The sequence below is a fragment of the Nuphar pumila genome, chromosome 2 (genome assembly GCF_984573655.1).
Source record: "Nuphar pumila chromosome 2, dmNupPumi1.hap1.1, whole genome shotgun sequence".
Lineage (NCBI taxonomy): Eukaryota > Viridiplantae > Streptophyta > Magnoliopsida > Nymphaeales > Nymphaeaceae > Nuphar > Nuphar pumila.
In genome coordinates, this window is record NC_143250.1 from 80772594 (window position 1) to 81060951 (window position 288358).

The 288358-nt window shown below is 36.9% G+C and overlaps 1 protein-coding gene and 1 pseudogene across 1 annotated transcript; both read right to left on the minus strand.

The window, feature by feature from the left end:
- Positions 1-20925: 20925 nt before the first annotated feature.
- Positions 20926-175351, minus strand: LOC149845826 (E3 UFM1-protein ligase 1 homolog). Its single transcript, XM_089996038.1, has 20 exons — positions 175053-175351; positions 166324-166635; positions 150646-150912; positions 150509-150556; positions 132747-132812; positions 132542-132645; positions 116456-116549; positions 116284-116340; positions 90204-90627; positions 89951-90105; positions 89571-89636; positions 89389-89457; positions 78323-78415; positions 78097-78162; positions 59569-59615; positions 59430-59493; positions 24129-24206; positions 23964-24026; positions 23306-23398; positions 20926-21261 (listed from the first exon to the last, which is right to left on the minus strand). Exons 1-20 carry the CDS (start codon positions 175224-175226, stop codon positions 21148-21150), a joined length of 2454 nt encoding a protein of 817 aa, XP_089852164.1. The 5' UTR covers positions 175227-175351; the 3' UTR covers positions 20926-21147.
- A 37806-nt stretch (positions 175352-213157) lies between these two features.
- Positions 213158-238955, minus strand: LOC149845827 (ankyrin repeat-containing protein ITN1 pseudogene; annotated as a pseudogene).
- Between the last annotated feature and the right edge of the window lie 49403 nt (positions 238956-288358).

Below are 288358 nucleotides of genomic sequence, written 5' to 3' on the forward strand. Positions count from 1 at the left end.
TTGATCCGCTGAATGCACTCTTCAAATGAACAAGATGTGAGGCTTTCTTAAGTGCATGCTTATGTGACATATGCCAATCACATGACAACTTTTTGAGTGGGGCTGGAGCTCGTAGGCCCCACTTGTAATGTTGTCATGTGATTGTTCAGTGTCACATAAGCAGGCACTCAAGCAATCCTTGTATCGAGAAGATTCTGTGTTTGATGGTGGTTGTGGGCCCCCATGCATTTTCTCACTCAAAAAGCAATCCTTGTATCGAGTAAACAATATAATTGGAGTACCAAAATATATTGTTTACTACTTGTTTCAAACAAGGGCAATAATAAGGGGAGTAGTTGTTTAGAAATAATTTTCATGTACAAAGAAGGCTTTTAAAAACCAACATAAGAGTTAAAGAAGAATTTTTTTATTATACGATGTGGTTGTAAAGCAAGAATGACCATTGGATTATGTCCCAATAAAAAGAAGTCATTCTTAATATTCGATTAGGACACAATCATATATTGCATTATCCATCTAAAATAAATACACACAAGTCAACAAAAATAATCAATATACTTTTAAAAAAGGTGATAGATACATGGATTAACAAGCAATGTTGTTTGAGTTCGTATAATGACCTCTTTTACTTCATGCAACTTTTACAACATACGAATTTCAACTTTTGCAAGAGCTAACTCTGCATCCACTCCACTTGTAGTCTTTCTCTGCCTCGAACTCCTTGACCCATGTTGGTCATGCTCCTCAATGACCATCTTTGCGAAGGGGCTGCTTGACCACTGCTGGTTATTTTTGTTCATGGTTAAAGTCCTAAGCCCGGATAAAGGAGGAGGGTTGCGGTAGGCAAGTGACAGCCAACATAAAAACTTAGTCATGCCCTATGAATATGAACCAATATGAGAATTTCGTTGGGGTGTTCCCTACTGAGCGACGCACTGTACTCTATAGACCCGGAGGCAGTGATAAATGGGCAAAGGTTGCTAGGTCGTCGCCCAGAAGCGATGCGTTACACCAATGCCCGGGTGTGGTGTCAAATAGGCAAGGGGTCCCTCACTTTGTTGGATGGGTGGGGGTAAAGAAGTTAGTCCAAGACCATAAAATTAGGTTAGCCACTTGGAACATAGGGTCTTTAACTGGTAAGTTGGTAGAGTTAGTAGATGTTATGTATAGGAGAAAGATTGATATTTTATGTCTACAAGAGACCAAATGGGTAGGTGAGAAAGCAAAAGTGATAGAACCTTGGGGATATAAGATTTGATAACAGGAATAAATATGAATAAATAGGAATAGGAATGGAGTAGGGATTGTTATGAGTCATAAGTTTATAGATAATGTAGTTGAGGTTCGTAGGAAGGGTGATAGGATTTTACTTATTAAATTAGTATTAAGTAAGGGTATTATTAATATTATTAGGTTTATGCACCTCAAGTAGGTTTAGATGATTCCATTAAGCATCAATTTTGGGAAGATTTAGATGGAGTAGTACAAGGAATATCTTATGGAGAAAAGCTTTTCATTGGCGGTGACCTTAATGGACATGTAGGCATTAGTAGGGATGGATTTGAGAGTATCCATGGAGGCTATGGTATAGGAGAAAGAAATGAAAGTGGAGAAAGAATTTTAGATTTTGGTTTGTCCTATGATATGATCTTAGCAAACACTTGGTTTAGGAAGAGGGAGTCTCACCTAGTAACATTTAAAAGTGGGGTTAATACGAGTCAGATAGATTTTTTCCTACTTAGAAAGAGAGATAGGAGTTGTTGCATCGATTGTAAGGTTATACCGGGAGAAAGTGTAGCTACACAATATAGAGTCTTAATTTTAAATCTTAGAATTAGACAATGCCGCAAAAGGGATAGACATAGGATTGATCCTAGAATAAAGTGGTGGGCAGTGAAAGGAGCTAAACAAAGAATATTTGTAGAGCAGGTAGTTAAGGAAGTTGATTGGTGTCTTGAGGTTGATTCAGAATCAATGTGGAGTAAGATAGCGGGTGACATGATAAAGGTGGCTAAGGAGGTATTGGGTGAGTCTAAAGGCGGTGCACCACTAGGTAAGGATACATCATGGTGGAACGAGGATGTCAAATTAGTTATTAAGGTTAAAAGAGAGTGTTATAGAAATCTAAGTAGAGTCGTGATAATGAGAATTTTGAGAAGTATATGATAGCAAAGAAGGAAGCTAAAAAAGTAGTTCGAAACGCAAGGGATAAGGTATATAAGGAGGTTTATGACAAGTTGGATACCAAAGAGGGCGAGAAGGATATTTGTAGAGCAGGTAGTTAAGGAAGTTGATTGGTGTCTCGAGGTTGATTCAGAATCAATGTGGAGTAAGATAGCGGGTGACATGATAAAGGTGGCTAAGGAGGTATTGGGTGAGTCTAAAGGCGATGCACCACTAGGTAAGGATACATCATGGTGGAACGAGGATGTCAAATTAGTTATTAAGGTTAAAAGAGAGTGTTATAGAAATCTAAGTAAGAGTCGTGATAATGAGAATTTTGAGAAGTATATGATAGCAAAGAAGGAAGCTAAAAAAGTAGTTCGAAACGCAAGGGATAAGGTATATAAGGAGGTTTATGACAAGTTGGATACCAAAGAGGGCGAGAAGGATATTTATAGGCTTGCAAAGATGAGAGATAGGAAATTGAGGGATCTGGGTATGGTTAGATGTATCAAAGATGAAACGCAAAGGGTTTTAGTCAAAGATGAGGAGATTAAGGAGAGATGGAAATATTATTTTGATAAGCTATTTAATGGAAGTCATGCTCAGGATCTTAGAGACTTCTCCATTCTTTTTCATGAGATGAATCGTGACTTCATGCGCAAGATTCAAAAGAAAGAAATTGCAGAGGCTTTGAAGAAAATGAAATCAAGAAGGGCAGTTGGCCCAGATGGTATACCTATCGAGGCTTGGAAATGCTTGGGAGAGAAAGGTTTAGAATGGTTGACAAATCTTTTAACAAGATTTGGCAGACAAATAAGATGCCTAATGAGTAGAGGAAGAGTACTTTGGTGCCTCTATATAAGAATAAGGGTGATATACAAGATTGCACAAACTATCGTGGTATAAAACTCATGAGTCATACTATGAAACTTTTGGAGAGGGTGATTGAGTCTAGGTTGAGGAAGGTTGTCATGATATCGGAGAATCAATTTGGTTTTATGCCTGGAAGATCAACTATGGAAGCTATACATCTTCTTAGACAACTTATTGAGAGATATAGAGAGAGGAACAAAGATTTGCATATGGTTTTTATTGATTTGAAGAAGGCATACGATAGAGTACCTAGGGACGCTCTCTAGTGGACAATGATAAAGAAATATGTTTCTCTCAAGTATATTAGTATAATTAAAGATATGTATGAAGGAGTAGTAACCAATGCCTGCACTTGTGGATGGGTGACAACCAATTTTCGTATAACGGTTGGGTTACATCAAGGATCTGCTTTAAGCCCTTTCCTATTTGCTATAGTGATGGATGAGCTTACGAGATCAATTCAAGAAAATGTGTTGTGGTGTATGTTGTTTACTGATGATATTGTTTTGATTGATGAGTCTAAAGCTGGGGTTAATGCTAAGTTAGAATTATGGAGACAGACATTGGAAGCAAGAGGTTTTAAGTTGAGTAAGAGTAAGACAGAATATATGGAATGTTGGTTTAGTAACCAACGAAGTAGTGATGGGAGTGTAGTAAAGCTTGGTGAGCAAGAAATATCGGTGTATGATTGTTTCAAATATTTGGGATCTATCATTCAAAAGTATGAAGAAATTGATGGAGATGTAAATCATAGGATAAAGGTTGGGTGGATGAAATGGAAAAGTGCAACTGGAGTGTTGTGCGATCGTAGAATGCCATTGCGGTTGAAGGAAAAGTTTTATAGGATGACTATTAGGCCCGCTTTACTATATGGTACGGAATGTTGGGCTGCCAAGAGACATCATATTCAAAAAATGAGTGTAGCTGAGATGCGTATGCTTAGATGGATGTGTGAAAATACAATAAAAGATAAGATTTGGAACGAGGAGATACGTAAGAAGCTAGGCATTGCACCCATTGAAAATAAGATGAGAGAGAATCGTTTACGGTGGTTTGGACATATTCGGTGAAGGCCTAATGATGCTCCAGTTAGAAGGATGGAGAAATGGTAAAATATATTAGTTAAAAGAGGTCAGAGTAGGCCTAGGAAGACTTGGATGGAGATTATAGAAAAGGATATGAATGCTTTGAACCTCACCGAAGACATGGCATTGGATAGAAATGATTGGAGGAGAAGGATTCATGTGGAAGACCTAGAATGATTTTCTTTTTTGGTTCATATCGCCGACCCCAATTGTTTTGGGATGAAGGCATAGTTGTTGTTGTTGTTGTTGTTGTTTGTTGTTAAAGTCCTATATTGCATTATTGATAAAAATGTAACCAATACTTTCAAGTATACTTATATGTTCCTTGATTAGCCCACCCAATTTTACAATGTAAAGGGTTGATCCCAATTGAGGACCCAACTCTCTTCCATCATTCTCCTCCTCCTCTTTGTTGTGTGACCTACCCTACATTGCAATACGTGGGAATTGAGGAACATAATTATGCTTTAGAGGCCTTTCAATGGATATCATATCCAAATATGCAAGGATCAATACATGGATTAATACATAAATTAGTGAATCAACATAAAAAAAATCATGTTTGAGCATAAATCAAATCAAAATAATGAATTAATTTCCATACCTCCAACAACACCAATATACCAGTGAAGTTTTTCCTTCCATGCCTACCGTGACTCAAACTTATATAGAGGTGTGCTAGTGTGACTGCTCTCCATGCATATTCATCGACATGATTCAGGTCTTGCACCGATTGCACGTATGATAAATGGATCAACTTTTCACCTATGTTAATAAATATGCAAGTGCCAAAGAAGTAGAGCAAGAATGTACTCAACTCTTTGTCCACTCTTTGATTGTCCTTCCCTCTGACACATACCAACTCCATCATTCTCCTTGCTTTGTTGGTGTCATAGTAGTTCTTCAACCATGACAACTTCAGTCTTTCTCCTTCGAATGAATTCACCTTCAATTCACAAATAATGTTCATATATGCACTTGAAACTGTCGAACCAATTTTCATTCATTATCTCCCCACAACACTTAAATCTGGTGATATGTGTCATGTTTTTCAATGTGATGGTTGTCTCAATATCTAAGAATTAAAATCTGTTGGTTGCCGAATTCTAAAATCACATAATCAAATCTATGAGACTATGACCAATGTTCCAAGGTCATGCCTCCAAGAAATTTTGAAAATGCATCTGATCCAGCCAGTCCTTAACTACCTCTGATAGCGTTAGGAACCACTCATGTGCTTAGAACCAGTAGAATCGATGTATCAAGTTTGTTGGATCCTCTGAATTTTGTGGTTACAGATCCTACAATTACAATAAAATTTGAATAGGATCAATCAAATATCATAGTTTAATTATTCAATATAAGACTCAAATTAATTTTATACACATATATGACAAATTAGTCATTAAATTTTAATATTCAAACTAGTTGTCTTACAAATATACTTCACACATATAAGACAACTTAATCAATCAATTATAATATTCAAATTAGTTATCTTATAAACTTGTTTCACACACACACATATATAACATTTTAAACATTGAATTACAAGAATCAAACTAATTATTCTAAAAACATGCTTCACATATATATGACAAATACTCAACCTAGTTGTCTTATAAATATGCTTTACATACACACATACATATATATATCATATCATATCATATTTTAAACAGTGAATTGTAAGAATCAAACTAGTTATTCTAAAAACATACTTCACACACACATATGACAATTTAACAAATGCATATCTAAATTCAAACTAGTTATCGTAAAAACATGCTTTACATATATATAAAAAATAAATAAATAAATTACAATACACAAACCTAATTATTTTACAAACATGCTTCACACACACATGTATAATATTTTAAACACTGAATTGCAATGATCAAACTAGTTATCTTAAAAACATACTTTACACACACACACATATATATGATAATTTAATCAATGATTAAATATAACATTAATATTGATTGCAAACATCTTACAAACATATTATACAAAATAACAATTAAAGAAAGTATTTGCCTATGACTATCAGACCTTGTTTGCCATTTTTGACCTCTTTCTTGGATCATGCACTTGCTCCTCTAAGGGCTAATGTATCACCTCCTTCACAATCTTCTCTAATATCTCCACATGAGCCCTCTGAGGATCCTCCTACGCACTCTCCAGCCATGCCTTAAACTTTTGTTGAGCATCCTCCTCTCCAAAAGGACCCTCACTCTCCTCCATGTTCTAAGGACCATTGATATTAGTCTTCTGCTCAACATCTTTAACTTCTCTATTATCCACAATCACATCAACCTTAGTCTTCGCATCCTCTCCTTATTGAAGTTCCTCCTTCGCCCTTTCCACCCTCACGGTGTCCACACTCTCCCTCTTCATCTCTTCACTGCCAGTACAGGTAGCTGTGTTTTCAACTTTCTCTAGCCAGACATTGAGGTTAGAAACAACCTCATACTAAGGTAATGATTCAAACTTCTTCACTATTGATTGCACACATGAATCCCCTCCTCCTTAGATGCTTTCATGATGGACGACATCATTTTGGCCATAGGCTCCTCTATTTTTTTACAGGTTCAGTAGGTTTTATTGCTACCATTGAAGGTGTTAGTAGCTTCTTAGTTGAGCGCAAATTCCTGGGCTTCATATTACTGAGGTTGCATTTTTTGTAGAATATCACCAAAACTTTTGGCCACAGAGCGGGTTTCCTCTCTATACACTTGTCAATCCTATTTCATACTTCATAGTGTGATTTATTAGTCAGTCAATATTTTTTCAGTTTCTTTGTTTGCAATTTTCCATCAATAATAGATGGTGTAGGTGTATCCCCCTCAAAAAAAGTTTCTTAATTCAGCATTTTATAATAAATACACTAAAAAAATCCTAAAAAACAAAATAGAGAATACATGTAACAGGTGGGCAAGAGAGACACAAAATAGGCTATTGAAAAAGCATTAGAAAAAAAATAATAGGTTATTGACAATGAAAAAATAACTTGAAAATGATGCAAGTGTCTCCTGGTTATGTATATACTACAAGATACGTAACAGACAAACAACCAAATTCGAGGATAGATACATACCAAAATAAGAACACAAAGCAAGACACAGAGACTCACATGAAAATGAATTAAACAAAGAAAAATGAAATAGCTATTGAACATGCAAAGATAACTTGAGAACCATGCAATACTCTCATAAAATAACTTATCCATGTCAATGTTTCCAAAATTAATTGATTCATGCCAAAAATTTTAAAAAATAACTAATTCGGCTATTAAAGATGTGGTTACCAAAAAAAACTCACTGTGGATGATGTGCTACACACTGATGAAGTGTCATCGCTAGATAATAAGAAAGAAATAGTGTCAATTTTTTTTTGGAAAATTGCCGAAAATCACATTAGAGCATGTTGGGGACCATGTGTTTGGGACCACAAAAGCCGTAGTTTATGCGAAAATAGTCCTGAGATGGGAACCATGACTTTTAAATAAATGGAGTGTCACATTTAATGCTCATACGAATGTTCGCAAAAGGATGGAAAATCATAGTAGTCATTCCTCAAATTTGTGAATGTTTGACAAGTCCTCAAATGAGTTAGAAGATCCACATATACAAAGCACGTTGGCAAACTGTTATGCAAACGTCAAGAGGTCCACAACTTAGCAACGACATCCGCAAGTAGAGTATTTTGTCGAAGGAGGTCCATAGGCTATCTTCACGAAGTTTATACTATGTTTGTGAATGTTGTATAATATTTGTGAAGGACTTATTAGAGTGAGAACGTTGAGAACATTCACAATCGGTACCTAGAAATGTCATCACAAATTTGTGGACCTCCTTGATGATCATTTACTTAAAGGAGATTCACAGAAAATCTTTGCAAAGTTCATACTATATTTGTGAATGTCATACAATATTTGTGGAGGTCTAATCAGAGTGCGAACATCGCAAACATTCACAATAGGTACCTGCGAATGTCGATATACGTTTGTGGGCCTCCCTCTGGAGTATTTACTTAAAGGAGATTCATAGGGTACATTTGCAAACATCATACTATATGTGCGAAGGTTGTATTATATTTATGAAGAGTAAAAATGTCCTTAAAAATTGAGAATCAGAGATTTGTTGTTATGCAAGGGATATCGGCAAATTGGTAGGCATTTTTGAGAGGCGTGCCATTTTGCAAGAACAATAGTCATTTTTTGTATAACTTTTTGGTATTTGGATCCAATCCGATATCCATATCTATAGCTAAAATCCACAATAAACATGTCAAAACACTCATATGGTGAGGCAGATCGGGTCATACGATTCAAAATAAGGTTATCTGACCCATTATCCATGTGTGTCAAAGATGTCTATACAATGTAAATCAAATGCCAGACATAAGGAACACAACTTCTTTGTACAGTTGAAACAAATGTGAATGGAAGTACAATTATTACGGAACAGACAGATATCAGTTTTGTTCTATTGTTTTGTCCAATCTTTAACAAGCAATCAAACAAACCCTTAAATCTCCCCATCTGTCTATTATTAGACTAAAACCTGTCAGCAACATAAATTCTGTTGTAGGTGTCTTGAATTCTGGATCCATCCCAATCGATGACCCGATCCAAAAATATTTTGGTGACCGTACAATAAGAATTTTCAATAGGTTTTGTGATTGTAGGCTATTAGTTTCAAGATCAGAGCCCACCACAAACCCCTAACGGGTTATAATGGAGGCGAAGCTCCCATGGTATAGACCAATTCAATTTAAAAAAAAAATATCCTTTTATACCAGCACCAGCTAGAATTTTATGCCCTTCGTCACATATATAGCTGCCTCCTTTTGAGAGTTGGGTACGAGAGTTTTATGCATTTTAGGTTTAGGTTTTGAGAGCTTGTATCTAGCTTCTATATTTTCTCATGTCTTGCTAGTGGATTTTTACTCTTACTTTCGCACGTGGTAGACGTAAGCCTGAGGGATGAAAACACACACAAATTTTGCTGCCTTCTCTTATTCTTTTCTCTTTATCTTGTGTTTTACCTCATTTGGATTGTGGTTTTCATAATAAATTCAAACCAGGCTCGCTTTTAATCCAACCAGGCTCAACCAAGATCTGATCGAGTGTAACATCCTGGGTGCTAGAGACCTACTCATGATCTCGTATCTACTACAATGAGCTTGATTTTTAATGATAGGAAGACTTCAGTTAAACCCAAGGCTTATCAATAAAAATTGCACTACAGATATAGATGTACGTATTAATAAAAATTGCACCTGTTATGAAGACTATTCTCATATGGCATTCCAATTGCCCACCACGTTCTAAATCCGAACGGACTAACTCTGAAGTGGTAGACACCACAAATATTTTTTTTGAATCATCTTGGAGGAACCGCCGTTATGGTTTGGACATCCCATTATGGACTGAGACGTGTCATGTTGAACCCCACTTGGGTAGTTTTGCATTTGGCTTTGAACTTAAGGTGAAAGACACGTACCCAAAGTATCAAACTAATCTGACCCACCTAATTACCAGGTGAAGCCCTTACAGGCAGTAGACAACACAACTTATTTTTGGCAATCAGATCAAAGCGTGCACATATGAAATTCAAATTCCAACTTGGTGACATTGAGCTCATTGTCAAGTGAATTGACTTACTAAGCAAGTCCTTCATGCATCTATAAATTCATGACCAGGTCAGAGACCTTGCACATGAAAAACAAAATCCAACTTGACATTGTCAAGTGAACTAGGCCACTAGCCAAGTCCTTTATGACTCGGTAGATTCATTTAGGACTTAATGAAATCAATTGGGCCTTCCAAACGATCATCTATAATGGCTCCAAAACTCACCCTAAATATCATAAACTTAAAAAAAAAAAAAAATTATAATATTTAGAAGAATTTTTTTATATAAAAATAGAAATACATCCCACGGATCTAGGGCACATCAGAGATTCAGAATTTACATTTCACTATCAAACAAACCATTCGTTTCAAACCATTGATGAAACAAAAATAGTTAAAACTAATTAAAAAATTTAATAAACTTCAACTTAAGTTTATAATTTTCATTCAAACCTTCATGTTTAGAAAAAAAACATCCAATAATCGAAAGATACATCATCTCCAACACTAGTTCTGCCATCACGTTGCTCAACTATGTATGAGTCTCACTACTTGGGATTATGAAACAACGGGTGAGAACTACGGTTCTTGTACGAAATCTTACATAATCCAACAATAAGGCATAAAGCATAAATCTAACAAATATCAACCTTAAAAAATGTTATGAAATCTTACATAATCCAACAATAAAGTATAAAGCATAAATCTAACAAACATCAACCTTAAAAAATGTTAAAGTATGTGAAACAATTCAAATATGCTTGCAACTACATAAGATATATAAATTAATGCATAATGCATGAGGTAACTTTTATCTTTCTTATTGACACTTACTTTTGAATGTCTATATATATTACTTGCAATCAATTTAAGTTTCTTCCACTGTTGGTACTATTGATAGAAAAAAACCGAAGTACAAGGCAATCCCTAAGAGTATATTTTTTTTACACACACAAGTGTATTTTATTAACCTAATATGCACATGTTCCTTGGGGCGATATTGGGATACAACACCCCAGATAGCCACTGCTTGGTATATCAATAACGCTTAATAGCTGAAGCCTAAAACCATACTATTCCTAGGTCTCAATGGTGGCAAATATCCTCTACTATCACGGTCAATGACAATGATCAACCTATCGTGCTCTTGAGAAAAAAAATTCACGAAGCTTAATACTACACTGTCCTCCACGACAACACACATCCTATGCCAATTTATGTTATTTATCGTATGTATCATGACAAAATTTAAACTTTGCATTTAAGTGATTTTCACAAGAGATTACACTAGTACATTGCCTCAATAGGCCTACATGTTGCTCGATAGTGTATCACAAACTCATTTGGTTTACCTCTTGAACCGTCTCATGAATAAAAGCAAAACAATCCACTAACTTGGGATTGATAATGCATAAACTTCCCTGATGTTAGAAATTTCATCATAAATCATACAAAATGATTTAGATTGATATTTTAAGTGAAGGTACTTACATATATTAAATACATACCTTCAAAATCTCAGACCTTAACTCTTTTCAAATTAGAAAATAAAATTTTTGGAACACAGATTGTTTTCTAATTCTAGAATCTTGTTCAATTTTGTTCTTTAAAAGAAATTCGTCATAAATCGTTCTGGAAGAATTAGACACTAAGATTTTTACTGTAGGTGACTTGATATTTCAAGTTCAAACTCACAAAATTCTAGAATTTAATTCGATTCTAATTGAGAGATAAAAAATTTGAAATATGTATTGTTTTTGTTACTCGACAGACGTGTCTTTAAGAACTAGAGATTTTGGGTAAACTTCTGTGATTTTTTATCTCCAAATTGTGAGAAATCAACCTCTGAGATTTTAACCATGTGTTCTTCCATATCTAGACTAACAAATCCTAAAATCTTAGTTACAAACGATGAGTATTTTTTGGGATATAATTTTTACAAAATGCTCTATCTCTGCAGGCTTATAATCAAAACAAAATATCTGTATGGATTTGCAAATGACATATCTTTCAATCCATAACTCATCCAAGTCTGCAATTTGATATGAAACTACTTCCACATGTATATAATATTTCTGCCAAATTCCAAGATTTATGGGTTTGTGGTTCGAGAAAACCAAAAAAAAAATTCTGACTGGTCAGACTAAATAACACAACACAAATTCTAGTTTTTCGAGAATTTCAAGATAACTTCAAGAAATTTATCCAATGAAATAAAAGTACATGTGCACATCAAGAACATAAAACAATTCCTAAAAGCATTAAACATCGTATATATAACAAAATTCCATCACCTAACATAAATATAAAACCCAAATCCAATCAACAACAACAACTACGCCTTCATCCCAAAACAATTGGGGTCGGCGATATGAACCAAAAAAGAAATCATTCTGGGTCTTCCACATGAATCCTTCTCCTCCAATCATTTCTATCCAATGTCATGTCCTCGGTGAGGTTCAAAGCATTCATATCCTTTCCTATTACCTCCATTCATGTTTTCCTAGGCCTACCCCGACATCCTTTAACTAATATATTTTCACATTTCTCCATCTTTCTAACTTGAGCATCATTAGGTCTTCGCCGAATATGAACAAACCACCGTAAATGATTCTCTCTCATCATATTTTCAATGGGTGCAACGCCTACCTTCTTACGTATCTCCTCATCTGAATCTTATCTTTTATTGTATTTCCACACATCCATCTCAGCATACGCATCTCAGCTACACTCATTTTTTGAATATGATGTCTCTTGGCAGCCCAACATTCCGTACCATATAATAAAGCGGGTGTAATAGTCGTCCTATAAAACTTTCCCTTCAACCGCAATGGCATTCTACGATCGCACAACACTCCAGTTGCACTCTTCCATTTCATCCACCCAACCTTATCCTATGATTTACATCTCCATCAATTTCTCCATACTTTTGAATGATAGATCCCAAATATTTGAAACAATCATCCACCGATATTTCTTGCTCACCAAGCTTCACTACACTCCCATCACTATTTTGTTGCTTAATAAATCGACATTCCATGTATTCTGTCTTACTCTTACTTAACTTAAAACCTCTTGCTTCCAATGTATGTCTTCATAATTCTAACTTAGCATTAACCCCAGCTCTAGACTCATCAATCAAAATAATATCATCAGCAAACAACATACACCATGACACATTTTCTTGAATTGGTCTCGTAAGCTCATCCATCACTATAACAAATAGGAAAGGGCTTAAAGCAGATCTTTCATGTAACCCAACCGTTATAGGAAAATTGGTTGTCACCCCTCCACAAGTGCGGACATTGGTTACTACTCCTTCATCATTTAAAAAAAATGAGTTTGATTTTTTTTACAAGTTTAAATGCTTTTTACAAAGAAAATTTTGGTTTTAAAATTTATCCAACCTAGATCCCCTATACTCAACCCATAAAAACAAGGTTCAATGCTTGAATGGCCTATGTTGAACCCCATACATGCTGAAAAATGTAAAATCTTATACCTTAATGCGGTTTTTGTTCGGCTAAAATATTGCACACTAAAATGAAGCTCAAATAGTAATGTAGCGCTCTCGAGACTTCTTCAAAATGTGAAAGAAATCATATATCTTTTTTCCAACACATGTGGTTATTGTCCATGACTAAGGGACATACCTCCCATCAGACTTAATACACAAAAAGAGTCAAAACACGAATATGATCGGCTAATAAGGCCGATCACCAGAAAAAACCGTGAAGTAAAAGACTTGCCTAGGTAACAATGACCTCTACAATGACTGGCTAGAAGGCTGGTCCTCTCTTCTCCCTTGCTCTTTCCCTCTTTCAACATGGTGTATGAGGAAAAGGAGACTTAACCCTTTTAAATAGAAGATGTTGGGTTTCTTACTTGGATTTCAACTCCTAGGTGACACTCCCTTATACAACAACAACAACAACAACAACTATGCCTTCATGCCAAAACAATTGGGGTCGGCAATATGAACCAAAAAAGAAAATCATTCTAGGTCTTCCACATGAATCCTTCTCCTCCAATCATTTCTATCCAATGACATGTCCTCGGTGAGGTTCAAAGCATTCATATCATTTCCTATCATCTCCATCAAAGTCTTTTTAGGCCTACCCCAACCTCTTTTAACTAATATATTTTCCCATTTCTCCATCCTTCTAACTGGAGCATCATTAAGCTTTCGCCGAATATGTCCAAACCACTGTAAACGATTCTCTCTCATCTTGTTTTTAATGGATGCAATGCCTACCTTCTTACATATCTCCTCATTTCGAATCTTATCTTTTATTGTATTTCCACACATCCATCTAAACATACGCATCTCAGCTACACTCATTTTTTTAATATGATGTCTCTTGACAGCCCAACATTCCGTACCATATAGTAAAGTGGGCCTAATTGTCATCCTATAAAACTTTCCCTTCAACCGCAATGGCATTCTATGATCGCACAACACTCCAGTTGCACTTTTCTATTTCATCCACCCAACCTTTATCCTATGATTTACATCTCCATCAATTTCTCCATACTTTTGAATGATAGATCCCAAATATTTAAAATAGTCATCCACCAGTATTTCTTGCTCACCAAGCTTCACTACACTCGCATCACTACTTCGTTGCTTACTAAACCGACATTCCATATATTTTGTCTTACTCTTACTCAACTTAAAACCACTTGCTTCTAATGTTTGTCTCCATAATTCTAACTTAGCATTAACCTCAGCTCTAGACTCATCAATCAAAACAATATCATCAGCAAACAACATACAACATGATACGTTTTCTTGAATTGATCTCGTAAGCTCATCCATCACTATAACAAATAGGAAAGGGCTTAATGCAAATCCTTGATGTAACCCAACCGTTATAGAAAAATTGGTTGTCACCCCTCCACAAGTGCGAACATTGGTTACTACTCCTTCGTACATATCTTTAATTATACTAATGTACTTGAGAGAAACACCTTTCTTCATCATTGTCTACCAGAGAACATCCCTAGGTACTCTATCGTATGTCTTCTCCAAATCAGTAAAAACCATATGCAAATCTTTGTTTCTCTCTCTATATCTCTCAATAAGTTGTCTAAGAAGATGTATAGCTTTCATAGTTGATCTTTCAGGCATAAAACCAAATTGATTCTCTGATATCATGACAACCTTCCTCAACCTATATTCAATCATTCTCTTCCAAAGTTTCATAGTATGAACTCATGAGTTTTATACCACGATAATTTATGCAATCTTGTATATCACCCTTATTCTTATATAGAGTCACCAAAGTACTCTTTTTCCATTCATTAGACATCTTATTTATCCGTCAAATCTTGTTAAAAAGATTTGTCAATCATTTTAAACCTTTCTCACCCAAGCATTTTCAAGCCTCGATAGGTATACCATCTGGGCCAACTGCCCTTCTTGATTTCATTTTTTTTCAAAGCCTCTGCAATTTCTTTCTTTTGAATCTTGCGCATGAAATCATGATTCATTTCATGAAAAGGAATTGAGAAGTCTTTAAGATCCTGAGCATGACTTTTATTAAATAACTTATCAAAATAATCTTTTCATCTATCCTTAATCTCCTCATCTTTGACTAAAACCCTTTGCGTTTCATCTTTGATACATCTAACCATACTCAGATCCCTCGATTTCCTATTTCTCATCTTTGCAAGCCTATAAATATCCTTCTCGCCCTCTTTGGTATCCAACTTGTCATAAACCTCCTTATATACCTTATCCCTCGCATTTCGAATTACTTTTTTAGCTTCCTTCTTTGCTATCATATACCTTATCCCTTATAGTTTTCCAAAAATAGTCAATCTCTTAATCTTGGTTTACCTCTTGTCACCTAATACTCCTTAAAATTTTGGACATCTCAAGTGGTCTCATGCATGGACTATGGATTCTCTCTATTAGGGTTCATGATCCAACATAGGGTTCACTCTTTGGATCCAATGTATAATACAAATCTATTTTTTAAATAAATAATTATTCATTATAATGAACCTACACCTTCAAATCTTTCATCATAAAAATATTCACATAAAGATCTTATTGATTCAAGAAAAAAATTTCTGGTTTTAGAAAATGCTTAGTATTACATTACCAAGTACAAATCTTGGTTGAATTAAAAAATAAAGAACCCCACTCGATGGCTGGCAAAGTGGCATGGTAACAGCATTTTGCTCTAAAATCATCCAATGCCCTTTTTATCAATTAGTTCCAAATCCGTGCCAAACTTTTAAACATGGCAAAACTCCATTGATGGCTTGATTTTTTTTATCAAGTTGGTGGCACTTTTTCTGCAACTAATGCCGTAAATTTTAATTCACCAACTTTAGTATGAATAGACTCTTGGATCATAGCTTTTGGTGTAAAAATATGTTTTTTGATGTTTGAAAATCGGTACATTGTAGGCCATTGATTCTTCAGCCCTCGTAAAATCTGACATATATGTCAGAAAAACAAGATCCAAAGGTCAGTTTCTACTAAACTTAACTTAATATGTAGATGGCATTTGAAGGGTCAGACGTGCAAACATAAAAATAAAAAATATATATTATACTATATTTTTTTCACTAGTGGTTTCCTTGCCCACGAGTTTAGCAAACATTACCCCTTTCATTAAATTGCCCAGTTTATCATAACTGTACATCTCTGGCCTACATAACTATGGTTTTAATAATTTATTGCACATCACATGGTGAGAGTTAATACGGACACACACCACAGCTAGTTTCTCAACGTTTCGCAACTGATATAATCGACGTTTAAATGCAGGCGCAGTTTGAAAATAACAAAGTTTCCCCCATCGCTTTAAAGATTATTAGCTGCTGCTTCAATAGAATCATCCCTTTGAACCAACCATGGTCCATGTTCTAGCGACCCTCAACTCGATGCATGTATAAAGGATAAGTGCAAAAATCAAGGGTCTCAAATAACTTGTAGGGCAAGCGTTTGGCTACCGAATCAATTTCATTGAACGATCCAAAATATTTTCCACTAAAACCAAAACAGCAAAAGACATTCTTGCATCTAATATTCCTCAGCAATAATTTAGTACCATAACCAAAGGCCAAACTTCTACATAACACTTCCCAATATATGATGAAGCATTATGACCAAGATTCATTTACTACAGACAACTTCTAGCCAATCTGTCAAATGCAAGAACATCATTGAGCAAGCAGAATAATCACCAATCTCTAAAGAAAGGCATCCCTAAATACCACCACACGGACTCATGATTGGCCTGCATGCAAGCCCTATAAGCGCGCCGCAGCAGACCCTGATGCACCAATCCCACATTGCATAGAACAAAGAAGATGCCCACAGAGATCATCAGCAAAAGCTCCACACTAGAACCAAAAAACCGCTGAAATTGCAACACCATGCTACACAGCATGGTCAGTAGCATATAGGCAAAGGAGTAAAGCAGCAGAAGAAAGAAAGCCAAGAACTCGTCTCGCTTCGACAGTACCACCTTCGTCTCCGTCTCCACTGATGCATACCTTCCCTCTAGCTCGCATGCAGTGATTACTATCTGCCCCACCAACCTCGCATAATGCTGCGCGACACCTGCATAGATAACCATCTCAAGGAGCATCCGTTGGTCATGAATGAAGAGGCTGCATATATACATTAAGAAGATGGTTATGATGTGATACAGAAGCATGAACGAGAAGCGGTTGATGAAGGTCTGGAAGACGGCTTTGCGCTGCATGGTGACGATCGCAAAGTGGAATGAGGAGGAAGGGAGGGGTTTGAAGGCAGGAATGGAGGCCATGGAGCAGACCAGGCAGGTGGAAACCCATAGGAGGCAGGACAAGAGCAGGTAGAGATAGAACCATTTGCAGAGAAGGATGTTTAGCTGTTGGGAGGGCCAGCAGGGTCGGTTGACTAGGAAGCTGTTGATGAGGATGGAATATGGGAGAATGGACACAGTGGGTGGCAAAACCAGGGCCAGCTTCACCCTTAAGGTGTAGGGTGAGGTGCCGCCATGCAAGACCTTCTCACCCACTATGGTGGGCTCAAGAGTGAGGGTGCAAGTCTTAGAAGGGAAAGGTGCATAGTTTTTGGTATCACTCAAGGCTTCCTTTTGGCTCACTGGCAACGGTTGGTCCATCTTGCTAAAGTCTTGAATAGAGAAAGAAGAGGCTGGTGTCGTGTGGGGAGGAGTAAGGAGAGGGAACCACGAACCAAGCATATATATATATATATATATATATATATATATATATATAGAGAGAGAGAGAGAGAGAGAGAGAATGAATCAATAAAGGAGCATAAGTCTATAGCTTCTGGGGCACTTCCTAATAATTTTTCGCGTGTTTTCCATTTACAGAGTGTCATCTAATTCGAACTAAGGTAGTGGAAGCAAGTGCGAGCAAGGATAGGAATATAATACTTGGAAGTTTTCATGACCGGTACGTTGTAAGCAACTGATAAAGCACCACTTTCTAAAAGGAAGCTTAATCTAACCACTTTCTCAAGTGCTTGCAAACTTGAGAAAGTGGTGGCAGTTGAGATAATTGATGCCCAATTACCAGAGAAAGCACGTCAGTTTTGACCCCCCATGACTAGCTTTATCAGGAAGGGCACACTCTAGCACTTTCTCAGGTGGGCACTTTGAGACGGTTGCAAACGCACCCGAAAAGGCCACATCTATGCTTCATGTTAGCCTCTCTAACTTTTCCAGTCTTGTTACAAAGGGGGGCTCCGCTTGTCTGGTAGGAGCAGTTAGTACACATCACCTTGTGTTGGAATGTTGCAAGTTCGAATATCAATGGTATAGTTGTATAACTGATAGGAGCCTAACCAATGGGGCTCTGCTTGTCTGTCAGGAGCAGTTAGTGCACGTCATCTTGTGTTGGGACGATTGCTGGTTCATATATATATGGTTGTATAACTGGTAGGGGTCTGCCTAATCCCAGCTTTTTCTGTCAAAAAAAAAAAAAGAAACTGGTTTTCTCTGTAGAAAACAAAAAACTTTTCCAGCCTTTGTTGAGCCTCTGAATACCCTTAGCTTTGCATGTATTGCGTCACCACCAGTGTTGTGAGAGGCGTACGCCTCAGTACCTGAAGCGTACGCCTCAGAGGCGAGGTGCACACTCAAGGTACTGAGGCGTTGCTGTGATGCGCCCCTCATCAACCTCTGACCAGTTGTGACTACCGACCACCGGAGTTGCTGTGCTGCAGCTGCTGCTCAGTCTTCTCCGACCACCGGACAACCGGCATATCCCTCGCTTCCGTACCAGCTGGGCGGGTGGTCCTTCTCTTACTGCCTCCCCTCCCACCGCTTCACTTCCATTCCAGTTGGAAGAGGCGTACGCCTCAGAGGCGAAGCGCAGGCTCAACGCCTCGCTTCGCATTTAACAACCTTGGTCACCACTACGTTTGACGTAGTCTGTAAATTCTCCTTTTATGGGAGGTCTTGTTAAACCATATAATAAGGGTCAGGACTTTAAGCTTATATCATGATTCTAGACCTGTGCTTGAATTTGAAGCTAAATCATGACAGCTGCCTGCTCCCACATGTGAAGTTAATGTATTCTGACCTTGGTCTACTGTTTTTATCAATGTTGGCACAGGAATCGGACGGCTGATACCGATACTCAAGTGTATCGTTCTGAATGGCCAAAAAACAATTTAAAGTTATTACATGTCAATCAGAAGGCGTTAAAACCATTAAAATAATATTAAAAATTAATTTTGAGCTATTTTTATATTTATTAAAAAAATAGCCGATTCAGGTCAGTATCGTAACGATTATAGGCAATACTATATGTAATGGCCGATACTGAGAACATTGGTTTTTATCCCACCATTGTCAGCACGACATGACAGCACTTTGCTGTACCGAGTCAATGCACCAGAATCTATCCGACAGAAAAATGAGGTTTTTCTTTTTTTGAACAATCCAAGGGAAAATCCCTTCAATCACCGACAGCACATTGGCTGACCTCTGGTTAGTAAAACCCTTGAAGTCCCCCTGACCAGTCAACTTGGTGGCCTTCACAAGTCATCCGTACCAGATAAGTGGAGCCCTTGTGAGCAAAAGATGGGGAACTGCTAGGCCATAACTAGTTTAATCTCTTCATTGACCTAACGCATACACAAGGAACAGGTGTATTTAGTACAGCAGATGTATCCTTGATAACTTGGTGGAAAACACTGTAATGGATTATCTACTTTTCATGTTCAAATAAAAAATCAAACTACAAAATAAACAACACATATTGCACCAAAACATTGTGATAAAAAATTCAACTTTTTATCTAAATTAATTGTTCCAAATCATGCTTTCTAGTTGGGGTTGCACAAGATAGGGCGGTTCTTAGAAAGACATGGTTGGAGCGGTTCTAGGAATAAAAAGGAGAAGGGTCCATTTAGCGAGCACCTTTTGCCTGTTATTTCGAAGGTAACTCCCATGGTCTCCGAAAAGATATTTAATAAAGAACTGAGCTGGAGTAACTCGGGTTAACCGTGAGCTTATATAATTACTAACTGATTCTATTGCATAATAAAACTCGCAGTATACACCTTTTCAAACCAAAGGTTAAAAATGATAACTTTACCATGAAATTAACTTCAGGTCTTTAATAAACAGTTTTAATGAAAAGTTGGATCCTGAAATGTCTTTCCGGGAAACATGGGGTCCTTTTTGAAATATCAGGCAAAAGGTGGGTTCGTAAATGGAATTTTCCCAATAAACAACGGTGATCTTGGGAGAAATACAGCAATAACTTCGGAAAGGTTATGCTTCCAAACACTATATTGTGATATAGTAATGACCCAGGCTAGGATAAAAAGAAAACAAAAACAGATGTTGCTTGCAGATAAATCGGAAAACCAGAATATTTCCTTAGCAAATGTTCTTTCTTTGTCTTCAACATCGATTTTATCACCAACGGGGGCTCCGCTTGTCTGGTAGGAGCAGCTAGTGTACGTCACCTTGTGTTGGGACGTTGCAGGATCAAAACCCAATGGTATAGTTGTATAACTGGTAGGGGTCTGCCTAACCCCAGCTTGCCTTTAAAAAAAACATTGATTTTATCACTTTAGATCCAACCAAGAAAAAGAATTTCTCCCTCAAGTCCTTTAACAACAAAAATAGCCAATAGGTAGAAGCAAATTCATTAAAATGACAAATAAATATGGCAAACACAAATAAAATTAAGCATATTACACCAAGTTATATTTGTTTATATTTCATTACATTCTAGATTTGGTAACACGGTTTCTTTGTGAACTCTTGATAAAATATCAAAAATTGACGACCTGACTTCATGTGGTTAAATAATAAAAGGAAATGAGAAAGTAAGTAGACCTGCCGGAATTCACTGAGCAAACTTATCAATAGAAACTAGAAAGGCTCAACTTATTGATCCAGTGCTATTGTTGCCTGATACAAGCGCTTTCAAGGCTGGCATTCGGCTCTCTAGAAATTCCCTTTTACTCAATATCCTATCTGCAGTGCAGTCTTTGTCCTGCCAGCAAATTACAAGGTACAATATTGATCAATAATAATTGAATATATAATATACAAGAAAACCGCATAGTGACTGAAGATCAGTTTTACAATTTCTGGTGTCAACAGAATGACAACTAATTTCAGGGGCCTGCGATTAAAAAAATACAAACTATAAAAGTCAAAGAAGTCAAGAAATTTATTTGGCAATATAACCAATTAGAAGAAGCAAAGGACGGGTTCATCGCCAGACACTGTTATAGCATTCAAGTAGATGGTTATCTTGCCTTAGTAAGCAATCCATGATTTACCTCTACAAAAATTGATCACACTAAGTTGTTTCTCACACTTGCAAGAAATCCACTTTCTATTGTAACAATAAAAGATCCAGGCCTCATTTGTTTCATTCCCATATAAAGGAAAGGCTTTATATGAAAATGGGCACAAATTTCTAAAAAAAACTGCCTCATCCCATGTGAAAGCTTTCATAGGGGAGTATGAATGGATTTACACATAAAAAGTAGTAGGTGGTGGAAAAAAATGGGGTCCACTTGTGTGGGCATGGCACTTTCCCACCATAATGATTTGCTGTTTGTTTACATCAGGGTTGCCAGCTCAGCACTTTCCCATGTAAGTTGAATGAAACAAATGAGGCCCAGTATAATAAAGTGAATCTTTACCGGAACCTTCTAATGAAATTACTCCATGCAGGACAAAAAAAATGTGAAAAACGGAGCTGGATTTAGTCAGTACTGGGAATGGTCATATTGTGCAAGAGAATGACCTGGTTTGGTTAACAAACCATACTGGACTATTTGTACTTTGTACTAATTTAACCAATTTAAAGTGAACTGGGTCCCCAAAATAGGCAGTGAAACAAAAATAGCAGCAGTATGTAACAAGGGTACTTCAAGAAAGGTGACATACCCGTGTCGACAAGGGTACTGATACTGGTACTTCACTGGGTACAGGTTAGACGATTTTGGATCTGACCCGATCCATTACCTGTTTTCATCCATTTTAAGGGGCATAAAGGTTTTCTTTTTGTCCATTCATGTATGGTGTTTGACACACACATGCATGCATACAGAGGTACATGCATAAATATTTTTTCTCAAAATAACATATATATAGCCATAACCATACCTTTGTAGTTGTACCTATAATTTAGAAATTTCTGAAATTTCTGTCATACCCTAGGAAACTTCACCTGCGCCGGTAACTGTACCCCTACATATGTGACACAGGCTCGGAGACTGGTCAACTGGGCTGTGTTAAGCCATGCATAGACTTGGCAGGACAAACCCCCAGATTGGGTTCTAGATGTAAATGACTTATAATTTTGTATCTTGTACACAAGCATGGGATTCCCGTATAACATTGTCTTGAAGAGGAAGAAGACTCTCAAAACAATTGTTTCATTGCCAACCGAACCAAGATACAAGGAGTTGAGACTCATGGTTTAAAAACAGAAAACTGGATAAAATAAAAAGCATACTTCCTGTTGAGTCAGATGCTAAAACGATGACGGTAACAAAGCTCAATCCTCAGTGCAATTGAAAAAAGAGAGGAAAAAGATGCATGTTCCTACTTCAAAGAAATAAAGCATAAAGATTAGGCAGCCATCAGATCCAGACGCTAAGATGGGACAGAAATGCCAGTCGCACACATAAAAAGAAAGGGAGCATGAAACCTATATAAAAACAAGGATATTTCCAAAAACCATTAGACAAACATGCCAGTGGTGCACATGCACACAAAAAAAAAAGGAACATGAAACCTATAAAAACACCAGAACACTTTCTGAATGCATAGAGAGAAGAAACGATGAAAGTTTAAGCATATACTCAAAACAGGGGACTTCCTACATCCGAGTCTACCAAACATTTAAAATGCAATTATAGACCTGAAGCACAAAAAATTGAGCAGAGGAAACTGGAACAGTACAACAAAAAACTCTTATGGATACACATATCCAGTTATTCAATAGCACTAAAATAAGAACCAGAATGTCACTTCAAGGCATCTTAAAATAGGGAGAATTTAATAGAGAAAAATGTTACATCATCAGTTGCAGCTGATTGCAAAGACAAAAGAGTAACTGTTGCAGCATGGTATTCAGTAATGGTTGTAAATGCAGAATCATCAAGCTTATCCTGGGCATATTACAAGCATAACGTGTTAGAAGACAAAATGACAGAATGAAAAAACAGACATGCAAAGAAATATTAAAAAATATGTGTATAGAGAAAAAGAGATGCAAAGCATGGACAAAGTGATGATACAATAATCCAGAAATAAAACATAAAGTTGATGAAAAAAAATTATTAAATAAGAGAAAGGAGAAAGTTAGGTAGATGGGAGAATTAGGATCGTGCCCTCATCATTTGAGACGTCCTTTCCTTTACATGAGAAAATATGCTGAAGTACAAAAATACCCCTTGGTTGAACTTAATGTTACATTTTACAGTTATGACACAAACACCCCTGTAATACAACATATTGACTTCTAACAGTTTTTACTAATTTGTCATCTAAATTAGTCATATAACCGATCTATTTCCTTGATAATAATCCCTACTGAAGTTAGTCTAGTTTTTTGTTCAGTTACAGAATCTACATTATTCATGACAACCAAGTTTAAAAACTTAAAAAGCAAAATTCTGGGTGCACCATTTTGGAAGAATGTTATGCAAGATTTCATGGATATAAGTGTCCAACCTTCAACCTAGAAACTGCAGCAGATATGGCCCTTCCAGGTGCTTGGAGGACTTTATTGTACATCTGCCATCAGAAGCATTTGGTAAGATTCCTGGAAACAGAAGGCTTTGTAACACAAACAAAGGCATTCTAACAAGTGTTGAGAAAAGCAGAAAAGTTGCAGACCTGCAAATACAGAAGGGAGATAACCCTTGGCAGAAGCACAACAGGATCAGTCTCAGCACTAACTTGAGTTAACAAATCCTAGATTTGAACAAAACCAGCAACATCAAATGCACAAACTATTGTAACATTTAGGAGGAAAAGAAAAAGTATTGAATGCATCATAATGATTTTCCCTGGAACACCAAAGTCCAATAAATATCAATCCCATGTCATATTTTTTAAATCTATTAATATGATTGATAGAGTAATTTTTAAAGATGTGGTGGAGGATGTTAAACCTGAAAGTGTAGTCCAACTCATTACTGATAATGCAGCACACTTCAAAGTTATTGGATTAATGGTGAAGGAACACTATAAATGCTTTGTTTGGTGTTCATGTGCAACGCAATGCATGGATCCCATGCTTGAAGATATCGGTGAGATGGAGGGCATTTCTGAGTGCATTGAAATGTGCAAGAAAGTAACAAAATTCATCTATAATCATTTTGTCATCCTAAACTTCATGAGGAAGCTTACCAAGGAAACTTACCGAGTAGATACACCTTATATTGATAAGGTTTGCTATGAATGTTTTGACTGTACAGAGACTAGCAAATGTTTGCTTCAGATGAGTGGTTTGCGATGAAGATTGCACAAAAACCCCTTATGGTTGACATAGTGGATATAGTGGATTTTTGGAAGACATGCAACATGTTTTTGAGGATGACAGTGTCACTCGTGAAAGTGTTGAGGAGAATGGACATTGATGAGGCTCCAGCTATGCCTTAATTGTATGATGATATGGACAGGGCAAAAGGGCAGATTAGAGAAAATTTCAATAGCAAGAGAAAATATTATATGCCAGTTTGGAAGGTGATTGATAAGAGATGGACTCACCAGATCCATCAAGACATTTATGACTCTTTAATCCTACCATCAAATTCTCCCCCACATTCATATATGATAGGGAAGTACAAACGGGTGTCTTGAACTCCATTGAGAAACTTAATATAGATCATAGTCTCCAGAGACATTATTTGGAGTTAACCAATATGAACAAAACAATGGGCACTTTGGACGAAGGAACACAATCCAATTGTATAGCTCATTGCAGCTAGGTATGCAATTGAAATTCAATGTTATTATATTTAATTATGTATTTTTGTGTTGCAAGAATTTTCTATCATGATGTATTTTTCTTTTATTCATTCAGAGGAATAGGTTTGGTGGAGATGCTCCTTCGTTATCTAGGTTTGCATAGTGTTTATTAAGTCAGGAATGTAGTGTGAGTGGATGTGAGAGAAATTAGAGTTTTTTTAGTGCATCCATACAAAGAAAAAGAATAGCACTCACAATTAAATGATCTTGTATGTCGCCTACAACATGAAATTAAAGCAAATGTAACATTAAAATGTATGTGAGTGGATTTACTTTAATACTTGTATTCTAATATATATATGAATATTGTAGACAAATACAAAGAGAATTGGGAAGACGCCAGAGAAGCAACTACGACCCCATCAATAGCTATGTCACATGGGTGCGGGTGCGGGTGCGGGTGCGGGTGCGGGCGCGGGTGCGGGTGCGGGGATTCGGCACTTCCAAAAAACCCGGGTGCGGGGGTGCGGCAGGGGCAAAAATGTAATATATATATATATATATATATAAAAGGGGGTCGGGGAATAGGGGTTTTTTTTTTATTTTGCAGCAGCAGCTGACAGAACAGCTGCTGCTGACAGCAGCTGACAGACTGTCAGCAGCTGACTCAGCATATTTTTTTTTTTTAAAAAAATCGAGAAGCCCATTTGGGCAATTTTTTTTTTTTTTTAAAAATGGACCTTAATGATCCTGGGTGCGGTCAACGCACCCAGGATCGGGTTGACCGCACCCGGTGCGGCACCCGCACCCGGTGCGGCACCCGCACCGGCACCCGCGTCGAGTTGCGTCGACGCGGGTGCGGCACCCTCCTAGCCGAATCCCTGTGACATAGATCAATAGTATTTGTTGAAATGAAATGGGGATCTTCGAAACACGAGCTTTGATTAACAAGAGCAAGTGTCAAGAATGACACTAAAGCATAACCCTTAAAAAGGGTATAATTGGAAACAAAATAAAAATAAACATGTATTCTTTATTGATATGAAAAACCAATTGCTTAAGAAGCATTGGAGTGAAATACAAGAGGGGCTGCACCCCTTTATATACACAGCTGAAAGAGGACTCAATAGAGCTGTTGAGCACAGTCCAACAACTCTATTTAGAGCTGTTGGAATGTGTCAGTCCAACAGCTCTATTAAGAGCTGTTGGACTGTGTCAGTCCAACAACTCTATTGCTAGTCAAGTCTGGACAGGACTTGACTAGCAACAGTCATTCTAGTTCAAACTGAACTAGATGACATAAAGACAAAAAATAAAAATAAAGGAAAAAAAATACAGAAAAGAAAGAAATTAAAAATGTATTTATATATATATATAATATAATATTATTATATATACATATATGTACAGTTTTACATTTTAACACTCCCCCTCAAACTTACGGTACAATGAGCGAAAGTTTGTCTAAGAGAAAGTGAAATCGGGGAGCAGCGAGAGGCTTTGTAAAGAGGTCTGCTAACTGATATTCTGAAGTGACATATGGCAGATCAATTATCCCGTGTAGATATTCCTCTCTGACGTAGTGACAATCCATTTCGATGTGTTTGGTGCGTTCGTGGAATGTTCTGTTACTGGCAATGTAGATCGCACTTTTGTTGTCACAACACATTTGTGAAGCCTTTGTTGCTTCAACTCCCATGTCAGCAAGCAGTCGTCGGAGCCAAACTACTTCCATGGTCGTGGTTGCCATGGCTCTGTATTCAGCTTCGGTGGATGAGAGAGATACCTTCTGCTGCTTTTTACACCTCCACGAGATTAATGATTCCCCTAAAAAGACACAAAAACCAGTGGTTGAGTGTCTGTTATTGGGATCACCTCCCCAATCAGCATCAGTATATGCAATTAAATCAAGAGAAGAGGAGGAAGATAAGAAAAGTCCTCGTGAAAGAGAGGACTTGATGTATCTGATAATACGCATGACTGCTCCCATATGAACAGAAGTAGGAGCATGTTGAAATTGACTTGCTGTATGAACAGCATGTGCTATATCTGGTCTGGTAATGGATAGATAGGAAAGTGCCCCGACAAGCTGTCTGTAAGGAGTAGGGTCTGCAAGAAGTTCTCCATCATCAATCTTCATTTTAACATTAACAACTTCTGGAGTGTCAACTTTCTTATCATCAGTAATACCAGACCTGAAAACAATATCAAAAGCAAATTTAGTCTGAGATAATAAATATCCTCTAGGAGAATAAGCAACTTCAATGCCTAAAAAATATCTCAACAAGCCCAAATCAGTCATTTCAAAATGAGATTTAAGAAGTGTTTTGATTGTTTCAACTCCCTGTTTATCGCTTCCGGTGATGATCATATCATCCACATAGAGAAGAAGCACAATGATCCCTGCATCAGAATTCTTAATAAACAAAGCAGTGTCAGTTAAACAGAATTGAAAACCAATATCAATCATAACACGACTAAACCTATCATACCAAGCTTTTGGTGCTTGTTTAAGTCCATAAAGAGCTTTTTCTAAGCGAAGGACTTTACCCTTAGGAATACTTAGACCAGGAGGGGGTTCCATATATACTTCTTCAACTAGCTTTCCATTTAAAAAAGCATTTTTGACATCCATTTGAAAAATAGACCATTTTTTGATAGAAGCTAAGGCAATTAAGGTTCGGACAGTAGTCATACGAGCCACCGGAGCAAAGGTTTCTTCATAATCAATCCCATATTCTTGGGCATAACCTTTGGCTACTAAACGGGCTTTATATCTTTCAAGAGTACCATCACTCTTGGTTTTAATTTTATAAACCCATCGACATCCTATAGTTTTCTTCCCTGGAGGAAGATCTTGAATATTCCATGTAGAAGCCTTTTCAAGTGCATCTAATTCAACTTTCATGGCTTCTATCCATTTGATATCATTTTTTGCTTGAAAATATGTGGATGGTTCTTCATATGAGTGAATTAATGCAATAACTGCCCTATATGTGGGTGAGAAAGACTCGTATGATACAAACTTTTCTGGAGGCCTCGAGATTCGGGATGATTGTCTAGTTGGAATGTTAGAATATTTCTCAAGTGCACATGGAGTATTAGACTCTTGTCGCCTGGAATATTGAATACTAGTATCTCTATGAACTTCTTCATTTTCAACATTAAGATCAATAATTCTTGGATCATCATCAAAGTTACAATCAAGGTCATATTCATCAGATGTTGATGTTAGATCTAGCAAAAAGGAGTACTCAGTGACGTCTTTTAATTTTCTAAAATCAAAGAAGCTCTCCTTTTCAAGAAAGGAAACATTTCTAGACACATATAGTTTATTATTTTTGAAGTCAAAACATCTATAACCTTTCTGGTTTTCAGCATATCCTAAAAAGGCACAGGGAATCGCACGAGGGGAAAGTTTATCATTTTTGTCAATAAATATGAAACATTTGCACCCAAATATTCTTAATCTAGAGTAGTCTGGAGAAATGTTCATAAGTTTTTCAATGGGAGTGATATTTTGTAACGAAGAAGATGGCATCCTATTAATGAGATAGGTGGCAGTTAAGGCAGCTTCTGCCCAAAAGTCTTTAGGGACTTGATTTGCTATTAATAAAGTTCTAGTGGTTTCTATAATATGGCGATGTTTTCGTTCTGCCAGTCCATTTTGTTGAGGTGTATAAGGACAAGATCTTTGATGTGTGATGCCATGCAATTTAAGATAATTTTGAAAATCTGTGGATAAAAACTCTCCCCCTGAATCTGTGCGAAAAATAGTAATATCATTTTGAAATTTGTTTTTAACCATATTATGAAAAGTTTGAAAGTATGAAAATACTTCAGACTTATGTTTGAGAAAGTACATCCACGTATGTCGGGAGAAATCATCGACAAAAATAACATAGTAAACAAATCCTCCTTTAGAAATTACTGGTGCAGGACCCCAAACATCCGAGTGTATTAATTCAAGTGGTCTTGAAGAGAAAAAGGTTCTGTTCTGAAATGGTAATCTTTTCATTTTGCCGAGAATACAATCTTTACAATCAAATGATTCAGAGTTACAAAATTTCCCTAGATTTGGAAAATGTTGGATTTTGGCTATATGTGGGTGACCAAGTCTCTTATGCCACAGTTCCAACTCTATTTTTTGAATATTATAACAAAAAGCTTTCTTCGGCATTTCCAAAAAATCCATGTAATAGAGTCCTCCTTCTCTATGGCCTTCCCCAATCAGCTTGCCTGACTGGCGATCCTGTACCCAACAACCATGAGAAGAAAAAGAAATATTACACCCATAATCAGAAATTTGAGATACAGATAAAAGATTTAAATTTAATTTGGGAACATGTCTAATTTCTGGAATAAAAAAAAATTTTGTTTTATAAATTTTTTCAAAATCTCCTATTCCTTCTATTTCAAGAGAAGTCCCATCAGCAGTAAAGACCTTTGACACACTTGTTTTATTTTTAACACATTTGGATAGACTTTGATTATTTGGGGTCATATGAAAAGATGCACCGGAGTCAAGAAGCCAAGAAATTTTACCTAAATCAGAAAAAGATGAGGCTGCTGCGCCGGTTGAAGCTTCAGATGAGGAAGAGGCACCTTTGATGAGAGGCTGAAGGATCTCCATTAGTTGGGCCAGGGAAACTGGTGCATCCTGATCTTTAGGCTCCGATCCAGCAATTGCAGCTCTTTTTTCTCTCAGCTCCTTAAGTTTGGGACATTGTGGCCTGTAGTGTCCCGGTTCATGACAGTGATGACAAATAACTTTCTTCTTATCATAGTCACCATTTTGTCGGTTAAAGTGAGGAGGCCTATATGATCGAACATGATTCCCTGGTCTAGACACGGCTAAAACGGAATCATCTTCAATTTTTAAAGAACCTTTCCGGAGACGATTTTCTTCCATTGTTAACTCTTCAATAGTTTCAACAATAGAAGGAATTTTTCCCCGGTGAAGTAGGGCCGATTTAGTGGTTTCAAATTCCGGCCTTAATCCAGTGATAAACTGGTAAAAATGTTCAACATCGAGTTGTTTCTGACGAAGCTCGATGTCTTCGGCACAATGCCACTTTGGTTCTAAAAGGGAAAGTTCTTCCCAAAGTTCGGACAACCCATTGTAATATTCACGAATAGTTTTGTCTCCTTGTGTCATCATTCGAACTTTTTCCTGGAGGTTGCACACGTGTGCAATATCTTTAAGGGAATACATATTCTTAAGGTATTCCCATGCCTTATCGGCATGATCAAATTTGGCAAGACTTGAGCATTTTTTAATGTCAACGCTATTGATAAGCCATGACATTATCTTCGCATGAGATATTCTCCATTCTTTCCATTTCTTCTCGTATGAGGCAATAGCCTTGATTTTCTCTTCTTCTGATAGAGGGACGTCTTTATCTCCCTCCTTTTTAGTAAGAGATAGCTTAGGTTCCGAATCGGAACCATCCACAATCCCCCATAAGCCTTTTCCCCATATATGGTGCTTCATGATTGAAGCCCATGTTACATAGTTCGTATCGCTTAGTTTCATAGGCATGATGGTGACTTTATCATTGTCATCCATCGATTACAAGGAGAGAAAGAATAGGGATAGAAGAGAAACAAGAAGGAAAATGAGAAAGAAAGAAAAAAAAACAATACAACAAGATGTGAAATCTTCTCCAATGAAGTGATAAAACACTTCTCTTCAAATGGCGAACACTTTTGCAAACGGGCACGGAAACCGAGGCAGCTTTTCCTCAAGATTTAGTACTTCCGCGGCTCTGATACCATGAAATGAAATGGGGATCTTCGAAACACGAGCTTTGATTAACAAGAGCAAGTGTCAAGAATGACACTAAAGCATAACCCTTAAAAAGGGTATAATTGGAAACAAAATAAAAATAAACATGTATTCTTTATTGATATGAAAAACCAATTGCTTAAGAAGCATTGGAGTGAAATACAAGAGGGGCTGCACCCCTTTATATACACAGCTGAAAGAGGACTCAATAGAGCTGTTGAGCACAGTCCAACAACTCTATTTAGAGCTGTTGGAATGTGTCAGTCCAACAGCTCTATTAAGAGCTGTTGGACTGTGTCAGTCCAACAACTCTATTGCTAGTCAAGTCTGGACAGGACTTGACTAGCAACAGTCATTCTAGTTCAAACTGAACTAGATGACATAAAGACAAAAAATAAAAATAAAGGAAAAAAAATACAGAAAAGAAAGAAATTAAAAATATATTTATATATATATATAATATAATATTATTATATATACATATATGTACAGTTTTACATTTTAACATTTGTAACGTCCCAAAATTTCTTAACTTGACAATTAAAGTTTTCTGAGGAAAATCCCTGAAAGTTTGAACTCTGTTGGTCTGAAAACCCTTCAAAATGTATCTTTCTATTTTGAAAATCAAGTTTTGCAAATCTATTTTGAAAATCAAGTTTTGCAAATCGCCTACAACATTGGCACGTTAGCTCGACAATCCAAACATGACCACGGCGATAAATAGCAGACAATTGAAAAGAGTAGTAAATTCTTAATAAAAAGTCAATGTACAAGGAAAATCAACAGGAGGCCCAGCCCCCAGATCAAAACAAAAACCCAAAACTCAAAACCCTGCAACGACAGCCAGTAGGCTGGAATGAAAAGTATAGCCTCGAGCCACGTCGCATGCACCGTTGATTGCCTGTCACCGCTACTCATCATCTGCCCATAAAATAGGTCAGTCTCGCGAAAAACTAGTAGGAGTACAAAAAGAAAAAGAACTAGCAGGTAAAGCAGTTAAGCATACCACAACAGCAACAATGAGAAAAGATATACTGCACAAGAAACTCACCAGTATGCTAACACGTAATACCACAAGTATGCAAAAACAACAGTTGAAGGGTGAGCATGCTTAATGTAGTTATCACTTGTTAACCGGTCATATGGGTACGTACATGGCACACGATCTGAAACAGTCGAGACCAATCCGAGGGTTTATTATGCTATGTATCTTAAGATACCTCGGTTGACTGACTGAATCCTATCCTAAGGAGACGACTGGTGGTCGAGAGAGCAAGCCCCCAAAGGCCCAGTAGGGATGCATCCAACTTCTGCAGAAGTGTTAGGCTATCTAGTGCAGCCTCTTTCCCCTAACCTCCGATGACCGGGGAAGCTGAGTCTTTTGCCCGTAAATAGCCAATAATGGTTTATCCATTGGAGTTGGTACCCTTCGTCCTCTCTCTTGGCGAAGCTGAGTCGAATTGAGTGCGACGGGGGTTTCTTAACCATCGCCTCATTCTTCATGCACTGGTCCATTAGACCCAAACGAGCATCTTGCCTGTGAAGACGCCTGAGACCTTTTTGGTGTATTATAAATCAGTATCATTGTACGATCGAGGCCTAATTTGCCTCGTAGTGCTCATTGCACCGTGCCAATTATATTAGCGCTGCAATAGTACTCAAAAACCAAACGTTTGTCCAAACTCAAGAAACAGCAGTCGTTCGTGCAACGAGAGTTTTGTCTCGAGTTAGGAAAACCAGTATCTCATTTTGTAACTCACTGCAGAGTTCGAACGTTGATATCTGCGCTCTTACGCAAGGCTAAGCTCTGCTGTCGAACCCTACCAATCCACGGCAGGGTTGAGACTACGACAATAAAAAGAAGAGTGACATACATATGTATGAAATAGCAGAAGCAACAACAAATGAAATCAGCAGGGACCAGGATCGCGAAACCGCGTCCTAGAAGTAAAAGACAAGAAAGGAAAGTGCAAAAAGAAAAGCCTTGGCACATATAGCGCGACGGCAACGAAAAGTAAAGTGCAGAAAGGAAACGGGATCAGGATCGTGAAACCGCATCCTGAAAGTAAAAGACAATAAGGAAATGTACACTAAAAGGAAAGCCTTGGCACATATAGCGCGACGGCAATGATAAGTAAAGTGCAGGAAAAGTAAAGTGCAGAAAAGGACGTACATATATACTATATGTAAATGTTTTAATTTATTAGTTAAGTCCTTTGTTTTTAGCAGTTCATTGTTCATGTTCCTTTTTATGCAAACCCCTACCTAGAAGGGGTGCGAGGGTCTATACGCTTGCGAGCGTAAGTGATCACTGTCTCGGGCCGCGTAGCACGAGAAGGCTCCGTGGTGCAACCTGCAAAGCTAAAAGAGGTCAATACGCCATAATTCCACGAGGAACGGGTCCGGTAAGACCTGCAGTGGTACCGGACCCCAGAAACTAGGGGATAGAAGCAGCAAGGCAGGGGAGGGAGCAGAGGCTCCCTGCCAAAACCACCTCAAAAGGAAACAGGGCAGGGGGCAGAACCCCCTCCTGACGGGAAGCAAAAAGGAGAGCAGGGGAAGCTTCTCCCCCTGCTGGAAAGCATAAGGCAGGGGGCAAAGCCCCCTGTCGAGGAGCACAGGAAGGTAAGGGCCTCGCCCCCTTGCCAGAAAACGCAAGGCAGGGGGGCCAAACCCCCTACCGCAACACATAAGAAGGCAGGGGGCTCGCCCCCTGTACCATAAGGCAAGCGGGGGGGGGGGTGTAATAACCTCAATTTTTTGACAATTATTTGTTTAAATTTATTTGAAAATAATGGGTATTTTTCTAAATTTGGGCCTCGGGTCCGTTACCGTTATCGGATCCATAAAAGAATCCGTAAATAACCCACAATGGGGTGTTAAATTATACTTATAATATTTAAATAAATAATTAATAGTATTTATAAAAAAATGAATAAATTTTGGTATATAGGGTCGGACCCACAGTTGGACCAAACAGATCCAATTGAGGATTCGTCATTCACAGACAAACCGGGTCCATTTTAACAATGAACCCAGCGTCGCGGGTCGCGGGTTTGGACACGGACCCGATTTCAATTATAAAGGAGGGGCGTTAAAACAGGATCGTGCTTAGGGCACGATTCTTGTTTTCAAGAATCCAAAACAAGAAAGGGGCAAGCGGGGGGGGGGGGTTAAGCAGGGCGTAACCGACCCCGCGCCTCTCGGCAAGAGGGGAGGGGGGTCTGGGCCGATAAAAGGAGTGGAGAGAGGGTTTTGCCCTCTTCACTCAGTCTCTCTCTCTCTTTCTTTCTTCTCGTCTCTCTGTCTCTCTCTCTGTCAAGTTGGGTGCGCATCGGAGAAAAAGGGCACGCCGAAAAACCTGCGGCAAACATCAGCCATCGTCGCCGGCAAAGCTTGTTAAATATGTATATGTAAATGAATATATTTCTGTACTGTATTGTACCACTTGTACAGCATACTGTACTGTATTGTACTACTGTACTGTATTGTACTGTATTGTACAGCATACTGTACTGTATTATACTATTGTACTGTATTGTACTGTATTGTACAGCATACTGTACTGTATTGTACTATTGTACTGTATTGTACCACTCGTACAACATATAAATATCAATGGAAAGGGGAGAAGACATCATTCCCGCCCAACATTTTTTTCTCTCTTCCCTCTTACCTCTCTCTCTATCTCTTGCTACGATAGTAAGGTGACTCCCACATCTGATTTCTCACATGGTATCAGAGCCAAGGGCGTGGTAATCACGATCATCTGGAAGGCCCCTAAGGACCTTGACGTGCATTTTTGGGCGTTCTCAAGGAAAGTGTTTTTTTTTTCATCTTTTCTCTGTTGTTTCTCCTTTGAATCACTATATTTCGACGTCGTTTCTTCATTTCCTCATATCCTGCATCTTTTCCTTCTTACATATTCTGTTATCCCCAATTTTATCAACCCTAATTTCTGTTTTCCCCAAATTTGGGAACCCTCATTTCTCAAAAGTGCCTCTTTTCTCAAACTTCTTGTGATTTCTTATCTATTTCTTGCAATATAGTTGATAAATCGTACATTCTGCACGATTAACTAAAAAATCGTGATTTCCAAAACTCAAAAATTTCTGTCCGTACGGTTCTGTCCGTACAACCTACGAATTTCTGTCGTGCTGTTTGATTCATCTTTGATCTTCTTCCTTATGGATTCTAAAGTCAGCCCCGGATTTCTTTCTCAACTTGTTTCTCACAAATTAACTCATGATAACTACTTACTTTGGAAACGCCAAATTCTGCCGTTTATCCGAAGTCATGGTCTTTACGGGCATCTGGATGGGGGATCACCCGCCCCACCTATGACTATTACGCAAGAGGTAACTGGTAATGATGGGAAGGTGAGTTGCATTGCTATTCCAAATCCTGCGTATGATGTTTGGTTTCAGAAGGACCAATCTGTGGTTGCCTATTTGACTGCCACGTTATCTGATCGTATATTACAAACTATCTCTGACCATTTTACTGCTGCAGAACTATGGAGACATCTTGCTCACTCTTATTCACAGGTTTCTGAATCACGTGCACTTCAACTGAAATGGCAGTTCCAATCTATGCGAAAGGGAACTAAGACCATTACTGAATTTCTAGGGGATATCAAAATTATCATTGATCAGTTGGCCGCTATTGGATATCCTGTTTCTGACAGAGATGTTGTTCAGCAGGTATTGGGAAGCCTTGGGCCCCAATATCGTATGTTTTGCACTGCATTACAGGTTGCCTCTACACTTCCATGCTTTGAGGATTTACAGGCCAAACTCCTACAGTATGAAGTTAGTTTGACTCAAGATCATCTTATTGATGATCCTCATCCTGTCATGTTTACATCTGGGTCTACCTCATTTCGTCCACCTGCTGCTCATATGGGCCGTGGAGGACTCCTTCCTACTCCTACTGCTCCACCTGCCACTAGAGGTACCCGTGTCCCTACTTGCTTCCATTGCAACAAGCGTGGCCATGTGAAAGCAGATTGTTGGCACAACCCACAGAATCGCAACAAGGCAGGGAGGCCAGGACCAAGAGCTGGACAGATGAATGTTAGACAGTTTCAGGGGCAGCCGCAGGGAAATTTTCGAGCACATCAGGGTACTGATCAGGGACAGAGTGCAGGGTTGCCACATGATGTGCAACAAATTCTGATGACTGCATTTAACAACATGAATTTGCGTCAGAATGATGATGGAGTTTGGTATATTGATTCTGGAGCAGCCGCACATGTTACTTCTGATGCAGGTAAACTTTCCAACATGGTTCCTTATATTGGCACTGGCACTATTGTCACGGGAGATGGTTCCCACCACCCTATTTCTCATACTGGAAATGCATCTCTCTCTTTGTCACAATCTACACTACCATTGAAAAATGTCTTACTCACTCCTGCCATTGAGAAAAACATTTTATCTGTTTCTAAATTGGTTGATGAAACAAATTCATCCATGGAATTTACTCCGTCTTCTGTTTGTCTTAAGGACCTTCGAACCAAGAAGATGCTCGCTAAGGGTGAACGACGCGGAAACATGTACGTCTTCGAAGCAGCCCCCGGGACTTTGAAGACGTCATCTACCGTGTCTCCATCTTTTCCTGCTTATTTGAGTCAGTCTTCTTCTGTTATGCAATGTAATAAGCCAGTTTCTTGGCATCGTCGGTTAGGTCATTGTAGTCAAGGGTTCCTTGACAAATTGTCTTCTCAGGGTTTTATTCCCAAAGTCAAATTAGATCATAAGTGTCCTAGTTGTAATGTCTGCAAGAGTCATGAACTTCCCTTTCAAAGTATCAATAAAAGAGCTTCCAAGCCATTTGAAATTATTCACTCTGATGTTTGGGGCCCAGCTCCTGTTTCATCTCTATCTGGCTCTCGTTATTATGTGTTATTTCTTGACTCTTTCACTCGTTACACTTGGATTTACTTTATGAAATCTAAATCTGAAGTGTTCAAACTTTTCAAACAATTCCATGCTCTTGTTCAGAACCTTTTCAATTCAAATATCACTTATTTCCAGTGTGATGGTGGTGGAGAATACATATCTCATGATTTTAGTGAATATTTAAAGGACCATGGCATCACACGTAACTCCTCTTGTCCTTACACTCCACAACAGAATGGAGTAGCAGAACGTAAGCATCGGCATATTGTTGAAACCGCGTTAAGTATGATGCACAATATTGATATTTCTTTCTCTCTTTGGACTGAGGCCTTTCACACTGCAGTGCATATCATTAACAGGTTGCCTATGGAATTATTAGGAGATCAGTCTCCTTATTATTTGCTTCACGGTTCTCACCCTTCTTATGATGATTTGCATGCTTTCGGATGCATTTGTTATCTCCATGTGGATCATTCTTTACGTAACAAGTTTCAGGACAGAGCAGTTCAGTGCAGATTTCTGGGATATGCCGATGGGTATAAAGGATATAGATGTTATGATCCTATTTTGGGTAAGATTAAGGTGTCTAGAAATGTTGTTTTTGATGATGACCATTTCAGCACTTGTGATACTTCTCAGGTATATGAGCAAACTACTTATGATCCATGGCTTTGTGATACTTTGCTATATGACTCTATCATAGATCCTGTTGTTGATGAACCAATTCAGTTTGAAGCAGACAACTCCATCATCCAGGATGCACCTTCACGGTTTTCAGGTTTGGTTTATGCCCGTCGAGGAGCCCCTTCAACTCCATCTCACGAGGCTCCCCCTCTTCGACGATCCACACGTGAAAGGCATCCTATCCATCGTTGGGTTAGTTGCAACAATTTTTCTCTTGACTTTCAGTTGTTTCTAACCAATGTGGCCAAAGAGAAAGAGCTGTCTACTTTCCATCAGGCAGCCCATTCTCGAGCTTGGGTTGAAGCTATGAACGAAGAAATGGCAGCACTTCATGAATGTCATACATGGGATATTGTTCTTTGACCTGTTGATAGAAATGTTGTTGGTTCCAAATGGGTTTACAAGATCAAGCGTAAACCAGATGGTAGCATTGAAAGATATAAAGCTCGCCTTGTTGCACGCGGATTCACACAACAATATGGGCAAGATTATGAGGAAACTTTTAGCCCTGTTGTCAAAATTGGCACCATTCGTGTGATCCTCACTTTGGCACTTCAGCATGGTTGGTCTCTTAGCCAGTTGGATGTCAAGAATGCGTTCCTACATGGGGACTTGAAGGAAGAGGTGTATATGGAGCAACCTCCTGGATATAGTGAACATGATGCGGCTACATGGGTTTGTAAATTGAGAAGGTCTCTTTATGGTTTAAAACAGGCATCTCGGTCTTGGTTTGAGAGTTTCTCCATGGAAATTCAGCAGCATGGCTTTTCTAAGAGTATACTTGATCATTCTTTATTTATGTATAAGAATGATCATGTTACTACTTGGGTTCTTATATATGTTGATGACATCATTATCACTGGGAGTGATGATGCACATATTGCCTTGGTCAAGTCTTTACTCATGGCCAAATTCAAGATGAAGGACTTAGGCTCATTGCGATACTTCTTGGGAGTTGAAGTCGATAGACAAGATGATCGACTCACTCTAAGTCAACACAAGTATACTCTTGACATTCTTCACACCACTGGTATGATTAATTGTAAACCTCTCAGCACCCCATCTGTCTTAAATCATAAGTTTAGTGCAAAAGAAGGCCAATTATATCATGATTCCACTTTATATCGCCGCATTGTTGGTATGTTGCAATATCTTACATTTACAAGACCTGACATTGCTTATGCTGTAAATCAAGCATCTCAGTTTATGCATGCTCCCATTGATTGTCATATGGAATGTATTAAGCGTATTCTCAGATATCTGAAAGGGACTATTGGAGATGGATTGCTCTATCACAAAGATGAAAGCTTCACTACAGGACACCGTTTACTTACATATTGTGATGCAGATTGGGGTGGGGACCCTGATGAGCGTAGGTCGGTTTCAGGATATTGTGTTTTTATTGGCCCAAATATTGTCACTTGGAGTAGTAAGAAACAAAAGGCCATTGCTAAATCCAGCACTGAGGCAGAGTACAGGGCAATGGCAGCAGGGACAGCTGATGTCACTTGGGTACGGCATCTTCTTCAAGAGTTGAATGAACCTATCTCTTCCTCTCTGCTTTTATGTGATAATCAAAGTGCCATTAATATTTCTTTTAACCCTATTCATCATTGTCGCACGAAGCACATTGAGATTGATCAGCATTTTGTTAGACAAAAGATTGAAACAGAAGAAATTGAGGCTTCGTATGTCAGATCAGAAGACCAAGTAGCAGACATCTTCACCAAAGGATTGGTTAGTCATCAATTTTGGTTACTTAAGGGCAAGTTGAGCATGATTGAAGATCATCCTCAACTTGAGGGAGGCAGTTAAATATGTATATGTAAATGAATATATTTCTGTACTGTATTGTACCACTTGTACTGTATTGTACTGTATTGTACAGCATACTGTATTGTATTGTACTATTATACTATATTGTACTGTATTGTACAGCATACTGTACTGTATTGTACTATTGTACTGTATTGTACCACTCGTACAACATATAAATATCAATGGAAAGGGGAGAAGACATCATTGCCGCCCAACATTTTTTTCTCTCTTCCCTCTTACCTCTCTCTCTATCTCTTGCTACGATAGTAAGGTGACTCCCACATCTGATTTCTCACAAAGCTCCGGCTACCTGCTGCCACCGAAGCCCTCCTCGAACATTCCTGTCACGGCAACAGTGAGGGGCGACTTCAGTCGGCCCTGCCTTCGCGTCTCCAGCCTCCGACCGCCGAAAAAGCTTCAAAAAGGTACGGGTCTTCTTGGAATCGGGGTGAGGGATCGAACAGGGGTTCGATTCCATGTGTGGGTTTGAGGGGAGGTTCCACGGGAACTCTGTAGTTGGGGATTTTGGTGAATCCGACATCGGAAAACCCCAAATCTTTGATTTGGGGGTTTCGGTTGTCATGAATAAAGGAGTGGGAGAAGGTTATGAGGGTTGACGGAAACCCCAAGTCAATCGAATTCGGGGGATTCGGCTGCCATGATCAAAATAAAAATAAAAATTGGGGGTTTTCGATTCCTATTGTTGGTTACATGTTTTAATATATGTAGGCCGATTACATCTATTTGAAAAAAAAAGGGGAATCTGAATATGGAGGTTCTTAAATGATATTTTTTTTATATAACCCTAACCTGCCGAGTTCCCAAATCAACCCGATTTGGGGTTTTCTTGATTGGGAATCGAGGCATATGCTTAAGAAAAAAAAAGGGAGAAAAGAAAAAAGGACTTGAATCTGATAGTTTTTCTTTTTTGTAATTTTTACAATCATGTTGAGGGTAGGAGTTAAAGCCTCTAAAATGAAGGGCAGAGTGATCGTTGTTTTGTTTTTCTTTAAAGATTTCTTGTTGTATGCATGCTGAATAGTTGGACCTTTGATGTTTAGCAATGTATGTTGCTCCCTAATGAATACAGCCAAGCAGAAATGTTGATTTCAAAAGTTTGTTCTGTAACTGCATGGAAATTATTGTAGTTTACTGTGGAAAACGTGATTTCTGATTCTCGTTCAAGTTGTTATTTCCATTAGGGAAAGGGTAGGGTATTCTGGGACTTATTGTATGATCTTGAAATTTGGGTGGAATCCGCGTGCTGAGTGCGTGTCCTAAAAGAAGCAGAAAATTTTTACTAACTGTCTTTACTATTGTTGCTTGCATAAGCACCCACTATCATTTCAGTACATAATGCCTATACACACGAATTTGCTTTAAAGTATCTCAAGCTGGTTCTTGAGTGTGGCTTAAGCACATATTTGTAAGATGCAGCATGGGATCATTGAAACATAACCTGAAATTTTCAGATGTGTATAATAGTGTTCATTTTACTATGTTTAGGGAGGATGGACACATACAACTGAAATTTTATATGTAATGTGTCTTGCTTTGTTGTCTTTAGCTGAACATTTTATTCGTGTTCAGAATTCTATGATTGATTTAAAGGCTGGTATGTTGGTTGCCATGGAGGTGTATGTTTTCACTTGACTGTTATGAATCAGGTTTAATGGAAATATGTTCCAGATTTTTTATAAATACTGTGTATGATATAAGTCTTGATATGAATAAAGGGAAATCTTGGAACATATACACACCTATATATAGGTGTCAAGAACAGGTTGAAATGTTATTTCTAAGAAGATTATGTAACTGTTATTGTTATGATTATGGTACTCGTGAGTGTGAGCATGATTCAGTTATTGGTAATTCTTCTTGAACATGTATGCTTGATTTATTATGTGAAATGGCACATGTGCACTCACACACTCAAAGAAAACATGGATTTGTTAATACCCATATGTGATGTAGGTAACACACACATAGTGAAAATGCACATGATTGATAAATAACATGCATATGATTGGGTTATGATTGCATGAGTGCACATGCTTTTAGTACCATTGGCATAGTGTAATGAGTAAACACTACTTGGTTTTATTAAGCGATGCATCGATGGCCTAAATGGACTATCATCGGCCTGGAGAGCCGTGGGTTGGGTTTCTTTCATATATATTTTGAACTGCATCCTATGTCACATGGGTGCGGGTGTGGGTGCGGGTGCGACACGGGTGCGGCACAATTTTAAAATTTTTGGACACGGGGACTCGGCAAAAAAAAAGTATATATATATATATATATATATATATATATATATATATATATATATATATATATATATATATATATATATATATATATTTATAATTTTATTGAGCTTGTTGAAAACATTTATACGGTATTGACTTTTCCTGTTATGTGAGATTTTTGTGATTCATCTTCTCAAAATTTACTAAGTGTGTTAAATAATTTCTAGTTTAAAATATCATGGAGATGGAAGCCTTTTTATTAACTGAAACATTCTTTTCTTTAGGTATTGGATTTCTTCAATAGTCGCATGGATGCACAAAATGTATTTATTTTATTTTATTTTTAAAATGCCACAGTGTGACTGTGCACAGTCCACAGCACTGTGACCGTGCGACTATGCACTGTGCACAGTCACACAGTCTGTGACTGTGCACAGTCTGTGACTGTGCACACTGCACAGCCTGTGACTGTGCACAGTCACAGTCTGTGACTTTTTATATATATTTTTTTAAATAAAAAATATAAAAATTTGATTTTTTAGGGACATTTTTGGACTCGGTCAAAGTTGACCGAGTCCAAAATGTAGACGGACTCGGCCTGGACTCGTTGACCGAGTCCGACTCGGCGTTGACCGAGTCCGAAGCCGCACCCGTGTCGGGGCGTGTCGACTCGGGTGCGGCACCTCCTTAGCCGAGTCCGTGTGACATAGACTGCATCACTAAAACCACATAAGATGGTTTGGCACATTACTACACTGTTCTAGTTGATTATACGGACTGGAGTTCCGTAAGGATTCCCGCAAGGGAGGATGTGGGTTTTCACTTACTTTTCCATATTGTATTGCAAACCTAAAGAATTAACTTTAATAAAAATATAATAAGAACAGTGTAATATACATTCTGGGATATCTTATCTGGAGTATGAGAATCTTAGATATCTGGTCTTGGAGAGACTGTGAGGATACAAAAACTCCGTGTGTTGTAATTTTGTCCCCTGAACCCGATATTGAAGTTTTTTCTCCTGGCCACGGTTTTAGGGATAGTCTGTCACTTTACCCGGGAGTGGTGTGTTTGACACAACTGCTGTTTATGGTACCAAAGAAGTGGCACTTGTGGGCGTGGGGTGTCCCTTGTGTCCCCGACATTAGATGTGGAAGTCTAATGTTCCGAAGGTTATTCGGTCGAGGGCTAAGTTGAAACCCAGTAATAAAATACAAATTGTGTGTTAAACTACCCTAGGAACCTACTTGACCTCGGGGATTGTACCCGTTTGGTGTATCCGCGGGCAACGATAATTAAAAAGAGGAACTTAAAGTTGAGTGCATTTAATAGGGCATGCATATGGAAAAATGAAACTTAAATGAAAGATAACAGAAGAAATCATGCATTAAACATAATCATGCATTTTCCTATTATGCATTAGATCATGCATGTTTGAATCATTCTCTATATCATGATATGATTTGGTGGTAACATATGATTTACTTCTTGAAATCATGCTGCAAGGTTTGGTTATTTAGTTCTTGATATATGGTACTGCTTTATTGTTTTTGACTGGTGAGCATATGTAATTGTTGGTAGGTATGGATATTTGAATGCTGCAAATTTTATATCTACACTCACTCAAATCATTGCATGAAATCTTATACATGTTCTTTGTCTCACCTAGTTTCTTTAGAAGTAGTTGTGCTCAGAATTTCGGTACTGACACCCTACTTTGTTGGTTTTTCACAGAATATGGTGAACAGTGAGGTTGGACTGACTACTGGGAATGGATGAGAGTCATACTTGAGCTTGTCAGATTCAGCAGGGGACAGAGTGGCTCTTTCTTTAATCCTTCTTGTTTTTTTTCAGTTACTTTACTTTCAGTCGAATAAAACATTGTCTCAACAATTTACTTACTCATAAATAAAGAAATTGTTTTAGTTCTTATGGATGATGGTTGCAAGTTCGTTTGTGGTGGTTGGGCTATCCAATGGAAATTGAAACTGTGAGGACCCCCGATCTCTGGGAAGGTTTTCGCATTGAAAAAAAAAATATTATGTATTTTCAAATGGTATAATTTGGGGTCGTTACAGGTTTGGTATCAGAGCGCACCACAAAGACTTGCAATTTTGTCATCTTTTGGGTATTAAATTTTTATTTTTGGTATATGAGCTCTGTCTTGAAGCGTCGACAAGTGTGACTCGTCCTCCAGAGCAGTCTTCTTCACTGGTATGGCTATTTAATACTTTTACTTAAAGTATGTGAATTATGTGTGATTGATTGCAATTATAGTTCAATATTTTTGGTGGGGATTTAAAAGTCTTGGTGTGATTACATGAACGATTATTGTTCGTGATCAACCCTAAGGGGGTAGGATCAGTAAGAGTCTAATTTGTAGAAAGGATGTGCGTTGTAGATGTCGCATTATACCCGCCGAGGTGCTTCGTCCTCTACTGCTGCTCCCGCGAACTGGCAGGTACAGAAGGACTTTATGATGGAGGACATGCACACCCTGACCGAGACTATGACGGCTCAGGCAACTCAAACTGCTCAGGCTTTGCAGTCTGCACAGGCCATGCAGGCGGCACAGGTTGCTCAGGCAGCACAAGCAGCACAAGCAGCGCAGGCAGCTGCGCGTGATCCTCCTCTCGACGTTGGTTCAAACACGGGCAACGTTTCATTTGAAAGGTTTCTGAAGTTGGATCCGCCAACTTTTTCAGGAAAGGCAGACCCAGAGGCTGCAGAGAGCTGGGTCGAGGAGATTGAGCGGGCGTTCGACGTCTTACCTGTCTCTGAGGACAGAAAGACACTGTTTGGCACTTACCGTCTGAAGGGCGATGCCAAGAAGTGGTGGGATACCCTGCGAAGGGTGAAATTCGTCGATTGGGACAAGATCCCATGGGAGATGTTCAGGGAGGAGTTTCTAGACGCATACTTTCCCTCTTACGCCGAGGAACAAATGCAACGAGAGTTCCTTGATTTGACTCAGGGAACCATGAGTCTGGTAGATTACACTACCAAGTTTCGGAGTCTCGAGAGGTATTGCCCGAACCTCTTCAAGAATGAGAAGGCAAGGGCGGCAAAGTATGTGCACGGACTAAAAGATGGGTTACGGACTCGTGTCCTGACAGGTCAGCCTCCTACTTTGGCTGATGCGATCGAGTCAGCCACTGTTCTAACCAAGGACTGGGAGAGGTCTAGGAATGTATCGCAAAAGGGAGGCATCAATGGAGGGGATGCTTCGGGCAGAAAGAAGGACCCACCTACAGGTGGAAGGACTCAGGGTGGCAAGAAGCAGCGAACACATGGGGGGCAACAACAAGGAAAGGCCTCGTCAACATGTCGTAAGTGCAGCGAGAACCATCCACTAGATTTTTGCTCGTTGTTTAAGGGAATTTGCTATCAGTGCCGACAATCAAGGCACATTGCTCTTTTTTGTCCGAACAAGTCAGCGGCTCAGGAAGGACAACAACCACCGCAGCAGCAGCAACACATACCTCAACCGCAACAGGGTCAACGAAGGACTAATGGGAGGGTTTATGCCGTTACGACTACTACACAGGACGATCAGACTGATCTGGTCTAAGGTATCTCTTAGTTGTCAATCGTTAGGACTCGTGTGATATTTAATTTTGATACTACCCACACTTATTTGGTAAGTTTTAATTTCGCGGACGAGATTCTTTTAAGGGGGTAGGGATGTAATAACCTCATTTTTTGACAATTATTTGTTTAAATTTATTTGAAAATAATGGGTATTTTTCTAAATTTGGGCCTCGGATCCGTTACTGTTATCGGATCCATAAAAGAATCCGTAAATAACCCACAATGGGGTGTTAAATTATACTTATAATATTTAAATAAATAATTAATAGTATTTATAAAAAAAAAATGAATAAATTTTGGTATATAGGGTCGGACCCACAGTTGGATCCAAACGGATCCAACTGAGGATCCATCATTCACAGGCAAACCGGGTCCATTTTAACAATGGACCCAGCGTCGCGGGTTTGGACACGGACCCGATTTCAATTATAAAGGGGGGGCGTTAAAACAGGATCGTGCTTAGTGCACAATTCTTGTTTTCAAGAATCCAAAACAAGAAAGGGGCAAGGGGGGGGTACGCAGGGCTTAACCGACCTCGCGCCTCTCGGCAAGAGGGGAGGGGGGTCTGGGACGATAAAAGGAGGAGTGGAGAGAGGGTTTAGCCCTCTTCACTCAGTCTCTCTGTCTCTTTCTTTCTTCCCGTCAATATGTCTCTCTCTCTCTATCGAGTTGGGTGCGCATCAGAGAAAAAGGGCACGCCGGAAAACCTGTGGCAAACATCAGCCAACGTCGCTGGAAAAGCTCCAGCTACCTGCTGCCACCGAAGCCCTCCTCGAACATTCCTGTCACGGCAGCAGTGAGGGGCGACTTCAGTCGGCCCTGCCTTCGCGTCTCCAGCCTCCGACCGCCGGAAAAGCTTCAAAAAGGTACGAGTCTTCTTGGAATCGGGGTGAGGGATCGAACATAGGTTCGATTCCATGTGTGGGTTTGAGGGGAGGTTCCACGGGAACTCTGTAGTTGGGGATTTTGGTGAATCTGACATCGGAAAACCCCAAATCTTTGATTTGGGGGTTTCGGTTGTCATGAATAAAGGAGTGGGAGAAGGTTATGAGGGTTGACAGAAACCCCAAGTCAATCGAATTTGGGGGATTCGGCTGCCATGATCAAAAAAAAAATTGGGGGTTTTCGATTCCTATTATTGGTTACATGTTTTAATATATGTTGGCCGATTACATCTATTTGAAAAAAAAAGGGGGAATCTGAATATGGAGGTTCTTAAATGATATTTTTTTGTATAACCCTAACCTACCGAGTTCCCAAATCAACCAGATTTGGGGTTTTCTTGATTGGGAATCGAGGTATATGCTTAAGAAAAAAAAAGGGAGAAAAGAAAGGAGGACTTGAATCTGATAGTTTTTCTTTTTTGTAATTTTTACAATCATGCTGAGGGTAGGAGTTAAAGCCTCTAAAATGAAGGGCAGAGTGATCGTTGTTTTGTTTTTCTTTAAAGATTTCTTGTTGTATGCATGATGAATAGTTGGACCTTTGATGTTTAGCAATGTATGTTGCTCCCCAATGAATACAGCCAAGCAGAAATGTTGATTTTAAAAGTTTGTTTTGTAACTGCATGGAAATTATTATAGTTTACTGTGGAAAACGTGATTTCTGATTCTCGTTCAAGTTGTTATTTCCATTAGGGAAAGGATAGGGTATTCTGGGACTTATTGTATGATCTTGAAATTTGGGTGGAATCCGCGTGCTGAGTGCGTGTCCTAAAAGAAGCAGAAAATTTTTACTAACTGTCTTTACTATTGTTGCTTGCATAAGCACCCACTGTCATTTCAGTACATAATGCCTATACACACGAATTTGCTTTAAAGTATCTCAAGTTGGTTCTTGAGTGTGTCTTAAGCACATATCTGTAAGATGCAGCATGGGATCATTGAAACATAACCTGAAATTTTCAGCTGTATATAATAGTGTTCATTTTACTATGTTTAGGGAGGATGGACACATACAACTGAAATTTTATATGTAATGTGTCTTGCTTTGTTGTCTTCAGTTGAACATTTTATTCGTGTTCAGAATTCTATGAGTGATTTAAAGGCTGGTATGTTGGTTGCCATGGAGGTGTATGTTTTCACTTGACTGTTATGAATCAGGTTTAATGGAAATATGTTCCAGATTTTTTATAAATACTGTGTATGATATAAGTCTTGATATGAATAAAGGGAAATCTTGGAACATATACACACCTATATATAGGTGTCAAGAACAGGTTGGAATGTTATTTCTAAGAAGATTATGTAACTGTTATTGTTATGATTATGGTACTCGTGAGTGTGAGCATGATTCAGTTATTGGTAATTCTTCTTGAACATGTATGCTTGATTTATTATGTGAAATGGCACATGTGCACTCACACACTCAAAGAAAACATGGATTTGTTAATACCCATATGTGATGTAGGTAACACACACATAGTGAAAATGCACATGATTGATAAATAACATGCATATGATTGGGTTATGATTGCATGAGTGCACATGCTTTTAGTACCATTGGCATAGTGTAATGAGTAAACACTACTTGGTTTTATTAAGCAATGCATCGATGGCCTAAATGGACCATCATCGGCCTGGAGAGCCGTGGGTTGGATTTCTTTCATATATATTTTGAACTGCATCACTAAAACCACATAAGATGGTTTGGCACAGTACCACACTGTTCTAGTTGATTATACGGGCTGGAGTTCCGTAAGGATTCCCGCAAGGGAGGATGTGAGTTTTCACTTACTTTTCCATATTGTATTGCAAACCTAAAGAATTAACTTTAATAAAAATATAATAAGAACAGTGTAATATACATTCTGGGATATCTCATCTAGAGTATGAGAATCTTAGATATCCGGTCTTGGGGAGACTGTGAGGATACAAAATTTCGTGTGCTGTAATTTTGTCCCCTAAACCCGATATTGAGGTTTTTTCTCCTGGTCACGGTTTTAGGAAGAGTCTGCCACTTAACCGGGAATGGTGTGTTTGACATATCTGTTGTTTATGGTACCAAGAAAGTGGTACTTGTGGGCGTGGGGTGTCCCTTGTGTCCCCGACATTAGATGTGGAGGTCTAATGTTCCGAAGGTGATTCGGTCGAGGGCTAAGTTGAAACCCAGTAATAAAATACAAATTGTGTGTTAAACTACCCTGGGAACCTACTTGACCTCGGGGATTGTACCCGTTTGGTGTATCCGCAAGCAACGATAATTAAAAAGAGGAACTTAAAGTTGTGTGCATTTAATAGGGCATGCATATGGAAAGATGAAACTTAAATAAAAGATAACAGAATAAATCATGCATTGCACATAATCATGCATTTTCCTGTTATGCATTAGATAATGCATGTTTGAATCATTCTCTATATCATGACATGATTTGGTGGTAACATATGATTTACTTCTTGAAATCATGCTGCAAGGTTTGGTTATTTAGTTCTTGATATATGGTACTGCAAGCCAAATATCGTGATAATAAAGGTTGCATTGATGAATCTCAAAAAAATATTGACACTAAAAAAGTATAAAAATTAGCAAAAGTAAGAAAAGAATATGTAGACATAGCAAAGTTATTTTAGAAATGTAAATAAAATTTATAGAAATTTTGTTATAGAAAATATATAAAAAAAAAAAGGAAAGCATTTAAACTGTAGAAAAGACATATAAAGTGACAGAAAATATCATGATATTAACGCGATAATATAATAATATCATGATAACATCGCAATAAATATTAATTTAAAAATCCTATGATATTTTGCCTTAAACTTTTACCGCATGAAAAGATAGATATAGGCAAAATTTAGAAAATATAGCCGATATCTGTGTATATGATATCATAGTCACCGATATCGATGGTATTTTGAAAATAATGTGATATTATCAGTATTCCAATGTCAGCCAATATTTTCCAATGATTTTCAAAATATCACCAAAACTGAAATATCGTAATACTTTCCTGCCAAGAAATTGACGAGAAGAATATCGGTGACTAATGACTATGTATGATATATACATAAATATTTTCTGCAGTCGTTTGTACATACAATCTAATAAAATACACCGTTTTTTTCAACTTTCTTACAAGTTTTGCGGATCTAACCATAATTGTCAGTCGAGGAAGCAATACAAGAAGCGAGAAGCGAGGCACTTTCAAAATTTTAGGAAGCAGGAAGCGTGGGACGACTTAAGAGCAAATCAGGAAGCCTCTCGAAAGCGACCTAGGAAGCGCACCGGAAGCAACCTAGGAAGTGAGGGGAAGCGAAAAAAGAGAAAAATAAAACGAAAAAAATACAACTAATGGGGGAAGCGAGGGTGGAAGCACGCTTCCCCAAAAAATGCGCTTCGAGGAACCGCGCTTCCCCAGTTACCTAGGCATTTCTAATAACTCTGGATCTAACTTTCCAGATGTGATCTACATAGTTTGTTTAGTAGAAAGTAGGATTCAGATCATGTATTTGCAACATGTAAGTAGATTCAAAGGCTTTAAATTCTAGTAAAGAAGAAAAGGGATGGAAAAAATAAAAAAATACAATTAATATATACGAAGGGAGATCTGACTACATGTTCTCAGTTTCAATTTCGGTGAAGGACCTACAGCTTCACAAATGCAGGGGCAGTCAAGTAGTGCCTTTGGCTTGAAACCACCATAGGAAAAAAGACCTCCAGATATGTACTCACTCAAATCATTGCATGAAATCTTATCCATGTTCTTTGTCTCACCCGGTTTCTTTAGAAGCAGATGTGCTCAGAATTTCGGTTCTGACACCCTACTTTGTTGGTTTTTCACAAGATATGGTGAGCAGTGAGGTTGGACTGGCTACTGGGAATGAATGAGAGTCATACTTGAGCTTGTCAGCTTCAACAGGGGACAGAGTGGCTCTTTCTTTAATCCTTGCTTTTTTTCAGTTGTTACTTTACTTTCAGTCGAATAAAACATTGTCTCAACAATTTACTCTTACTCATAAATAAAGAAATTGTTTTGGTTCTTATGGATGATGGTTGCAAGTTCGTTTGTAGTGGTTGGGCTATCCAATGAAAATTGGAACTGTGAGGACCCCGAATCTCTGTGAAGGTTTCCGCATTGAAAAAAAAATATTCTGCATTTTCAAAGGGTATAATTTGGGGTCGTTATAGGGGGGGTCGCCCCCTACCGGAAGACACAAGGCAGGGGGGCTCGCCCCCTGCCGAAAAACACAAGAAGACAGAGGGTTTGCCCCCTGCCGGAAAGCACAAGGCAAGGGGGCAAAAACCCCTGCCAAACAACACAAGGCAGGGGGGGCTCGCCCCCTGCCGGAAAGCACAAGGCAGGGGGACGAAACCCCCTGCCAAAAAACACAAGGCAGGGGGCGAAACCCCTTGCCGAAAAACACCGAAAGACAGGGGGCTCGCCCCTGCCGGAAGACACCAAAAGGCAGAGGGCTTGCCCCCTGCCGAAAATCGCAAGGAAGGGGGGCCGAAACCCACCTACCGGAAGCCACCACCCCCTCCTGCCGAGGCCGCAAGCGGAGGGGTTCGCTTCCCCCTCTCATGCGGGAAACAGGAATACGAGGGAGAGGGGGACTCACCTGGAGGTCGCCAGCGGAGGCAGACGGTGCCGGACAGAGGTGGGCAGCGGGTGTCGGTGGCGTCGACGACGGCAGGTGGCAGGGACGGCGAGGAGGGGGGAGCCGAAGAAAAAGGGGAAATCGGGACATCGGCGAGAGGAGAGGCGATGGGGAGGGAAAGCATTCGATGCTTTCCCCCCCTCCCCCTGCTTCATTTATAAGCAGTGAAAAAAAGGGGGGAGGTGGGCGCCGCTCGGTAGGCCCTTACGGCCTACCGATAGTCGTCCTCTCTTTACGAGGCTCGGATCCGGATCCGACCCGGGTCCGGATTGAAAAAAAAAATCTCTCTGGTTATTACAGTAACAACCTTGACATATTAGATGAGTATATTAGACAATGCATTGTTTAATATTTAAGTTTGGATCCGGATCCAAACTGTTTGTATGTATCATGTGCATATCATAATGGCATACTTGTAAATACTCTCAAAATCTGTATTAGGGCTTTGCCTTTATATTAATTAAAAGGGGTCACGGTCTTTCTTAATGAAAGTCGTGACTCGTTACAGCCTCCTCTCTTTCTCTTGTTCGCAAATTCTAGAGAAAGCTAATATGGTATCAGAGCACTGATCCGAGGGCTGGAGGTTTTCCAGCAGGTACGTTCCTAAGAGATCTCTCTCTCATCCTCCTCTCTCTCTCGTCTTACTCTCTCAGTTTCGGGTCATCTCATTTCTGCGATTTGTTCTTTTCATATCTGTTTTCATTCTAGATTCCGATTGTCTTTCAAATCTAAAACTGAGTATTTAATCTTATATTCTGTGTATCGCATCTCTAAAACTGAATTGGGTTTTGTTTTCTGTTATTTCCTTCCTGAAAGTAAGTTGGGTTTGATTCAACGTAATCGTTATCTCTTGTAATCTGAATTGGGTTCATGCTAAAATTAGTTTTACGACTTTTTCTTACTTGATCCCATCAAAGGTCTCTCTTTCTTCATACTGTTGTGTGCAATTAAATAGATATATGCGTCAGATCTGATAACTTGCTAGAGTTGCGTATCGGGTTTACTTGATTCTATAAAAAAAAAAGGGGAATCCTTCTTTCTTGGTACGGCTGTGTGCAATCAAGCATAAGGCTTTGACATTAAATTAGATCTGTACACCAGATTCAAGTTAAGTACACGAATTTCCTTTATCAAAAAAAAAAAGGAACGAGACTTACTTATTGCGTCAGTATCTACAGAAGCCTTCATTATGTTATACTGATTGAAGCCTTCTGTTCTACTGATTGAAGCCTTCATTCTGTCATACTGTTTGCACATCCCATTTTATTAGTCATTCCGTTCACCTAAATCTCTTTTATCTCTAACCATGGACTCTTCTTCTCAGTCATTTCTTTCATCCAATTTTCTCGGTCAACTCATTTCTGAAAAGCTCACCAATTCAAATTTCCTGATATGGAAAAGACAGATCCTTCCTTTTATCAAAAGCCAAGGTCTCTCTGGACATCTCACTGGATCAACCCCAGCTCCTCCAGAATTTCTCATTCAAGAAGTTAAGAATGGAAATGAGGCTGATTCCATACAACACATTCCAAATCCCCAATATGAGTTTTGGATGAAGCGTGATCAAGCTGCAGTTGCCTTTATTATTTCAACTATCTCTCAAGAAGTGTTAGTGGGAATTCCAGATGAATGCTCAGCAAAGGAATTGTGGGACAGACTAGTAAAGACATACTCACAGATATCAGAGGCTAGAATTTCTTTTCTTCAGCGTGAGTTTCAACTCCTGACTAAGGGTTCTATGTCTGTCATGGAATACTTGAATAAGGTTAAGACCATCAGTGATCAACTTGCACTTGTAGGGTATGAAGTGACAGATAAAGACAAGGTCAGACAAACCTTGAATGGATTGGGACCAGAGTTTCATGTTCTTTCGACTTCTTTGCTATGTCTACCTGATCTACCATCATTTGAAGACTTGCATGCAAAATTACTTCAATATGAGATCACTTTAAAAGGGATGTCACATGAGACTGGTGGACAGGTTCTTGCTACTGGTGTTTCTTTTGGACAGGGACGTGGTGATAATAATTTTGGTGGCGGCAGAGGACGAGGCCGAGGCCGAGGTACTCCAGGGGGACGTGGGCTATTGCTTACCCCGAATACTTCCAATCTTTATAATGCAAGAAACGTACCCACATGTTATCTTTGCAACAAGCGAGGCCACATAAAAGCCAATTGTTGGCACAATCTTCGGAACAAAGGAAAGTTCCAAAAGGGTGAAAGCTCGTCAGGACGAAAGGAGAATCCCCCAAAATTCGGGGGAGATGTGAAAGAGCTTCTCTTGGCAACGCTGTCTGAGCTTGATCTGAAACGTGATGATAAAGGAGTGTGGTATATTGATTTCGGGGTAGCTACTCATGTCACAGGTAATGCGGGTAAATTCTCTACTTTAACTCCCTATTTTGGAAGAAGTAACATTGTCACTTGGAGACGGGTCACACCACCCCATTACTCACATTGGTAATGTTTCTATCCATTTGTCTAAATCCCCACTTCATCTTTCCAATGTCCTTCATGCCCCAGATATTACAAAAAATATTGTTTCTGTTTCTAAGCTTGTTGATCATACCAATTCTTTCGTTGAATTTACTTTGTCTTTTGTTTATGTCGAGGATCTACAAACGAAGGAGACATTCGCTAGAGGGGAACGCCGAGGAAATATGTATGTCTTCCAAGAGGACCCTTTTACTTGTGTTCGACCTACCTTGAAGCCATCTCCTCAGTCTATGTCGTCAAAGAATATTCATGTGTTCAATTTGCAATCTTCAAATAAATGTAATAAGCCCGATTTCTGGCATTTGCGTTTTGGTCATTATAGTCGAGTCTTTGTTGAGAGACTAGTATCTGATGGTCTTATTCTTGAGTCTAGCCTGATTTCTAGACCAGATAATAAAATGTGTTTGAGTTGTCAAATGTGTAAGAGTCATGTTCTTTCTTTTCATTCAATAAATGAGAGAGCTTCAAGGCCTTTTGAAATCATCTGTTCTGATGTATGGGAACCGGCTCCTAATCCTTCCCATTCTGGCAGCAAATATTATGTTATTTTCATTGATAATTTCTCTCGCTTCACTTGGATATATTTCATGAAAAATAAATCGGAAGTCTTCGCTATTTTCCATTGTTTTCATGCATTTGTCAAAACTCACTTTTCTTGAAATATTTTATATTTCCAATGTGACGGTGGGGGGAATACTCCTCCAGGGACTTTATCAATTACCTTCAAGATAATGGAATAAATCGTAGAGTATCTTGCCCGCATACACCCCAACAAAATGGAGTTGCAGAACGGAAACATCGTCATATTGTTGAAAGCGCTATGAGCATGATGCATGGAAGTCATACCCCCATAAGGCCTTTAGACAGAGGCTTTTCACTCTGTTGTTCATATTATTAATCGTCTGCCCATGAAGCTTTTAGAAAATAAATCCCCATATTTCATCCTATTTGGGAAGCATCCTGATTATGATGAACTAAAAATTTTTGGCTGCATGTGTTATGTTCATATTGACTCTTCTTTACGAAACAAGTTTCAGGTTAAGGCATCAAAGTGTAGATTTGTCAGATATGCAGATTATTACAAAGGGTACAGGTGTTATGATCCTGACAGCAGACGAATCAAGATATCTAGGAATGTAGTTTTTGATGAAAATGGTTTTGGAGATGGAAAATATGTTTTTGCCCAAACTAATATGAATGCGCTATTTTATGATCCATGGCTCAGTGCAGAACTCTTTCCAGCAATCAACAATGAGTGTTCTTCCTCCTATACTCAAGGAACATCCTGTCAAGATGGACACAATGACATACAGGAACTTGAAGTAGAACATCCTCCAGAGATTAACAAGTTTGTTGGGCAAGTTTATAGGAGAAGAGAAAGGGACTCACTTTTGACCCCGGACGGTATTGAACAAGAAGAGACTGTGTTTCATCCATCCAACGACATTACTTCTCCAATTTCTAATCCAGTAGCAATTCCGATCAAACGATCTGAAAGAGCTCGGCATCCTATTGAATGGTGGGTCAGTTATGAGAATTTCACCATAGATTTTCAGCTATTTTTGTCACAGATTGAGAAAGAGACCGAGCCTAGACATTTTCATCAAGCCATTAATTCCAAAAAATGGATTCAAGCTATGAATGAAGAGATGGAAGCTTTGTACCAGTGTCAAACATGGACAGTTGTCCCTCGACCTCCAGATAAAAATGTAATTGGGTCACGATGGGTCTATAAGATCAAATATAAACCGGATGGGAGTGTTGAGCGATACAAAGCTCGTCTCGTAGCAAAGGGATTCACTTAAGAATTTGGACAGGACTATGATGAAACCTTTAGTCCAGTTGTGAAAATGGGCACAATTCGCATTGTTCTTTCATTGGCTGTGGATTATGGTTGGAGAATAAGTCAGCTAGATGTGAAGAATGTTTTTCTTCATGGGGATTTGAAGGAAGAAGTATACATGGAACAACCGCCAGGATATACAGAGGGAGATTCAAAGGAGTATGTGTGCAGATTAAATCGAGCATTCTACGGACTGAAACAAGCCTCTCGATCATGGTTTGAGAAGTTCTCCCTAGAAATTCAAAAACATGGTTTTTATCGATCCCAATTGGATCACTCCCTATTTATTCTTTGAGGTAAGAAGTTTACTACCTTATTGTTGATATATGTTGACGATATAATTATTACAGAAAGTAGTGAGAGTCATATTCAAGAAACTAAAGATCTTCTCAGTCATAGGTTCAAAATGAAAGATCTTAGGAACCTTCGGTACTTTCTTGGAGTAGAGGTGGATAATCAAGGAAATAAGCTTACCTTAACCCAGCATAAATACACCCTGGATCTGTTAGAAAAGGGTGGGATGAAAGATTGCAAGCCTCTTGCTACCCCTAGTGTGCTTAACCAGAAACTAAGTGTGCAAGACGGAGACCTGTATCATGATCCCACAAAATATCGGAGTATAGTAGGAATGCTTCAATATCTTACTTTTACCAAGCCCGATATTACATATTCAGTCAATCAAGTCTCTCAATTCATGAATGAGCCAAGGACGGGATACATGGAAGCCGTAAAAAGGATATTGAGGTACTTGAAGAGTACTGTTGGAGATGGACTTTTGTACACCAAAAGCAGATCCATGAATAATGCTCATGACATCATTGTTTATTCAGATGCAGATTGGGCCGGGGATCCTGATGATCGAAAATCAGTTTCAAGGTATGGCGTTTTGTACCAATCTTGTTTCTTGTAGTAGTAAAAAACAAAAAGCAGTGGCTAGATCTAGTACAGAAGCAGAATACAGGGCGATGGCTGCTGCTACAGCAGAAGTAACATGGACTAGACATTTGTTGACAGAGCTCAAAGAGCCGATTGCGAGTTGTTCTCTCTTTTGTGACAACCAAAGTGTCATTCAAATATCTCTCAATCCCATTCATCATAGCAAGACCAAGCACATTGAGATTGATCAGAATTTTATCAGGCAAAAGATTGAAGAAAAAGAGATTGAGCCTCATTATGTTAGAACAGAAGACCAAGTGGCTGATTTGTTTACTAAAGGACTCACAAAACGTCATTTTTGGTTCCTAAAGAGCAAGTTGTCCATGATCCAAAATCATGCACAACTTGAGGGAGACTATTAGACAATGCATTGTTTAATATTTATGTTTGGATCCGGATCCAAACTGTTTGTATGTATCATGCGCACATCATAATGGCATACTTGTAAATACTCTCAAAATCTGTATTAGGGCTTTGCCTTTATATTAATGAAAAGGGGTCACGATCTTTCTTAATGAAAGTCGTGACTCGTTACAGCCTCCTTCTCTCTTTCTCTTGTTCGCAGATTCTGGAGAAAGCTAATAGAGTGGGTAGAAGAACCTGGTGTCTTGGATGATGATGAGTGTAATGAGAAACACAAGAGAAGGAGCACAATCACACGGCCACTAATAGGCAAAGTACAAGGGCCACTATGGGCAAGCACAAGAACACAATAGTGCACAACATAAGCCACTAAGGGTTGAGCATAAAAGATATATATATATATATATATATTTTTTATTGACTCTCAAATGCTTAAGAAAAGCATAACATAGAATGGGGAGTAATCCCAACAAATATACATAAAGCGGAAGAGAGGATGTACAATGCCCTTGAAGACATTTTTCTCCTAAAGAACAAAATTAATAAAAATATAAAAATGAAAAATTACACTTTTACCCCTAGAATACATTCCAAAAAATGAAATGTATATATACTTCATGCATAATATATATATATATATATGAGAATATACATATATTTAACACCCCCTCAAACTCATGGGGAGATCACAAGAAGTTTGCTAAGAAGAATCGAGAAACGAAGTGATGGCAAGGCTTTGGTAAAGAATTTAATTTTATTAACTGTCAAATGCTTAAGAAAAGCATACCATAGAATATGGAGTAATCCCCACATATATATACACCATTGTTGCCAGTCAAGGAAGCGGGAAGCGAGGCACTTTCAAAATTTTAGGAAGCGGGAAGCATGGGACGACTTAGAAGTGAATCACGAACCGTCTCAGAAGCGAACCGGAAGCGAAAAAGAAGAAAATAATAAAAAATAAAATAAAAAAATAAAAAGAGGGAAGTGAGGGGGAAGCGTGCTTCCCATAAAAGGGAAGCGCGCTTCCCAAAAAAAAGGGACGCTTCCCCGTGCGTTTCGAAAGCGCGACGTTTCGCGCTTTCGAAACGCGCATCGGGGAAGCGCTCTTCCCCTATGGTATAGGCGCTTCTGGTAACTCTGATATACACAAAGGGGAAGAGAGGAGCTCAACTAGCCGTTGGACTAGCCCAACGGCTAACCAAAATGGACAAAAAAAAACCCTTAAAGACATTTTTGTCCTAAAGAACAAAAATAATAAAAAGATAAATATAAGAAATAAAAATTTACACTTTTACCCCTAGAATACATTCTAAAAAATGAAATGTATATATACCTAATACATAATATATATAACAATGAGGATTGGAGGCAACTGGAGGCTGAGATGAAGGCTCAAGTGAATGATGGTAACAATGCTTACTCTGGCCCAAATATGAATGTGGATGAAGCAGGAGAAGAAGACAATTCAAAAGAGGATATGTCACTTGAATATCATTTTCGTTATAATTGATAGATTAGGATGCTTCTTCTTCTCCTCTCAAAAAAAAGGATGCATGGAGGATTTGCATTTGAGGAAGCAAATGAAACGAATAAAACCTTTCTCAATTTCATAATGGCAACATTGGGAAGCAAACACTTCAAAAAGCAGGATGAAAATTTTATTGACACTTGAAAGAGGATACAGCAGAAACTACCCATTTTTTGTTAAGAACATAGTCACCTGTATCATACAAGGTAATTACTAAATATGCTTTTCTCGGAGATATTTTCAAAAAGTGTTTTTTCTTGGGAAAATCCTGAAAGCTATGAATAATAAAAGAGATAAGAAATAATAGGTTTTATAGTATTTTTCTTGCAAAAATATAAAGAAACAAATAGAAAAGGTTTTAAACTGTAAAATAAACAAAAAATATAATATAAAAATATATATATTGTTTAATCTCGGGAAAATCTTGTGTTAATATCGCAATGTTTTAGGTTCTGGCAATATTTTAAAAATATTGGCTGGCCTTGAAAACATGATAGTATCACGATATTTTCAAAATATTGGCAATACCGGTGTCTATGCTAAAGGCACAGAGACAAGAATTTCACAATAATTCCCTGTTAGCACGCACAAGCAATTGACTCTAGAAATTGTATTAAAAATTTTATTCAGAAAAAATACGAATTAAGAATCAATTCAACTTGCACAGCATAATAAATTTCAAGGAGCCATTACCAAAACAAAAGTAGTATGGTTAGCTTGGAAACTTTAACAAAATTGAAGGTCTGTATTATAACAAAATTACTTAGAGAATAAAAAAGAGTCTTATATGTATGAAAATGACATAACAAATTTTAAAAAAAGGATAGAAAAGTATCACTTAAGGAATCACAGATTGGAGAGAGGGGTTGATATGAAACAAAGAGTAAACTCTACACCAGAAATTTTATCACAATTATCACGAGTTCTATTCTACAAGAATAAGATGCTGACAAGTTTAATTTCACAAAAGATCAATTTACCAATTTTTTTTTTAAAACATTACCTTTTTTCTAAACTTGCTCATGCTCTCTTATGATGTCAATGTAATGCTAATATCAGTATCATGTAACAATGTTTATCTATTTCTTTACTAACCATGCACACACACACGTGCACTCACATATACACAGGCATACACACAAAATGTGTGTGTGTGCCTGTGTGTGTGTGTCTCATGTCTGGGTCAGAGATTGCATTGTTCAGGAATAGAGAATCACTGTGTCAAGGGCCTATGACAAGACACGTCAGGTTCTGGCTCATAACCCACAAGAGAACCAGATAGCTATGCCTGCAATTGTTTAGCTGAAAATGAGGTGAATAATTTCATAAATCAATCAAACAATTTTTCAAAGGCTCAAAACATTGCCACAATGCCTAAGCATATACTATGCACAAATACATACACAAATAATGGATGCATACCTTACGGTAAGAATGCAACATTGTTCTCTCCAATTTCTTGTCAAGCTTTCTCATAGATAATCCACTGCATACATAATATTCAATATTAATTTCTGCATGTGCAAGTTTAAGAAAGTATTTGAGCAGTGAAAATACTTGCCTTTCTTCTGCCATTTCCCTTAATGCATTCATAAATGTATCAACTTGCTGCAAAATAGGAAAGAGTGGTAAAGTTTGAATACAGAACAATTGCATATAATATGTAACAGTATTTGTTAAAGCAAGATAACGTGCGAGCAAGTACATGCACAAAGGCGAAGGAAAGTCTCAAAGAATCAAGGCATCACACAACAAAGTATTGTAAATATTTGTCCAATATTATACAGAATAACCACTTGCAGAAGAGAAATCCCAGAAAAGTAAAACAAGAAAATCTAAATGCTACCTTTGAGAAAGATTTGAAAAAATTGACAATAAACTACACAATGGAAAAACAGATGGAAGAAACCTATGAATAGCTAGCATATCAGGAATCATGGATCGATGGACAGCACTGCTGTCTGTGTTACAGCCTATGTCACATGGGTGCGGGTGCGGGTGCGGGTGCGGGTGCGGGTGCGGCACAATTTTAAAATTTTTGGACACGGGGACTCGGCAAAATATATATATATATATATATATATATATATATATATATATATATATATATATATATATATATAATTTTATTTTATTTTTAAAATGCCACAGCTGACAGCACAGTCTGTGTGTCTGTGCACAGTCACAGGCACAGCACTGTGCACAGTCACAGACTGTGCACTGTGCACAGTCACACAATCACAGAAGTCTGTCACAGCATGTGACTGCAGCACAGTCACAGACTGTGACTGCACTGTGCCTTTTATATATATATATATATATATATATATATATATATATATATATATATATATTTTAAATAAAAAATATAAAAAATTGGTTTTTTAGGGACATTTTTGGACTCGGTCAAAGTTGACCGAGTCCAAAATGTGGACGGACTCGGCCTGGACTCGTTGACCGAGTCCGACTCGGCGTTGACCGAGTCCGGGCAGAGTCCGAAGCCGCACCCGAGTCCGCACCCGTGTCGGGGCGTGTCGACTCGGGTGCGGCACCTCCTTAGCCGAGTCCGTGTGACATAGACTGTTGTTTGTTGTAATGTCAACATTGGTAAGTTATCTAAATCTTAAGGAAATTCTACTCAATCACATAATTCACATCACATTTTGTATATTCATGGCAGGATGTAGTGTCCTTTTCTTTTCCTTATTTTTGTATGATCAACAACTGCCATCAATTCTGCATGATTACATGGATATGTTAAAATGTATATTTGTACATATATATATATATATATATATATATATATTATCATTGTAGGTTTGCCCATGTAGGGGTATTTTTTTGTTGTTTTACATGTCTGTAATTAGTACTGCACATTAGGGACAGTTCAGTCATTGTATATATTTTCTGTTTTTTGTTTTTTTACTTTTCATGTAAGGACATATTGGACTTTGTCCAATATAGCTGTTGGGATCTCCCCAACGGCTATAATTATAGCCGTTGGGACTGGGATCATCCCAATGGCTACATTGGCTCCAATGTGCCTATTTAAAGAGTGGTTAAACCCCTTCTTATGAATGCTTTCTCAAGCATTGTTGAAGTGAATAAAGAGATATTTTTTTTACATTTTGTGCTTGCCCATAGTGGCTATTGTTTGGACGTTTTGTTCTTTTGTGATTATTTATACTCGGTTCTTGTATTGTCCCTTGGTGGACTAGTGCTTGTGCACGCTTTATTGTGTTCTTGTATGCTCTTAGTGGGTTCTCTTTTGCACTTCCGCTTGTTTCATTATATGGTATCAAAGCAAGGGACCCTTGGAGTGTATTGTTCGTGCTTGATCAAGAGATCAAGTGCTTGTGGTGTTGAAGGACATGTTTGTTAAAATGTAAACTGTAATATATATATATATATATTATTTAATATTATTATATTTTCTTTTATTATTTTCATTTTATATTTTTTCTTTATTTTCTTTTTTTAGATATTTGATTTGGAACTTGACTGTGCAAATAGCTGTTGGACTGTAGTCCAACAGCTATAATAAGAGCAGTCCAACATCTCTTTTGGAGAGCTCAAAATGAGCTCTCCTCTCTCTTCCACTTTTTTGTATATATAGGGGTCAACCCCTTCAATGTAAATTACTATGCTTCTTAAGCATTTTGTTCATGAATAAAGTATTATTTATTTTTCAAGTGTTCTTCCTTTTATACCCTTTCAAGGGTCATGCTTGTAGTGTCTCCAACAGACACTTGTTTGTGAGTTATTCGTGCATTTGTTGAATACCACCATTTCATTACATGGTATCAGAGCTACGAAATCCTTAGATCTTGAAGTGCTTCCGCCTCAATTTCCGTGCCACATTTACAAAAGGTGTTTCATCACCTTGTTCTTGGCTCAAGAAGATTTGTTTGAAGAAAGCCGAACTTGTGCTACAAAAAAAAATGGTTTTGTATCCTCTCTTATTCCCTTGTCTACTCTTTTTCTTTTCTTTTTATTTTTCTCTCTCTCTCTCTCCTCCTATTTATTCCTCTCTTACCCTTGTAAAAGATGGATGACAATGATAAGATCACCATCATTCCTATGAAGCTAAATGATACTAACTATGTAATGTGAGCTTCGATTATGAAGCACCACATTTGGGGAAAAGGTTTATGGGGTATAGTGGATGGTTCCGATTTGGAACCTAAACTATCTCTTACCAAGAAAGAGGGTGATAAAGAGGTTCCTCTAACGGAAGAAGAGAAGAGTAAGGCGTTAGCCACTTATGAAAAGAAATGGAAAGAGTGGAGGATAGGGCATGCAAAAATTATGTCATGGCTCATCAATAGCATAGACATTAAAAAATGCTCTAGTCTAGCTAAGTTTGAGCATGCCGATAAGGCTTGGGAATACCTCAAAAACATGTATTCCCTTAAAGATATTGCACATGTATGCAATTTACAAGACAAAGTTCGGACAATGACTCAAAAAGATAAAACTATTCGAGAATATTATAATGAGTTGTCCGAACTTTGGGAAGAGTTGGCTCTTCTTGAGCCTAAATGGCATTGTGTCGAAGATATCGAGCTTCGCCAAAAGCAACTCGATATGGAACATTTCTATCAATTTGTGAATGGTCTAAGGCCGGAGTTTGAATCCACCAAATCGACCCTATTACATCGTGGAAAAATTCCTTCTATTGTTGATACTATAGAAGAGCTCACTATGGAAGAAAATAGACTTAGAAAAAGTACTCCAAAAGTTGATGATGACTCAGTTTTAGCTGTATCTAGACCGGGGAATCATACTCGTACATACAAGCCAAATCATTTTGGAAGGCAAAACGGCGACTTTGATAAAAGAAAAGTTATTTGTCATCATTGTCATGAACTGGGGCACTATAGGCCTCAATGTCCAAAGTTAAAAAGAAGAGAAGAAAAAAAAGTTGCATCTGTTGAATTCGAGTCAAAAGATCAAGATGCACCTGTGTCTATGGCTCAACTGATGGAAATCCTTCAACCTCTTCTCAAAGGGGTATCCTCCTCAACTGAAGCCTCAACTGGAGCGGCAGTTGCATCTTTCTCCGGTCCAGGTAACTTTCCTTGGCTTTTAGATTCTGGTGCTTCTTTTCACATGACCCCAAATGTTAATAGTCTATCCGAATGTCTTAAAAATAACTCAAGTGTGTCAAAGGTTTTTACAGCCGATGGCACATCTCTTGAAGTAAAAGGAATAGGATGTTTTAAAAATCTTCAAAAATTCAAAAAAAAATTATCCCAGAAGTTAGATATATCCCTAAACTTAATTTGAATCTCTTATCTGTCTCGCAAATATCTGATTATGGATGTAATATATCCTTCTCTTCTCATGCTTGTTGGGTACAGGATCGTCAGTCAGGGAAGCTGATTGGGGAAGGCCATAGAGAAGGAGGACTCTATTACATGGACTTTTAGGAATTAGCCAAGAATGCATTTTGTTATAATATTCAGAAAATAGAATTGGATGTACTAGAAAAGGCCAATACTTGGACGATCCAAGATATCCCTCCAGGTAAGAAACCTATAGGTTGTAAGTGGGTATACAATTTCAAAACCAAAAGTGATGGGACCCTGGAAAGATATAAGGCCCGTTTAGTAGCAAAAGGATATGCCCAAGAGTATGGCATCGATTATGAAGAAACATTTGCTCTTGTGGCACGTATGACCACTGTTAGAACTTTAATAGCCTTGGCCTCCATTAGAATATGGCCTATCTTTCAATTAGATGTCAAAAATGCTTTCCTGAATGGGAATCTCGTTGAAGAAGTATACATGGAAGCCCCACCTGGTATTAGTATCCCTAAGGGTAAAGCTCTTCGTCTAGAAAAAGCTCTTTATGGTCTTAAACAGGCTCCAAAAGCCTGGTATGACCGATTTAGTCATGTTATGCTTGATATTGGTTTTCAACCTTGTTTAACTGACACTGCTTTGTTTGTTAAGAAATCTGATGCAGGCATAATTATTCTTCTTCTCTATGTGGACGATATGATCATCACCGAAGGCGACAAACAGAGAGTTGCAAATATCAAATCTCTTCTTAAAACTCACTTTGAAATGACTGACTTAGGTTTATTAAGATATTTTTTAGGCATTGAAGTTGCTTATTCCCCTCGGGGGTATTTGATATCTCAATCTAAATTTGCTCTTGATATCGTTTCCAGGTCTGGAATTACAGATGATAAGAAAATAGACACTCCAGAAGTTGTCAATGTTAAAATGAAAATTGATGATGGAGAACTTCTTGATGATCCTACTCCTTATAGACAGCTTGTTGGAGCTCTTTCTTATCTTTCCATTACTAGGCCAGATATAACTCATGCGGTTCATACAGCCAGTCAATTTCAGCATGCTCCCACCTCCGTGCATATGGGAGCAATTTTGCGTATTATTAGATACTTAAAATCCTCTCTTTCACGAGGACTCTTCTTGTCTGCTTCATCTTTATTAAATTTAATTGCATATACTGATGCTGACTGGGGAGGTGATCCCAATAATAGACACTCAACTACTGGTTTTTGTGTGTTCCTAGGTGAAACCTTAATTTCGTGGAGGTGCAAGAAGCACCAGAAAGTCTCTCTTTCCTCCACTGAAGCTGAATACAGAGCCATGGCAACCACCACTATGGAGGTTGTTTGGCTCAGACGATTGCTAACGGATATGGGAGCTAAAGCAACGCAAGCTTCAAAGATGTGTTGTGACAACAAAAGTGTGATCTACATTACAAGCAACCGAACATTTCATGAGCGCACTAAACACATTGAGATGGACTGTCACTATGTCAGAGAGGAATACTTACATGGAACCATTGATCTGCCATATGTTACAACAGAATATCAATTAGCAGACTTCTTCACCAAGCCTCTCACTGCTCCCAGATTTCACTTCCTCTTAGACAAACTTTCGCTCATTGTACCGTAAGTTTGAGGGGGAGTGTTAAAATGTAAACTGTAATATATATATTATTTAATATTATTATATTTTCTTTTATTATTTTCTTTTTATATTTTTCTTTATTTTCTTTTTTAGCATCTAGTTCAATAGAAACTAGATATTTGATCCAGTCAAGTTCCTGTTTGTTGGAACTTGACTGTGCAAATAGTTGTTGGACTGTAGTCCAACAGCTATAATAAATGTTGTTGGACTGTAGTCCAACAGCTATAATAAGAGACGTTGGACTACAGTCCAACGTCTCTTTTGGAGAGCTCAAAATGAGCTCTCCTCTCTCTTCCACTTTTTTGTATATATAGGGGTGAACCCCTTCAATGTAAATTACTATGCTTATTTATTTTTCAAGTGTTCTTCCTTTTATACCCTTTCAAGGGTCATGCTCGTAGTGTCTCCAATAGACACTTGTTTGTGAGTTATTCGTGCATTTGTTGAAGACCACCATTTCATTACAATCTTCATGATCTTATGCCTATTCTTCTCTTCCCTTCTATCTTTCTATTCTCTTTCTCTATGGATCATGATTCAAAGATTGAGCTTGCTTTCAAGCTTAATGGGAGCAACTACATGATGTGGTCCGCCGCAATAGAGAACCACCTCAAGGGGAAAAAATTATGGGGATACATAATGGGCACCACTCTTGAACCCCAACTCATGCTCATCAAACTTGAGGGAGATATCAAAAAGCCTCTTGAAGGAGATGAATGAACGAAAGTAATTTATGACTATCAAATGAAAGTTGAAGATTTGGAGAGCAACCATGCCAAGATTCTTGCATGGTTCATGAACAACGTCAGTATTAAGATTTGTGACAATATTACTAAGTTTAGAAAGGCGAACGAGGCACAGTTATTTATTAAAGACATGTATACCCAAAGGGATCTAGCAATGCAATATTACTTGAAAGACAAAATTAGAACTACAAAACAAGGAGATATCAGTGTTAGGGATTTTTTTAGTATCTTCTCTACGAATATAGGATGAGTTGGCACTTTTGAAACCTAAGTGAGTGGCTCCCGAAGATGTTGAACTTAGGAGGCAGCAAGTGGAAAAAGAACATTGCCTTTAATTTTTGCATAGATTGTGTCCCGAATACGAACAATTAAGATCATCTATTCTACATAAGACTACTTTGCTTATAGAGGAAGTCTTTGCTCAAGTTTTACAAGAAAAAACTCGTCTTGGCATAACAAAAGAGAGTGATGATGTATTGGCAACCTCTAAGCCCGACAATAATGTCAAGACATATATGCCCCCTCACTTTGGGAGGCAATACCATAATGGAGGCTATAAAGTCGGCAAATTTCTCAGAATTTTTAAATGAATAAAAGAGAAATTTCTACGAAATTTTCTAGTATTTAGCTTTGATTAAATACCATTTTTTGGCATTTTAATTAACTATTATTATTCGACTAGTTGGCTATTATTTATCAATAATATTCTGGCATTTCTATAATATTTAATCAAGGTTTTGTACAAGGTTTTTGAATATGGATCTCAATGGAGATCCAAATTGATCAACCCATGTGTCCGGGATTGTATTCAGTTGGTAGACCCAATCTGAAGTTGAATTCTTGAGTTTGGACCTAAGAGAATCCAAATTCAAACAAATTCATTATGAGTTTCGAGACCTTGGATCCACCTTATATGGATCTCCAAATGATTCGGGTCAACCCAAATGGATTTGGGTAGGGTTTAGACCCATATCAAGGTTTAAACCAGACCAAGAAGTGATTTGGATCCATTTGAGGCCCAAATGGATCCCATTAAGCAAAATAAGATTTGGATCCATTTGGAAGACCCAAATAGACCCCACTAAGAAAAAGGTATTTCGAATCCACTTGGAAACCCAAATAGATTTCGCTAAGAAAAAAGTATTTTGGATCCATTTGGAGACCCAAACGGATCCCACTAAGAAAATAAAATATTGAATCCACTTGGAAACCCAATTAGATCCCAGTAAGAAAATAAGGTTTTTGGATCCATTTGAGTCCCAAAGGGATCCCACTAAGCAAAATGATATTTGGATCCATTTGAAGACCCAAATGGATCCCACTAAGAAATTAAGATATTGGATCCACTTGAAAACCCAAATGGATCCCACTAAGCAAAATAAGATATTGGATCCACTTGAAAAACCCAAATAGATCCTACTAAGCAAAATAAAATTTGGATCCATTTGAAAGAGCCAAATGGATCCCACAAAGAAAAAGGTATTTCGAATCCATTTTGGAAACCCAAATGGATCCCACTAAGTAAAAAGTATTTTAGATCCATTTGGAGACCCAAATGGATCCCACTAAGAAAATAGTTTTTTGGATCCATTTGAGACCCAAATGGATCCCACTAAGTAAAAAGTGTTTTTGGATCCATTTGAGACTCAAATGGATCCCACTTTAAATGAATAGAATTTGGGTCCACTTGGACCCAACTAAATTTAATAATATATATATATATATATATATATATATATATATATATATATATATATATATGCGCCAATGTGTGTTTATGTGAAAGGCTGAATTCATATTTTGCTGATTATACTGATACGTTTGAGGTCATTGAATATATATGTATTAAAGTGTATTATGTACTATATTATATATATATTATATATATATTATATATACTATTATTGTATTTCAACATATATATTAATATATGAGCTTATGTTATTTGTTGTTTACTCTTTTTAATTTAGCAAATTTACATGTTTTTTTTAGATTCTTTAGAACAATAATAGAAGGGGCTTTTTATTTTGTGGTTAATTGGTTATGTTTTATTTTAGATTTTTCGATGTCGCATTCACGAGATGATCCTGCATGACAATACTGCAGAAGCGTTGATAATGTACCAGGACCAAAGTCATCATTGAGATGTATATTTTGTAGTTATATTGTTAAAGGTGGACTGCATAGGTTTAAGCAACATATTACAGGTCTTTCTCAAAATCTATGTTCATGTCCTTATCCATCATTTTTTACCACTTTTTGTGATGTTGTTGTTGAACTAGAAGAAACTAAAACAAAATAGAAGGTTGCAAAATTGCAAAGAAGAAAACATTTCAACCATTGTTCCATATTCTGAAGATGATCATGATGACCCCCCGACAAACTCGGTTAACTTTACTTGCCAAAAAAAAGCACGAATATGAAGTGGTAGCATGGCAGTTGAATGCAACAATAAGGATTTTTTGTCCTAATTATTGGCCTATAAAAAATAGGATCTTTATAGTTTAGACTGTAGAGATGAAGATTAGCATATAAGAGTCATAAGACATTGGTTACATGTGATGTTTTTAATTATCATGAATTCTCAATAGTTTAATTATGACTTATGACATTTTAGTATGACTTGAATGTGAACTTAATATTGTTAAGGCTTTAATTGTGTTTAAATTATATAGTTGCCTACTTGCCTTTTATTTACATTGGGTAGGTTATCAATAGTTTGTTTATTCAATTGTTCATTTCGTCTTATTTGTTTATTGCTTATATTATGGCTATTGTTGTTAATTTTTTTTATATATGATTTTATTTTTTGTATATTGTTTTTTCACATTGTTAGTTATATGGTTTGGTTTTTCAATTGTTCATTTATTCTTGATTTTTTTGAGCAGGTTATCAGTTGCATGGTTTGAAATTTAATTGTTTATTTTTTCTTTTCATTTGTCTATTGCTATATTATGTCTATTGTTGACTAGTTAATTTTTTTGTATACATGATTTTATTTTTTTATATTGTTCATTTATATTGTTAGTGATATCGTTTATTTATTCAATTGTTCATTTATTCTTTATTTTTTTAGCAAATTATTTAATATAATTGTTTTATAGTGTTAGACAACATGTTAAGTTTTGCCTATTGCTTATTGTTGATTGATTTTATGTTAAATACATGTTTGTTATTAATTTTAGTAGTTTGTTTACATATTTTGCGTGTTTTTAAAAAAAAAATATTTGGGGTACCGCCTAGGTCCTGCCTAGTCTTTTTAAGGGCTCACCGCCTAGGCTTCGCCTAGCGCCTTTGACAACTAAGTCTCCAAGAGACCTTTTGAGTTAGTGCATTCGAAGTATGGGGTTCCTCTACGGTCATATCCAAAGGAGGTTATTCTTATTATGTGACATTTATTGATGATTATACAAGATATGTTTGGATCTACTTAATCTTAAATCAAATGTGTTTTCTTCCTTTAAAGAATTTCACAAGATTGTTCAAAGCAATATTTCTACCTTAGGTCTGATTCTGAGAGAGAATATTTATCCAATGATTTTCAAAGCTATTTAAAACAAAATAGAATTTGTCATAAAAAAACTTGTCCTCGGACCCCCAACAAAATGTGCTAGCGGAAAGAAAACAGACATATTATAGAAACCGCTAGGAATTTGCTTATTTCTAAGGATATTAAAAAAAATTTGGGCCAAGGCCATTCTTACTTCCACTTATTTGATAAATAGGATGCCATCATCCTTATTACAAATACCTCTCCTTTTGAAAAATTATTTCAAATACCACCAGACTTCAAAAGATTGCAGATTTTTTGTTGTAAATGTTATGTTCTTTTATACAAAAGAGATAAATTATCTCCAAAAGTCATTGAATGTGTTTTTATTGGATATGGAGAAAATAAAAAAGGTTATAAATGTTTTGATTTTAAGAATAAACAAGCTTTATGTTTCTAAGGATGTGACCTTAGAAAATGAAAATGGATTTGATAAAAAAATTAATAATAAAGAGGAAGTAGATTATTCTTTTTTATTTGATTTATTGCCCAGAGAAAATGACTCTTCTAGTGTTGATAATGAAATGTTACTTAGTAATGATAAAAATCAAACTAATGATGAAAATGATGAACCATCATTAAGTAATAAGAATAATAGTGATATTGTTGAAGAACCCTATAAAAAGATTCAAGTTTACACTCGGCGAGATCAAAATCACCCTCCTAATGCCCTAAAAAACTACACATGACTCTTATAGGAGAAACCTCGCTTAGGAGATCTAGTCGTGTCTCTATCCCACTAAATATGTTTTTGTCCTATGAATCTCTATCACCCAAATATAGAACTTGCTTAAAAGCAATTCATTCATATCATGAGCCAACACATTACAATGAAGCATAAACCTTTCTATATTGGATTAAAGCTATGAACTTAGAACTAGATGCCCTTAAAAATGCCAAAACATGGGAAATTATTTCTTTGCCCTTATGAAAGAAAACAATAGGTTCTAGATAGGTATATAAAGTGAAAACCAAGAGTGGTGGATCCTTAGAAAGATATAAAGTCAAGTTAGTGTCCAAAGGGTATTTCTCAGGAATATGGGATAGATTATGAAGAAACATTTGCCCATGTAACTAGGATGACCAGTATTAGGATTCTCATAGTTGTAGCTTCTATCAAAAAATGGCCCATATATCAACTTGATGTCAATAATGCTTTCTTAAACGGAGAATTAAATGAAGAAATTTATATGGACCCTCCGCCGGGACTCAATATTGAAAAGGGTAAAATACTAAGACTGAGAAAGACCTTGTATAGTCTTAAACAAACCCCAAAGGCCTGGTATGATAAGTTTAGTATTTTAATGACTCATTTGAGTTTTCACTCTTGTTATACTGACATTGTTCTCTTTGTTAAAAGTACAGGTATGTCAGGTACTAATGTTGTTATCCTTCTGCTTTACATAGATGACATGATCATAACTGGAAATGACAAACGAGGAGGATGTTAAATCTATTTAAAAAAAAATGATATGTCTGACTTGGGTTTTTTGAGATATTTTTTTAGGTATTGAGGTTGCATACTCTTCCCGAGGGTATATTTCGTCTCAAATGAAGATTGATGCATATATATGTGCTAGGTATGGGATATCTGATGATAAGAAAGTGGAGACTCCAGAGGTGGTCAACGCAAAGTTAAGACTTGAATATGGAACTCTTCTCGAAGACCCCACACCTTATAGGAAACTTATTGGATCTCTCATTTACTTATCAATCATTAGACCTTGTATATTGTTCATGTCACGAAACAATGTTATTCTTCAATCAATGTATATGGCACTCTTATTGTTGAAGCATAGTCGTGATGGCTCTATCACAATTACTCCCATATCCTTGAGGAGATGCCTCAACTATACAAACTCAGTTGTGGTAGTTGTCATGGTCCTATATTCGACTTTTGTAGAAGATAAAGATATTTTTTGTTGTTTCTTACACTTCCTGATAAAAATGAATCACCTACAAAAACATAGAAACCAGTAGTTGAGTGTTTGTCATTAGGGTCTCCTCCCCAATCAGAGTCAGAGTATGCAATTAGATCAAGAGGAGAAGAGGAAGATAAAAATAAAGTACAAATTTTCAAATATCTGACAATATGCATAACAACACTCATGTTCACAGTGGTGGGAAAGTGCTAAATTAATTGGCCGTGTGAATTGCATGTGATATGTAGTATGGTAACAGTCAAGTGTAATAGTGCCCCAATCATATGTCGATATGGAGTGGGGACCATCTAGTGGAGTTCTATAATCAATTTTCATCTTTGAATTTATTACTCCAGGTGTGTCCACTCTTTTGTCGTTAGTGATTTCAGACTTATCAATAATTTCAGGAGCAAACTTGAATTTGGTCAACAACTATCCTCTAGGAGAATATGCAACCTCAATCCCTAGGAAAAACTTGAGAATGTCAAGGTCAATCATCTCAAAAATTTGCTTAAGAATAAATTTAATTTAATCTACTCCATGCTTATCTCCTCCAGTTATGATCATATAATCAACATAGAGTAATAGGATAACAATACCTACAGCAAAATTCTTAACAAACAAAGTTGTGCTAGTGTAACAAGAAATATATCCAAGTTCAATTATAATAGAACTAAAACGATCATACCAGGCCTTTGGTGCCTGTTTAAGACCAAATAAAGTTTTTCTAAGATGAAGAACTTTTTCCTTAGGAACCTCATATCCAAGGGGTGGACCCATATATATTTATTTCTTTAATTCACCATTTAAAAAAACATTTTTAACGTCCATTTGATAAATTCGGCATTTCATAATAGCAGTCACAACTATGAGAATACGAACAGTGGCCATCCTAGCTACATGAGTAAAGGTTCCATCATAGTCAATTTCATATTCTTGAGAGTATCCATTAGCTACTAACCTAACTTTATGTCTTTCTAGAGTTTCATCACTTTTAGTTTTAACTTTAAAAAGTCATCTCCAGCCTATTGTTTTCTTAGTGATTAGTATGTCTGTTATTTCCCAAGTTTTGGATTTCTCTAAGGCTCTAAAGATTGATATTGAATGACGTTTGGGTGATCTTGGGATTCATTACACTGGATGTTAGGTTGAGATTCATGACAAATCAAATTTTCAATATCTATACTTGATGTGTCATTGTTTCCAGAACCTATTTCTAAAAACTTACACTCATTTTCATTTTTGATATGCTAGTATCAAATTCAATGGTCTATTCTGAAAAGGTAACATTTCTAGAAATATATAATTTGTTATTTTCAATATCATAGCACCTAAATCACTTTTGACTTTCTCCATAACCTAAAACTACACATGGGATCGCTCTTGGAGATAACTTATCATTTTTGTGAGTAAGTACAAAGCATTTGCAGCCAAAAGTTCTTAATCTAAAGTAATTAGGAGTAACCTTATAAATCTTTTCACAAGGTGAAATTTTTTGAATTTTTGAAGGCAATCTATTTATAAGATATAGAGCAGTAAGAGCTGCTTCGGCCCAAAAATGTTTTGGAACACCCTTAGATATGAGCAAAGTTCCAGTGGTACTCTACTATGTGTCGATATTTTCTTTCGGCTAAACAATTTTGTTGTAGTGTATTAGCATAAGATCTTTGGTGGAAGATATCATTTTCATTTAGATATTTTTTAAAATCATTGGACATATATTCTCCCCTTAAATCAATACGAAGAGTATATATATTCATCTTCAAAAGATTTGTAACTTAAAAAAAAAATTCAAGTACTTCATATTTATGTTTGAGAAAATATATTCACAATTTAAGAGGCTTAGAAGCAGAAAAAGTTATTTTGATACGGAATCGATTTCATTTTGGCAAGTATGCAATCAGTACATTAAATTTGTTCATTACAAAATGTCCTCAGATGAGGGACATTGGATAATTTATACATACTAAAATGACCTAGTCTTTGATGCCATAAAACTTTATCCAAGTTTTTAACATTAAGACAAAAAGTTCTGTTAGAAACTTTCAACTGACCCATGTAATACAAGTCTTCTTTTCTATGCCCTTCCCCAATCTACTTGACGGATTGGAGATCTTGTATTAAGCATCGGTTAGAAATGAAGAAGACTCTACATGCATGATCAGTGATTTGAGAAACAAAAAGCAACTTCAAATTCAGATTTTGAACAATCCTTATTTTTGGAATACTAAAATTGGGTGATTTTTCAAAATTTCCAATTCTTTTAATATCAAGAGAGGTTTCATCAACAGTAAACACATTTCTTTTACTAAAAAAATCACTACAATCAGATAGTATAGATTCATCACAAGTCATATGAAACAAAACACCTTAATCTAATAGCCAAGAGGCCATAAGAAGTGGAGACAACAGCACCAGTTATGGACTACCCTTTGAGAAGAGGTTGCAAGGCTTCCACGAGCTGAGAAAGAGACATGCTTGAAACGGATTTATTTGAGGATTCTTGATCAGTCTATGAAGTCCCAACTGAGGCAACCTTTCTTTCATCTTAAATTTGGGGCAATAGGGTTTAATATGTCCTGGTTCTCCACAGTTTGACAAACAATAATGTTTAGTTTCTTTCCATCCCTTTTTTCTTCATACATATGATTTTTCCCAAAGTTATTATTCTTGTAGAAATGTGGTGGTTTGTATGTATGAGTGTTTGCTCTCGATCTTGAAACAAACAAGACATTATCTTTGGCTTCTTTTGATTCGTTTTGAGACTTTAACCTTGTCTCTTTCATACATGAGCTAAAATCTCATAGATAGAGGGAAGCTCATCTTCCCTACTATGTAGAATGTTGCTTCTCATTTGTTCAAACTCGAGTCTTAACGCCCTCATAAACTGGAAGAATTGTTCGCTACTTATTTGTTTCTTCTTAAGTTGAGCATCATTAGGAGTTTCCCAAATAGGTTCTAACTTGGCAATTTGGTCCCATAATCTTTTTAGTGAACCAAAATATTCTCTAATACATCTTTTGCCTTGTTTATAACTATGTATTTTGTCTTGAAGTTTCCATCTAAAGGTGGCATCACATTATTTCAAGGCTTTTTTATAGCATACTAGAGCATTTTCTTTCTCATCCCCTTTAAGAACTTTTTTAATAGTTTCATCCCTTTCTTTTATAGTTTTTGTGAATAAGTTGTGGTTCAATTGCGGAACCATCAACATATTCCCACAAACTCTTTCCAACAAGAATCCTCTTGATGGCGGTAGCCCATAAATTATAATTTTTCCCATCAAATTTGATTGGGACTACCGTCACTACTTCCTTATCGGCCATGGAACCAAGATATACAAGATAAGAGAATAGAATAACGGGTAGAAAGATGTACTTAAAAGGAATCGCAGCTTCTTTTAGTGCAATGATTCTACTATGCATCCAAGAAGAGTTAAATCTTCAAGACAAATGATCGGCATGTTTCCCGAGGCAAGTCCCAATCTCCATCGACAATCAAATACACTTGAAGGAGCACCAAATATCATCAAAGGATCGATCTTACTCTAACACCATGTCATGAAACAATACTATTCTTCAATCAGCCACTTATGGGGTATGTCACCTGGGTACAGGTACGGGTACGAACAGCAATTCCCAAAAAAATGTGGGTATGGGGACACGGCTAAATATATACTGAAAAATATATATTATATATCTAAAATATATACTGAAAATATATATTATATATCTAAAATATATATTATATATTGAAAATATAATATATAATATAATATAATATAATATAGAACACGGCAAATGTCGTGTCCAGGTACCAGTACCCGTGTCGACACGGGTATAGCACCCTAAGTGTCGGGTCACGGTAACATAGCTTATGGGCTAAACCCAACACAAGAAATAACCACTTATGGGTTCAAACATAATAGCAAGATTCAAGAAAGCCACTTAAGGGTTGAACACTCATAAAAAATATATATTTGTATTAGGGAAATCCCGAGAGAAAGAATACATAGAAATATAGTTGTTGGGTAGCCACCAACGGATCTATTGATCTTTCCAAAAATGCCCTCTACAAAAGGCATATATTACAACAAAAAGGAAAAAGGAAAAATACAAAACAAAAATTTAAAAATATACACTATTGTGACTGTCCGTGTGAGAAGACAAAATAGCCCTTGTGATATATATATATGTACAGAAATACATACATATATATATGAGTAATGAGCTCCTTCTACCCACCTTCACGTTCTGCCCCCTCAAAAATCATCATTTTTTGCATTTTTTCTCACATCTAACACCATAGATGTGATTTATAGGTTTTGTTAAGTGGGAACCAACTTTTGGATCATCGGAATCTGACATGTATATAGGTTTTTCCGGTGATCCAAAATCAATGGCTATGAAGGTACCAGTTTTTTCCGGCTCATAAAAACATGTTTTTTTGTCTAAAAACATGTTTTTTTGTCAAAAAACATGATCCAAGAGTCAATTCCTACTAAATCGAGCATGATAAACATATCTAACGATTCACATCTATCATAGAACACTTCAAAACTATGGGGCAGAACGAGAAATGGGACCTAATCTCTCTCTCTCTCTCTCTCTCTCTCTCTCTCTCTCTCTCTCTATATATATATATATATATATATATATATATATATATATATATATATATATTTTTTTTTTTACATATTAACAGTTCACTCTGCCAACCAGTTTCAGCATCCTAAAGAGTGTTGCCTTAAGAATCGTGCGATATATCAAGAACTCCATACACAAAGGGCATTTTTTATCCTCATCTTCATCTTTAGACTTTCTTGCTTATACTGATGCAAATTACGGAGGGAATCTCAATGATAGTTTCAACCACTGGGTTTTTGTGTTTTTATAGAAGACTCATTAATTTCAAAGAGATGCAAGAAATAGTAGAAAATTTTCCTATCATCTACTGAAGTTGAGTATAGAGCAATGGCCACGACAACCATAGAACTTGTTTGGTTGAAAAATCTTCTCAAAGATGTGTATTGTCATCTTTAAACATTTGAAAATGTGTTGCAACAACAAAAGGGAAATCTACATTGCCAGCAACCATAGGTCCACACCTTCCACGAGCGCATCAAACACATAGAGATGGATTGTCACTATGTTCGTGATGAATTCTTGATAGAGGTTGTTGAATTGCCGTATGTCACCTCAGAATTTCAGCTTGCAGACTTCTTTACGAAAGCTCTTCCCGCATCTCGCTTTTTGTTCTTTCTTGACAAATTTTCGGTGATCACACCGTAGGTTTGAGAGGTGTTAAAATAAATATTCGTACATATATATATGTATATATATATATGTGTGTGTGTGTGTGTATTATTTTCTATTTATCATTGTAATAGGTTTGCCCATGTAGGGATATTTTTGTCGTTTTACATGTTAGTAATTAGTATTGCACATTAGGGGCAGTTCAGACATTGTATATATTTTCTGTTTTTTGTCTTTTTAATTTTCTGTTTTTTGTCTTTTTAATTTTCATGTAAGGGCATATTGGACATTGTCCAATATAGTTGTTGGGATGCTCCCAACAGCTACATAGGCTCCAATCTATGTCACATAGGTGCGGGTGCGGGTGCGGGTGCGGGTGTGGGTGCAGATATGGGTGCGGGTGCGGCGATGCATCACTTTAAAAAAACTTGGGTACAGTGGTGCGGGGAGGGTACAGATATAAATTTTTTAACAGTTTTAAGCTATGTCACACGGACTCGACTAGGGAGGCACCGCACCCGAGTCGACACGCCCCGACACGGGTGCGGACACGGGTGCAGCTTCGGACTCGGTCAACGCCGAGTCGGACTCGATCAACGAGTCGAGGCAGAGTCCGTCCTTGTTTTGGACTCGATCAACGTTGACAGAGTCCAAAAATGTCCATTTTTTAGGGTAAAAAACAAAAAAAAATAATCTTTTTATATATTTTTTAAAAATATATATATAGCATGAGTCTTAAACATAAGCCCCAGGAAAAAAAATCCGGGGGGCGCTGCCCCCCTACGGCCCCCCCGGGACCCGCACCGGATGGAGCCCCCGGACCCCCTTTTCTGCAAGGGCAAAAGTACAATTTGCAAAGTTTATAAAAACACTCATGCTGGTGCCAAACTTTAGAGGACAATATCCATATATATGCACACAGGATATATTATTATTATTATTATTATTATTATTATATATATATTTTTTAATATATATATATATATATATATTTTAATATATATATATATATATAGCCGAGTCCCCGTGTCCAAAATTTTTAAAATTGCGCCGCACCTGCACTCGCACCCATGTGACATAGGTTTTAAGTTAACACTACATGTATGTGTGTGCATTTATGTATTTATATATAATATAGATAAAACTGGACTTGATTAGGGTTAACTAAATCTACTTTTGGACAAAAATAGACCTCAATGTGGTTGACTTCACCAGACACAAAGGAAGTCGTGTCCAAGTGTCGCACCTGCATGGGTGTGGATGCGACGCGCGTGTGGTGCCGTGTTAGAAGAGTCTGTGTTACATAGGCTCCAATGTGCCTATTTAAAGAGGGGTTAAACCCCTTCTTATGAATGTTTTCTCAAGCATTGTTGAAGTGAATAAACAGACATTTTTTTACATTTTGTGCTTGCCCATAGTGTCTATTGTTTGCACTTTTCTTCCTTTTGTGATTATTTCTACTTAGTTCTTGTATTGTCCCTTGGTGGACTAGTGCTTGTGGACACTTTATTGTGTTATTGTAAGCTCTTAGTGGGTTTTCTTTTGCACTTCCGCTTGTTTCATTACAGGATATGCAGCAACATCAAATATCAAGTTACAGAATGCACAATATATGGAATAAACATATCAAACATGCTCTTTTGTTTCACGTACACCAGGCCAATACCTTTCCCTCTAAAGCCTCAACAACTTGAAGAGCTTTAACTGAAAGTAGCCCAGGGAGGCTCTTTGCCTGGAAAAGACAAGAATCAAACAAGTCATGCTAGTAAGATGTCATGGATCCAACATCATAGAAATTGAACAGATGATTTCTGACATAAATGATTCGCAGATATTGATAAGCCCTTCCTCAAGGAAAAATTCAAGAATTAAGGTTTTCTGATGATTCGTACAATGGATGTCCTCTCTGCTGAGCCCAGGGAAGGGGGCTCTGAAATGTGAAGTTCTTCAACCACACCACCAGTATTCAGCTTGCTGTGCATATCCTATATTTAATTGACTCCATAAGAATGACAATCTCATCATAAATATTCTACTACAAGCAATAACGCCAATATAGAGTAAAAGAAATAGCAAGAAACAGGTCTTCAAACTATGCATTAGCCAAAAAACAAGAAGTAGCACATGATAAAAGCTGACATATACTTCAATTAATTCCACTTTGATTTGCTAGCATTGATGGCAGCAGTAAGTTCTGAAACAGAATGCTGGAAGACCTACCTACATGCATTATAAACCTATTTTTGAAACTTTACAACACTCACATTAATGAGTTATTTATGCTTGTGATGAGAAAAATATCCAATCAAGCATGTATTTTAGAGGATTTTAGTTGATAAATGTTCGATGGCTCAAGTTTGATATTAAAAGTGCAAAAATATGAATCACCTGTGATTCACAGAAGTCCAATGCACACAACAATCAAATTGTCAGCCACAAACAGTGGTTCGAGCTGCCACAAATATTTCCAGTAATTGTTGAGTTCTTTACTTTCTGGAAACCAAAAGATCCCACATGCACATTGCTTCCAACTTCCAGAAACCCATCATGTATTGTTATTATATTATCCATATAATATACCTAAAGATGACAGACTTTGTCTCCAAGTCTGATGCTCAACCGTGGCAAATGTCTCTCATCAATTATTTACCTCAAGACTTAAAGATGTACAATCATTTAACTGTATTGTCCACCACATACAAACGTTCATCATTAATAGCTTTAAGATTCACAGGATCTCCACCTCTTCTTAGAGTAAATCTCCAATCAAGCTATCCTAAATCCCACAAATTACATCAGAATTATTTAGTTCCCTTTCAAGTACCTAAACATAGGAAGGAAATCAAACTATAAATAAAATTTACAACTCACATCTCTCTTTAATCAATGAACCATGCATTGCATGGACCACCACATCAGTACAATTTGATCATGCATAATATAAGTTCCTAATTATTATAACATAACTATGCTTTGCGTATTGGTTTATCCTTTTACTCAACTAAAAATACAATTTGCACCGCCAAATTAGTTTTTAAAAGACTTTTAAATGAGAAATCAACACATTTACAACATCTGAAAGTTGCTTAGCAACATAGCTAACAGCCAAACATGGCAACCATAAACAAGACATAGAAAAGGTATTCAGATGAAACATCCCCAGCTAGCGACTACAACTCCTAGATCACCTCTAAAAGTTTGTACTACACTGAATCTGCATCTGCTTCATTCTTAACACATTAAATTTCTGCAAATAGAATAAGAATTAGTTTAATCAGAGCTTATGAGAATCAACTTGCCTACTCAAATTTCTCTTTCAGATATCTCAGATGTTCAGGATAACCCCTTTTCCTCAACTCTTCCACAACAAATAACACACAGGTATACAAAAGAGTCATCGCTTGCTGAAGTCTCTTAACAGAAATTGTAATATCGTGTATTTTTCATACTTATTTAAATTTTGAGATTTCTAAAATTTGGCTGTGTTGTAGAAATATAAGAAAACCCTCAATATTAGGATGCAATAATTGAGTCTGGGCGTAGCTCAGATCTCATTGAAGAGACCGAAACGGGCCCATTAAAAGGTGATAAAAAGTTTTATTTTCGACCTTTAAATTCAAGCGTTATTTTCGGATGAATTTCAGAGGCAAAATTCAAGTTATATATCGTTGGATACGTCTCAAAATTCTGAGTGTAATGGTATTTTACTTTTCTGAATTCGGGCTACGGTTGTCCTCAAAATCGTGTTTTTTCAAAAAAGGACCGCCTCGACGAGCCATGTCCGGATTTGGATCGAACTAGATTCGATGGATTTGATCCAAATTAATATAGATCTGGACTCTATCCAAGACCCATACTAATCTGGATTTGATCTAGCCCAAAACCCATTGGGATTTTTGGAGATGGATTTGGATCTTGGATCCAGATGCAAATCCATGCCCAACGAATTTCCACTTTTAAATTCATTAGATAACTTTAAATTGGAGTTATTTAGTGTTAAGAAGTCTTCTATATTATTAAAATAACCTTTGAAAATTTCTAGATACTTATTAATTAATTAACAATAATTAATTAATTAATTAATTTTGATTTAAGTCTTAGTTTAGGACTCTAGGTAGAGTCCTTAAACCCATATAGAATCACTTAATAAGTATCCTAGTTCAATAAAATAACTTTTGGAAGCTTCTAAGTATTTATTAATTATTTATTATTAATTAATTAATTAATTGTATTTAATTCCAAATTTTAAGTTGGATTTGGTTTAGGACTCTTAAAAGAGCCCTTAAACACTTATGGAAGCAACTAAGAAGGTTTTGGAAAGTCTATTAAAATGGAACTTTGAAAAGTCAACAAAATAAAAGAGTTTCAAAATTTTGGAAAGTGAGCGAGTTCCAATTAGAGATTAAGTCCAGCCCTCTCTAGAAAGGCTGGATGGATAAGAGGAGATGTCACCCCCCTTTTCTCTATAAATAGCCTCAAAAAGAGAGAGAGAGAGAGAGAGAGAGAGAGAGGAAGAGAGGAAGGAGGAAGAAGAAGAAGAAGCTTGGAGATCCATTCATCTCCAGTTGTCCGGTGTTTTCTACCCATCCATTCATAGCTTCTTTTTTATCTACGGTCAAGGTACGGGTCTTTCTTTTGTCTCGGATGAGAAAATGAGCCTAAATAAGCTTTAGGCAACGTTTTTAAGGGGAACCATGGATTCTATCTTGATCTTTCATGGTTTAATCCATGGGAATAGATGTAGGAAGGCTTAGTATATGTGATATTTGTTTCCCTATGATTTTCTGCATGTTTTTACGTTTTTTCCTATTCATATATATATATATACAGATAGAAGCATGTATATTTATGCATATATATGTTTTTGCCTTGTATGGACTCTTTGGACAGGTCTGAACAGATTTGTCCCATGTTTTTAGTGAGCTGATTTGAACAGATCTGGCCATCGTGAAGATGGGCAGATCTGGCCAGATTTGAGCCCCTATCCATGCTATCTGTTCTGAACAAATTTGTCCCCTGGACAGGTGGACATGTGGTTGTGGTTCTTCAAACCGAACCAGATCTATGGAAATCAAAATATGTGCATATTCAGTTAATGTAAAAAAATGATTTTTGGCGGTTTTTGGTCCGGGACAAGATGGACAGCTGTCCAGTCCCAGCCTGGACAGTTGGCTGGGACAAGACAGTCTATTGTCCAGTCCCAGGCAGCTGTCCAGTGGACCAGTCCCAACCGACTGAATCAATCTAATAATGAATACTCAAAGCAAATTAAAACTGTCACTTTGTGATTATAGCAAAGGCCATTAACTTGGCTGCACAGGTGGACTATAGTAAAGTACAGGTAAAATTGATAAATAATATTTGCCATATTGACAATGAGGTGCACTATAGTAAAGCACAGGTAAAATTGATAAATAATATTTGCCATGTTGACAGTAAAGAAACGCTTCTAGGACAAATGACCATCAATTGAGCAACCTCTTAAACGAAACAAATGGAGCATCATAATTTGGAACCGTCTTAGCATAGAATACTCACAGCGACATGATCACCATTGTTTCGAGAAACATATGGACATTTTAAGTAGAAAGAGGAAGCAAAAATTTGTAGTGAATTTTGCATTGTTTTTGTGGAGTATAAGCAAAGGAATTCCAGGATGCAATTTACAGGCTTTTACTGCGAATGTTACTAGTGGTGTACAGAATGATGGCTCCAGCCGATTCAGTCGACTGAACTCAATCTGGAGCAGACCAGTCCCAGCCGACTGGTCGGCTGGGGCTGGCACACTGTCAAAGATAGAAAAACAAATATTTTGTTTATTCTTATTGTCCTGTGAAACAGAAATTTTGTCTTGATTACTGTTCATGATTTGAATAGCATGTATTGACGCATGTTCATAACTATTTATTCCCTATAGATTTGTGTGAAATTAAGATGTGGAGAATTGTTTAATGCAGTACATGGCTTTTGTATTCTCCATGTGAAGATCATCTCATAGTAAAGCAATCTTTCAAACCTTTCCTATAACAATTTCAGTAAATAATAGTGTTGCTATGTCTTCTCATGTTCCATCTTCTGTAAGCTATGTCACAGGGATTCGGCTAGGAGGGTGCCGCACCCGCGTCGACGCGACTCGACGCGGGTGCGGGTGCCGCACCGGGTGCGGTCAACCCGATCCTGGGTGCGTTGACCGCACCCAGGATCATTAAGGTCCATTTTGTTTTTAAAAAAAATTGCCCAAATGGGCTTCTCGAATTTTTTTTAAAAAAAAATTATGCTGAGTCAGCTGCTGCAGCTGTCAGCAGCAGCTGTTCTGTCAGCTGCTGACAGCAGCTGTCTGTCAGCTGCTGACAGCTGCAAAATAAATAAAAAAACCCTATTCCCCGACCCCCTTTTATATATATATATATATATATATATATATATATATATATATATATATATATATATATATATATTACATTTTTGCCCCTGCCGCACCCCCGCACCCGGGTTTTTTGGAAGTGCCGAATCCCCGCACCCGCACCCGCACCCGCACCCATGTGACATAGTCTGTAAGTTATCTAATAAATTAGCATCAAAAGAAAAATTTTAAACTGTGTGCTGATTTCTAGGTCCATCTATTCACAGTTAGATTTGTAAGCCCATAAATACAGGGGGGTATGAATTTTATTGGACAAACACTCATAAACAAATTGATATCTGGATATTTGGAAGAATCACACGAATAAATTTCAACTTAGATACTTAAAAGGCAACTTTTGCCCAAATATGATAAAGCTGTGGGTGACACAATAAGAAGCTGCGAGAGTCCTATTTTCTCAAGTTATATTTCAAAACTGGTAATAGCTTTGCATCTTGCAGGATCTGGTGTCTTCACCCAGAGAAAAAGCAATTTGTGGGCTAATTTAGGCAATCATGGAGAACCTGTAAGCTGCCAGGCCCTGGCAACTTGTACATAGGCCCGGTCTGGGAATGTGTAGGGGCTGACAGACCAGCCGACTGAGTTCGGCTGGGCTGGAGCCGAGCCCCAGTTGGCTGGGTGCAGTAAAAAAAAAAAGGGGGAGGGGGGGGGAACCAGTTTTTGTTAAAAGAAATTTTATTTCTTTTTTTATGTGTTTCTGGATTATTGGCTGAGTCAGCCCCTGCCACTCGACAGGACTGACCCAGCTGACTGGGTCGGCTGCGCCATCTACCTGCAGATTTTTTTTAGAATAGAATATTTGAGTACATGTGCAAAATACATTCAGACTGTATTTGTGGTTGTATCCTCAGTTTATGCATAGATAAGGGCCAACTTAAAATACTTAAACTTTCAGTTATGTTCATGATTATGGGAATCTGGAACCAAAATTCAATTATGCAGGTAAATTTTCAGATTCGTGTTTTGAATTAAATTTGGTTTGATGCGTGCAAAAGAGTGATATTTTTTACATGCTTAAACTTATTGTGTTATGCATATCCATGGTATTATTACAAAGTTGTTTTCCTGTGCATGTGCATACATGTAAGGGATATGTTTTGCATCTACATAGTTGCATGAATGTTCACATGTTAAATTGAAATGATCCATGAATGAAAGCATGCATTTGACATGAATATGTGTATTGAATGAAAGCATACACTTAATATGAATGTGTGAACACATGCACATGCATGTGAATATTGTTGTTTCATGCACATCTCGGTATTGGCGAATATAATTGTGCATTGAAAGGCATGTGTAATGAATGCATAATGGCATGTAATTCATGATTTTTGCGTATAAATGCATCGATGATCAAATAATAGATCATTGTGGGTTGTGTGAGTCTTGAGCTTGGATTGCTCCTACTTTACTTATTTTAATGCATCGCAAAAGTCACATTGATATTGTTTCACTATATTGCAATGTTCTAAATTTTTCACGGGTTGTGGTCCTGTGATAAGCCTTGCATTTAGATATGGAAAATTGTGTTACTAATTTTGCATGATTAATTGCAAATTAATGAACGGGTATTAATAATACGTTCTGAGATATCCCATCTTTATAATGAGACTCTTAGAGTTGCGGTTTTTTGGAACTGTGAGGATACTAAAACTCCGTGTGTATTGTTGTTACCCCTGAACTCGATATTAAGGTTCTTTTCCTGGCCACAGTTTTAAGGAGAATCTGTCACTTTACTTGGGGGTGGTGTATAAACACAGTTGTTGTTTTGGTATATTAAGAAAGTGGCACTTGTGGATGTAAAGGTCTCTGGTGTCCCGACATTAGATGTGGAGGTCTAATGTTTCGAAGGTTGTTTCGGTCGAAGTCTAAGTTTGGAAATCAGTAATAAAATACGACTTGTGTGCTAAGTTACCTTGAGAACCCTACTTGACCTCGAAAATTTTACCCGTTTGGAGTATCTGCGGGCAACTGTAATAAAAAAAACTTAAATTATGTGCATTTAATAGGGACATGCATATAAAAAGAAAAGTCTGATAAAAGATAATAATGTATTCATGCATATGCACTGAAATCATGTATATTCCTGTTATGCATTAGATCATACACATTTATTTGTTCCCTTAATTGTGATATATTGGTGAATGCATGATGTTTGTTCCATAATGCATGTTAAATGCTTTTATTGCTTAATTTGTGGTCCTTGTTGTTTATTAAATTGTTTGTCATGCTTAATAATGGTTTCTCATTGTATGAATAGTTAATTGAATCATGAATTTGTCATAATTGTATCCCTCTAAAATATTGCAAGAATCTTATTTATTTGTTTTTTACTTATGTGTTTCATTAAAGGGATTCGTACACAGAATTCTTTGGATTTTAACACCCCTACTTTTGTGTTTTTTGCAACCTCAGATGCTCAGTGAGGTGACTTGCTTTGAGAGAAGCTACGAGAGGACCACACGATTGCTTGGCAGATACCTTGAGACAGTGTGACTCTTTTTTTTACTTTATTTACATTTTATTTGCTTATGTCTCGGACTCTATGCATTTTAATAAATAAAGTTTGGTTTGATTTGGTTTGAAAGATGAGTATAAGATCTCGTGTGATAGTGGTTGTGTTTAACTGTAATAGCCCCAGATTTCTCAGAATGTTTCCGCACTTGTTAAAAAAAATTCACTTTTTCAAGGCTACGAGTTGGGGTCATTACAGAAATGATATTAAGCCATATGTTTAATGGCATATCAATAATGACCAACAATGAGAATCATGAAGAAATTGATGGAGATGTAAATCATAGGATAAAGGTTGGGTGGATGAAATGAAAAAGTGCAATTGGAGTGTTGTGCGATCGTAGAATGCCATTGTGGTTGAAGGGAAAGTTTTATAGGACGACTATTAGGCCCGCTTTACTATATGGTACGGAATGTTGGGCTGCCAAGAGACATCATATTCAAAAAATGAGTGTAGCTGAGATGCGTATGCTGAGATGGATGTGTGAAAATACAATAAAAGATAAGATTCGGAACGAGAAGATACGTAAGAAGGTAGGCGTTGCACCCATTGAAAATAAGATGAGAGAGAATCGACATATTCGGCGAAGGCCTAATGATGCTCCGGTTAGAAGGATGGAGAAATGGGAAAATATATTAGTTAAAAGAGGTTGGGGTAGGCCTAGGAAGACATGGATGGAGGTGATAGGAAAGGATATGAATGCTTTGAACCTCACCGAGGACATGGCATTGGATAGAAATGATTGGAGGAGAAAGATTCATGTGAAAGACCCAGAATGATTTTATTTTTTAGTTCATATCGCTGACCCCAATTGTTTTGGGATGAAGGCGTAGTTGTTGTTGTTGTTTGTTGTGAATGAGAATCATGAAGATATGAACACTTTCAACACCCCCCCCCTCAATTTCTCTCTTTCTTAATCTTATTCAACCTTGGCAAATTCCCTGAACACATGGTGTGAGATTGTTGGCAGGTTGGAATATTCAATTAAATAGGAATTTTAAAGTTACTGAGATGGCACAATGGTTTGAACTGATGGAGGTTCTAGATGATATTAGCTCAGTTGTTATGAATGATGAAGTGTCCTAACTTTGTGGTCACATGAGTGTGCTTTCTGTGGCCTCTTAAAATAAATGCTTGAACCAGGCACCATTATGTTGCCTCCTAAAGCTATCTGAGGACTTGTTCTGACCCTAGAGCAAGAATGTTCGCTTGGTTGGTGTCACTTGTTAGGATTCATATTCAAACAAATTTTATTAGAAAAGGTTTTTATGGGGACAGTATGTGTATCCTCTATTTCAAGGGGGAGGAATCCACATCACATTTCTTTTAACATTCTCAATTTTGTGAGGGCTTAGAATCATACCCGAACAAAGCTTATGAGAAAAGGTTTTTAAGGGGCAAGTATGTGTATCCTATATTTAAAGGGGGAGGAATCCACACCACCTTTGTTCTAACATTGTTAGGGATTGATGAAGTTTGTGTGGCAGATCTGAGACCAAAGGTGAAAGACTTTTCATGCCAACAAGACCTCCTCTTTGGGCCCAATCAATTCAAGAGCAGACAATGGAAATGAATTTGGTGGTACTGGTTGTTGACTGCTTGGCGGACTGCTTGAAAGGAAAGGAACAACCACACATTCAGGGAAGCTCGAATAAAATTATTTTAATAGATGTGTATTTGAGTGCAATCTCTAAGATGGTCTGGTGATAACCTTTCATGGTAGGGTCCAGTTCTATCTCTAATTTTAAAGTGAACATGGTGGTCAAAGGGTGCAGCACGCCGTACTTGTATAGTTTTTTGTTGATTATGCTTTAATGAAACTTTTCTTCTTCTAAAAACAACATTATTTCAATCTTTACACAATATTTGCATCTCTTTCCTCCTACTTTTTATGGTAGAGAGAAATCCAATTCACCAATGCACTCACTGAAAAGAGAAGAAAACTACTAAAAACAAATCATATAATATGAAGACAATGTGTGCATTGGATGACATTTGGAGTAAATTCGTGAATAAACAATGCCTCTTTTTCATTTCCATAATTAGTTGCCATGATGTGCATTTGTTACTTCAATGAGTATTTTCTCTTGTAGAGTGATTTATTGGGGATATACATGATGTTTTTCTTGAGCATAAATATCTAATGTCGACAATTAGATATATTCATGGGAACCAGATAATCGCTGCTTCATCATATCTTATTCATATACCAATTTTGTCATTGATCACTTTGTTTGAAGTTTTGAACATTATTCAATCCAAAAATGTGGCATTACTGGCACAAGAGATATCATTTTCTTAACATTTCTAATCTCTATGCACATAATGTCAAACTAATTATGATGTCATAGGCAATAAGTTGCAACAGAAGGGGAGATCAATTAATGATTTTAAAATATAGAAGTCATCAATCAATATAAGGGATGAAGATAATTAATTCGCTGGATATGGAGAAGGAAAGACACTCCATTCTTTATGATCATGTTTTTTTTCGCTTGTTTGCATCTTTACAAATTTGGACTACATGTGTGCGTACCATAATTACCAAAATGAAAAGTGAATAAGAGAAGCAATGCAGGAAGTGAAAGGGATATGAAGTGTGTGTGAAAGGGATGCAGGAAACTTACAAGCTGTGAAACCGAAACAACATGGAATCGAGTAGCAAAAAAACATGGAAGCAGATATAAGAATTGTTATAGTAAAAAATAATATATAATAATTAAAAAAAGGAAAGGGAGGGGGGAAGCCAATAAAAGGGAGGGGGAACCAAAGAAGAAACGAATGGAAAGCAATTGGGAAACATTTGCGAAGTGAATGGGAAGCATACTTTGCATTATTGAGAAGCGAGTTTCCTCTTTCAAGTTTTAGAAGTACACTTTCTGTACCATGATACCATCGGTGGTACACACTCTTGCTTGTATGGATCTAGCAACCAAATGGTAGATCTAACCGTGTTTAGAGTGGTCTATTTACTATGTTAAAAGGTTTTATCATGTCTAATACATAATAAGATTCCATTTTTTAGATGGTGAAAATCAACTGCCATGAAAATAAGGGTGGTTTAGAAATGGCGTAAAACATCATATTTCAGTCAATTTAACACATGGAAGTAGTAGATAGAACATGTTAAACATGATCAAACAGTTAGATTTTGCTTTCGGAACTTAAATCTACGTAAATCAAATGGGTACCACCCTATGTCACATGGGTGCGGGTACGGGTGTGGAGCAATTTCAAAAATTTTGGACACGGGGACACAACTATCTATCTATCTATCTATCTATCTATCTATCTATCTATATATATATATATATATATATATATATATCCGAGCCCGATATCGTCTTGGATTCGGGTCAGGTCTGGACCCGACCCGAGTCCAAATCAATTTTAATAAATGGACAAAAATAGACTAGGTCAAAGTTGACCGAATCCAAAATGTGGACGGACTCGGCCTCAATGCGTTGACCGAGTCTGACACTTAGTTGACTGTGTCCGCCCCATGTTTGAAGCCGCACCCGTGTCGGGGCATGTCGACGCGGGTGCGTCGACCTTTTAGCCGAGTCTGTGTGACTTAGGTACCACCATAAGCTACGGTGGTACAGTACTACCATAAAAGCACCCATGCATATGTATTGTGTGTTTGTGTGGTCCTATCCCCATACGCATCCTTTTAGAAAATCTCATGCTGTACCCCATACCTATGTGATATGTAGTATATGTCGTTGTCTATCAATTGTTCTTCTTAAATACTTAAAAAGATTCTCCCAACTTAATAAGTTTTCTAATGTCAAATCTATATCTTTCAGCATATTTTCTCTAAAGTATGCTCACCTCGTTGAAAGGGGCTAGAACAACTCCTCAAACCAATTATGAGAATGTAAATGAGTAGGTTTCAATGAAGGCTAGCCTTTACTTTTTGAGAAAGTTAAAAAGAAACCATTAATAAATCCTGGACGTGGCTCCATCAACGTTAAAGAAGTAATATGAGATAAAACAAATATGTTGCAGTTTACCAGATTAATCAATAGCGAGTCCACAATGGTAGTACCCATTGTTCGAAGCAAATGCCTGTGCAGGACAATCTGCAAGTGGACAGACATGATTAAACTTAATCTTATCATGATGAAAAGAGTTGCAGTTAGGCATGACAATAAAAAAATGTGCAAAAATTAAGAAAAAGTGCATCCTAACATACTGAAGTTGAAGGAACGTCTTCAAAGAGCTCTAATGCTTTCTCATAGAGCTGCATTTCCAAGGAGCTCTGAATTTGAGAAGAAAATAACAAAAACAGAAAAAATAGGAGAAAACAAAAGATAGGATTAGTCCATTGTATGCACATATACACAAAGAAACCAGAGCAACAGAAACAACAGTATTCAGATATAAGGCTAGAAAATGGATATACCAAAAAAAAGACAAATAAACTATTAAACAAGAACAGTAGAAATAATTGGTAAATTGTACTTTTGAAATTCTTAGTTGTAACAAAGAACATAAAAAAGCAAGGTCATCCCTTTCAAGACAACAGCAAGTTTTATAACTCCAGATTCAACAGTAGCAGGAAAAACAGATAACCTCATCCAACTTTCTCTGCATATTGTCAATCAACTTTCTCCTTCCATCTGCAGTTGCCATAAGCACAGCATTTCTTCTCTCCTTCCAGGAGGAGAGCAACATTGGCCTCAAATGCATCACTAGAGCCATAACCAGTGAGTCCGGTCCATCATGACCTGGTATGAGGACAAGTAATCAGACAATTTAGAATCAAGAGAAGTTTAATTATATGTAAAGGCCATGTGATGCCATATTTTAAGTTAACTCCCCAGACCTTCAAAATCAGGGAATAAGTCTAGAATCTGCTGAGCTATCCACTCTTTAGACAGTGCATCAAGTTCATCATCCCTTATTTTACTAGATTCTTTCTTTGTACTTAGCTTCACATCTGTCACTTGAGAGATACTGCTGTCCCTGCACTTTCCTTGATGTTTCTTAGTTTTTGCTGGCAGGTTATCCTGGCTGTCATGATTATTATCAATCGAACCAGCCCTTGTGGAGCTTGCAGTTTTACCCTTTTTCTTTTTTGAACCCTTTTCTGAATGTTTAGCACCACTATTGTCATCCCCATTGATCCCAGAGTCATCTTTAGCTTTGGGTCCACAGGACAACCGTGCACTATCATGAACACCATGACCAGAAGATAATTTTGTTTGGATATAAGCATCCACCTTTGTCTCTATTTGAGAGAAAACATCCTGCAAAGGATCAAAAATAAACAAATACACATCAACATCATCATTTCAAACTGAAACAACTAAATCTACCACTCAAAGTGATTATTGCAATCTAAGTGCTTCTTTACATTTTATGATATTGTAGCAGTTATGTCCATTAGCCATGCATGTGTATATGGCAGTATCTTCGTTTGCAAATGTGCACAAGTGCGAAAATGTAGGTTTATTCAACCAACAGAACATAAAACAATGCCAAAACATAAGCACGTGTACACACACACATGTAAGCTCATTCCATACACATATCCTAAGTCACACGGATTCGGCAAAGCAGGTGCCACACCCCCCATCGACACGACGCGACGGGGTGTGGGTGCGGGTGCGGGTGCGGGTGCAGCACCCGGTGTGGTCAACACGACCCTGGGTGCGTTGACCGCACCCAGGGTCATTTTCATCCAATTTTCGGACATAAAAAAAAATTGAGAGAAATGCAATAAAAAGTTTTTGAGAGTCAAAAGGAAATACCACTTATCGATATCATTTGCTACAACTAACAAGAAGTGCAATAAAAAGTTTTTGTGTTTTGTATTAGCATTCGTGAAGAGGGCTGAAAAGAATTCAGACTAGAAACATGGAGAATGCACATTCTTGCCAATTCAATCTCATCACAATCATGTAACAGTTTCAGGCAAACAAGCTACACCATAAGATTCCTGCTTACTCATGCTATATCCGCATCCATACCATTATGAGACTCTTAATGGGATAAGCCCATGAAATAACCATATTCTGCGCCATATTAATGTATCCACACAACAGAGAAAATATCATAAGATTGATCCTCAGTCTACTTATGCACAGACACTTCCATTCATATGTCACAGGGACTCTCCAACTAGGTGCCGCACCCGTGTCAGACCTGCACCCACACCCGATGCGGTCAACCTGACCCTGGGTGCAGTCAATGCACCCAGAGTCATTTATGTCCAACTTTTGGACTATATATATATATATATATATATATACTTTTTTATGTTTTTGCCGCACCCCCGCACCCAAGCTTTTTGAAAGTGCCACACCCCCGCACCCGCACCCATGTGACATAGCACATATCCATATGGTAAGGATGGATGTATGTATAGGACACATTTATCTATGTAAATGCATGTATTTTGATGGTACATCAAGGATCTGGCTTAAGTTTGTACATAGATGAAGTAACTCTTCTCTTTTTTCTCCTTCACTTGAGGCAAATGGTGGATGGTGTTAATATTAATGTAATATATGTATATGTATATGTATATGTATATGTATATGTATATGTATATGTATATGCATATGTATATGTATATTGTTTAATATATATATTACGTATATATTGTAATAAAATATGTAATAATATATATTATATATATTGTAAATATATAATATATATGGGAGTCAAGTCAAAGCTAGTTTGACTTGCTCCCAATGGCTAGAATTCTATCTGTTGGGAGCTCTCTCTCATTCTTTAATGAGAGGGGACTTTCCCTCTCTATTCTACTTCTCTTCTTCTCTCCTCTACTTTTCTCCATAAAAGGGTATGGATGTGTGGGAGTTATGGGTAGTATTAGGTATTTTATGTGTGTTTTGAGAATTATGTAGTGAGGAATTTATGTAATTTTTTCTTTTGTATCTCTAGTGTCCATTATGACTAGAGTTATTCAAAGTAATTTTCCTTTGTCTATTATGAATAGAATTGTTCATTCACTTTTTCATGTAACCTTTTACCTCTCATGTTTTTTATCAAAATGTTTTATATTCTTGGAGACCATTATGGAGTGTGTTGCGATCCGTGTCATTTCATGACATGGTATCAAAGTCTTGGCATCATGGTCTTAGAAAGGATTCGTATTTATGAATGGTAGAGACTCAAGGATTTCACATTCCGGTATATATCTTTGTATTTCTACCTTTATATGTATGGTAAGTGGTTTTTCTAAATGGGTTATGTTAATATTACATGTTTTTATTTTGAAATTAGAATACGTAGTCAACTAAAAATATCATCGAGTTTTTAAAGACGGGATTTAAACTTGTGGGGCCTTCTAATATAGTGCAAGTGATTACAAACAATGCAGCAAATTGCAAGTTAGCTGGTGAAGAATTGGAATAAATGTATAAGTATATTTTTTAGTTGCATTATGTTGTGCACACACTTAATTTGATCTTTAAGGATTTGGCACATGAGTTTCATTGGTTGGGAGAGACATATTTCTAAAGTAAAGAAATTTTAAAGTATATCACCAATCATTCGAAAGCATTAGCAATCTTTAGAAGTAATAAAAAAATAAAGCTAATAAAGATTGCAAAAACAAGGTTTGCTTCACATTATACTACTTTAAAGTGCTTTGATGTGAAGAAGAGCTTGAGGCTTACAGTCATATCAAATAGATGGAGAAAGTTAAAGCAATCATGCACTAATAAGACTATGAAAAAAAAGGATGTTATAACAAAAACAACTGTTCTTGATGAAGAATATTGGGATTATGTTCGTTTAGCATTATTGATTACAAAACCCATCTAGAAGATGATTACATTTTGTGATCGGGCCCTATAATAGGTAAAGTGTATGAAGGCATGGACAACATGTTAGGGGAAATCGAAGACAATCTAAAAGAACAACCAGATTTGTATGAAAAGATTCATAAGATTGTCTCAAATAAATAGGATAGAATGAATATGCCTCTCAATAGACTAGCCTACATGCTTACTCCAAAATATTACAAGTCAGAGTATCTCAAGATCCCAACACCAGAAGGGGTCAAACGAGTTTCTTCTGGTAAAAATTTTAATCTATCTATTTAATAAAGGTTGAGTTTAATTATTTAATTATTTTATTTGCATTTTCTTGTTATAATTAAACATTTTTTTAGCAGAAAAGGACAATGATATCTTAGATGGTGCAATGCACACGCTTGAAGTCATGTCTGCTGGAAATAAAGAGCTCTCTACACTTTATAGGTCACAACTTGTGGCTTTTGTGTCAAGAAGTGTAAGATTTAGCCCGAATGCAGCAAGAATAGATGCATTGAATCCTACAATGAATGTCCTTAATTGGTAACATTTTTATGGTGGTGATACACCCGAATTGAGAGCAATAGCTATTAAGGTTTTATCTCAACTTATTAGCACATCTTCTGCAGAAAGAGTGTGAAGCATCTATAGTTATATTCACAATGTTAAAAGAAATAGGCTCAATGAAAATCGTGTTAATACCTTGGTGTATATTCATTTCAATCTTCGATTGATTGACAGGTATAATTAAAGTGTTGTACTTTTGTTTTGCGATGTTATAAAATATTTATCTATCATTGATTATTTGTTAACTTAGCATTCATATTTTGTATTCTTGTTATAAAAAGGTGCAACAATCGCTACAAAGGACCTAGTCGAAAATGGGATATCAATCTGAAACTTCCTATTGTAGAAGAAAATATGTTGAGATTAGAGGACTTGCGTTGGAGAGATTTGGATGATAGTACACAATAATCAAGCACTATTTTCAAATCCAAACCCAAAGATGCGCAACCAAGAGCTTCATTGCCTCTGATAATCATACGTACAAATGAGGTAGAAGAGGATACAAATTAATCCAATAAAGCTAGTAGAACTAGCATAAATATACAAGAGTGACTATCAGTTCCTCAAGGCCAGATTGATCATTTCTTTAGCAGGAGACCTAGGCAAGGTATATGTTATGCATCTTGGGTTTTTTATTTTTACTTTCTTCTATATATGTATTTTTTATATATTAGATTAAGGTTTTTGAACATTTTAATTTTTTAACATATTCATTATAGGAAATGATTGGAGGAGAAGGATTCATGTGGAAGACCCAGAATGATTTTCTTTTTTGGTTCATATCGCCGACCCCAATTGTTTTGGGATGAAGGCGTAGTAGTAGTAGTAGTAGTAGTAGTAGTAGTAGTAGTAGTAGTTGTTGTTGTTGTTGTTGTTGTTGTTGTTGTTGGCATGGTCGTGGAGGGCAAAAAGGACGTGATGATGCAGAAAGTTCTCGATCTATTGCTGACCTGAAGGGGAAGAGAAAGATGACATATTATTGATTGCTGACAATGAAATGAACTCTTGAATTCTTAATTATTTTTTTTTATGATGTAACTGGAGTAGTCCGACTTAAAAACTTTTATGTTACTTTTTTTGTCATGGTCTTGTAATATTTTGTTGGTTTGATATGTACTTTTGTTTTGAAGCTTGCATGATGAACTGAAGTAGATTATGTTAATTTTAAGTTTAAAGTTTTGAACTTTATAGCTTATAGTTTACAACGTAGAACTTTATAGATTAAAATTTTAACTATATATTTATGTAATCTTTGAGTTTATTGATTTCTCATTTTCTATGTTGCAGAGATCACAAGAATCACATCAAATAACAAGTCATTTGATTCTTTTGTTGAAAAGGGTATATTTTTTAATCAAATTTATTAGTTTTCTTAATGCATTATTTAGTACTTGCATGCATTTGTTAAATGGTTGCAAGAGGAATGTGAATTATGATTTTTTCTTGATGTATTGTTTTTTAAATGCTTGAAAGTTGCAATATGATGCATTTATTAGATAATTGCAACATGTATTATTTATTGTCTAAGATACTCATATTTTATTTTGCCAATGATAACATAAATTTTATTTTTTGATAAATTAAATATATATAATTACATTTTTGCTTCTCTTTCGATTCGTATTTGCTTCCCTTTCGATTCTTATTCGCTTCTCTTTCGATTCCCACTCGAATCCTAGATCGCTTCCAGTTCGCTTTCTAGGTCGCTTCCGAGACGCTTCCTGATTCGCTTTTAAGTCGTTCCGCGCTTCCTGCTTCCTAAAATTTTAGAAGTGCCTCGCTTCCCGCTTCCCGCTTCCGCTTCTCATATCTCTTCTCGCTCCTGCTTCTTCGACTGACAACTCTGGGGATGGCCCCTATTTATACAAGAGGGAGAGGACTGAAGGAGAGCCCCTTTAGAGCTCTCCTTGAGAGTCGTTGGACCTAGTCCAATGGCTCTAAATATAGTCGTTGGACTAGGTCCAACGACTGTATTCTAGTCAAGTCCTAATCGAGACTTAACTATATTATAATATCTAGTTCTAAATGAACTAGCTAATAAATAAAAGAAAATAAAAAGAAAAGGAAAAATACATTAAAAATATATATAATAATAATATAATATTATATTACTATTATATATATTATATATGATACATTTTACATTTTAACAAGCTATCACTGGGAACCTAACTTGAGCTTCGAAAATTGTTGTGTCCGTTTTGAGTATCTGCGGGTTTAATGAAAAGTGAAACTAAACTTATGTGCATTTAATAAGGACATGCATGTAAAAAAAAGAAATTTGATAATAACTTAATAAATCGTTCATGCATGTGCGTTGAAATCATGTGTATTTACTGGTTTGCATTAGTTCATACATTCTTACTTGTTTCTGTTTCATGTAAAAATTTGATATTGCATGATAAGTGTTTTCAAATGCTTGAATAGTAAATGATTTATGATATTGTTGTTGTTATATTTCTTCTAAATACTTGCATGAATTTGATTTATGCTTTTTCTTGCCTATTTGGATTTTTAGAGGAATTCGTATAAAGAATCTTTGATTCTTACTGAGTACTTCGTATGTTTTTCACAAGACTTGGAGCTCAGTGATGAAAATGACTGCATCAGGGAGTCTATGAGATCGCGTAACTTACTTCTGTTATTCTTGGACAGTGTGGCTCTAGGATTTTATGCTTTAATTTAATTTTGTTCTCAGACTTTGATACTTGATTAATAAAATTAGTTGTTTTGCTTAGTTGGTCCAATGTAAAGATCCCTTGTAATTTGGAATTTGGTTAAGTCTGTGAGGCCCCGGATCCTTGGGTTTTGGTTTCCGTAATTGTTTCAAAAAAAAAATTATTTTCCACTTTTCAACGGGGATGAATTGGGGTCGTTACAAAAAAAAATATTGAAAATGCCCATATTTCTAGTTCTCATATTCTAGTGATTCACACACACACACACACAACATAGGCATGCCTAACGGCTAACACAACAGCTGGCTCAAAAACAATAAAAAATTCAAATACAAAATACAGTATGATAATATATATATGTATATACATACATTATAAAATGTATATACAATACATATATATTAATATATACATATATATATGAACAACATATAGAATAATTAACAAATCTAACCTATAATATTGCGAGAAATTGTCTGGCCAAGATATAGCTGAGACCAATATTTGTGACTATGATATATATATATATATAGCACCATACAAGAATGGATAAAAACGACTTCTTATGTGCCATAAAATGAATGAAAATAATCCCACCTAACACATCCAAAATTGGTCTGACCAGTACCAGAAATACTAGGAGGAATACCCACATCATACCATTCAACACAGGTACAGCACTTTTGAAGTACCCATGTTACATAGGTAGGGTCATAGCAAATTGTAATTTAACACTAATTGATTGTTAAAATAGAAATTTGCAAAGTCAATCCCATGTAGATGAACTCAAAGAAATCTTTCCAAATGTTCATTATGGATGTAACCTGAAATATATGAAAGCCTTGGATATAACTCACCAAAAATATACTCGAGGGACTTGACCATGCAGCTGAAATTATTCCCACTTGTTAACATCCCACAGTTTTTTAGAATAGGCTAATTCTGGAATCATGCTCCAAACTATTTTCACCCTTTGAATTGAAGTGGAGCTTGCTCCTATGTTTATTGCCAATGACATCCTTGCACCAAATCAGACCCTGATTTATCACTACAAGTGTTCCGAAGAACCTAAGATAGAGATTTATAAATAGTTCAAGAATGCGATCCACAAGGCACCCATCAATGCTAAAAAATGACTCAAAGCAAAGCTATGTCACACCTACACTCCATTGCACCTGCCGTACTCGTATCGACATGGCAGGACACGGGTACAGGGACAGGATGCGGTGCAGGTACGTGCTGGGTTGGGTTCAATCCCGCACTGAGTCAAGTCTAATCCCAACTTGACCCAAACACTTTTTTTTGTGTTGACCTGGGTTGGAGATTTTTTTTGGTGTTGACCTGGGTGGGAGAGAGAGAGAGAGAGTGTGTGGAATGCCTGCAATTCTTCAAAGAATTTTCTTGAATTTTCGTTTTTTTCTTTGTTGAATGGTAAATCAAAATTTTTAAATTTTGGTAGGCACATTGTTATAGGGTTGGTAGGATTTAGAAAAAAATTCTAAGTATGAAGAAAATACCCATGCCCACCCAAGGGTCTCATGGAACCCATCGAGTTTCAAAATTTTTAGAAATTATTTTTGAAGAATTTGAATTAACCTTTTAAGGGATATTTAAAATGAATAATTTAAATAAATGAAAGTTCAAAAATTTATGGATGAAATCTATTTACACTTAAGTCTAACTCTATTAGATGACATTTCATATAATTTTATATTTGAATTTGTAAAAGAATTAAATTTGCATTTAGTTTGAATTAATTAGGAATTTTATTTAGTGGAATGGAACTCAAGAATTAATTAAATCATATAATTTAGTAGGAGTCCATAGGTGGGCTGTTTTATCCTATGTGGCACTCCAACTTAAACTTTAAAACAAAAAAAAAGAAGGAAACTTAAAATTTAAGAGTAAAATAAAACTTACCTAAATGCAATGCAAGTTTTGAAAAGTCAAAACTTGCCTTGTTTCCAAAACAAGACTCCAGAAGGAAAGGGTGTCACCCCATAGAGAGTCCAATTAGAAGAGTGGGCTGGACCAAGAAAGAAAGAAAAGAAAGAAGAAAAAAAACTTTGATTAGTCAACTTGCTTGCTTGGCAAGCAAGTTGAAATTTTTAAACATGTAAAAATTTTGGACTATTAGGGGTCGACCAACCCATATGGGCTTTCCCATACTATATATTATATGTATAATAATTATAATATGCATTACCTAAGCTAAGCACACATATATATAAAAAAAAAGAGTTAAAGAAAAAAGAAAGTGAAAGTTCTTAGAAATTGAAAACTAACCTAGATCTAAGATCAAGGGCTAAGATTAACTTCAACCCTTGACCCAACTCTAGCACTATAAAAAGAGAGAAGGGGTTCACGCTCCCCTTATTTGCCCTCTTTTTGTTTTATTTCTAATCTTTCTTTTCCTTCTCCAAGAAATCCCCCTTCTTTTTTTCCCACACCAAACCCTTGGTGTTTTTGTAATGAGATATGCGGAAATACAAAGAGTGCTATAAGCACTTGCAATGTCCTACAATGGACAAACAAAAGAGACAATAGACAAGTCCACAAAGGGACAACACAACACAAAATATAAATGTCTCTTTATTGAAAGAGGGAGAGCTCTCAAGAATGAATGAAATACAAAGGGGTTCACCCCCATTTATACAAAAGAAAAGGAGAGGAAGGGAGGCCTGAGGGCCTCAAAAGGAGAGCCACAAAAAGGGGCTCCCATGGAGTCGTTGGGAGCCCCCAACGGTCATAATTGTGACTGTTGGGGGCCCCAACGACTCTATGGTGGGGCCCCTTAAGTGGCTTAAAGAAAATCTAAAAACTAAAAATAAAAATAGAAAAAGAAAGAAAATAAATAATAAAAAAAAACAAGTACCCCTATCGGGTACTGTGTGAAATGACCATAATACCCCTATCGGGTATTATGGTCTATTACATGTGTGTGTGTGTGTATATATATATAATGATACATATATTTTAACAGTTTTCACCCTTGGATTAGCAAGGAAGGCATCCATGATCGTGTGAAGAGCATAGAGAGGTCGTGGGCGAGGTCGTCGTTCGTGTCGGATGGCTGATTTGTATTAGAAGAGCGATCTACGGGCGTAGGACCGATTTTTCGACAAAATGGTAAGGAGTTCTATGCTCTACATGTAAAACGGAGTTCGTGGGTATGAATTCCTTCGATTTTTCATAAGTACATACCCTAATCTTGTCTCCCACACGTGGGTTTGGTTTAGGATTGTCAATGCATGTGATAGAAACCCCTCTAAAAATCGTTTTCTCAAGAAAATTGATTCCTTAAAAAATAAAACTGCAAAATACACATGTTACTCAGTTATTTTTTTGTAAATTTGAATTTGGATTAGTAGAATATGTTCATTCAAATATGCTATAAAAATTAGAACGATTTCTATGCTTGTTTTCATAGGAAAGTATGTGTTTTGGTGTTATTGTAACGACCCCAATTCATACCCCTTGAAAATGTGGATTTTTTTTTAAACCATTGCAAAAATCTTCCCAGAAACCCGGAGCATTTACAGTTTCACTCTCAATTGGATAAAACAACCAACCACAACAGAACTTACACTTATCATCTACACCAAACCAAATCTTTATTGAAATGATGAGTAATAAGTCTCGAAACAATAGCATAAATAAAGAATTTAAAGTGCAATAACAACTAAATGAAACAAAAAGGTAATAAAAGTAGAGCCACGTTGTGTTAGGAAAACCACGAGCAAGAAACAACCAAAGGAAACAAAGAACAAGAACGATCAAACAAAACACAGAAAGAACACACAGATTTACGTGAAAAAACCTCTCCTCAAATCTGAGAGAGAGTAAAAAACCACGGCCGCCTAGAGAGAAATCTTATTGCTCTTTTTCGACTGATACAAGAGGGAGAAAGAAAAGAGAGAATTTATACAAGGCAAGGGCGACAACCCTAACCCTAACCAAACCGGGTCTGATCCATAAGAAATTGGGTCTCAAACATAAGCCCAAGAAAAACTTTCTTCTGGAGACCCGCGCCGGAGGGAACCCTCGGACCCCCCTTCTAAAAGGGCAAAAACAATGAATCAGGCTCCACAACTCATCAAGTTGTTCATCTGTGATCTGTCTAGCAAGTGTGTGACACTTGTAACTTCTCCAGAAGTCAGTCGCTTCACTGATCACCTGCGGCTGTGAAAAACCACAAAAGGAGGGGATCAGAAATCCGAAAAATTCTGCGTACAGATCCCTCTAATAAAATAAATAAGCATAAAGAATACAGATAGGATTTCATGCATTAATTCAGAGGAATGCAATTATGACAATTACATAATTCAATTAAGCATTAGTGCAATATGAAATATTTATTAAGCATGACAGAACATTAATCAACATCAGAAATTATAATTTAAGTAAGCAAGACATTCAACATGCATTAGAAAGATACCATCATGCATCCACCAACATGTAACAATTAAGGGAACAGATAAAATATGCATGTCCTAATGCATAGCAAGAATATGTATGATTTATGTGTAATGCATGAACACTTTATTATCTTTCATTAAAGTTTTTTTTTCCATATGCATGCCCTATTAAATGCATATAATTTAAGTTCCTCTTTTTAATTACAGTTTCCCGCGAATACACCACACGGGTAAAATTTTTCGAGGTCAAGTTAGGTTTTCAGAGTAACTTAGCACACAAGTTGTATTTTATTACTGGGTTCCAAACTTAGCCCTCGACCGAATCACCTTCGGAACATTAGACCTCCACATCTAATGTCGAGACACTACGAACCTCCACATCCAATAATGTCACTTCATTGGTATATCATAACAGTTGTGCCAAACACACCACCCCCAGGTAAAGCGGCGAACTCTCCCTAAAACCGTGGTCAGGAGAAAGAACCTCAATATCGGGTTCAAAGGTCAAAGTAAAGCACACGAAGTTTTTGTATCCTCGTGGTCCTCCAAAACCGAACCTCTAAGATGCTCATTCTTTCGATGGGAGATCTCAGTTTAAATATTACATTGTTCTTTGTTCTTTTTCATTATCTTTTATTTAAATGTCAATTATTAAGTTTTGCAATTCATCATACAAAAACAAAAGCAAAAGCTCACATCTACCCCTGCGAGAACCATCATGGGACTCCCGCCCATGGAAACACATAGAATAGTGCAATCAAAATAAATATAATTTTTGCGATGCATTTAAAATACATAAAGAAAGAGAAAACCAACGTTCGAGGCCCACCAGGCCCATGATGATTCATTTCGATCATCGATGCATCGTATGCAAAAATCATAACAATATGCAATTTATGCAATGATACCAACATGATTCCAAATGCACATTCATTCATACCAATTTAACAATGTGTATGAGCTACCACAGTCATATGCATGTGTTCACCATCTATGTGCAATTACTTTCTTATGACCACTTAACACACATGCATTCATTCATGATTCATAAGTAGATGAGAACATTTATGTAGGATTGTACATGCTAAACATACATCGATTTCATGTATGCATATGCACTTAAAACAAATTCATAACTGCACGATAATTAAACATATCCCATAAATGTAGGCATATGAAACTTTGCATTCATAACATGTGTTAACATCCACACATGAACATAACCCTAATCTAGAAATTGAATTTCAGGGTTGCACACATTCATATCATGTATGCACCTCTACCAAAACAAACTTTGCAATAACATGTTAACAGGCATGCATTCATATCCAACATGCTAAATTCAAACTAAAGCATAAGAAGAACTTCATTCATAAGATTAAGTCCACCATACTTAGCAAAAATCTGGAAAATAATCACATGACTAGGCTCGTTCTTTTTAAATGTACACGAGCACTTGGAATCACTTGAGATTGTATATTGCTAATGCATATTGTATCAATTCCGAGCATATGAAACCAAACCTCATTCTTTTGTACACAACAAGCCAGCTTTAATTTGATTAACAAGTCTGAACAAAAAAGTAAAAAGCATAACTGAATACCCAAACTTTATTTTTGAAGGTTTACACCCACCCAGCCGACTGCCAGTGGGCTAGGGCCAACTGCCCCAAGTACAAAACATTTAAAACGGAATTCTTTTCAGAAACCACTATACATGTATCATGCAAGGTTCCATAATGAACACACTATAATTATTCTCAAGATTGCACATACATGTTTTTACATATTTAAGGCTTAAATATGCATAGATTAAACATGGTTACATTCACATATGACAGTATCCAAAACAAATCATACGTATGTTTATAACCACTTGTGTATGTTGATTCCACAATGCATATGTATTCAATGTTTTTAGCAAGCACATCATTACACACATTTTTTTTTCTGAAAATATCATGCATACACTACGATTCCAACATACAGTTTCATGCATTTATTCAGTCCATGACATGATTCACCCATAGAAATCGATTCCCACGAGAACTAGGCATTAAACGGATGCATATGCATTACTTAAAAATTCTGTTCTAGCACAGAAATAAATATGTACAAAATTTTTGTTTTTGAAAGATGAAAAGAGTCAAAAACGCATGCATGGAAAGAGATCCATAGATCCTCTTTCGTATATCTTAGAGTGATCACATAGATCTACTCTTTTACCATGGTTTTTTATCATGGTATAGCATGAGAATCAAATCGGTATTCGATTTCTTACTTATGTCAAAAGAAGAGACCCGTACCTTAGAACCGACGCAAAGGTGAGCGTGCTCTGTTGCGCCAGCTGCGAAAAAGGTACTCAATTAACAATTTGAAAGGAAACTGGAGGAGCGGGCGGACTCATCTGCGAGCCTGACCCAACCTGGCATTCATTAAGAGAGGCAGAGGCAAGGGCTTCGCCCCTGCCGACCTGCAGAAGCAACAGAGGGTGACGAAGAACGACAGGGGACCCAGCCCTTGCCGATCCGCAGAGAAGACCGAAGGCAGCAGGGGCTAAGTCCCCTGCCGACCTTCTGTTATCGCAAACAGGGGCAGTCTCTTCAATGGGCTTACCCTCCCTCCCAGGGAGTCACCACGCTTTGGCTTGCACTAACAGCTCCTACCGGACAAGCAGAGACCTCATTGGTCTTACTGAAAAAGGGGGATCAGGCAGAGGCATCGCCCCTGCCTATCGGCCGGAAAAGGGAGGCGGCAAGGGCGTGCCCCTACCTGCTAAAATTACAGAAGCAACAGGGGGCGAGCCCCTGCCTGCCGAGAACTGAGAGGCAACAGGGGCATCACCCCTGCCTGTCGAAATCAGAGGTGGTAGGGGGCGAGCCCCTGCCTACTGAAAATCGAGAGGCGACAGGAGGCGAGCCCCTGCCTGCCGAAAACAGAAGGGCGGCAGGGCCATCGCCCCTGCTTGCCAAGATCCTAGAGGTGGTAGGGGCGTCCCCTACCTACCGAAACTCCACGAGGCGGCACAGGGCAAGCCCCTGCCTACGAGCAACAGAAAGGGAGGGAGAGATGAGGAGGTGAGGCAGAGGGTCGTCGGCCTCCCGACGAACGCAAAGAGAGGGGGGAGGCGCATACATTCGAGGTCACCGACGACGACGATGGCGGCGATGATCGGAACAAGAGGGAGGAGGCGGCATCGGCTCCCCCGAGAGGCGACGGATGTGAGGTCTTCGGTGTTGGGGTTCGATCGCACGCCGGGAGCGAGAGAGAGAGGAGGAGAGAGGCGCAGGCAATGGAAGCCCTCCCTCCCCTCGGCGTGCCTTTAATGAGGATCGGGGAGGAGCCCAACAGGGAAACCCCAAAGGGTTTCCTGTTTCGTCACGTGGAGAGGGAAGTGCAGAGGCAAAGGAGAAGTGCGGCGCATGGGAGGAGAAGAGGGTTTAAAAGAAACCCTCACCCCCGATAACCCTAGCAGGTCCGGGTCGAATCCGGGTCCGACCCAGCTCCAGTTTTTTTTTAAAGGAAGGTTTTGCAGTTATCGGGTTTCTCCGAAAAAAAATTGGTAAGTTTAGTAAAAACCATGATATGTATGATTATTTTTATGCAAATTTCAATTGAAAATCATAGTATACGTGCATGTGAATATTCTGGAATTATAGCATGAATTTCTGATTTTTTTTTTGTAAAAAAAAAAAATCGAAAATATGAATTCGGGTGGCCCATTTTGGCCCCACCCTAATGCATATTCTCGTTATTACGTATTGTCGGCCTGACATACAACCAAAAAATCACTTGTGTCTCTCTCGTCGGGAAGAGTTTTGATGAGCAGTTTATTACGTTGGAAAGCTAATAAAATTTTGCATCTACTGTGAAATTTTGAACTTTATTCATAGACTGGGCATGGATCTGTGACAATCGAAACAGAAAAGTGTAGGTTTGCACCAAAACGTTCATAACTCTCTCGTACAAATGGATTTTTACGAACAGTTTGCATCATCAAAAGGCTGACAAAATTTCTTTCAAACTGTGAATAATTTAGCTTTGACCACTGACTAAAAAAAAATTTTGTAGTCTTTGTAATTGTCGGACAGAGATGGGTTTTCGCAAGTTTGGTCCCGGTTTAGAATTTGGCTAGCTAATTTAGTGGAAACTATGCGAATGTATACATACTGTTTCAAATGAATGTTTAGCTGATATAAACTGTCAAAATTATAAAGTTGTTGCAGATAAGTGAAGTGTCCACTTATAAGACATGAACTGATAAAATTATTAAGGCATAAGCGTGCCCTTATGACCTATATCGAATGGACGGACCAAAGTGTCTATTATGTGTATTGCATGCGATTGTTATATATTATTGAACATGCTAAATTCCTTGCATATGACTGCAATGTACATGATTTGAACAATGCAAATGAATGGATGCATCTATTGGTAAAGAAACTTTCATTTCCTTGTTTATGCATTCATGCTCAATTTTAAAAGGAATAAAACACATGCTATGGTCTTAAATTAAAGGTTTCGAAAATGCATCCTTAGGCTTAAAGTGACCAGACTTATTGAATGAGATAGTTAAATGGATGCTACATGCAAAACCAGTGTTGTGAAAAGCGTTGAGGCGTAGCGAGGCGCTCCACCAATAACCGAGGCGAGGCATAAGACTCAAGGCGTAGAGCGTAAGCCTCAAATTTTTTTTTTTTTTTTTGAAAATTTTGAAAAAAAATATAAAAAGATATCTAAAAATACAAATAAATAAATAAATGCTTTATTGATGAAATAATGACCAATAAGAAATAGAAAATCTCAAATAAATACTAAAAAATATGAAATTAACATATAAAAGTAACTAAAAACTGATTATATAACTAGAAAATATATGAGATTAACCAAAAAAAGTTAAAATTTACGAAGAAACTGATTACATAACTGAAATAACTGAAAAATATATGAGATTATTCTAAAAAATATGAGATTAACATATAAAAGTAACTAAAAAAATGATTACATAACTGAAAAATATATGAGATTAATCAACAAAAGATAAAATATACTAAGAAACCAATTACATAAGTGGCAAATATATGAGATTAACCAAAAAAAGCTAAAATATACTAAGAAACTGATTATATAACTGAATAACTGAAAAATATATAAGATTAACCTACAAAAGTAAAAATATATGAGATTATTCTAAAAAATGTGAGATTAACATATAAAAGTAACTAAAAACTGATTACATAACTGGAAAATATATGAGATTAACCAACAAAAGTTAAAATATACTAAGAAACTGATTACATAACTGAAATAACTGAAAAATATATGAGATTAACCTACAAAAGTTAAAATATATGAGATTATTCTAAAAAATATGAGATTAACATATAAAATTAACTAAAAAACTGATTACATAACTGAAAAATATATGAGATTAACCAACAAAAGTTAAAATATATTAAGAAACTAATTACATGACTGAAATAACTGAAAAATATACGAGATTAACCAACAAAAGTTAAAATATAGTAATATACTAATAAACTTATTACATAACTCAAATAACTGGAAAATATATGAGATTAACTTACAAAAACTTTGTTGATTATGTCTCTTAAATCTTGTTAAAAAAAATATTTGCGCCTCAAGCTTACGCCTTGAGGCACAGAGGGTCGCGCCTCAAGGCGCGTTTTTGATAACATTGTGTAAAACAAATAATTAAAAGTTAAACATGCAACATAAAATGATTGATACTCACTGAGAGAAGGTGAGTGATATTAGTTTGGTTTCGTGAGTATTAATTTGAGCACGGAAAGTTGCTTCTTCCCAACCACGAAGATAGGGGAACCCTCTACATTAGACTGCAGCATTAGAAATACAGAATCTCATAAGTATGATGCATCGGGATGGTAGTGTGGGAACTTCCCTCGCTCTTTGCGTCCTTCACCCGACACTGGCGAATGGTGTCCGACCAAGATAAAGCCACCATTTGATTAAAAGCATTGCTTGCGTCGTGACCCTGACCCAAGACTTCTGCTTGTGTTTATACCCACAGGGTTCTAAAAACCGTAACATAAATGATTGTGCATTAGATAAGCATGGCATCCATCATAGAATGAAAAAAAATAATTAAAGGTAAAAAAATTGGTTCATGTATAAGGATCGACTTCTGCATTTGTAAGTGCATGCATTTTTAACTGCTCATGCATCTTTAATTATGTTCATGCAATCTGAAGTATTTAAGTGTCAATGAATGAATGATAAATGTTAAATTCCACATGGTATGCACACACCACAAACGAACTTACATTTATCATCCATAACCAAACAAACCAAACTTTTTATTAATGAATCAATAACAGTCTCATACTCAAGTCAAAAGTGGAGTAACAAATGCAGAAAATAAAAAGAATTAAAAGAAACAAAAAGTAGAGTCACTCTGTCCATAAGTAAAGCAGTCTGAAGCAAATGTGGCTCTCGTATCCCCTCAGAAGCGAGTTGACTTCACTGATCACCTGCGACTGTGAAAAACCATAAAAGTAGGGTGTCAGAATCCGAAGAATCCTGCGTATAGGTCCCTCTAGTGAATCAAATAAAAATAAAGGACATAAATAAGATTCATGTAATATTTTAGAAGGATACAGTTATCACCAATTCATAAGATAATTAATCATTCATGCAAAAAAGAAATAAACATTAAGCATGAGAGAACATTAACTAAGCAACATGGATCACAATTTAAGCAATAAGAACATTTAACATGCATTAGGGAACAACATCATGCATTTATCAACAGATAACAACTAAGGGGACAAGTAAATATGCATGATCTAATACATAGCAGGAATATGCATGATTTATGGAAAATGCATGAACCCTTTATTATCTTTCATTTAAGTTTTCCTTTTTCCATATGCATGCCCTATTAAATGCATACAATTTAAATTCATCTTTTTAATTACTGTTTCCCGCGGATACACCAAGCGGGTAAAATGTCCGAGGTCAAGTTAGGTTCTCAGATTAGCTTAACACACAATTTGTATTTTATACTGGGTTTCAAACTTAGCCCTAGACCGATATCAGGAAACAGCACCATTCATCGGAACATTAGAAAACAGCATCTAATGTCGGAGACATCTGGAACATCAGCATCCACAAGTACCACTTTTTTTGGTATACCAAAAAACAACAGTTGTGTCAAAACACACCACCCCTAGGCAAAGTGGCGGACTCTCCCTAAACCGTGGCTAGAAGAAGAACCTCAATATCGGGTTCAGGGGCAACAACATGCACACGGAGTTTTTGTATCCTCACGTTTTCCCCCAAACCGCAACATTCAAGATTCTCACATTAAAGAAGAGACATCAAGGAAACATAGATTACACTGTTCTTTACTTTCTTTTATTGGTTATTAATTCATCTCTTTCACATTTGCAAATCAACATGCAAAATTAATAGCATAAGCTTGCAAATCAACATGCAACCATAAGCTCGCAAATCAGCATGCCAAGCTCTTCATGGGACCACAACCCGTGGCAATAGAGAACAGTGCAGTAAAACTATAACATCACTTCTGATTTTTTTTTTGCAATGCATAAAACAATTAAAACCAAGAGCAACACCTGCTCAAGGCTCACACAGCCGAGGATGATCCAATTTGATCATCTATGCTTTCATATGCAATAACTCATTAGTAACATGTCAGTATGCATTCATCTTACTTGCTTCTCGATGCATAGTCATTTATGCCAACCAAAAGGTGTGTAAGTAACAATAATATTTATGGGCATGAGCATAAGTTCACACATTCATGTTAAGTGCATGTTTTTATTCAATGCATGTATTCATGTTCAAGGCATTCTCCCACGTGCAAACATTCATACAATTGTACACATGCAAGCCCACATAGATTTCAGGTATGCTCATAAATTGAATACAAGCTTTATATTGACATTCTACTAAATCATGTCATATCTCATCGAGGCAAGTGGAAAATTACGTTCTCAATACATATTAGGATCAAAGTGCATGCTTATAACATAATCGAAAAATCTTATGACAGGATCAAACTCATTCATTCTAGGTGTGCACATGCATTGAAAACCAACGTGAAATAACATCATACTCAAGCATGTCATGTCAAGCTAAACGTAAGAATAAGGACATCCCATTCTCATTATGTATTCGACTTAAAGTACATACTTAGTCAGATCTGAAAATTTTAGATAGATAAACAAACATGTACTCTCTCTCTCTCTCTCTCTCTCTCTCTCTCTCTCTCTCTCTCTCTCTCTCTATCTATCTATCTATCTATCTATCTATATATATATATATTTATTTATTTATTTATTTATTTTTTGAAAGACAAAGGGACAGGGTGACCCTGTGAACAGGCCTTTACCGGGCTGTCAGGCCACAGCATGTCCTGACAGTCAATGCACAAGCCCTGCAGGGCCTGCGCACTTACCTGTCAATGCCTGGCAGTCATCCAATTAGAGCTCGGATGGCTGCCAGCCAGCCTGTGCAAGTGTTTGCCGAGGACAGGCAATCAGTCGAGCAAAGCTCAGCTGGCTGCCAGCGCCAGCCACATTCCTCCCTAAATTTTCTTTTTGAAAATGGTAAATATAAGTATGAAGGAGTGGTGCAACTTTCTCTAAGCAACCTACCATTTTTACACCATCTACAAAAGTATTCAGCTTATCATCATTATAACCAGCATCACATGTATAATCCAATCAACAGCATAAACCTTGACCAACATACATGAACCTACAGATTGAACCAACCACAATGATATAGTTGTATTTTCACTATGCATCAAATTTTCATTTGTCTACAATGCTGATGTAAATGTAATTATATATCATAATCTGAGAACACTTTGTATCTATCACCACCAAGTTTATATCTTTATACCTTAAGGATAAAAGATACTCAAGGTGTTACCCCTATACTTTAATTCATCTTCAGTGTTGGATTGAAGTAGTCCTGGCACGAACTGACGAAGGCTTGTACATGCTTAAGATTTTTTTTCTTTACTTCCCATTTTAGTTTTATATAGAGTACACATTTAACTAGAATATGGCACAGAAAATGAACAATGGCATATTACATAGAGACTGAACACAAATGCATATAGTGTCGGTGTAGAGATTGGATACTATACAACAGTGACCCTAACATTTTCAAATATCTTACACTAACCATCTAACTTAAAATAGAATCAATTATAGTGTAATGCTAATTGGATCTGAATCTCTAATGATTCTGAAAATACATAAAATCTAGATATGTAAATTCAGTAGTAACCTCATCCAATCCCCTTATTTTCCCTTGTCTACTCTAACCCCAAATCCGAATGTGATAACACTAGGTCTGGTTAGATCAGATTCTGTTATTACCAGTTACCTATACACAGATGATCCCAGACTATTCACATCTTATTAATTAATTTACTTGCTACCACCTATAATGCAAGAAAAATAATGACTGCTACGCTTAAGCATGAAAAGATCTTTATTTAATCAGCAAGTCACGTCATCCTGGTTATGTGAGTTTAACACAACCAAAGAAAAGAAGACTGAAAAATACCATTTTACAACATCGTCCATCTATGAGGCATTCAACCAATTAACTTGCAAAAGTACAAGAACTACTCATTCTCGCACCCCCTTCATATATTAAACCTGGATCAGATTTGCGCATGTCCTAAACATAGCAAATCTGTCCAGTTTTGGGGATCCACAGTTAAGAATACATAAATATATATTTTCTCATAAGTACACTTAAAAAAAGATGAAGATCAAACTCTTACAAGGGTAAGTCTCTTGATTTACTCTTTTCCCCATGTATTTTACCAAACCATAGCATGAAATACGAATTCATGCCTTTGTTCTCATTCAAAACAAAAGAAGAACCCGTACCTTGCAAGAGAAGCTGAAAAAAAATGGTGGAATATGGTTGGAGCCTCTCTCTCTCTCTCTCTCTCTCTCTCTCTCTCTCTCTCTCTCTCTCTCTCTCTCTCTCTCTCTCTCTCTCTCTCTCTCTCTTCTCTTTTTTTTTCTTTACTTAAAGGTCAGGAAGAGGGGGTCACGTTACCCCTTCTCCAGCCCTCTCTCTTGAGAGAGTTTCCAAAAATTCTGGAAACTCCCTTTCTAAGGCTATTTTCCAATTTTTTTAAAATTTCTCGAAATGTTGACTTTTCCCTTCTAACTTTCGTAAACTCTTTTAGGTAAGCATAGGGACTCTTTTGCAGAGTCCCACTCAGCCCAACAATTAAATTTTGGAATTGTATTTAATTAATAAATTAATTAATTAATTAATTTTAAATTTATAATTAATAAAAAATATTTATAACCTTCCAAAAATAACTAAACTTACCCTAGAAGCTTTATAACTATAATTAACCTCAAAAAAAACTTTAAATTGAACTTAAAGCTAGGAAAGACATTGAACATGGATTTGGATCCAAATCCAAATCCATACCCATAACGAAAATGGATTCACATTTGAACCCAAACTAGATTTAAGTCAGACCAAATTAGGATCCAAATCAATAAAAATTCGGATCATAGGCCTTGGATCCAGTCTGATCCAATCCCGGATCTGTTTCGACAAACCGCTCCTTTTTCAAAAAAACACGATTTTCGGGCCAACCGTAGCCCGAATCGAAAAAACTAAAGTACAGTTACGCTCAAAATTCCAAGACGCATCCAACGACATATAACACGCATATAAAATTCCGAATTTCGTACGAAATTAACCAAAATTTCGCTCGAATTTCGCTTGAATTTAAAGGTCAAAAATAAAACTCTCTACCACGTTTTGATTGGCTCGCCTCAACCTTGTCGATGAGACATGGGTCAAACCCGGACTCAAAGGTATCCGTCTAAAAATCGAGCAGACAAATTTTTGTAAATCTCAAGAAATGTCTAAGTACAAAAAATATGTGATCTCTCTCTCTCTCTCTCTCTCTCTCTCTCTCTCTCTCTCTCTCTCTCTCTCTCTCTCTCTATATATATATATATATATATATATATATATATATATATATAGTCGTGTTCCCGTACCTGCATTTTTGAAATTGTTGTGTCATACCCTCTGTACCTGTACCCGCACCCGTACTCATACTCATGTGACATAGAAGCAAAGTGACATCACTTCAAGACATAAAAAGGAATTTCATCTGGTTATTCAGTAATTCCTTTTGGGCATCACCTAGTTCTAATTGATCATATTATAAGTGTTTCTTTATGGATTATTATTTCAAGCATCGCCTCAATCATACTTCTTATGTCTGGATATGGATCAAAACCAAGGTTGTCAAACTAGGAAGCGGTAAACGATACGGGAAGCGGAAGCGGGAAACGAAGCATTTTAAAATTTATACGAAGTGGGAAGCGAAGTTTTAATTTAAAAGCGAAATATGAATAAAAAATGAAGCAATATAGAATCAAACAAAAAATAAATAAAAACTAAAATAAAATTAATCATGATTTTTGTAAAACCCAGTTTAAAGAGAAGAAAAAAAATTGAGGACCCGGCAGCCCAGGTAAACCCCCCTTCTTCTCTCGCTTTCCCCCCTCTTTTCTTCCTTTGGGTTCGTCGGAAGGCCGGCGGCCCTTGTCGTGCCTTCCTCTTCCCTTTTTCCGTCAGGCAAGGGGCTTTGCCCTTGCCTTCATCTTTTTAGCAGGCAGGGGGCTCCGCCCCCTGTCCTTTTTACCGTTTCGGAAGGGGCCATGGCCCTTGCCCTTCTCTTTCGTATAGGGGTCGATGGCCCCTACCCTTCCCTTAAGAAAGGAAGCAGGAGCCTTCGGCTCCTGCCTCATTTTTTTTTTTGGAAACCCAGCAGGGGCCGATGGCCCCTGCCCCTCTCTTGACCGACAGGGGCCTCTGGCCCCTGTCTCCTCTCTTGATGAGCCGCAGGGGGGGCTTTGGCCCCTGCGCTCCCTCTCTCTACTCGTTTCCTTGGCAGGGGCCATCGGCCCCTGCCCCTTTCTTTTCAAAATCTGGCAGGAGCCGAAGGCTCCTGCCCCTCTTTTCTTTAAAACCCAGCAAGGGCCTCCTAAGGCCCTTGCCCCTCTTTTTGAAGACTCAGCAAGGGCCGAAGGCCCCTGCCCCTCTTACTTTTAGCACGACAGGGGCCGATGGCCCCTGCACTTGTCTCATTTGGCGGCATGGGTCATTGGACCCTACCCCGTTCTTTTTCATAACTGTAGGGGCCGATGGCCCCTGCATTGAGTTGCGGAGAAATCGAGTCTTCTCCCTATCATTATTCGTTTTATGCATGCTAAACAACGTACTTTTGCAGTGTTACGGAACGGAGCCCGTTCGCGCCCCGCGAACTAAACCAACAATCACCTACGTTCATAGACGACTTCTTCCTCGCAATACCCTAAGGTAGGAGAAGTTGCACAAGGACTTAAATAATTAAATCGAGCTTAAATAATTAAAGATTGAAATGACTTAATTTACATATTTATATACATATACGTATATAAGTACGCTTTTAATTCAAGGACGTGGTTTCGCAATCCTTGTCCTTTGCTTTCGCATTTCCTGTTTCTGTTTGTCGTCGCGCTTTGCGCCCAGGCTTTTGTTTTCGTATTTACTACTTATTGTCTTTTAATTCAAGGACGCGGTTTCGCGATCCTTGTCATTTGCTTTCGCATTTTCTGTTTCTGTTTGTCGTCACGCTTTGCGCCAAGGCTTTTGCTTTCGTATTTACTATTTACTGTCTTTTAATTCAAGGACGCGGTTTCGCGATCCTTGTCCTTTGCTTTCGCATTTCCTGTTTTTGTTTGTCGTCGCGCTTCGCGCCCAGGCTCTTGCTTTTCGCATTATTGTCTTTCGTTTTTGCCTTGCCATCGACTCAGTGTATTTAGAAGGAATACCTTTTCCACTATTTTTACCCGATATATTTTGGGAAAATCCTTGATCTGGGACAAGATTAAGTTGTTAGGTGATGGGTTCTTTTGCGAAGCCCATTTACCAAGACCAGTGTCGAGACGTGCATAGCACCCAAACACTGCGTCATCGGATGCGAGATTCGAGAAAATCGCATGCCATATGTAGGCAAGTTGTTGATCGTTTCAAAAGATTTAGAATGTTAAGATAACTTTTTAAAAACATTATATCTTTGTGAAACACACTCCTGAGGCTCCTATTGAGGACCTATATCCCTTTCATCGTAGTGTACTCTTGAACATGCAAGGCATGCTAGTACTACGACGATTAGATGAGATGGTCATATGACCTCGATTAGTGCTTTGTGCACATTGTTGAAAACATATATAAAAAAAATGGGATCGCCTTCATAGGCAAGATGCTCGTTTTGGTCTAATGGACCAGAGCATGAAGAATGAGGCAACGGCTAAGAAACTCCGTCGCGCTCAATTCAACCTGGCTTCGTCAAGAGAGAAGTCGAAGGGTACCAACTCCGATGGACAGACCATTTATGGCCTTTTACAGGCAAAAGACCTGTCTTCCCCAGTCATCGGAGGTTAGGGGGGATTGGGGCTACAATAGTTAGCCTAACACTTCTGCAGAAGTTGGATGCATCTCTATCAAGCCTTGGGGACTTACTCTCTCGACCATCGGTCGTCTCCATAGGAATAGGATTCAGTCAGACAACCGAGGTATCTTAAAATACTTAACATAATAAACACTCGGCTTGGTCTCGGCTGTTTCGACTCACGTGCCATGTATGTACCCGCATGGCCGGTTAACAAGTAATAACTAATTTGAGCATGCTCACCTTTCAGTTTGTTGTACTTAGCTTGTTTCTCTAGTTTATCTGCTTAATTTGCTCGTTACTACCTGCTGCATAAATTATTTATGTCTAATTTAGTTCTTTCTGTTTTTGTGCTCACCTACTAGTTTTTCGCAAAACTAACCCATTTCATAGGTACAGGTGACGAATAGGTGCATCACAGGCGATGGCGCGACTGCGAGATGACTTCAGAATCCACTGTTTCTGCTCGTAGTTCTTCTCCTAGACATTTTGGTTTTTGTTACAATTTGCTTTGAGAAAATCCAAATTTTGTACAAACCTGACACTCTTTTAATAGAAGAAATGTTTTCCTAAGTGTTATTGCATATCGTCCATGGTAAATCTTTGTTCTCTCGCTAACGTGCCCAAAGTTGTCAAACTTGTCCTTTTTCTTTTAAAGAAATCGTTTCCGCTGATTTTAAAAATAAACTCTGTAAAGAAAAGGAATTTTTCAACTATTTCAAGGAAATTATAAAGTTCAAAATTTTGGGGCGTTACAATTTTTCTGTAAAAGAGTTAAATTTTTGTTACAACCTAACAATGATGGTTACCAATTTAAAGAAAGTACATTGAGTGAAAGCATGAGAGAAAATACATGAAAAAGATGAAAAGAAACGTGAGAAAAACATATAGTATGCATAGACCATGTATATGAGAAGCATAGAAGAAGCGTGGGGGAATCGAGCTTCCCATGAAGTTTCAGAAGTGAGGAGTATCGCGCTTCTGAAGCGAGTTTTCGGGAAGCGAGCTTCCCACCTACCTAAGAAGCTTCCGGTAACTCTGATCAAAACCATCATGCTAAAAATGATCCAAAGCAACATCTCTTCAAGACACAAAAGGCAATTTCAGCCGGTTACCTTTTCAGCATACCTAATTCTAACTGAACTTATTATAAGTGTTTCTCTGTAGATCATTATTCCAAGCATCATCCCTACCAGACTTTTTATGCCTGGATATGGATCAAATAGTAAATACTCAATGGATTTCTTAATTCCTACTAAATACTCAATTGATCATATTATAAGTGTTTCTCTGGATATGGATTTCTATCCCTACTAACATTTTACTTGCACTCTGTTGAATCTCTTAATTATTGAGGGTGATTTGCTGTTTCTCCCCTTTTGTTTTACTTAACTTTTCTCACGACTTTCAGAAAAACACAGTAAGGTTGAGACAAGCATGAAAATGGCAATTTAATTTATTTTCCAAATAACACTAGGACCGTAAAAAAGCACAAAAGCAAGAGTCAGTTGCTCTTAAACAGGAGTTAGAGGCAATGTGCCAGTTGTAACAAAAGGCTACACAGCAAAGTGCACATGATGAATGACGGCTAGGGGGATCAGTCCAAGCACACATGCATGTGCTGTGTGTGTGTGTGTGCATGTAGGTGTACATGTGTATGTAAATGCATATGTTGGGTGCACATTGGAACAAAAGGCAGAGGAACCAGGCCACGAATCTTAACACATATCCAGCCGATAATCTCTAAATGGTCATATGGATTAAGCCAAAGATGAAGACATCAGCACGGAAATGTTTGACTATATAAACTATATATCCAACGTCAAACAAAGTCATTTCATCTTGTCATATTTGAATAATACTCTTTCTATGTGTTCTCCAATTTGACAATCCCCAAGTAATACATATGCATTGATTTAAGACAAAACCCATTAGCAGGATATGCTTACCTTGACAAAAATACTACTTAAGACATATGTTTCAGCAAAACTGACAGCCCTTGTATTCTGAAAAGGAAAACCAACAAGAAAAAGAATATGTTAGTATCATATACAATAACAAAATAATAACATTGACAAGATTACCAATTTCAAAAGAAAAAAGGAATAACAGAAAACATACCTTAAGAGAACTCTGAATAGAAGTACAATTTGACAAAAGTTTGACAGCATCTTGGTTTCCAAAAAATGAAGGCAAAACTGAAAGACTATCAATCCTGTAAACTATCAAACACTAAATTAATACATTAAAAAGACATAACATAAGACATAATGTAAGGAGCATACAACTGTTGGTTTTGTTAACCCCATAGATCCTCGTCCTCTAGTAAAGGATGTAGCAAAAGATGATGGCTCTTGTGCAAGAAAATGCCATGCAATAAACCACCTGGTTGAAGTAGGCTGCCTTGATGGCTTTAGTATTGGCCTAGCAAATGTATAACGTAGGAAAGAGTAATAGAGCTCCAATTAAACAATCTTAGTGTAAGTCATCTTTGTTCGATTCTGTATCACATAGACACAGTTGTAGATATGGGGATATGATCACTTTTATGGATTTTTTCAACACCACTAGTATATAAAAGGATGTATGACAACCATACAGGAGTAAAAATGGAGTATCAAAGTGACAAAGCTGTTATGGATCTAAAAGAATTCAGGTGAAACAAATTTCACACGAATTTGTGATCATGATCCATGGATCGAACATATAAGGAGTTTGTTTTCAAGCATCAATTGTACACCTTATACATAATGTTCTAACAGCCTCTATCAAACTATACATGGGCAACAACCATGAATAGGTTGGTCTTCAATTTTCAATGTTTTGTCTTTGTTATTGCCTTTGTAAGCAAAGCAGCAACTTGCTCCTTTCCATAGATAAATTAAGTTTTCAACTCTTATATCAATCTTTTCCAGCACAAAATGATTATTCAACTCGATATGCTTGATTTTACTGTGTCTCACCAGATTCAAGGATATAGTCACTGCACTTTTGTTACTAGAAAGTAAAATTGACCTAGAAATTGGGATGCCCAAGGTGACCAATAAATATCTTACCCATTTACTGCAGCCGTGGATCCATATTTGGCTTTCTTGCAAGATCATGCTACTTGTATTTGCTTTTTGCTGCTCCAAGATATCAGGTGATTTCCTAAATACATGGTACCAGAAAGTAGATCTTCTAGTATTGGGCTCCCACGCTCAATCTATATCTAAGTAAACAATCACACGTGGAAGATCTGTTGAGGAACTCCATACACTATGTTATCCATTAAGGTACCCTTGATATAAAGAATCCTCTTTACCACCTCCATGTGTAATATTCTAAGAGCACGCATGCACTAGGACAGTTGATTTACTATGAAAAACTATACTTGGACTAGTGAATAACAAGTAGTGCAATGCTCCGATTGTTAGATTAAATGTATCTTTTTGTGCATGCATGTGTGTCTATATATATGAATAACAAGTAACATATTTGCATGTGATTTTACTTAATCTAAACCATGGTTGCCAGTTGAGGAAGCGGGAGCGGGAAGCGATACGGGAAGCGGGAGCGGGAAGCGAGGCACTTTCAAAATTTTAGGAAGCGGGGAAGCGTGGGACCACTTAGGAGTGATTCGGGAAGTGTCTCGGAAGCGACCTAGGAAGCGTCTCGGAAGCGACATAGGAAGCGTCTCGGAAGCGAGGGGAAGCGAAAAAAATAAAAATAAAAAATAAAAAATACAAAAAAATTGAAAAAAACAGGGGAAGCGTGGGGGAAGCGAGGGGGAAGCGTGATGGGAAGCGTGCTTCCCATTAAAGGGAAGTGTGTCCCCCATTAAAGGGAAATGCGTCCCCCATTAAAGGGAAACGCGCTTCCCAAAAAAGGGGGACGCTTCCCCCCACGCTTCGGAAGCGCGAGGTTTCGCGCTTCCCCTTTTAGCTAGGCGCTTCCGGTAACCCTGATCTAAACCCATAGATGTGAAATTTATGCTTTGTTTAGTAGAAAACATGTATTAGTTTAAACATTTTTCATGTTTAGATGTGCTTTTAGCTCAACAAAAAAAATCAATGGTTCATATTAAACCCAAAACTTGATTAACTAAAAATCAAGAATTTTTGTAAAATTAATTTGATCCAAAGCATGGTCCTTAGTAAATAAGTAATGATAAACACATCTATAAGTTTGGATTAAGCAAAAAACACATGCAAGTGTCTTTTAAAGGGGTCCAAGACAGTCTGGGAGATATATATATATATATATATATATTGTTTATGTATATATACATGTAAGTATATATGTACATGTTTTTTGGTTATATATATGCATATATATATAGAATGTATACTACGAACTTTTATTTCTTTATTTTTCTTTTCTTATCTTTTGTAAACCCATTAAGGGCATTTTAGTAAATACGCTTGCTAGCCTTTAGAGCATCCTAACAGCTAGCTATACTAGACACTAGGATGCTCTAAGGGATAGTAGAGCTCCCTCTCTTTTGTTGTATATAAGGGATTTTGTCCCTCTTATATGCAATTCATTTTTTTGTGCATTTTCAATTGTGCATTTTCAAAATTTATACTTTTCACTTGTGTGCCCCTTGGTGCATTTGTGAGTGCCTCTTAGTGGATTGTGTTTTCCCTTGGTGGCTTTGTGATCTCTACTTTCTTGAGGACTATTTCATTACACCTATTAGCTCTCTGGATGTTTTACGAAATTGCCTTCCTCCTCTAACAACTTATTCAAAGTTATACTGTCCATGAGGGTTACAATCAACCATACATGATCCCTTTATATCTCGAGCAAATTTGCGTTGCAATAAAGCAAGTCAATCCTTCCTTCAATCAACCTCTAGTACTTCAAGAAATACTCTCAATGGTCCATGATATTTTATGTTAAACTTTTCATGCAAGATTCTTTTCACCTCTGAAGTGTGTGCACGAGAATTCTTTGTTATTGCAATGTCAACCACATGTAAAATATAACGGTTATTAATTTGTCATTTCTATAAACAAAGAATATTCAACTGGACTTTTGTAAAATTCATGTCAATCCAGGAATGTGAGGTTTTCTTGAACCCATAGTTTGTTGTGGTCTAAGGCACACGGACTTGGCTAAAAGGTCAACGCACCTGCGTCGATCGTACCCGACACGGGTGCGGACACGAGTGCAGCTTCAGACACGGGGCGAACATAATCAACTAAGTGTCGGACTCTGTCAACGCACCGGGGCCGAGTCTGTCCACATTTTGGACTCTGTCAACTTTGACCGAGTCTATTTTCATCTATTTTTTAGGGCAAAAGACGTATAAAAACTATAAAAAAATCGAGCTTCGGTCGTCTTCTTCCTTTATGTGTTATATTTTGGTAAGTTTGTGTTGTTACTTCAATAGAATTACTTTTTTATTTTTGCTTTAAAAATTACAATCTTATATATATATATAGCCGTGTCCCCTTGTCCAAAAATTTTGAAATTGCTCCGTACCCGCACCCGTGTGACATAGTGGTAAGTTTGCAAACCTTAAACGTCAAATCTCCTTTAATTTAACCAGCAGGTTGTTTCATATTAAAGTTTTCATGCAAATTCATGTGCAAGATATTTTTCACATCAAGTTGCTCATAGAGCTATTAAATATTGTTGTATTTATATATATTTATATATATATGTGCATATGTTATATATATATATATATATATATATTATGTATATTATATTTAATTTTTTTTTGTATTTTTAGTTTATTTCTAACTAGCTGTTAGAGCCAGCTACATGTTAAGTATGTCTAACAGCTAGTTATACTAGCGATTGGACACAAGGTTATTTGTATTGTACGATACATATCGTAACTATGAAGAAAAATGATATGATACAAGTACTCGTATCATGATATGAGTGTGAATCGTATCTGTATCATACGATATGGAGTGTATCGTACGATACGGGTGTGGCACACATAAAAATGGAAAAAATAAATAAATTTTTTTATTTTTGAGTTTCAAAGACCTCTTAAGAGATGACTCCCACATTTGTGTAGAGACCATTATAGACGTATCCACGCACCCTAGGGTTCGTGAGAGCGATTTAGGGGGCGATCCGTGTGCAAGGTAGAAGGCTTTTGAGATTTTATCAAGAGTGCATTTCCACCATTTTTCACCCAAAGAACCATATTGTTTGCTTCTTATTTAGCTTTTTTAGGGAAGATGGCATCGAATGATCTGGCATAGCAATGGGGCACTCGAATAATGAGTAAAAACTTATTGAAAATCGAGTGCAACTATTGTCATACTGTTATTTCGGGTGGTATCTTTCGGTTGAGGCATCATTTAGCTGGGACACATCTAAATGTTGCAGCCTGCATGTCAAGAACTTTGTCCGATGTCGTGAAACGGTAATGCCAACAATAACTTACTGATTTGAGAGAAAAAAGACAAGAAAAAGATACGAAAAACAAACACAAGTGTCAAAATTATCTACAAGCTAAGAAACAGAAATCAACTATCACATGGACTCGTCGTATAGGCCAATGCACCTACGTCGATGTGACGCGGTGCGAATGCAGTGTCAAGAGTGGTCAACTACACCTTGGATGCAATTGACCGCACCCAAGGTTATATACATCTAAAATTGAACTCGTTCAATAATTAACTGAGTCCAGTTTTGTCTTTTTTCAATAAATAAAGAAATAAGTTAAAAAGAAAGAGATGTCAGGGGGTTTAGGGCAAAAATCAACCTCCCCTTTCCTGTCTGCCTCTCCCACTTTGCTCCAGCGATCTCGTTTAGGCGAGCAGTGACATACTCTCTCTCTCTCTCTCTCTCTCTCTCTCTCTCTCTCTATATATATATATATATATATATATATATATATATATATATATATATATATATATACACACACACGTGCCCCTGCACACAAGTTTTAAAAAAGTGTCGTATCCGCACCCAAGCTTGAAACCCCACCCATGTGACAGAGAAAACCAAATTATGTTTTGTCTGAAAGCATATAAAACACATTTGGAAGAGAAGAACTAAGAAGATAAGCATGTCCTATGTGAGAAATAAGAAACATATTGCCATCACTAGCTATAACATTGACTTTTCCTAGATCATGATTCAATTGAAAATTTTATCTACATCAACCGCAACGTGATTTTGAATATTCCTATCTGAAAAGACATGAACAAGTGTTCTCGTATTTGGGACTGACAGTTTTTGTACTATTTGCTAGGGATGTAACAACCCCAACTCGTACCCATGAAAAATGACAATTTTTTTTTTAAACAATTGTGGAAACCTTCTCATAAACCCGGAGCCCTTGATGTTTAAACACAACTACCACCACAAACAATCTTATACCCATCTTCCAACACAAACCAGCTTTATTTATTAAAATACATAGAGTGTGAGACAATCAATTAAAATATAAATAAAGTAAAAAGAAGAGTCACGATGTCCAAAGGAATCTGCCAAGCAGTCGTGTGGTCCCCTCGTATCTCTCTCAAAAGCAAGTCGTCTCACTGGACCTCTGAGGCTGTAAAAACACAAAAGTAGGGATGTCAGAATCAAAAGAATTTTGTGTACGAATCACTCTAATGAAATAAATAAGTAAAAAGAACACAAATAAGATTCATATAATATTTTAGAATGATGCGGTTATGATAAATTCATAACTCAATTAATCATCCATGCAATAGGGAACAATTAATAAACAACAGAGACCACAAATTAAGCAATAAAGACATTTAACATGCATTAGGAAACAAACATCATGCATTCACCAATATATCACAATTAAGAAGACAAGTAAATATGCATGATTTAATGTATAACAGGAATATGCATGATTTCAGTGTGCATGCATGAATAAATTATTATTTTTTATCAGAGTTTTTTTATATACATGTCCCTATTAAATGCACACAATTTAAGTACAACTTTTTATTACCGTTGACCGCAGATACTCCAAGCGGGTAGAAGTTTCTGAGGTCAAGTTAGGTTCTCAGTTGTAGCTTAGCACACAATTTGTATTTTATTATTGGGTTTCAAACTTAGCTCTCAACCAAAACAGCCTTCAGAACATTAGAAATCAACATTTAATGTCGAGACACTATGAAAATCAGCAACTATAATGTCATTTTCTTGGTATATCAAAACAACAGTTGTATCTACACACCACCCCCAGAAAAAGTGATGGATTCTCCCTAAAACCGTGGTCAGGAGAAGAACCTCAATATCGGGTTCAGGGGCACAACAACGCACACGAAGTTTTAGTAGCCTCACGGTTCCCCAAAACCCAATGTCCAAGATTCTCATACTATAGAAGGGACATCAAAGAAACATAGATTACATTGTTCTTTTAATTTTTTTATCTTGTTATTAATTTATCTCTTTTAATTTACAATTCAACATGCAGAATTAATAACACATGCTCGTAAATCTACATGTGAAGCTCTTCACGGGACCACAGCCTGTGGCAACATAGAACCGTGCAATTAGAACAATAATATCAAGCTTGATTTTTGCTATGCATAAATAATTAGACAAATGAGCAACACATGCTCAAGGCTCACATGGCCCACGATGATCCATTTTGACCATTGATGCATTCTTATACAAAAATCATAAATCACATGCTGTTATGCATTTATTTCACATGTCTTCCAATGCACAATCATGTATGCCAATTTAGAAATGTGCATGAAACAACAATATTCATATGCATGTGCATGAGTTCACACATTCATGTTAAATGCATACTTTCATTAAATTTACATATTCATGTCAAATGCATGCTTCCATTCATGAATCATTTTAATCAAACATGTGAACACTCATGCAATTATGTACATGCAAATGAAAAGCAACTATGCATTAATACTATGAACATGCATACCATAACAAGTCTATTCTCATGAGCAAGAATCTTAAAATATTAATGCCAAACTGCATACACTTTTTTTTCAAGTTCACATACGCATATTACATGAGCACAAGCAAAAGATTTGCACATATCCATCCGAATTTCACTAATGCATACCCGACCATACAAAACACATAGAAAGTCTGGAAAATTTTCTAGACAAAGCTCCTTTCCTTTAAAAAAAAATCTTTGTTTTTAAAACATTTTTTTTATAAATACCTGCCCAACTGAGCCCACTCAACTGGGCCGGCTCGACCAGCTCCCCCTCGATAATTTTTTTTTAACCTCCTGCAAGCCAGCCAGCCTATTTGGCTAGGCCTGGCAGGCCAGGCGAATCTGATTCGGCTGGGCTGCCAGTTAACATAGCAGAAACCAAGAAAAAAAAGAGTATAACGATACAGAAAACAAATAATATGACTAAATCCGGATATGCATGCAGATGATTCAGTTATGTAGGGACATACAGATTTGTATCTCATACGTGTAGGCATAAGCATGTTTATATTCAGCTATACACAGTTTCATAAATCAATAAATATGCATATGCAGCCTTTTCATTTAGATATGTATTTGCAAACAGATTATTTACAAGTATGCATGCATATTCTTATTTTCACATTCAAATATCACATAATGCCAATATGCACCAATACACGCTATTCCAATCATGAACAATAATCAAAATGAAATTTCTATGTCACATGACAACAAGCATAAACAGAATTTTTTTTAACTATGCAGATTGCATTGAATCTTTTTTTTTCTTTTTCAAAACTTTAGACACAAAATCTGGACCAGATCTGTGCACGTTAAAAACATGGCAGATCGGTTCAGCTCCATAGCTTTATGACACATTAAAAATATATATACATCTATAAAAACATATATGTACATGTATAGATTTTGAAAATGAGAAAACCATTAATCTCAACCATGAATATAGAATAAAAATTCAGATTTACTCTTTTCTCATGAGTTTTTGCTAAAATCTTGCATGGAATACAAATCCATGCTCTTTTTCTCATTCGATTCAAGAGAAAGATCTGTAACTTAACCGTAGATCGAAAAAGAATTAAGAACGGATGGTGGAAACGTCGGATGATTGAAGAAGAAAGCCCTCTTCTTCTTCTTCTTCTTCTTCTTCTTCTTCTTCTTCTTCTTCTTCTTCTTCTTCTTCTTCCTCTCTCTCTCTCTCTCTCTCTCTCTCTCTCTCTTGAAGTATATATAGGCCTCTAGGGGGTGACAACGCCCCCTCTCCAGCCCCTTCTAGATGGGTTGTAGAAAGAGGGTTTCTCTTTTTGGAACTCTCACACCCTAGACTTCCAAAAATTTTGAAATTCCTTTTTAAGTTGAGTTTTCAAAGTTTCATTTTAAATAGACTTTCTAAAACCTTGTTAAGTCTTTTTAAGCATATACAAGGGCTCTATCAAGGAGTCCTAAACAACCATAAAAATTAAATTTTGAAATTAATTAAAATTAATTAATTATTAATTAATAAATAAATATCCAGAAGCTTCCAAAAGTTGTCATATTAACTTGGGAGACTTCTTAACATTAATTAACTTCAATTTAAAGATATCTAAAGAATTTAAAGTTGAAAAATCGTTGGGCATAGATTTGGATTTGGATCCGGATCCAAAACAACCATAAAAATTAAATTTTAGAATTAATTAAACTTAATTAATTATTAAATATTAAATAATAAATAAATATCCAGAAGCTTCCAAAAGTTGTCATATTAACTTGGGAGACTTCTTAACATTAATTAACTTCAATTTAAAGGTATCTAAAGAATTTAAAGTTGGAAATTTGTTGGACATGGATTTGGATTTGGATTTGGATTTGGATCCAAGATCCAAACCCATCTCCAAAAATCCAAATGGGTCTTAAGATGGATCAATATCAGATTAATATGGGTCTTGGATAGAGTCCAAATCCATATTAATTTGGATCATAAGCATTGGATCCAATCCGATCCAAATCCGCACCCAACCCGTCAAGGTGGTCCCCTTTTGGAAAAACGTAATTTTCGGGCCAACCGTAGCCCGAATCCAAAAAAGTAAAATACTGTTATGCTCAAAATTTCAAGACGCATCCAACGATATCTAACTTGAATTTTGCCTCTGAATTTCGCTCGAAAATAACCCGAATTTCGCTAGAATTTAAAGGTTAAAAATAAAACTTTTTCTCACCTTTTGATTGGCTCATCTTGACCTTGTCGATGAAACATGTGTCAGGCTCAAACTCAAGAGACGGCAGCCTATATCAAGGTTTTACCGATTTTTGTTCTATACTTAGCCAAATTTTCGAAAAATCTCAAAATGACTAAGTGTGAAATTACGCGATATTACAAGAGAACTCACACTTTAAGTGATAGGTTTCTCGGTATTAACCTAATGATGTATTAGTTGCTTTAAGTCCCAAATGGTACCAGTAGTTACAATTCGACAATAAGTCAATAGTGAGTGTTGCTACCTCCACGAACATTTTGGTTGGGAAGCAACCCTCCACGAGCAATGTTAAATGATGCATTTGAACCTCAAGCATATATGTATCCTTGAGCACGACTACATCCACATGAAGGGAAAGTTGAGATATTAAGCACATCATGCAAGTGTTTCACTGCATTAATCTTCTATAATGGGTTGATGAACGTTGCTTCATATTGTATGAGGATTGGCACCAACTAATCGAAGGTAGTCATCATATCACATGCCATTAGTGAGGCAACGATACTATGATACTTGTCACCAAGTCCATTAAGGGCAATGTGGACTAAGTTTTTGTTTGGGACTAGGTGGTTGATGGCAGCCAATTGATCTGAGAGAACCTGAATCCTGCAAAAGAAACCCTCAATGGATGTTGATTCTCATTTGGTTTCTAACAAGGTTGACTTCATATGCATAAGGCAGGAGCAAGGTTGTCAGACTAGGAAGCTGGAGCTGGAAATGATATGAGAAGCAAAAGCGAGAAGCGATGCATTTTAAAATGTATAGGAAGCGGGAAGCGAGGAATAAAAAAAACAATATAAGAATTGAATGGGAATCAAAATGAAACACAAATAAAAACTAAAATAAGAGTGACTATTCTTAAATTTCATGATTTCTTACTGTAAAAATTATATTTTTAACAAAATCTAAAAATGATGATTGCCAATTTAGAGAAAACACATGGAAGTGAGTGAGAAGCATGAAAGGAAACAGATAAAAAACATGAAAATTAGAGTGAAAAAACATATAAGAAGAATAGATGAGGCATGTGAAAAGCATGGGAGAATCGAGATTCCCATTAAGTTTCGGAAGCGAGGAGTATTGTGCTTCCAAAGTGGGTTTCCAGGAAGCGGGCTTCCCACTTATCTAAGAAGCTTCTAGTAACTCTGTGCAGGAGTTAGAAACCTGAGCACACATCTCGTGTAAGTGGTTTTAGGGCGCTACGAGACTGCAATCAGATGTGGCCTACAACAGAAGCCCATGGGAAAATGTGTAAGCAACAAGCTATTGATAATATGTATTCCATGTGATATAATTGCACGGGTCCCTCCTTTCTCATCTTGTTTGTTGCAAACAAGACTCTAACGAGCATGAATCAAAGCTATTAATGTGACCCACGAGATTATGGTCTCGAACATACAGGGCAATGTGTTTTTTCAAGACCAAGAAATTATTGGAATTAAGTTTTTCAAGAACAGGTTGGGTTAGAAAAGAAGAATTGAATAAGCATGAAGAAGTTAATTGAGTATTGGGAGTGTTACTCGAGGAAGTCATTACTAAATAAATACTTTTTTTCCTTGCCTTTTTCTTTTTTTGGCTTGGTTTTTTCTTTTTCTTTTTCTTTTTCATTTTCTTTTTTTTTTCTACGGGAAACCAAAGAAAATATGCAACTAACATGCCACAGCTCTGCTTGGATTTCTGGCCAAAGATATGTGCCCATACCAATGATCTCAATGTCCAATACAGATGATGTCAGTGTCCATATGGATGATGTCAATACACCAAAAAAACAGGTGTATACTGAATTTCTAGTCTGAAACTAGATTTATATCAAAGCTTTGAAGAGTTTTTGTTTTTCTTAGGGTTTTTTCGTAGAAAATTATGTTTTTTAAGGAAGAAGAAAAGGAAATAGATATAGAAGGAAAAAAGCAAAAGAGATTAGGAAACAACTTGTAGAAGTACTTTGAGGCTGAAAGTATCTTTAAAAGAAAAACAATAAAGAAAATAAGAGTTTCTATGAAGAAAAATAGAAGAGAAAGGAGAAAGAAGCTTGAAGAAAAAGGTTAGGTCGGGTTCAAGGAGAAGAAAGGAAAATTTGATTCACGAGGTCACGAAAGAAGGATGGAAAGAGGGAAAATAATAAGTACCCGACCCATAGGTACCAGGAAACGAAATGGATATGAGAAGTGATGCATAAAGCAGGACCAGGGAAGTGAGTGTAAAAAAGTAGTATGAAGCAGGAAGCAAGATATAGTTATGAAGCCATTATACAAGTGCATGAAAAAAATGAGAAAGAAACACATAGAAAGCACTATGAAGCGCGGGTGAAAGAAAATAAGAAATCACATGAACACAAATATAAAACCAACAGGCAAGCTCAGTATAAAAAAAGCATAATTGTCTAATAAGAAAAACATAGGAAGTGATGCATGTGTGGGCCGAGGGATTCGAACACAGAAAGGGTTAAGACTAAACTGGGTCAACTCGGGTAGACAGGGTGGTTGGATACAGAGGGGGTCTGTGAGAAAAATCAGTTCTCCCAATTGATGCAGCAAAGAAAATCCAAATTTGGTAGGATGGTTCCAGACACCTTAAGGTAGGTTCGGTTCAAATTTCAGGGTCAGAGAACATAGGAACAAGGAGTTATGGATTTTGAAAATTGCTAAAAAGTTCAGGACAAGACAAGGGCAAGCAGGTTAAGATTCAGGCAGTCCGGTTTGCAAAATTTGGTTTTGGGCGAAAGAAACGCAGTTGACTCTGAAATTTGGAGGGTTGACTAAGGACACTCTGAAGTACCTTATGTCCAAAATTCAGAACCAAACTCCCTACGGTTTGATCTAGGGGATTTTTCAAAGTCTGATGGGTTTTTTAGGGACTATAGGGTTTAGATAGGGTGAACTGGGTTACCATAGGTTCAACTCAAGGTTTTGAAACCCAGTGACTCGGGACTCGACTCGTTCTTTATTGACTCGTGACTCGGCGGGTCAACTCGGTGACTCGGACCGGGTTTTGTTAACTTTTGATTTTAAAAGAAATACAATATATAATTTGTCTCAAACCATGTTTTTCAGTAAACAAGAGATGTTTTTTGGCTCCATGCAGAATCTTGGGTTGAACTGAAATAAGGAGATCGTAGCATGTGGATAAATTGTTCATTAATGAGCAATAAGTTGGAAATGTGGAATGAAAGAGCACAATTTATTCCAGTTACATAGATGCCTTTATGCATTAAAAATGCACATGCCTATAAAGAAAAGAGAAATTTTTGTTGGATGTGATAAGGCAAGGTGAGGTATAGCCTATATGAGATACAAAGAAAATATGTATGAAGTCTGAAAGGACAAGAAAGAAGCACCAAGTAGATGTTGGAACTCTATGGATATTAAGGCCAAAGTTATGTATGACTTCGTTCCAGTTTCTTGTCTATTATGCCTTCATAAAGATGGGGCAAAGAGGAAAGGTGTGAGGAGAAAACCAAATTCTTCCTTGTTATATAGTCATGTTAGTAAAGTTTAAAGCAAAATATTAAATGCATTTATGCAAAGAAACTGCAAAAAATATAATTATGTAGAACATAATAAAAGCAGCAATCTACTTGATCATAAAATATTAATTAGCTGTTGTTGAATCTGAAGATTGTCTTGCCTGATGCTTCTAGAAATAGATTCATATCCAATAACATTTACCTTAGATCATAGTCACATATTGTCTTCTTTACATATTGAAGACATTAAGAAAGTAACAACAATATTCTCAATAATATTACAAATTTTTTTTATTCTGAAATACTCAAAAAATCAAATTTTAAACATTCCAGAACTCGCCCGAGTCAGGCCGAGTCAGGCCGAGTCAAGCCGAGTCTTCGCAGACCGAGTTTAGCTTGTCGGGTTGACTCGCTGGAGGGCCGAGCCGAGCCGAGTCACCGAGTTGACTCGGCGAGTTTTAAAACCTTGGTTCAACTAGGTTTAGGTGATTAGGGAAAGGGACTTAGACCTACACAAACCTCAGGGACCACGTGAAGGGCTTTCCCACAAGGCTGAACTCGTTGGATAAGGTCTGTTAAGCCAAAGAAGACTTGGGGCGGTCCGATCACACCGAGTCCACAAACTTAGTAGTGTAGAAGCTAGGCTGGACCTTGAGCAGCACCCAAAGTCCCAAGCTAAGCTTCAAACAACCTACACAAGGTCAGGTAACTAGAGAAAAGAAAAGAAGGGCGAGCCCTAGAGAGAGAGACAGTTTCAATTTCCATTCATTCATGCTTCAACAAGGGAAATACATGGCCTTGTATAGGCATAAGAGGCCCTCATTAAACCCATACACAAGTTCTATAAAATATTAAAATTCTCCTATTTTTGGTTAAGCCTCCTTGAATTCCAAGTTGACTAAGCTAATTCTGAAATCTTGACCTCCAAAAATAGTCAAGCCTCTTATCTCCTCTTGCCCATTCTTAATATTCTCTACTTTTAGATCTCCCAAAATTAGACTATGGTTAGTTTAGCTTTTTTCGACTTTTAAGTTCTCCAAAATTAGCCTTCTTAGCTTCCTCATAACCCTACCTTCAAAAGGGTTTCACGCCCCTCAAGCATGGCTAAAAATAGGGAGGATGCCCCTTGGGTGGTCCCCATGAGGCCCATCTGCCCTAGCCAAATGGGATTTCGATCAAGGTCCCACCCGATCCCTAACAGGAAGTGAGTGGGAAGCGACAAGAAGCAATAGGGAAACTTCAAGGAAGCAAAAGAGAATTTATTTGGGAAATGAAGAGGAAGTGGGCTTCCTGTTTCTCATATTTTGGAAGCAGGTTTCGCAAAGCCTTCCCTCCTTTCAGGGAACCGAGGAGCTTCATGCTTCTGAAGTGAGCTTCCATGAAAACGAGTTTCCCTATGTAGCAAGAAGCTTCCAGTAATTATGACCTGACCACAGAGACGATATATAGAAGGGCATGTAGATCGTCTTCTTGCATCAGCCCTAGTCCCTTTATAGTTTCACTTTGCTCTAATATCATGTAAACAATCGCAGAGAGAGAGAGAGAGAAGGCCAAAGATTGCAGCAAGTATAAAAGCCCCAATGAAATTAGGGTCAGATGTCCCATTAAGATTCACTTCATAGTAAGATACATGTAGTAAATCATAGGAACACCATCAGTCAATTACATAACCATATGGGAGTAAAACACAATGGAAATATTTCAGCCGTCCATAATAAGCACGTCTCATTATTAACCCACATTATGGATCATGGATCCAATCCACATCCATAACACTTTCCAACATGTCAGTTCGATGATAACAATAGGGAGAAGATATATTGGTTTAACACAAGGTTGTTAAATGCGATGAGGCGAAGCGAGGCGTTGAGCCTGCGCTTCGCCTCTGAGGCGTACGCCTCAGGTACTGAGGCGTACGCCTCTCACAACTGGAATGGAAGTGAAGCGGTGGGAGGGGAGGCAGTAAGAGAAGGACCACCCGCCCAGCTGGTACGGAAGCGAGGGATATGCCGGTCGTCCGGTGGTCGGAGAAGACTGAGCAGCAGCTGCAGCACAGCAACTCCGGTGGTCGGTGGTCACAACTGGTCGGAGGTTGATGAGGGGCGCATCACAGCAACGCCTCAGTACCTTGAGCGTGCGCCTCGCCTCTGAGGCGTACACTTCAGGTACTGAGGCGTACGCCTCTCACAACACTGGTTTAACATGCTTTTTAAGATAAATTGAATCTCTTTAAAGAAATAATTTCCCATCTTGTTACCATCAACTACTTCAAACATAGTTACCAATGTAAGTGGATATGATCAGCAATGTGCGCAGCGCGAAGCAAGAAGCCGGTGTTTAAGAAATGGCTTAATATGTTATGCATGAAATGAGTAGGAAGCATAAGAAAAACAAGCAAGAACAAAATCAAATAGGAAACTACATTTTAAAAAATGTAAATAAAGCACGTCTTTTTATTTAATGCATCTTTTAAGCTTTTTTATCAAAAATATCCATCATATATATGAAGTATTGTACTGAGAAAACATACATTATAAAAATGAAGTATGATTCTTCTAACATAAAAAGTGCATTTTCATTATCAAGGAAGTTCAATTTTGTGCCTGCCCCAGGTTGCCCAAGTGGTTAGGGTGGTTCTCGGAAAGACGGTGGAACCATACCATGATACCAGTGGGTGTCCTTTGCAGGCTAGAACATGCACTCAGGAGTGACTCGTTCCTTGGCAGACTACTCATCATCACAGAAAAATAATGCTCAATTTTATATTGAAAGAAGCAAGCTTTTGATTATTTAGAAGTGAGCTTCTCATAATCCAAAGCGGCTCCAAGATTAAGCTTCCAGTAACTATTATTTTCAAGACTAAAGAATATATTAAGTAGACCTTTGCAGATATTGCGTAAAAGCATAGTGAGAGCTTTTGTAGCAGGTGCTTCAGTGAGAAGATGGCAGTTGATCACATGGGCATTCACAAATGTCATTCAAAATACAGATCTGCATGAGCTTTATTCAATCAGACTACCAATATTTGATAGATTTGTCCTTTATATGAATTAAGCAAGCATTAACAGCATCATAGAAGAAGTTGGCAATGTTATTCGCCCACTGCATCAAATATGAAGTTAGGAACACCATATTTGATGTTGTATATGCATCTCATTGTTCATCATCTATAAGTTAATAAAAGCAGTTCAGGCCAAAGTTGCCCATCCTCTTGAGATTTGAATTTCAGAAAGAATGAAAGGATCAAAGGACCTTCAATTCTTCTATGGCATTTATCAGCCTACTAAGAAAGGTTAATTCGTGAATGCTTTTCCTTTAGTAAAAATGTTGGAGTTTATGAAAATGGTCATGATTTACTTTATGCAACACAATAGTAAATAATCCTATAAAAAGATAATAATAAATAATAATTATCCTATAAATAACCTTATAAAAAGATATGGTTTTACCTTTATCATGCTGATAGAATTGATCTGCTTTTTCTTCTTTTTCAATTCTATCAGCATAAAGATAAAACCATATCACTTTGACCAAATGACAGTACAAATATTGGAGCAGTTACTAACTTCCATAAGAAAAATAAACCCAAAAGATCACTAGCTAGGACTCACCAGCTAGCATGTTCTATAGCATCTTCTGCTGCAGCATCCAACATCTCAACCATTGAAGGGTGTACAAAAACAGTCTCCAGTGGTATACCTTCAGGATATCTGGACTAAATCAGAGTGCATAAACAACATTAAATTTTGTCCAAAAAAACAAAAAAGACTGCATATGTCAATAACATACAGATATGTCCTTGACACCTTTGAGTACCTGTAAATACTGCTTAGGCTGGGGAACTGAAAGTTTGTGAAGCACATCATAACTTATATATGAATTCTAGAATACACGAGAAACAGAGTGTTAGGGTTGCCAATGCACCTAAATACAAAGATCTGAAACAAAGTTGCAGACAAACACTGCTTGAGTAATCAATGTTGTATTATTCTTCGATATGCAAAATTAGTAAGCACTCTATGATTAAACCAAAGGTTTGTGATGTTACCAATGAATGTTATAACTCCGAACTATCAAATATGATCCATACATGAATGATATATTGATATCCAAACACCTCTGCCTTACAAACGTTGAACAAACTTCACCAACACAAAATTCATGATCCAAACATCACCAACACAGAATCTATGGGCTAGGGAAGTTAGTATGGCTTATGCAGGTCCTTGTGTTTCTCATCCCCGTCACATTCATCTTGAACAATCTTCTTCTGTTTCCTTGATGAGTAAAAAGATCAGTGACTGTATTCAACAAGAAAATATTGACGCCTAGCCAAACTGTGAGACTCAAAGGGCAAAAGAAAAGTAAATGACGAGACATCAAACCAAAGTTAAAATCACAGCACCTTAAGTCCTCTATAGATTTCATGAGATGGAAAATCAAAGTCCAGGGGGGAAAAAATGTGTTGTAACATTCCCACAAATGTGTATAAGATAATAAGAGTAAGTTTGAAAGGCGTAATAATCCTTTATCCCAATATTCAACCAGGCTCAAGCAAGCCATCATTACCAGATGATAATTCTCTGAATAAAAAGGAGATTTAGGAGAAAAAAGTTTGCGTTTTTGCTTCTCTTTGTTGCAAAAATACTGTGATTGCCCAATGAGATGAAAGTAGATGATGTAATATAAAAAATGCACAATTACAAACTGCACAAGGAAAACAAAAAGTCGGATCTGTCTGAGTCTATAGATGGACTTCTTCAACTTGCATATGACTCCATCTCTTCTAGCTTAGACGAACCTAGCTAGGAGGTAGGCATATGTACACTTCATTTTAAAGATCCCCATGCAAGAAAGCATTTTTGCAGCGAGTTGACATAATAGACAAGATTTTTAGGTGACAGAGGGAATTTTAATTGAGATTAACTTGGCCATGAGAGGAAATGTCTCGGTAATCAATACCATGCATTTGTGTACATATTTTGGCCACTAATTTAGCTTTATAACTTTCAATTAATCCATCAAGCTTAAACTTGAGGGTATACACCCATTTACAATCAACTACCTTCTTTCCAAAAGAAAGAGTCATAATATCACAAGTTTGATTCTTATCGAGTGCCTCCATCTCTACAATCGTAGCATTTCTGTATCGTCGAACTTTTATGGCATCTTCCACATTCTTGAGAATTGGGAAAAAATCACAATTGGCAATAAAGGCTCTAAAGGATTGAGACAATGATTTGTAAGGAAAAAAATTGCACATGATATAAGACCTACACATTCACTTTCCCTTTCAAATGGCAATCGGTAACTCAAGATTATTTATTTGTTGTAATGAATTTTTTATTGTTCTTTTTCTTGTGCATCGGTTACTTGAGTTTGAATCTTTCTCTAGCATGGACATAGAAGGCATCACTGTGCTCTTTTCTCTTCTAGAATAGGTCTTGATGACCTCTGGCTTATCCCTGACCTTTTGAATGGTGGCATGAGCAGGACAATAAATGGAGCCGCTTGACAAACAAGGTATAGAAAACTCATCTTAAATATGAATCTGTCTTCAAAGAAGGTCATATCATAGATATAATCCTCTTCCTTGTAGTTGGGTCATAACACTAGCACTCCTTGGAAAATATCCAAGGAAGATGCACTACCTAGCTTTAGGATCCAGCTTATCTTATTAGGAATGTGGATATAGCAAGTAGACCCAAATACAAAAGGTGCCTGAGGATATAAGATTTGGTTCAGTAACTTCCTTCAAAAAATATCAGAAGACATACGATGTTATGGGAAAGATTAGAAAGTGCAAGCAAGGGGGAGCTAGTGTCACGAAATGGCACAGATGCCGAAACACAAGAAATACTAGAGAATAACAACAATTTTATCAAACATAACTGAAATCCAAATGCATTCTCATAATGCATTTGGCTAGATACAATAAACCATACATAGCCATGAGGAAAAAAACAAGACATAAAAAATTAAATATTTTATTAATGAGAAATATTCACAAATATACAAGTTAACCTAACTACAACACTCATGTACACAATACACTATATACATCCATCCTCTCTCACCTATACACACACACACTCTCTTTATATAAGAGAGTGAGAGAGAAAAAAAGAGGACTAACCTAACAGCTAGTTGGACCTCCAACTAGCCGTTAGGCATAGTCCTAACGGCTAGCTGGCCAAAACAGTTTGACCAAAATAAAAAATATACAAAAATACAAATATTAGACATTAAATAATGACAAACTAGAAAACAAAATACAAATGAAAATTCCTATTCCACCCCTATAAGTATACATTGAGCATACTTATTCTAAATACTTAATAGGTATACCAAGGATATACCTAAAATACAAAAAAAAATACAAAGAATTACAAATACTAAGGAATCACTGATAAGTATACTTAAGTATGCCTCAGTAAATACAACACAAAGATACATTTATCTTAACACCCCCCAACCCTCAAACTTACAATGAGTAACCAAAAGTTTGCAACTTATGGAAGGGTCTTCAAATGCTTGAATAAACATCAAGATGAGATCATGAACAACCTTAACCATCATTAAGAGATTTCATTCATGGCGCCTGAGCTTAATCTAAGTTCCTGCAACATGAAGCATCAACTACAACAAAAGGATTATGACACTAAAAGAATATATATATATATATATATATATATATATATATATATATATATATACATATGGAGAGGGTGGTCAAAGCAAACCAAAAACACATGAAAATACAATATATAGGAAATAAACTAGACATTAAGTAACAAGAAAATTATTTTAAAACAGTTATTTTAAAAAAAATTAAAAAGTAGTAACTATTCAAAGTTCAAACAAGACAATAGCCATTAAGATAGATACGAGGAACTTACCTCAAAAACAAATTTAAGAAATCTAAATTAGATAATCATAACTACAAAATCAGCATATTTTTCCAGAAAGCATAAATATTAATCATAAGAGGATTTGACCAACAAAGTCCAAAAGTCAATCACATATTAAGCATAAACTAACAATCATGCATAAATAATAGCCCAATGGCTTATATAAACATTTCAAATGAAGGTACAAATCATCAATTCTACTAAGCACACAACATGCATATAAAATGTAAAAGCTCAAAGGAGCTCACAGCAAAAGATGAATTAAGTAATTTCATACAAAATGCAAGCAAGATAACCAACATGAAACAAATCCCCTCAAATTATATATCCAGCATGCAATTAAAGCAAATTTAATGTGAACTAGGGAAAAAGCCCACACATCCCACAAAGGGCACAAATACAAGAACCACTAAGGGCCAAAGAGAGCACAAGAACACAGTTGAAAACTAAAAAATTTATTAATGTTCAAATGCATAAAGAATGCATAAAAAGATAAAGAATAATCATTTTCCATATAAGGACAAAAGAACAGCGGGATACATGAAGAGTTTAAAAATCCCACATACAACAAATTTTAATATCATAAGAGAAGATTTTCGCAAATACCAACAATAGTTTGGTCACCACAAACAATCACCTCATCGACCTCCAACTCAACAACATCAAAATCCGAGTGTATCAACACATAGGACAAGATATCAAAAACCAATGTCTGCAATAACCATACCAGTGACCATGCACTGGCAATACTGACTATCTAAATGGACAATAAACGTCATCTACAACTACAAGAGGTGCACATGCCTTGCCTCACAAATGGTTGTAAAACCGTAAACAACAAAATCAGTTAAAACGGGTGCAATAACTCACATGGTTGTAAAACTGATAAACAAGATCCCTTATTCAAAGAAAAAACACTTAAATAAGAGGGAAGAGTGGAGAAACAAGAGGTAAAAATATTGTAACGAAAAACAAACTAATGTCAACAAAAAAACGCAAAAAGATTTGAAAAATAATATTCAAATCAAGACAAGAACAATAAATGAGATTTAATCCATAAGGACCAACATGGACATAAGTAAATAATTGTTTAGCCATCACAGATAAAGATCAATATAAGCATCCAACATAATAACAAGGGTCAAATAAGCAAATGAGTGATACAATACACTCAAAGAACCAGAGATTAAAACAAGTATCAGTTGGAGCCAAACCGAGGGTCAACACAACACTCATAAACTGACAATATAAATTGACAAAAACGAGGAGCACACAACTCACCCCCAACACCAAACATCTCTCGCTTTACAATAACAAGGTGCACACAACTCACCTCAAAAGGCCAAAAGGAAGAGATGATGCATCAAAGAAAAAGTTGTGATGGACTAAACCAAAACCAAAAGAAGGCAACAAGAGAACCTCGGAAAGTATTTTACAAAAAAGAGGTTATAAACAAGAGCTAATTTGAAAAACACAATTTTCAAATCAAAATCAAAGGGAGTTTAAAACCTCTAATGAATAAGGTGCAAACATATGCAAAACAGAATGATAAGCATATCACCTAAATCCTCATGAGAGGCTACAAACAAGATATTCATAAGTCTAAAAAAAAACCTTATGCAATGAAAGACAATGCACGAGGAAAATACACAAGATTGGAATAATTACAATGCCACTAGGGCAAAATACAAAAGCCACACAAGGGCAATAGAATACACACTTAAAAATATTAGTTTTATTAATTCTCACAAATGCACAAACAATGCATAAAGAAAAACATATTATAATATCCAAAAAACACATGCACCACAATATGATCCTATAGATCTAATGCATGTTAAGATACAAGCAAAAGTGCCTAAATCCTCATACTAAATACAAATTCAACCATGATAAGAATATGATTTTTCATAAGAAAACATGTCATGCATTAAGAAAGCATGTTTTAATATTAAAATCTCATGATATCACTAAGTACTATAAAGTAGTCACGTATGAAAATATTCATATGCATATACAAAGCTTGAACAAAACCTCATAACATCATACATTATCAACTAAGATCACTAAAGACATCACCCACAAAAGATAATTTAGGAGTATGCATACATAAAAAATCCACACTTTTCTAAAAAATACTGAAAAATACTCAAGCTCACAAAGAATTAGCCTCGAGCTTCTCAATGAAAATGCATGATTTTGAAGTCACACACAGAAGACATGCTTTGACACATATAATAACGAGGTACTTGAAATAGACATCTAAGTGGCACAAAAGCAATAAGAAATACATGTTCAAGGATGCTAAATCACTCAAGTACATATTAAATAAAAAGAGTTCAAAACATCAAAACTAGAAACACACAAATGTATATCTCACAAAATCATTTCAAAAAACAAATAAATGTTGTGAATCATATCAAAATATTTAATAAAATTTTAAATCAGCACCAATATGAATGCAATTAAATCCAAGAAAAGAGCAATACTTAAACAAGTTTGAAAATGAAACATTTAAACCTTTTAAAAAATAACACCCAAGAAGACATATATCAAAACGATTTCAAAGAGTTCAAACATTTGCTTATTGACAAGCATAAAACAAGAAGGTTCCAAAGAGATCTTTAAAAAATAACAAACAAACAAAAATTCGAAGATATGATAAATAAGTGTTTTATCATGCATAAGGCATGAGATAGACAATACAAGCAAAATTAATCATATATATAAAGATTTAATATACATACTGGATCAAGACATCCCTTGAATTCAAGTCATACATCAATCACAACTCCTTCACGAAGAACGAACTCGAACCAAAGAATCTCAAAATCCAAAGAAACAAGATACCGAAAAAAAATTTCTTGGCTCTGATACCATGTCACAAAATGGCACGGAAGCCAAAACACAAGAAATACTAAAGAATAGCAATTTTATCAAACATAAATGAAATCCAAATGCATTCTCAAACTGCATTTGGCTAGATACAATAAACCATATATAGCCATAAGGAAAAACAAGACATAAAAAATTAAATAATGAGAAATAATCACAAATATACAAGTTAACCTAACCAAGGTTGTCTGAATCATACCGTATCGTACGATACGGTATAATACGTATCTTAACTACAAAGAAAAATGATATGATACACACTCGTATCGAGATATGAGTGTGTATTGTATTGTATCTGTATTGTACGATACAGGTGTGGCGCACTTAAAAAGGTCCAAAAAATAATTTTTTTTCACTTTTGGATTTTAAAGACCTCTTGAGGGTCAACTCCCTCATTTGTGTAGAGGACATTAGAAAGGTATCCACGCACCCTAGGGCTCGTGAGAGCAATTTAGGGGCCGATCCGTAAGCAAGGTAGAGGGCTTTTGGGATTTTATCAAGTAAAAGTGCATTTTAACTATTTTTCTATTAAAGGAAGTGGGTTAAGATAAAAAAAAAATCATATTCTTGGATTCTTATTGAGATTTTTTAGAGAAAATAGCATCAAATGATCTGGCATGGCAATGGGGAACTCGAATAATGAGTAAAAAACGGTCGAAAATCGAGTGTAACTATTGTCATATTCTTATTTCGAGTGGTATCTCTCAGTTGAAGCATCATTTAGCTGGGACACATCTAGATGTTGCAACCTGCATGTCAAGGACTCTAGATGTCGTGAAATGAAAATTTCAACAATTACTTAATAATTTAAGAAAAAAAAGACAAGAAAAATATATGAGTACAGCAGAAATGGGGTATGTGCAGCCCCGTGAGGACGAAGATGAGTTGATCCTACAACCCCTAATGTAACATCAGAAGTAGGAAGTTCTGCAGTGAATGAAAAATATATGGTTGGTGCTAGTAGTAGTGTCACGGGCACAAAAAGAAGAAGAGTATAAATAAAGGAGTTCTTCCAGAGGAGATATATTTAGAGGCTCTATTAAGAGGCTTTTATCTACTAAGATTGCCCCTAGGGCGCAACCTGACATTTGTACTGTTATGACTCCTCAGCATTTAATCGAGCAGGTGAATGTCACAGTTGAGAGATGGTTTTATGATACCTGCATTCCTTTCAATGCGGCAAATTCCTTTCATTTTCAGGTCATGACAGATGTCATAACCAGTATTGGGCCCGGATACAAGATGCTTTCATATAATGCTTTGAGAGGAAAGATTTTAGAAGATAATGTGAATGTAGTGAAGGCTTATTGTGATGAGACAAAGCAGTCATGAAGAGAGACTGAGTGTAGTATCATGGCAGATGGGTGGACAAACAGAAAGTCAAAGACTTTGGTAAAATTCTTTACTTATTGCCCCAAAGGAACCATGTTTTTAAAATCAATTGATTTGTCTGATACGCCCAAGACAGTTGATGTATTATTAAAGGTTTTTTAACAGGTTGTGGAATAGGTTCAACCTTAAAACATTGTACAGTTCATTACAGATAATGCAGCGAATTATAAGGCAGCAGGTAAAGAACTGACACAAATTTATGGGTCATCATTTTGGACCCCGTGTACTACCCATTGCATAGACCTCATGCTTGAAGACATTGGTAGCATGGATAAGATACGACATGCAGTTGAATGCTACAAAGAAATTACAAAATTTATTTATAATCATGCATGGGTTTTGAACTTAACAAGGAAGTATACTAATGGTGTTAAGTTGATTTCTAGCGCAGTTACTAGATTTGCTATGAATTTTTTGATAGTGCAGAGTCTTGTAAAGAATATAAGTGTACTTAAAAAAATGTTTTCTTCATATGAGTGGAATGCATATCCCCATTAAAAAAAAGAAAGCCAAGAGAAATTGTACATATAGCATTTAGAAGTGAATTTTAGGATTCATGTGGTAAGTTGTAGAGAATAAGTATACCTTTGGTGAAGGTGGTTTCAATGGTTGACAGCGAACACAGACCAGCTTTAGGTTATCTCTATGAGAACATGGATAAAGAAAAAGAGATCTTTAAAGCTAATTTAAATGGAAAGAAAAAATTATATTTGCCTATATGGAACATCATTGATCATAGGTGGACTGGGCAACTTCATCAACCTCTTCATATTGCAGTGTATTATTTAAATCTTGCATTTAGATACTCTCCTACATTTAAGATGAACAAAGAAGTCAACAAAGGTCTCTTGGATTGCATTAAAAGGTTGAACCCTGATTATAGAATTCAAGATCAGATTCATAAGGAAATGAAAATTTACGATAATGCATTGTATGATATTGGGAAACCTGCAGCAATGCAAAATCGTACCACGATACCCCTAGTAATTTATTTGTCTATTTCAATTTTAATTTCATATTGTTATTTAGTTATAATGTTTTGTATGATTGTATGATTTGTATCAGTTATTGTCTTATTGATTTCTTATTTTCTTGTTTTTTTAGACGTGGTGGACTAGGTTTAGAAGTGATGTTTCAAACCTACGAGCTTTTGTTATTCGCATCCTAAGCTATGTCACATGGACTCGGCTAGGGAGGCGCCGCACCCGAGTCGACACGCCCCGACACGGGTGCGGACACGGGTGCGGCTTCGGACTCGGCCCAGACTCAGTCAACGCCGAGTCGGACTCGGTCAAAGAGTCGAGGCCGAGTCCGTCCACATTTTGGACTCGGTCAACTTTGACCGAGTCCAAAAATGTCCATTTTTAAGACGAAAAACAAAAAAAATCATTTTTTATATAACTTTTTTTAAAATATATATATAACCAGACTGCAATGCAGTTGCCCAGTCACAGACTGTGCACAGTCTGTGCAACTGCACAGTCTATGCAACTGCAGTCCACTTGATTGGGGATGTGTGATCTTTAAGGGGAAGCGTGATTCCTCCAACAAAGGGTGAGCTGCCTACTAGAAAGTTGCTTCTCAGTGTTCAGGACCAATACTTTGAAATATCTTTCAATTTATCAATTTAAAGGAATATAAATACAATACAACCAGGATTTAGCCAGAGCAAAGATAACTGAAACATGAATGTGCCCTCTTCCTGTAAGATGTATATTTTCATATGCAAGTCATATTTTCTCTACTGAAAAACTTGATATTTTTATATATTCATGTACTGATAAGTGACAATGAAATTGCTAATAAATTTTTTCTGTTGCTATGTTATTGCTTATATATATATATATATATATATATATATATATATATATATATAGCCAAGTCCCCGTGTCCAAAATTTTTAAAATTGCGCCGCACCCGTGTCGCACCCGCACCCATGTGACATAAATCCTAAGTCAAACATGCAGTGCAAGTGGATGTAAAAGAAATTAGAGCGTCTTTGAGCAGATTCATACAATGTAACAACCCCAACTCATACCCCTTGAAAATGCAGAATTTTTTTTTTAGTTGCGAAAATCCTCCTAGAGACTTGGGGTCCTTACAGTTCCAATTTCAGCTGGATAACCACACACCACAAATGAACTTACATTTATCATCCATAACCAAACAACCAAACTCTTTATTAATGAATCAATAACAGTCTCATACTCAAGTCAAAAGTGGAGTAACTACAGGAAATAAAAAGAACTAAAAGAAACAAAAAGTAGAGTCACTCTATCCATAAGTGAAGCAATCTGAAGCAAATGTGGCCCTCGTATCCCTTCAGAAGCAAGTTGATTTTACTGATCACCTGCGACTGCGAAAAACCATAAAAGTAGGGTGTCAATTTGAAGGTTGAATTTTAAAAAGAGACCAGTAAGAACTAGTTTTGACAAAAAGACTCAATCCAAGATTTTGAAAAAGATTGTTGCTTTGAAAAGCACTTGGTGATCATGATGGAGATTTTGCAAAAAAAAATGAAATCTTCACGATTTTGGACAAACCCCTATAAGTAGTCCTATCACTCCTCTGAATGATCTCAGGATTGTCCCTTATCCTAAATGAAAAAAGAAGGAAACTAATGAAAAATTGAGAATTGATGAAAGTTAATGATAAAAGATTTTGTTTGGTTCTGCCTGCATACAAAATGTTTGAAATAAAGACAAGTTTTCAAAAGATGCCCCAGTGTAACAGGGAAAAAGGATATTGAAGAATGCTTTCTAAAAATAACAAGACAACGAGCTTCTTGATTGATTCGGGAGGCATTCTGAAAGAAGTCACTCCTCACAAAAAAACATTTTGCAAAAAGAAAAAAGAAGCAAAGAACATGGCGCCAAGCTACAAGAAAAATTAAAAATTTTACTGATGCATTGAAGAAAAGAGTGACAAATCAAGGAAAGAAACGAGATTACATCGTCCATTTAAATCGACAAAAAGCAAAATGAAAAATGAGAATGCACTAGCATTGTCAGTTTCGTGAATGATCAGGGAAAGGCTTGGTCAGGACGGTTGGTTGGTTCTCTTCTTCATCTTCAACAAGGAAATTCTTGTCAATGCAGTCTTGAACGATATTTTTGAAGATGAAGCAGTGGTCAGTGTCATGTCCTACTGCCCGATGAAATTTGCAGAACTGATTCATGAATCTTCCCATGATCGTGGGAGGGTCTGTGGCTCTTGGGAGTTTTACTAATCCCTTGGTCAGCATGTATTCAAGGACTTCTTCGAGCGGCTGCTCTAAGGGAGTAAACTTGCGGTCGCTACCCCAACCGTCATGCTTTATCTTTTCTTTTTGTTTAAAGTTGGACTGAACCGGCTTGTTGTTCTGTTTGGAAGACTTCTCCCCCTGAGCTACATGGTTGTTCTTGCTACTTTTGTTGTTATTGTTGTCGGAGTTGACGGAGAAGGTGAAATTTGTCTTTTTCTTTGAATATTGAATGTTCTTGACGAGAGTGATGCCTTCGTAGACTCCGTTCTCCATCCCCATTTCGATCCACTCAGCTCGTTCAGTAAGCTCAATGAAAGACTTGGAAGGCGAAATAAAAATAAGGCTTCTGAGAGGCTGCGAAAAGTTGTTCAGGATAATCTGGAGCGCGTGCTCCTCTGAGATAGGAGTCCTCATCTTGTTGCAGGTGCTCCTCCACCTGCGGATAAATTCTCGGGCTTTCTCATCGTCTTTTTGCTTCAGGTTGAAGAGGTGATTGATGGTAGGTAGAGCCTCAGTGTTGAACAAGAAACGTTCGATAAACAGGTTGACCACCTTGTCAAATTCTCGCAGTTTAATGGGGTTGATGTGCTCGGCGTACCATTTTGCCGCTGTGCCTTCTAGACTGTACGGAAAGCATATAAATAGGGCCTTGTTGTCTCTTTTGAACTGACTGCACTCTGCAAAGAACATGGCCAAATGGGCCTTGGGATTACCAGTCCCATCATACTTAATGAATTTACGAGGAAGGTCTCCCAGGCTGTCATCCCCTTCGAGGCCATCATAGAAATCTTTGCTGGTGTAAACTCTCTTGCCCTTATCCCGAGCCTGTAAATCTTTGACTATGCGGGTCATCTCTTTCAATTGCAGTTAGATCGGATCTTCCATCGGGATCTGAGACATGGGTTTGTTCACTGACTCAGGCTTCTCAACGATTTTCTTAGACTGATGTAGAGGGTTCTGAAAAAATGCAGGCTGCTCTTCCTCTGAGTCTTCTCCTGCTGAATCTGTCTTTTCGGAAGTGTTGTCTTGCTGAATTTTCTTTTGGCTAATTGTGACATGCTTCTTTACGGGCTTTCCCTTGGTTCTGCTTTTGGAAGACACCGTCCTTGGACTTGCCCCAACCTGTTCTGATATCATTTTTGCCATCATTTTCTGAAACAAACTGTACATGGCTGGATCGACGTCGTCTTTCACTTTTTGACCATGTCCCCTGGATGATCTGGGAGAATTCATTTCTTCTGCACTGTTGTATTGTGGTGGAACTGTCTTCTTCCCAGAGCTTGTCTGAACCATGCCCCAATGCCAATGTTTTCTCTGCAGGATAACGAAATGGTTTAGATTAAAAAAAATTCTGAAAGAAAAAGACATGATGAAGGAAATATTTGAGAATCAAGCTGACAATTTGGAAAAGATATCCCATTAACAGAGATCAGACCATCACGGAAGTCGTGACAATTGCGTTATCACTCCCATAAAGGAAGTAAACAACTAAAAATACGCATTGTTACCCAGGCGGGGTTGTCAACCATGACGAAAGAATGAGTAAAAAAATAGAAGATTTGGGCAGACAGTTTCCCACGGCAATGATATGAGAAAAGTAAGGTGAAGAGATCTAAAAATAGATAACAGGATTGAAATATAGGGATTAAAATTCAGAAAAAAAGGAAAGAAAAATACACGCTTTTTTAGAAAAATAGCAAGCAAGATCAAAATAAGAAAATTCGAGATCAAGAAGAAAGAAAGAAATGAAAGAAAATCACCTAGTTTTGGAAAACAGATGAGAATTTAAAAAGAATTTTCATAGTTTTTTTAAAAAAATGATATGAAAAAATAAAGAAAGAAGAAAATACACACCTGGATTTTGAAAATATGGAGGAAATTTTGAAAGAAATATTCAGGGTTTTGAGAAAAATTATTATGAAAAATGTAAAGAAATATAAGAAATAAACAAGCATCATAGAATCATAACAAAGTTGTACAAACAAGGAAGCGCGAACAGCACTCCCTAAAAGCTGACTCTAAATGCATAAGTTTTGAAATGGTTGTAGGACCCCGATCCTAACTTTAAGGTTTAGATCATCTGAATCCAATCAAGATATGTTGATATATTGAAGTCGAAGCTCGAAGTACATGGCATAAAAATATCTTCGGCTTTAAGGTAATGGTTTTCCAACATCCTTGAGCGTCTGCCGATATACTTTGGACTATAGCCCTTAGTACGTGGTAGAGGGGTTTTTAGCCAAAATAAGTGGCTCAGTTGTGAGGTTTTCTCCCGAACTATGGTTCATGGAGAAAGCCCAGCAACGTGAAGACCGGGACAATATAGGTGAGGAATGTTTTGAAAAAAATGATCAAGTATGCAAGAAATGAGATGGCTCTAATGCAAAGGCCTAAAGAAATAGAATTTTGAAAATCATTGAGAAGCATACACTTGCATACAATGTTGGCATTCAATCCCTAGATTGAGGAGGGTTGTATTAGACCTAAGTCTAAGTGAGACTGAATAAAATCTCCTCAATTGATCCTACCAAACCATGCTTAAGCCTATATACATCAAATGTCAGCTGGATCAGAGTCTAGGCGCTTAAGTTTGTAAGAAATGAAGCTGACATTTTAAAGAATAATGACTTAGACAAATTTAAACAAGGCAAAGGTATTGATTCAATCAGACGAAGATGAGTCCCATCACGGTCGCCAATTCTATGATCGTTGCAAAAAAATTTATTTCTTTTTAGAGAAAGAAAAACTCTCGCAATGTCCACTTGACCTTTTGAAAAAGATTTTAAAAAATAACTCGCCTTCATTTTTTAAAATGCGGAAAAATTGAGAGACAGGGATCGCTCGTTAGTACAAGGTTCAACCGTTTCTGACGCCTTTACCAAGGGTAATTAAACCAAGAATCGAATTTGTGCATTTGCTTTGTTCAAATTTGGCTAAGAGATTATTCTAAGTCCTAAATGCACATAGAATCATGTCTGTGCTATGATTTTAACTTTGAAAATACGATGCATGCTTTGGAAATCATTTTGTTTTTTTTAAATACTTAGAAAGTATTTCAGAATTGCGTTCCAAGTGAATTTCGAAATTGATTTGAAAAATATTTAGAAAAAATCCTTGGAAATATCGTGATTTTGAAAGGTCAATACTTGCAAAATTATCTTGAAGAATCATTGAGATTGATTTGAAATGATTTTGAAATTGATTCAAAAATTCCTTTGAAAAACATTTGGAAAATATTTGAAATGATTCCAAAATTAATTCAAAATTATTTTGAAATTTTATTTGAAAATTGAATTGAAATGATTTCAAAATTAATTCGAAATTGCTTTGAAAATTAAATTGAAAAGATTTCGAAATTAATTCGAAATTACTTCAAAATATTGGGAAAATATCTTGAAATTGAAAATATTTTGGAAATTTCAAATTTTTGAAAATACTTGGGAAATGTTGTGAAATTGAAATTGATTTAGCCAATTAAATAAGATCAAATCTCATAGCTCTAATGGCTTTTGAAAAGAAGTAGAAATTATAAAATGTAAATTAAATCAAACAAAGGAGAAGAAGAGGATTACCTTACACCAAATGGGGAAGGAGAGGAGAAGCTCCAAGAATGGCGCCAACTCCAAGGAGAGAGGAAAGAGAAGAGCAGAAAGAGAGAATTCCCAATTTTCAAGGGACCTCTCTCAATTTCTCATGTTATTCAAGTTATAGAAATAGACCATCCTCGGTGGTCTATTTATAGCTTGAAGTTAGGGCATTTTAGGCATGGAAAATTAGAAAATATCTCCCAAGGGTTGGCGCCAAACCCATGTGGGTATTTCCATTTTTTCCAAATGGGCAAAGTTGTCATTTTACCAAAATTTCAACACATGGCACGCCTTTGCAAGTGGGTGCCCATGTGGGTCTTTTCTAAGTTTCATAAATGGGTAAAATGGGCATTTGATTAAAACCTTGACATATGGCATCACTTTGCAAGTGATGCCCATGTGTGTTTTTAAAAGTAAAAGGGGGTTTTTAAAAGTAGATTTAAAAACAAATTTGGTTTGATTTTGAAAATGCCAAGTGGTGACCCTCTTTAAAAATGTATTTTTCTTTCTTTTTTATTTTAAAACTGAGATGAAAGGTTTAAAAATATAAGTGAAATAAAAGGTGAGAAATAATAGGGGAATTTGAAAATAAAGGATTTCAATTGGATTTAAGATTCAATTTTGATTTTCGATATCCAAATTGAGTTAAAATCGGATCCAGATTGAATTTTGAGGAATTTTGCAAAAAATTTGAATTTGGATTTGAAATTCAAAGATTATTTTTGAAATTGGGATAAAAAATGGATTTTGAATTTGAATTTGAAATCCAAGAATTGATTTTGAATTTAGATTTGAATCCATTTTGATATTTTGAAATCCAGATTAAATTATGAATTGGATCCAGGGTATTTTTCAAAAGATTTTTACAAAATGATGGATTTGAATTTGAAATTCGAGAATTGATTTTGAAATTAGGATAAAAGTTGAATTTTGAAAAGGATCTGGATCCAAGGTTTTGAATGAAAATTGGATATGGATCTCGATTGAAGGAAATTGGTCTGAAATGGCAATCAAGCCTGGAATATGGATTTCTGAAAATTGAAATGCAAAACCAAAATTCATGATTTGGGATTTGGATTTGGATTTGGATCTTGGATCAAGCTCAGAGAATGGAATTGGATCTTGAATCTGGATCAAAATCCAAAAAGTGACAATTGGATCTCAGATGTTAGGTGAATCTGAGTTCAGAAATTGATTAAATTAATATTCTGAATGGATCAGAAGGTGGATCTAGACTGAAATGGATCTGAAATGATTAATTGGATCCCGGATATCCCATGAGATATTCCGGGTTAAAAAGAATAAATTGGGCCCTGGATATGGATTATATAATGAATCAGATGAAAAATCCAGGTCCGAGATAAAAATTGGACACCAAATCCAGCATTGGATCCACTATCCGAATTGAAATGGATTGGATCTCGGATATTGATAAGATATCATATAAAGGAATTGATCCGAGTCCGAATTGGGACTTGTTTCAGTTTAAAAAATTGATAAAAACAGTGTCCTGAGTAAATTTTTATTTTTTTGTTTTTGCCCTGCAGGGGTAGAAACACGGTACTAAACTGGTTTGAACTAATTTGAACTAGACAGAATTGGAATGAACTGAATTGGAAGTTATTTATACTAAGGTGAACTAAATTCGAAGCTAGAACACTAGCTCAATCGACTGAGGTCTGCTCAATTTGGACTGAATTGAGCTCAAACGAGCTAAAATGGGCTGAAATGATTTAAGACGAAGGTCCGAGTGCGTGAAAAGTGACTTTGAACTGGAACTGGATCATTCAAATTCTTGATGAACTGAGATTGGACTTGTGGGGATAGGATCTACTGGGTTTAGCTGACTCGAGGACAGTTTGACTAAATTTTGAGCTAAAAACGAGCTCATTTCGCCTGAAGTGGGCTAAATTTAGCTGAAATGGTCAGAAATAATCAGAATTCGTTCGTCGTGAGGTCAGGGGAGCTAGAAATGACAAACATTCTAACTGTTCTGAACTTAAAATGAGCATGGTTAGGTCTGATTGAGAAAAGGGCTAAGGGTGACTCGGGAGCAAAATGGTAATTTTATTGTCAAAACGGGGTAAACTGACCTCTAGACCGAGATAAACCTAGGGGTGAGACTCTACACTGCCCTGCAGGGGTTTAGCATCTATGAAAAAGAATGTCTGGAATGGTCCTAAAAAATTTGGGGTGTTTACACCTGGGCCAAACCCAGACTCAAAACCATCGGTCTAATATCGAGGTTTAAACGATTTTTCTCTCAAACTTAGCCAAATTTTCGAGAATCTCAAATTTAACCAAGTGTGAAAATACGCGACGTTACAGCTATAGAAACCATCACATCTTATAGGCAAGATCATTTAGAGATCAAATGCAATACATGAGAGTTTAGACTGAAATGCCAATTAACGTAAGCATATAATCTTCCGAGTTTTATGGAGCTAAAGATAGAATAGTGGAACCTAGCATGGATAGATCTAGATAACTATAGCTTTTGATTTCAATGACCACTGGTCCAACAGATCCATAATATTGGTCATACTCAGGAGGTTGTGGCTGAGTTAGATATTGGTGATGTTGGGGGAGGTACCGCTAATCAGAATCATAGGCACCCTGTCAAGGATGATGAAAATATTGGAAAGGATATGTCCAGGGAGGTTGATGATGGTTGTGATGAGGTGGCTCCAAATTCTAACGTAGATAGTGGTGGTCAAGTTGATCGAGTTGCAACAAGATGCCTCATTGTGGAAAGATCTGTTTTAACTTTAGGACTTCAAGAGACAGATAATTTGGAAAACAATGAGGAATTAGAAGAGAATTACAGGCATGGTTCCAAAAGGATTTAATTATCCTCCTTTTTAGGAAAAAAGCTCAGACTAAGGGATCTAAGAAGAAACCAGGTGATCCTGCTGTTTGTCATATGGATCTCCGATCACGGTCCAAGACCCAAGATCCACCATAGAGTCATTTATATTCTGTTGAGTATGGTATACCATAATGTTTATGTAATGTAGCTATGAGTTGTGTTCAGTATGCCACACTATGTCTTTATGATGTATTATTTGGATAAGCTCCCTTGGGAGATCAATTGCTATTCTTCCCATAATTAATGAAATGGGAGGGGCCCTAATCTTTCATCAACAAAAAGAAAAAGTAAACTGAGTAAGTTTTCTACTTAAATTTCTGTCAACCTGTAAAACCATGACTACTTTGCATCTTACATACACTTGCCACTGGAATCAAATGCAAACAATTTCAGATCAATGGTCAAGGATTCATAAGTCATTAGCACTCTGACCCAAGTTGATATTTTGCTATAGCTGTTTAAAATTGATCTCATGGTTATGATGAATACATGATACATTTATTGAACTTACTACATAAAATATTCTTATTATGCAAACATAGCAACAATTTTCTCAGGGCATCAGAATTGCTCAATGGACTTATTTTATGATTTCATGCTTTAAAAATAAATAGGCTACAATATTTCAATTACAACAAATATAATACCCATTTCACAAGCAGAGATTTATTTAAGCAAACCTGTGAAAAGAAAGAGTCTATGCTTTCCTTTTGAGCAAGTGCAAACACCTAGCAAAAGTAGAAAATGGAGTGCAAGTTTCAGAAATATAATCAATAAAAATTAAGTCAATAAAATGCTAAGGCACAAGATGAATTACAGCTGGAGTCCAGTGTATTCCTGCCCGAAGTGATCCAAGGATTTCTTTTTCTTTCAGGATTCCATTGAACAGTGATTGGAAGAAAGAACCATCAACAGAAATTCCAACAGCACCATCTGTTTCTTGCAGTAGCTGTTGCAAGGAGTTCCAAACAACAGATAGATTTGTAGGAACTGTAATTCCCCTTGCAGCTCCTCGGACCATGGCATTAATACGAGCAACATATAAAGGAGTGTACAATTGCCCACCTTCTAATCTCCCTATAACCTAGTTAAACACAAAAGCAGATGGCATAATACAATCTATCAGAAGAAAAAAAAGAGCCGAAATAAACCACAATTCTCTATGGAATTGACACTAGCATCAAAGATTCAAATTTTCTGAAGTATCAAATAATCAAAAATATAATTGAAAAGAAGGATATTTTAATGTCATGTAAGCATCGAACAAACAGGAAAGGATAAACATGAAAGTTTCACTAAATAATCGACAGGCAGAATAATTGTTGTTTTTTTCTTAACAGTTTAATAATGTTAATGCCCATGTGTAAACGTCATACTGCCATGAATGAGATTTTTTCTTTTTAATAGAAAATTGTGGAGTGAAGATGTGCAACTGGTGATGACAGAAAATGTGCAGTGCTTATCCCACTGGCTTAGCCAGCCTTATTCTTATATACACTTTGTTGATGCCAAAAAACTAGATCGCTTTCATGTAATGCCCATGCCAAACAAGTGCAAATAAGCCAAGCAACATGTTTCCTGTCCAATTAGCTCACAAGAACCCATCATGTTGGATCCATTAAGGAGATCTACACCATAACCACCCATGCTAGCCCATCCAGAGCCGTGGATGACTTAAAGGCCCATCAATTAACCAGGTTTTTGAGAACTGAATTAAATAATAAGTATGCAGTCAATGGTTTCAAGGCTTGACCCTATCATAATTATTTTGATTGAGGATTCTTAATATTAATTAAAAATAATAATAGTAGTAGTCTATTTCTATATAGCTGAATTTTCTGGCTTAGGGTGACACTGATTACTCCTGGGTCACCAACCAAAATCCAATGTGCTAGTATCCAGCCACCTCTTGCTACCAAATACATGTCTATCTACAAGTTGAGATTGCACAACGCCCTCTTGCCAAGCATTAATCCTCAATAGACAACATAGACATCAAGTCATTAAGATGGAGCATCATAACTTAATGGCATCAACCTTTCTGTGCTACATGTAAGGGATTCCTGGGCACACCCCACTTGGCTTACGTACTAGAAAACCAGGGTCATCCTATGGGTGCATAGTAGAAAACCATGGCCATTCTATGGGTGCTTTAGGAAAAGGATCCCTCTCAACCACCAAGAATCTGATGAACCTCAAGCAGCCCATGCAAGATGCAACACTTCATGCACGATTCAAACATCCTGTAACTGTAAGTACATGACATTTAACCCACCCATTATACTGATGCATCCATCAACTTGTCATCATATGAAAGCCATATTCATTGGTACTCACTAGTTTTCAACTGTTTGTCTGTACTTCCCCTTGCAATGTAATGGTCCATCAACTAAAACATCCACAAGGGTGCTAGCTCTTTGCACTGACAAGGATATCACTATAAGCACCAGTTTCCTTAGCCGGCCATGGTGACAAGGACATACCTTGCTTATGCCTCAAGCATTCTGCCAACCTAGACAGACACAACTTCATGGCACTCGATCAAGTAATATATAATCCAGCAGCCGATTCCTCGCAAATGGGCCGTGCTGAACACATCTGCACGGTCGGATTTGCAAAACAAGCATCAAAAATCTCTAGTTCACACTCTGGTTCACATATTTTTATGCTATATATATATATATATATATATATATATATATATATATATATATATATATGTTGGTGTTTGTTACAATCCACTTAGCAAAGCCCTTTTTTTGTTACATCTAACATTATAGATGTGATCTACATGTTTTTTAGTAGAAAACGGCTTTCGGATTGACGGAATCCAACCCCTGTACAAGTTTTCCTGGTGATGAAAAAACAATGGTTATGAATGGACTGATTTTTTCCACCTCAAAAAACATGTTTTTCATCAAAAAATTTACCCAAGGTTCGATTCCCACTAAATCAACTATGCTGGACACATCTACAAGGTTAGATTGAGACAAACAACCTGCATCGTGAGACTCCAACTAGATTGTAGGTACCAATTGATTTAGCAAATATATACAGGGTTAATCTTGTTCAGATATGTTATAGTATGCATATACATAAATGTATATGTATACATATACATATATGTATATGTATGTTTAATGGTTGTAAACCGAAATACCCATCAAGGGTATTTTGGTACTTTCACTGTAATAGGCGTCAGCCCAATAGGGGCTGACAACTCTTTTTGTTTTTTGTTTTTTGTTTTTTTTTTGTCTTTTTTCTTTTATTGTTTTTTGGGTCATTGGGAGCAGCTCCAATATGACTGTTGGAGCTGCTCCCAACGGTTAGAATTCCAACCGTTGGGAGCAGCCCAACACCCCAACAGCCCTCTCTTGCTCTATAAATTGGCCTTGAAGGCCTTGTATTTTTTATACACTCTCTTGAATGAATATATGCAATATTAATTTGTTAGACCCTTGTGTGGGTGGTTCGGTGATTCAATCAAGCATTCCACTTGATTGAAAGAGTGCTATTGCATGTTCTTGCATGTGTATCGGATTCAATCCACTTCATTACATGGTATAAGAGCTTTGATGTTTCAAAGGACGTTTGTTAGAAAGAAGGTCTTGATCAAAAGGAGGATCTTGAACTTGGAAAAATTCTGATTGTTGCATTGGAAAGCAGACCATCTCTAAAAAAGGCCTTGTATCACTTCCTTCTTCTTTCTTCCACTCTTTCTCATCTTCTCTTGTGTTTTATTTCTGCTTGTTGTAAATGGAAATTGAAAGGGAAGTAATTGTCTTTATTCTCATACGCCTAAATGACATCAACTATGTGACGTGGGCATCCATAGTAAAACATAAGATATGGGAAAAAGGGCTTTGGGGATTGGTTGATGGCACCGACAAGGAGCCTAAGTTCATCCTTACAAAGTTGGAAAATGGAAAAGAAATTGCGCTTCAAGGAGAGGAAATGGCTAAAGTCGTTTTCGAATACGAGATAAGATGGAAAGAATGGAGGATGGGTCATTCCAAAATCATTGGATGACTCATCAATAGTGTGGACATTCACAAATGTTCTAGTTTGGCCTAGTTTGACTTCGCTAGTGATGCTTGAAAATATTTTAAAGACATGTATAGTCTTAAGGATATTACGCATATATGTAATGTCCAAAATAAAGTAAGGACTATAACTCAAGGGGAGATGAGCATAAGAGAATAATACAATGCTCTCTGTCCTTTGGGATGAATTGACTCTTCTTGAGCCAAAGTGGCATTGCACATAAGCTGTTGAGCTCCGCGAAAATCAAATCAAAGCGAAGCATTTTTATCAATTCATAAATGGGCTTAGGCCCGAATTTGAAAAAACTAAGTCTGCTTTACTTCATAAAGAAGGTGTTTCTTCCATAGTTGAAACTCTTGAAGAATTAACTATGGAAGAGAATAGGTTAAAAATGTCATACACTTCTAAGGATGAAGAATATGTGCTTGCTATGTCAAAGTCCGGAAATCATACAAAGAGTTATAAACCACATCATTTCGTAAGAAATGAGAATAGAAAAAACCCCAACAACTATGAAAAAAGGGGTGTATCATGAGTCAAAGAAAGGTAAAAAAATTATTTGCTACCATTGCTATGAACCGAGACACATCAAACATTTTTGTCCCAAAAGAAAGAAGGAGGATTATAAAGAAGAGAAGAGTGGCTTTGGTGAAAATGAGTGAAGTAGACGACTCTAAATGCATCGGTTTGCTCTCCTTAGCTCAATTGATGGAGGCTTTGCAACCTATGTTCAAAGCTCAATTTTTCTCGTATTCGGGATCGGCCGTATCGACAAGTGACAACCATGGTAAGACCTCTTGGATCTTAGATTTTTGTGCTTCATTTCATAAGACCCCTAATGAGTCTATATTGTCTGAATGCAAGTTTAACTCAAATGATTCTTGTGTTTCCACTGTCGATGGCACCACTTTAAAAATCAAAAGTTTGGGTATTTATCAAAAAACACCTATATTTCAAATACCAAATATTAGAGTAGTACCAAAATTATATTTAAACCTCCTATCGGTTTATCAAATTGCGGACTATGGTTGCAAAATAGTTTTCTCATCTAATGATTGTCTAATATAAGATCTCCAGTCTAAGAAGCCGATTGGGCAAAGCCATAGAAGAGAAGACCTTTATGTTATGGACAATCTTGAATTGCGAAAACAACCTTTTTGTAATTTTATGAAAAAAAAGATGTAGGAATTTGACACAAAAGACTAGGACATCCTAGAGTGACCAAATTACAATTATTTTCAATTCTTTCAAACTATAAAAAAGAAAATTTTATATGTGAAGATTGCATTCTTGGAAAAATGAAGTCCTTACCTTTTGGAACAAGACATCTTATAACTAAGAATCCATTTGAACTTGTGCATTCGGATGTATGAGAACCTGCACCAGTCATATCCAAAGGAGGCATTTCTTATTATGTTGTGTTTGTGGACGATTATAACAGACACGTTTGGATATTCTTTTTAAAACACAAATCTGAAGTATTTGATTGTTTTAAAAAATTTCATAGTTATATACAAAATCAATTTAAAACCAATATCCAAATTTTTAGAATTGACTCTGAGAGAGAATTTTTTGTCAAAAGAATTTAAAAATTATCTTCACTCAAATGGAATTGTACATCAAAAATCGTGTTCCTATACACCTCAACAAAATGGTCTTGCTGAAAGAAAGCATAAACACATTATTGAAACCACTAGAACTCTTCTAGTGTCTGAAAATGTTCCAAAAATTTTTTGGGTTGAAGTTGCCCTTACGGCAGTCTGCTTGATTAATAGAATGCCTTCAAAAATATTGAGAACTTTCTCCCATTGAAAAACTTTGTAAAATGTCTCTCAATTACAAAAGATTGAGGGTTTTTGGGAGCAAATGCTTGGTTATTACCAACAAAAATGATAAACTCTCCCCTAAAGTCATTCCGTGTGTGTTTTTGGGCTATGCCGAAAACAAAAAAGGATATAGGTGTTATGACATTGAAAGAAACAAGTTATATGTTTCTAGAAATGTTACGTTCCTTGAAAATGAAATAGGGTTTACCAAAGAGAATATGCAAGAAAGTTGTGATTATTCGTTCCTTTTTTACCTTGTCAATGACAAGAGTGAATATATTCATGAGTCAAAACATCCATGAGGCAAATGAGAATATGAGTAAGAGTCTTGACAATGTGGACCTACCTCACGATAATTTACAAACCTATGCTCGTCGTACTGAAGATCACCCACAAAGTGCTTTAGAAAGATACCCCCAATGCCAAGAAGAAGATTCTTCTAACCTTAGAAAATCCATAAGAATCTTAAAAGCTCCTAATAGATTCGTATCATATGATTCTTTTGAACCTAAGTTTAGATCTTGCCTAATGGTCATTCACTCGTATTCTGAACCTCAATCATATCATGAGGCTAAACACCGGCATGAATAGATTAAGGCTATGAATGACGAGTTGGAAGCATTAAAAAAGGCAAAAACTTGAGAGATTCAAACATTACCTAAAGGAAGAAAAACTATAGGATGTTGATAGGTTTACAAGGTAAAAAACAAGTACGACAGAACATTAGAAAGATATAAGGCTAGATTAGTAGCCAAAGGATACAGTCAAGAATATGGGATTGACTATGATGAGACATTTGCCCCAGTTGCTCATATGACTACTGTTAAAACTCTCATTGCTATAGCATCAATTAAGAAATGGCTCATATTTCAAATGGACGTTAAGAATGCCTTTTTTAAATGACAACCTAGATAAAGAAGCATACATGGATCCTGAAAAAGGTGCAAAGGATCCGACCCGATCCATGTGACTGATTCATGTAAAGATCATGTAACCCTTTGATTTTATCGGGTCCGGATACACCAGACCCGGACCCATACTTCTGTAATGTAAACTTAAATACACAAGTTTAGGTCACGATTTCATTATTGAAATCGTGACAACCGCAGTTATCTTTCTCCTATCTTTTCCTTTCTCTCACGCAGGTTCCAGAGAAGATTTGTAACATGGTATCAGAGCAGAGATCCATCTAGGAGTTGAAGAGGACTCCAAAGGTGCGACAGATCAAAGGTTTGAGGATTCGTTCATCTCCCATCTTCTTTTCTCCTTCAGATTTCTTCTTTCTCTACCTCTATTCCCAATCTCCATATCTCGTTTCTCCCTTTTCTACTTTCCCAGTCTTCTTTTCTTTTTCTCTTAAGTGGATTCACGTCTCACGTGAATCCCTAAGCTGTTCACGAGGAGTTCACGTGAATCCTGGTTCACGTGAACCCTGTACATCAAATAGGAGGAAAAGCTCGTTTCACGTGAATCTTTTGTTCCACGTGAAACACTAAGATCGAATTATAACCCAACCTACCCTTAATTCTTTATTCAAATCTGTTTTTTTCTGTGTATGCCTTCTTTTACTGGGCTGGATATCCAGGTCTGATAGTGCATTTCAGGCAGACCTGCGACATCAAATCTGGGATTCTAAACCTTTTTGTTGTCCAGCCTGCTGTGTGACATCATTTTTATTTGATTTGACTCTCATTTCTTTTGCTTTCATTTGTCCTTTCTCGTATCATATTCCTTCTTACTGTTACGAGTGGGATCCACATTGAAAATACAGTCTGAAAAAAAAAATCATTGCTTAAATATCCAACCTTATATAAGGTAGAAGAGAAAACTCAGTCCTTCTTCTGACAGCCTCTGGTCGCCAATCTTTGAGTTACTCAGTCGTCAAAAAAAAAAGGGGGGGAAGACGATCAGCAAACCACTCTGGTTGCAGACTGAGCACTCTGTGAATACTCTGGTAACAAAAAAAAAAAGGTTCATTTTCTTGTTAACTCTTTTCTTCATAGATCTTCATTCTTCTTCATCCAATCTTTCTTCAAGTTTTCTCACTCAACTCGTTTCTGAAAAGTTAACTACCTCAAACTTCTTGATTTGGAAGAGACAAATCATTCATTTTATAAGGAGTCAAGGTCTCTTAGGTCACCTTGATCGAACCACTCCCGCTTCACTCGAATTTGTTACGAGAAAAGAAAAAGACGACAAAGGAGTAAGTTCAATTGTGTATGTCAAGAATGTAGAGTACCTCAACTGGGAAAGGAAAGATCAGTCAGTGGTTGCATATATCACTTCTACCCTGTCCCAAGAGGTCCTTGTTGCAATTCCCGACAATTGCACTGCTCTGCAACTTTGGGAGAAATTGGTTCAAACCAGGGTTACCGGAATCGCCTAGCTAAAAGGGGAAGTGCGCTTCCCCGAAGCGCGCTTCGGAAGCGCGGAACGTCGCGCTTCCGAAGCGTGGGGGGAAGCGTCCCCCTTTTTTGGGAAGCGCGTTTCCCTTTAATGGGGGACGCGCTTCCCTTTAATGGGAAGCGCGCTTCCCATCACGCTTCCCCCACGCTTCCCCCTCACTTCCCCTGTTTTTTTTAAATTTTTTGTATTTTTTATTTTTTATTTTTATTTTTTTCGCTTCCCCCTCGCTTCCGAGACGCTTCCTAGGTCGCTTCCGAGACGCTTCCTAGGTCGCTTCCGAGACACTTCCCGAATCGCTCCTAAGTGGTCCCACGCTTCCCCGCTTCCTAAAATTTTGAAAGTGCCTCGCTTCCCGCTCCCGCTTCCCGTATCGCTTCCCGCTCCCGCTTCCTCAACTGGCAACCATGGTTCAAACATATTCACAAGTTTCGCATGCGAGAATGGTTTTTCTCAAGAGGGAATTTCAAATGCTGAGAAAAGATTCCATGACCATCATGGAATATCTGAACAAGATGAAGACTATCACAGACCAACTTGCAATTATAGGATGTGCGGTGAGTGACAGTGATATGGTACAACAGACTCTGAGTGAATTGGGATCCGACTACAATATGATCGTCACTTCACTATTGTGTCTCCCTGTCCTTCCTACCTTTGATGAGTTGCGAGCAAAATTGATTCAGTATGACATGACTCTGAAAGGGTTCTCTGAGGAATCTCACATTCACACAAATTTTCAAGAAGTCTTTGCCACAGGAGTGACTTATGGTAGAGGACGAGGACGAGGAGGACAAGGGCGAAGTGGACACGGAGGGTGTGGTCTGCTTCCCACTCCAAATATGTTAGCTCATGCGCAGGGATCAAGATCCATTCCTACTTGTTTCCTTTGTAACAAAAAGGGGCATATCAAGGCGAATTGTTGGCATAATCCAGAGAATAAAGGAAAGGGTCCACAGACAGAAACCAAAAGGAAGTTCTCAAATAGTGGAGCCAGTGGAGAGATTAAAGATCTGCTGATATCTGCCTTGTCAGAGTTAAAATTGAAGCAGAGTGATGAAGGCACTTGGTTTGTCGACTCAGGGACAGCGACTCATGTGACAGGTGATGCAGGTAAGATTTCTAATATCATTCCTTATTTTGGAAAAAGTAAGATTGTCACTGGAGATGGATCCCACCATCATGTTTCTCATGTTGGAAAAACTGTCATTCCCATGTCATATTTCACTCTTACTCTTTCTGACGTTCTTCATACTCCTGACATTAAGAAAAATATTGTCTCCAAACTTATTGATGATAATAATGCTTCAGTTGAATTCACTCCCTTCTCTGTGCAGGTCAAGGACCTACGCACGAGGGAAACATTCGCTGAAGGAAAAAGACGAGGCAATATGTAGGTCGTTGAAGAAGCTCCTTGTCATGTTGTTCGCCCTGTCCACCTGAATTCAAAGCCCTCATTAGAGTCGTGTTCATCCTCTTCTGCTAATGTTTTTAGTATTTCTGAATGTAATAAGCCATTCTTATGGCATAGTCGGTTAGCACATTGTGGGAGTCATTTTATTGAGAAACTTGTATCTAATAATCTCATTCCAAAAGAAAGTCTCAATAGGGATGAGAACAGCCACAAATGTTCCAGTTGTCTTTCCTGCAAGAGTCATGTATTGCCTTTTTATTCCATTAATAAGAGAGCTTCAAAACCTTTTGAGATAATCTGTTCTGATGTATGGGGACCCGCCCCAATTGCCTCTGGATCTGGGAGCAAATACTATCTAATATTTGTTGATAACTATTCTCGATACACTTGGATATATTTCATAAAAAAATAAGTCGGAAGTCTTCTCTTTGTTTCAAAATTTTCTTTGCTTTGTCAAAAATCAATTTTCTGAGTCCATTCAATTTTTTCAATGTGATGGAGGTGGGGAATTCTCATCCCGTGATTTTATTTCTTTTCTTCAAAATAACGGAATAGGAAAAAGGGTGTCATGTCCTCACACCCCTCAACAAAATGGAATTGTTGAACAAAAACACAGGCATATCGTTGAAAGTGCCATGAGTATGCTTCATGACAGCAATTTTCCCATCAACCTATGGACAGAAGCTTTCCATTCTGTCGTGCATGTGATAAATAAACTGCCTATGGTTATTCTGGAAAATAAGTCTCCTTATCACTGCCTTTTTAGAACTCGTCCTAGTTATTATGATTTGCGTGTTTTTGGATGTGTCTGCTATGTGCATATTGATCAGTCTCTGAGAAACAAGTTTCAAAACAAGGCCCAAAAGTGTAGATTTATGGGATATGCAAATGACTACAAAGGATATAGGTGTTATGATCCCACCAACAAACGCATCAGAACCTCAAGAAATGTTGTCTTTGATGAACAAAATTTTGATCACGGAGCTGACACAACGAATATGTCAACTGAAATTTACTATCCTTGGCTGAGCTCAGAACTTTTTGTTGGCTCCAATGAAGCATGTTCCTCAGATTGCGTGCAACAAGAAGAAGAGGTGTTTGAGAACACTGGGACGTTGGGGTCAGAGAATGCAAAGGAAGTACCGGGTAGATACAAAGGCATTGTCTATTCTAGACAAAGACCGACAACATCAAGCCATTCAGATCATGTCTCAGTCGCCAATCCTACTCCTTCTCATACTCTTGAGGCCAGAAAATCAAACCGCATACGATATCCTATTGACAGGTGGGTTAGTTATAACAACTTCTCCTTGGATCTTCCATTGTTTTTAACTGTCATCAATAAGGACGAAGAGCCCATCATGTATTATCAGGCAGCCGCTTCTATGAAATGGGTAGAAGCTATGAATGATGAAATGCAAGCCTTGCATGAATGTGGAACATGGGAAGTTGTTCTCAGACCACTTGACAAAAATGTTGTCGAATGCAAATGGGTCTACAAAATCAAGTACAAGCCAGATGGAACCATTGAACGATATAAGGCAAGGCTTGTAGCAAAAGGATTCACTCAAGAAGCAGGGCAAGACTATGATGAGACTTTTAGTCCGGTTGTAAGAATGGGAACGATTCGAATTATCATTTCCCTGGCTGTTGAACATGGATGGAAGTTGAGTCACCTTGATGTAAAAAATGCATTCTTGCATGGGGATTTGAATGAGGAAGTATACATGGAACAACCCCCTGGATATCAAGAACAAAATTGTAAAACCCATGTATGCAGGTTAAAAAGAACCATCTACGGCCTGAAGCAGGCATCTCGCTCTTGGTTTGATAGCTTCTCGCTAGAGATTCAGAAACATGGATTTTCACGTTCCATGCTGGACCACTCATTATTTATTTTTAAAAGCCAGCTTGTGACCACTCTATTATTAATTTATGTCGATGATATTATCATCATAGGAAACTCTGCGGCCCACATCCAAGAAATAAAAGACTTATTAGGTCAGAGGTTCAAAATGAAAGATCTTGGAGTTCTACGTTATTTCCTTGGTGTAGAAGTGATAACCAGGCTCATGGCTTGACACTCACTCAACACAAGTACACCGTAAATGTTCTCAGCAAGGCAGGCATGAAAGACTGCAAACCTCTAGGAACTTTGAGTGTACTTCATCAAAAACTTAGCGCTCATGATGGAGATCTATGTGATGACCCCACCAGGTATCGCAGCATAATAGGAATGTTACAATACCTCACATTCACTAGACCTGATATTGTTTATTCAGTCAATCAAGTGTCTCAATTTATGCATGCGCCACGTACTGGACATATGGAAGCGGTTAAGAGGATCCTTAGATATCTGAAAGGGACTATTGGGGATGGATTGATATATTTACAACAGTCATATGGCCAAGACGAGCACGAAATTATTGTATATTGTGATGCAGACTGGGTAGGAGATCCTGACGAACGAAGATCTACATCAGGATATTGTGCCTTCATTGGAAGAAATTTAGTCTCTTGGAGCAGTAGAAAACAAAAGGCTATGGCTAGATCAAGCATTGAGGCTGAATATAGATCCATGGTTGCTGCCACTGTCGAAGTCACATGGATCAGGCATCTTCTAACTGAAGTAGGAGAAAAGATCTCCCACACTACCTTGCTCTGTGACAATCAAAGTGCTATCAACATGTCATTCAATCCAGTACATCACAGTCGTGCCAAGCACATTGAGATCGACCAAGTGAGACAGAAGGTTGAAGAAAAAGAGATTGAGCCTGAGTTTGTCAGTACTGAAAGACAGGTTGCAGACATATTTACCAAAGGGTTAACAAAGGATCGCTTTTGGATGCTTAAAAGCAAGTTGTTCATGGTCCAAAACCATGATCAACTTGAGGGGTGGTGAAAAAGGTGCAAAGGATCCGACCCGATCCATGTAAAGATCATGTAACCCTTTGATTTTATCGGGTCCGGATACACCAGACCCGAACCCATACTTCTATAATGTAAACTTAAATACACAAGTTTAGGTCACGATTTCATTATTGAAATAGTGACAGCCGCAGTTATCTTTCTCCTATCTTTTCCTTTCTCTCACGCAGGTTCCAGAGAAGATTTGTAACAGATCCTCCTCATGGTTTGTCTTTAGCATATAGAAAAACTCTCCGCTTACGTAAGGCCCTGTATGGCCTAAAGCAAGCTCCAAAAGCTTGGTATGATAGGTTCAGTGATGTGATTGACTCAACTTCATTTTAAATCTTGTTTTACTGATACTGCATTGTTTATTAAGTCATCTGATGCAGGAATGGTGATTCTGCTATTGTATATAGATGATATGATAATCACCGAAGATGATAAGCAGAGAGTTAGTCATATCAAAGATGTGCTTAAAGTCAACTTTGATATGACAGATCTTGGTTTTTTACGATATTTTCTTAGAATAGAAGTTGCTTACTTAAATCGTGTTTACTTTTTGTCACAGACTAAATATGCGGCAGAGATCATTGAAAGCTTAGGACTCTCGGATGAGAAATTGGTTGACACTCCGGAAGTTATAAATGCCAAAATGAAGATAGATGACGGAGAGCCCTTGCAAGATCCAACGCCCTACAGACATATGATTGGGGCTTTGTCTTATCTCTCTATTACTCGCCCTGATATATCTCATACTATTCATTCTGCTAGTGAATTTCGTGCTCCCAATACAGTACATATGAGTGTTGTAATGAGAATTGGTAGATATATTAAAAAATCTATTAACCTTGGCTTGTTTTTATCATCCTCTTCCTTACTAGAAGTCATTGCATATTCTGTCTCTGATTGGAGAGGGGATGTCAATGATAGACGTTCAACCAATGGTTTATGTGTTTTTTTAGGTGATTCTTTAATCTCATGGCGATGCAAAAAGCAACAGAAGGTGTCACTGTCTTCGACTGAAACTGAGTATCGGGTCATGGCAACCACTACGTCGGAATTAATTTGGTTGAGACAACTTCTCGAAGACTTGAGGGGTCATACTATAGAACGTTCGAAATTATGTTGTGACAACAAGAGCGTTGTTTACATTACAAGCAATCATACATTTCATGAGAGAACGAAGCACAATCACATGGATTGCCACTATGTTCATGAAGATTTCTTGCGAAAGACCATCACACTACCTTATGTTCCATCAGAATACCAACTCACGGACTTCTTCACCAAAGAGATACCATCACCCAGATTTCACTTCCTACTTGACAAACTCTCAGTGGTTGTACCATGAGTTTGAGGGGGGTGTTAAGATATGTTATAGTATGCATATACATATATGTATGTTTAATGGTTGTAAACCGAAATACCCATCAAGGGTATTTTGGTACTTTCACTGTAATGGGCGTCAGCCCAATAGGGGCTTACAACTCTTTTTATTTTTGCTTTTATTTCTTTTTGTTTTTTGTCTTTTTTCTTTTATTGTTTTTTGGGTCATTGAGAGCAGCTCCAATATGACCGTTGGAGTTGCTCCCAACGGTTAGAATTCTAACCATTGGGAGCAGCCCAACAGTCACATTGGGCTGCCCCAACAGCCCTCTCTTGCTCTATAAATTGGCCTTGAAGGCCTTGTATTTTTTATACACTCTCTTGAGTGAATATATGCAATATTAATTTGTTAGACCCTTGTGTGGGTGGTTCGGTGATTCAATCAAGCATTCCACTTGATTGAAAGAGTGCTATTGCATGTTCTTGCATGTGTATCGGATTCAATCAACTTCATTACAAATCTAACATTAACCTAGTCGTATTTAACATTTGATGGATTCAACCTTATTAAATTGACTAAAAATCTCTTAAAAGAATGATATTTTTTAGAATGCATGATCACTTTTTGAGGTCAAAACTTTGATAGATTCATAAAGTTACTTTTTTGGAAAATGTGTTTGACTTTCATCTCTCTCCAAGTTCAAAAGACCTAGAATGCCAAAAAAAGTAACCATGAATTTTCAAAAATGTCCTTTTAACGGTATTTTAGTTATTTTAATAAGGTTAAATCTATCTAATGTTAAATACAACCAGTTCAATATCAGATTAACTCATATAATATATATACATATATATTTATAATATATATACATACATATATATATATATATATTTGTGTGGGGGGGGGGGTTAACTTACTATTACAAACGTTTGTAGGTACAAATGCTTGTCGATCTCCATGGCACGGGTTGTTTTGATCCAATCGGACCTCACAGATGGATGCAGCACGACCAAAATAGTGGGCATCAGCTTTTTGCTTATGTTTTTTGGACGAAAAAACATGATTTTATGACCTGAAAAGTATCGCACATTGTATGCCATTAATTGTTGAAGCCTTATTAAAACTTATTTATGTGTCATAATCGGACAATCTAAAAGCGGATTCCTACTAAGAAAAACATACATATCACATCTGTAAGGTTAGTTTAATGAAAAACAACCAGAAAAGATTTTAAAAAATGTGGCATTTGTACCTACAAGCATCAGTAGCAAATATGGTGTATATATATATATATGGAAAATTTGTTCATACTAACTGTTCATATGGTGTGGACCAGATTTAGCGAAAGCTTCATATAGATAGGTGGGAAACACGCTTCCCCGAAACTCGCTTCGGAAGCATGAAACTCCTCGCTTCCGAAACTTGATAGGAATCTCGATTCTCTCAAGCTTCTATGCTTCTCACGCATTTCTTCCATGCTCCCCTACGTGATTTTTATATGCTTCTCTAGCGCTTCTTTTACGTTTTTCATGTGCTTCCTTTCACACTTTCCACTCCCTTCTCGTGTACTTTCTTTAAATTTGCAACCATCAATTTTAGATTTTGAGAAGAATTTAATTTTTACACTACGAAATCACAAAATTGAAGAATAATAATTTTTATTTTAGTTTTTATTTCTTTCTCTTTTGATTTGTGTTTTGCTTCCCATTTTATCCCATATCACTTCCTCTTGTATTGCTATTTCGCTTTTAAATTGAATTCTCGCTTCCTACTTATAAATTTTAAAATATCTCGCTTCCGCTTTCATTTTGTTTTCTGCTCAGCTGCATATTCTGGTAACCTTGGTGTGGACAGTGCTGATTTTTATGTTTCAAGCCATGTTTGATAAATGACCCCACAGATGTGTTTAGCATGATCCATATGGTAAGAATCAACAATTGGATTGTGTTTTTTTTATTAAAAAAATGTGATATTAAGAGTTTTTATATTTATAAAAATTCTTAGTCCAATTTTTGAAGCCTTATAAAAATCTGCTCACATGTGATAATCAGATAATCCAAAAGTCCATTCCTACTAAACAAACCATATAGATGATATCTGTAAGGTTAGATTCCAAAAAAAAAGAATTAAAAAGTGAGAATTAGGACTGTCCACACCCTCCTGCGTTAGGAGGAACCAATCACTCGTACATACATATATATATATATATAGAGAGAGAGAGAGAAAATACATGTTAGGCACTATTCCTGACTGATTGTAGTTAGATGCTTGCTCCTAGGAGCATGACAATTATAATATATATTACTGGAAAGAACGGCAGGAGCAACCACAACTGTCGTTGATAGGAGCCAAGAACTAGAACTGACGAATGACACCAGCAGATGTGCATGGAGTTCAAGCATATAGAAGGAATAGAAAACAAGCCAAGAAAAACAGAAATGAGAAAATGACTAAGTATTAAGTAACATGAGGAAATGTCAAAAGACATAGAAATGTTTACCAAGACAGACAACTATAACCCTTGTGCTTATACTGCTTAAAGATTCAAAAAGATGTAAAAGCTACACTTACAATTTTTCCAAGCCGAGGTTCCAGTACACTGGCTATCAGCTCTGAGCTAACATGTAACTGAGCTGCAAGCTCTGCTAATGCAATCTGACTGCACTCCTGGAGCCTTTCATTGATTTCTTCAGCTACAGTATCCCAATATGATTCTGATATTATCTCCCCCTGTATAAGCATGAGTTCTTCACTATTTGCAACAATTTCCTGAGCTTGCCTTTCGACATGGAACAAATCCACACCAATGATGTCTGCAAGCTCGATCAGAGAAATACGTCTCAATTTTTTAATTTCAGACTCCATCTCTAACTTCAGTTGGTCCTGGTGCACAATTCAAAGAGAATTCATAAAGTCATCTATTTTGTGACATCAATGCCCGAAGGAGGCATATACACAAGAAAAACTACCCAACTATCACAGATCCAGGTTATAGGTGCAAAATCATATCTGAAAGTATGTAGGCTTAGCTTTCCCTGAGCAGAATCCACATGAAAAGGAAAAAAGGTATTGCATTTTTCATTGATTTGTCCAGCTGGACAATATGGGAAAGGAAGTATAAAACAGAAAAACAAGGACCCCTTGAAAAGTCTTGCCTTCCATCTAAAAAAGAGAAAAAAAACAAAAGAAAAGCCCCTAATTTTGAAGCTGACAAACACTCACAGGCACTTATCGAGACTGAGATCACATATAAGAATATGCAAGCGCAAGATGCAGTTAACAGGATTTCATGCTACACAATTAACCAAAGAGAGATCAATTCCACAACCATACATATAATTGCAAGATAATTAGGTCATATGACAATTTCAATGACATCACAGAGCATCAGTGTTACACTCACAGGATTCTGGCATTTTATATGCCTCTTCACATAAGTAGGTTTGTAAATTTATTAAAAAAAAAGGATGAAGCATATGCTGCTCAAGTAATAAACATAATCAAGATTTCACCAGTAACATTGAGCACTATTATAAAAAAATGATTTAAACAGTTAAAGTAAAAAGGGAATTCAAACATATCATGGAGTGTGATATAGATCATTATTTCTTCAAAGCAAAATAGCAAGAAAGACCCTGTTCAACCATTTCTTGAAAACTTGTTCAATGCAGCAGGCAAATTGAAACAGAACATTGTACAAGCAGTCGAAGAAAATTAAAAAGAGAAAAAAAGATACCAAATGGCAATAGTGACAGATGTGCTCTATTACTGAGTGAGATTTACAAAAATCCATGTCATAAAACTCACAAAAACTTTGATCTGAGGAAGGGCACTTGGCGCTATATTTCCTAAAACTTCATTTGTAGGACATTACGCAGTTCACTGATAGATGACCAAGCAACCATGAGCAAGACAATTCTCGTAACTTAGAACTTGCTAACTCGACTACTCTGGAGGATATTTTGGTTCCTTTCTTTCCATGGAAGCAGGTCCACTAACTAGTAAGAGCTTCTCCAACTAAAGAGTGAACAACGCTTTTCGATCTTCCAAAATTTGGGATCCAAAACCAAGTTGAACTTGTTTCCTCACACCCGCATGCCATTTCGTCTTGGTCAAATTGTCTTCTTTGCTGCAATCAACATCTTAGGTCTGTTGGATTAACCACCACGATTGATGTGGTGGTTATCCACGATGTGGATACATCCCCACATCAGGGATGATCCATCCGATAAATGTGCATACGATAAGGGGGAACGGTTACGAAACCGTTCCCACTGTATGCTTTATAAAGACTGGGTATCATGAGCGACCCAGGTCAAGTGAAAGAGGAAAGGGAAATACGGGTCTACTCACCGACTGCATCCGGAAGCCTGGGCTCGTGGAGGGCAGCAGTCCGGCTGAGAAGAGAAATTTTCCGGCGACCTCCCTTTTCCGGTAACCACCGCAGCTCAGCAATGGCCGGATCAGGTACGCTCTACTTTTCTGTTTTTGTTTTATGCAGGGCCACCGCCATACAGGGATGTCGATTGAGGCCTCGCCGGAAAACCCTCAGCCGACCCCGGCATTGGGTTATGGGCCTGCTTCCGCTGCGGGGTGTGCTCTGGGTCGACCAGCAAAGCAGGTCACCGTGGGGTGACGCTGCTGCTGGTCACCGGCGCCTGTCGCCAGCACCGGCAACTGTCGTTGTTGGGCGACAGACTGATTAAAAAAAAACTATCTTACCTCTGTTTTTTGGGGTTTTCTGTCGGCGAGGACCCCGCCGACGTTTCCTTCTCCATCCGCCATTAGAAGGCTGCAGGAGTCGTCGCCAGCGACTATTGAGTCGCCGGATTTCTGAAGGCTTCTGTGTTTTTGGCCGGCGGATGGCTGCTTTCGTCGGAGAAGAGGCGCCATCAGCAGGCAGCATTGGTCGCCGGGGTTGATCGCCGACAGGCACCGGGGTTGATCGCCGGCAGGCGGCGACGTTGGTCGCCGGCAGGCGGCGGCGGCCGTCACCCTCTGCAATACTGTGAGTGAAACTACGAAATAGGGTTTAACCCTATTTCGTGTTTCACGGTTTAATATCGGGATCCTTTTATCGGATCCGGTATGTACCGAGTCCGACCTGGATCAAGAAGCCTCTGGGTCAGACCCGGATATGGTAGCAACCGAGTAAGACCCGGATCTGGTATGTACCGGGTCCGACCCGGATCCGGTCCATATCGGGTCCGACCCGGATCCGGTCCATACCAGGTCCGACCCGGATCCGGTCCATATCGGGTCCGACCCGGATCCGGTCCATACCGGGTCCGACCCGGATCCGGTCCATACCGGGTCCGACCCGGATCCGGTCCATACCAGGTCCAACCCGGATCCGGTTAATACCGAGTTCGACCCGGATCCGGTTAATACCGAGTTCGACCCGGATCCGGTTAATACCGAGTTCGACCCGGATCCAGATCATACCGGGTCTGACCCAGATCCAGAAGGGTTTAGGCACTATTTGGCCTGAACCGGATCAAGGACTGACTCAGCTCCTTTATGGGACCGGTTCGGAACCGTTTTTGGCCGGTTCCTTCCAGTTTCTCACCGGTTCCGAGATGCTAAGACCTTGTTTCTTAAATATAAGAAAATACAGGAATTTTGGCATACGGTTATAGGGTTTTTATAAACTTTTGTTCATACTTGACCCGGTTCATAAGGTTCAGAACCGATTTGGGCCCTTGGATGACCGGTTCGGGGCTGTTTCAGACCGGTTCAGAGTGCTTTAAGACCGGTTCGTGAAACATATGACAGGTTCATTCAGTTTTAGAACCATTTTGAGAGTCATATGTCTAGTCCATTCGGTTTACGGACTATTTTAAGATATTATTTTATATATAATATTGGCATTAAGGATAGTCAGATAACTTAGTGTATTCATGTCACCAAAGTGACTGAATACACGTATGTTATCAAAATGTTGTACTATCATATGGTTTTAGTCAATATTAATGTTGTACTTATATTCATGAAACGATAAACGACCTTTTCTAGATGGATCTAATTTTAGTGATTGGAAAGAAACTATTTTATTTGCATTAGGGTATATGGATCTAGATCTGGCCCTAAGGATAGATGAACCCGCTGCCCTCACTGATCAGAGTACTGTTGATCAAAAGATTGCTTTTGAGAAGTGGGAGCGCTCGAATAGACTTAGCTTGTTGCTTTTGCAATCTAAAGTAGCTAAGAACATTCGAAGTGCTATCCCACAATGCAGAACAGTCAGGGAATTCATGAATGCCATTGAGGCACAGTTTGTAAGTTCAAACAAAGCCAGAGTCAGTACCCTGATGTCAAAACTCATATCTATGAAATATACTAGAGGGGGAAACATTCACCAGCACATTTTGGAGATGAGGAACATAGCATATCAGCTGAATGACATGAAGCTCACCATCTCTGATTCTTTCCTAGTGCATTTAGTCCTAACATCCTTACCCTTGAAATACGGACCTTTCAAAATCTCGTACAACACACATAATGATGAATGAACATTTAATAAACTCATGTCCAAGTGTGTTGAAGAAGAAGAGAGGATAAAAGGTGAGAAAGTGCAGAGTGCACATATGGCTTCTCATACGTTCAAGTTAGGATCAAGGAAGAATGCATTCAAGAGAAATGCTAGGAAGAAGCCAACTCGGGATAAGTCATCCCAAGATAAGCAATCCAACTTTGCTCCCATAAAGTGCTTCTTTTGCAAGAAGAAGGGACACATAAAGGCATATTGCATAAAGTACAATAAGTGGTTGGAAAAGAGAGGTAATTTGTCATTAGTTTCTCATGAATGTAATTTATTACATATTCCTGAAAATAGTTGGTGGATTGATTCTGGTGCTACTGTTCATATTTCCAACTGTCTACAGTTGTTCCTGAGCAGAAGGGAACCAACAATGCATGAGAAAAGCATCTATTCGGGAAACAAGATGCGTTCACATATGAAGGATGTTGAAACCTGCAGGATTACTCTGAATACAGGCGTAGTTTTAGATCTTCATGATGTCTTTTATATTTCATTGTATAGTAGAAACTTAATTTCAATTTCAAAGTTGGATTAATTTAGATATTGTTTTAAGTTTAAAAATTCCAAATTGTTCATATTCAGAAATTCAATTGAAATTGGTTCTGCATCAGTTTATGATGATTTATATAGATTGAATGTGAAGATCCAAACTCAGGAGTCTTTGACTTCTGAATACGCATTGGTTGGAAATAAACGTAGCATGACAGATGATAAATCTTACATGCTTTGGCATCGAAGGTTGGGTCATATCTCTGAAAAAAGAATAAAGAGACTGGTAAATGAAGGGATTTTGCAATCTCTAGATTTTACTGACAATGACCCATGTGTTGATTGCATAAAGGCTAAGCATACAAACACATATAAAGAGGGTGTCAAACGCAGTAGTGAGATATTAGAAATAGTCCATACGGATGTATGTGGACCGTTTTCTCCCTATTACACAGGCGAAAAATATTTTGTCACATTTATTGATGATTATTTCCGGTATATGTATCTCTACTTGATTTTTGAAAAATCTGATGTTTTTCAGATGTTTAAAGAATTTAAGAAAGAAGTAGAGAAACAAACCGATAAGGTTATTAAGATAGTCAGGTTTGATAGAGGTGGCGAATATTATGGTAGATTTACTGAGATGGGGCAAAGGGAAGGACCATTAGCGCGATTTCTTAAAGAGGAAAGCATTGTGTCTCAATATATCATGCCTGGTAGTGCCTATGAGAATGGTGTAGCTGAAAGGAGAAATCGTACGCTTAAAGAAATGGTCAGAGCTATGTTGAATTATTCAATACTTCCCATAAAGTCGTGGGGTGAAGCCTTAAGGACAGCAGTGCATATTTTGAATAAGGTTCCTACGAAATCTGTGCCTAAAACTCCTTACGAGTTGTGGACAGGTAGAAAACCATCATTGTCTTATATGCACATATGGGTATGTCCTGCAGAGGCTAAACTATATAACCCCCACATTAAAGCCTTTTGATCCAAGAACAACCAGTGGATATTTCATTGGTTATCCAGAAAGATCAAAAGGGTACAGGTTTTATTGCCCATCTCACTCACCACAGATTGTTAAAACGGATAAGGCTAAATTCCTAGAAGATGGTTCAGTAGGATTAAGTGCACTTCAAAGCATTGGTTTTGAGGAAATACAGGATCCAGTTTCATCACCTGTTAAGGAAAACATCGAAAGACACCACATTGTTATTCCTAATGATGGTGTGGTTGATCATTCGATTGTTAATGCACAAATCCAAAGTGAACCTATTGTGGACAATACGGAAGAGCACGAACAGGATGATCAGGTTCAATCTGAGCCTGAGGAACGACCTGTTTGGAGATCCACAAGGATTAGGAGATCTGCCATACATCCTGATTATGTGGTGTACCTTCAGGAGCCTGGTGATTTCATAGATATGGATGATGACCCATTGACTTTTATGAAAGCTGTTGAAAGCAAACAATCTTCGCACTGGATTGAAGCCATGAAAGAAGAGTTAGACTCTATGGCTAAAAATCAAGTGTGGGATCTTGTCACGTTACCTAAAAGAGTAAAGCCCGTAGGGTGTAAATGGGTCTTTAAGACCAAGAAGGACTCCAAAGGTAACATAGAGAGACGTAAAGCAAGATTGGTTGCTAAAGGATTCACCCAGATAGAGGGCATTGACTATAATGAGACATTTTCTCCTTTCTCAACTAAGGAGTCAATGAGGATTATTCTGGCCCTCGTAACTCATTATGACTTAGAGCTGCATCAGATGGATGTGAAAACAACATTCCTCAACGGGGATCTGAATGAAGAGGTATACATGGAACAACCTCTTGGTTTCTCTAAAAATGATCGTTTGGTTTGTAAGCTTAACAAATCAATATATGGACTTAAACAGGGCCCCGAACAGTGGTATATTAAATTTTCCCAAGTCATTGTGACTTTCGGGTTTACAGAAAACATTATTGATCAATGTATATACCTTAAAGAAAGTGGGAGTAAGTTCATTATATTGATGTTGTATGTGGATGACATCTTACTTGCAACCAACGATATAAAGTTAGTTTTAGAGACAAAACAGTTTCTTGCATCACATTTTGATATGAAAGATATGGATGAGGCTGCTTATGTTCTTGGCATAGAGATTCGTCGAGACAGAGCAAAAGGTGTTCTAGGCCTCTCTCAGAGATCCTATATAGAAAAGGTGTTAAAGCGATATGGGATGGAGAATTGTTCTCCTACTTCTACACCCATATCAAAAAGTGACAAGCTGAGCCTAAAGGATTGTCCACAAAACGATATTGACAAAGCACAGATGAGTGTTTATCCATATGCATCAGTTGTTGGCAGCTTGCAGTACGCGCAGACATGTTCTCGACCAGATATTTCTTTTGCAGTAAGGGTACTTGGCAGATTTCAGTCTAACCCAGGTTTACCTCATTGGAAGGCTGCCAAGAAAGTCTTGCGGTACTTGCAAAGGACAAAAGACTATATGTTAACGTATCATAAAGTTGATCATCTCGAGATCATTGGCTACTCAGATGCGGATTTAGGAGGATGCATTGATAGTAGAAAGTCTACTACTGGGTACGTCTTCTTACTTGCTGAGGGAGCGATCTCTTGGAGGAATGGAAAGCAGACGACCACTGTTGCCCACACCATGGAGGCAGAATTCATTGCATTGTACGAGACTACTTCGCAGGCTATATGGTTAAAGAACTTCATATCACAGTTAAAGGTGGTCGATTCCATTGGGAAGCCACTGAAGGTCTACTGTGATAATGAAGTTGCGGTGTCCTTTTCGAACAACAACAAAAGTACTACGTTATGCAAGCATATGGAATTGAAGTATTTTGTTATTAAAGAAAGGACGAAGAATCATTTAGTGCATATTGTCAATATTGGTGCCAAAGAGATGATCGTTGATCCTCTTACTAAAGGGCTAGCACCGGGATTATATTCCGAACATGTAATGAAGATGGGATTGTTAAACTCTTTTTGACATATGCATATAAATAAAGTGATCACTTTCAGTTTTTTATTCTCATTATGGTTGTTGTCAATCTCCTAAGGATTAGAGATTCAACTAAGGACCTTTAGAATAGATTATAAAGGTCACTCTATTCATCAAGTTATTCCCATAAGGTTTTCTAGTTAAAAGATTTATCGTCGGATCAAGTGGGAGAATGTTGGATTAACCACCACGATTGACGTGGTGGTTATCCACGATGTGGATACATCCCCACATCAGGGATGATCCATCCGATAAATGTGCATACGATAAGGGGGAACGGTTACGCAAACCGTTCCCACCGTATGCTTTATAAAGACTGGGTATCATGAGCGACCCAGGTCAAGTGAAAGAGGAAAGGGAAATACGGGTCTACTCATCGACTGCATCCGGAAGCCTGGGCTCGTGGAGGGCAGCAGTCCGGCTGAGCAGAGAAATTTTCCGGCGACCTCCCTTTTTCGGTAACCACCGCAGCTCAGCAATGGCCGGATCAGGTACGCTCTGCTTTTCTGTTTTTGTTTTATGCAGGGCCACCGCCATAAAGGGATGCCGATTGAGGCCTCGCCGGAAAACCCCCAGCCGATCCCAACAAGGTCATGTTCTGTTTGCCTCTTTTTTTATAACAGCAGCTGTTTGCCGATAGGCTTACCGCGCAATTTTAACATGTAGTTCAGAATGTAATTGCATCTTGACTAGTTAGAAGAGAAGATGGCCTATGGCTAGCATGGGCATGCCTATAAAAGAGATGGGTACTCATGCGATCATAATTATGGCTCTAAAAGACCAAAGCATGTAGATATTTCCAACAGCCAGAAATCAATCAAGGGATGCAACCATCACAAACAATTAACACCATTAATGTCGACTGATTCTACGAAATAGAATTCAATGTTTCTAGATAGATAATCCGTCCCCCCACTATCCACCAAATAATTTTCCCACAACATCTTCACTTCTCGTCATCAATACCCTAAATTCTGAAAGCAGCACGAAGCCCCTCTCATACAGAACCGCTTAAAAACACAACGTTTACAGATGACACACAAAAACATCGCGAATTCCACAAAGAGAACGGAAACTCTAAAAGCCCAAACCCTCGAATTCTTTCTGCAAGCCGACGTGATTCGAGAGGAACCCGCCGGGTTCGGCATTGTACGCAACCGATGCGATAAAAAAAATGACGATAGCAAATAACACGGGCAGCAAGAAAAAAAACTAAAAACGCGACTGTAAAGATAACCGAACGAGCAAAGAGGGGAGAGTACCAGAGTGATGTATTCCTTGCCGGAGGAGGTGTGGAGGAGGTCGAAGTCGATGATGCGGAGCTCCTGGAGCTTGGTAACCAGCTCCACCACGTTCCTCTCCGACAGCCTCACGCTCGACTTCGCCTGCTGCGCCGCTTCGAACTGCCTCTGCAACTCCAACAGTTCCTGATCCATCCTCTTTCTGATCTCTCACAACCACGATCGCCTGGTCTTTCTTCGTGCAGACGATCGAGATCACAAGCCGGTGGTATTCTCGTGCGTTCGACCGAAACGCATCGAGACACGACGGCTGGATTTCTTTTCCTCTGGTGGAGTTTCCCCCGTTTTATTTTGGAAACTGCGGGGGTAGGCGGATTATTTCGTTTTGTTTATAAATATCGAGATGTTTGTAAAATACCTCCTATATTTTTCACTGAGACGGTAGCCTCTAGTTTAGGGATGGCAGTGGACCGGGGGAAAGCGGGGCCCCGCCCCGCCTCGCCCCGTTTGGACCGGGGATGGAGGGTATGAAACGGGGATGGAGGCGGGGACGAAGGTTAAAATCCATCCCCGTCCGGGGGTGGAGGCGGGGATGGACTGGCACGTTCCCCCGCCCCCACCCATCCCCGCCCCGGCACATCCCCACCCCGCCCCCGGCCCATCCCCATCCCTGCCCCGCCCCGCATCATCCCCGTCCCGCCCCCGCCCCCAACCCTTTATATTTTTCTTACTGTTTACTAACCCTAACTCCCTTCCCTAATTTCCTAACCCTGGAGCCGCCGAGCCGGGTCGTCGCCTCTTCCCCTTCCCCATCTGCATTATCATTGGAGTCGGGCCGTCGCCGACCACCGTTGGCCGACACCGACCATCGTTTGCCGACACTGACCACCGTTGGCCGACACGATCTCTCCCTCCTTCCATCTCTGCCGCTGCCTTGTGCCACTGCCGTGAGCCTCCTCTGTGGTGCCATCTCCTCCCTTTTTTCTTTTTTCTTTCCCCGTCTGTGGCCTTGCATCGTCGGAGCAGCGTCGTCGCTGAGCCCTCTCCTCACCGTCTTCCTGTTTCTTTGCTTCGCTTCTCTTAGGCTTGTGATATCGTTTCGTTCTTTCTAAGTCGATCTGTGCCAGAACTCTTATAGCGGAATTAGGGTTTTTAAAATATCGTTTATCGGTTTTGTATCGTCTTGTTACGGGTCTGTGGTTGAGTTTTGTATCTGTTGTGTACAGTAGATTTGTGTTGACTACGTGATTCGGTTGAAACGGGGACGCGACGGGATGGGGACGGAACGGGGCGGGGGTGGGGTGGGGATTAGAATGTTGAGACGGGGCGGGGGTGGGGTGGGGATTAGAATGTTGAGACGGGGCGGGGGTGGAGCTCCAAAGTCTCCCCCGTCACGGCGGTGGACCGGGGATGAAGGTTACATTTTAGAGACGGGGCGGGGGTGGAGACCTTGTCCCCCGCCCCGCCCCGGTCCACTGCCATCCCTACTCTAGTTAGAAAAAACTCATGTGTACCTTGAGGCGAAGATGGACCCACTGTTGTCGTAGGGGTGGCAAAATCTGACCCGACCCGCCAACCCGCTTCTTAGCCAGTTAGGGTTTGGCTTAAACGGGTTCGTATCATAAACGGGTTGACCCGCCTAACCCATTTATTAAACGGGCCGGGTTCGTGTTAGGGGTATGCCAACCCGCCAACCCATTTAATAAACGGGTTAGGCAGGCTGGTCAACCCGTTTACACGAACCCATCATCCTCTCCTCCGGCTACACATTCATCCCTCCTCCATCCAGCGGTGGCTCGACACCGGCCACCGAACGTGCCCTATCACCCAGACCCCTCTCCCTGCCTGTCCCTCATCCCCAACTACGCCCTCCGCTCCCCCATCTCCTACTTTGCCCAAGCCCACCACATCCCCCTCTCTTGAACCCTCCCCACAACCCCAACAACGGTCGCCGCTGCCGCCCACCAATCATCCACGGTGGCATCTCAGAGACAAAAGGTCAAACAGTTGGTCTCCACGCTCAACTCGCCCGACTCCCCTCACTCTTCCAAGCTCGACGCCCTCTCCCTCCTCCTCTGCCCCTCCAAATACGATGGCAACTTCCGGCAGCTCCTCACGGAGTCCGGCGGGACCTACGTCGTGCTCCTTTGCATCGCGGACCCCCTCCTCCAGGACGTCGCCCTCTCTGTCCTCTTCAACCTCTCCCTCGACGACGACGACAACAACAAGGTGGGGCTCATGGCCGAGGGCACCGTCAGCCCCATCGTGTTCGCCCTCCACTCGAGCTCGCAGGCCGCTTGCGCGCTCTCTGCCACCATCATCACGAGCCTCGCCACCGTGGAGGTGAACAAGGGGACGATCGATGGGTACCCAGGCACAATCGGGGTGTTGGTAGAGCTCCTCAGGGATGGGAATTCGAAGAGGGAAAAGGGAAGCGGCCACGACGCTCTGTTCATTCCCGGACAACAAGCGGTGGGCGGTCGATGTTGGCGTCATACCCATTTTGCTAGCGGTGGCTGCTGCAGAGGAGTCGATGGAGTGCCCCATCAAGGTGCTCAGCCTGCTCTCAAGGTGCGCTGATGGACGCAAGGCTATCCTGAAGTGCAGGGGCAGCGTTCAGGTGCTGGCCGGGATCCTGTTATCGGGTCGACATGTTTAATAAATGGGTCATCGTGTCGTGTAATTGTGTCGTATCGACCCGACCCGTTTATTAAGCGAGTTAACCGTGTCATGTCGGTTTACCCGTTTAATGAATGGGTTTTGTTCGTGTTTGCCACATCCGACCCGTTTAATAAATGGGTCTGGTTCGTGTTGAGGTATTCTTACCCGCCAACCCAACCCGATTGCCACCCGTAGTTGTCAGTACATATGGGCCCTCAATCGATTGGCCAATGATTCAGGTGAATCGGCCGATACCGATACTCAAGTGAATCGTTTTGAATCTGTAAAAAATAATTAAAAATATTAATTAAAGCCATTAAGATTGTATTAAAAAACATTAAGATAGTATTAAAAAATAAATTAAAATCATTAAGCCATTAAGATATGTTACATGTATTAAAGTCATTAAGATAGTATTAAAAAACAAATTTAAGTGTTTTTATATTTATGAAAAAATAGTCAATTCAGGAGTGAAAGGTATCAATTTTTTACAGATACCATATGTATCGGTCGATATAGGCCGATATGCACGGGATACTGACAACATTGGTACTCCCTATTGGGCAAAGGGGGGCTACTTCATGCAAGAGCAGAGCCCTGGTTGCAAGGTTTGAGCCAATTTCGTTTGGATTTATAAGCTGGAGAAACCGCAACACCACCAAGACCTGGTTGCACTGGCTCAGTCTGTCATACCTATGGTCGTTCTACCGACAGCCTAAAACTTCGAAGCTAGGACTTCAAAACTTTGAACTGAATTGGTTTTTCGATTGTTGGATCCTAATTTCAAGTAATCCAAACGCACCCTTTATAACTATCTCTACTCAAAAGTTAACTAGGGGAATTGGTGTGCAGACATTTCGAGAAGACATGGGAAAACCATATCGCCTTGGAAGGCTCAGATGCACTATAATACCAAAGAAATTTAAAGTTCCCCCCTGAATTTGGATAAACAAGCTATGCGATAATGATTTTCTTATTATAAGGATTTGTGATTTTATGGTTATTTGATTCACATAATTTAAATAGTTACAGAAAATATATAAGATGTAGGACTGGACAATGGGCAGGCTGGGCTGGCCATGCCCGTTTTGTGGACAGGCTTGACCAGGCCGTTGATGGGCCTGGCCAAATCAAACTCGAACCATTGACCATCCGGGTCATGCTTAGGCCAAGTTCAGGCTAGGCTCGGGTCTAATACAAAGCTTATAACCGACTCGTTGGGCCATGGGCCTAATTTGGGCAAGTCGGGCCAGGTTGCAAAGTTATCTTATACTCACAGCATTCATCATTCATTTCCTTGAATGCATAGGTTTTTATAACAAAAAATTATAAATTGCAAAATATTAGATGAGATCCAAGATGGATCCAGTTTTTGAATCACATACTTGACCCGATATATATATATATATATATATATATATATATATATATATATATATGGGTTAACATTTTCTAATGTCTACCTGACCGTCCAAATTACTGGAAATCATATGTGTGGGTCGTATTGACCCAATCCAACCTCATGGGTGGATTCATCATGGTACAAACGCGAAGAATCAGCTTTTGGATTGTTGTTTTAGATGAAAAAAACATGATTTTGTGAGTGCGAGAAAATAGTGCACATTGTAAGCCATTGATTTTCCAAGGCTCGTAAAATCGTTCTTACACAATGTAATCAGACTAACTAAGACCCGACCTTCACTAACCTAGACATATATATTACATTTGTAAAGTTAGTTTCATGAAAACTACAAAAAAAAAAGAAAAAAGAAAAATCATTTTTTGGTAATGTTGACATGAGCAATACCCCAGTGGGTAAACGGAAAATGATGGCATGTTTTCCTAAAAACCTCACAATTTGCCAAAATTTGCCAGATGACCAAAACCATAAATAGCTAACTTTGTTATGACCTTTTTACTCTTTGCATGTGCGAAACTCATGAAGTTTGCATGGCATATCAGTCTGCTCATCAGGTATCACAAACTCTAACTTAAAAAAAGTTCTCCACGTTTTTTGTTTTTGTGTTCCTCAAGAAGCGTGCAAAACAATATATTATTTATGTGGTCTTCTTTGTTAATCGTAAAATCATAAATAGCTTAGTAAAATTACATATTTTATACTAAAGTCATGGGATATTTTGTGAACCTCCTTTCTCTTTTATTTAACTGTCACTTAAATATAGGTTCACACCTTTTTTTTTATGGTCTTTACAAAGCGTTTAAAAACAAGTTTCATGAACCGCCTTACGATCATAACTTCGCAAATACCTTTGTAAAATCGCATGTATTTGGTACATATAGAATGTGACTTCATGTTTCTGGTTTTTCATGGTATAAAAAATGAATATCTACACCCAGGGCTATTTTTGTATTTTTAGGGTTTCTTTGTGGTTCCAAATTTGCTTGATTTTCCACAAAAAAATCTGGCAAGTTTTCTAGTAAACTACTTTTGGCTACTTTTTTTCGATGATTCAATTATGGCACTTCATTGTTGCATTTCTACAAGGTGGCAACCCTGGTTAAGTCGAAAGGTAGGTTTCATACAAACAATATATATATATTATTTTATTTTATTTTATTTTGTTTTTATTTTAAACTTTTCTTTTATTTGTACAAATGAGCATCATCTAGGCCCATGCATATTTGTGTGTGGTTGTTTGCTTATCCTATATTTTTTTTAATATTTTTATGTGATTTATTGTTTAGGGTTTACTATGTTCAGATTTTATATATATACATATACCTGTGTGTGTGTTGTAAGTGATTTATTTAATTTTCAATATTTTTGTTTTGGTATAATGGGGCTAGGGTTGACTATATTGGTCTAATGCATACTGATGGTTTTCTACGTAGGCAGTTAATGATGGCCTACATTATTGTTTCATTGATGATCGTAGCTGGAGATCTTTAGTAGTCCTTAAAAACCTTGGTAACTTTAAAGATGTAAATTATGAGTTTTGTCATTGTTCTTTAAGTATTTCAAGTTTAAACTTTTGCAAATTTTGTATGTATAAAAAGAACATAAGAAATTTGCACAATTAATTTAAAATCGTATATATTCACCATTGCTCACAAATCTGTATAAATGGTTTGTGGAAGCACAAATAACTGGCAGAAAGAAGTATAAATAACAATTTGTTAGAGTATTGATAGTTTGCAAAATCTGTATTCGTTAGGAGTTGTTTAATATTTGTTTTGTATTTATATAGTCTTTTTTAATGAATTACTCCAATATCTTATATCTTCTCTCTCTCTATATATATATATATATTAAGTAGTTCACGATGAATACTTATAAACCAAAAAGAAAATTTGGCTGCATAAAGTCATTCAAACCCTCATCTTCAGTCCCCAAGCAAAGAAACAATTGTGGTGCCTAAAGTACCTATAAATGTCCCGAGTCATGTTTATGTGTTTATATTCAATTTCAAATAGCAGTTCTAACATATATGTGTTTATATTCAATTTTAAATATTGATGAGATCATGTTGATGAGGAAAGTCAAAATAAGTTGAAAGATTATGAATTGTATGAAGGTACTTTGATGGCAAGTGGCATAAGTGTTAGGTTTGCACGTTTGTTTGTTTGTTTGTTATTTTGCTATATTTGTATGTATATTCAAATTAATCTAACATGAATATATCATATATGTAGCATTTAGAAAGATTCATAAAAAGACTCTAAAATACCCATAACCAAAACATTGAAAAAAGAGAGAATCTGCCAAAGACCCTTTACCTTATCCCTTGTTTTTTTGTGAGTTTGAAAACTAATATTTTTTTTGTTTTATTATCGACTAACAAAAACTATGTTTTTAACATTGATTGGTCACAACAAATGTTTATAACTGAAGGGGAACAAGAGGAGAATTGTGGATGCTTTGAGGTTGACAATATGTCATATATTTTGGTTTTATGCTGACAAAGTATCTTTTGAAAAATATTTTGTATGTAGCAAACATAAATTTGGGGTACCCAAAGCAACCCTAAACTCGATTTATGTTGCAAATCTCATTTTTTTGTCAATTGAAGAAACAAGCACTGGGTTTTTTGAAAAATGAATCTCAAGGCGATGGAGTTCAAGCTATACAATTCAATTCATAGCACGACTTGCATACATAAGAATGTTTGCAATATAGTAAGTTAAGAAATTTGCACAATTATTTTAAAATCGTATATATTCACCATTGCTCACAAATCTGTATAAATGGTTTGTGGAAGCACAAATAACTGGCGGAAAGAAGTATAAATAACAATTTGTTAGAGTATTGATAGTTTGCAAAATCTGTATTCGTTAGGAGTTGTTTAATATTTGTTTTGTATTTATATAGTCTTTTTTAATGAATTACTCCAATATCTTATATCTTCTCTCTCTATATATATATATATATTAAGTAGTTCACGATGAATACTTATAAACCAAAAAGAAAATTTGGCTGCATAAAGTCATTCAAACCCTCATCTTCAGTCCCCAAGCAAAGAAACAATTGTGGTGCCTAAAGTACCTATAAATGTCCCGAGTCATGTTTATGTGTTTATATTCAATTTCAAATAGCAGTTCTAACATATATGTGTTTATATTCAATTTTAAATATTGATGAGATCATGTTGATGAGGAAAGTCAAAATAAGTTGAAAGATTATGAATTGTATGAAGGTACTTTGATGGCAAGTGGCATAAGTGTTAGGTTTGCACGTTTGTTTGTTTGTTTGTTATTTTGCTATATTTGTATGTATACTCAAATTAATCTAACATGAATATATCATATATGTAGCATTTAGAAAGATTCATAAAAAGACTCTAAAATACCCATAACCGAAACATTGAAAAAAGAGAGAATCTGCCAAAGACCCTTTACCTTATCCCTTGTTTTTTTGTGAGTTTGAAAACTAATATTTTTTTTGTTTTATTATCGACTAACAAAACTATGTTTTTAACATTGATTGGTCACAACAAATGTTTATAACTGAAGGGGAACAAGAGGAGAATTGTGGATGCTTTGAGGTTGACAATATGTCATATATTTTGGTTTTATGCTGACAAAGTATCTTTTGAAAAATATTTTGTATGTAGCAAACATAAATTTGGGGTACCCAAAGCAACCCTAAACTCGATTTATGTTGCAAATCTCATTTTTTTGTCAATTGAAGAAACAAGCACTGGGTTTTTTGAAAAATGAATCTCAAGGCGATGGAGTTCAAGCTATACAATTCAATTCATAGCACGACTTGCATACATAAGAATGTTTGCAATATAGTAAGTTAAGATTACTTATTTAAACATGATCTTATCACTCTCTCATACTCAGTAGGTTTAATGTTTTGTTGTAGGTTAGACTTTTTTGCAGCGTAGATGGGCTACAACTGTTACTCCTTATGGATGGTATTCATCAGCAAGAAAATGAGTAATTGTTTTGCTTATGTGTTTGTTAATTCAATTAATGTTTTGTACAAGTTGTTGACTTGAAATATTTATGTCACAACTATGATTGTAGTATATTTTTCATTTTGTACATGCACTATTTGAGCAAAAATGAGGAATTGACCTTCACCTAAGTACATGTTTATATGTCCTTATTTGTGATATTTATGAGAGGTAAACTATATTAGTTGTTTGCTAATATTTTTTTTTTTATAATGATGTCATAAAGTGAAAGAATCAAATGATCTCATTATATAAACAATCGAGCAAGCTCCATTTTAAGGCAAAGAACAAAAAAAGATCGCAATAAAAAATAATGAATGCCAAAAAAATGGAGGTCATGGAGACAGATGTTGTGCAGATAGAGAGTGCAATAATGGATGATGCAAAACTGTGGGCAATTATGAGGACTATGTGTTGATTAATATTATAATTTATGAACTGTCAAACTTAATGTAAATTATGAGTTTAAATTTATTCATTAAATATTTCATGTTTAATTGGGCAAAAAATTATAGTTGATTAAATTTTTCATGTTTAATGAGTTTAAAATTTTCAAAATTTATTAATGGTCAAACTTTAAGGATGTAAATCATGAATTTCGTCATTGTTTTTTAAATATTTCAATTTTAAAGTTCTACAATTTTTGTATGTTTAAAAAGAATATGTGCAAAACCTAGGAAATTAGAATAATTAGGTTAAAAGTGCATATATTTGTCATTGCTCACAAGAAAATTTTGTGAAAGTCCCAAAATTTCTTATGTTTGCAAAATCACATATCTTGTGTTGAAATCGAATATGAGGAAAAATACTTATTGTTTGTTGCAAAAGACCCTTTTTTTTTTAAATCACATATATTTGTCATTGATCGCAATAATTTTTTGCAGAGTTCTGCGTAATCGCAACTCTTTGTGCACAAAATTGTTTTGTAGAAAGTCCTAAAATTTATTTTGTTTGTAAAACTTTTTTGCAGATTTTCATATTCTCGCAACTCTTTGTTGTGAAATATTCAGGTTAAAAACATATATCTTGTGTTGAAATCACATATTAGGAGTAATTCTTATTTTGGGTTGTGAATGTCTTAAATTTATTTTAAATCACATATATTTGTTGTTATTTGCAATAAATTTTTACAGAGTTCTGCATTATCACAATTTTTTGTTCGCAAAATTGTTTTACGAAAGTCTCAAAATTCTTGATGTTACAAAAATTGTAAATAATTATTATGGATTTCTCAAAAATCAAAACTCTTGATTATGGATATGTTCATATATATATATATATATATATATATATATATATATATATATATATATATATATATATATATATATATTCATTTTAGCATTCAATGTGAACCAACTCTGTCATTCATTCATTCATTTATTACCAAACGAACATGCTTCTACATATATTCATTAAAACTTGCTCATACATATATTCATTCATTTATTTAAAAAATGAACCTGCTTATACATACATTCAATCATTAATTCAAAAATGAATATATTCATATGTACATTCATTCATTCATTTAAAAATGAACTAGTTCATACGTTTATTTTATTCATTCGAAATGAACCTGCTCATTCATTTTATTCATTCTAAAATCAACATACTCATACATATGTTTATTTGTTGCATTTAATATAAACCAACTCTAACATTCATTCATTTATTACCAAATAAATATACTTATACATACATACATTTATTTAAAAATGAACATGCTTAAACATACATTCATTCATTTATTTAAAAATAAACTTGTTTATACATGTGTTTAATCATTAATTAATGCACCAATTCATACATTTATTCGAAATAAACCTGCTCATTCATTTTATTCATTCTAAAATGAATTTGCCCATACATATATTCATTTCTTGCATGCAATATGAACCAACCCTAACATTCATCCATTCATCACCAAATGAACATGCTTATGCATATATTCATTAAAAAATGACTTGCATTCATTTATTTATTCAAAAATAAAGTAGTTAATATATTCCTTTATAAAATTCATTCTAAATTATACTTGTCATTAATTCATAATCATTCTTCTCATTCATTTTATTTATTCAATAATGAAACTCCATAAGTCGAACATTCATATTTGAAGCCCTGCAAGAAACACAGCACTTAAAGCATACATACATACACAATTATATATATTTCTTCCTTCAACCTTCCACAACTCAAACCTTCATTACTCTAACATTCATATTTAAAACCTGCAAGAAACAAAATATTTAAAGCGCGCGCGCACACACACACACACACACACACACACACACACACACACACACACACACACACATATATATATATATATATATATATATATATATATATATATATATTCTTTCAACCCTTTATAACTTCAACATTCACATTTGAAGCCCTAAAAACATATATTTGTATTTACAAACATTTACAAAACATTTTTTACTTAATTACAATGATTTACAATTACAAAATACTATTCACTTTTGTAGATGGCCCATGTGCACTCATAGCTCCTCGATGACCCTAACATAGTTATCGATAAGCTCATCTTAATTCCATATAATGGACTCCTTTGCAACAAGCATATCCTTCAACACACAGATTTCATCCTATGCAAGCGCCCACTATGCATCTGCTCTTCTTGCAGTTCTTTTGTGCTTTTGATTCATTGGCTTGCATTTATCCGTTTCCTCCTTAATGGCCCATTTTTTTTAGGGACTTCTTACAAAATGCTAGGAATGAGCAACTACATCCTCATTATCGCCAACAAGTATCATGGATAACAAACTGATGTCTTTGCCACCATCATGCTAGTCTTCAAGTCTATAGAAGAATATGATGGGGTAATCCTTTGTCCTATCCTTTATTGAAAGTATAACAATTTGCTAATTATATCAAGGCGATCGGTTAGTTGTTGAACATATCCAAATTGTCAAACCACTCGGCTAGACATTTGATGATCAACTTCATTCATGTTATGCAACAAAATGTTCATCCTCGTGATGGCCTTTGCTTGCACAACCAAATCTTGATTCTCCTCCGCATCTTCGTAGGGGCACCAGTTTTTCTACACAATGAGGTTTCATTCATAGTTAGTCTTATATTATATTACGTATAAATAAGTATGAAATATTATCATAAATACTTACATTTTTCCTGATTATTATTCACAATAATTTAAAGTAATGGCATTGTCCATGTGATAACCATACACTCTTCGATAAGTCCTCTCTTTGTTGCTTGACCAGTTCTATATTGAAACACATGAAAATTCAGGAAGAGTGTGATATCTCAGAGGCCTTTCAATAGATATGTGCTCTCATATCCAAACCTGCATTTATTCATACAAGGATTAACACATATTAATACAAAGTATATTACAACTAAAATATTAACTAATATTTTAGTTTAAATCAACAATTTAGGTAAAAATAAAAGAATAACTACCTTTAACAATATCAACATGCCGATGATGTTCATTCTTCCAATCCTCACAACACTCAAACCTATATAGAAGTGTGAAAGTGTGGTTGATATCCATGTATATTGCTTGATGCTATCTATAAAACCCGAGATTTTTCTTTGATAATTAAAATAAATAAATAATGAATTATTAGTGTATTCATGACTATAATCGTGAATTCTTGATTTTCTTGATATTCTTGATTTTCTTGATTTTGATTATTTATGAACATTTGTCTCAAGTTATGAATATTATTTCAAGAATAATTGAAAAAACTAAAAATGTAGACTAAACAAGAAAGTAAATGATTTTAGACTATGGATTTTGCATCTAGATCTAATTTCATTGTATTGAATCAATAATATTAGATGTCATTATTGTTTCGACAAAATTTTTGGCTAATCAGTAGCTCATCTATTAAATCAGAGTTGACCTTGATGTTTCTCATTTCAAGGGTATCAAAATAGACTATCTATATGACCAAATTGGTGATGATTTGAGCATTTTATTATCGATTAAAGTTCATGCCTAATTATAGGTCAAAAATTAATATTTTTTGATATCGACTAAATTTTCTTATCAATTTGTATGTGTATGATTAAATATAAGACTACCACGATGATCTATGTTTCAAGAGCTATCAAATCAACTATTTAAATATCCAATTTTGATGAGTTTTTGGGTCTGTAAGCCTCTTAGAAGGTTATCATATCATTAGAGCCCAAGCCAAGGTAAAAAGTCCTTACTTTTCTTTTATAGCTTAAGTAATTTTAAAATTTAATTAATTAGGTCTCATAATTTGTTTTATTATTTTATTAATAAAAAAATTAATAAATATTAACTTCTTATATTAGAGATAAGACTCTTATCTAAGCCCATCTATAAATAAAGGCCCTCATGAGAATGATTAACAAGGCTAGCTCTCTTTCTCTCTCTCCCAAAAACCTATCTCCCTTATTCTTCTTTCTTACACTTCAACGTTGGGTCTTCTCAACATAGTCCAGCATAAGAGGCTTCCACACACATTGAGGAAGCTTGAGAGGGTCTTGAGTGAGATCTTCATTAGCGTAGAATGACCGGTTTGCACGAGGAGAGCCATCTATTCTCTTATAATCGATTTTCATCAATAAGGTAGGAAGTTCTATACTCTACACATAAACCGAGATTTGTGAGTATGAATACTTTCAATTTTTTTTTAGTACGGACCCTAGATCATGCCTCCCATATGTGAGTTTGATATAGGTCTCTCAGATCATGTATTTAGAAGGGGTTTTCAAAAGAAAAACCACAAGAAAAATCATTTTTCATCAATTTGATTTCTTCAGAAACTAAAATTGTAAAAAAGTAAAAGATCCATGGTAGCTGTTTGTTTTCCTAAATATTTTGTTTTTGGTTAGTATATTACAATAATATTAATATTCTGTAAAAATTTTATGAATTTCTATGTTCGTTTTTATGAGAAAATATGAGTTTTTCAATTCAGGTTCTTTAGAAAATATTTTATTTTCTAGCATAACACCTGACCAATAAATCATTCGTATCTCCCTCATCTAAAAAAGTTTTAATCAACAGTTTGTTGCATTGGAAAGCCAACAAAATTTTGTATCTCATGTGAAATTTTGGGTTCTGTTCACATACTGAGCACGAATCGATGACCGTTGGAATAAAATAGTATAGGTCTATACTAAATTGTTTGTATCTCCCTCATTCAGAGAAGTTTTAATGAAATTTTTAATGCGTCAGAAAGCTTATGAAGTTTTCTACATTTTGGGAAAATTTTAGGTCTTTCTACAATACAAAAAAATTTTAACAGCCTCTATAACAATGGGACAAAGTTGGGGTTTTCTCAAAATCTAAGAGTTTGTTCAAGAACAACTCTTGATATCGGGTTTATGCTTGTTCTTGATAAAGAAAGATAATCTGAACATCTAGGGTAGAGTACTTTATGTTGAGCATGATTAAAATTGCGTTGTTGTGTAAATAATTCATGTTCTATGATTTCTGCTTAACAAAATTCTTATTCGAGTTATTTTTTGGTAGTTTTACGATTCTTCGTCGATGTCTGTTAATGTTTTAGCAGACTAAGCCTGAACATGAGCAAATCTTTATTCGATGATAACGAAAATTTATTTAGACTATCAAAAAATTTGTGATTTAGATAGACCTTTACCATGAGTGCAACTTTCTTGATGAATCTTGCATGAACTTGAATATTGTTATTCCTATCATTGTTTTTAATCTCAACCTATTTTAGAAATAAATCGATATCTCTTCAATAACAAGTCTAATAAATTTAAATAAAAATACTGGAGTGTTCTACACATCTAAAGCTTAAACTTGAAATGTTAATTTGTTTCGTTTGGGTCCGTATTGAGGCCAAAATGTTCCTTGAAATGGAGTATAAAATTTTTGCTTTGTCCGCAAGATTGTTCTGTCCCACGGTTTTGAGGACCTTAAAAACCTACTCAAGGCTGATCAAAATAAATTAAGAAAAATCTAGGTGAATCGTAACATATATAAGATGGTCTTGTAAAAAGGGTTTTATAAAACGATTTTTCTGGAAGTCTCGAGAAATTTCCCAAACCAGAAAAAATTCTTCTACAGAAACAAAGATTGTATTATATTTGTCTAGAACAGAGTTTAGTCCCAAAATTTTCCTGATTTATCTATAATGAAATTTCAGTTCTGTTTCTTGGGTTGTTTTCCTAAAACACATGTATTTTTAAAAAAAAATTAAAAATGTGATTCGTAATCTGTAAATTTTGGTGAATTTTCCAAAATCGGGTTGACAAAATCCCGAAACTATGAATTTTGATATGTATTGAAATTGTTGCTATGCATGCAAAAATATGAAAGCTTATCATGATAGTTATTGATATGTGCACATGTTTACTGAGCAAGATGTTTGAATGGATGATTTAATGCCTATTCAAACTTGAAAATTGGGGTCCCAAAGTGACCCAATTAGCTTTCATAAATTTGGTTATAGTATTGTATGAAAAATACTAATGCAAATAAATAAAACCATAACACTAAAGCATTGGCTCATTAAGAGAGGGTAAGCGGTACATATTGGCTTCGTGGATATTGTTTGAGCACGGAAGGTTGCTCCTTTCTCCACCCACGAAGAGAGGGGAAGCCTCTGCATAGTCTGCAATGCAGAGAATAAAAAACTCATGAGAGAAATCTTATGCATCATGTATATTATTATTGTATTTGGAGTCTCTTTCGCTCTTGACATCCAGCACATAGACTGATGAAGTGTACCCGACCAGGACAAAGCCACCCTTGCATGAAATTATACTTGAGACATGGTCCTTTATCATGTTATTGCCTATGTAGTATCAACAAGACTAACAAGTGAAACCTAATTGCATGTACATCATGTGGGCATGACAAGCATCATATAAGAAAGAAAGATAATCAAAGATATAAATTTATTCATACATAAAAAAGGCCTCTGCATTGGTAAGTTCATACATATTTAACTATTCATGCATTTTACTTAAGTAAATGATGAATAATGGTTATCTGTTGTAATTTTTTGCTTATTCAATATACTTGAAATACTTGTTGAATATTGCCAAAATTAAAATATAGGTGCATGAAAGTTTAAAGAAATTTCAACTTGTGAATTCTAGATTACTTGCTTAGTATAACTCTACTCTACTAAGACATGTTTGTCTGACCCTATGAATATTCAATGTTTTTTAAGAGTTGATTAAATTTACATGCAATAGCGGGAGGTTGTGACAGGGGTCGAGTGAAATCTTTCTCAAGCTCGCCAAAGTTGATGAATAAGAGCATATTATTTGCTCAGGACTCTCATTAAATTTTTGTTTTTTAATTTAAATCCAGAACATGTGAAATCATGATTTCTATTATAGATGTTTAAAATTCTAAGATTTAATGCTTGTCCAAATGTGAATGTGAAGGAAAAGTAGCGTGCCAAGTTTTATTTCCGATTGATTTTACCCTGCTGTAATTCAAAAAAAAAAGATTCACGCTTTTCAAAACTTAATAAAATTTAGACCAGTTCAATATATGAACTATGGATTGACTTCTTATCGCAGTCAATGAATACTCATGTGCCAAAGAAGTAGAACAAAAATGCTCTTAGTTTCTTATCCCAAATATTACCGGTACCGGCCTTCCCTCCAACACATGGTAGTTTCTCTATAATTCTCCTCGCCCTATTGAGGTCAAAGTGAGTCCTCAACCATTCTAACCTCAATCTTTCTCTTAGGAATGCATCATCCTTCACTCTCAAATATATATCACATGTGTTTTAATTGTCCCCATTGATGTCCACTCACTGGCACCTCATGACACTTAAATCTTGTGATTCATATCATATCTTCCAACATGATGGTTGTCTCAATATCTTTGAACTAGAATGTGCTGATTGTCATTCTAGAACTGCACATGGACTCTATGAGGGGGTGCCTAATGTTTCATTGTGTGATCTCCAAGAATTTTCAAAAATGCATATGATCAAGTTTGCCCTTTGTATTATCCGATAGAAATAGGAACCACTAGTGTGATTAGAACTAGTAGAACTGGTGCATGTAGCATTTGTAATCACTCTCCTCACCCTGTGACTCCTATAGTATATATAAGATAATTTAATAAATGATTGAATGTAAATTACAAAATGATTGCAAACATCTTAAAAGCATTTATATACAAAATAATAAATGACCAAAGTATTTGTCTAGGAGCACCGAACCTTCTTTCCTGCTCTAATCTCTTCTTTAAAGCTTGTACTTTCTTCTCTGTATCCTTCCATTGCTGAGGTGCTTCTTTTTCTTTTTTGCAGAGTTCTTCCTCCCTTTGCTGAGGTGTCTCTTCTTATTCCCCTTGATGAGATGCCTCCTCTGCCCCTCTATCATCTACGTTCTTTATAACACCCCTAAATTTTTGTAAGGTTTCTAATACTTATATTTAATATATATATATATATATATGAGATGCACTTTTCTAAAATATTAAGGTGTAAAATGGAAAATATTAGATTTTTGTATCAATTATCCGATTGAATGTGGGTTTGGATTTAAATTTATTTTTTTGGGATAAAATCATCCATTCTTGTTTGTGTGAAAGTCAATTTGGGCAAAAAAAGGGAGTTAAGTGGAATTTTTATGAAAGAAGGGTACTTTTGTTAAAGAGGAGATATAAGGAAATTAGAAAAAGTTCCTAGTTAATTATACATAAGGTAGGTATGTAAATCCTAAACAAATCAAGGGCAAAATGGGTACTCATGGGGTACCATGGGGATTTTAGAATTTCACAAGGAGCATTAACATTATTTTGGTTAGGGCAACTGGTGTAAACACATAACCAGCCTTCCCATATATTTAGTTAATTATTTTTTTATAAAGCTTAAGATGAAAATCCTTTAAGCCCTTTCCCCTTTTCCTCTTTTGAGAGTTCGTCTCACTCTCTCTCTTTCATTTCCTTCTTCTTCTCCCTCTTGTTTTTCCTCCCTCATCATATATCTCTTTTACTGCAACTCAACTCCCATTGTAGCAACCAAACCACGAGAGTGTGGGAATATTTTCACACCCTTCCTTCCCTTCCTCACAATTGAAACCAGAAGGGGTCGAGATTCGGGGATCAACCATTGCAAAAAATGTTGGTTTGGGGATTTCGTGGTTTTCAGCAAGGCTTAAACATTTTAATCAGATTTTGGGGAAAAATCAAGGTAGGTTCTTTCCCTCCTTTCCCTTAGGTAGTACCATGTGTACGTTAGATTTTTCTTAGGTGTTTAATTCTTGATTTCGGTTCATGTATTTATGTTGTCCTGCAGAGATTTTCAGCATGTATAGATGTAGTTTTCTATATAAATTTTTTTCTTGTTCTTATGTTGTTTCTATAGAAATTTTATCTTGCATATATGTTGTTATTCTATAGAAATTTTCAACATGTATTTATGTTGTTCTGCAAAAAATTTCAACATGTATAGATGTAGTTTTCTTTGATAAGTGAAATTTAATAAAAAATGCCATAGTAAGTTTGCACTTTCCCTATGGATCCGAAATGACGACGAGCTCTTGAAACCCACCATATGGTCTAAAAAACCATGTCTCTCATCATGGGAGCATAGGAGACAATCACGTGGATCCAAGATGATGGTGTGCTAGAAAAGCCTGTCATATGGTCAAAGAAGACCCATTTTTCTCCATCACATGGATTAGGGAATTTTGTTGTTTGTAGTGATAAGAGACACTACATCTAGGTTTGAGTCCTTGTGCTTGCGACTCCATGTCTTCTATCTTGGGGTTTAAAATATACAAAATATCTAATTGAATATACATCCCCTTATAGACGAAGAGCATATAGTGACATCGAGGAGTTGTGCCCTCGATTAAGTGACGAGATCAAAACAAAAATTGTGAGTAAGCCTCAGGTAGGGAACACAAATTAAAATAAAGAAATAAAACACACTCATGCATTTGGGAGAGCCTTGCATGTTTGGTGCATGTTATTTTCCATTGGTACCCTTGTGGGTTTTTACTTGAGAAATTAGTGCAAGTATAGTCAGGTTGTCATCTTATTTATTGTTAATATGTTCATATGAGACATTGAATTACTTGAACTTTTTTTCTTGTTACTACAAGGTTATACTAACTGTAGGGCGTGTTGAGTGGTTGGTTTTGCTGAGATTGTTGCTGTCTCACCCTTCTATACTATTTATTTTTCAGGAACTGAGCCGTAGGCAGGTGAAGGCAGACACGTGAGACTCAGGGACCTTCATGGATGGATCTAGGATACTTCTGTTGTATAAATTTTTGGTTTTGTTTATAAATGAACTTTTGTTAAAATTATAAATAAAATGAAATTTTGTATATGTGTGCTACCTTCATGCTTTGGATCAGTTTTTTAGAATCTAACCCACTTGTTACAATTTTTTTCTATTGGTGATATTTGAAAGTTTTTCGCTAATTGTTATAAAAAAATATAGCATATTTTCAAGGGGTTACACTTTTGGTATCAGAGCATCCCAGATTTGTCTAGATCCAATCCAGGAATCTGAGATCCATGTTTTGCTGAAGTCTGCCATCCATAAGTTTTAGTATTGTTATTAATATGAGATCCATTTTTTCTTTTGCTTAATCAATCTGAGTGATGTTTAAGAAAATTTGGATATTGTGGGTATTAAGTATGGTTTTGTTATTTTAGATGCCACGTCAGCCAGAAGACTGGGCTAGCCAAAGGGACTTCGTTATGGGAGCCCTCTATTAGTTGATGCAGTCAGCCCAAGCACAATAGGTGCAACAATAGGATATACCATTTAAGTTCTTAGATTTGTATCCACCATCATTTTCAAAGACTTTGAATCTCAAAAAAGTTGAAGATTGGATCAGATAAATTGAATATATATTCACAATTCCTGAGGTACTAGAAGAGAAAAAATTTGTGTTTAGGACATACAGTCTGAAGAGTGATACAAAGAGGTGGTGGGAAACCATCAAGGTGGTGAAGTTTGGATTGATACCTATTGTTGGTTAGGAAGATTTTAAAGTAGTCTTCCTAGACACATATTTCTCAGCTCATGTGTGTAAAAGAAAAATGCAGGAATTTTTTGAGCTGAATCAGAGAGAGATGTCCTTGATGGACTATACGAGTCGATTCCATCATCTCGAGCATTATTGCCAGAGTACATATTCAATTGAGAAAGTCTGAGCAATGAAGTTCACACGAGGCTTGAGGGATGGGTTGAGAGGCAAAGTGTTGATTCGAGGGCCTCAGACTCTCAATGAGGCCATAGAAGCGGCCATTATGATCGATGAAGATTGGGAGACTATAAGGAAGAACCATGGTCATGATGAGTCCTCAGATCAAAGGAAGGATGCCATGAGAACTTTTCCTCAACATAGGAGGAGGATAGCCCCACCCTAGAGGCAACGCCTGCAGAGGGGTAGGCAGCAGCAACAAAGACCCCAACTGCTCGAGTATGCCATAAGTGTTAGAGGAACCACTTAGGCTACCCATGCCCATGAGACACTAGTGTTTTCCTGTATTATGGCCAGATGGGACACTATATTGAAGAATGCTCATAGAGGTTGGCTCTATCTCAACCATTGCAGCAACAATCACGACCTCATCCACCTTAGCATTAGCGGTCACAACTGACCTAGCCACCACAAAAGACTATTGGGCATGTGTACATAGATAAGGCTGAGGAAGCTAGCCCAATCAACAGAATGATTGAAGGTATACTTTCTATTACAAATTTCTCTGCACGAGTATTGTTTGACTCTGGTGCCATAGACTCTTTTATACCTTATGATTTTGTGAATCTTCTTGATCTTTCGACTAAAGAATTAAATTTTGGGTTGGATGTCACCACTCCTCTAGGAGGGAAGTCTAGTTGTTTATTGTTTATTCCTGATATAGAGGTTGCAATCGAGGGAAACATGTTCTTAGCTAATTTGATTCTTCTAGATATAAAGGGTTTCAACGTAATTCTAGGTATAGATTGGCTCTTTGAGCATTTCACCAACTTAAAGTATTATGGTCGAAAAGTCCTTTTGGAAAGACCTAGTCATCCTATGATAGAGTTTAGTGTGGTGAACCCTTCCAGGGATGAGAGGTTGATCTCTGCACTAAAAGTGCATAAATATATTCAACAAGGAGGCCAATAGTTCTTGGCCACCATTATGACCTTGAATCAAGCGGTGATCGCGATCGAAGAAGTGTAAGTAGTTCAAGATTTTGTAGATGTATTTTGGAAGGATTCACCCAGTTTGCCACCACACTAAGAGATCAAGTTTTCTATTGATATGATGCCTGAGACAACTCCAATTTCGAAGGCTCCTGATCGTATGACACTGGCAAAGCTGACTGAATTAAAGAAGCAATTGCAATAGTTGTTGGAGCAATGTTTTATCCATCCAAGTGTATCATTGCGGGGTGCGCCAGTTTTGTTCATCAAGAAAGATGGGTCCATACGATTATGTATCAATTATCAGATTTTCAACCAAGCGACAATCAAGAATAAGTATCCTCTATTGTGAACCAAAGATTTATTTGACCAATTGAGAACAACCAAAGTATTTTCTAAGATATATTTGTGATTTGGCTATCATTAGTTGCATATAAAGGTGGATGACATACAAAAGATAACTTTTTAGACACAAGATGACCACTATGAATTTTTAGTAATGCCATTGATTTGACTAATGCCTCAACTATTTTTATGGATTTGATGAATTAAATATTCAGAAGTTACCTAGATCAATTCATAATTGTATTTATTGATGATATTTTGGTATACTCTGAAGATGAAGAACAACATAGAGTGTATTTGTGTATCCTGCTAGAAACTCTAAGAGAATATAAGTTATGCGTGAAGTCCTCTTAATATGAGTTCTGGCTTGACTGTATTGTTTTCTTAGGGCACATGATTTTTGGAAACGGTATAGAGGTGGACCTAACGAAGGTTGAGGCGGTGATGGCTTGGGAGCAACCCAAGAACGTTACAAAAATTCAAAGTTTCTTGAAGATCACTGGATATTATAGGCAATTTATTCAAGACTTTGCCAAAATCACAACTTTAATGACCAAGCTACTGAAGAAAGGAGCCAAATTTGTTTGGACGCCCCAATATGAGAAAAGTTTCCAAGTGCTAAAAAGGAAACTGACCTCAGCCCCCATGTTGGTATTGCCTAGTGGGTCAGAGGGTTATGTTTTTTATAGTGATGCCTCAAACACTAGTATAGGGTGTGTTTTGATGCAGCATGAAAAAGATATAGCATAAGCCTCCAGACAATTAACAATTCATGAACAAAATTATCTAATACATGACTTGGAGGTGGCAATAGTAGTATTTGCCCTGAAGATCTGGAGACACTATCTATATAAAGAAACTTTCAAGGTATTTTCTTTTTACAAAAGCCTCAAGGATATTTTCTCACATAAAAACTTGAATTTGAGATAGCGGAGGTGGTTAAAATTTATCAAAGACTATAACTTCTCTATATGTTATCACCATGAGAAGGCAAACATAGTTGCAAATGCATTGAGCAAAAAATCATCCTTGTCTTACATGATTGGCCAAAATTAGAATCTATTTGAGAATTTAATTGATTAACAGTCTTTTAAAAAATAATATGACTATATTTGGTGTTCTCATCTGGTTGCTAGGCCAAATTTTTTGGACAAGATTGCCAATTCTTGAAAATCAAGTATGGAATATGATAAGTACTTAGTAGAGGCTCAAAAACAAGAATCTCAATTCACTTATGATGAACTTAGGGTTCATTAAATTCATGCAAAGATTGTGGATTCCTGATGACCTTGCTGTGAAGGCAGAATTACTTGCAGAGGCACATAAGTCCAGATATTCTATTCATCCTAGATGTACAAAGATCTTCAAAGACATACATAGGAACTTATGGTGGAATGGGATGAAAAGAGACATAACAAAGTATGTCTCAAGGTGCCTCACCTGTTAGAAAGTGAAGATCGAACACTAGAGGCCAAGGGGATTATTAAAGCCATTGGATATTTTGGAATGGTAATGGGATGATATCACAATAGAATTTATCGTGGGATTGCCAGAGACTCATAGAAAGAATAACTCGATACGGGTGATAGTAGATTGACTCACAAAGTCTACGCACTTTCTATCGATTAAGAAGAATCAAACTCTGGAAAGCCTGACAAATCTTTACATTGAAGAGATCATTAGATTACATGGTGTATCCCAATCAAATATCTGACAAAGATCGTCAATTTATGTCACAATTTTGGAAGCAATTACATACAACTCTTGGGACTAAGCTGAAATTTAGTACTGAATTCTGCCTATAGACCGATGGATAGTCAAAGAGGACCATCCAAACGTTAGAAGACATGTTGAGAGTCAGTGTGCTGAAATTGTCAAGTGAATGGGATAAGCATGTTAAGTTGACATAATTCGCTTACAATAGTAGTTATCACGCTAGTATTGACATGGGTCTATATGAAGCTTTATATAGGAGGCTATGAAGATCATCTACTTGCTAGAGATTGAGCATTGGAATCATTTGAGATATTTGTTGTTGAGTTTTTTGTAGAGAAACACTCTATTAACGAGTATTTCTATTAAGAATATATATATTACCTGTTGATAGAGAGAGTTAATGAAACTGGTTGCCTTGAGGTTTGGCATTAATATTTGTTGATTTAACTTATACTCACTGCATGAATGACAATAGAGGCTTATACATATGGTTGTTGATTTGTGTGGCTTTATATGAGATGTTGTGGGCAATGGTCTTTGAGCCAAGGCGAGTACCTTGTGATTTAGTATGTTTTCTTAATAACTGAAATTTATTAAAAATGTAATTTTCCTGTGGATTCGAAATGATGACTAGCTCTTGAAGCCCATCATATGGTCTAAAGGATCATGTTTTTCACCATGAGAGCATAGGAGACAATCACGTGGATCCAAGATGATGGTGTGCTGGAAAAGCCTGTCATATGGTCTAAGAGGACCCATTTTTTCTCGCCACATGTTTTAGGAAATTTTATTGTTTGTAGTGATAAGAGACACTACATCCAGGTTCGAGTCCTGGTGTTGTGACTCTGTGTTTTCTATTTTGGGGTTTAAAATATACTAAATATCTAATTAAATATGCACCCCCTTGTAGACGAAGAGCATATACCGACATCGAGGAGTTGTGCCCTCGATTAAGTGATGAGATCAAAATAAAAATTGTAAGCCTCAGGTAGGGCAACAAACATTAAAATAAAGAAATAAGACACTCATGCATTTGGGAGATCCTCACATGTCTAGTGCATGTTATTTTTTTTGGGTACCCTTGTGGGTTTTTACTTGAGAAATTAATGTCCTATATAGTCAAGTTGCCATCTTATTTATTGTCAATGGGTTCGTATGAGACTTTGAATTGCTTGAACTTTGTTTTCTTGTTACTACACTATTGTACTACCCGTAGGTCGTGTTGAGTGGTTAGTCCTACTGAGACCATTATTGTCTCACTCTACTATATTATTTGGTTTTTAGGAACTGGGCAGTAGGCAGGTGGAGGCAGACATGTAAGATTGAGGGTCCTTCATGGATGGATCTAGGACACTTATGTTGTATAAATTTTAGGTTTTATTTATAAATGAACTTTTGTTAAAATTATAAATGAAATGGTATTTTGCATGTGTGCTACCTTCATGCTTTAGATCGAGTTTTTAGAATCTAATCCACTTTTTACAAAAATTTTCTATTGGTGATATGTGAAAGTTTTTTGCTAATTATTAAAAAAAAGTAGCATATTTCTAAGGTGATTGAGGTTAGCAACAACCTCAGAGTGAGTGCATAGGTCAAACTTCTTGTTCGCTGAGTCTCCTTCCACCTCCCTTTCCTTAGATGCTTCTAGGATGGGAGACATGATTATGGAAAAAAACTTTTCATCTTTATTTGCATATTCTGCTTCAATTTTGTGCCACTCAAGAGTTATTAGTTGCAATTTGGCCAATATTTTAGGTGTTTTGTGCTACTCCTTTGAGTGTGGCTCATATCTAAGCCTGCATTTTTTATGATAATTGTGAGCCAACCAATATTTTGGCCACTAAGTAGGCTCTTTCTCTATCCATGTGTCAAGTTTCTTACGTATATCATAGTACATAGAGTGACCCAATATGTAGTTTTTCTTCTTTGACATTTCTTGATGTTCTCTAACACTAGAAGATGATCTAGGTATGGGCCCCTCAGACACATACTTATTAGTTGCCATATTGTGTCAAACTTTGCAAACACAACACTAAGAAGTATAAAATTTAACCTTTGACATTAAAGTATACACAACAATAAGAAGCACAAAATTTATTCATTGATGAGAATAAATTATTAGTCGTAGTTGCCATTAATACACCAACAACAACAACACTACATACAAAACAACTTAAAGGAAATTAAGCAGTGAACTAAACTAAAAATACGAGCCTCAAGCCTCTAGGATTTAGAAGATGAATGTGCTCATCGTCATCAAATAGTGTTTGTATGTAGTCCCAAAAAACTAAACTAAATAACATGTTTAAAAAGCATCAAACAATGTTTAGTTGTATTAGCTATGAAAAAAATTGTAATGCCTCTAGGATTTAGAAGATGAAAGTGCTCATTGTCATCACTAAAGTGTGGTTAACTCATTGTTTCACCAAAAATCAGATAATAATCGATCAGATGATCAATTATCCTTTAACTGCAACCCGAGCTTTAATCAATAGCAAACATACTGATGATTTTCGAAAAATTCAGTAGATGATGAGAATGAATTTCGATCAACACTCAGATATTTTATTTACAAATTGCTTGAAATTTGTATGAAACAGGAAATAAAAAAGAAATCAAAATCAGTAATAGGAAATGAAAAATCGATATCAAATGTAACAGGAAAACTAATTCTACAAAATGAAGCTATCCTAAAAATATGAATGCACAAACAGAAATTCAAATGCGAAAATCAGAAAGAAACACATACAGAATGTGATCTACTGTTTTTATTTTTCAATTAAAAAAAATATCTAACTCAACTATGTGAAGAGAAAGGAAAGAAGAAGACAAACAAAAGAAGAGATGAAGAAGAGGTTAAGAATAAGAGGAAGAAGGATCTTACTCTTTACTTTGGTTGAGAAGAGAGGTTGGAATCCTTTCTCTTGCTTTAGCCATTGCCGAAATTCTCCACTGGAAAGAGGATGAGAAAAAGAGGGAAAAAGAGGAAGAAGGAGAAGAAAAGGCAAGAAGAAGTGGAGAGGAAGGGGAAGAAGAGAAGGCTTGGGCAAGAAAAAGAAGACTCTCTTCTCCCTACATAGCGTATTTATAATTTTGAACTTTTGTCCATAAGTCTATCTTCTTTTTTAAAATTCCATTTCAAAACCTCTCTTCAAAAAGTTATTTACAAAATAATTCAAAATGACTGTTTTAAAAAATACAAAACTAAGTCTATTTTAACTCTAATTTTTTTATTATTTTAAAAAACTAAACTACTACAATTATGTCAAAAACTAAAACATGCATTAAAATGTAAAATAAAGCTATTTTTATGTATTTTCTATTTTTAAATCATTTTAGCTCATTTACTCATAACTAGCATAAAATTGGGCTTTTAAATCATTTTCTCATGAAATCATGCATATTTTTATCTGAAATATCCCTAAAATATATGCATGATCAGAAAGCGAGGAAATGATAGAAAAAATGCAAGTAGGAAAGAAAAACTTGCAACTTTTCTAGCCATAACAAATGAAAGAAATTTTTTAAAAAGAAAGTCTAAAAAATGTGGTTTTGCTAGAAAAAAAACCTCCACCTGAAGGGGGTAGCAGAATTTTTCCTATTAAAAATTCTTTTTGCATTAGGACAATCATTTACCCATAACACATCTAATTCCATGAACTGCCACAAGAAAGATTCCTCCATCTTCATCTACCTCCCACCCACCACCATTTTCAGGTCTCTCTCTATCTCTTTTTGAGAGGCCGCTGATTGACCCTCTCTTGCTCTTTTTTTTTTACATTTTTCATTCTACTATTCTCATGATACACAAACAAGCAAAAATTTTTTATTTAGAAAAGTTATCATATCAAAACTTCTCAAAAGCAAAATTTTCTTTTCTTGTAAAAAAATTTCAAGCTTCCAAACATGTTCATAAAGAAAACATGCTGGTTTGTGAAAGGAGCACCAACCAAGTTCTTATTTGACCTTATCATGGCTTGGTTCATGGTAAACTTGCAATTGCAATGCATTTCAAGGATGGTTGTCATAGTGCCAAAAGCTTACTACTATGTTTTTTGCATTTTTTGATGATTTTTAAGATCCCTAAAAAAGTTGAAAAGAGATTGGTTTCTCTTTTCCAAAAATTCATATGGAAGGGGAGTTTGGATGGTAAAGCTAATTCATTGATGAGCTGAAAGGTTATGGCCCAACCATTGGAGATGGGGGTTTGGGGCAGCATCACCTTGAACGTTTTAACATGTCACTCATTGCAAGGTGGTTATGGCTCATTGGTAAGAAAGAAGGGCTTATATACTTGTTTTTTTTTTCTCGAGAAATATGGCCTATCGAAGTGGCCATGGAATTGGACTGAATCACATCATTGGAGGGGGTTGCTCGGGCATATGGAAAGGATGGGTGGTGAATGTATAAACCTTATGTTATTTTGTTCAGGTGGAGCTGGTAGATGGGCAGACCACCCTATTCTGGTAGGACCTATGGTGGACAGAGCAACCATTACGCCATAGGTACCTTGACCTATTTCAGGCTGCTCGCAAGAAGTTCTTTATAATTAGTGAATTTCGGTCACTGAAATTGCATTGCTAAGAAATTTTATTTGTCAGGATCCCATCGTTTTTGACCATTCAACAGTTGAGCCTTCTCTTGCAAGACCTGGCCTCTATAGCTCCCTCTAAGCATTCAGATCTGATTTGGATATTGACCGAAAATGGTGAGTTTTGTATGGCATCCTTCATGGTTGCCGCAAGCGAGCCGATGTATTATGTGTTAGTGAGGAGGAGTTAGTTCAACATGTATTTTGGGACTGTTTAGTTATGAGGACTTTGTTAACACATGCCTAGGTGTTGAGAAAAAAAGGCTTTCTCTTAAGTGAAAATCAATGGAAGCAATATATATATATATATATATATATATATATATATATATATATATATATATATATATATATATATATATATATATATATAAAAATTAAAGAAACACACAAGATTTACGTGGTTCTTTGAAACTGAGGTACATCCACGGTGAACGATAGGTCAGTTTCTTTTACTATCTTCAAACAAAGTTTACAAAATGAATAAAAAGCATAAGCCGTACAAACACACAAAGGTGTAGAAAAATAACAAGAAGAAAGACCTCATCGAAAAGAAATAAATTTTCTGAGGAACCAACCGCACAAAGCAGCCCCCAAAAGAAATGAAAAACCTCACTTGCTAGCCGAACCGCCCCTCCCTAAATAGAGAACGAGATTCACATTTAATGTGAAAGTTGAAGTGCCATCTCACAAACCGCTATGCAGTTGAAGTGCCAACCACAAATCGTTGTTCAGCTAAAGCGTCATCTCACAAATCGCTATGCAGCTGAAGCGCCAACCACAAATCACTATTCAGCTAAAGCATCATCTCACAAATCGCTATGCAGCTGAAGCGTCAACCACAAATCGCTATTCAGCTGAAGCGCCATCTCACAAATCGCTATGCAGCTGAGTCACCATTCACAAATTGCTATCTAGTAGAATACATAAATCGACCTTGAAACAATCAAAGGTCATGCTTGGGAATCCCTCCGTAATAATGAATATGCGCGGTTCCAATGAGCATTCCAATAAATGTCAGTTAATAAAAGGTTCTTATTCAGTAAATAGATGGGTTCCACAAAGGAAGAAAACCCAACAATTCTCCTCCTCTTGACTTATGTGGAGGCTTCAACCATTCCTGCCAAGAGTCGACACTTCTTATGCTTGTCCTTAGGCAATACTTTAGTCAACATATCTGAAGTATTATCATCGGTATGAACTTTCTTAAGATGTAACAATTTATCATTCAAGACATCATGAATCCAATAGTATCTAACATCAATATGTTTTGATCTTGAATGAAATGATAAATTCTTGCTCAAGTAGATTACACTATGACTATCACAATAAAGAACATACCTTTATTGTTTTAATCCCAACTCTTGTAAGAATTTCTTCATTCATAGTAATTTCTTGCTTGCTTCTGTGATGGCAATGAACTCAACTTCTGTAGTAGAGAGGGCTACACAATTCTGTAATCTTGATTGCCATGCAACTGCTCCTCCTGCAAAAGTAATCAAATACCCAGAAGTAGATTTCTTACTATCGATATTACCAGTCATATCAGAATCTGTGAACCCATCAAGAATATACTCACCTTTTCTAAAATACAAACTCATCTTTGGAGTGCCCTGAAGATACCTCAGAATCTATTTCACTGCTGCCCAGTGTTCTTTCTCCGGATTTGACAAAAATTGGCTAACAACCCCAACTGCATGAGCAATATCTGGTCGAGTACAAACCATGACATATATCAAAGAACCAACTGCTGAAGCATACATAATTTTCTGCATCTCATTTTCTTCATTACTTGTAGGACATTGACTTGAGTTAAGTTTGAAATGACCTGCAAGTGAACAATTAACAGGCTTTGCTTTGTCCATATTGAACCTTTCAAGAACCTTTTTAATATAATTTTCTTGTGATAACCAGATTAACCCATGTGATCTGTCACAAAAAATTCTCATCCCAAGAATTTGTCTTGCTGGACCTAAGTCTTTCATGGCAAAGGACTTATTCAGTTCTAACTTCAACTTATTGATCTTGCTTACGTCTTGTCCCACAATTAGCATATCATCAACATAAATCAAAAGAATAGTAAAATTACCATATGAAAATTTCTTCATAAACACACAATGATCTGTGGTGGTTCTTGAATACTCATGCTCAGTCATGAAAGAATCAACTTTTTTGTACCACTGTCTCGGTGCTTGCTTCAATCCATACAAGCTCGTCTTTAGTTTGCAAACCAACTGATCCTTACCCTTGTCAATGAAACCCTCAGGTTGCTCCATATAAATTTCTTCTTCTAAGTCACCATGCAAAATTGCAGTATTCACATCAAGCTGCTCAAATTTTAAATTCATACTTACAACTATACCAAGTACAGTTTGGATGAAGGACATCTTTACAACTGGTGAGAAGATTTCATCAAAATCATTTTCCTTCTTCTGACCAAAACCTTTTACAATAAGTCGTGCCTTGAATCTAGGTTGACAGTTGTTCCCATCATTCTTTTGCCTGAAGATCCATTTGTTTTTCAAAATCTTCTTCCCTTTAGGTGGTGTCTCCAAATCATATGTGTGATTCTCATGCAATGACCTCATTTCCTCTTTCATCACCTTAAACCACTCAGTTTTGTTTTCATGCTCTAAAACTTCTTGACAAGTCTCTAGCTTTCCTTGATTTGTTATCATCACATACTCATGTGAAGAGTATTTTCTAAACAGTTGTTTCGCTCTGGTAGATCTCCTTAACGGTGACTGTAGAGATGGCTTTTGGGGTAACTGCTCCCCCTTAATCCCTGGCTCAACATTTCCTTTATCTACATTATCATGAGATGCTTGCATCTCCTCAATGATATCCTGAACAACAGGTGAATCAAGAGGATCTAAGTCAACAAGATCTCCAGTGCTAGACTCAGTTGTCTCAAGCTTATCAATGTCTTCAATGGTCTGATTTTCCAAGAAAACAACATCTCAGCTTCTGACAACCCCTTTATCAATTGGATTATACAACCTGTTGCCAAATTCTTCATGTCCATATCCAAGAAATATCCACTGCTTTGCTTTAGAATCAAGCTTAGACCTCTCATCCTTTAGAATATGAACAAAAGCTCTGCAGCCGAATACTCTCAAGTGATCATAGGAGACTTCCTTTCTTGTCCAAACTTTCTCAGAAACATCACCATTCAACAAAATAGAAGGAGACAAATTGATAAGATCAACTATTGTTCTCATTGCCTCACCCCAAAATGATCTTGGCAATTTAGAATGTGACAGCAAATATCTGACTCTCTCAAGAATGACACGATTCATTCTCTCTGCAACCCCAATCTGTTGAGGTATCTTTTTTACTGTCTTTTCATGCCAGATACCATGATTGGTGCAATACTGATCAAATGGCCCAATGTATTCACCACCATTATCCGAGCAAACACATTTCGACTATCTTCTTATTTCTCTTTCAACCATGACTTGAAAATACTTAAATACACCTAGAACTTGATTTTTAGTTTTCAGTGTATAAGCCCAAACTTTTCTAAAATGATAATTAATAAAAATAACAAAATATAGTGCACCACCAAATGCCTTAACCTTTAAAGGGCCACATACATCAAAATTTACCAAATCTAGAATATGAGATTTTCTAGATGCAATATTTCTACAGAATGATACTCTATTTTGTTTACCATAAAAGCAACAAACACATGTTTTCAAAGATGTACCTTTTATCCCTGCTAGAAGCTCTTTCTTGAACAAAACTTGCAATCCTTTCTCACTTATATACCCGAGCCTTCTATGCCATAGATCGGTGGACGAGTCATTCTCCACAACATTCACAACACCCTTGCAAATCTTTGCTTGCATAGTATAAAGAGAAGAAGTCTTCTTTCCTTTTACTAACACCAGAGAACCTTTGGATAACTTTCACCTTCCATCACTGAAATTGTTGTTGTAGCCTTCATCATCCAACTTTCCAGCAAAGATTAAATTTAGTCGAATATCCAGTACATGCCTCATATCTTTAAACAACAATTTGCAACCAATATTTGTTTCCAAGCAAATGTCACCTACACTGATAATTTTTGACACATCTTCATTTTCCATTCGAACATTCCTGAAATCACCTTACGAGTAAGAAGTAAAGAAATCAGCCCGCGAGGTTACATGAAATGAAGCTCCAGAATCAATTACCCAATTTGTCTCTTGTCTAATCAAATTAATGCTAGTATCATCAGAGATAATCATGAATTCACCATTTGTGACTGCAGTTGTATCATTTTGCTTTTTCTCTAAATTTTTCTCTTTGTTCTGCTCTTTGAACTTGAGTTTTCTGCACTCCCATTTCATGTACCCTTTCTTGTGATGATAATATCACTTGATGTCTTTCTTTGAACTCGAGCTAGAACGACCTCTAGATTTGTCACGATTGTGCAGAGCCCTACTCTTACTCCTATCTCTCTCTCGATTTTCCATCACAAGAGCTTCAGAGTGAGAAGGACCTGATGATTTTCTTATTGTCTTTTCATTCAATAGACTGCTGGTAACTTGGCTCATTGTTACCATTCCATCAGGTGCAGAGTTACTAACTGTGACCACCAAGGTTTCCTAACTTTCAGAAAGTGAACTAAGAAGTAACAAAGCTTGCAACTCATCATCAAAGGTATTTTTCATGGTGGCCAACTGATTCACAATGCTCTTAATCTCATTTAAATGTTCTGCAATAGAAGTGCCCTCTTTATATTTGAGATTCACAAGCTTTCGAAATAGAAAAACTTTATTTACTACCATCTTTCTATCATAAAGACTCTCCAATTTGGTCCAAAGACCATATGCTGAATTTTCAGTAGAGACATGATGAAAAACACTATCATCAATCCATTGTCGAATGAAACTAACAACTTTTCGATCTAACTTTTTCCACTCATCATCTTTCATTTCTTCTGGTTTGCCGCTATCACCCTCTATGGATCCATCTAAATCTTTACAAACCAAAAGATCTTTCATTTTTGTTTTCCAAGTCATCCAATTTCTGCCATTCAAACAAATTATATGCCCAATGTTGCTTTCCATAATTTTCACACACACAAAATATAATGAATCAGAACTGGATTAACCTTGCTTTAATACCAGATGTTGAAAAAAACAAGTTTTCTCCCAAGTGAAAATCAATGAAAGCAATATATATATATATATATTAATAGAAATTAAAGAAACACACAAGATTTACGTACTTCCCTCAAACTCAGGTACGTCCACGATGATCGATAAGTCAATTTCTTCCACTATCTTTAAACAAAGTTTATAAAATGGCCAAAAAGCATAAGCCTTACAAACACACAAAGGTGTAGAGAAATAATAAGAGGAAAGACCTCACCAAAAAGAAATAAATGTTCTAAAGAACAAGCCGCAAGAAGCAGCTCCAAAAAAAAGTGAAAAACCTCACTTGCTAGCCGAACCACCCCTCTCTAAATAGAAAATGAGATTCACATTTAATGTGGAAGTTGAAGCATCATCTCACAAATCGCTATGCAGTTGAAGCGCCAACCACAAATCGCTATTCAGTTGAAGCGCCATCTCACAAATCGCTATGCAGTTGAATCACCATTCATAAATAGCTATCCAGCAGAATGCATAAATCGACCTTGAGACAATCAAAGGTCATGCTTGAGAATCCCTCCGCAATAATGAATATGCGCGATTCCAATGAGCATGCCAATAAATGTCAGTTAACAAAAGGTTCTTATTCAGTAAATAGACAGGTCCCACAAAGGAGGGAAACCCAACACTAGGGTGATTTGAATGTATCTTGGGACTGCTTAGAATTAACGCGGCAAGTTCTGGTTGCGGATCATCTGAAACAAAAAGGGAAAAAATGAAAATTCTTGTAGTGTGTTTGGATGCTGTCAGCTTGGAGGCTAGTTTGGCTCGAGTGCAATAACCACCTATTCAAGGATAAGTTCAGCACCCTAGAGAATTTACTCACCTGATTGAGATGGGCACTCTCATGTAGGGCAAGCAGGAAATGGAAGGACCAACTTACTTCTTGGATCGGCCTGGCTAGATCTTAGATAATCTTACTTCTGTTATTGGGCCTTGAGGGCTCTTATCTATTCATCTATTTGGTTCTTACTTGGTTTTAATGTTACGTGCTGCATTGATAAATCAATGAAAATTTTTCTCTTAAGAAAAAGAAATCATTACTTGGATCATATTATTCCAACATACATGTAAGATTTTGCAGGGGTTGAAAAATCAACATCCTACAATGCACAAAATTTCCAATCCTCCGAAAATCATATTTTTACATAAAAAAATATGATCTAAAAGTCAACACATTCTATTTTGACCATGCTGAATACATCCATAGAGTTGGATTTGGTCAAATCAACCTCACTATGAATTTCAACTAGAGGATTTCTTATGAGGGTATAAAATATATACTAACAAAGGTACACAACTATTACATAAAAATCACCCTCTTTTCATATCTCCTAGTTATTTTTGTAGATTGGACTCTATGGAGTTTTAAGTCATGTGATTAAGATGTATTCACAAGTTATTTAAGAGCTTCAAAATTCAATGGTCCAAATGCACCAAAATTTTACAACTAAAAAAATCAAATTTCTTAAATAAAAAAAAAACATGACCTTGAATCTATGTTTTTTAGTTATTTATATATATGTGTGTGCATGCACACACTTCTATGGCTGTATTGCTTATGGTGATATACACTTGGTTAATATAGTTTTCAGCTCCAAGAGAAAAATCTAGCTGTTGGATCATGTTTTAGCATGTGCTATTTATTACTTTCATGTGAAACTCCATCGTCAAAGAAAAAATGCCACCAATCATTATCCATAAATCAAGTATTTAACCCATAGAGTTTATGGGTTTTAGCACCATGCCGAATACATTTATGGGGTTGGAAGTAAGGGTGGCAAAATCTGACCCGACCCGCCAACCCGCTTCTTAGCCGGGTTAGGGTTTGGCTTAAATGAGTTTGTGTCATAAACGGGTCGACCCCTCCTAACCCATTTATTAAATGGGTCGTGTTCGTGTCAGGGGTATGCCAACCCGCCAACCCATTTGACCCATTTAATAAACGGGTTAGGCGGGCGGGTCAACTCGTTTAATTATTTATGTTTATCTTGATGATTGTAAGACAACTTGGTGGATATGTTTGTAGTATGATTGTAACTTGTAAGACAATTATGTTGATGTTGTCTTTATGTTTATGACTTTATGTTGATGTTTTATGTTAATGTTCGTAGTACAATTTCATATTGAGATTTGCAGAAAAAAGTATAATATGTATTTTTTTTGTTTCTAATTGTGTTATTCGGATTAGACAGGTTATTCGGGTTACTCGGGTTGGTTATCGTGTCTATGTTATCGGGTTGACCCATTTAATAAATGAGTCGCCGTGTCATGTAATCGTGTCGTGTCGACCCAACTCGTTTATTAAACGGGTTAACCGTGTCGAGTCGGGTTACCTATTTAATAAATGGGTCATGTCCGTGTTTGCCACATCTGACCCGTTTAATAAACGGGTCGTGTTTGTGTTGACGTATTCTGACCCACCAACCCGTTAACCCAACCCACCAACCCGCTGACCCGATCCGACCCGATTGCCACCCCTAATTGGAAGTGCAAAAAAAAAAAACATTGGAAAAGCAGAAAAACCTATTTAGCACGGACCCATTACTATATATATATATGAGAACTGAACATATTCGGCCCTCTTTTCTAGTTTTACCCTTTAGGCTTCATAGTTTGAAGTGTTTTGTGATAGATCTCAACCGTTAGATGTGTTTAACATGCTTGATTTAGTGAAAATCAACTCTTGAATCATGTTTTTTTGATGAAAAAACGTATTTTTTATGAGCTGAAAAAATTGATGCCTTCATAACCATTGATTTTGGATCACTGAAAGACCTGTATAAAAGTCAGATGCCGGTGATCCAAAAGTCAGTTCCCACTAAACAAAACCTATAGATTACATCTACGATGTTAGATGTGAGAAAAAAATATGAAAAACTATGCTTTTAAAAGGGGCCTAATGGAGTAGAACGAGAAAACCAGGCAGAATAAGTGCATTACTCTCTCTCTCTCTCTCTATATATATATATATATATATATATATATATATATTGGTAATCACAAGGTGCTCCCAGAGCACCTACTCTTACCTAAGAAAAGCTTAACATTTTAAAATATTTTGAGTAGTTTTTATTGATCAGACCCTACATATATGATCTACAATCATGATTTGATAGAAAACAAGTTTTGAATCATGTGATTATGACATACATGCAAATTTTTTTATGGTCTTTAAAAATCAATGGCTCACAATGTACCAAAATTTTATGATGTAAAAAACATGGAAGCAGATCAGGTCATGATGAGCATGAGCATTTTTGCTCATGCCGACATCGTGGCCATCCAATTTGCATTTAAAAAATCTCAAAATCAACAAAACCATGTGGCATTCATCCAAAATGCAAACAGACGACCACGATGTCAGCATGAGCAAAAACGCTCATGTTCAGCTGCTTACCCAAAACATGCATTCTATCAAATAAACTATGTTAAAGTACATTTATAAGGTGTAATTGATAAGATGCAACATACAACTATGATTTCTAGTGGGTGGGAGTAGGTGCAAAGCGCATTCGACATCCACGGTACACCCATCCAGTGTTACAAGTGTTCTTTTATATATATATATATATATATATATATATATATATATATATATATATATATATATATATATATATATATATATATATAGAGAGAGAGAGAGAGAGAGAGAGAGAGAGAGAGAGAGAGAGAGAGAGAGAGAGAGAGAGAGAGAGAGAGAGAGAGAGAGAGAGAGAGAGGGTATGCTAGAAATTATAGCAGTGAATTATGCCAACCTAATTAGATCTCATAAATGCATTCAACATAGTCCAAATGTTAAGAACTGCGAAGCATGTTATATGTTCCCCCCCCCCCAAGACGGTCGTTAGCTACATCACGTGTTTAGGGGTCCCAATGAGCGCCACATATGTAAGCATATGCGGCTCATATCCCCATGTTTGTCAGCATCAGTTAACATCGAAGTCCGGTGCAGTTATAAAGACTTAAGTACCCTAAAGATGGTTATTTTAAGACCCAGCCCCTGCACTATAGGATTATCCGAGAAAGGAACCCCCCCTGAAGAAGGCCATGAACATCAACCCTCTCTCACTCTCTCCATTCTCTTTCTGCCTCTGTGCACATCCAACATACGATCCTACATTGCTCCATCAAACACCGACTGACCTGCACACTGCCTCTGTGCACATTTAGAGCAGACGATCATATATTGTAGCATGGTTCAACTTGATGAGTTGTGAAATCTGATTCAGAGTTTTTTCCCTTATAAGAGGGGGGTTCGGGAGCTCCCCCGACGTGGGTCCCGCTGCACGGTCAACGGGTCTCTGGGGGGCAGCGCCCCCCAGAACAAAATTTTTTTAGGAGCCTTGTATAAATTCTTTCTTTTCTTTCCTTCTTGTAACTGTTGAAAAAGTGCAATAAAGTGTTTTGTTTGATCGTGATGCTGATATGTTTCCTTCGATTGTTGCTTGCTTGAGGTTTTCGTAATACCCCTTTTCGTGATTTTTTTTTCGATACGTGATTTTCGTAAATCGCTACTCGATTTAGCGATTTTCAGTTTTTTTCTTCGCTACATGATTTTCGTAAATCGCTACTCGATTTAGCGATTTTTCATTTTTTTTTGCTACGCGATTTTCGTAAATCGCTACTCAATTTAGCGATTTAAAAAAACCGCATAGCGATTTGCCGCTTATTTTCGCTTCTCGATTTTCGTAAATCGCTACTCGATATAGCGATTTACAAAAATTGCATAGCGATTTGCCATTGATTTGGCAGGGAGGTGGGTCCTGTCGGAGAGCACAACGCCGAAGGTCGAGATGAGGACCTCACAGTGTCAGAACCCGACGAATGCCCGCCAAGACTTGAGGGTGTGAACACCCATGTTGAGCAACATCAGGGTGGCCTGGAAGGTATAGCTTTGATTGAAAGTATTGCCGAAGTAGGGGTAGACGGATTATACTTTGAAAGACTCCATTATAGGTGTACTGGAGGAAGATTCTGTTGTAGGTGTCCCTCGAAGGCGGCGGAGGGGCCGCCACAGTCGGTTGCCCGCTGGACAAGGACAACATTCTGGCCACTGCTAGCAAAAAGTGGACGACGATCACCATCGGATCGCCGACTCTTTGCCTCCCTTAATATAGTGTTTCATGGAGAAGGAAGAAGAAGAAGATGATGATAAAAAGTTCAAACGTAAAAGAAAGAAAGAGCGTTTCAGGTTTGTTTCGCTGTTTGGACTTTGAAGAGTTAACATCATCCTCGACTTTCTGGATAGAGGATATTTTTGTCCTTTTTTTGAACCATCATTTTTCTTTTTTTTTTGAATGGACATTTTTATCATTTTTCGAACCGTCGTTTCATGGCAAGAATAACAAGAAAGGGTACTTAAGTCTTTGCAATCGCACCACGCTAACTGATGTTGACAAACATGGGGATACAAGCCCCATGTGCTTACATAAGTGGAGCTCATTGAGACCCCCGAACACGCGATGCAGCTAACGGCCATCTTCGAGGGAAAACACACACCACCATCCCTAAGAACCGACTCTTTGGATTGTGCTTTTTTTTGACAAAAAATACAATTTTGACAAAAAATACAATTTTATGTGTTGAGAAAATATCACACGTTGTATGTGGATGATTTTCATAGCTCACAAAATCATGCAACGAAAACGAGCCAAACTCCAGTACCCTCTCTTTCGTTTGTTCATTCTCTTTAGCAGTCCTACATGAATCTTGGTTTTAAAAAAAATTGCATAATCGTCTCATATCTGTACTGAGTCTGCGGATATGTCCCTTTTTTGTCCTAGTGACATTCTTAAGTATGAAGTAGATTTTGACAGCCATAAGCAACACGTATCGCAGAAGCTTTAATTTGAAAGACCACCTAAGTGTATTTGCACTATATCGAGAAGCCATGAATCGAACTGGCAGTATCACATATAAAATTCAGTTGGGCATTTCACACAACTCTTCAGCTGGGAAGTGTCATTGTTCACAAGAAGCTACATTACAAGCATCTTGTTTATTACCATGTAAAAATAAATTACTGTTGCAGAAAGCACTAGCGTGTGGGCACCACCTTGATACCCTATCAAGACTCCTCATCATGATGGCTGGTACATGATCAGATTGCATAAATTGGATCAATATCTGAGGCAGAGATATCAGAAAAGCGGTTAAATGAATTAGATACAACACTCCTACATAATTTTGATTTCTCCCTTTTCCTGATTGACCGACTACGCCTGGACTTGAACACAAAACATGTCATGGTACCCAAGACGCCTCCCATTGTCAGTCCTCCAATCAATGTTACAACAATGGCAGCATACTGATGGTGTCGGCCAACAACGATGTAACAAGAGGCGATAAATGCTACCGATGTGCATACAGAAGCCAACCACATCAACTTGTTGATCACCTCAACAACCCGCCGCTCTGATTTTGTTTCTCCTCGCACTAAGGTAATCTGAACCACTACCACTGCTAATGATGTAAAAAGCGCAATAGCATTGAAGATAAAGAAAATCTTGAACGAGACATATTTAACTGCAACTGCTCTTCCATTATTATCATTTCCACCTGGAACAGTAAAGACTGCAGCAAATGCTACTGTGGCAAAAAGAACAGCAACCACCGTAACAGAGTTTGTAGCATTATTGATCCCTTCCCTGTGCATTTTTTTGAGCTCCTTGGCAACACGATAAACATTTTTGTTGGTTCTCCTTGTCTGCTCTAGTTGCGTATGGACATCTTTCTTAATCTCAGAAACCGTCTTTCTCAGCTCATCTCTTGGCTGGTTCAAGTCATTAGCCCTGAGTGCACCCCACCTAAGCAAACAATCCTTTATTTCTGTGGCTTCTTCTGAGGATTGTAGTTCTGCAGCAATGTCAAATGCCGTCTTGTGGTCTCTGTTCAGTGCATTTACATTGGTGTCTCGGAGTTGTAGGAGCTCGTTTATTATCTGGGTGAAAATAAAGCATGATTAGATAATGAAGCAGCACTTTATTCACAGCCGCTTAAATTTAAAAACAACATTGTCCAATATTTGCTTGAATAAGTTGATGAAAATCAACACCAAGAACAAGTGAGCCTTACAGAAAGCATTAGAATGTTTCATCAATACAATAATTAAGTTTACATGTACAATTGCTTAACCTCATTATTTTGGAATGAATACAACATATTCATGTATTAAGATGAAAATCCACGCCAAACTATTATTTTCTAGGGAAAACTATGAAACTGCACTAAGTTCATGAATACTGAAGTTCCTTGAAAGTTGGAACTTTATACCCAATATCACCCAAAGAGAGCAATTGGATCAGCATATCTGCAAATCCAACTTTTCTCAAGTTCTATTCTAATAAACCCCATAATGTCAAGACCAAAATGAACAATAAAATAATGGGGAATTGGATGGAAAAGCTACCTTGTTCTATATAGTGTCACTTTGACAAGGTATGACTAATCTGAGTGATAATTGATTGCTTATGTTAATTTTCATAGTAACGACTTTAACATACTTACGAATACCCAGAGGTATTCCTGGGTGTGAAACCTCCAACAGAAAAAATCCATGCATCTGGAAAAACTAGATAGTGTAGTGATATCAGGGCCAGGGACCTTGAGGTCTTCAGTGCACCTGCAACATGGTATGTATTTGAAAACATCAACACAGAAAACTTGTGGACAAGGAAGATTCATAATAGAAGTCCAATATAAGATCTGAAGTCAGGGAACTAATCCTTAGCTCATGGCTTTCTAGATTTTTCCATCTGAGTTCATTTAGGAAGCAAATGGCTAGCCACCATAAGGGAATTTACCTGCCTTTACAATCATTAAAAATCACACATGACTCATCCTTAAATAGCAGAACAGTGGCTGGATCCTGTCGATAGTGGTGTAATAATGGCAGTCTAGTAAAAAATACACACACAAATGGAGATTCTGTGATTGCAATTCAAATTTTTTTATATTCTATATAATGTATGCGGCACTCATGGCTCAACAGGTTTTCTCACACCAAATATTGCTTCTTGTTTGAACTAAGTGTCACTACTTAAACCCTATCGTGACAAGAGGTGGTGTCTCCATATTAAGGGGAATTATATGGTTTCTGTCACAATGGCATCACAGTATATGAGAGCTTACAAGAACAGAGAAAATACTTATAGATTTCACTAGATAGAGCAAGGAAAAGCAATCTGGATTCATTCTGACAGGAAGTTTACTGAATTCTGCTAAGAAATAGGCCCTAAAGCATAAAAAATGCTAAATATAATATAATGGCCTGTTTGGATTACTTGCAGACTTATCAATGGAAATTAAGCTGGATGGAACCTACAAGGGAACATATCGTTAACCTTGGGTATTCCAAGTTCTTCAGTAAGTTTAGATGTGATGGTTGGATTGGTAGTGTTCCACTGTCTTAATTGGGTGTCTAAGGATTGAATCCCATTAAAGAACTGTCTTCCATATTGGCTATGGAGAAAAGAAAAGAATATCGAAAATAAATTAGCCTAAAAAGAAGAATAAAAGAAAAGAACAGTGTCAATATCATGATTTGTTTAGGTGTGTTAGCAATATTATTTAGCTCTTTTTACAAAACTTTTCTATATGTCAGGCAGCCTCTATATCCCATGGATGGCACTTGGAGTAGATGGGGCATTTGTGGGCTGTGCAAATCCCCTTTGGGACGTGATGCTAGGGATGGCAGTGAGGCGGGGCGGGGCGGGGCGGGGCAGGGGACAAGGTCGCCACCCACGCCCCGCCTCAAGATTTTATCCTCCACCCCCGCCTCCATCCCCGGCGGGGATAGATTTTATCCTCCACCCCCGCCTTCATCCCCGTTTCATGTCCTCCATCCCCGGTTCAAACGGGGATGAGGCGGGGCAGGACAGGGATATTGCGGGGAAAAGTGGTCGGGGTGGGGTTGGGGCGGGGACGGGGCGGGGTGGGGAAAAGTGCACGTCCATCCCCACCTCCACCCCGGGACGGGGATGGATTTTAACCTTCGTCCCCGCCTCCATCCCCGTTTCATACCCTTCATCCCCGGTCCAAACGGGGCGAGGCGGGGCCCCGCTTTCCCCTGGTCCACTGCCATCCCTACGTGATGCACAGGTTAACTATGTGGTCCTAACCGTGCACGGTGGCACGGGGCAAGGTGAGTGGATACCTTGTGCCGGCAAGCAACTTGGTTGGAGCCGTTTGCTATGTTGGAAGCCTCCTGGTTGTGGCTGGGGACCTTTGGGTCTTGTTGGTGTCATCCCACAACTTGGCCACTGGGCTGCTGGTCACACACGGCAGTTTGCTAAGGGAACACAAGGTTGTTGGTTTGTTGAGGTGAAAGTATTATTTCCTCAGTATTGATTGCAAGATGCTTCCACTATGCTTTGGAAGATTCTAGGCAGCCATGCATGACCATGGACTGCACGAGTTGGGGGAACTCGTGGCCATCACAGGCTTGGGTGAAAGAATGCCCGTGACAAAGTGTAGTTTCTGCAATGGCTTTCCAAATGCATCTTCAGCAAATAAAATATTTTAACTCATGCACCAGCTTGCATAACTACTTAATCATAAATAGATCCGATTATTCACAAATAATCTAGAGCAATTGATGAATCAGCTAAACTATATTTCAAATAAATCACAATATTGAGACAATAATTCCATCTATTTACACTCTTTTTTTCTTAGTCTAATGGAAGCAATAATTTGGCACAAGGATCTCTCTTCCTATGTCACAGGGACTCTTCTAACAGGGCACAACACCCCCATCATACCCGCACCCAGGCGGGTGCAACACTTGGACACAACTTCTTTTGTGTTAGGTGAAGTCAACCACATTGAGGGCCATTTCTATCCAAAAGTAGATTCATTTAACCCTAATCAAGTCCATATATATATATATATATATATATATATATATATATATATATATATACATGCACACACATGCAGATAGCGTCAACTTAAAACTGTTAAAAATTATATATATACCCTCCCCGCACCCTACACCCAAGTTTTTTTAAAGTGTCGCATCCCGACCGGACCCGCACCTGCACCTATGTGACATAGCTCTTCCTATATATTCTCTGAGATATTGTGAAGCTGTAAAGTTCCTAGTACGCAAGAGACTTTATTATGACAACCATACGATTCTTTTTAATTGGAAACACCCTTTCTTATCATACAAAAAGTTGAAGTGAATGGGCTTACACCTTCAAGTAAAAAACAATAATCCTAACCTGTTGGCCCATAAATGAACAATAAAAAACATTGAATTGTAAAATACTTAATCTGAATTGTACATTTTAGTGTGTGTGCATGGAGAGAGAGAGAAAGCGAGAGAGAGAGAGAGAGAGAGAGAGAGAGAGAGAGAGAGAGAGAGATTCTCTGATCAAATGGAGAACACGAAAACATCCCTCAGATAAGCAGACATATCAGAACAAAAATAAAAAGTGACAGATGGAAACATACCTCTACCCTCTTTTTTCTTGTGGCCACATGCAAGGCAGTATTGCCACTCCTGTCAGGTAACATTACTATAGCCGCATCTGCAGCAAGAAGCATCTTTACCACTTCACAATTTTCTCCTTTTGCAGCCATGTGTAATGCCGTTTGTCCCTTTTTATCAGTTCTGCGTGCTAATTGTGGATCTTTCTCCAGTAATGCTTTTACAATATCTACATGACCTCCACGAGCTGCTAGATGTAATGCATTTTTTCCATTAGACCTTGAGATCTCTAGCAAGCTGGAATTTCGGGATAGTAATACATCTACAACTGCAACACGCCCCATTGCTGCTGTTGATATCAGTGGGGTCTCACGTTTTGGATCGAACGTTCTGCTTAGTTCAGGATCATGGTCTAAGAGTACCTGGACAATGTCTGCCGTACATGTTTAAGCAAGTGTCATTTTAATTCCATTGACAAGTTTCATCCTATAGGCAAGACTTGACATAGAGAAATGAAAATATGTAAAAATATGCAATATTTATATACTATAGCTTCATACTGAACGCGCCTTGAGATAATAACTATTCTAAAGCAGCATTTATCCCTGCAAATATAATAAAAGCAGAACAAATTTATGCAACATAATGCTATTTTCACACATGCAATAGAACTTAGCTGCTATACTTTTTTTTCTAGAAACGTGCATCAACTAGAGTAACACACTCAAAGAGAACTTCAACCATTTCAAACAATCTAGGCGAGAATGTGGACACCAATAATTGGACACAACTGGTAATGATTGTGCTAATGTCCTTAATAAAGTGAAACCTATATCACATAAGTGCGGGAGGGTATATATATATATATATATATATATATATATATATATATATATAGAGAGAGAGAGAGAGAGAGAGAGAGAGAGAGAGAGAGAGAGAGAGAGAGAGAGAGTAATGGGTGGTGCCTGACGCTTGTTGTGCCTACCGAGCTTTGGAAAAATTGTTTCTATTTTTTCTAAAATCTGACCGCACAGATGTGATCTACACTCTTGATTTTATAGGAATCGACTTTTGGATCGTCCGATTCCAACACCAAGTTAGGTTTTTATAAGATTAAAATATCAACGGCCTATAATTTTAAAAAATATTCAATGCTTAAATTCTGGATCGGACAACAGTAAGTTGCTTTCTTGAGCTCCAAGAGATGAGATTTTTACCAAGATAAATAGCAAAACCTTCAATGGATTTTCGATCATCAAGGGAGCCTACCCAATCAACAACGGTGTATTCCGTGAGAACCAAAGAACTTATGTAATTGAAGGCCAAAATGTAATGTGTGCTTCAAACAATGAACAATGTATTTAACACAAGACCAATGATTTCCATAGGGGCATACATAAATTGACATACTTTATTCACCGAATAAGGTCCCATCATAGTGACATATTGTAGGGCACCCACAACATTCCGACATAAATGTAAGAAAATATGCAGAAGCATAAAACACAAGCTACTAAGAGCTCACAAAACCACAATCATACAAGTGCATATGCAAGTCCACTATGGGACAATATAAAAGCCTAACAAGGCAACAACAATAATATAAAAAATATAACCTTTTACTGATCAAAATGCTTATAACACAAGCATTAAAGAAATAAGAGGGGTTCGACCCCTATTTATACACAAAACCCCCTTTGAAAGGAGACCATTTGAGAGCTCTAAAGAGATATTGGGAGCTCTCAACGGTCATAAATATGACCCTTGGGCAGCCACCCAACAACTCTTTGGTCAAAGACCAAAGAGCCCCTAGCCTTTTGGTCAAGGACAAAAAAATAAAAAATAAAGAGGCTACATGCAATCCTTAGTAATTATTTTATTATAAGGAAAAAAGACCAAAATATCTCTAACTCAAAAAGTAAATTACATGTCATAAATAGTATATATATATATACTATTTTAACACCTCCCCTCAAACTTATGGTGTAAACACCGAAAGTTTATTGAGAAGAAATAAAAAATATGGAGCAAAAAGAGCCTTAAGTAAAGAAGTCCGCAAGCTAGAACTCTGAAGTGACAAAAGGCAACTTAATAATTCATCTCAAGAATTCATCACAAACATAATGACAATTCATCTCAATGTGTTTGGTGTGCTCATGGAAGATGTGGTTGTTGACAATATAAATTGCACTTTTAATATTGCAACATATCTTCGAAGGTTTGGAGATGTCAATACCCATATCTCTGAAAAGATTTTTTAACCATATAAGTTCCATAGTTTTAGTTTTCATAGCGTTGTATTCTGCTTCAATAGAGGATAATGAAATCTTTTGATGCTTCTTGCATCTCCAGGCAATTAGAGAATCTCATAGAAAAATACAAAAAACTACTAGTTAAGATTCTATCATTGAGATTTTCTCCCAAAACAACATCAACATAAGCAACTAAATCTAAAGATGAGGATGAGGATAGAAAGAGCCCTTTAATTATGGTATTCTTGATATATCTGACGATCCTTAATACAATATTCGTGTACAATTATTGAAACATGTTGAAACTGACTAGCAGAGTTAACTGTATGAGCTATATCTGGTCTGGTGATAGACAGATAAGTGAGAGACCCAATTAACTGTCTGTAAGGTGTGGGGTCTTCAAGAAGAGTCTCATCTTCAAGTCTTAATTTAGCATTTATCACTTCAAAAGTTTTCACTTTCTTATCATTTGAAATACTAGATTTAGCATATATATCTGCAACAAGTTTTATTTAAGAAAATATGTATCATCCGAGAGAATATGCAACTTCAATTCCTAAAAAATATCTTAAGAATCCTAGGTCAGACATATCAAAATAACATTTTCAAACATTTTTAAAATTACTAATTTTCTTTTCATCATTCCCTGCTATTATCATATCATCTACGTAATGTAGAAGGATAACTATGTCAGTACTTGTACTTTTCACAAAGAGAGCAGTGACAGTATAGCATGAATGAAAACCCAAATTAATCATAACATTAGTGAATCTATCATACCAGGCCTTGGGGGTCTGTTTAAGACCATACAAAGCTTCTAAAAGTTTAAGAGTTTTTTCTTTTTCAATATCAAATCCCAGAAGAGGATCTATATAAACTTCTTTATTTAGTTCTCCATTAAGAAATACATTTTTAACATCTAATTGATATATAGGCTATTTTTTAGTTGATGTAATTATTATTAGAGTCCTAACACTAGTCATTCTAGCTATGGATGCAAAAGTTTCCTCATAGTCAATTCTATATTCTTGGAAATATCCTTTAACTACTAACCTAACTTTATATCTTTCTAGAGTATCATCACTCTTGGTTTTAACTTTAAAGACCCATCTACGTCCAATGGGTCTCTTGTTTGAAGGTAACTCAACTATTTTCTTAAGGCATCTAATTCTATGTTCATGACTTCAATCCAATGAATAACATTTTTAGTTTCATTATAATTATAATGTGAAGGCTCATGGTATGAATTTAATACTATTAGGCAAGTCCTATAATTGGAAGATAATGACTCATAAGAGACAAACCTATTTGGTGAAATTGATTCTCTACTAGATCTTCTAAGAGGAGCTTTTTCTATAGGCTCACTATATTGAGAAATTTTTTCTAAGGCACCAGTAGGATTATTTTGCTCACGCTAGGTATAAACTTGAATATTTTTAGGAGATCTATTAATAATGTCATCACTACTTAGTGATGTCTCAATATTAGAGTATTCATGATTGATATCATCTATAATTTCATGATGATTCAAAGAGTCATCATTAGTATGTATATCTTCTCTTAGAGAGAGATCATACAAAAACATATAGTCTATTTCCTTCCTTTTATCATACTCTTTAAAACTATTTTCATCTTCTAAGATGTCACATCCTTGGAAACATAAAGTTTATTATTTTTGAAACCAAAGCATTTATATTCTTTTTTATTTTCACCATATCCAATGAAAACACATTCAATTGCTTTTGATGATAACTTATCACTTTTGTGTAAAAGCACAAAACATTTACAACCAACAATTCGTAAACGATTGAAATCGGGTGTTATTTTGAGAAGTTTTTCATAAGAAAAAATAATTTTTAAAGTGGATGATGGCATTCAATTTATTAAATAAGTGGAAGTTAAAATGACTTCGATAAAAAAACTTTTGGAAATATTTTTATAAATAAGGTTCTAGCGGTTTCTATTATATGCATTTTGTTGTAGTGTCTTAAGGCAAGATCTTTGATGGCAAACCCCATTTTGTTTTAGATAATTTTGAAATTCATTAGATGGGTATTCTCCATCTGAATTCAATCTAAGAATAAATATATTGCTTTAAAATTGATTCATAACTTTTATATAAAATTCTTTAAAGAAGGAAAAGACTTCTGACTTAAAATTAAGAAAATAAATCCAAACATATCTAGTAAAGTCATCAATAAAAGTCACGTAATACGAGTAACTACCTTTAGATATGACCAGATAAGGACTCCATACATCCGAACACACCAATTCAAAAGGTCTTATGGAAACAAAAGTTCTATTTAAAAATGGGATAGATTTCATTTTTTCAAGAATACAATCATTGCATGTCATATCTTTTTCATTACAAAATGTGTCCAAAAAAGAGATATATATTTTAGAATAGCTTGGATGTCCAAGTCTTTTATGCCAAGTTTCAATACCCTTATCTTGGACATAAGTATAAAATGATTTTAAAGGAAGAGACAATAAGTTCATAAAGGAAAGATCCCCCTTCCTATGGCCTTGCCCAATCTGCTTCCCATACCGAAGATACTGCACAAGGCAACCTATAGATGAAAAAGATATTTCACATCTATGGTCGGCTTAAGAAACCAAAAAAAGATTTAAAATTTAGTTTGGGAACAATTCTAACTTTTGGAACAAAATTTTTTGAAAAATCTTTAGAATCTAATGTTTCTATTCTCTTAATTTTCAAAATGGTTACATCGGCCATAGAAACACAAGACAAGTTTGATTTGGTGCATATATTAGATAGGCATTCTCATGAAGAGTCATATGGAAAGATGCTCCTAAATCTAGAATCCAAGAATAGGTACTGGGTGAAGATGAAGAGGCGATGACGAAACCAAATGTAGAAGTTGCTTTAAGAATTTGTTGAAGTGCCATAGATATTTGCCCAAGTGTGTCTTTAAGATCTGCTTCACTTTTACCTTTTTCTTCCTTCCTAAAAATAGATTCTTCAACCAAAGTAACCTTATACTTGATGGTTCCTTTCAACTTAGGGCAAGCGAGTTTAATGTAACCCGACTTATTACAATAATTACAAATAATCATTTTTCTTCCACCACTCTAGTTATTATTATTACTATAGTTATTTTGCCTCCCAAAGTCTGGAGGCTTATAGGTCTTAACATGGTTGACAGGTTTAGATACCGCCAACACTTCATCACAACTTTTACTTATACCAAGACAAGTTTCTTCTTGAACAATTTTGTCAATAGCATATTCAACAGGAATAGGAGTAGATCTATCCAGGAGAGAAGATCTAACTTTCTCAAATATGGGACGGATCCCATACAAGAATTAAAAAAATCTCTCTTGTTTCATTTGTTTTTTCTTAAGTTTCACGTTTTCAACAACAACCCACTTAGGCTCCAAAAGTGCTAGTTTATCCCATAGGAGATTCAAAGCATTATAAGTCTTGGATACTCATTTCTCCTTGCTTGGTGGTTCTAACATTTTCTTACAAAAAACATGCTCTTACAAGATCCTTTTGAGTATACATACCCTTCGTGAAAAACGAAGTTTCATTGGCTTTTTAAAATTTTGTAATGTTTGCACATACCTTAAGCTCGACATTATTCATGAACCATGCAAGAATTTTTGCATGGTTGCTCTCCCAATCTTCCACTTGTTTATGATGATTTCCAATGACATTGACACAAGCATCTCCTTCTAAGGCTTTCTCTTGACCTCCTTCTAGTTTTATGAGTTTGAGTTATTTTTCGGGGATAGTGCCCATCACATACTCCCAAAGCTTTTTTTCTTTGAGATTATTTCCATGGTAGAAGCCTACGTCATGTATTTTTTTTCATTGAGCTTGAAGGAGATGTCAGTTTTAGCCTCCATTGTGTGAGCAGGAGACTTTATCATGAACATAATCACTTGATGGTAATCTTCCACAAATCCAGAAATACTGACTCTGATACCATGTAAGGAAATATATAGAAGCATAAAACACAAAATACTAAGTTCTCACAAGATCCCAATCATACAAGTGCATATGCACAAGTCCACTATGGGACAATACAAAAGCCTAACAAATCAACAACAATATAAAAAATATAACCCTTTATTGATCAAAATGATTAAAATAAACATTAAAGAAACAAGGGGGGTTCGACCTGTATTTATACACAAAACCCCCTTTGAGGGGAGACCATTTGAGAGCTCCAAAGAGCTGTTGGGAGCTCCAAACAGTCATAAATATGACCGTTTGGCAGCCTTGCAATAGCTCTTTGGTCAAAGTCCAAAGAGCCCTTGGCCTTTTGGTAAAGGACAAAAAAAAGGAAAAATAAAAAAGGGCTACATGCCGTCCCTAATAATTAATTTATTATAAGAAGAAAAGACCAAAATACCCCAGATTCAAAAAGTAAATTACATGTCATAAATAGTATATATATACATATACTATTTTAACAATAGAGTAGGGTCAGAGAATTGTGGACTCTTACAAGAGAATAATTTGGTATTTACTAGCATAGAAGAGAAGATCAGTTTGCAACCTATTATACTTGTTTTATGCAACATATCAACAATATACTTTCGTTGAGATAGGAATAGACCAACACAATTGTATAAAGCTTCAATGCCTAAGAAGAAATGTAGTGGGTCCAGATCCTTGAAGGCAAATGTGTGAGCAAAGCATGATAGCAGATGATCAATATAACAATTGGAATTGTTGTTGACAATGATACCATCAACATAAATCAATATAAAAGCAACCAAGGAGGAGGACCAAAATATAAACAATGAGATATCTATTTCTGAGGCTAGAAATCCCAAAGATAATAAAAAATCACTCAACTGTTAGTATTGGGCTCGTGGGGCTTGCTTAAGCCCATAAAGACCTTTATGAAGATGACACACACAGTTAGAATAATGCGGATCCTTGAAGCCCTGAGGTTGCCCAAGATATACCTATTCAGACAAGTGACCATGAGAAGACATTTTTGACATCAAGCTGGGGGATCTGCCATCCTCAACTAATGGCGGAGGCAAGAGTCATACAGACCATGGTGTGTTTCACCACATGGCTAAATGTATCAAAATAATCAAGACCTTCTTATTGAAAACTTGGGAGTAGCCCTGGGCCACAAGGCGAGCTTTATATCATTTCAACATGCCATCAACTTTCCTCTTAATTTTATATATTCATTTACTGTCAATCAAATTATAAGACAGATGAGGGAGAACCAACTGCCAAGTATCATTCTGAATGAAGGCATTAAATTCATTCACCAAAGATGAACACTAATGGGAGTGCTTACCGACTTCAGTGAAACAGGTAGGTTCTTGGTCATGGGCATATTTAACTAAGAAGGCCAAGGAAATATGATAAAGAGTACTAAGAAAGGTTTTTGGTTTAAGGGTGCCATCTTGAAAATATGTAATCATATGGTTGGTACGAATAGAAAGGGGGGAAGGAACAAGTACAATCGCCACACTGAGAGGGGAACTCATAGAGGGTGAAGATGGTGTCAGGGAATGGGCAACAGAGGATTCAAGGATATCAGTGGGAGGGGAAGCACCATTAGGACTGGGGTCAAGAGGAGAGACCATAGGGATATCATAATGTTGGAGTTGGTGAACAGGAGGGGAAAGTATGACTGGGACAACATAGGTGGGGTACTAGGGTGACATATGTTGTCCTTGGAGGAGACAAGGTAGAGGTCAGCCAAGAAGATACATCACAGGCTGTGCGAGGGGGATATGATTTAGCATAAACAAACTTGGTTTCATAAAAAATAGCATTACAAGAGATGTAGGTTTGAGACTAAATGGGGTTAAAGCAAAGGCATCCCTTATGGTTGGGGTTGTAACCAATAAAAATACAAGCTTTAGTTTTGTGTTAGAGTTGTAAGGAACAAGGTGAGGGTAATAGGTATAACAAAAAACATGAAGAAATGTGTAGTCAAGTTTCCTAATGAAAAGAACTTGAAATGATGATTTTTTGTTTGGTTAAAGGAAGGTAAACAATAGTGCAAAAAGCATTAACCCAAAAAGGTGTCAACAAACCAAAGCAAGACAATAAACTTAACCATGTCTAAACAACATGTCTATGCTTGTGTTCAACAAGACCATTTTGTTGTTGCGTACGGGGGCAAGAGATACACGGAGAATGCCACATGACTGTAAAAACTCTTTAAAACTTTTACCAGTAAACTCTCCCCCACCATCATTTTAAAAACATTGAAGAGAAACACCCAATTGTTTTTCCACAATAAGTTTAAAACTTTTAAAACACAATAATGCATCATATTTTTGCTTTAATGAAAAAATCCAAGCAAAACGATAAAATTCATCGATCAACAAAAAATAGTATCTATAACCATCTCGAGATACCACTGGGGATGGACCCTGCAAATTTACATGAACAATTTCAAGAGGCCTAGAAACAAGAGTCTTAGATAAATCAAAAGGCAGTCTATGTGACTTATCAATAAGACAATGTTCACACAATTTATTAAATTGTTTAGTACCAAAAAACTGTAGTAAGTTATCGATATTTAATAATTGTAGAACTCTCGAATTGGGATGACCCAATCGGTTGTGCCATTGCTTCAACGACATGTGCACACCAACAGTACCAAAAGCTTGGGCTACCAGCCGACCCTGATTCACCTTTCTAATTTTGATCGGGGCAAGCCATGCTCAATCGGCCCTCTTAGAAGTTCCTTCTGTGTCAACCATTCCTTAACCATAAAACCCATGTTAGAGAAGATAAACACAATCATTATCTTCTGTAAATTTTTAATCAAATAAAAGATTTTTCTTTATGGAAGGAACATGAAGAACATCATAAAGAATCACTTTATGCTTGAGAGTAGAAAGAGTGATGTTACTAGTATTGGTTATAGGAAGATGAGAACCATTGCCAACCATCATAGACTCAAGAGTATTAAAATCAGTCTTCCCTGTCATACTTTGATCATATGTGGTCATGTGATGTGTAGCACCACTGCCAGGATACAATGGATTATCAGATACAAAGCTCAAGGCAATGGCAGAGAAGGCCTTAGCAATATTAAAACTAGAGTTACTTGAAGCACAATACTCTTTGCTTTCAAAACTTGATGGGAATCTCAATTCTCCCATGTTTCTCCTATGCTTTACATATGCTTCATTCATGTTTCCTATATGCTTCTTATATTACCTGTCACACTTCTTTTCATATTTTCTATGTGTTTCATCTCAACCTTCTACTCACTTCCCATATGCTTTTTTTAAATAGGTAACCATCATTTTTAGATTTTGACAAAAGTTTAATTCTTACACTAAAAAATCATGAAACTTAAGAATAGTCATTTTTATTTTAATTTTTACTCGCTTCCCATTTGATTCCTGTTTGACTTTCCATTCAATTTTAATATTGCTTCCTATTCGATTCACATTTCATTTTCAAATTGATTCCTTACTTCCCACTTCTTATAAATTTCAAAATGCCTCATTTCTCGCTTCCACTTCCCGTATCATTTCCTGCTTTTGCTTTCTACTCTGACAATCTTGATCAAAACATTGATGAACTATATGATTTCGTCATCTGCAATATTGGCATATGACCTGCCCACTTGAGGAACCACTAAAACTTGAAGGATTAAAATTGGTGTCACCATTATTGAATCCACGACCACGACCACGACCACCCGTGCTACGACCTCTAAATTGATATCTAGCTCATCCTCTCTCACAAAAAAATGTTGTAGTTGTGGCATTATTTTCAATTGGCTAACTTTGTTTGGGTCAAAGCAAGACAAGCCTACGTTCTTGATTCAATAATATATCAAAAATATCAATGAATGTAGGTAAATACTTAGATGCAATAACAATGAGCGTGGTTATAAAGCTTTCATACTCAGCAGGGATACCAATAAGGGTTGACTGAACAAGATTACCATCACAAACTTCCTCTCATGCAACCATTAAAGAATTAGCCAACAACTTCACCTTATTTAGATAATCAACCATACCATCTTTGCCTTTCTTAATGGTTCTTAACTGATCCTTGAGCTGAAGGATTCGTAGAGAGGATTGAGAAGCAAAGGACTTCTCAAGAACATGCATCACGAGCCATAGGGATTCTAATGATTTGACTCAAAACGGATTCGAACACAGTTGCTTTGATTCAACTCAATGCAAGTTGATCAGCACCAAGTTTGGTATTCAGGGTTTATGGAAACAGAATTATCTTTTTCAAACGTCACATACTTAGAGCAGGATATGATCCACCTATGAACTTGAACAAATCTTGATTGTTCATAACTTACTCGATTTGAGTCATCCAAGATAGATAGTTATTTCGATCCAGTTTAATTGAAATTACACTCAAGAAAGCAATCTACTAAGTTGCTGCACACACACTGTTGCACTCCTTCACACACACAGTCACCCAGACACGTTGGTGTGGGACACGGCCGGCTAGGACATGATTCCAGCACCCACAAGCACCTCTCGAACACAGTCAACTTGATCGATTCTATTACGGTCTATTATGGCTCTGATACCATAATAGAATCATAAACACAAATAGAGTCACACACTGTAAACTCATGAAATTTAACGTGGTTCGGTTCCTTGCAGAACCTACGTCCACAATAATTGCTCACTCATTGATTGAGAGAGGAGACGTCAATCCTTATTGATAACCAATGTTTAAGAAGTTACAGCTATGGATAAAATTCTTATAATGTACAAACCCAGCCTTTCTAGACTTCTCAACAGTCTTTCCTTGTTCTATTTCTTCTTCACTAACAATAGGACTCTTTCTTAATTGATATATTTTTGACAAGGTAAGCCGTCCAGGACTCTTTCTTCTTATCATCAGCCTTGGATCCTTCTAGGTTTCCAACTTTGGTAGGTTCTTGTAGATAATGTGAGCTGGATGGATCTGGACTCCTCCTTAGCACAAAGTCCTTCATGAACTGGGTCTCGGTTTCCTTGACACCATGCACAATTTGAGGGAGGCTATTGAAAATGTTGTATAATATATTGTGTTTTCTTTTTCTATTTTTAATATGTTTTACCCTTTTATGAGATTGCACAACAACAAGGGTATTTTTGTCATTTTTTGGCTCCTATCATTTTTAAGAGAAAAGGCTCACTACAAGACCCACCATTGAGAATCGTGTTCTACTGAAGCCATCTCATCTCCTTTTCTTTCTTCTTCATGCTTTAAATGTCTATGGTGAAAAATAAGAAGCTTTACACCCTTTCTGGTTCAATTTTCGAATTTTCCTAACAGATTTGAAAAATGAGTATGCTTACAAAGATAATCAGAGAAAATTACACCAACAATTGCAGGAACCCTAGGGGAAAACTCGAGTACACTTGGTATGAGTTGTTCACTTACTACAGTGACCACATTGTAGTACTATAGGATTCATCTCTCCAGACAGAAATCCTACATTATTTCCATAACACCCTAACCACTGGACATGAAGGACATGTAAGAATGTATTGGTGACTCAGAAAAAGGATACATACAGGTATCTGCAAGGGTGCAACGTATGCCAATAAGTCAAATAAAGAAAGGCATCCTATGATAGATGGGCTAGTTATGAAGCCTTTAGCCTAGTACATCTTCACAAATATAGAAAGGGACACAAGTAGATTGATAAAATCAAGCAAAAAACAAAGGGTGACAGTGAAAGGCCCAAACAACATTGTGAAAAGCATTGAGGCGAAGCGAGGCACTCCACCAAAAATTGATGCGAGGCATAAGCCTCGAGGCGAAAAGCATAAGCCTCAATTTTTTTTTGAAAACTTAAAAAAACTATAAAAAATATCTAAAATTATAAATAAATAAAAAACTGCTTCTTATTATTATATAATACTAATACTAATACTAATTATTATTATTATTACCATCACACCTTAGGCTGGTGCCTTGAGGAGCAGAGGGCCTCGCCTCAAGGCGAGGTGTTGAGGCGCACTTTTAACAACACTTGGCCCAAGGCACATCTAATGGCAATGGACATGTCTAAGAAATATGGGATAGATTATGATAAACATTTAGTGGATTTATAAAAATAGGGATAACTAATTTGATTCTTTTTATTGCCATGATCCACAATCAATTTACATCCAAATGGATGTGAAGAATGTCCTATACCATGAGTTATATGAAGGGATTTCCTAGTTATTTGGAGGAAGATTCTTTCAAAGAACTGTACAAATTAAAGAAATATCTCTGCAATTAAAATAAGCTTCTAGAGATTGGTTCCATGAGTTTTCAGATAAAATAAAATCATATGGGTTAAGTAGAATCCCTATTTACCACTCTTTGTTATTAATATTAAAGGTAGTACAATCGCAAATTTGCTTATCCATGTAGATTATAGTTTTCATAATCTCCTCTATAAATCATATGATTGAGATAAAAGACTATATCAAAAAAAAATTTTAGAATTTAGATGAAAATTCTGGGGAAATTTAAATACTTCTTGAGAGTAGGGTCCATAGAGTGTCAGGGCATATCTTTCTTAACAAAAGTACTCTATAGACCCATGGAAGAGAAATGGATGAAGGATGAGACGGTAAGCTCAGTGTAAATCAAAGCTTGAAACATAAACAAAGAGAGCCGCATGTAGCTTATGCAATCATTTTAGGTGCTCTAAAGTACTTGATGTCTACTTGGCCAAACATTGTGTACGCAATTACAAGTATCAAAATTCATGCACAATCCTCCAGTGAGACACTAGAAGTAGTAAACTGTATATTGTAGCATACACAAAGAACATTGACTGATGATTAAAATTTGAGAAAGAACTAAAGCATCCATTGGTTGTAGTTGGTTCTTTTAGGTTCTGATTGGGCTGGAGTCCTGGACATGAAAAGATTCATATTTGGATGCTATATGGTTTTGGGAAAAGTATCTTTTCATGAGGTAGCAAGAAGCTATGTGTTGTAACTAATTCCAATAGATGAGGATACATAGATCTATGACCTCCTTAACAATAGAAATTGGGTGGTTCCATTGCACAGTTAAACGAATCAAAAGTATTGAGATAAACTATCTATCAGACAATCAAAAGTGATGTCAAGATTGTGCTTGGCTCTATCCATCATGGGAAGATGAAACATATATAGATTGATCGACATTTCACAAGAGAGAAGATAGAATAAGGAAATAGAATCATGTTTCATGGTACATAAGAATCAGAATATTTAGAAAAGGTGCAGCAAAGCATAAAGTTGGCTTTTCAAAGACAAGTTATCCATGATTAAAAACCACACAATCACAACTTTGTAATTTATGTATAATGCCCATTATGTTGTAAAATTGATTTGCATATGAGTATTTTAGCAATCATGTACAACACTTTTTTTTTTGACAAAACGGCTGCAGACGGCTCTGTCACATCCAGGATAACTCTACATGTGTCCATTTTAAATGCATACCGATGTCAAAACCTCCTGTTGTACCAGTAGATGAATGGTGATGAGTGGTTTCTCTTTGCACTAAAAAAAATGTTGATTACGATCCAACCACAAGAGTCACTATGTTTGAATTAACCACCAGAACCACAACCTGAACCAATTCCTTCCCCTTTTCCTCATACAAGGCACCAAAAGATGCAGCCCCTATATCATGCAAGACGTCCCTTCAATACAGAAGTAGCAGTCCATTAAAGAAATGACATACACCGACCAGGTGCTTAGTGTCCACTGTCTAGCAACAGCAAAGCACTCAATGGATGCTAGCTGAACTCCAATTTTCTTAATGTTTTCATGTGCATGTCATCCTGTAGAACCAGCCAACTGAAAGCCTTTGCTCTAGGCGATGGGGCAAATCCCCAACTTTTATTGGAATATTGAAACTCTAGATTCGGAAGCTGGAGAGAAATGTAGCACCTTTCACTAGTGAAGGACCCATCGCGTGAAACAGTGCAACAAAGTGAATTAGATCCAGATGAGGGTGTATGTACACGAAATGCAAACGAATCAGATCTAGAACAGCTAAATACATGGGAGAGTCGTATCAGATCAGAACAGCCAAAAATCACAAAACCCTCAATATGGATTTGACACAAAGTCTGCTAAGTCTTTGTTGATGATAAGGATGGTTGGGGCATCGACGGTTTCTCCTTTCCTAAAATATCTGCTCTTTACTTCTGTTAAGGATTGTATTGTGCTGGATGATAATCCTTCCTTTTTTGTTGCCACGATTTGTGGATCTAGCACTATTTGTAACTCGTCCCTGAGGTAATGGAGTATGACTGATCGGTGTTCTCTCGTGGATGTAGGTCTCTATGACCGAACCACGTTATCTCGTGTGTTTTGCTTGCTTTTCCTTTTATCTATTCGCGTATGATGGATTGCACAACATCGTTTATCATGGTATCGGAGCTTAGGTTTGTGTAGTTGGTTCTCTCCACACAAGGTGGGGTTCTTCAACATCATTGTGTGCTACATCTGGCTGTGCATCTCGCGTGGTGGTTTTCTGTATCTTTGTTCAGCTGTTAATCTCTGTGCAGCTTCACATCAAAGTGTTTGTCGCACCTTTGTTCTTTGTTCAGCTGTTGATCCCTGTGCAACCTCTCTTTTCTGCAATAGGGCCTACGTTTTGCGGGTTATCTGTATCGTTGGCAGCAGTGCTGTAGTGCTTCTCTGTTCCCATGGCTAACAATAGCCAGAATACAGAATATGCTCCTACCATCGTCAGTCAAGAGCAGATAAGTACCTCTCTGAAAATCACTTCTGTTCCGCTTAATGGTTACAACTACACAGCATGGGCAAAGTCGGCTGCTCTTGTTCTCAGCGGTAAATCCAAGTTGGGACATGTTACTGAAAAAAAACCCAAGCCAGCTGAAATCGATTCCAGTTTTGAAGAATGGGAGTCGAGCGATCATATGGTCATGGCATGGCTTCTGAATTCCATGGAGCCACGTATTTTTGAAGGATTTCTGTTCCTTGATTCGGCTAAGGCTATTTGGGATGCAGCTAAGGATCTTTACGGCCAGCAGTATAATTTGGCTAAAAGCTACCAGTTAGCTCAAGATATTCATAGTTTGAAGCTTGACGATATGCCCTTCAACGAATATTTAGGGTGGTTGAGAGGTATGTGGGACGAATTTGATTCTTATATTCCTCCTATTATTGATGCAGGATCTTTTCAAAAGTGGAGAGATCATGAAAAACTATTTCAAATGCTTGCTGGGCTGGGACCTGCGTATGAACAACTTAGAAGTCAAATCTTAATGTCCTCTGAATTACCATCCCTCAATATGGCTTGTGCCACTGTCATGCGTGAGGAGTCTCGTCGAAGGGTTATGAATGCAAAAAATAAAGAAGTCGATGAAAGCAGAGCTGCACTCATAATCAAATAGAATGAACAATCATCAAAATTTTCTCAAGATGCCGAAATACAAAAATTCAAAGAGAAGAAATTATTTTGCACCTTTTGTAAGAGAGACAATCATTCTCGAGACCGGTGTTGGAAGCTCAATAAACGGCCAAATGCATTCAAAGGAAAACAACAAGCTCATGTTGCTCAATCTCAATCAAATGAGGAAATCTTAACGGTTGAAAAACTCACCCAGATTCTTCAAGGGTTCGCAAAAAACAATATGGCTGCCTTTGCTTCAAAAGATTCAGGTATACCTAATGAATCTTGTTCTTGCTTTACCACGCATCAGTCTAACAGTTATGCTTGGATTATCGATTCTGGTGCTTCTGACCACATGACAGGGCAGACTTCTTATTTAGAAAACATCATATCTAATATTAGTTCTAAACCTGTTTCTGCTGCAAATGGTTCTCTTATGAATGTCGAAGGAAAGGCACAAGTTAGTTTTTTTGGTCAAAAAGACAATGCGCTTTATATGCCTACATTAACATCCAATTTGTTGTCTGTTAGCAAAATTACCAGATCCTTAAATTGTTATGTTATTTTCACTCCTACTGAGGAATTATTTCAGGACAAGAGGACAGGGAGGACGATTGGTAGAGGAACTGAATCTCGTGGACTTTACATTCTTGACAACCAAAATAAAGCGTTGATGGCACAAACGGATGATGAAGGAAGAATGTGGCATATCAGGTTAGGTCATCCTTCCAGCAAGGTGCTCAAAAAATTGAAGCCCAGTTTAAACTTTGACTGCAATAAATGTGAGACATGTCGATTTGCTAAAATGACTCGTCCACCCTTTCCCTCATCTGAAAGAGTTTCATTACAAAAGTTTGATATTGTTCACTCAGACGTTTGGGGACCTTCCCCCATTCTATCTCATAAGGGTTACAAATATTACCTGACTTTCATTGATGATTTTTCCAGAGTTACATGGGTTTATTTTCTCAAAACTAAAGACAAAGTGTTTGATACATTTGTTGATTTCTACACTATGATTCAGACTCAATACAATTGCAATATCAAAACTTTGAGAACCGATAATGGGACTGAATATATAAATGATAAGTTTATTGATTTTCGTATAAAAAGGGGCATGGAACATGGAACATGGAACATGGAACATGGAACATGGAACATGGAACATGGAACATGGAACATGGAACATGGAACATGGAACATGAAACCTCTTGTGTCAGAACACCTCAACAGAACGGTGTCGCCGAAAGAAAAAATTGTCATCTTCTTGAGATCACTAGGGCTTTGCTCTTTCAAATGAATGTTCCTGAAATTTTTTGGAATGATGCAGTTAGCACCGCAAGCTATATTATAAATCGTCTTCCTACCCGAAAGTTAGATTTCAAGTCTCCCATTGAGGTTCTCAAAGAGAGAGAACACTCTATTTCTCATTTGAAAACTTTTGGCTGCATTGCATATGTTTGGAAACATCCTATGTTTAGAAGCAAACTTCAACAAAGAGCCATCAAATGTGTGTTTCTTGGGTACTCATATTCTCAAAAAGGATATAGATGCTATGATGCTAAAAATCATAAATTTTATGTTTCACGGGATGTTTCTTTTGATGAAAGCACAACATATTTCGAAAATAAGGAAAATGGTAGCAAGGGGGAGCAACGACCTGAGAATGATCATGTTCTGCCCATCATCACCCTTGATAGTGTTCCTTTAGATAATGATGTGCCAAATTTGACTAGCTCGGTTCAACCAATTAATGATAACTTTAGTAAGAATGAAGAAGGAATTGGTCCTAGTCAAAATGAGGAAGGAATAGTTCCTCGTCGATCTGAAAGAATCACTCGGATGCCCAGTCGTCTGCAAGATTTTGTTACATATATTGCTACTACTTATCCTATTGAAAATCAAATTTAGTATGAGAACATCTCAAAAAACTATGTTGCATATCTTGCTAAAATCTCCGAACATCATGAACCAAGTTCGTATGACGAAGCCTGCAAACAGAAGCTATGGTGTGATGCAATGAGGGAAGAACTTGAGGCCATGGAAAAAAATAGAACATGGGAGGTTGTTCCAACACCAAAAGGAAAAAACATTGTTGGGTGTAAATGGGTCTACAAGGTCAAGTATAAAAGCGATGGATCAGTAGAATGGTTCAAAGCGAGACTTGTTGCTAGAGGGTTTTCTCAAACTGAAGGAATTGACTACACATAAACATTTGCTCCAGTACCAAAAATGAATTCTCTCAGAATTTTATTATCCATTGCATGTAATAAAAATTGGAACCTATTCCAATTAGATGTTAAAAATGCTTTTTTACAAGGCGATCTTACTGAGGAAGTCTTCATGAAGGTTCCCCCTGGACATCCCAGTTGGAATGACTCTAGTGTTGCTTGCAGACTTAAAAAATCTATCTATGGTCTTAAGCAATCACCCCGGGCATGGTACGCCAAGTTGAGTCAGGCTTTAGAAGAAAAGAGCTTCAAGAGGTGCGTTTCTGATAACTCTCTCTTTATCAAGAAAAGTGACAATTACAACACTATTATATTGGTGTATGTGGATGATATAATTGTGACAGGTGATAACATGAGTGATATAGATAATGTCAAGGAATACTTACATAAAGTTTTCGATATTAAGGATTTGGGAAAATTAAGATATTTCCTCGGAATTGAGATCGGGCATTCAAGAAAGGGATTATATCTCTCTCAAAGGAAGTACACTATTGACTTGTTGACAGAAACCGGAAAGCTGGGCATTAAACCTGCTGACACGCCTATGGAAGTGAATCATAAACTTGAAAAAGCTGAATCAGAACCAATCCAAGATATTAAGCAGTATCAAAAGCTTGTGGGAAAACTTATTTATTTGACTGTTACTCGTCCAGATATTGCTTATGCTGTGGGGGAAGTTAGTAAATTCATGCACAACCCTCAGAAATCTCATAAAGACGCTGTTGATCGCATTCTACGATACTTAAAAAAATCTCCAGGACGTGGTATTTGGTACAAGAGAAATGAGAATACAGATATTTGTGGCTACACGGACGCTGATTGGGCTGGCAGTGCCCTCGACAGAAAATCCACTACCGGTTTTTGCATATTTGTAGGTGGTAATTTGGTATCCTGGAAAAGTAAAAAACAGAAGGTCGTTGCTCGTTCTAGTGCTGAAGCAGAATACAGGGCTATGGCTACCACAGCCTGTGAATTAACCTGGACTAAAGCACTTATTGAAGAGATGGGATTCGAAGTTCAAACTCCAATGCCTATGTATTGTGACAATCAGGCAGCAATTCATATAGCTGCAAATCCAGTGTTTCATGAAAGAACGAAACACATAGAAATAGATTGTCACTTTATCAGAGATAAAGTGCAAAGCAAAGAAATATCAACTCCGTTTATAGCCAGTGCAGATCAACTTGCAGATATTTTTACTAAAGCCGTGCCCAAAGATAATCTATATAGAGTTCTTGACAAGCTGGGAACTCATGATATATCCGCCTCTCAGCTTGAGGGGGAGTGTTGACGATAAGGATGGTTGGGGCATCGACGGTTTCTCCTTTCCTAAAATATCTGCTCTTTACTTATGTTAAGGATTGTATTGTACTGGATGATAATCCTTCCTTTTTTGTTGCCACGATTTGTGGATCTAGCACTATTTGTAACTCGTCCCTGAGGTAATGGAGTATGACTGATCGGTGTTCTCTCGTGGATGTAGGTCTCTATGACCGAACCACGTTATCTCGTGTGTTTTGCTTGCTTTTCCTTTTATCTATTCGCGTATGATGGATTGCACAACATCGTTTATCAGTCTTGCACTTTGAAATCGTGCAAGCACTTTCTGAGGTCAACCATCCAACCATCGAAGTGCGACCAGCAGTCTACCACCAATGCCCTGCTAACTAAGCAACGAATCCCTAGGAACCTTGAGTAAAGAGCTTGTGTCCATCAGATCCAGGCTCCATCAGGAAAGAGGTGTCTTCTCAGAATCTAGCTTCTAGTTTATGAATTTTGGCAGCAGGCTACAATAGTGCCATTTACCATTGCCAAGGCCATCCTGAAATCTGTACTTAAGTTTAACGAGTTTGGCCTTAGACATTGTCAACCTCCATAGCCATTTATAGAGCAGTGCTTTGTTCACGACGTGCAAGTTCCTAATACCCGGCTCCCCCATATTGATGGGCAACTAACCCAGCTTCAAGGTGTTAGTGGCCTCCTTCGACAATTTGGATAGCCACACCAAATGAATATATATACATATGTTGTTAAGATGGTGTGGCTATAAGTATACACTTGGGAAGCCAGAAAATGTACATCAAGTAAATTGTTATACTTGCCAACACATTTGAGCAAGGTGATCCGAATGGCAAAAGGAAAGGCATCTGGCTTTTCATGTCTGAATTTTTTACATGACTTTGCCCAATGGCCAGCCCTGGAAAACCCTTCCATGAGGACCATGCCAAGGCACTTTAAGGGAAGTAGTTCGAGGGGACAACCAAAAATAATTGAATCAATTAGTGAAATGTTCTTACTTTCCAACAAGTTCTCTATTGTTTCTTCTTCTCCTAGCCACACAAACATGGCAAAGAAAAAATATTATAATAAACCATTGAGGCCCTCGTTGTGACTATCTACCATTATATTAGGTACATAATCAAATAAAAGTTTTCATAAACTATACCTACCCTTCAGTTCCCATTCTTTTAAAGATGAGGTTTTGACTCCTCCCAGTTAATGGATCTCTATGTCCATCTTTCTCAAAATGCCCTACTTCCTCATGTATTACTAGGATTACATGGAAGTCTTCATACCGAAGCTACTTTTGGGGTGGGGGGTGAATTAGCAAAATACAAAAGCAAGCAAGAACGTGAGTCCATCATTGACATGTTCGCTACTAATTCTCCAAAAGCTACGTAAAATTAAATCCAAAAAACCAAAAATACAAAAGGATACAATAAATCAACACCACGAACTGTTAATCGGGTTGGCTTCAACACGAGGACAATCTTATTCTTATCTATCAACACGACCGTGTATATTCGAGAGCATGAAAAGAAGCTTCTTTTCATTTAACTCATATGAACAAAAGAAATGAGCACAAAAAAGTTGAAAAGGAAAAAACTATCATAGTAATGGTTTCGGCCAAGGTGGTTCATATGAATCCAGTGCCAATGCTTCATCCAATTATCAACAATAACATAACTTATTCAATGAAGATGGATCATATGAATCAAATGCCAATGCTCTCAACAAATCACCAAGAACAAGTTCATTAAAAACAAAAAACCAACATGGAAGATATTATCCGATCTTTAATAAGGATCGATTTGAAACGCACATCTATCACCTGATTCTAAAAAGAATAAACAAGAATGATCACCTTGGTGGCCATTCTTAGCGGCGATATGCAGCGGCGTGCAACCGGAGTTGCTCTTCCTCCCGACGCTCTCCCGGCTCGTGTAACCGAGGAGCTCCTTCATCATGTCCAGATTCCCCCTCTTCGCCGCAATGTACAGCGCCGTCTCGCCCAACTCGTTCACCTCGTTGGCCACCGCCGCCCTGATCTCCGCCGTCTCCGCGTCGGCGTGCAACCCATCGACACCACCAACCATCCTCTCGTCCGTCCATTCTAGGATCTGCCGAACCCCTGAGAGGTCGCCTCGCTTGGCGGCGAGGTGCAGCTCGGTGTCGTTGTGGCGGCCGGTGACCTGCTTCACGTACTTCCTGGGCGTGCCGACCTGGTCGATTCGCTTGCCGGAACTCGACAGCGCGAGCGATGGCCTGGCCACCGCGATGCCGTTCTGTTGGGTAGGGCTCGGTTGTCCGCGATCGAGGTCCCTCTTGATGATGATCTCGAGCCCCATTTTTATTTATTTATTTTTCCGATCGATCCGGAACACGGATGATCGGGCTTGGAAGGATAAAGGAGGGCGGTGTGTCTTGAGCGAGCGGTGCCCTTTAGAGGATGGGGAAGAAGAAGAAGAAGAAGAAGAAGAAGAAGAAGAAGAAGAAGAAGGAGTGAGGAAGGTGGTTCATCATCTTTGGGCAATCGTGTCCAAAGAGACACCCTCTTCTTCGATCGCCTGCTTCCTCTCTCTCTCGCTCTTTCTGGATTATCTTTTGCTTTCTTCCTGGTACCGGTCTTTTGCATGGGCTTTCATTGTCACCGTATTCCCATTTTTATCATGTGCATGGAGAGAGAGAGAGAGAGAGAGAGAGAGAGAGAGAGAGAGAGAGAGAGAGACGAAAACGGATCAAACGAGGGGCTCTTTAGATGCCGTTCTTTGTTGGCGATGAACGGCATTCGAGGCCCACGTTAGAGCAAAGCTCTTACGTGCGAGTGGTTGGATATAAGTGTCAACGTGTCGGGTTTGGTTCGAACGCAGGTGAAACCCGATTTTCGGGTATGGTATTGGGTCCGACCCGAGTCTAATCAAGTCCACTATAAGAAAAACCATACCCGAACCGGATAAAAACTACATGAACTAGACCCTGATCATACCCAGTAAAACCATATTTTTTATCATTTTTACATTGAAAATTTGCAGGTCTTAATTGAAACTCGGGTTGGGCCTCGGTCTGGTATAAAATTTCACAAACTATAAACAGGTCTATGTATTAATCGGACTTTCGAGTCCGGACTGGAGTCTTAATCGGGTCTTCTTATTTATCACCATACCCAGACCCTATAGGGTTTAGTTCGGGGTGGGTCCGAGTAAACTGATCCCGTTGATACCCCTACATGCAATGTTATCAAAATCGGTCGATTTGCTTCAGGGTTGAATGTCGACCCCCTACTAAAAAATCGGCTGATTCAACTTCGAATAGGAAAAATTGGACTGAATCGACCTTTTTTTAAAATATTTTTTTATCATTTTTTAAATGTGAACAAATTAAATAGACCGATTAGCCTGATTCGATTTGAGCTCAAGTTGAATCTTTTTTTAAGATGATTAGGTTCAGAAACTGATTCTGACAACATTGATTGGATGTAACTGGATCAGACTCGGTTCTGGTCATTATTGAATCTACCAAACTGGATCTTACCTAATCGGATTCAAGAGCAAAAATACATACAAAATCTAAATCGGATTATTAACTGGATGCTGCTTTGTTTGCCAAATCCAATTGTCTGACCCAAACCCAATCCATTAACATCCCCAAGTGACAGGCATCCCATATGGCATTTTTATAACATAGGTTATCTTGAGGTGAATAGCATTTAAACAGCCCTTCAGTGTGTTTCTGTTAGAGCAAAAAAAGATCGTATCCTTTGACAAATGATGCTAGAGGGTAATCTATACCGATCCTAGTCGTCCAACTGTTGCATCTGGACGGCTGGGACTAGTTGACATTTAAGTGAGAATGTGAACTAATCTTAGTTGTTGGTTGACATCTAGGATTCAATATAAGAACGATTTCATCATACATCAGATCATAGGATCTGTTCTCTGTTGGAGCCATGGTTGACAGGATGAGAAACAAAAACAAGAAAGGAGACCTTTTAGGGTTTATGTGAAACGGGAAATGTCAATATATATATATATATATATATATATATATATATATATATATATATATATATATATATATATATATATATATATATATATATATATATATATATATACACACAAACGATTGGGCGTAACATATATATTTATAATATGTTCATTTGTAGCACTTTAGTGGTTTATGTTCAGTAAAAACCTTATCTTCTTTAACTTTCATCACGAATGATTTTCATTTGGGATTTTCAGTTGTGTTTTCAAAATTTAATCATTATTTGCTAGAGTGAACATGAAGTTGGCCATTCCATTTCCTATTAATATTTGACCCCATGCTGCTTCATTTTGACTATGGGCCTAAAGATGCAATCAATCTGGTCCACTTGTATTTTTATAGTTTAATCATTAATTGCTAAAATAAACATGAACTTGGCCAATCCATTGCCTAATGATATTTGGCCCATGGATGATGTAGTCTCATTCTATCAATGGGCCTAAAGATGCAATCAATTTGGTCTATAGGCTTAATTGGCTCAACCAATTTGCTAGGGACTAGGAAGGAAAGCAAGGCCTAAGAGCTCTAATCCCTTGGTTTTGAAATTGGTGAGATTCAAACGATACCTTAAAGATGTTGAAGGCATCTCTACATGCTAAACCATATAATTTTTTTTAACAGGCACCAAAACATATACAATTAATGCTCACACAACAAAAAATAGAATTATAATTGTATTCAAGGCACAACATTTGTTTTCGTTTTTAAAAACAGTTCACTGCAAACCTGCCGGACATGCACTATATATTTTAGTAGCCACCATAGTGACAAATATCGCGAGATTTATGAAAATCTCGTATAATATCATGAGGAATTGCCTAAAAGTTTAAAACGGCAATTTCTTGCGAGATTTTCAAAATATTGCGAGAATTATGAAGAAACATAAATACCGTAATTTAAACATGATATTTATGTTTTAAACGGCTATTTATCATGAAAAAACCACATATTTTTATTTTAAATAATTTATATTAATATTTTCTAATAAAAAGTATTTTTTAAAAATATTTTTTTATTGTCGATATTTTGCCAAAAAAATGTGAGGTTTAAGATTTTTTTTCAAATTTTCACTAGTTTTTGAAAAAGGAGATTTTGCCGTTTTTAACGTTTGTCACTATGGTAGCCACATGGACGCCAGTGAACATGCTGAGCCCACCTTGATAAATGGTTGTAGGATGTGCAACAAAATAAGTATGGTGCCTCCCTAGTTTCTCTATCTTTCTTTCTTGTTTCCAACTTTTTTGCTTCAAAATATACAAAATTCCAGGGTGGAACATTTATATGATGCTAAACATTGGGCAATAGGCCCATCTCTCCTAAATAAGGTTATGAGGCATGCAAAATTGAGTCCACAACAAGCCAACATAAGGTTATAAAGTATCTACTCGGTGGATGATCAGGATGCAGAAACTTAATGTATTCAAACCACATTCATGATGACCAGTTGATCCCATAAAATTAGCCAAGCAAGATTATCGTCTTGCCTCTAAACTGACTTTACACATGTTACAAGTTAGTAAGTATACTTTTATCACTCGATCAAAGAAAGCTTCCTTTATAAATATTAAAACCATAAGCTAATAGTGTCCAAAAGGAGAGAGAGAGAGTAGAAGAAGAAGAATAAAAACAATGTAGACTAAGAAAAATGTATGTTCATTTTTATAAATACATAAGATAGACATGATTTTACAATAATAGATTTATAGAAACAACTGCTACAACAATCCAGCTTTTACCATCAATGAATTCAACAAATTTTGTACGTCATAGCCTCTTGCATGGTCATTTTGGGATGTGGCCACCTTCTCTCAGCCTTGTGCTAGGACCTAGTCATGGTGACATGTTATCTTTTTGCAATTTGTCGTTAACAATAATACAAAAATCCTTGTGACATAGTTACAAAATTAAAGCTCTTATTACATGCTTGAAGGACCATGAATCTGAACATCACCAACATGTATAGGAGAGAAAATTTATTTCCTTCGATAACAATAACAATTCTTCAAAGAACTGAGCATAATTTAATGTTAATCGGGGAGGAAAGAAAATAAAAGAAAAAAATATCATGATGCAAAATAGTTTTTCTTCTTCTTCATCCATTGGTACACCCAAGACACCCATCCCACAGTTCAACCTACTTGTTAGGATACAACACATATACAATAAAATCATTAGCTTAGCTCCATGCTATAAAACAAAACAAAAAGGACTAGAAAATAAAATCACAAGCAAAGGAGAAGTTATCAAAGTTTATCATCTTAACACTAGATGCCACTATGTAAACTGCAAGCTTTTGCGAAAATTGATAATCATGTTAGATTGCAAAAGGAAAACTTGTGCATTTGTATGACACTAAAAACCAAGCAGAAATTCTTAGCAACTTTCATATTGTTAATTAGGTTATACAAAAAAAGTCAATCAACTATCATATCTTATAGTAAATCTTTGGATGAAGCAATCAACTAAGATAGGCAAATTGCTTCTACAATAATTTTCACAATCCATAACTAGATACAATCATGTTGATTGTATTTAGATCAACACAAACTTGTTGGACCTTTCTCAAGCAAAATTTCATTTCCCACATTTTATGGCCATGGTTGACAAGGACGTGAAAGTAGCAATCTTCTAGTCAGCCATGGCAACTCATTCAATCACATATATGACTTCAATGAAGGAGAGTATTTCATGTGCATGTTGCCTTTTTTTTATAGGCGAGCTAGGGTTAGGCAGAACCCTACTAGTTCATTAAATGAAAGAATACATTGCATTGCTCTTCCTAAGAAAAAGCTAATCCATAGAATACAAAGGGTCAATAGCAAATTTCAACTTGCAACTATCTAGTTCCTTTAAATTATTTCTCCATGTTTGAAGCATTCACTCTAAAACTAAAACCAAATGGCATATCATGTGTCACCACTACTTATGTCACAAGGGAATTTAAATATATAGAAAATCACACCAACTTAAAAAATGCACAGAAGCCAGAAGGGAGTTTAAATAAAGGCAAAAGCAATGGTGTTACTATCGTTGCCATTCGACCAGAATCATACGATTTGTATTGTATCAGCAAAAAATTGATATGAAACATGCTGAATGAGCTTATCTTTAGATGATTTTTAAAAAGGGTTTCATTTTTTTATATTTTTAATAATTTTCTAACACATCATTTTTGGTTAAAATTGGCTGATTCAGCTCGATTTGGTTCAGGATTATTAACCGATCCATTGATCTTTTCAAAAGTCAATTCAAGGTTCGATATGATCTGTCAACATTGAAGAAGAGAGCTAAAAAATAATAATTAAATATATTAGAACCAGGAAAAGAAAACAACTCGAAATGATGTTGAAGTTGTATATCTTTATTGTGTATAATCCATGCATGATTAAAAAATGTAAAGCCCCATTATACAAGGATAAGATAGGTTTTGATACATCTCAGCACACCCTCTTAACACTTTTAGGTGCGAATGTAGGATAGAATAGGGTACCTGTTCGCAAGACACTGGATAAAACTTAGAGGGGAAGCAATATAGAAATTCATGAACTCAAGAGTAAGTAAGATAATTCATGAAAATCGCTTGACCTACAATAGGAGGAATAATAGAGAGAGACCGGATGATCACCTAAACGAAGAAGCAGAGGGGGCTTGCTATCATCGTCGGATGCCTGGTGTCTCTTGATGCCAGATGGTCATTGAAACAAAAAAGCAAAAGGGCCTACAATTTTTAAGATATGTGTTAAGAAATATGTAATGTTGATGTATTTGTCCCAAGTATACTCAATTATACTTGTAAGCTTTGTTCATTGATTTTATTTTTTTTTCATTTGTCTAAAATTCTAAGTATACTACACGTATGCTACTAATCATTTTAGGTTTGGTATACTCAAGGTATACCCATTAAGAGTAGTTTAAGTATACATATTGTATACTTTTAGGCTAGTATTAGGTTTTCTCCTTTTATTTAATTTACTTTTATTATTCTATATTTTGGTCATTATTAAGATGACCAATCATATCCTTTGGTCATTTTCTGTTTGACCAGCTAGCTGTTAGAATATAACCTAATGGCTAGTTGGATGAGGTCCAAGTAGCCATTAGACCTTTCTCCTACTAGCAATTAGGCTAGTCTCTTTAAATAGGTGTTGTGCTATTTAAATAGTGAGGGAGTGATGGGTGTGTGTATGTGTATGTAATGTAAACATGAGATGTGTATATAACATGTGAAGTTTAAGTATATCATTTGTTATTCATTTTATTAAAATGATTTATATTTTTAATTCTTTGTTGTTGTTAAACCAGTTTGAGTTTTTTTTATGTTGTTAAATGCATTATGATAATGCATAATGCATTTTTTGTATTCATTAGCAATACTTGTTATAAAAAAATTATTTGTTTAATTTATGTTTTGTGCCTTGGGTTCAATGCTATTTCATGACATGGTAAGCCAAACTTTTAGATTCTTGATACTAATATTTTCTTTTGTTTGTGACGAGATTTGTGGAATAACATTCGTTTGATGCAGTGAATCTCATCTAAACTTAATAGTAAAGCGTGCGTGCACATGAGTGATCTCTAATGCGCCTCATGTGCGACGCATACATGGGCGTCGCACGCATGGGTGCAACACAGCATATCAGTATACATTGGCCAGCGCAACGCATGATTACGCACCGCGTTCCAGGTACGCACTAAGGTGGAGAACTGCCCATGCCAAGTCACCTTGCTTTCACGTCAAGGGAATTGGAGCCGTTTTCTCTTATTTAGATTTGTTCTTGTTTTAGTTAGCTGAGAAACTTTTGGAAATCTTTTGTTGCCTTGAGAAATAATATAACCTATGAGTTGTGGGGGAGAATTCATTCTCTTGTTCTTGATTTCTCTTGGGTCAAGTTGGGAAACTTGGTGAACTCAAGTTCCTTGGGCCAGCTTGCCGACCTTGAGGGTTGATGAGTTTGGATAGAGCAAGCATAGCTTAAGGATATGCAAGCTTGATCGCACATCCGGCGAGCCACGATTTGGAGCGTGACCCTTGAAGGCGCAACCACTGCAGCGGATCACCCTTGTAGTCTTTGCACAGTTAGAGCTAAGGCTTGGAAGAATGTAGCACATGGGTGCACAATCGACTGAACGGTGAGTGTCCCAAACCCTTCACTTGTGAAGTTCTTGGTTCTTGCATGTTTTTTCCCTTGAACCGAGAACTCATCACCATCTCCATCGTTTCTTGAGCATTCTTGTGGCGGAGAGGTTCTTGAGCCGACGCATGAGGACTTGGTCGTTTCGGATTGAACGTGCGGTGGGCTTTTGAGCAACCACAATGCAGGAGGTGCTGACTGAAAGGAGGTTCTCAGGCCAACGGACGCAACAACCTGTGCGCGCCAATGCTCACAACACAGGTGTTACACCCCCACAAGGCTTATCATTCCTTGCTTTTATAATTTTGTTTTATGTGCTTAGGTGGCAACCCATGTACTGGCATCTTTGAAAAGTCCGCCTTTTCTTCTTTTAGCTAGAGGCCTTAAGGGTGTAATGGGGACATGGGGTTAGGAATAGGAAATGGATCCAAGATTGAATCCAAGGTCCATTTTTCATTTTGTATTTAAGCAGCATTTAGGGTCCCCATATTGATTTTCAGTAAAAATGAGTAAACTCATCTTCTCCATCTTCTTCTTTCTCTCTTCGATTCCTCTGCAAATTTCGGCCACTTTCTTTTCAGAATTCTGCAACCCACTTGAGTGTAGACCTCTCAAGTGGCCGACGGTGGGGCGTGGACCTCCATGTAACACCGTCGCCCTCCTGAGGCAGTTACGGAAAGAGGGAGAACCGTCACCCCTCTCCCTCTTCCACATAAATGGAAAGTGAGAGAGGAAGAAAGGGGAAACAACCCCCATTAAGGATGGTCGGGGTGAGGGGGGGGGGGGGGCACTCCTCCCTTCTCCATTCAATCACCCAGAGAGAACAGGAGAAGGAGAGAAAGTGTTGCAGCCGTCGGCCACCAGGTGAGTACCTCTCTCTCTCATTTTTGGTTCAGAACGAAGATTGTTGGCAACTGTGAGGTTATTGGCAAATCGCAGATATGCAAGGACAGAGAGAATCCTGTCTCTGTCTCTTGTAAGATGAGGGGTTAGCAAAGGGGTCTTCCCTCTGCTATTGCCACCCGCTGGTGACGAAAAATGGGGAGGGACAGACCGCTTACCGCGAGGAGACAAGTGGTTCGACCGCTGCCTCATCATTTTCAGATAAAAAAATGGGGTAGCAGAGGGGGTTTCCTTAGCTACCGCCATAGGGTCGACAGCCACTGGCGATCAATGATCGCCAGCGGTGCCGCCCTGCTTGCAGGAAGCTATAACAACCCAACAATGGTAAGAGTTTCCGAAATTGCTGCACACCAAGATGATAGACTTGGTCTGCATTTTCTGCAGGCCAAGTCGATCATCAGTCTAGACATGACCCAGACTGAGTCAGGTCAAGACAGACCGGGTGAACTCAGTTTGGGCGTATCCAGACCAAGCCAAACACACAATATATATATATATATATATATATTGTAGACCGACTCATCTGGGACGAGTCGGGTCTGCATCAGGCGACAGATCGACTCGGTCTGTCCAGACCTAGTCGGGATCTGTACACTTTGGGCTGACTGATTCAGTTAGGATGATTGAGTAGGGTCTACACATTATGGACAAACGGATCGGTCTAGATAGACCAAGTCGGGTCTGTAGTGTTTTGACAGACCGACTCAGTTTGTGATTAGACCGAGTCAGGCCTATGACATTTTATTGATCGACTCAACCAAATTGGGTCGATGAAATGCATGGACCAACTCGATCTAATCGGATCAAGTCAAGGCTAATTAATGTGAGACCAATTCGGTTGGAGTGGAATAAGTCAGATCCATCCTCGTGGTTGAGCTCAGTCATACTAAATCGGATTCGTTCATACAACCGATTTAGATCCAGACAAATCATTACGAGCAGGTATGGACTGAGAATACTAAATCCATGATCCAAATCATAATTGAGTTAAAGACCTAAGTGACCCATTTTTAGTATGGATGTGGATCTTAAAGTAACATAATGTAATGATGACATAGAGGTCGATATGAATGGTCAAAAGATCAAAAAGACATTTTTTCCATTGGTATGCTTAAATAGTAAACAATGCATAACTTGAAATCCCGAAGTCAGATTCATGTGATTCTTGAATCCTTGGATTTTACTGCTTGAGTAGATTCCACTAGTATGGGATGTGAGGAGAAACTTTGAAAGAATAGAGTGAGAGTTTGACATTTAAGTTTAAAAGTATTTTAGTAATTTTGATGATACGAGGTATTTATTGATTTCAGTTCAAAAGTTGCGTGAGACTAAGAATTAAAATTTAAGTATTCCAGGTAAGTGAACATTTACAAATTTCTCTTTAGTTAATTAAAACACATGTTAGTTAGTTTAGGCATTCTTTAGGATGATTTCAAGTGCTTCAAGTATGTTAGTTTTGTTTATTGTGAATAGACACTTTTTGCATACTTAAGAATCTATAAAGTGCAAATATAATGTTTAAACCGATCATGCATATTTTCTGATTTATGATGTAACATGATATGATTGCATGTAAGAGATTGATATATGTGAGGATTGGAGGTAGTGTTTCAAAGTCTCATAGTAGGTATTACCCTAGGAAATATCACCCTTATGCCTTGAGAGGGGCATTGTAAGTGTCATGAATTAATCGATGGTGAGTTCCTATCCTTAACAATTCAGACATATGAACATGTGTTAAAAAGTAGTTAGTGTACACACATTGATGATTATATAACGCACTGACTTCAAGATATAAATATTGAAAGAAAGTTATGTATAGGATGACCACACAAAATTTGATGAAGAACTCAACTAGGAGGCATTGTCTCGGGCAATGTTGAGGTATGTACCTCTTGAGTAACTTGGAAATACCTCAGATGTTTCTAGGTGACCTTTAGGGGTTAAAATGTTGCCCACTAGACACATGTAGAATGTAGCATGAATCACAATACCTTGAGGGCTGGTATAACTCCTGAATTAAGACACCTTGGGGGCAGGTATAGCCACCATGGTTCTTTGGCTAGCTACTGATTGAGCTTCTTCGTTTCTGGTTTGCAACCGACGAGCAGCTGCAATATGTGTGTTCATAGTCTGGGTCAGTTTGGACTGCGTTATTGTGAGTGATTCATATATCTGGCCAATATTGTAGACTCTGAGTTGTCTACATGGGTTGCTACGCCCGAGGTGGCTACGTCTGGAATAGCCGATTAGAGTAAAAGATGTGTTTTAGAATGATAATAGAGATACAATAAAAAAAAAAAGGTAAAACTCATAAATAACATGTGTACATAACTAGGAAACTAAACTAAGACTATGAGCTTAGAGCTCACTACAATTGTAATAGTCATGTTTATTTGTAAATCTAATCTTACTGGGTTATAGACCCACCCCCTTCTTTTGGTTACAACTATAGGTTCAGGAACTGCTGTCACTCACAAGACCTAGTATCAGACTGCGGCTCTGCCACATCAGAAGTATGGTTCACCTTTACTTTTTATTCTGCTTTTGTCTTTGGATGCTTATGATATTGTAACTGGATGTATGAGCCTTCAATTATTAAATGAAAAAAAATTGGCATGCTTTTGAGTATTTTTCCTCTGGGAACTAACGTCCAAGAAACCATGCTTGAGAGGCCCCAAATCGGGTCGTTACAAGTGACATCAGAGCCAAGTTTTGATAAGAAAAGTTAGATTTTGAAAGAAGAATTTTGTTTGGATTTGAAATAATTTGAAGGTCCTAAAATAACGATAATTGCAATCATCCAAATGATTATGTGGCAAAAGAGTAATAGGAAGGTCCATGTAGGTCCTGAACTTATGAGTGCCTCTTATTAGCAGGAATAAATGCTAACAACGATAGTGACAATGAGAGCGACCATAGAAGGAGTAGGAGCTCGGGTAGATAGAGGCATCCCGGGGTGATCTAGACAGATAATATGATCGTTGTCCTTTCACTCTTCGTGATGGTCATACTGGACGTCACTAGGGCAATGCGGAGTATGATACCTCTCGTTCCTTCTTCAACCCCAGTTTCAGTCACAATCAACAACTAGGAGCTCAATAAATGAGAGGAAGAGGTAGCACCACCCCAACCACCCATTGGATAATTGCCAGGGTCACGAGAACGTCCTCCATACAAGCACGTCAGGAGAGGTTCACTGGCAAATCGAGGTGGTAGGGGAGCTGCAACATTTTTTTTGGGCTATGACAGACATCGCTTCAGCCAAAATAGGGCAGGGCTGAGTAACGCTACAACTATCAATAGCAAAAGAAGTCAGGAGCAACCCAATACATCCTGTCATGAGGGTGTTCAAAGGTCGATGGTACAACAAGGCAGGGGCACTAATGTCATAGAAGAGAAACAAATAAGATAATCTACAAAACCTTTTTGAGGAATGACCTTACTGAGGAGAGGCATGGGGCATATAAATAGGCATGCGTACCTACGTGCTTTTAACAACATGTCAGTGCTAGTAGCAGTTAGGGTTCTTTTAGACTCTAAGGAAGAAGAAGACCCTATTTACACCCCTAGTACCCCTACACCTTAGTTTTTATGATGCTTTTTGTTTAAGTCTTGTAATAAAGGCCTATGGTGGCTTAGTGTTCGTAATAAGTAACAAGTTGTATTATGGAAGAACCCATAAAAAGTTATAAAAGTATTGTTATTTCTTAATAAATAGTAAGTTTCTTATGACAAATATGCAAAACTGTGAGAATGTTAATGAGTAAACAAATGTAAACTTTTAATAATCACTTTACTCATGTTGCAGTATGAGGACTCGTTAGGGAACATTATACCAATCAAAAGGTTGTCAAGTAAGTAGGAGATAAGCAAGTCCTTATCAAGCTAGGCATGTGAATGAGGGTTTTGCAAGGAGAAGTGCTGCAAGCCCCGTTGGTTCTCTGTCTCCACAAGCATCAGGCAACCTTCCTCCAAGGAGCATGGGAGCAGAAGGTGGAGGCGTTTCATTAGTTTCACCTCAACATGAACATGCTACAGTTGGTAGTGGTGTGCCTCCCGGTTATACCATAGAAAGAATTTTGTATGAACTACTACAAAATTCACTACATCAAATCCAAAACCAAGTAGTGTTAGGAAGTAGTTCTTGGACTGAGAAGCTCAAGAATATAAGAGTGTCTACATTCGACAAAACTCCTAGAGGAGTAGCAACAGAGAAATGGATGATGCAAGCAGAGAAATCACTGGATGCGATACAATACCTAGAGGACCAGAAAACATGGGTCGCGACATCCAACTTAATTGAGGATGCTGAGTACTGGTGGCGATCCATCAGAGATGTCCTGGGTAGCAGAGAGTTTGTTCCCTAGATCACCTTCAGGAACTAGTTTTACAAACAATTCTTTTTTAGAATTTAGCGGATGGAGAAAGATGAAGAGTTTAGAAAGCTCAAACAGAAAAACATGAGTGTAGCAGCCTATACCGCCAAGTTCAATTCACTATCCAGATTTGTGAAGGCTTTAGTTTCTACTGAAATGCAAAAATGCAAGCTATACGAGCGCATACTAAAGCCTAAAATTCAGAAGATGGTGGAAACTCTGCAAATTTGGAGGTTCGACAGATTGGTGGAGACGACATCTCGTTACGAGTTTTGGGATGCCCAAACAATAAAGTTGAAGGCACAAGAGAAACCCAAGCAAGTACAATAGGGACAAACTAGTTCGTCGTCCTAAACATTTTTCAAGAAGAGGCAAGGCAACGACAGGTCTTCAAAGCTACAAGAGAGAAGTAGTGCAGAAAACAAAAATAAGCAGCAGTTGAAAAAGGCTGAACAACCAAAAGCTAAGAAACCCTGATACCGAGGACCACCTTTCAAGACTTGCAGCTTTCGACATGGTCATTATGGTGAAAAGAATATCAAATGCTACAATTGTAGTCAAATGAGACACATTGCAAGAAAATGTCCCCAACAAGTGCACGAAGAAGGAGCAAAACCCAGGAAGAAACCAGTTGCTCCAGGTCGAGTTTATGCAGCGACTCTGCAGGAAGCTTTGGCTAGCCCAGATGTAGTGGAAGGTACACTCCAAATTTCTAGTGTTAGTGCACATCTTCTCTTTGATTTGGATGCTATATATAGTTTCATCAGTCCTACTTTTGCTACATTATTACCTATTTCACCTGTATCTCTATAAATAAAATATCAAGTAGAGACACTAGTAGATAAGTCAGTGTTTGTAGATGAAGTCATCCAAGGATGTATGGTACAAGTCGAAGAACGTCTATTATTGGTAGACCTCTTGATATTGAACTTTAAGGGAGTTGACGTTATCTTGAGTATGGATTGGTTATCTAACCATCATGCGATGATTGATTATTGAAGAAAAAGCATCAGTTTTCAACACCTTGGAACCCCTAGTTTTATCTTTTAGGGTATTAGAAAACTTGCAAAACTAACAATCATCTCATGTCTTCAAGCCAACCAGTATCTACCGAAGGGCTGTATAGGATACTTGGCTTATATGAAGACTGAAGTCGATGATAAACTTTCAATCACAGAGGTAGAGATTGTATAAGAATTCATGGATGCTTTTCTAAAAGAACTTCCAAGACTTCCACCGGATAGGAAAGTCGAATTTCAGATAGACTTAGCTTCAGGTATAACACCCATTTCCATTCCTTCATATAGGATGAGACCTGCTGAACTCAAAGAACTCAAGGATCAGCTATAGGAGTTGCTGGATATCAGATTTATCCGACCATCGGTATCACCTTGGGGTACACCGATCTTGTTCATGAAAAAAAAAGATGGGTCATTGCGTATGTGCATCAACTAAAGGAAATTAAATGCAGTGACAATAAAGAACAAGTATCTTCTACCAAGGATAGATAATTTATTTGATCAACTACAAGGCACAACTTGTTTTTCTAAGTTATATCTACGTTCTAGGTATCATCAGCTAAAGATTCAGGAAGAGGATGTTGTCAAGACATTGTTTCGCTCAAGATATGGTTATTATAAGTTTCTGGTCATACCCTTTGGGCTGACAAATGCCCAACTGCATGCATGGATTTAATGAACCGAGTGTTCAAACCACTCTTGGATAAGTTCATGGTGGTATTTATGGATGACATTCTCATATATTCGGCTAGTAAGGAACAACATGCAGAACACTTGGGAATCATGTTACAAATACTTAAAGATCAAAAGTTATATGCTAAGTTTTCTAAGTGTGCATTTTGGCTTGATTAAGTCTCATTTTTGGGACATATTATTAGTAAAGAATGAGTGATGGTAGATCCAACAAAAGTTAAAAAGGTAACCAACTGGCCTACACCCAAGAATGCCATAGAAATTCAAAGTTTCTTTGAGTTAGATGGTTATTATAGACGCTTTATGAAAGGATTTTCAATATTTCCAGCTCCCATGACTAAGCTGACAAAGAAAAATGTGAAGTTCGAATGGAATGAAAAGTGTGAGAAAAACTTTCAAGAGATCAATAAGGGATTAACCATTGCACCAATGTTACTTTTGCCTTCTGGTATTAGAGGTTTTATAGTTTATGGTGATGCGTCACATAAAGGTTTGGGTTACGTTTTGATGCAATATGGCAAGGTTATTGCATATGCCTCACAACAACTAAAGGTGCATGGGATAAATTATCCAACTCATGACCTAGAATTGGCTGCAGTAGTGTTCACACTCAAAATATGGTGTCATTACTTATATGAAGAACAATTTGAGGTATACACTGACCATCAAAGTTTAAAATATTTGTTCTCTCAAAAGGAATTGAATATGAGACAGAGGCGATGGCTAAAATTATTAAAAGATTATGATTTTGAATTGCGATATAATCTAGGAAAAGCTAATGTAGTAGCTGACACACTTAGTCAAAAAGCATAATCAATCACGAGACTATCCATATCAAATCTGCTGGTGAGCATCGTAGAACAAAAGGCAGAGGTGCAATGTCTTTCAGGTCGGCTGATGTTTGCCCAGACGACCTTAGGGTTAAAATTTTGGGACAAAATCAAAGAGAAGCAGCTCTTAGATCAAGAGTTAGAAGGAATCATATCAACAACAATTAATGGTTAAGATCCAAATTTCAAAGTAGATGACCAAGGTATGCTAAGATTTCGAGATCGTGTATGTATTCCTAAGGATGAGGAACTTAGGAAACAATTGCTTGTTGAGGCACATCATTCCAAGTATTTCATTTACCTTGGAAGTATAAAAATGTATAAAGATTTGAAAAATAATTTATGGCAAAATGGAATGAAGAAGAATGTTACTGAGTTTGTGAGTAGGTGCCTAATATGTCAGCAAGTAAAGATTGAACATCAGAGGCCAAGTGGACTATTATAACCGCTACCTATCCCTGTATGGAAATAAGCAGATATCATGATAGATTTTGTCGCAGGATTTCCTAAGACAAGAGAGGAATTAAATGTGATTTGGGTAATTATTGATAGACTGACTAAGTCTGCGTATTTTCTTGCATGCAAGACAACATGTTCCTTTGAATAATTGTCTCATCTTTTCATAAAAAAGATAGTGAGATTGCATGAAGTGTCAGACTCCATTGTTTTTGATAGAGATTCAAAATTCACATCTAGGTTTTGGCAAAGCTTTCAAGAAGCAATAAAAACTCAGTTAAAAATGAGCACAACTTTCCACCCACCGACATATGGGCAGTCAGAAAGAACCATCCAGACACTAGAGGATATGTTGCAGGCCTGTACACTAGAGTATCACAACTTATGGTATAAAATTCTGCTCCTAATTGAATTTGCCTATAACAACAACTTCCAAGCTAGTATTGGGATGACTCCCTATGAAGCCTTATAAGGGAGACGTTGTAGAATGCCTCTATGTTGGTACCAGGTAGGTGAAAGAAAAATTATAGGACCTGAGTTAGTGCGACAAATGGAGGAGCAGATCAGATTCATCCATGAAAGACTCCAAGCAGCTAAGAGTTGTCAAAAAAGTTATATAGATAAGAGGCAATAAGAGTTGGAGTTTGAGCTAGGTGACCATGTCTTTTTGAGGATATCACCATTTAAAGGGATAATGAGGTTCAGAAAGAAGGGCAAATTAAGTCCTAGATATATTAGGCCAGTCGAAATTTTGAAAAGGATAGGATCTATAGCCTATCAGTTGGCATTACCCCCATCGCTCTCGAGGATACATAATGTATTTCATGTATCCATATTAAGAAAGTACATGCCAGATCCTTCACATATACTGGATACAGTGGAATCAATGTTGGATATCTAAGAAGATTTAAGCATTCAAGAAGAACCAATTGAGGTATTTGAATTTAAGAAGCATAAGCTCAGAAACAAGGTGGTTTCGATGGTCCTGGTGAGATAGAAGCATCACAGTAAGGATGCAGCTACATAAGAGAATGAGGCAGATATGTGCTCATAATTTTTCTAGCTGTTTTTGAGAAAGATTCAGGACAAATCTTCTTTTAAAGGAGGTAGAATTGTAACACTGTTGCCATCCTAGGGCGGTTATGAGAAGAGGGGGAATCATCCCCCCTCTCCCTCTTCCATGTAAATGGAAGGTGAGAGAGGGGGGAAAATGTCCCCATTAAGGATGGTCGGGGTGAGGGGGGTAACCGACTCCCCACCCATGGCTATAAAAGCCGGGGGGGGGGGGGGGGGCTCCTCCCTTCCCCATTTGATCACCCAGAGAGAGGGAGAGATAGAGAAAATGGGAGAAGGAGAAGAAGTATTGCAGCCACCGGCCACCAGGTGAGTCCCTCTCTCTCTCTCTCTCATTTTTGGTTTAGAACAAAGATTGCCGATAATTGTGAGGTTGCCGATGAATCATAGAGATACAGAGTCAAAGAGAACCCTATCCCTGTCTCTTATAAGATGAGGGGGTAGCAGAGGGATCTTCCCTTTGCTATTGCCACCTGCCGGTGATGGAAAATGGGGAGGGATGAACTGCCTGCCGCGAGAAGACAAGGGGTGAGGCAGCTGCCTCGTCGTTTCCAGATACAAAAAAAAATAGGGGTAGTAGGTGGGGTGTTTCCCCTACTACCACCATAGGGTCGGCATCCACCTGCGATCAACGATCGTCAGCTGTGCCGCCCTGCTTGCAGGAAGTTACAACAGTCTGGTAATGGTAGGAGTTGCCAAAACTGCTGCACACCGAGATGACACACTCGGTCTGCATTTTTTGCAAGCCAAGTCAGTCATCGATCTGGACATGACCCAGACTGAGCCAGGTCAAGGCAGATCAGATGGACTCAGTCCAGGCGTATCCAGATCGAACCAAACATAGAAAAAAAATATATATTGCAAATCGACTCATCTGGGATGAGTCAGGTCTTTATCAGGTGACAGATTGACTTGGTCTGTCCAGGCCGAGTCAGGATCTGTAAACTTTTGATAAATCGGTTCAGTTAGGATGATCATGCCAGGTCTGCACATTATGGACAGACGGCTCGGTCTGGACAGACCAAGCCGAGTCTGTAGTGTTTTGATAGACCGACTCGGTTTGTGGTCAGACCGAGTTGGGCATATGATATTTTATTGATTGACTCAACCAAATTGAGTCGATGGAATGCATGGACCAACTCAATCTAATCGGATCAAGTCAAGGCTAATTAATGTGAGACCAATTTGGTTGGAGTGGAATAAGTCAGATCCATCCTCGTGGTTGGGCTCGATCATACTAAGTCAGATTCGTTCATACAACCCAATTTAGATCCAGAAAAATCATTACGAGCGGGTATGGATTGAGAATACAGAATCCAGGATCCAAATCAGAATTGAGTTAAGGTCCTAAGTGACCCATTTTTAGTATGAATGTGGATCTTAAAGTAACATAATATAAAGATGACATAGAGGTCGATATGAATGGTTGAAAGAGAAAAAATACCTTTTTGCTCATGGTATGCTTTAATAGTAAACAATGCATAACTTGGTGCCCCAAAGTCAGATTCATGTGATTCTTGAATCCTTGGATTTTACTGCTTGAGTAGATTCTATTAGTAGGGCATGTGAGGATAAACTCTGAATAAATAGAGTCAGAGTTTGACATTTAAGTTTAAGAGTATTTTAGTAATTTTGATGATGATATGAGGTATTTATTGATTTTAGATCAAAGGTTGTGTGAGACTAAAAATTGAAATTTAAGCATTTCAGGTTATTGAATGTTTATAAATTCCCACTTAGTTGATTAAAACACATATTAGTTGTTTTAGGCATTCTTCAATATGCTTTCAAGTGTTTCAAGTATGCTACTTTATTTATTGTGAATAAACATTGTTTTGCATGCTTAGGAATCTATAAAATGCAAGTATAATGCTTAAACTTGATTACGCATATTTCCTGATTTATAATGTAACATGACATGATTGCATATAAGAGATTGATGTGTGCGAGGATTGGAGATAGAGTTTCAAAGCCTCGAGGTAGGTATTACCCTGAGAAATGTCATGCTTATGCCTTAAGAGGGGCATTGTAAGTGTCATGAATTAATCGGTGGTGGGTTGCCATCCTTAACAATTCAGACATGTGAACATGTGTTAAAAAGTAGTTAGTGGACATAAGTTGATGATTGTATAACGCATTGACTTTGACTTTAAGATGTGAATATTGAAAGAATAGTGTGTATAAGATAACCACATTGAATATGATGAAGAACTCTACTAGGAGGCATGGTCTGGGGCAATGGTGTGGTGTGTACCTCTTGAGTAACTTGAGAATACCTCAGATGTTCTTAGGTGACCCTTAGAGGTTAAAATGTTGCTCACTAGACACATGTAGGATGTAGCATGAACCACAAAACCTTGGGGGTAGGTATAGCTACTTGAAACACCTTGGGGGCAAGTATAGCCACCCTGGCTCTTCGGCTAGCTACCGATAAAAATCCTTCTCTCCCTGCTTAGAACTGGCGAGCAACTGCATCACCTGTGTCCGTAGTTTGGGCTGGTTTGAACTACATTATTGTGAGTGGTTTATATGTCTGGCCAACATTGTAGACTCTTAGTTGTCTACATGGGTTGCTACGTCCGGAATAGCCGATTAGAGTAGAAGATGTGTTTGAGAATGATAATAGAGATACAGTAAAAAAAATGGGGTAAAACTCATAAATAACATGTATGCACAAGTAGCAAACTAAACTAAGAATAGGAGCTTAGAACTCACTACAGTTGTAACAATCATGTTTATTTGTAAATAAAATCTTACTAGGTTGTAGACTCACCCCCTTCTTTTAGTTACAACTGTAGGTTCAGAGACTGCTGTCACTCAAAGGACCTAGTATTAGACTACAACTCTACCACATCAAAAGTATAATTCACCTTTAGTTTTTATTCTACTTTTTTCTTTGGATAGTTATGATATTGTAATTGGATGTATTGACCTTCAATTATTAAATAAAAAAAATGGTACAATTTTGAGTTATTTTTTAATATTTCCCCCTGAAAACTAACGTTCATGAACCCGAGCTTGAGATGCCCTGGATCAGGTCATTACACTCCACCACCATCATTTTCACCTTGGTCAATGTCGTTGATCTCCTTGATGCCTCTGTCTGACCAACCCAACTGGCAGAAACCTTCCTGTTTGGTCGTCCTTCACCTTGCTTCAGTTTGGTTCTGGAAGCTGAAGCCTCTGACCAAGTGATTCCTGACAATTGGGGAAGTCAGCCAGCCAAAAGGGTACATAAATTTTGTCTTCATTATAGAAATCTTAATACTTTATTTATGGAGTTTTGCATCTATAATTGCGTGAGTGTGGACCTCGATAAACCGCCCCTAGTTGTGAACTGAACCCCTGATTTTAGGAGTTCCACACTAGGGACCGTTCGTGCCATGAGTCACCAAAATTATGGATGAATTCTAGTGAATGGCTGGGTTATTCTTTCCCTTTCCTTTGGTTCAGTAGGCTCTGAAATCAATGTCAAACATGTGCTTGATGTGAGTTTCCTGGAAGAGGAGGGTGGTTGGGTAGGACACTCACAGGTCCCTTGTCGACGTGCTCCTGCAACACCCCTTAGCTCTTGGATTCGATTGATCTTAAACACCATCGACTGTCGCTCATTAGTGGCCTGCTCACACAAGACTAACTTGAGTTGGGTCATGCGCGTCCCTTGCTTCTGCTACTCTGACAATTACACCAGAGTCAAGTCACTCACCGGCTGCACAAGCCTAGGTAGACACACCCCTGTGCGTGCACAACTGACCTTGGGTCCACCGCACTTAGGGTGGTGCACACGTTGAATGGCCCTTCGATCTGTGTGTAGCCCTGTGTTCTGCAGTGCCTATGCAACACACTGCATGACATGACCCCTTTTGTCCTCGCGCACTAGTGGTAAGTGCACTCAGCACACACACACCTGTGCCCACACCGCTTGCACATCATAATGCATCATTCACAACCGTGCACGCATTGTGCGCTTGCTATAACACTTATGGTGCATTGTAGCACCCTACCACTCGTTTATGGCCCCCACCAACTCTTGAGAATGAGCGCCTAAGCACACACACCTCCTCACATTCCCTGCCTCTCGTGTGTGTCTCTTAGGCATCAACTGCACACACACATAAGGTGCTGCACCCATCTATGAGATGTGCGCACCGCCAGTATAAGCATTGATTAGTTGGTAGGAGGCCAACTTTATCCCAATGTACTGATGCACAAGAACTTCCTAGGCCGCAACCTCTGGTGGTTGGATTCTCCTCCATACAGTGAAACCAATGCACTCAACAACTTGGGAAGGATCCCTGTCATCTGGTCCCCAGATCGACCCAAACTACGTTGATTGATCACAGTCTGCGGACTGTGACCTGTTTGTGCACATATAGTTTGTTGTAGGATCCTTGTGATAGAGACAACTGTGACCACACATGATTCATGCCTTGTTCACAGCTTATTCTCCAGCTCTTAGGTCGCCACACATGACCCTCTTCTTTCAGCCTTTATGCTTCTACCTTCCACCTTCATCCAGTCGGATTGAACAGGCTGCGGGGTCCACCGATGCCTTGAAGATCTACGGTTTCGGCCCAACAACAACCGTAGGGATGCACATGCATGGTGTGCTCCCTTGGCAATACACGTTGTGTCATATTCCTTGAGGTCGGTGCACAACTGCTCACCCTGTTGACACGCATCGTGGGGTGGGGTTGGAGTTGGTGCACTGATCGATGACACCTGAACTGCCAATTTGGGAGAAGTCAAACAATGATTTTAGCACACCGACTCAGCTAGAGTTAACAACCTGGATTAGAGCAGAATGCCAAGGATGGACATGCCTCAACCGTTGCATTTGGGTGAACGAGCGGAGGATGCCCTCGCCATAGCGAGCAAGTGTGTTCCTTGGACAAATAAATAGAAGCAGAGCTTTACAAAGACTGGCAAGTATACACAGAGCACTTCACTCGCATATAGCATACCTTGGCGCTCTTGACAGAATGGTTGGAATCCCTACACACCCAACCGAGGAATGGAAATGGGGACAAGCTCGATAATGCAAGTGTGGGCAGTCGGCCTGAGGATTCTGCTGCATCCGTGCTAGGCGAGCCACCCCACAGTGCTTATGATGATTACAACAATGGGACTAGGCTTAACCGTAAGGTGAGATTTGAATTGCCCCCATTCTAGGGAGAAAATGTGAGAGAATGTCTCTATAAGGCATCTCATTATTTTACTTGTCATTGGGTTCCTTATGATGCAAGGGTTGATGAGGCCATGGCCCACCTAGAGGAGGGAGCCATACCAATGGAGGGTCATTGTGCGAAGGAAGCCCGCATAGGAGTAATTTATGGTAGGTGTGATGGAACGGTTTCGGCCAACCACACTGGTAAACTACCATACAGAGCTCAGGAACCTTAAACAAAGGGAGAGCGTAGATGATTATCAAACCGAGTTTGAAGATTTGTATATCCTCCTAACTTATGTAGATCAAGACACATTAATGGGATCCTACATGAGGGGATTACGTGAGGATCTCAAGATAGAAGTGATGGCGGTCAATGTTGGAACCTCTAAAGAGGCCTACAAAGTCGCCAAATTATATAAGGAAAAGTGAAAACGAATTTGGGCCATGAAAAAGCCCAACTGTCTAGCGTGTCATCGCAATTAGATCAAATCCACTAAGCCCAAACCCTTATTTGCCAAAGGCGCCTCCTCCAATTCCAAGATTGAGTTCATTACCCAGGCTCAAAGGGAGAAGAGGATAAAAAAGGGTTATGTTTCCATTGTAATGAAAAATGGTTTAGAAGGCATGAGTGTAAGAAATACCATATCTATCATGTGGTTGAGTCATCGAGTGAGTAAGAGGAGGATAGGCAAACTGAAGAGTGAGAAGGGGTCTATGCATGGAATCTCCAACCATGCTCTATCTGGGGTCTCTACTCCCCACTTGATGAAAATTCTAGGCAAAGTGGAAACCCATGAGGTGAATCTCTTGATTGATACCAGGAGACCCACAATTTCATTTGAGAACCTTGTGGTGCTATTAGGATATAAATTCAAGAAGCATCCTATGTTTGTCATAATGGTCGGAGATGACACCAACCTCAAGTGCATGGAAGTATACTTGCACATTGACTTGAGACTCCAAGAGTCTACTTTTGTGGTTGATTTGTATGCAATTTCCATGCATAAAGCGAACAACGTATTATGGATGCATTGACTCAAGGGGTTGGGTTAAGTAGCTTGGGATTTTGCTACAATTGAAAAGCGGTTTAAGAATGGGAAAAAGAATGTCACCCTAGCTGGTATTAAGACCCTCGAGATAGACCCTAAAGGCACCCTTAAACTTCTAAAAGGCAGCCACACGTGTTATAACCGATTTTTTCTAAGGTTTTTTCTTGATTTTTTGTATTTTTAGTTATTATGTGATAAATTACAATTCCAAAATTTAGCTAAGAAATGTATTAGAAGGTTTGTAGGGTTTAGAAAAAAAAAATTTAATATGTAAAAAAGAACCCCTACATGCCCCGGGTCTCATTGACCCTATAGAGTTCAATTTTTTTAGAAATAAATTATGAGGAATTCGAATTAAACCTTAAAAGAATAATGAAAATAAATAATTTAATAAAGTAAAAAATTTTAAAATTTTCTAATAGAATTTGATTAGGTGTTAATTTAACTAAATTTTATTTTGCAGCATTTCATGTGAATTTATAAGTTCATTTATGAAATATTTCAATTGAATTTAAAATGAATTTCAAGGAATGAATTTTAAAAAATTAACTAAAATTTATAAAATGTTAGGAGTCCATAGGTCGGACGTCCCATCCTATGTGGCATCCTAATTTAATTTTTAAAATGAGAGAAAAAAATAAACTTTAAATTAAAGTTTAAATAAAACTTACCAAAAACAAAACAAGGAAAGAAAAGTCAAAACATTCCTTTTTTCAAAACCAAGCCCCATAAGGGAGGGCGCCAACCCTAGAGGACTCTAGAAGGGGCTGGACCAAGGTGTGGAAGAAGGAAAGAAAAGAAAAAAAAAGGAGAAAAAGAAAGAAAGAAGAAAAAAAAAAAGAAAAAAAAAGTCAACTTGCCATGCAAGCAAGTTGCTAATTTTGAAATTAGGAAAGGAAGGCCAACCATGAGGGTTGACCTACCTCCTTCTTCTTATATTAAAAACATAATACACCTGCTATAATATGCATATAAATCGTATAGCATACGTTATAAAAAAAAAGCATGCCAAGTCAACTTGCTTCCCAAGCAAGCAAGTTGACATTTTGATGCAGAGCATCCTGAAGATCTAAGCTTTAAAGATGAATTAGATCTAAATCCAATTCTGAAGATCCGATCCAGGATGCGATCCATGGCAGATCCAATCATGCATTATTATTTGGGTCCAATTGGATCGCTGCCAACGTAAATCCATGTTGAATATCACATTTCAAAATTTGAGATATTTTGCATTTATCTTCTCAGAGATTATAAATTTGTTTTTGGATTCTATTTTGTCATATTAAGAAATTGTATTAAATATGTTTCTTTTTTAATTTTTTTAGGTATTAGATTCTACGGATACAGATAGTTTTAGCGTCTTTTTGTGGCATTAGAGGGTGTGCGGTAATTAGGTAGTTTTATTTTTATTTTTTATAATTTTGATGTTGGATCCAAAGTAATATGTGTAAATATCCAGTTTGAGTATTGGATCTTGTAACAAGATCCAATACCATCACTTGGATCCATATTGGTGCCCTAGAACTGAATCAATATGGACTTGGGTCAATGATATTCAAGCTTTCCTTGACCAGCCACATCATCCCATCCTCATTGGGCATGATTGAGGTGCCGCCCAACTGGTCTAATTAATTCAAAAGGGTGTTGTGCCATTGGGCCAACTTGAGGTACAATGAGAGCTATAACTTGTTTGAATTAAGCTCTCTCATTGGCCTCAAGAGAGGCTGCCTCTCACGTGGCCAATGCGAGAACTTGCTCTCTTTGTGCTTCTTAAATTTTGGCAGAAAAATTAGGTTGAGGTCTTTTGTATTTGTTGTTGAGGAAGAAAGAAAAAAGAAGGGAAATGATGAGGGAGTTTGATGAGTGATCCTTGGTGAAAGGAAGGGAATCTCGAGTTGGGTGTTTGGAGGCTCGTTTGAGGAAGGCTACGTTGGCTGAGTTGTTGTAGGAGTCATGTCCACGGTTGGAGAGCTCTGCACCTCCCACCTTCGATGAATCAATATTGGTGTTGGCTGCTGCACAGTTGCACCATCTTCCTTACAGACTGTGTTTGCATACCTTGATCTTTATTGTTTTTTGTGCTTTGATCTTGATGTTTCTGATCTTTGTATCCTGAAAATAGTTTGTTGATATGTATTGAATAAAATTTCTGAAGTTTTTATGTTATTAAGAACTTCTGAAATTCATTTTTGCGTTTTGCCTCTTGTGGTTTATTTTAGTTCAGTTTCTGTCAAGAAACGGGTATCCCGATTCTTGAGTTGTCTGAGATGGATCCAAAGAATCGACTGTATCTGCCTGGATACAAGTCAAATTTTGGTGTTCGTAGGATTTCTAGAAAGCCAAGACATAAAACTCAAACTTTGTTGTTGAGGTCTTGGCCTAATTTAGCCCACAAGGTCCTTAGAAATCCTTGTCAAGCTGTCGGATAGATAGAGTTGTCAGTTCCTGTCCAGTCCAGAATATTCTAAACATTGTTCCATATTTTTGAGATTTATCACAATCCACTTCATAAAAATTGGATCCGTTTGATCCTGTGGAAAGTTAAGACAAATGTCTATAACTTTCATGTTTATAATTTCTGCGAAATCATCCTGTAAGTAGTTTGAAAGAATTGATCTTTTCTGCACCTACCTTAGGCCTGAGCATGCTAATTACTGTTGTAGAATCCTGCATAGGTTGCCTTGATTTTTTGATATTTGGAGTTTTACTGCATGATTTCTAAAGCTAAAAATTGGTATGGTTTGATAACATCCAGATGCACCTTAGTTAAGTTTGAGGTTTCTTTTAAAACTCTCATCTAAGTACCCAAATCTGGGGTGATTCGCGTGGCCCCATAGAACCTTCTGTCATGGGTCATGACAGTTGAAACATAACAGACTAGAAACTTCAAAAATCTATAGACACCCGTAGAATTGCTAAAAAATTTTGAACCATAGTTTCTGGAAAGGTCTTGATCTTATCGTCAACTCGTTCGTTGGGAATTTTTACAAACTCCACTGTCTGAGGGGTTAAAAATCCACTCAAACAGACTGTCTACTGAGCCTGAGAAGTCTACTGCATACCTGTCTGCCTGTCCCAATTCCGAGTCCGTGGATTAGACAGTTTAGATCCAAATTTGGTGATTTTAGATTTGTTAGAAGGGTTTACAAGTTGCATATGATTTTTCTTTGGACCACTTTTATTGAAATAGAGCACACGAATATCAAAAACTCTATTTCTTGGAGTCCTGTTTGAACTCATCCCCATGAAAAGCTTTTGTGCGTGTTGAGATCCATTTGGATCTTGGATCATGGATCGGTGCTTACCGAGTCCACATCATATTTTTTGTAAAAAAGAAATATTGGATCCCATAGGGGGTGTCGACCAGCCCTATGGAGACCCTCGATATGAAATATATAGTATGTATCATACATATACTATATTACATTACATAGGCTATACTTGTTAGAAAAGAAAAAAATATATATTTAGAAAAAAAAAATTTAAAGAAAGAATAAGAAAGAAAGTGACTTGAGATATAGAATGGGGCCTTGATTTGGATCAAGGGCTAGGATTGATTCTAGCCCTTGACCCAAACCCTAAACTCTATTTAAAGAGAGGAGGGGCTCACGCCCCCTCCCCCCATTTTGCCTCTTTTAATTTTTTTTCTCAAACTCTCTCTCTTCTCCCTACACCAAATCCATTGGTGTTTTTAGCCTTAGATCTACAAGGGAGGTCTTCATGTGGTTGAAGGAGGTGTAAGGAGCTACAACCAAGTTTGTGGTACGTGTAAATCGCTCGGTTCATGCAAAGAGTCCAACCAAATCGCCTAGGAATGACTTTTTGCCAAAAAGGTAGGAGGCCCTATACTTTTCTTGCGAAATGAAATTCGTGGCACAAACTTAATCAAATTTTTATAAGTATAGACCCTAGACCAAGACTCACACCCATGGTTTTGGCTTAGGACTATTGAAATAGGAAAATAGAACGAGTTTCTGAGAGAAAACCCTTTTTGAAATTAAGTTCTTCTCAAAAATCAGTTTTTCAAAAAAGAAAACCATAAATTTTTAAAATACCATGATTATGCTATGGTTTTTTTATAAATCTTGATTTGGGTCAATAGTATATATTATGATAGACATTCTGCAAAAAATTGAAGGATTTCCATGGTCGAAATCCTTAGATATTGCATTTTTAGTCATATTGGGTTTTATAGAATTTTTTTTGGTAAATTTAGGACAAACATGAAATAGTTAATTTATTTCTTGTAAAATTTAATTATAGTTGATAGAATAGGTGCATGCTGATGTTCTTTATTTATTTCATATTTTTTTTATTTTTATTTATAGAGTAATTTCATGATTTATTCATTAAATCATGTTATTTACTAATTTTATTTCTGAAAAATTAGGCCTTGTATAAGACAAGTCTATTTTTCTGACCAAACGACTGAGAAAATATAAATTTGTTGATTTTAGGTTATGCCAGTCTATGATGTATGATTTTATTTAATTTCCTGAATTGATTTATGTTAAAAAAATTCGGATGTACGAATTCAGATGACTCAGTTTGACTCCACCTGAATGCATAAATTCAATATTACATATTTTTGGGCTGACACTGACCGGTAAAATGCTCATAACTTCATCGTTCAGAGAAGTTTTGATGAGCGGTTTACTGCATTGGAAAGCTCACAAAATTTCACACCTTTTATAAAATTTTGAGCTCTGTTTATAGACTGATCATAGTTCTATGACAGTCAAAACAAAAAAAATTGTCTGTAGTAAAACATTTGTAATTTTCTCATACATATGAATTTTTATGAATAGTTTGCGGCTCTGAAAAGCTGGCAAAATTTCCTTCAATGTGTAAAAAATTCAATTATGTTCACCGATTGATTTTTTTTTTGTAAACTCTGTAACAATCATATATAGTTGAATATTTTACAGATTGGAAGCAGTCTAAGGACCGAACCCCGATATTTGCATAGTTTGTTTCATGGTTTGCATAATTTTATGATCTATATGCAGAATGTGTATACATGTTCTGGTTTTATGCAGGGTTTAACATGCCTATGCTAAGGCATGAATGTATGCTTAAATAATAAGACATGTTTGCCTAAAAGGGGGCTATGCAATTATTAAGGGACCGAGGGGTCCGACTTGCACAATATATTGCAAAAGTTTAATGTTATCACTATTGTTAAATTATGTAAATTCATATGATGATGATGACATGTATGCATGGATGTATGTAAAGTTGTAAATGAAATTCACTTTGATTATGTATATGCACGTGTTTGTAAAACATGAATGAATGTTTATCAATGCAAATATTTTATAAGTGTATCCATTGCGCTAAAAGGGGCTGAATCCTTCTAATGGATTCAATTATAATGATTGCATGAAAGACATTAAGTTAATTAAATGAAACAATGCAACATCATAAGTAAAAAATGCTTGCTAGGAGAGTGGCAAGCAGTACATCTGACTTCATGGGATCTGTTATGTTTCAAGCACGGAAGGTTGCTCCTCCTCACCTATGAAGATAAGAGAAACCCTCTGCATTAGACTGTAGCATAAGGAGAAGATACTCATGAGTGAAATTCTGATGCATCGAGATAAAGGTGTTGTGAGTCTCTCTCAAATTGTCGTCCCTCACCCATGACTGGTGAATGGTGTCCGGCCAGGCTAAAGCCACCCTTGTATGTAAAATACTGCCTGAGTCATGGCCTTGATCCAGGTGTCTGCCTGTGTTTATAACCACGGGGCTAAGAAGTAAAAACTTAAGATGTATGCACATTAGTTAGGCATTGCATGCATTATTTAAGAAAGAAAATATAATCAAAGATAAGAATTGGTTCATGCATTGGATGACTTTTGCATTTGGTAAGTTCATGCATTTTATCTGCTTCGATTGAATGAATGATGCATATTTGTTTAATTTGGTATTTAATATGCTTGCTTGATTAATTGAGATGTATGATTAATTCCTTAGATTTAATTTATTGCATTATGAAAAGTTAGATGCAATTCATGTTTTTGAAGTTGTGCCTTTTGGGTTTAGTATATTCTACCCTACTGAAACATTTTATATTTGACCCTATATGAGTTAATGTTTTCAGGAAGTGAGTAAGGCATGCAAGCGAAGGCAGGAGGTTGAGACGTGGACCGAGCTTACCTTTCCTATACCTTTAAGAATTTTTATTGGACTCTGATTAATTTTTTTAAATTTAATTATTATTGGACAAATATAATTAATTATGAACACTTATGGATGTTTAATTTTTATTTTATGTATGCTTGAGTTATTTTAGTTATTTCCACAATTGTGTATAGTTATGCATGAATATGGGAAGTAACACACCAACTTTTAGACCTGATGAATTTTCTGCTGCTAAATTGTTTAAAAGTATTTAAAAAAAAATTCCACCATTTTTGGGGTTTTAAAAATTAGGGTGTTATAACACAACCTACCTTATTATCGATCAAGTGGTTCCTTCCATAGGGGAGATGAACCCCCTTGCATGCTTACCCAAGGACTTGACGTATTTGTTAAAGCACTATATGGATGTGTTTGAAGAACCTAAGGGGCTGCCTCAACGTGGTTACAAAATCACCACATACCCCTCAAGATTAGGAGTGGGCCCATTAACGTGTGTCCCTACCATTATGTCCATTCCCAAAAGGACGAAATTGAAAAATTAGTTCAAGAGATGACAAATCAAGGGGTAATCCACCCAAGTGTAAGCTTTTTCTCTTCTCCGATGTTACTTGTCAAGAAAAAGGATGGGGCTTGGTACTTTTGTGTGGATTATCGAGCATTGAATGAAATCACCATCAAAGATATGTTCCCAACACCGGTCATTGAGTTACTATTGGACGAACTTCATAACACTGCTTATTTCACCAAGCTAGACTTAAGGTCCGGCTACCACCGAGTGCAAATGGCCAAGCTGGAAATTCATAAAACAACTTTCTGCATACATGAAGGCCATTATGAGTTTTTAGTCATGCCATTTGAGCTCTCTAATGCCCCGACTACTTTTCAAAGCATTCTGAATGGTCTTTCGGCAGGTATTGCAGAAATTTGTGTTAGTGTTCCTTAATGACATACTTGTCTATAGAAAGTCATGAAAAGAGCACTTGGACCATTTGGATCATGTCATGTAAGTATTGGGAGAAAATCATTTGCATGCCAAAGTGATTAAATGCCTATTTGGGAAAGACCAAGTTAGTTACTTGGGGCACATTGTGACCAGACAAGGAGAGAAGGTGGATCTGCAAAAGATTCAAGCCATGGTCGAGTGGCCCAAGCCATATACACTTAGCGGATTGCACAAATTTTTGGGACTCGTCGGCTACTATCGAAGGTTCGTGTAAGCCTATGGGCACATCGCCCAACCTCTCACCAACTTGCTTAAAAAAGATAACTTACATTGGTATGACAAAGCCACAAAAGCTTTTGAAAAGTTAAAAGAGGCCATGACCCAAGCGTCGGTTCTTGCCTTGTCCAATTGTTTCAAGCCATTCATTGTGGAAACTGATGCATGAGACACTGATGTGGGGGCCATTCTTTCCCAAGATGGGCACCCAATCTCTTTTATGAGCAAAGCATTGTTAAACTGGAGTATGACCCTTTCAACTTATGACAAAGAGATGCTATCTATTGTCTGTCATTGACAAATGAAGGCCATACCTACTTAGGAGAAGATTTGTAGTGAGGACGGATCACAAGAGCCTTAAGTTTTTTATGGGGCAAAGGATCACCACGGAAATCCAACAAAAGTTGATAGCTAAACTCATGGGCTATGACTTTGACATTGAATACAAGAAAGGGTTAGAGAATAAGGTTATAGATTCTCTCTCGAGGAAACATGAAGAGACACTTGTAATGCACACAATCACATCCATCACTTGTAATATGAAGAGTAAGGCATATACTATGCAAAAAAATGATGTCCATGAGGACTGAAACATCTACCCGCACTTCAAGATCAAGGGGCATCCTCTATTACAAGGGAAAGATCAACCTTCCAATGGAATGTGAGTTCATGAAGGAGCTCATCCAAGAGTGCCATGACACTCTCCAATCCGAGTATGGTGGAGTTTTCAAAACCTACTAGAAGATTAGGAAACTCTTCTATTGGAAGAGGATGAAAAGGGACATTCAAAAGTATATGCAAGAATGTCCTATGTGCCAAGCCAACAAACATGAGAGGACCAAGCCTCTCAAGTTACTTCAACCTCTCCTCATTCTTGACGGGGCATGACAAGACATCTCAATGGATTTTATTGAGTTATTGCCTCCATTTAAAGATAAAGAGGTCATCTTTGTCATTGTAGATCGATTGACAAAATATGCTCATTTTATGCTCTCTCCAAAGACTACACGGTCCAAGGGGTGTTGGACAAATTTCTTGAAAATGTTGTGAAGCTCCATGGGATGCCTAGGAGCATTGTGAGTGATAGAAATCCAACCTTCTAAAGTTTATTTTGGGAGAAATATTTTTGAAAGAATGGGACCAAAAACTACAAAAATGTTATCTTAGGTGGATAGGTCCTAAACCTTCTGCAGAAGTTGGATGCATCTTGTTATCTCGGCCTTTAAAGGTTATCTTTCGATCATTAGACCACCCCAACCAGGTTAATAAATTACCTAAAGAATAATAGACCCTTGGTTGATCTCATCTATTTTGACGTATTCGAACTGCGAGTACCCGCAGGGGGTTAATCAAGTGAAACATAAATTTTACCTGTATAACTTTATTTTCTGCACTTAGATATACATGTTTAATTATGCTCTCTAAAATGCTTGTGCTAGATATCGACTGTCTTGACTAAGTATAATGACTATTTCTAATTCTAAAATGCTCTTGTATGTCTAGCACTTTACTTGTGTGCCTTGGAAAGAGATTCTCTACCAAGACTTATGCAGTCTGACCATCAATATTAATATTTTACAGGTTAGGATGATTGAGCAGAAGTTGTTGCAAGATGCTTCAATTGGAGTCATGGAGATCACATTTTTCTTACTGAACTGGGATCTACTTTTAGTTGTTCAGATATTATCATTGAATTTTTAATTAATTTGATGTAATAACCCTTGAAAACTCGGTTGATTGGTATTTATTTTAATAACTTTATCGAATATGAAATTATCTGTAATTGCTCAAGGTTTTTCCAACTTCATTTTAATTATTTCTGCTGTGTATTGATTTAAAAAAAATTGCTTGAAAAATTGGATAAATTTTGGGGCTTACTTTACCCATACCTCACTGAGTGCGGCAAGACGTAAGTATGGATTTTATAGAATCCATGCCACCCTCCAACAACATGGAAGTCATCTTTGTGTCCATAGATCACCTTTCGAATTCCAAAAGGGTTATAATTTTATTATATATTTTTTAATGTTTGAAAAATAAATATTTTATATTATATTAATTTCCAAATTAATTTATAATTGATGTATAATAATTCACTTAATTGTTAATTAAGTATAGTTTTATTTAATTGCTAGTTAATTAGGAATTAAACACCAATTAATCCTAATTGATTAATAAATGCTTTTAAAATTTGAGAATTAAAATACTAATTAATTCTAATTAATCAAAAATTAATATGCCACCATAATTGGTAAAAATTATTGGATAATTAGTCAAATTTGTCAGATAGTAACCCTCTTAATATCGATTAAAAATTTACAAAATTTATGGATCTTACAGGCCTAATGCCCACCCCTAGACGTAGGGACCACATGACACACATGTGCTATGATAACCCGAAAGCCTTCACAACTATGGCGGTAAACGGTATGTAGAAAAACTCATGCTACCCATATACGGAAGCCACACATCACATGGCTACAGATGATCAGGGCATGATAAACAAGTCAGAATATCATGGAGAAGATGGAGTTATGGTTGGCAATAGTGTGAATCTTCCAATGGCAAATATAGGTAATGTTTTCTTAAATCAATTTGCTCTCTTGAATGTTCTTCACACCTCTACCATAAAAAAATCTTTCATATGTTACCAAGTTCACTCGAAATAATAATTGTATTTTTGAATTCAATGTTGACAGGTTTTATGTCAAAGATCAGAGGAACGAGAATATTCTCCTAAGAGGATCAAGTAGAGAAGGAATATATCCCTAGCTGATTCTCCCCCAAGATAAGAAGAAGAATCATGGAGTTACTATAGAAGTCAATTTTGCTCATGTCTATCATAAGTTTTCTAAGGATGTTTGGCATTACCGTTTGGGACATATTAATTTTAGAACATTAAAATTACTTGAACAAAATAAATTGATATCACGTGACAAATAAAAATTGTGTGGTGATGGTTATTTATGCTCTAGTTGCATTTTGAACAAGATTCACAAAATTTCTTTTGAAAAGAGTGAGTTTTCTACTAGTTTGTATCTTTAAGTTGTGCATGTCGACCTATGGGGACCCACTCCTCCTTTGAGAGAAGGATTTACTTACTACTTGCTTTTGGTTGATAGCTTCTATTTTTCATGGATTTTTCTCTTGATTAGAAAATCAGATTTTTATCATGTTTTGAAAACTTTAAAGCCATAGTTGGAAATCAGCTTGAAAAAAAAATCAAAAAATTTCGTAGTGATAGAGGTGGAGAGTTTGTTAGTGGTGTTTTCTCTTAATTTTTGAACAAACATGAGATAAAAAGATGGATCACTTGCCCATACACACCTCAACAAAACAACATTGTTGAGAATAAACATAGGTATGTTCGTGAGGCAGGGGTGTGTCTTTTTCTTCATGCATCTTTACATGTTAAATTCTGGGTTGATGCTTTTCGTACTGTTATATATTTGATTAATCAGCTCCCAAGTCCAAACTTTGGTGACAAGTCTCCATATGAGTTATTATTAAATAGTGTGTTAGAATATCAACATCTTAAAATCTTTGGATGCACATGTTACCCATACCTAAAACCTTATGTTAACTCAAAATTGTCACCTAGGTCCATAACATATGTTTATTGGATATAGTACAAATTACAAGAGTTATATCTGTCATGATTCTGTTACAAGAAAAGTATTTATTTTCAAGCATGTTATATTTAATTATTTTTTTGTATGCTGAAAGAAATAATAAGGGTCTTGTGGTTGACAAGGAAAATGCCTCTTGGATACATAATCCTAATAGACCCAAACACTTAAAACGTCTTCACCTGTCACCTTGCATGTTCCTGTGATAACTTGTCCAAGTCATGTTCTCCCACAAGAACTCAAACACCAAAACCAAAACCCTGAAAATATGAACTCTGACTTCAATTTGTCATCTTTATCAATAGAGTCCTACTGTACACCCACCAATGAATCAAGCCTAGTACCTAGCCCATAATCGTTTGAACCAACCCCTTGAAGATAATCATACCAATCAGACTCTTATTGGGACTCACCATATGATAACCAGGTCCTAGGATAGCACATTAAAGACAAGAGTATTCCTTGCCATGAAGTATCCCATTCATATAGGTATTTTAACCAAAGTTTTACAAGAAGAAAATGAACCTCATGACTTTAGTCAAGCCATTCAGGATCCAAAATGTCAACATGCCATAAAAGATGAAATAAATTCCATGTATAGGAACCAAACCAAGTCACTTGTTCCACCTACTAATGTTCACAACCTAGTTGGTTGTAAATAGATATACAAAATAATATGCCATATTGTTGGGACCATTGCTAGGTACAAAGCTCGATTAATTGCCAAGAGGTACAATCAATAGGAAGGTTTAAACTATTTTAGGACCTTTAGTCTTGTCATTAAACCTATATATGTAAGAACTGTTTTTTCTATTGCAGTAAGATATGGTTGGCAAATTCATCACTTAGACGTTAATAATGCCTTCTTGCATAGTTTCCTAAAAGAATAATTGTATATGAGCCAACCTCTAGGTTTTGAAGATAGGAAACACCCTACTATGTATGCAAATTTAGTCAGGCCTTATATGGTTTAAAATATGCTCCATATGCATGATTTGAAAGGTTGAAGGTATACTTAGAAAAACTAAATTTTGTAGAGTTCCATGTTGATTTGTTTTTGTTTATTCATTGCGAGCATGGTATAAAGATGAACATTTTAATATATGTGAACAACATAATTATGATGGGGAGCTCTCACCAAAAGGTCAAGAACATTATGCAAGCCTTTGGTCAAGAATTTTCAATTAAAGACTTAGGTCCTTTGCACTATTTCTTGGGTGTTGAAATTGTCTGGGATACATCATGAGTTATTTTGACATAGAGGAAATACATTATAGATCTTTGATTAAGTCAGGCATGATAGATTGCAAAAATGTTGTCACTTCTGTAGCCGCTAATGTTTCTCTTTCAAGATTTTTTAGAGAATTATTAGAAAATCCAACCCAATACAGAAGTATTGTGGGGGATTTACAGTATGCCACGTTTACTAATCGAGACATATCCTTTGTGGTAAACTAGGTCTGCCAATGTATGCATGAGCCCACATAGGATCATTGAACACATGTCAAACATGTCCTAAGACATCTCAAAAGAACTCTCAACTATGGTTAACATATTAAGCAGTCCAACAATCTCAGGCTTGCAGGGTTCTTTGATATTGACTAGGCAGGATGCCCAGATGATCGAAAGACCACTAGTGGATACCTTACCTTTTTTTGGACCAAATTTGTTGTCTTAGAGTTCTCCCAAACAACACACAATTGCTCGGTCAAGTACAAAAACTAAATACAAGGCATTTGCTGTGGAAACCTCAGAATTAATGTGGCTTAAAAAACTCTTGAAGGATTTGTATTTTGACTCTTCATAAGTCTCGCTACTCTCATGTGATAATTTGAGAGCTAAATATCTAACGGCCAATCCTGTGTTTTATGCCAGAACAAAGCACATAGAGATTGACTATCACTTTGTTAGAGAAAAGGTTGTGCATAGTGATATTGAAGTGCAGTTCATCTTGTCTAAAAATTATATAGCAAACATTTTCACTAAGGAACTTCTTGGACCAAAATTTTAATATTTTGGAAACAGACTGAATCTCAGAGAAATTAGCTTGAGGCGTACAACGAAAGATTTGGATCCAAAACATGATGAAATGAATCCTCACCAAATAGGTCCACACGTTAAGATGGACCTTGGCTCACACATTGAGGTGGATCCTCATGCTGAAAATATAAGTCTCAATCAGGACTCCTACCCACACAAGGCAATTGAAGGAAAAAAAAGAAAAGAACTCCTTATCCAAGAAGAAGACTTCAAATGAGAGAACTTCTGAATATGTTTGTAATCACAAGGAGTCTAATTATAGTTAGGTTTCTATATATCTAGAGAAACCCCCTAAACATGCAACTCTTGGAATCATAAACAAAAATGGGAGAGACCTCTTCTCTGGGGCATGAAAATAGAGAGAGAGAACCCACAATAGACATAGGTCACATCGGACCAAACCACTTTAATTTTTTTTCCTATATGGGAGTATATGAGTTTGTGGGTTTCATGATTTTACATGCCATACTTATGATCACTTTCCTAGTAGCATAAAACTCTGAGGGCTTACCCCTCGCCCCCAAGAAGTTGCCACACTATGGCTTGCACATGGGTGACGCCCATGGGATTTGAACCTAGACCACTCACCTAGGCCCCATCTTACTTTGCCAAATTCCTTGAGGCTCTCTGCCAAATATATTGCAAATGTACTTTGGATGCCACGCATCACACCCCTACAACCCGACCCCTTCTTCAATGATTGGATGCGTGAAATCCATTGATTGGAATTCGTACCTTGCGGGGTACTTAGTCTGATCATAGGATCTCCTCTCACTCTCAAGAGTTGCATTTCTCAAGAGATAAACTTAATCATATACGTGGTTGGAGCTAGCTATGTTGTGGACATTGGCGGAGCCACATTGAGGCCAGGCTGGGCATGTGCCTACCCTGATCACAATATCCCCAAAATAGGGAGGTTAAGGTCCAATAAAAGTCTGGTCAAGGTGTGCAGTGCCCACCCAATGAGAGATCCGCTCAGGCTGGGCAACACCAGACCTGACTTCTTTTCATGCCAGAATAACAAGTGGGAGTGGGAGGGTTTTGATTTAGTTTTTTTTATAATGATATAAATGTTTAGTTATAATTTTAGAGAGGTTTTGCATTTTTAATTACTATTAGGCACGGATTCATGAATAATGGATGCTTGATTTTTACTAGAATATTAAGGGCTTTAGTTTTTTTATCAATTATTATAAATGCAAAATTATGATGTTTATAAGAATTAGGGTTTTGATTTGATTTTTATAAATTTTAATGAATATTTAATTATAGTTTTAGGGTTTTCATGTGTTTTTATTTTTCAATTAGCATTAAACAAGAATCCATGAATAGTAAATGCTTTTTTTTGTTAGAATGTTAAGAATTTCATTTTTTATCAATTAACATAGTTGAGACCTCTATGATTTTTATCAATTGCTAATTTTTTTAATGAATTAGCAATGAATCAATTATGAATTGTTTTCTAAATCTGAGAAAACATTGTTGTCAATTGTAAAAGGTATACTTTAGATAACTATTTATTTTTTTAACATATTATTAGTATAGTTTATTAATAATTATTCTTTTCCTTTTTTACTGTATATTTGTGCCACCCTAGTTTAGATTCTTGGCTCCACCATTGGTTATAGAGGCTACAATATTGGGCTTCCCTTTTGCATCATTATCCTGCAAACAAAGCAATACGTATCATAAATGACTTAAAGACACTTGTCAGTATCCCAAGCTTCCAGGAAGTACTATGACACCACTAGTAGGCATGCAAAAAATGAGAGTCAGGTCCTGCCAGAGAAGTATTTCTATTCAGATGCTTATGCTTTAATTGGGCTCAGGCCCAAAAGTAGGTTTGGGTGTCATATGTTAAGAAGCCTAGGTTAGGCTAGTCTGACAAGGCTCCATAAATTTAGATACACGCCCATACAAGCCCATTCTGGTTTGGTGAACTACCTGGTAGTTGGCTGTTCTCATATATTTTCATATTAGATTATATAAGAGTCTCATTGCATATCTATAGGAAGATCATAAAATCCATCTACAAAATCCTTGCTACACTGGCTCTGTGTTTCCTAAAATCACAAAGGCATGGAGCATATTAGGGCAGCCTTCTCCATGAAGGGAAACCAATGGATTGAATACTCCAAGACCCACTGGATCGATGTGTACTTGATAAGGAGTAAGGACTAAGCTGGCCTTGATAGAAGACTGCATATATCCGTGAATGATGGAACAAATAAGTCCCACTCTTGCGTGTATTGGACAAGGATCAGGTGGGACCTTAGATCCATATTTACAGGCAAAGGACCTTGCTCGAGGTCTCTACAATCCTTTAGCGCGGAAGTTTGGAGTTGTTGAGCTATCCTTCTAAACTCCTCTCTCTTTTTAGCTCTTGTATTTGGCGCCACTTGTGAAGTGCATGCTTGTGATTGAGCTTTACTATATCACTACACTATTACAAGTCTAGACGGGGTTTTGTCTAGCCCGTGGCTAGGATACAAGCTCTCAAACATAAAGCAAAGAAAAGTACTACTCTCGCACACTATCTATAAGGGAGGTTGCTACCTAATCAGCCACGCTCAACCTTAACTATATACATTGCCTCACACAGGCAGATCATAAAACATACAGGTTAAGAAAGTTTGTGGTCACAATGCACTACTGTTATCATTGTAAAATTTTACTTTTGCAAGTCAAATTGACCTTTGAAAAAGATTTTGAAAATAACTCGCCTACGTTTTAAAATGCAGGATAATTATGAAGAATGAGACTCGCCTATCGGTACGAGGTTCAACTGTTCCTGGCACCATAACCAGGAGTAATCAAACCAAGGATCAACCATGTGCTTTGCTTTACTCAACTTGTCTAAATCGATGTTCTATTCCTAAATGCACAAAGAATCAGGCATGTGCTATGAAATTCTGAAAAATGCAGTTTGAAAAACATGATGTTTGCTTGGAATACTTGGAAAAAAGGATGATTAAAAAATCGTGAATCAAATTGGAAAAATGCTTTTTAAAGAAAAGAAAAATTAATTTCTGAAGAGAACTCAAATGTTTTGAGAAAATCAATTTTGAGAAAATTCTGGATAACTTGGAGAAAATCGATTTTTTTTAGATAAACTTATAAATTGATTAAAAGAATGGGTGTGTAGCCCTATGAAAAACTATTCATGATGCAATATAACCTAGATGATGCATGAATGCAACTTGAGAAAATATTTTCTAAAGAATTTTGATGAAAATCTTTGAGAGAAAGAATTTTTATGCTTTATAGAACTTAGATGAAATAGATTCTTTACATATCCCTGAATATGGCCTCAAATACGTATTGACTATAGTTCATTTGATTCTAAAAGGAAAAAATATTTAGAAAAACTTTGAAATATGCAATGATTTCTGAAAATGCCTAAGAGTGTAGGTCATTTATGGCTTAGAAAAAGATGATAAATCCGGGTTTCATTCGTATTCTGACTATGGCCACAAATACAAAACCCACCGAGTTTATCAACTCCTTAGAAGCTAGTGCACGTGCCATTCATGTAGACCATTGTAAATTTGAATATGCATGAATCATCATCCATCACACATTGGCATTTATATATAAAAAAAGTAAACTATATGCAATGCAACCCTATTCTAAGCAGAAAATTAAATTCTTATTCTAAATGTATAATTAATTTACATCACTAATTAAATTAAAAAGAAAATAAAAGTAAATACAATCTTAAATATCCCTGCAAGATTAGCAAACTTGTTAGTGAAGATATGTCAGTTTTTCTGGATTTATCTAGCAATATCTAGAAATTACTGGATTTATCTAGATATAAGCCCTTTTCCATGTTTTCATGAGATAAAAATAATAAAAAATGATATAAAATTGAATAAATAATAAAGATAAATAATTTTGAAATTCAATTTTTTGGGAAAAATAACAAAAATGCCCCTGAAAACAAGTCTATGGCCTTGAAATCAGGGTTTTCAGAAAAGTTTTTTATTAAACTTTGGATTTAGGGCTCAAATAGATTCAAATAAATACTAAATCGGGTGTGAAGAACCCTATCATGATTATAAACATGATAAAACCCTAAAAATATAAAAAAATTGAAATATCACAAAAATAGTGATTTTCACCAGTGTTTTACTCGAACTGGGACTTAGCGAGCACCTTGTTTTGTAATTTGATTAAATAATATATCAAACGATTTCAAAAGTCTATAAAAATTGACATGCATAGTTATGATAACCCTAAAATAAAATTTCAATCAAAAAAATATATTTTTGACATTATTTTTTTATGAAAATTGAATAAAATCCTAAAATATGCAATTTTACCCATGAGCGTACATATCACAGTGTTAGACCCGAATCAGGTATTAAATTATCATAGAAATTCATAAACATTTACAGAGAAATACTAGACAGAAAAAAAAGATTTTCTTATTTAAATACTAGAGAAATCATCTCTGGTTAGAGAGATATCGCTTCGACGATATATGCTTGATTCTGACAAATAAATAATGAGTTGAAATAAATACATCCGATTTCGGGTATAGGTAAATATAGCAAATCATGTTCAAAAATTATAAAATTTTCCTAGATGAGATTAGATACACAGATGAAAACACTCCTTTTTACAGATCATCGATCGAATTTTCGGTGAGGGAGATACAATCTACACAATCCGATCTAGGGTTTAGACAATGCATAACGAGCTCTGTAAAACCGATTCTGGTTTCTGACAGAGGAAAAATAGCAAACAAATATATAAAAATCTAAAACATTTATAGAAAATACTAGACATAGTAACAAAGACACTGCAACTTACGGATTGTCGATCAAATATCCGACAAGGGAGATATCGCCTCAACAAGTCATTCCCGAATCCACATAGCAATTTCATGGTTTAAAAAGCATAGCTCAGTCTTCTATTTTTTTGACAGAGTTCCAGAACCCAAAATGATCCGATTTTTTTTATAGAAAATTACTAACATGTTCACAGTTTAACTCTAAAAAAAATCATATTTTTTTGACAGAAACTTGAATATAAAATAGCATGGTTTTCGCGTGCTCGAGATCGAAATCCATGGATTATCGATAAAGCATTAATAATAGTAATCTAAACATGAAAAATAATAAGAAAATAGCAATAAATAATATAACAAATTTGGATTTAATGCTTGACTGAATAAAATAAACATTAATATGATAAAAAAATAAAGAAATCAGGGAAAGCGTGGTTGAAATTCGATTTAGCCTTCGAAAGAGGGACTCGTCCCATTGAACAAGCGAATCTCATCTTTTATTTGACATAAATATAAAAAATATAGATCTGAGCTATTCTAATGGATCAAGAACGTAAAATACATCATGGTACATCATTAGATCATGTTTTTGAATTTCTTTCATGGTTTTTGAACTAAAATCATGCTTGAATCCAACAAATAATGGGCGATAATGGTGAAATCAATAAAATAAAGCAATAAAACCTTACCTTGGGGGCTGCAACAATGAAAAATGTGTTGGAGCTTGGAGGAGGCTGAAGGAGGAGAGAGAGGAAGCAAGAAAGAGAGGGAGAGCTAATGAGGGTCGACCCCGCTTTTGGCTTCTTTAAATAGAAATTTGTTTTTTTTTTTGATTTGTTTAGGAAGAGTTTTGATTTTTTTGGGCTCTTTTTAATTGTTTTGGATAAGCCACATGGGGGGATGATTTTTTCTAAAGTCTCCTAACTTGATTAAACTCCTAATTACTATCCTAATTAAGTCCTCATTGTTTAAAATAAATCTCAAATGTGGCGCCACCCCCTGTGGGCCCACATTTGGTTTTTAAAACCCTACATTTTGAAAGCTTTAAAAACCTAAGTTAAAATCCAAAGTAAAAATAAAATTTTAAAATCAATTTTGACTCTTTTGGTCTCCTAACCTAATTAGAACACTAACTAACCCTAGGCTAACCCTAACTCTTTCAAATGTGGCGCCACTCAGAGTGGGCCCCACTTGATTTTTCAAAAACGATTTTAAAACTTGAAAATATAGGTTTTCACAAAGGGGTTTAAAATGAAATTGGTTTTGAAATTGAAAGTTTTGAGTCCATCAGAGTTTTGAATGGATCAAGACTCCTCTAGATATGGCGCCAATTGAGTGGGCCCCACATCAGGGTTTTAAAAAAAAGTTGAAATAAAGATTGGAGAGGGTTTTAAAACAAAGTTAAAATCATCAGATGACAATCGAAGGTTTTGAAAATAGAGTCCTAAATAAACTAAAATCTAGACTAGAGTCCTAAAATTTTGAAACTCTTGAAATTTAGGGTTTTAAAAAAAAAATGAACAAGTTTTGAAAGATCTTTTCAGAAATTAGTAAGAATGAACAAAATATGAGACCAGGGTCAGAGTCCTAATCAACTGGGACTCTAGAATAGAGTCTCAGAATTTTGAAACTCTTAGAATTGGATCTGTTTTCGAAAAACAAATGAAATAAAAGTAAAAGGAGAAAATCAGTGTAGAGTTCTGGGCCGATTGAAACTCTGGGGTAAAGTCCTAAAATTTTGAAACTCTTTAATAAAGTCCTGAAATTTAGAAATTTGATGGTTTAAAAGATAAATAAAGAAATTTTTTGAAAGATTTTCTAAAAAATAAAGTCAGGATTAGAGTCCTAATCCAACTGAAACTCTGAAGCATAGTCCTGATTCGACTAAAACTCTAAAATTGTGATTTCTTTTAAAAGATTTTGAAGGATTTTCCTGAAGACAAGTAAAAATACGGATGAAAGATAGAGTCCTAGTCCGACTGAAACTCTGTGATAGAGTCCTGGTTCGACTAAAACTCTAAGATTTTGGCTCTTTTGAAAGTTAGATAAGAATATTTTTGAAAATAAGTGAAAACAAGAATAAAGAATAAAATCGAGATAGAGTCCTAATCTGACTGAAACTCTGCAATAGAGTCCCAGTTCGATTGAAACTCTGAGATTTTGGCCAAAATGAAGGAAATAGACTAGGGATAAGACTTCTTCTGATTTAAAACCAAAATAGAATTTTAAAAATGTCAAAAAATATAAAAAGACAGTCCCGATCCAACTAGAACTCTAAAATTTAAGAATTTTAGATGAAAGAAGGGATCCAGAAGCAACACCACCTAGATGGGTCTCATCTGAGAATTGAGATCAATTAAAATGAATCCAGATTATTTTTCTGAGGAAAATATTTTGAAATAAAGAAATATGAGATCCTGGGGGTTGACAAATGACAAAATATCGATTCAAAACCCAGGTATTTGAAATTGATTTTGAAAGAGAAGTTTTAAAATCGAATCTGAATTTGAAGATTTTAAAAAACTGGAGTACTGGATCTCGAAAATGACATGCAATGCGATGCAATGACATGAAATGATATGAGATGGTATGGGATGATATGCCAAATGCATGCAGTAATATGCAATGATACATGAAATATAAACCCTGGATGAGGGATTTAGAATCCCAAACCCCTGGCAGAGATACAGAATTGAACATTGATGGTTGAAATCAAGCCAAAATAGATATTAAATCTTGATTGCAAGATAAAGTATTAAAATTTGGTGCAAACTTTGGGTTGTAGATGGCTCTGGCTCGGGTGTTGACCAGTTGGTTCCCTGAAGGCTTCAGAGAGTGGATCCCAGTGGCAAGAGAAAAGGGTTTGTGAGCGAAGGCAAAAAATTTGGAGTGTTTACAACTGCGGATTTGACTGCAGGTGAAGATGTTGCAGTAGAGACATGTTGCTTTCACTTTCTTGCACTAGGTGCACTCAACAGAGATGTGGCTAAGGATCTCATGGTGGCGCAGAACAAGTGTGGCACTAAGGCGCATAGCAGAGAGCTATGCAGAGGTAGTTGCATGCTACAGGAGGCGGTGCACGGTAATCTGCATGCATTGCAGGAGGAGATGCGTGGTTAGGCGCAGTGTGGAGCTCGTTGTGCAAAGGTGTGCATGATGTAGAGACAAAGGCATGCATTGAATGCGCATCGTAGGAGATGGCATAATAGCTGTGGCACACAACAGTATAATGTGTGATCAAAGGCACAACGCAAGTAGCATGCGCAGGGGCAGTGACGCACAATTGGTGGTGCACAGATAAGGAGGTTGTGTGTGCTGCAGTGAGCGGATGTTGTGGAGTGTGCAAGGGTGGAGTGTGTGGTGTTGTGGCTAGGCTGCACAGGTGAGTGTGCAGCTGATATCGTGGCATAGATGCTCTGATGCACAGGCAGAGTGCGCCAAATGCAAAGGATCAACATGATATTGGGCCTATGGAAAACCTCCACAACTACTACAGAGGTTTGAAGGCAATCAACCTTCACTGCTCCTGGCGGTAGGCAATCTCTGACTGAGAAGGCTCTTTACGCTTGGGATCAATTATGAAAGTCCTCCTACTGCAACAAAAGTGCTCCTCGCATGCGACAGTCTAAGTTGATCATTCTAAAAGGCGTGACACAAAGGAAATAGCAAGTAGTGAACGTTCGTGCCAAATCAAGTTGGAATAAAACTGTGAGAAGTCAAGCACTCACCAATTGTTCAGAATGAGAGTTGCGCTCTTGACATCTTCACTGCAACGTGTTGTAGAAGACAATTCACAATTCACCGAACGTGCAATGAACCCGATCTAGGCTCAAAGTGCTAGATCAAGGTCGAATCCAACTCAATCAGCTTAAAACCAACTAGAATTGGCCCAAAGAAGGATGCAAAGCATCAATCCCAAATTTCCTCGGTTGAAGGAACCAAATGCACAAAGGCACCAAAAGATTTCTCTCTTTTTCAAAGGCAGAAGTCCAATTTTCATTCAAAATTTCAAAAGATACAAACTCGATGGATATGTGCCTTATTTATAGGTTGAGCAAAACTAGAAACCAGTCAAAGAAACCATAACAGTTTTCTAACTGCCATAAGTGATCCCAACAGCTCAAGGCACATATACATTGAACTCGACTTACTGAAATGGTGCCCAAAGGTGTACATACAATGAATCCAGACATTTTGATGTGGCACACTCACACCCACACAATTGAATGACCGAGTGTCACTGCTGACTACTTAGCTATGGTGGCAAGCTTTGTTGGCAGCGTATTTTGTACACACATCGATACCCCACACTGGCAAGTGCGGCCTTCTGCTGATACTGAACTTGCATGGTAGCGCTGACTGATACAATTAGCTATCCCATGCTTGCATGCATTCACTGTGGGTTGCATCAGTCTACCATGCTTCGTCGATCCTTTATCCTCAAATCCATACTTGTCTTCATTATGATTTTCTTCTCCCATGCGTGATAGTTCGCCTACTACCTTATTGCATGACCCCTTCTTATATTCAATCTCGAAATCATAACTTTGCAACTTTATAATCTACCTCTATTGGCTGACTATAGTTATTTGTAGGACACTATCCTGACTCTCAGGTTTAGATGATCTGTATCCAATCATGGTATGCCTATATACTTGAGCCAAGGCTCAATGAACGTGGCATAAAAATATCTCTAAGGTTTCTAAATGTATGGCTCTTCGATCTCCTTGAGCACCTGTCAATATACCTTGGACTATGGCCCATGGTACTAATATGGGGGTTATTAGCTCAGATAAGTGTTCCAGTTATGGGGCTTAGTACAGAACTATGGTTCAGAGATAAAGCCCAACAACGTGATGACCGAGACAAAATGGGTAGGGGCTGTTTTATAAATATGATTCAAACATGCGAAATCAGAGGGCTCTAATGCACTAAAGCCTAAGATAGAGCTTTAAATAAAATGAGAGCATGCACTTGCATATAGGGTTTGCATTCAACTCCTAAATTGAGGAGGGTTATATTTGACCGAGGTCTAAGTGAGCATGAATAGACCTTCTCAATCAGTCCTACCAAACCACGCCTAAGCCTAAATGCATCAATGTCAGCTAGGTCAGATTCTAGGCACCTAAGTTCATAAATAAAGGCTAACATTATAGAATAATAACTGAGGCATTTAAACAGGATAAGGCATAAGTTCAACCAAATTTTAAGACATGTCCCATCATGGTCGCCAAACTTGTTATCATGCAAAATTTTACTTTTGCAATCAACTGACCTTTTGAAAAGGGTTTTTAGAAAAAATTGCCTCTATTTTGAAAAATATAGGCAAAACTTGAGAGAGGGGACTTGCATGTCGGTACGAGGTTCAACTGTTCCTGGCACCTTAACCAGGGGTAATCAAACCAAGGATTGAACATTATGCCTTGTCTTATTCAAATGTTTAAGAGATTATTCTAAGTCCTAGAATGCAGAAGGAATCAAACATACATATGATATGATTTGAAAAAGAAGTTTATTGAAAATATGATGCATGTTTGGAATTGTTGAAAAACTTTAAAAATAAAGATATTTTTGAGATATTCTGAAATTTAAGTTTTGAAAGGATCGAATGACTGGGCGTGTGGCCTTGTGGGCTCATGCCTGATGCAACCTAAGTCTAAATGATGCATGGATACAGTTTATAAAAATTTCTTTTAAAAGATTTGAGAAAAATCATTGATAAATCCCCCTTATTTTATAAAATTATTTTGATAAAAAGTTTTTTTTTATCTTATAGAATTCAGATTAAATAAATTTGCCACATATCCATGACTATGGCCATAAATATATTTTGAATATATCTCATTTAAATCCTAAGAGGAGGATTTTGGAAAATATCTTGAAAGATTTTTGGAAATATGCAATGATTTTGAAAAAATAACCTAAGTGTTTAGGCGTTTGTAACTTAAAAGAGATTAATAAAATTTGAATTTCATTTGTATTTTGACTATGACCACAAATATGAATTCTACTAAGTTTATTAATTTCTTAAAAGAAGGTGCATGTGCCATTCATATTTCATCATTGTGGAATTTAATATATGCATATGCATGACAAACCATAGCAATTAATAATAATAAAAATAAACTATAAGCTTATGCAATCCCTAAGCTATATAGAAAAGTAAATTTCTACTATTTTTGGTATTTAATTATAATTTACATTGGGAAATTGAATAATAAAATAAAGAAAGAAAAAAGAAAAATAAAGAAAATAAAATCTTGAGTTTCTTGCAAAATCATCAAACATGTTAGTAGAAATATATAGGCTTTTCAGGATTTATCCAATAATATCTAGAAATTGAGGGACTTTATCCTTAAATAACTCTTTTCTCATGCACTCATAAATCAATTTTTTTTAAATAAACTAAATGAAGATTCATGATTTAATAAAATATAAAACTAAATTGATTATAAAATAATAATTTCAGAATTGAAGGTAAAAGGACCAAAATACTCCTAGAAATTGATATTAATTGCAAAACAGTCTTAAAAATAAGGGTTTTAGAAAACGATTTTGAAATATGCCTAATCCAAAGACTAAACGAGTTCAAATCAATACCAAATCGGGTAAAGAGCACCTTGAAAAAATCAAGAAAATAATCAAAATATAAAAATATAAAAACTATTTATAAAAAAGATAATATAAACAAGAAAAGATCAAATATGCTCGTATTTCTACATAATAGGGCTCTACAAGAAATCGGTTCTTAGAAAATAGAAAGATAAAATATTAAATGATCTTCAAAATTTCTAAAAATCAATATGAAGACTTTTAGCAACCCTAAAAACAACATTTAATCAAGAAGTAAATTTAATAAGCAACCTAGAAAAAGATATTAAATTTAAAAGTAGAAATGGGGTACAGAACGAGATATTCTATACCTGTCATGTTGTTATACTGAAATAAAATAGAAAACAAAGATAAAAAATCATAAATTTTTTAGAGACAAACTAAATATGACGATAAAAAGATCCCTTTTTACGGATTGGAAAAATCATCTTCGGTTAGAGAGATATGACTTCGGCAAAATGACATAGATTTTGGATAATGCCTGACGATGCAAAAAAATAGGTTTTGGTTTTTGGCTAAACTAAAATTGTAAGCAGTCATAAAAAATCACCAAAATCACAAAAAAAAACTAGACATGTAGACAGAGAAGTCACTTTTTATAGATATAAAATATCCTTTCCGGTTAGGGATATATGACTCTGGCAAGTTGACCTAGATTTTGCACAGCGTTTTGATGGTGCAGAAAACAAATTTCGGCTCTTGATTTTAAAAATGAATCAGCAATGCCAAAAAATTATGAAATTTTGTCAGATTTACGTAAGCATATGAATATATCTCTCATAAAAAATTTAGCTCAAAATGATAAAAATAAATACATAAAATAACGATGCTAACGTGAAGACCAAAATCAAGATTTAAGCATGACTGTTAAACAAGAGTTAAAACCTATTTTAAACATGCATAAAAGAAAGAAAAGAAAAGATGACTGAATGATCTTGATGTTGTATGAATGCAAACAATAATGTAAAACCTAGATCTATGATACAAAAAAATTATAAAAGAAAGAAACGAATGCATGGGATTTATCTTTGATATAGCTGATTAGAAGAAGGAACTGGATTTATGAAAAACTAAGTTCTAGCCATTCTCTTGGTTGTAAAACAAAAAAATAAAAACATAGCAACAATAATAATGAAATAAAAAGTAAAAAATAAAAAGCAAGTGAAAGGAATTACCTGAACTGGATGGCCTTCCCTTGTTGCAATAGAAAAGAAATGAAAAAGAAAGAAGAAGAAAGAGGGGCGGCATGGGTTGGACGTCTACCCTTTAGGCTATATTTATAGGAAAAAATTGGAAAATGATGAAGACTCTAGGGGGTTCCACTAATTAGCCTAATTAGCAACTAATTAGGAAAATTAAGAAAAATTTCCCCCTTTAGAAGAGTCCTCATTGATTTATTTTTTAACCTTTTCTTTTTCAACCAAATTAAAATACCCAACAAAGAAATTCAAATGTGGTTCCACCTAAGTGGGGTTCACATTTGATTTTAAAACAAATAAAATAAAAAGTTAAAAAGGTTAAAAACAAAAGATAAAAATTGAAAAGATAAAAAGCCAAAATGAAGTCCTAAATCAACTAGATTTCTGAAATAACAAGAACAAGAAAAGCCAAATGAAAGAAATGATCAACAAGTGATGCCACCTTGGTGGGTCCCATCTAAGGTGAATTGGATTTGATCTAAGATCCACTTTGAAATTCGAGCCTAATAAAAATCCAAATCAAAATCTGATCCAGATCTAGATGTGGTATGCATTATTTTTCTGAAAAAGGCATTTCAAAATGTCAAATATAAAACACTAGAATTAGATTAAAATATAAAGATCAACTTTGAACCCAGGTTTAAAATTGGAAGAAAAGAAAGATTTGAATTCGGACCTGGATCCAAAGTTTCAAAATGACAAATGGATTTGGATCTTAGACAATGAGTCTGATCCATGTTTAAAAATGGTGAACGGATCCTGGATCAAAGATAAGATTGGAAAATAAATCTTGGATCAAAGATAAGATTGGAAAGTGGATCCTGAATTAGGAATAAGGTAGAAATGAATCCTGGATATTAAATAAGAATTGATGAACGGATCCTGAATAATAAATGATTGGACCCTGGATATCTGATGAGATAATCCAGGTTAAAAAAAAATGGACCCTAGATATAGATAATAGAATGAATTGAATAAGCGATACAGGTCCATGATAGAAAATGAATATCGGATATCAAATCCAACATTGGATCAGATCATATGTCAAATGTCTAGATTGAAATATGAGTTGGTTCTCAGATATAGATATGATCTCAGAAAAAGGATTGATCTGAGTCCCGACTAGAAATTGCTCTGGCTTAGAAATGGACTGAATCGCCCCTCTGAATAGAAATGAGCAAGATTATAGATAATTTTTGCCCTATAGGGTAGGGGCATGAAGAGGAATGAAGAGTGGCATTTAGGAAAAAAAGGTTTGAACTAGTTTGAACAGGGTTTAACTGGGTTCTAAGGTTCTTGAACTCAGGTGAACTAAAACGACACTAACTCAACTAGACTCCTAGACCAGATGATTGAAAACA

What these genes read in the sequence shown, in the direction of transcription:
- LOC149845826 (XM_089996038.1), bottom strand. Translation starts at nt 175,226, where the DNA reads ATGGATCAGGAACTGTTGGAGTTGCAGAGGCAGTTCGAAGCGGCGCAG. An exon ending in TAGACTCTTTCTTTTCACAG is followed by an intron (nt 132,813 to 150,508) that starts GTTTGCTTAAAT and finishes CGTGTATTCTAG; the next exon opens with AATTCATATATAAGTTATGA. An exon ending in TGTTGCATTCTTACCGTAAG is followed by an intron (nt 24,207 to 59,429) that starts GTATGCATCCAT and finishes GTTCAAATCTAG; the next exon opens with GATTTGTTAACTCAAGTTAG.